Source organism: Synchiropus splendidus, chromosome 2 (assembly GCF_027744825.2).
Source record: "Synchiropus splendidus isolate RoL2022-P1 chromosome 2, RoL_Sspl_1.0, whole genome shotgun sequence".
Lineage (NCBI taxonomy): Eukaryota > Metazoa > Chordata > Actinopteri > Syngnathiformes > Callionymidae > Synchiropus > Synchiropus splendidus.
This window is the reverse complement of record NC_071335.1, coordinates 33,657,539-33,936,371: the sequence shown is the minus strand read 5'-3', so window position 1 is coordinate 33,936,371 and position 278,833 is coordinate 33,657,539. Positions and strand designations below refer to the sequence as shown.

The 278,833-nt window shown below is 43.1% G+C and overlaps 19 protein-coding genes, 2 long non-coding RNA genes and 1 other non-coding gene across 46 annotated transcripts; 16 read left to right on the top strand and 6 right to left on the bottom strand.

The window, feature by feature from the left end:
• Positions 1 to 17,729: 17,729 nt before the first annotated feature.
• On the bottom strand, positions 17,730 to 19,861 carry LOC128754059 (uncharacterized). The gene is made up of 3 exons (XR_008413895.1): positions 19,685 to 19,861; positions 19,376 to 19,471; positions 17,730 to 17,850 (listed from the first exon to the last, which is right to left on the bottom strand). It is a non-coding gene; the product is annotated as an uncharacterized LOC128754059 (long non-coding RNA).
• LOC128754058 (CCN family member 1-like) lies at positions 19,823 to 25,297 on the top strand. Its single transcript, XM_053856378.1, has 6 exons — positions 19,823 to 20,003; positions 20,472 to 20,682; positions 21,608 to 21,855; positions 22,208 to 22,340; positions 22,579 to 22,757; positions 23,803 to 25,297. Exons 1-6 carry the CDS (start codon positions 19,953 to 19,955, stop codon positions 24,112 to 24,114), a joined length of 1,134 nt encoding a protein of 377 aa, XP_053712353.1. The 5' UTR covers positions 19,823 to 19,952; the 3' UTR covers positions 24,115 to 25,297.
• Positions 25,298 to 25,404: 107 nt separating this feature from the next.
• On the bottom strand, positions 25,405 to 26,734 carry LOC128753908 (uncharacterized). The gene is made up of 3 exons (XR_008413886.1): positions 26,643 to 26,734; positions 26,478 to 26,549; positions 25,405 to 26,401 (listed from the first exon to the last, which is right to left on the bottom strand). It is a non-coding gene; the product is annotated as an uncharacterized LOC128753908 (long non-coding RNA).
• On the top strand, positions 25,860 to 46,523 carry LOC128753905 (EVI5-like protein). Of its 4 annotated transcripts, XM_053856087.1 has the most exons (21): positions 25,860 to 26,206; positions 27,691 to 27,732; positions 31,969 to 32,350; positions 32,598 to 32,787; positions 33,630 to 33,854; positions 34,947 to 35,021; positions 35,100 to 35,225; positions 35,303 to 35,446; positions 35,521 to 35,610; positions 36,068 to 36,165; positions 36,241 to 36,301; positions 36,369 to 36,422; positions 37,098 to 37,130; positions 37,673 to 37,813; positions 39,246 to 39,362; positions 39,739 to 39,879; positions 39,951 to 40,127; positions 40,214 to 40,360; positions 41,429 to 41,524; positions 41,666 to 41,761; positions 43,968 to 46,521. In XM_053856087.1, exons 3-21 carry the CDS (start codon positions 32,112 to 32,114, stop codon positions 44,277 to 44,279), a joined length of 2,562 nt encoding a protein of 853 aa, XP_053712062.1. In that variant the 5' UTR covers positions 25,860 to 26,206; positions 27,691 to 27,732; positions 31,969 to 32,111; the 3' UTR covers positions 44,280 to 46,521. The 4 variants fall into 4 exon arrangements, with proteins under 4 accessions (XP_053712062.1, XP_053712064.1, XP_053712061.1 ...); XM_053856089.1 differs by lacking the exon at positions 27,691 to 27,732 and having other exon boundaries at positions 39,954 to 40,127; positions 43,968 to 46,523; XM_053856086.1 differs by lacking the exon at positions 27,691 to 27,732.
• An 85-nt stretch (positions 46,524 to 46,608) lies between these two features.
• On the top strand, positions 46,609 to 49,887 carry LOC128753907 (zinc finger protein Gfi-1-like). Its single transcript, XM_053856092.1, has 6 exons — positions 46,609 to 47,396; positions 48,349 to 48,599; positions 48,675 to 48,847; positions 48,978 to 49,094; positions 49,167 to 49,332; positions 49,560 to 49,887. The coding sequence occupies exons 1-6, from the start codon at positions 47,350 to 47,352 to the stop codon at positions 49,736 to 49,738; spliced, it is 933 nt and encodes a 310-aa protein (XP_053712067.1). The 5' UTR covers positions 46,609 to 47,349; the 3' UTR covers positions 49,739 to 49,887.
• Positions 49,888 to 49,950: 63 nt separating this feature from the next.
• On the bottom strand, positions 49,951 to 53,579 carry LOC128753906 (N-acetylmuramoyl-L-alanine amidase-like). The gene is made up of 4 exons (XM_053856091.1): positions 53,404 to 53,579; positions 51,996 to 52,853; positions 51,692 to 51,902; positions 49,951 to 50,543 (listed from the first exon to the last, which is right to left on the bottom strand). The coding sequence occupies exons 1-4, from the start codon at positions 53,474 to 53,476 to the stop codon at positions 50,240 to 50,242; spliced, it is 1,446 nt and encodes a 481-aa protein (XP_053712066.1). The 5' UTR covers positions 53,477 to 53,579; the 3' UTR covers positions 49,951 to 50,239.
• A 468-nt stretch (positions 53,580 to 54,047) lies between these two features.
• LOC128753772 (mucolipin-1-like) lies at positions 54,048 to 67,554 on the top strand. Of its 2 annotated transcripts, XM_053855841.1 has the most exons (14): positions 54,048 to 54,193; positions 58,154 to 58,440; positions 58,908 to 59,075; positions 59,360 to 59,516; positions 61,007 to 61,088; positions 61,371 to 61,467; positions 61,887 to 61,986; positions 62,058 to 62,164; positions 62,918 to 63,067; positions 63,219 to 63,320; positions 63,421 to 63,543; positions 63,698 to 63,904; positions 64,006 to 64,136; positions 64,370 to 67,554. In XM_053855841.1, the coding sequence occupies exons 1-14, from the start codon at positions 54,169 to 54,171 to the stop codon at positions 64,404 to 64,406; spliced, it is 1,773 nt and encodes a 590-aa protein (XP_053711816.1). In that variant the 5' UTR covers positions 54,048 to 54,168; the 3' UTR covers positions 64,407 to 67,554. The 2 variants fall into 2 exon arrangements, with proteins under 2 accessions (XP_053711816.1, XP_053711817.1); XM_053855842.1 differs by lacking the exon at positions 62,058 to 62,164 and having other exon boundaries at positions 61,887 to 62,006.
• Positions 67,555 to 68,258: 704 nt separating this feature from the next.
• Positions 68,259 to 85,191, top strand: LOC128754756 (nascent polypeptide-associated complex subunit alpha, muscle-specific form-like). The gene is made up of 6 exons (XM_053857596.1): positions 68,259 to 68,445; positions 75,165 to 75,792; positions 75,858 to 75,933; positions 78,433 to 78,611; positions 78,831 to 81,272; positions 82,567 to 85,191. The coding sequence occupies exons 2-6, from the start codon at positions 75,210 to 75,212 to the stop codon at positions 83,535 to 83,537; spliced, it is 4,251 nt and encodes a 1,416-aa protein (XP_053713571.1). The 5' UTR covers positions 68,259 to 68,445; positions 75,165 to 75,209; the 3' UTR covers positions 83,538 to 85,191.
• LOC128754757 (UPF0575 protein C19orf67 homolog) lies at positions 84,856 to 87,097 on the bottom strand. 3 transcript variants are annotated; one of them, XM_053857598.1, is made up of 9 exons: positions 87,040 to 87,097; positions 86,841 to 86,869; positions 86,669 to 86,762; positions 86,378 to 86,516; positions 86,197 to 86,317; positions 86,068 to 86,129; positions 85,831 to 85,992; positions 85,637 to 85,768; positions 84,857 to 85,483 (listed from the first exon to the last, which is right to left on the bottom strand). In XM_053857598.1, the coding sequence occupies exons 3-9, from the start codon at positions 86,748 to 86,750 to the stop codon at positions 85,333 to 85,335; spliced, it is 849 nt and encodes a 282-aa protein (XP_053713573.1). In that variant the 5' UTR covers positions 86,751 to 86,762; positions 86,841 to 86,869; positions 87,040 to 87,097; the 3' UTR covers positions 84,857 to 85,332. The 3 variants fall into 3 exon arrangements, with proteins under 3 accessions (XP_053713574.1, XP_053713573.1, XP_053713572.1); XM_053857597.1 differs by having other exon boundaries at positions 84,858 to 85,483; positions 86,841 to 86,941; positions 87,040 to 87,082; XM_053857599.1 differs by lacking the exon at positions 86,841 to 86,869 and having other exon boundaries at positions 84,856 to 85,483; positions 87,040 to 87,084.
• A 1,367-nt stretch (positions 87,098 to 88,464) lies between these two features.
• On the top strand, positions 88,465 to 119,489 carry LOC128753715 (serine/threonine-protein kinase N1-like). Of its 6 annotated transcripts, none has more exons than XM_053855695.1 (23): positions 88,465 to 89,113; positions 104,575 to 104,769; positions 104,912 to 105,017; positions 105,614 to 105,762; positions 106,885 to 107,005; positions 110,717 to 110,862; positions 110,943 to 111,156; positions 111,899 to 112,093; positions 112,457 to 112,566; positions 112,634 to 112,777; positions 113,259 to 113,334; positions 114,035 to 114,170; positions 114,369 to 114,495; positions 115,121 to 115,200; positions 115,397 to 115,472; positions 115,698 to 115,789; positions 116,183 to 116,359; positions 116,858 to 116,920; positions 117,199 to 117,275; positions 117,343 to 117,485; positions 117,679 to 117,786; positions 118,085 to 118,165; positions 118,241 to 119,489. In XM_053855695.1, exons 1-23 carry the CDS (start codon positions 89,093 to 89,095, stop codon positions 118,442 to 118,444), a joined length of 2,841 nt encoding a protein of 946 aa, XP_053711670.1. In that variant the 5' UTR covers positions 88,465 to 89,092; the 3' UTR covers positions 118,445 to 119,489. The 6 variants fall into 6 exon arrangements, with proteins under 6 accessions (XP_053711670.1, XP_053711672.1, XP_053711671.1 ...); XM_053855697.1 differs by lacking the exon at positions 88,465 to 89,113 and adding an exon at positions 103,778 to 104,182 and having other exon boundaries at positions 114,369 to 114,453; positions 115,400 to 115,472; XM_053855696.1 differs by lacking the exon at positions 88,465 to 89,113 and adding an exon at positions 103,779 to 104,182 and having other exon boundaries at positions 114,369 to 114,453.
• A 1,525-nt stretch (positions 119,490 to 121,014) lies between these two features.
• Positions 121,015 to 133,106, top strand: LOC128754606 (dual specificity mitogen-activated protein kinase kinase 7-like). 2 transcript variants are annotated; one of them, XM_053857335.1, is made up of 12 exons: positions 121,015 to 121,267; positions 122,870 to 122,917; positions 124,484 to 124,622; positions 124,835 to 124,901; positions 125,132 to 125,245; positions 126,049 to 126,168; positions 126,396 to 126,503; positions 126,653 to 126,832; positions 127,268 to 127,348; positions 128,000 to 128,142; positions 128,276 to 128,321; positions 128,413 to 133,106. In XM_053857335.1, exons 1-12 carry the CDS (start codon positions 121,141 to 121,143, stop codon positions 128,554 to 128,556), a joined length of 1,317 nt encoding a protein of 438 aa, XP_053713310.1. In that variant the 5' UTR covers positions 121,015 to 121,140; the 3' UTR covers positions 128,557 to 133,106. The 2 variants fall into 2 exon arrangements, with proteins under 2 accessions (XP_053713310.1, XP_053713311.1); XM_053857336.1 differs by lacking the exon at positions 122,870 to 122,917 and having other exon boundaries at positions 121,018 to 121,267.
• A 3,356-nt stretch (positions 133,107 to 136,462) lies between these two features.
• On the top strand, positions 136,463 to 158,358 carry LOC128754444 (myosin-9-like). 2 transcript variants are annotated; one of them, XM_053857069.1, is made up of 43 exons: positions 136,463 to 136,621; positions 140,491 to 140,684; positions 140,784 to 140,924; positions 140,996 to 141,152; positions 141,360 to 141,387; positions 141,870 to 141,963; positions 142,251 to 142,271; positions 143,546 to 143,638; positions 143,719 to 143,779; positions 144,049 to 144,150; positions 144,377 to 144,520; positions 145,305 to 145,400; positions 145,491 to 145,567; positions 145,632 to 145,826; positions 147,395 to 147,568; positions 147,778 to 147,951; positions 148,652 to 148,766; positions 149,133 to 149,323; positions 149,410 to 149,531; positions 149,627 to 149,696; positions 149,764 to 149,924; positions 150,005 to 150,113; positions 150,766 to 150,897; positions 150,994 to 151,200; positions 151,269 to 151,406; positions 151,480 to 151,603; positions 151,862 to 152,033; positions 152,111 to 152,323; positions 152,667 to 152,811; positions 152,888 to 153,094; positions 153,171 to 153,275; positions 153,454 to 153,606; positions 153,687 to 153,935; positions 154,018 to 154,230; positions 154,299 to 154,511; positions 154,600 to 154,761; positions 154,835 to 154,963; positions 155,256 to 155,344; positions 155,416 to 155,539; positions 155,610 to 155,818; positions 155,920 to 156,028; positions 157,467 to 157,639; positions 157,710 to 158,358. In XM_053857069.1, exons 2-43 carry the CDS (start codon positions 140,499 to 140,501, stop codon positions 157,816 to 157,818), a joined length of 5,886 nt encoding a protein of 1,961 aa, XP_053713044.1. In that variant the 5' UTR covers positions 136,463 to 136,621; positions 140,491 to 140,498; the 3' UTR covers positions 157,819 to 158,358. The 2 variants fall into 2 exon arrangements, with proteins under 2 accessions (XP_053713044.1, XP_053713043.1); XM_053857068.1 differs by having other exon boundaries at positions 136,468 to 136,638.
• Positions 158,359 to 160,654: 2,296 nt separating this feature from the next.
• Positions 160,655 to 173,650, top strand: LOC128753566 (myosin-11-like). Its single transcript, XM_053855348.1, has 16 exons — positions 160,655 to 160,822; positions 160,892 to 160,976; positions 161,037 to 161,276; positions 163,443 to 163,628; positions 163,827 to 164,011; positions 164,299 to 164,387; positions 164,459 to 164,582; positions 164,653 to 164,996; positions 168,897 to 169,121; positions 169,192 to 169,225; positions 169,721 to 169,969; positions 170,052 to 170,264; positions 170,333 to 170,389; positions 171,933 to 172,997; positions 173,266 to 173,438; positions 173,509 to 173,650. The coding sequence occupies exons 1-16, from the start codon at positions 160,655 to 160,657 to the stop codon at positions 173,609 to 173,611; spliced, it is 3,540 nt and encodes a 1,179-aa protein (XP_053711323.1). The 3' UTR covers positions 173,612 to 173,650.
• LOC128754445 (uncharacterized) lies at positions 166,928 to 170,469 on the top strand. The gene is made up of 6 exons (XM_053857071.1): positions 166,928 to 168,680; positions 168,949 to 169,121; positions 169,192 to 169,290; positions 169,721 to 169,969; positions 170,052 to 170,264; positions 170,333 to 170,469. Exons 1-4 carry the CDS (start codon positions 167,679 to 167,681, stop codon positions 169,731 to 169,733), a joined length of 1,287 nt encoding a protein of 428 aa, XP_053713046.1. The 5' UTR covers positions 166,928 to 167,678; the 3' UTR covers positions 169,734 to 169,969; positions 170,052 to 170,264; positions 170,333 to 170,469.
• Positions 173,651 to 174,027: 377 nt separating the features above from the next.
• LOC128753565 (myosin-11-like) lies at positions 174,028 to 174,776 on the top strand. Its single transcript, XM_053855347.1, has 3 exons — positions 174,028 to 174,276; positions 174,359 to 174,571; positions 174,640 to 174,776. The coding sequence occupies exons 1-3, from the start codon at positions 174,028 to 174,030 to the stop codon at positions 174,718 to 174,720; spliced, it is 543 nt and encodes a 180-aa protein (XP_053711322.1). The 3' UTR covers positions 174,721 to 174,776.
• Positions 174,777 to 178,273: 3,497 nt separating this feature from the next.
• On the top strand, positions 178,274 to 179,937 carry LOC128753564 (myosin-9-like). Its single transcript, XM_053855346.1, has 3 exons — positions 178,274 to 178,333; positions 178,658 to 178,812; positions 178,883 to 179,937. The coding sequence occupies exons 1-3, from the start codon at positions 178,274 to 178,276 to the stop codon at positions 178,989 to 178,991; spliced, it is 324 nt and encodes a 107-aa protein (XP_053711321.1). The 3' UTR covers positions 178,992 to 179,937.
• A 3,387-nt stretch (positions 179,938 to 183,324) lies between these two features.
• LOC128753947 (mitochondrial glycine transporter B-like) lies at positions 183,325 to 192,945 on the top strand. 3 transcript variants are annotated; one of them, XM_053856190.1, is made up of 8 exons: positions 183,325 to 183,656; positions 183,867 to 183,956; positions 186,914 to 187,038; positions 187,722 to 187,806; positions 189,361 to 189,540; positions 189,620 to 189,788; positions 191,133 to 191,296; positions 191,545 to 192,945. In XM_053856190.1, the coding sequence occupies exons 2-8, from the start codon at positions 183,942 to 183,944 to the stop codon at positions 191,665 to 191,667; spliced, it is 861 nt and encodes a 286-aa protein (XP_053712165.1). In that variant the 5' UTR covers positions 183,325 to 183,656; positions 183,867 to 183,941; the 3' UTR covers positions 191,668 to 192,945. The 3 variants fall into 3 exon arrangements, 2 of the variants coding, with proteins under 2 accessions (XP_053712165.1, XP_053712164.1); XR_008413890.1 differs by lacking the exons at positions 183,325 to 183,656; positions 183,867 to 183,956 and adding an exon at positions 185,977 to 186,283 and having other exon boundaries at positions 191,545 to 191,788; positions 191,897 to 192,945; XM_053856189.1 differs by lacking the exons at positions 183,325 to 183,656; positions 183,867 to 183,956 and adding an exon at positions 185,978 to 186,283.
• Positions 192,946 to 194,609: 1,664 nt separating this feature from the next.
• Positions 194,610 to 194,682, bottom strand: trnar-ccu (transfer RNA arginine (anticodon CCU)). The gene has a single exon. It is a non-coding gene; the product is annotated as a tRNA-Arg (tRNA).
• Positions 194,683 to 195,037: 355 nt separating this feature from the next.
• Positions 195,038 to 205,312, top strand: LOC128754003 (intraflagellar transport protein 56). The gene is made up of 18 exons (XM_053856276.1): positions 195,038 to 195,136; positions 195,236 to 195,379; positions 195,490 to 195,582; positions 195,694 to 195,808; positions 195,892 to 195,941; positions 196,691 to 196,836; positions 198,421 to 198,592; positions 198,675 to 198,749; positions 200,494 to 200,596; positions 200,728 to 200,783; positions 202,063 to 202,116; positions 202,203 to 202,266; positions 202,359 to 202,447; positions 202,526 to 202,609; positions 202,904 to 202,973; positions 204,000 to 204,106; positions 204,864 to 204,997; positions 205,080 to 205,312. Exons 1-18 carry the CDS (start codon positions 195,134 to 195,136, stop codon positions 205,192 to 205,194), a joined length of 1,674 nt encoding a protein of 557 aa, XP_053712251.1. The 5' UTR covers positions 195,038 to 195,133; the 3' UTR covers positions 205,195 to 205,312.
• Positions 205,313 to 206,272: 960 nt separating this feature from the next.
• Positions 206,273 to 220,594, top strand: LOC128754947 (ubinuclein-2-like). 6 transcript variants are annotated; one of them, XM_053857964.1, is made up of 17 exons: positions 206,273 to 206,859; positions 208,219 to 208,335; positions 209,192 to 209,290; positions 209,790 to 209,897; positions 210,206 to 210,306; positions 212,468 to 212,981; positions 213,405 to 213,475; positions 213,788 to 213,917; positions 214,800 to 214,906; positions 214,993 to 215,103; positions 215,202 to 215,345; positions 215,756 to 215,806; positions 215,878 to 215,920; positions 215,999 to 217,360; positions 217,422 to 217,617; positions 217,817 to 217,885; positions 218,414 to 220,589. In XM_053857964.1, the coding sequence occupies exons 1-17, from the start codon at positions 206,554 to 206,556 to the stop codon at positions 218,458 to 218,460; spliced, it is 3,576 nt and encodes a 1,191-aa protein (XP_053713939.1). In that variant the 5' UTR covers positions 206,273 to 206,553; the 3' UTR covers positions 218,461 to 220,589. The 6 variants fall into 6 exon arrangements, with proteins under 6 accessions (XP_053713939.1, XP_053713937.1, XP_053713938.1 ...); XM_053857962.1 differs by having other exon boundaries at positions 214,752 to 214,906; positions 218,414 to 220,587; XM_053857963.1 differs by having other exon boundaries at positions 210,203 to 210,306; positions 218,414 to 220,586.
• LOC128754946 (myosin-10) lies at positions 220,058 to 250,235 on the bottom strand. Of its 5 annotated transcripts, none has more exons than XM_053857957.1 (44): positions 250,082 to 250,235; positions 247,859 to 248,232; positions 243,328 to 243,484; positions 240,777 to 240,804; positions 239,996 to 240,098; positions 239,668 to 239,697; positions 239,510 to 239,524; positions 237,645 to 237,737; positions 237,434 to 237,497; positions 237,255 to 237,353; positions 236,734 to 236,877; positions 236,525 to 236,620; positions 234,618 to 234,736; positions 233,907 to 234,059; positions 233,660 to 233,833; positions 233,372 to 233,545; positions 232,347 to 232,461; positions 230,370 to 230,563; positions 230,180 to 230,301; positions 230,037 to 230,106; positions 229,775 to 229,935; positions 229,388 to 229,496; positions 229,099 to 229,230; positions 228,817 to 229,023; positions 228,536 to 228,673; positions 228,339 to 228,462; positions 228,085 to 228,256; positions 227,183 to 227,395; positions 226,884 to 227,028; positions 226,616 to 226,822; positions 226,423 to 226,527; positions 225,752 to 225,904; positions 225,075 to 225,323; positions 224,806 to 225,018; positions 224,520 to 224,732; positions 223,413 to 223,574; positions 223,210 to 223,338; positions 223,059 to 223,147; positions 222,840 to 222,963; positions 222,112 to 222,201; positions 221,721 to 221,839; positions 221,540 to 221,648; positions 221,299 to 221,471; positions 220,058 to 221,188 (listed from the first exon to the last, which is right to left on the bottom strand). In XM_053857957.1, the coding sequence occupies exons 2-44, from the start codon at positions 248,201 to 248,203 to the stop codon at positions 221,041 to 221,043; spliced, it is 5,979 nt and encodes a 1,992-aa protein (XP_053713932.1). In that variant the 5' UTR covers positions 248,204 to 248,232; positions 250,082 to 250,235; the 3' UTR covers positions 220,058 to 221,040. The 5 variants fall into 5 exon arrangements, with proteins under 5 accessions (XP_053713932.1, XP_053713930.1, XP_053713931.1 ...); XM_053857955.1 differs by lacking the exon at positions 239,510 to 239,524 and adding an exon at positions 239,159 to 239,176; XM_053857956.1 differs by lacking the exon at positions 239,510 to 239,524 and adding an exon at positions 239,159 to 239,176 and having other exon boundaries at positions 220,058 to 221,185.
• Positions 250,236 to 255,992: 5,757 nt separating this feature from the next.
• On the top strand, positions 255,993 to 274,519 carry LOC128754043 (cytoglobin-2). The gene is made up of 3 exons (XM_053856361.1): positions 255,993 to 256,487; positions 267,959 to 268,190; positions 271,364 to 274,519. Exons 1-3 carry the CDS (start codon positions 256,297 to 256,299, stop codon positions 271,526 to 271,528), a joined length of 588 nt encoding a protein of 195 aa, XP_053712336.1. The 5' UTR covers positions 255,993 to 256,296; the 3' UTR covers positions 271,529 to 274,519.
• Positions 274,520 to 278,833: the final 4,314 nt, after the last annotated feature.

Sequence of the window (278,833 nt, the reverse complement as noted above, 5' to 3'; positions counted from 1 at the left end):
GACCTTAGAAAGGTAATGGAGCGGAAAGACGTTTATAACAAGGCTGTCAAGATCACAGACTGAATAATATGAGGGTTTATATATATATATATATATATATATATATATATATATATATATATATATATATATACAGTGGTACCTCGGTTCTCAACCACAATCCGTTCCAGACGGCAATTCGAGAAGCGAATTGTTTGAAATCTGAATCGATTTGTCCCATTACAATGAATGGAAACAGAAATAATGCGTTCCAAGCCTTAAAATAGTCTTTTGTAGGAGTGAATGTAGAGTGTCTGCTGCAGGTGCGCTGTTCCTCTATGTGTGTGGCCGCTGCATGTGGGAGGGGTTGCCGAGTGAGTGAGGTCTCTCCAGAAGTGAAGAGGTGCCCGGTGCGTGTCCAGCTCTGAATGTGCGCTTCTGTGCAGTTTGGCTGTGACAAAGTCATAAACCAAGTCACGCTCTGTCCCAGACTCGCCTCATCCCTGTCTGAGCCTCAGAGTTGTGGAGAGCGAGCACCTCCCCTGTGACACTCTACCACGGTCCAGTGTGGAGACAGGAAAGGTTTTACACCTCAATATGAAGAAAAAACAGTCAGTAAATGTAGCTAACGGGACACGTCTGCATACAGAGGCTGCGTTATACACAATAACAAAGCGCGTAATGTTTTTTTCTGGCTTTTTTCGGGGGTGTTCCAGTTCTGGATTTTCATTCGAAATCTGAAGCAAAAAAAATCTGGAAATTTTTGTTGTAACTGTGATTTGTTCGAAGTCCGGGACGTTTGAAAACCGAGGTACCACTATGTATATAATTATGGACAACATTTCATTATATTTAGAAGCATGTGACAGTCATGATGCTCTTCAAACTCACACACGGAGGAGATGTTAAAAAATATCTAACAGACGTAGAAAAAACGTATAGTAAATTAATAGATAATAAATAGTAATCAGACATGAAACACACTTGTGAGCTTCGTCTTTGTGTGTGACTTCACATTCATGCCTTCTGCTCTTGTAGTCGTTGCAGAGTGTTATGGACTTCGTCGGCATGTCAAAAACTTACCTAGTATAGTTGTGATGACAAAATCAAAGTATGATAAGTATGATATGCACAAGTCAAGTAAACATGAGGACTCTGAAGAGATTTTTGTTGCTCGTTTCATCTGAAACCCCACTGGTTTTCATTACAAAAGGTGTGTTTACAGTGTGGTTTCAATCTCTTTAGTAATTAATAATAGACATTTTTAAACTGTGATCCTGACTGTTTTTAATGGTAACATGGGGAGGATGTGTGAAAACTGAGAAAATGACTCGAGGTGGAAGAGAAACTTATCACTCTCCCACTGCTCTGGCTGTCAGATGCCTCTCACATCCCATCATCCTCTCGCGTGTCTAAGAGTTCTCAAGGTCAAAAACTTTTTATTGCTCCGGTTTAATATGGAAGCGAGTGTCAGGCTGATTCCTGTACAGAATCAGGGCCCGAGGTCTTTCCTCTGATACACAAAATATGTGTGTGAGATTGGACCATGATACCACATAGACTTTCACAACAGAACTAGCTCCAGTTTGTGTCACCAGCACCAAGTCAGGGATATGATTAAACCAGGGATAAGGAGATATGGAAGACAAATGATAAAATCATGTGCAGAAAAACTGAAAAGGCTTCTTACCTGCAGCCTCACAGAGTCCAGGTTTTTTGTTTTGGTTTTTTTTGACAAGATGGGTTTGCTTAACTAGAAGAATTCATTTGAGCCTTGTGAACGCCTTAAAATTAGAGGACGTTGAAGAGTAGATGTAAATTTAAAGGCTATCCATCTCTGTAATAGAGAAGTGTCGGTGTGGCCTGATTCAGCATTGTGTCTTCAGAAGTGAGCTTTGAATTTGAGCAAGAAAATAATGAGGTTGGAGCTTCCCTCTCAAATTCACCGGAGATCTGTGGTTAACAAAATGGAATGTGTCTAAATCTAGGTCCCCTTTGAAGTAAAAATAAATCTCATAAATGTGTGCCATCCAGACAACAAACACTTCTTAAGTGCAAGGTGAAAAATGTTGAAAAATGAGCGCCAGTTGTGATGTTTCTATAAAGTAGAGGAGGAAAGTAAATATTTGGGCTGAAATTTTACCTTGAGAATTAAATTAAGAGGTAGGCGACTGATGGAGGACGATAAGTGTGTTTTAATGAACAACATGAGACTTACCACAATCTGAGCGTCAGGAAAGGCAAGTGCAATAATGAGTTCAAGAAATGTTTCACATCCAATATTTACATACAATATACATTTAAATGTCCAGTGGAAGACACACTACAGAGTCTCGTAGTGAAGGACATTCTGCCACAGAGAAGATGGAGAAGGGATTCTTTTGTTTTTGGTTCTCCTCACTGTCAAAGAACAATCTGTTGTTAACGTTGATCCAACCTCAACCTCTCAAAGAAGAACAGTCTGGTCTGGCTGATCTTCACATGGAAGGCATAAATGTGCTGTGAAGGGTCCAGTTGAAATGAGCGCAATTATTTTTGTCATTGTGATTCTCATTTTTTAAGTGCGCTTTTGTGTTTGTTGTTTTTTTTTTGTTTTCCATTTTTGTAGTTGCACTTTTCTTTTGTGATTTCAATTTGTCCTTCAGGGCCACTGTAGCACACACCAGGCTCTGCACCGAGCTCCTCTGAACCCCACTGATTTAACCCACAATGGCTGAGCAGGACAAATAGACTGAATTAAAGGACAAATCTACACACTTCTCCTTCGATCGAGCAATTCATGAATGAAGACCACGCTATTTGTATTGTCCACTTTCAGTCGCTGAAACTGCAGCTTATTAAGACAGAGTGGATAGATTTGAAAACAGCGAACGAGTGAAATGCAGCCTTCTGGAAAAGATGATGTCAGAGCCCAGTATGCCAAGCACTTGAACCAACACGATGCTGCCTCCGATGAGTATAAAATAAGTCCACAACTACATCTCAGAAGAAGCTTTCCTTTTGCTCGCCATGTTTGTGTTTTTGTGTGTATTCACCAACCTCCTTCTATGTTGTTCACATCATATGGAAGTAGACTCCTCCTGAAACAACTGTTAATGGTGAAAACAGCACAGGTTATAGATGTGTTTTCATTTCACACGTGAGATGGGATGTCTGAACCACTCAGAATGGAGCTCCTCACCTTATAAAAATAACGTCCTCAAACAATGTCCTTTATGACTGTACGTGGAAACCTAGACTTGTGAAGTCATAATCTCCCCACAGAAATGTGTTGGCGCTTCACCAAACCAGGCATCAGATTAATGTTCAATTGTCTACCGTTGCTTTTGAAGCAGGGATGATGTTTCCCCGATCACCCTTTTTTATTTCCAACTAAACACCCACAGATTCTTCATAAGCAAAAGCATCCTCTTTACTTCTGTTTTTCTCATGCTTCCCAGGCAGATTATCCCTCTGTGCTTTTGTCTATTCTTAATCCCGCATTTGAAATCTTTCATTTTGTCCCCAAACTGTCCTACCTACAAACCTAATAGAAATTCAAACATTTTTCAGCAAAGTCTGATCACTAATAACAAATACAATTCATCACTGACGTGTCGAACTCGGTATTCCATGTTGCGTATTTGTTTCTTTATTTTTACAAGGTGACATTCTGCCACATATTTTTCTCAACACTCCAAAAACAGCTAATGCCCAACCAAAGCGTGCAATATATTTGGGGGAGCTTTTTCACTCCGACAGATGTGTGACAAATGTGTTTGTTTTGTCTCCATTGGGATACATTTCTCTCTCAGTGTCACGCTGTAAACATTCCCCAGCGAAATATATTGTATAGTGCAACACCTGCAGCTTTCCAAATGAAAGATTTGCATGTTTAACCGACTGGTTCCAGCATATGTATTAAATATGACCTTGCCGTGGGGTATATTGTGCAACAGTGACTCATCTGCAATTGAAAGTGGAGGAGTGCTAAGATGCGCTGTGCATAAATCACAGTCACTTAAGCATTTCTTATTGTGTATTTCAGCCATTGTCCAAGCTTGCAGATTAAAACATTGTCAATAATTTATCTCTTCAACTATGGCAGCGGAGGGAGTGTAAGCACTAGCGCGGTAAATGTCACAGAGATGTCACGCCTCAGTAAGTCCCATGCTTCTTGGGAGTCATTAACATGACAACCACTGTATGACTGATTTCAGATCGCGACTTAAGGCGCTAGGTTTGGAGCGCATAAGCATTTTTTTTGGGTCGACTCAACACCTCCTCTTTTTTTGAACTGGTTACCTCTGTGTGGCCTTTCACACCTGCATGGTTCTGGTTCTGGAGGAAAAAAAAAAACAGGTTCGTAACCTGAAAATTTGGTTCACGGTTGGTACCTACCAACACTGGTTTGTGATCTCCAACCATGGTGTTTTCAGTGGGCAAAGTATACCTGCCAATACATACACTTATTACATACCTGATGCCCGAGACGCCATGGTAACACTTTACTTTAAGTACTCATCCATCAGACAATATTAGTACTCCACAAGACATTATAATGCATTTATAATATTTTAAGAACCTGTTATGAACGTTCATAATAATGTATGGTAACTTGTGACAAGCTTTGTAAAGTATTATAACCTACCTAGTTATAAAGGTGACATTGATGAACATCTGCCTTCCTGGCCATCTGCACTGAGAGGCAACAGATCTGCTGTCAGCATTTGACACTGTGTTCTGTTATACATGCTGCAGGGCAATAGAAGGACTGGACTCCATTACAGCACAATATGGGCGAACCAGTCGTTCAAAGAAAATCCAGTTTTACAGGCACCATGTTTCACACTGCGCACTCTGTCTCGAGACAAAGGGCGTTCGGCTCAATAGTCCGAGATGTGAACACAAGCGAGTCAGGTTTTGGCCGCGGACCTTATCCTGGCATTTTGTCGTGGGAAAGTCTCCATGAGGGTGTGCTTCACACCTCAGGCGACTCTGCGCTAGATGCCGGAAACTACATGTACAGCGTGACTCCACACAAACATGACAAATGCAGTGCAGTTAAGGTTCATCTGGTCACTGTCTGGGTGGACAACAACGTTCAAAAACAACTTCTCAAACTCCCAGAACACTGAGGTGTGCAGCCGGGAGCTGCAGGAAAATGGTGCTGGGGAATGGGAGCGCAGCGATGCGATGTTTGATAAGTCACATGTTTAATTTCGCCTTTATTTGGCTGATAAACACCTGACTTTATTGACAGACAGACTTGCTTAAATGAATAATGCCACGCTCTACAGTAACTATCTTCACTGCTGTGATCTCGCAAGTGTCTGCATGAGGCCAGAAAGATGCAGATTTTTCCCAAGTTACTGAAGATCACCAGACTATTCATTGATCATTTCTGATATTTGGACCTGTATTTCACTGATTAAAACCTTCTCTTGTCAGTAATCTCTGTCACTGTGTTCAACGTGTTGTGAGAGCAGCGTGTCACGCAGCTATTCCCGAGACAGAACCCTCAGTGTGAAACCGCCTACGTTGGCCGACCCACCTGCAGTACAAGAACGAAGTGACAAACCTTGATTTGAAATACATCTGAGAGAGTTAGAGAAGTCTGGTCATCCAGAAGCTTATTTGTTTTGTTTGTATTGCTGTGCGAGTATCCACTTTCTAGGTGGCAGGCCAGCTAGCTAGCTCCTATACTCCAGGGTACTAGGTGTGAGGTTGCTCTAAATAATGTGCTTGTTTCAAAAGCAGTTCACCTGCCATGAGAGTGTGGGTCTGCAGGCTAGTTTTCCATCAAAGGAAAGCAGTTTTGTCCCCAGTAAAACTACATTCAGGCATCTCTGTCATTCAAGAACATTTCTTGTCTTTTTTATAAAAGAAGAAAAATCAGGCCAATGTCATTCTGTGTCTCCCACTGCCAGTTAGGAGCTTGCTTTGAATAAGAAATTTGAATTTGTCAAACTCAATCCCGTGCTTTATCCTCGTAGCGTTCGGCTCATCAGCGCTATTCACATTTTTGGTTCCTGTGGCTTCTGACTAGATTTAATCGCTTGCTTTGATTGGACTTAATGATGCTCATTAGTGTCACTTACCAAGATTTGTGTCAGGATTTTTATGTGTTTGTGCGGTCGGCTCTTAATGAGGTGAGGCTTATACGACCTGAGCAACGGAAAACATGATTTGGCTGCTATCACCCTCACTCTGCACTCTCTCATCATCAACACGGGCTGGTGTCCAGCAGCATCAGCGTCCGGGAGAGACTTTGTGTGCAGCTCAAACTCACCGGCCAGGAACAAGAGAGGTTCATTCCCGCTTCAGCTCTTCCCCATGGTTGCATCATTTTTGGCTATTAATTCACCGCTATATCATTTTGCTCAGTAGGAGAAGACCTGCTGCTTTCACTGGCCATTTTCATAATACAGTGGTACCTCGGTTCTCGACCACAATCCGTTCCAGACGGCCGTTCGAGAAGCGAATTGTTCGAAATCTGAATCGATTTTCCCATTACAATGAATGGAAAAAGAAGCCTTAAAATAGGTTTTTGTGGGAGTGAATGTAGAGTGTCTGCTGCAGGTGCGCTGTTCCTCTATGTGTGTGGCCGCTGCATGTGGGAGGGGTTGCCGAGTGAGTGAGGTCTCTCCAGAAGTGAAGAGGTGCCCGGTGCGTGTCCAGCTCTGAATGTGCGCTTCTGTGCAGTTTGGCTGTGACAAAGTCATAAACCAAGTCACGCTCTGTCCCAGACTCGCCTCATCCCTGTCCCAGCTCCAGCCCACAACAGGACATCAAACCCTGGAGTGAGCGCTCCAGCCTCGGAGGTGTGGAGAGCGAGCACCTCCCCTGTGACACTCTACCACAGTCCAGTGTGGAGACAGAAAACAGTCAGTAAATGTAGTTAACAAGACACGTCTGCATACAGAGGCTGCGTTATACACAATAACAAAGTGCGTTGTGGGTCAGCTGATCGGTCCGCGCACGTTATGTTTTTCTGGCTTTTTTCAGGGGGCGTTCGAGTTCTGGATTTTCGTTCAAAATCTGAAGCAAAAAAATCTCAAATTTTTTGTTCAAACTCTGATTTGTTCAAATTCCGGGACGTTTGAAAACCGAGGTACCACTGTATAAATATGCTTGATTCATTTAAGAATCTTGTTTTCACGGGGTACAACTATTTGCTGCTTTTATTGGTACAGATTGAATTTCGTCTGTACTACCGAGTTCACTGATTGCATAAATTCAAACGGTACCAGGTTTCAGTACTTCAACGCGTCTTTGTGATTGTGAGGGGAGGGGCAACTAGGCGATTTTCTAAGCCAGACTTGAACACACCATTGTGTAATGCGTAATGTCAATGTCACTGTTTCGAGCTGTTTAGCATTTAGAAGCAAAAACTTTTACATTCTGCAGCATGACGTTCGTAGTTTGTGGTATGCACGGTATATGTGAGTTGTGTGGAACCCAAAGCACCCGTAAATTAGGTGTTTACAGAGAGCGCAATGTCACCAGCACCAGAGAAAACAGGGACGCACAAGGTCTTCAGGCAGGGAGCAAGCCTTTTCTCGTATGGGCAGGGGGCAAGATGGCCGTCACAGTGCTGTGACTGCATTTGTGGTCACCGAAATGTTGCACTTCACTTCTGTGGGTTTAATTTGTGCATTATTTAGGGCAAAAAAAAAAACACTGTACAGTTGTAGTTAACTGTAACACACAGAAACGTACTGAAGCCAGCAACCGGAGTAGTGGCACCTTATCGGTTCAAACGTGAAACATAACCATCACTACCTACGACCATTGTTGCTGTGATATATTCATAGTGATCTTCTTTGTCCTTCATCATTTCCCATCAGGGGTTCCCACAACAGGTCCTCCACCTCAACCTATCTTGGCCACGATCCATCATCACGCCTCCTTTATCACACTCACAAATCTCATTGCTTCTCTGCTGCTTCTTCCTTTACCATAAAAGTAAAATAATATAAAAAATAAAATAATACAATATATACTATCATATATGTTTACAAGTACCGCCAGCTCCAAGATTGCTTTTCAAACAATAATCTGCAAATGATTCTGTGCATCACCATCAGAAGGTTATTTAGTGAGCTATGAGGTGTGTTGCTCAGAGGTCAAGCTCTATCGTAAGGATCCAGAACGTGAAGCATCTTATCTCTCCCCTATATAAAGCAGCTGGCCCAGGGGCTACAGCAACACCCTTCACTCTTTAAATATTTAGCCCATACACACTCACAACGCAAAAACAAACACGCGATAAAGGCCCATAATTTATCTCGGTCCATGCGCCCGCTTTCATAGCCTGACCTCTTCACTTCAAGCCAAAGGCTATACTCTTTCAGTCCTGTGGGAATGACTTTAATGCAAGATTTTTTTTATCCAGAGATTCCAATTAAGCGCTACAAAACAGTGCTGTCTGCACTGACAGCACAACAATGTTCCAGCAAACACTGTCGACCACATGATTTGACCTCTGGGCCCTAATTTCATGAAAACATCAGTCTCAAAGCAAACATGAATAATTATATGAACCATGCCATGCATTGGAAATTTAGATGAAGCAAAGGTTTTGTTTGGATCTTATTAACTTGAAAGACGGAACAGAATGAATGTTAACTGTGTGTCAATCGTGGGTCTGATGAAAAGCCGTCAGCCAGTTTGAAATCTTGTCTGTAAAGATAACACAGCCTCCAAAGTCGTCTCTATGGCGCTGAGTTAACAAGCCTCGCTGTTTTGACACTGCGCCGACACCGTTGGTGGTTTGTAACGCTGCCATCCACTGCATTTAATCCTATTGAATACAGTAGAGGAATCAGGTTTAGATCAGAAAGAGGTGAACTTGTGTAGAGTTAAATCACATATGAATATGCAAGATCCAAGTTTGACTATGAAAACTCACGGATCCAAAAACCAACATAGAATCAGTCCTCTTATCACAAAAAAAAAAAAAATATATATATATATATATATATATATATATATATATATATATATATATCATTATTGAGAGTATCTTCTTATTAAAAATATGATCTCACGTCAAACATGGGTCAACACTCTTTCATCTCAGCTTGATGTGAGGCACTAAATGGGAGCAGGGAACAACTCTTGTTGTCTTGTATGATGATGAACTGAAGTTCCTCTGGCTTTTGGATTTTTTTTTTTCCATTTATACCATTCAAGTCATGCTAGCAAAAATAATTACTTTTTTTTAACAAATACAAGCCAAAGAGTGAAAGGAAAAGAAGAATTTTTTGGTGCCAAAAAATGAAAATCAACCCTCACTTCAGCATGAAAACGGTTCAAACACACCAACTGAAATGGTTACATTTTTTTTAAGTGACGCATCATCAGATTTAAAATTGTTGCCATAGTTTTTCCTCTCTCAATTTTTGTTTTAGATCTGTGATTCCTGACTCCACCCCAAATTTCCTATTCTATCACCCAGAAGCTCTCCCGCGCCCTCTCCACACCTGTGTCGCGCACCGTCACTTCAACTCATCCGAACTCACCAAAGCTGTTCCTCCCACAAGACACCTGATTTTTTTCATCGCCATCCATCCGTCCCTCTTTACTCCACCTTCTGCCTCACCATTGTCTGAATACTATTACGGTCTGGTTTCAAACATTCGCAAAGGTATGTTTTTGCCGCATTTTGAGGGCCGCACCATTGTATGTTCATCATGTTAAAGCAAGGCAACATTTGTACTGTAGTATCAAATGGTCAAATGCAAGTTGAAAAATCTGAAATGAGCCGCATTACCAATCTCAGCTTTTGTGGTGACCTATGCGCTGAGGGAAAATTCAACAAGGTGAAGAAGGGAAATGGAAGAGAGGACGATCGCAGTGGTTGCTGCAATTCAAAATAGTGCCCCCGAGGGAAATGATGGACGTCCAAATACATTATTGCTTTAACTATACTTCCACAGTACAGTCGATTCTGCCTCTCCACTCCACCATGTCGACTCCCCACTAACTCTACTCCTGCCCCCAGCAGATTTACCAGGAGGCAAATAGCGCCACCAAGTTGCATTTGGAGTGAAGGTACAGTTGCAATGGATGTGTGTCTTTTGAACCACCGAAACTAAGTGCCCAACCCAAGGCCCAGAAGCTGAAGCCAGTCTGAATCTATCATTCAAACTCAACATTTCATTCAATAGAGACCGGTGAAGATTATAAGTCTTGCCATTTGGCATGCTACTAGCACCCAGAGATTCCTCTGGAATCGTCCTAAAAAGGAAGAAGAAGCGATGGCAACCAAAGAATCTTCATCACACTACAACAGTGCTTCTTCTCATTGACGCTTCAATAAGCATAGATTTTCTTCGCCACCCCTAAATTAAACTGTGTTACAAGTGTTCGTACCACAGTGATTAATGTAATAGTGAATATGGATTATTGGCTGACGTCTATTTTAGAATGTCTAGGATCGCCACATATCTCGAAAAATGTGGGACAGGACCAAAGATAATCATGTCTTAGTGCTATCTAATGTGCTTAGCATTGTGTTCATGTGTTAAGTTGGACTCTTTTGCGCCAACACAAACAATTGCATTTTCCCTAGTCTCGCTTCGGTTGCCTCGGTGACAAGAAAACCTGAGTCTACCTTTTATAGATTGGAGTAGCTTCCATGAATGTGATCTACACTGTCCGAACTAATGCAGTCAATGCAAAAAAAATGTTTTCCAGGAATTGAGATGCAGCTTGCTGGGATGCCCCTAGGACTATGTTTTATATACAGTAACATCGTCCTCAAATCCTCCACGGCTAAGAAATATGCTGTCACTCCTCACATGCTGAACAATGGGAGTGTTCCAAGAGAATTCCTGTTGCAGCCGCTAAGGATGCAAGAGGGAGTCGGATGGAGCGCTGCCATTTATCTTCATAACACCCTCATTCTGGTGGGGTCAGAGAGGAGCGGGCTGGTTGAACAGGAAGGATTGAGGGAGGACCAGAGAGAGATTTGGGGCTGAAACATCTTTGTCCAAGGAAGGACGGACACATTTCTCCCACAATGGCATACAGAACATGACATGTGTGGGTGTGAGGAATGAGTGGGAAGCAGAAGATGGATAAAAGGAGTAGAGTCATAGAGCAGGGGGCGGTAGATAATAAGATGGTTTGAAGTTTAGGGTGCTACACCAATCTATTTTCCCCATTCTTGTTGAGTTCCATTTACAGTGAATAGACTTCCTTTCTTCAGCAATATTTGGTTCAGGTATGTCCATGTGTTTTCAATGTGCTATAAACTGAAACCTGTGCAACTCAAAGATAAATATCTATTAAAAGAGTACTACTTCAAACTACACAAAAGTAGTCGTCTGGTTGGCGTGTTGCTGTGGTGATGTGTATTTTGCATGATAGAGCATGTCTCAACATCAAAAATGAAAATGGGGGAGGCCAATTGTTTCATTAAAATCCAATGTGTTGATGCATGGTAATGGAATATGGGTCAAGCAGACACTGCGTTGGCATTACATCCCTCACCTGAGTGTGTATATCTGAAATGTCCCTCTCCTTTAAAACAATAACAGAATGTTGTTATCATACGTACTTGACTTAGAAATATACCTTCCTTAGATATTTACCACGACGATGGAGCTTTGCTCTTACGTGGATTGGAGGTGTACTTCTACGTCTTAGCATCAGTTGTGCGCCCTTTGGCCCTTGGTGGTTCGGGATTTCATCCCAATACACCATCGCCCATGGCTGGCCCACCACATGCTGATAAGTCCTGGGTATCTGATGCACTTGGTGTCATGATTCCACTTTTATTTTGGTCATTTGAGTCCTGTTTTGCTTTCTCCCTCCAGTCTTCCTGTTCCTGAGGCACACGGCTGGAGCCAGTCAACCCCTATTCTTCCAAGCTTAAGAACACCTAGACTCCAGCAACGTGTGCCAGATCCTTTGCTCTAACTGGTCATTTGCTCCGTTCCTTCTTCTCTGCCGTCGTACATTTTATCCGTCGTTTGAATTATCATCCGTTCACCTTTCTAAACCCTGGAGCTCTGAGTTTTTGTATTTAGATTTCCTTTGTTCTCTCGGCTCCACGTGGCTTCTTGGTTTTCTTTCTGCTGTCTCTTACTCCTGCGTGCATGTCGGCGACCTCGATAGTGGTGACGCTCTGGATTTGGTTTGTTTTCTTCTCCCGGTTCGGTTGTTATATATTTTTGTATTTTCTTATTAAATAATTGTTTTGACTGGCGCCGGCCTCCTGTGACTCTTTCACCACCGCACTTGGGTCCCGTCCCACGTCTTGAACCGTAACACTTGGGGCTCCATGAGCGACCACGTGGTGTCCTTCTGCTTGAGCCATATACAATGGGTGCTGGACAATCTCTCGCTGAATTTGACCTCCAATTTCAGCTTCCTTTCCCAGCAGTCTTGTTGAAGAACTAGCTACAAAGGCCTTGCAGCTCCTCTTCAACTGGACACACCAGGGCTCTGCAGCGCTCCAGCACTCTAAGCTGCTTCCTTTCAGGTAATTCATCAACATCTTCCCATGGAACCATCAACCCCACCATGAAAACTTGGCAGTAGGATTTGGACTAAAAGGCCGGCTGCTGCATGTTCAGGTGAGAAGGTGAGTAAGTAGCGGCCCTAGCACATATGCACCTTGCAGCACATCCCTTCTATTACCAGGTGCTGGGTGTTATTACAACCAAACCTAAGATCCCTCTGCCATTTTGGACCATGACGGTTGCCGTACAGACCAGTGCTGCTATAGCACCTGGGTAAGCTGAGTCTCTTCCTCACCAGTGTCTTCAACAACCTCTGCAGCCTTGTTTTGTGAGAAAGTGTAACCTCACCGATGGAAGCTGACAGTGTCATTGAGCTCTGGTACACCAACACTGTGGCTTTTGGTTGGGTTCACTGGGATCATCAGTGACAAACTCCAAAATGGATTCCAAAATAGGCCACTTGAAAAGAATTGTGGATGTTAGAAGATCTAACATCCACAGCTTTACAGGTGAGTGGGAAAGGAGGGTGGAATGCATAGTTACACTTTTATTTATTTATTTATTCCACATCCCATTTTGGCATTATTTTAGAGTGTAATATTCTCCTTTGGATCTCTACGCAGCATATTTTACTCTGTCATTACTACTATGACCCTGGGTCAATACTTTTAAAAGTAGGTTATAGGAGGAGCCATTGTAAAGTGGACTTCTTCGAAGAGAATTAGAAGTGTACAGGAAATGCTTCTCATCCCATCCCTGGCTAATAAAGCCAGCCAGTGTGGTGTAGCTGTCAATAGAAGTGCTGCGAGACATGCTTTTGTTTGCTGGTGTGTGACTAATAGCAGGACTGAATGGCAGGGCATTGTTTTTTACTCATTATTGCAGGCTCTTCATTTTAAAATGTCCACACTCTAATAGCCGCTGACGCGCACACAGTGAGTGGGTAGATAGAGTAGAAGACAGGAGGAAGTAAAACAAATCATTAGGCTCGATCTGCAACATCATTCCTGCTCTATACTTTATAAAGTACAATACATTGTATCATTTGCTGTGGGCTGGTTTTATTGGTGGAATATTAAAAACATGTCTAGCCAGCCATTTATATCTGACATGGTCACACGGCTTAAAGAAAAATCGACCTGCGAAGATAGTTGATTATATATCAGCTTCTTTTTAAGAGAGTTATTAAATGTATGCATAAATCTTGAATTGTCCTGAAAAATGTTTTGGGTTATGAGGGGAAAGGCCCTGAAGACCTCACTATGAAGGTGTTCAGATCCAGCCAAGTTCTAGCTTTCCTTACATTTCCAGCATTTCAAGTGCGTATGCCGAAAACATGCTCTATCAGCTGTTCTGTTTGTGCTGGAACGTCCTCAGGGGACTCTCGATCTTCTCCACAGGAGTGAACACGTATGGCCTTGTGAGTGCAATGTTTCTCCCATATAAAAAAATTACAACTTTTGGAATGTTGCAGTAGTTGCAGGAGAAGATGTCTTCCTCATAACACAAATAACCACGTCAGGATCTTTGGCGGTCTTAGAGGAATCCAATGCTTTGTAGTGTGTCAAACTTTCATTTCATCCATAGAGCCTGTCAAAATCCACAAACAATGCAGTGAGTGGCGGAAGCAGTGGGTCAGATTTAATTCTATTTAGGGTCGCAAACGGCCCCTGGGCCAGACTCTGGACATACCTGCTGTGCTTTTAGCCTTGTTTCTGTTTCTAAACCATTTATACATGAACAGCATCTATGGATATGAGCACACAAATATATTGAGTGTATTCATTTAAAAAAATGCATGTATAGTTTCTATTCTCTTGTATATAATGAAGATGAAAATGTTGCTTGTTGTCTGAAAATATAATGAAGCATTGAGAATGTAGTATGAACAGAACAGAAGTGTAGTGTGTGTCGCCTGTATAGTGGGTTTTTTTTTACCTAAATCAATGTGTTTGTGCTGAGCGGAAGCATGAGACTGAAGGCACAGACTACAATGCTTTGTTGATGTCGTGACCAACTCCAGTTTGCATCAATGCAGGAACAACAATCTGAACCAAGCTAGCTGTAGGTGGCAGCGCTGTGCACATATTTATCCAACAGGTAGGTAAATGCAGGGGTTATTTCCAGCCACAGGAAGCCTAACATCTCTCAGCAGCACACTTTCACGAAGGCAAACCACAACACCATTTATTCTGCACATTTTCACTACATAGCAAAGAGTGGGTTCCTAAAATCAATACACGGCTGCTCATACAGCAGAAGATATTGATTTCAATTGAATATTCAGTGATTTCATATGTTATAAGTCTGTGTTTCTATCTCCTCCCTCCCAAGAGGGAATCGCATCCCGTAGTCACGAGCTAATCCCCACCTCTCAGATGAGTGGAATATTCAGTCTCCTAGGTTTTCAGGCAAAGCTGCTGCTCTGCCTCCAAAACCTTTTTCCCTCCCTGTCAGTCGCCCGCTGCGAGCTCCAGTTACTGTTGGGAGGGTGAGGAGGGCTAATCAGGAGACGGTGGGTGACGGCAGCCAGGAGCGTGCCCTGAATACAACCGGCTTCTGGAGTCGATTAAGGGAAAGTCAAAGGCAGTTGGGAACAGGTTTTGTGAAAAAGTAAATACTTTTTTTTTGTACATGATAAATACTCCCTTTGACAACATATGGAAGGGATTTCATGTTGGTGTCGTATCATTATGAGAGTACACCACGTTACCAGGGCATGTAGAGGGAAAGATGGAGTCTGGATCCCGAGAGCCACTCCCCACAGATACATATTGGAAAGATGCAGCATACTGCTTCAGTAATATCACAATTTCATAGTCGAGTGGGTGGTCATAACTTACAGTATTTTTTATAGTCAAGCAAGCCTGTTTCCTGGAACGCATCTTAAACACACTGCCTGACCCTCTAGATGACTGATGATCCACTGCTCCTGGAAACGGGAGCAGGTATGTCAAATTGAAGACGATGAAGATGTCTGTGCCATAATAATGTACAGTATGACGAGCCGCATCATTTCATGATTTCATGTAAAAAGCACAGCTCCACTGTCCCATAATGCAGTGCAACAACTCCATGTCCTCGTAGTTATTACACATCAAATTTTGTATTGCTGATTCTACATGGTCAATGTTAGATTCGTTTTTGACTGAAAGTTGGCTGCTCCTCCAATTTATGGGTTATAGTTTTAAATAACATCACCCAGAGATGAGTGCAGTGGTTAGGTGCACAGGAGCGTCTGTGTTCGGTTCACCCTTTCATGACTCGGAATGTGTCGCCATCTAGTGGTTGTTGTGATTGAGCACTACTATGAAATTGTTAAAAACAATATACTGCAGGAAGTCGACCTTATAAGCCACAATCATAACAGTAAATCTATAAAAAAAAATGTTTCAAGTTTATACCTAAGTATCAAATTCCAGACTTGGGTGGGACTAGCCAGCTGCCCAGTTGTTGCCTGTCTTGTATGTGGGAAGGTGTTACCACTCCATGACCCTGGCATTGAACTTAAAAGGAATTGAAACTCAAGGACTCTTCAGACATTTTCAATGTTTACATTATGTTCTAGGTGTGTCTCACTGAAGAAAGCTCTCGTATGTGTCACCACCAAGTGTGCGGCCTCAGGAACACTGGCAGTAAAGAAATATCTCAAATAGAACTTGTTACATTGTAACAACGTCAGATACAGAGAGACATTTCTGCATTTTCTCACGTACTGTTAGAGTCCAGCACTGAACACACACACACGTCGCCACATAACAACGGCTAGTTTTTCCACGACACAACATCCACCCAGTTCAAACTCTCACTTTTTTTTTTTTCACTTTTTCATCAATCATTTTTACCTTACACACACACACACACACACACACATATATATATATATATATTTATATATATATATATATATATAGTTGAATATATGATATTGCCTGAATGAATGTTTATTTCTCTTCTAATACATTGTAATTACATTTGACTTTTGTATGACCCACGCCTTTCACACTATATGCTACACACAGTGTAGTCGACATTTCTTCTTAGATTTCACAGAGATTGAAAAGGAGCAAAGTGACGAACAGTATTATCATTTCTATCCCTTATTCCCACTTTCTCGACCTATTCTCCTTAATAGTGATCGTGTGTGTGCAAGCTTGTGTCTGTGTGAGGTCCTTTTGTTTACCTTTTGTTACTGTATATGTAGAATCGAGTTTAAACTCTTAAGATAAAAGTAATCTGTATTATAATAGGCTTGTTCTGTCCCCACCAGATTTGCTTTTAGACTGTAGGTGGGTCACTGGATTCATGTTCAGCATCAGTAGAAAACAGAAGCCAGACTGTGTGCGACAAGCAGTGGAGGATTAAAAATAGATGGGTCGTCACACCATTATGGCTTTGGGTGACAACTTCCTGAGTGCAGTTCCTTTTTTAAAACAAGAGTGGAATCCCAAAACACCTCACGCACTGCCCTTGCAGCAGATTACAACCTGTGTTTTGCTGTCGTAAGCAAATACAACTGGCTCTTTATGGAACTTAGTTTCGGACTTAGGTGAACTCCATGCTTCTCCTATTCATGGTGACACAGTGCTGGAAGTTTTACTTTCAATTTCTTTTCATAACTCGCTCAGTCACATCTGTATTGAAGCTTCCTCCTCTAAGGTTTTCACAAAAAGTCCACATTCAGGAATTAAAACACCTTTTCAGTTGTTCAAAACTACCTGGTGAATGAGGATGTTGTTGAGGAGAAATGCTTTACTCCATGCTGAATAAAAGGCCAGACTCCCTCTACAATACGGTGGGGCACAGCAATCTCTTGGAATACACTTCCCCCAACTTCCAAGTGTAAACCATTTCATTTGAGGCCAAATCTTTCCTAATCATCTTAGGTCATTGACAACCTTGGCCGGTGAAAATGAAAAACAGCTGCTGGTATTGACCGTTACTGTCAGTCTGCTGTTTGGCACGTTGGCCATACTGCAGTCGCGTAGCGAGGTGGCTGCCAAATTGCAATGGGCTGTGAAATTGTGGCGACAAATCAGTGTCTGACATATGGTGCGAGCTAAATGAGGGCTATGATGACAGTAGTTGTAAGGAAGATTAGCGTTTCATTTGGGCCTCAATTTATGGACAATACATTGCGATCATGCCTTTGTCATTCCTGCTTGCACTTACATTACTATGCTGCTAAAATAAAAAACACAGAACAGTGGATAGATAGATGGTTGGATGGACGGACGGATAGAAAGAATGCACCCAAGAGCACGCATTGGCAGAAATGATTCTGCACCTGCATTTCTTTCAAGAGTTAAAACTTTATTTGACTGAGGAAATTCTTTGTTGACAGCATTGTTTCAACAGACTGCACATCACATTTCTCTCATCAGTGTTCTTTGTTTGGGCAAGTGTGGGTGACAATCTGAAAGGTAAAAGAAAACACAGCAAAGATGAAGGTTGCTTTTAAAAAAAAAAATACTAATCCAGCTCCTGATTCAACTGTCAGAGTGAGATATACCCAGGTGACTCCTTTCCCAGCACCTATTGCGTTGATGGATTAGAACGGTCCAGCCAACAAACCACATGCCAGATTTTTTTTTTTGAATTGAATAACATACTTGCAAAAAAGTAAATAGAAAAAATAATAAATCCAGAACCACTTTAAATACTGTATATCCATATGCTTTGTGTGACAACATCGTCAATGCTACGGGCAGCACTCTAAAATAATAAATTAGTGAACGAGAATACCAAAACCAAAAAAAAAAATTTAATATTGCGCCTGGGTGTGGCTGAATGGAATTTGAAATTGAAAGGACCCTCTGAATGAGAATAAATGTTAGTAACAATGCATTTTGACCCAATGTGATGCACCTGTCTATACTATTTCTTACTACAGTGGTACCTCGGTTCTCGACCACAATCCGTTCCAGATGTCCATTTGAGAAGCGAATTGTTCGAAATCTGAATCAATTTTTCCCATTACAATGAATGGAAAAAGAAATAATGCGTCCCAAGCCTTAAAATAGGCTTTTGTAGGAGTGAATGTAGAGTGTCTGCTGCAGGTGTCTATGTGTGTGGTCGCTGCATGTGGGAGGGGTTGCCGAGTGAGTGAGGTCTCTCCAGAAGTGAAGAGGTGCCCGGTGCGTGTCCAGCTCTGAATGTGTGCTTCTGTGCAGTTTGGCTGTGACAAAGTCATAAACCAAGTAAGGCTCTGTACCAGACTCGCCTCATCCCTGTCCCAGCTCCAGCCCACAACAGGACATCAAACCCTGGAGTGAGCGCTCCAGCCTCGGAGGTGTCGAGACCGAGCACCTGTGACACTCTACCACGGTCCAGTGCAGAGACAGTAAAGGTTTTACACCTCAATATGAAGAAAAAACAGCCAGTAAATGTAGCTAACAGGACACGTCTGCATACAGAGGCTGCGTTATACACAATAACAAAGTGTGTTGTGGATCAACTGATCGGTCCCCGCGTTGTTTTTTTCCGGCTTTTTTTCAGGGCATTCGAGTTCTGGACAAAAAAAATCTAGAAATTTTTGTTCAAATTCCGAGACGTTCGAAAACCGAGGCACTGTATTAAGGGCTAAAAATTAAATTTTTAGGAAACTGTTGTGAACGGCGAGGAGCTGCAGTGATGAGGAATTTATAGGAGGCAAGGTGCGGAGCGAGTACAACATTTAATATTACACAGCAATAAAACCGGAACAGAAAACATCACCGAACCAGAAGAAAACAAAGCGAAGTCAAAATGCCCAAAACAGAAAGCATCACCGAACCTGGAGATCAAACAAACATAAATCTGGAAACAGAAAACACAATGAACAGCAATAACAAAAATCACAAAGCAAACCAGGACAAAAGAGGAAGGAACAAAACACTAACTCATGCATCAGGGATAAATAAGTAAATAAAGAATGAACCGAGCGAGGAGAGACAACTTACCAAAAGGTGCAAGATGAGTCACTCTGGCACATATTGCTGGAGTCCAGGTGCTTAAGAGCTGATGACACTGATGACATCATTAACTCCGGCTGTGTGCTATTTAACCAGGAAAACAGAAACATAAAACGGAAGTTACAAAAACCAAAATAAAAGTGAATAATGACAGACGCATCTCCTCATCATCGTAATAAATATCAATAATAAATATATAAATAGACAGTTCCTCGTATGTTTACTTAGAACTTAGTACTTAGTATTTTCAAACGTGCGTCATTGTTAATTCACTTTCGAAATAAACACAACACTTACAAACTGACCCGACTATGGCGCAGGAATCCACCAATCAGAATCGTAGCCTGCTGGAACTTCCCGCCCGATGAGGAAGTCTGCGCGCTTTCTTTCTATGCTCTGATTGGTTAGCTGGGACGGAGTGGGTGGTGCATGCCGTGGGAGCTCAAGTGGGTATAAATAGATGTTTAGACACTTGACCCGTAATAACAGCAGGAAATAAGTTTTCACGGAGATCAAACGTGAATGTTTTTTTTCTTCAGCTCTTGATGCTTATATGTAAACAGATATGACGTGTCTGGTTGGCCTAATAATCGTTGCGTCTGTCGTCATTACACAGGTGAGAAGTTCACTCTTACGTGTCTGATGCTGTATATAACGTGTAACAATAAGAACTATTTAACCGCGAACATAGGTAAGTGCCAGTGTGAACCACATGCTGTCCAACATAGCGGATATTTCACATTCATGTGGTTAGAACCCTTAGACAGGGGCATTGCCGTCCTGAATTGTGATGTACGTGCTTTTCGTTTTTCTATACAAAGCGTGTCTACTCACGTCGATCATTGTAAACACACTGACTTGGCGAGCAAAGGGAAACAAGCTGACTCTAGTACTGAGCCGTGACTGCAGTCATGACCCTGCAACATGGCTCAGCTGAATGTACCTGCTCTGTGCTTGGTTTACCTCTGGCTTCACCTCTGCATGACCTTGTTCCACAGTAGTAGTATGGTTCTCTGAAGGTTTCTGCTTTTGTTGCACATATTATTCTCATTATTTTTGCCTTTTGTGTTTCTCACCCATCCAGGTGAGCGCCACCTGTCCGGCAAAGTGCGAGTGTCCACCAAGGATGACCTGTCCAGCAGGTGTCAGTTACGTACCAGACGGATGCGGCTGCTGTAAGGTGTGTGCTGCACAGCTGAACCAGGACTGCAGTCCAATGAGACCTTGTGACCACCACAAAGGGCTGGAGTGTAATTTCGGTAATGATGTGACCACGGCCTGGGGCATCTGTCGAGGTGAGCGCCCTCATACCTTCCACAATATTTGGCTTCATTCAGCTTTTCTGTGTGTACCAGCAAAAGCGGCTGATAGTTATTGTTTTGTTTTTTGTTATGTGTGTATTTGTTGACTGTCACCGACTATCTTTATGAAGATTAGTCGACTAGTCAGTGTATGACTTGGGTTGTTGAACAAGCCGATACATCTGATTGTAGTGTTGTAATACTATTGTCAAGTATTTTACTATGTTTACTTATATAGTGTTAAATATTGTTTTGTTACATATTAAAAAAAAAATAAAGCATATTTAGCCAATGTTGTTTCACACTATATTCCTTGATGTTCACTGTGACAATAATTTCACAGTGGTATTTTCACAATGGTCCTGAGAGCCTCAGCCATTTCTGCTCTCTGTATTAACTGAGGTACTCATTTAAAAGCCGATTATTACTTCATTTTAAACACACTCGAAGAAAATGCACCGTTCTTCAAAAAAGACAGCAGTCTTCAAGATAAACGTATAGTAGTTGGCAGACAATTGTAGTAGCAGAAAGGACGCAAGAATTCCAGAAGTGCACTTTCTTGGCTCCCATTTCTTACTGGACACTTGACCATTGCTGATGGATTCATGTCAGTATGCTGTGAGTGAAGTGACCTTGATTGTTCTTGTACAGAGTGGTGCTTGTTCACGTCGTTGATATTTAATAATGGTAGGGTTTTAACTATTAGAAATGCTCTTGCAGTGCTGCCCCGCATTCTAAAAATAGCTGATTTGAGTCCCGGGATTTTAGAGGCAAGAAGATCCCCCCACACCTGCCTTTGTTTCTCCTCTTTCCCATTTAAGTTTAGACTGTGCAGTGCAACATTTAATGTCCACAGAGTTGCTCGATTTGTCAGCAATGGTCCATCATATATGAAAGTTGTCTCCCTGTGTTGGTGCAGCCAGGTCAGAGGGTCGTACCTGTGAGTACAATGGCAGGATTTATCAGAACGGCGAGAGCTTCCAGGCTGGCTGCAAACACCAGTGTACTTGCGTGGACGGCTCCGTCGGCTGCTCTGCTCTGTGTGAAAACAAGTTGCCACCACCTTCAGAAGTGTGTCCCAGCCCACGACTTATCAAGATACCCGGACAGTGTTGCTTCAGCGTGGACTGTCACCAAGGCACCTGGCGGATCCCTCCAAAACGCCTGGTTGGTACAAGCCCGAACAGGCTTCCTGTATAAGCCTGTGTTTTTGTTACGCCTGTAGGTTTCTTTAACAGCATTAAACATGTACTTTAAGACATTAATAATGTGCTCTTGTTGCTCTGTTTTTTATTTTTTGATGATATCTGCATAAATCATGAATAAAATCCTCGCCTTCCCGTCCATCGCAGGGACAATTCAAGTAAACTGTGCAGATGAATATCTAAACATCAGACACCTTTCGGCCAGCTTTAGTACATCGATTGTGTAGTGGTTTATCCTTAGCAAAGATTTATGCTGTAGTGTTCTAGAGACCAGTCTCTGCTTCATAACCACCAGATGTCATTTTCTATCACAGAAGCCCTCATCCAAACCACCCACTCCCCAACATCATCCCCTCCCTAATCGGCCTGGAAATGAGTTGTTGATTACCAACAAGCTGGCAGGTGTCGAGTCTTGGGAGCCGGAGCGCGCCAGTAAACACCTACCTGGTGAGGACGCCTACTGACATTATTGCACGCTTCATAGGTTAAAATGTAACTGTGGACAGTCTTCATTTCTGGCTGGAAAGTTGAAACAAAACTGAACTTACTTACAATTCATAGACTCAACAGTTGTTTTGAATAAAATACTCCCTCCTTTGTGTGATGATGTTTGTGTTTGCTGTACCTTTTCAGTTTATGTTCACGTGGGTGTGCTTCTTCTGACGCAATCTTTTCTAAAATTCAGTTTGGCTCCAGCCTAAGAAGAAATGCCGTGTGATGACCACCGACTGGTCGGAGTGCTCCCGCAGCTGTGGGGTCGGTATCTCTTCTCGCATCACCAACAAGAATCGAAGCTGCAAACTGAAGCAAGAGACGAGAGTCTGCATGGTTCGACCTTGCTATGGCCTGAGTGCTCCCGCTAAGGTAAGTGACTTGAACCTTGAGTCCAGGTCTAATGTCCATGGTTGAGTCTTGATAACATCTTATCACCATCCAGACGCGCCTTAGCTGAGTGTTTTGAAGAAAGAAAGAAGAAACGTGTACTCATTTTTTTTAGATGAAAAATTCAAGAGCAACCAGAAGTATGAATATGGTGAAATACCAGGGCACTTTTTTTAATAAAACTGTGTGTCTTCATCCCCTATGTGTGTGACATAATCTCAATTGTGGATGTCTATTTGAAGTAAAGCCTGCTCTCGCAACTCAGCAGGGTTTATCCTCATCCCTGCACCTTCCCACTCTGGTGCAGGGATTGTATACAACGCCTCTGTCACAAATAGATAGGAGTAACTTTGTTATGGAGGACAAACTATTCACTTTGTTGTGAGCAACAAAGAAGAAGAGGGTGTTGAACTAGAGCAAGTGTCTACCATACTTGACTTTTTATCCAACACCAAGTTCATGATAGTTCAGCTTTGCCTCTGTATTAAAAGGCCGGCCAAGTTTGTTTGAGTGCTACTACTTTCACCCCAAGAGAACAGCCTCAGTTTACAAAATCCCATCCATAATGCATTTAACATGGTTGGATCCCGGAGTCCCTAAGCTAATCGTTTGATGCTCCTGCACTGAATAAACTTCCCTCCAGAGGTGGAATATCTTCCCTGCAGCTTGTTAACTGAGTATTTTAGCAGTACGCCGAGAAGGTCAGTGAGCTGTTGGGGCTGTGCAGAGCTGATATACTTGGGTTGGAAAGCAGGCAGGCACCTATTTAAATATAGCCCCCCTCTCCATTTTCCCTCATGCATTCTTCCCATGAAGCTGACCATCGCCTGTCTGGATACTTGGAGTGCCGAGACACTCCAGGAACATTGGAGATCGGTGGCTCTCACCTGCCTTGAACATTCACTGGTGTCACTTTCGATGATGTTGTTTCACCTTGAAAGATTTATTGGAGGTCCTATAATCCATAACACCGAAACAGTTCTCTGTAGCATCTTAAGATGAACATCAATCTTTGTTCTAATTGCAGAGAGGGAAGAAGTGCTCATCTGTCTACAAAGCTTCAGAACCCCTTCGTCTGTCCTATGGCAAGTGTGTGAGCATCAAACTTTACCGACCAAACTACTGTGGAACGTGTGCAGAGCAGCAGTGCTGCTTGCCACAACGCACACGCACGGTACCTGTGACCTTTGTTTGTCGGGACGGTGCACGCCTCCGAATGCCAGCCATGTTCATCCAGTCATGCAAATGCAACAACAATTGCGGGTCCCTCAATGAAGTGGATGCTCCCCCGCTGCCTTGGATGAAAAGCAGTACCATGTTCAAGAAGGAATATGCATAAAGACTAAGCACCATGAGCACCAGCCGACAGGATATATTGTCTAAGGGAAAGGGAAAGCATTTTGGCACTTAAACTCAGATTGAACATTGTTTTTTTCCATCTACATTTCACCTTCTCTTAAAGCATCCCTGTGAAACTGAGGAAACTGCTGGATCAGGTTTACTAAGAAACCGCAAAAGAGGTATGAATCTTTGAAAGAAACCACCTTGCTCTATACAATCTTTGTGATGCAAATCTGACTGGAGGCCATGGTGACATGATCATGCCGTTTCCTTTGGTGTATTAAATACATTTGGATACATACATGACATTGATCTTATATCCTTAACTTGGCTGGACCAATGAGAAGTAACCATAGATGCACTTCCTGCCATTCAATTTGTAGTGAACTCGGTGACTATTGAGTGAGTGTGCGCACTATGTGTTTACAGCGTCCTCTGGTGTACAGCTGGTGGCGGTGTTGAATTGAAATGTTCCGATTAACTCCGTGTTTATGGACAAAAAAGCTTTAACTCCAGCAGTTGCATGGGAAGAGATAAACTACTGCTGTGCTAATACGTTTGGTTAGCAGTGCCTTTTTGCCAATATTGCCGAAATATAAGGTCAGAATTGGAATGTTGTCGGATTTTTTTTATAATATACGAGAGTTTATAGATTAGAAAATATAGATTAGAGATATATGTATCATTTAAATATAATTGCTGTTGTGTGGAACTTGCATGGCTGTTTACATCATGAAAACATCGTGTGTGTGTTAATGGGCCAGTTATCTGTCCCCTCTTCATGCTTAGGAGATTTAGATTCCATGTCGTGGCCTTTAGGAGCTCAACGTGGATGTCTATTTATTATCTATAATTTAATGGTTACGAGTTTCAATACTGACCTCAAAGTGAAGTGTTTTACTGCTAAGAAATCTCCACACAGTCTCTTAAATCAAACGTGTGTATCATTGTCCTATTTCATCGTCAAATAAGATGATGTCCCCCACAATAGGAAGTGACTCATTAAATTCGTCTGCTGACACAAACAGATGTATATTGACGAGTGAAACACAATCAGACTGGTAACGGTTAAAAAAAAATGGAAATTGCCATCTTCAGTCAACCATGCATATATTGTCACTTGATTCTTACATTGTGCTCTAACAATTAATTATATCCAAAGTGCCTATTTTGTGACGTTGCAGGACGGTCAAACATGTTTTGACATATTTAGCTTTCCAAATGTTTTTTTTTTTATTATTAAATGTTGATATAATGTATATCGCGTGGTGCATTCTTCGACCTTGGCGTATTCTTGAAAATATGAATTAATTCATAGACAGGTGGATGGACAGAATTCTGATGATTATATTATTGCTGTTGGTGTTGCAGCGCTACGTAAATATCCACGTAAATTCTATTACATGTTAATTACGTATCCACTCCAATGGCATTATTCTCCCCCATGCAACACTTTGCTAAATAGTTGATCATGACAAGCCATGCTACAAGCTCTGAATTGATAAGTCAGTAATAGCGTCAGATTTCCTCATGAAATTCCGCTTTATCTTCCGTTCTGACCAGCAAAGCTCCTCACCTGCGGTAACCGCCCTCCACCGGAATAAACCTTTGCGCTGATTTGCTGCCTCCGCTGTTCTTCTGACGGGAGTCGCGGTATCCTACCTCTGATTGGCTCACACGCTGTCCATCACCTCCCATCCGCCACGTGATTGGTTCGTCACTCCTCGTGCTCGTCTGGAGCTCGAGAAGGACAGCCATTCCCGGTGACTCCTCGCGGTTGATGCCGCCGCTTATCTCCGTGGAACCGACGGCTGCTGCGTCGCTCTCCGAGAGACGTAACCCGGCCGGTTTTTAATGAAGCCAGCGCCCTTAAACGGGGCTCGCGCGCTGCTCTTGGTTGGGTGATGAGGTTCCGCCGCTGCTCGCTGCTCTGCGGTAGGAGGATGGCACTGCGCTGGACCGTGTGTCCGTGTGAGTCCTCGGTGGCCTATTAAGATTTCAATTAGCCGACACCGTAGCATCGCTTCAGGACGCTGTGGCGTGGGAACTACGGGGAAACGCAGCGCACCGACGATGGAGGCGCACACACGGTAAGGCTTGATGTGACCGAAACGTTATCATGTCCGGTTTATAATTCATTTAAACTACATTCTGGGCGCCCCCTGTCAACAGCTGCTGTTTATCTGAGTGTTAAAAAAGACCCCTCACGTGATAACGAGCCTTGTCATCGATGTTGTTTTGATGCCTCGAGTGTCGTTACACAACCGCAGAGCTGAGGAAAGCCGCTGTGAAACAGGGGATGATGTGTCATTTTGGCTACAGATGTACATCCAGAGGCCTGTTGTTTCTCCGTCTCCTCACCCTCCTCCTCTTCCTCCTCCTCTTCCTCCAGCAGCACTGGACCAGGAGATCGAGCTGCTCTGTGCGAGGACCCTAAGGATAATAGGCTCATTCACATGTTCACAGAACAAAGCGTTGACTAGCTCTCGTCCTCATGAAATAGCCAGTCTACTGATGCTATCTTACTGAAATGCTGTCCGGTCACTTCATTATATCAGTCTTGCAATTGTATCTGGATATTTTAAATTGCATTTCTTGTCTAGATATCTTGATCGGCCTGTGCCTTAAAGTTAGAGCTGAAGAAGTGTGTGAAACCTTTAAACAGATGCATCAATGTAGCTCATATTACATGTATTAGAACCTTTATTACATCAACAGTGAAGTAAAGCACAAAAATAAATAGCCAGTAAGAAGGGAATCCAGACCATGGGCTGTTTGTGGTGTGGCACTGAATCCAAAACAAAATGGCCAGCGTCAGACGTTAACTGTATATTGCTTGTGACTGATTATCACTGTCAACCGGCTGAAATGAAATACAGAAATTCTGACCAGAAATATAGTTGCATAAAGTACTGTGCACTTTTGTTGTCTGTCCCTGGATGGAGCAAGCAAATAGGAGTTGTGTCCCCCTGTTTGAGGGCTGGCGAGCAGCTCTGTGGGAAACCTGATCTCTAGTGCCACGACAATCATATTTTTTAATATTTAATACATGAAACAGTCTTTTTTTAAGGGCGATATTCATCCTTGTATTCTGCTTGAAAATGCCTCAACCCCTATCGTGAAAGTCCATGTACCATGGAAAATGGAGAATCTAATTCCTTACTGTTTACCTTGTTTTTGTTTTCTGATGACTCTTTAACACACTGACATTTTGGTATTGTGATTAAAAAATGGCCAGTATAGCTAGATGGGATGTCAAATTAGGTATGAGAGTTGTTTTCCAGTCACTCATTACCATTGTCTTTTTGGCCTGCCGGTATTTTTTCTTTATCTTTATCAGCAAGAGCCACATGATCACAGCGTGACAAAGGAAATATATCTGTGTCCATACTGAAATAGATGCAACGTGACCTCAATGTGAGATGAGATACTTAATTTGTATGGGTGTTATTTCATGTGTTTTCTATGTAGCTATAAGACTGTGTTAATCATTGCAAATAACTGAACTGTGCTTTCAATATTCAATGTTCCTGTACAATTTCACTGTGTAACGGGCTTTGGTTCATGATCATAGGGTCATTATGCTGAAGAAGTGGCATAGAGCATAAAGAAAAAGGTAAATTTGCAATTTATTTGTTGTTAAAATATTACATTGATAAAGACAGATTAATTCAGTATTTATTTTGGATTGCGATTATGATTGTTATTATGTGATGTAGTCATTTTGCTCATCATGATATATGTAGTGACCACCATTGAAATGTTACTATCAACATCGTAAATAATAGTCTTCAAAATAGATTTGATTCATTGAACTCAACATGGACTTTGTCAGTTGCATGAAAACAACATTTGGTGAAGAACAGAAATTGCGTTCTGATGCGAAGTAGAAATGACAATATAATTTCAAGTGCCTGAAACATGCCTGGATTATGTTTCAGGTCAGTATATCAAGCAGGATTGTTGCCAGACAAATCATTCCACCACCCTGACACTTGTCAACAGGGCCCATCAACAAACCAGCTGAGTCTGTCCCAGTGAACTTTGACTCCAAGCCTTTCTGCATGAGCTGTCCCTCTGATATACTGGTTGCTAATCTTGTCATTCTGAGTCACTCCCAATGAAAACGGGAGCATCTTCAACTCTGACTCTTCTGTCTCAGAGCTACTGTCTCATACAGCATGGCAGGCCTCACTACTGTTCAGCCTCATAATGCTGTTATTCCTATTGGTGTGTAAAAGTAAAATGTTTGGATTTTGAAAGTGACTACTTCTTAGTATGACGCTTTTGTGCTTTGAAATGTAATTTAACTTTTTTTTTTCCTCTCTAAATCGATGGAACTGGTACCAGATGCTTTGGGACATGAGATGCAAACCTTCTTCGGTAAAACTCCTCAGATCAATCTTCCCTTTTGTGGAAAGAACAAAGGCAGTCCAACTTAATATGTTGTACACATAACAAAGGACCATAATGGTTTCAGTTAAAGAACAGGATATGCCTTTGTGTATTCTTCCAATATGGAAATCTCATTCTGCTTGCCTTTTTATGATGCGTTGAACGTTCACAGACTCCTTGATGAATCTTTGGCTGGACTCCACTGTCTGAAAATAAATGTAACAAAGCTGTCCTGGAATATGACTGGACGTGAGAGTATTTATGTGCCACACTTTGCCATAAAGAAGCCATAAGGCTACATCAACTGGTAGATGTAGTTGTGAAATTAGTTGATCCACCCATCGCCATTTCGTAACTGCAACAGCAAATAATTCCTATCGTCCTTTATAATATTAAATGTCATGTAGTAAAAGATAATAAACTATATGGATATGAACAGGCAACTAACAGGTAGTCATAATTGCAGCAAATATGAAAGTATGATCTACAGATCAACTGCACACAATTACCCACCGTGAGAGTAAAAGTTGAAAGTCATCATGCGCAAATTGATTCCAATTGTTGAACGCCCCATTGCCCTTTTGTGCATGTGTTTTGACTTGTCAATACACAGGCGTCCGTGCAGACATACTGGATTAAGCTAATGGAGCAGATCCATGGTCAAAACATAGCATCAGCCCTAAGGTAGAGCCGTGAGTCATGAGGTAAACGACTCATTACTTTGTAGTTCTAGTGGCCATTGTCACATGGATTCTATTAGACAGGGCAGCGTTGATGGCGCTTCAGGGTAGAATATCCCGGTGTCAGTGACCTGAACTCTGAGGGAATAACCGGGGGAATTTACCAAGGGGTCACCAAATGTGATGTGTTCGTGAGAGCAACACTGATCAATGCACAGTTTAATGTGAGCTTGTTTACTGAGAACATTGGGGTGATAGTCATGCTTGCATGGTGACACTTGCACAATATCAAACATGCGATGCTATTCTTTCATAATTTGAGAAGACTCAACATGTCCTAATCCTCCTGCGGTGCTTAACTCTGACACGGGAGCGTTGTAAGTAAGGCAGCGCAACTCTAAATAACTCAATAAGTGTGGCAAGATTTTGAGGTGTGAAAGTCAGAAATCAGGGCGTCTAATCTGGTCAACAGATCTGGTTAGGCAGGGTCACAGCTATACTTAGACAATAGCCAGGATCCACTTTGTGATTTGAAATGCAGCATTGTATGTTAATGCCGTCCGTACAGGTTATCTATACATGACTGCTTTTAGATTTCCGCAGCGCTGAGTGTTGATCATTGCATTCTTGCTTGCAACGCGATCATCAGCAGTGGCTTTTGTTGCCTCTGATTAGATTTGTTTTTCTCCTGAGCAGTGGATTCTGTTTGAGACCTATCGAAAAGCAAATGATGAGAAGTGATCTTAGAAGACTGCTGGGAGCTTGTTTGTGTGTGGAGGAAAGGTAAATGAGTTTCCTTCTGTCTCTACATGCAATGTTTTCCCAGGAACTCTCCGCGGATGTGTCACAGTATGATGAGTATACACAGTGATTTAAGCTGCGGTAGACAGAAGTGGGTCACATGAGGGTGTGGAGCGTATATGCTTGTGAAATTCATCATTTGTGTGTCTAAGTACGACTATGACCAATGCATATCAGGAGCCAGGGGTTTAGTGCAGGAGCACTGTCCTCACTGCGGTTCTTCTGCACCTGAGACGTGTTCAGTCCTGGATTGTCGACGACTTCTAACACAGCCATGCTTTTACTAATCCATCCACCTTTTTTAAAATGGTGTTGAGAAATAAATGTGCTTCAGTCTCACATTGACTCAAACCTACTTCAACCTGGATTTATGTAACTTGCAATGATCTTGAGTGGTAAATACCCAGGTCATTGGAGAAAAGGATTTCATAGAACGTCTTAGTCCAAATTGGCGTCATTCCCTTTACTGTTCTACTGTTAGGATCTGCAAGATACTCAACACTTCTCTACTGGACAGGTAGCAACCAATTCAGCCAGTCAAAGTTGAGACATGTCAAAGTAGCTGTTGGATATCAAGAGCCTGAGAGCAGAGCTGTCAAAATGGATCACTCAGAGAAGACAAAAATGTTTATCGAGTTTTCTCCAAGAGGCCACGTTTATTCAAGATTTTTGTTGTTTTGTAGTATCTTGTATTATCACCCTGTCTGCTCTTGTCCAGGTTGACTCAGACTTTTTAAAGTTAAGTGGCACGGCTTTATTATCGTCCATACTGTGATCCTATACTGTGCCTGACTCAAGTCTTTATAAAACATTCATCTGTTTCCCCTTAGCAAACTAAACTAAGTATTAATTCAACTTGAATTTTTAGTTCAGGATCAATTAATTGGGATGATGTTGGAGCCATTTCCAGCTTGTTGAAGATCACTTTCTTATCAACCTAGTTGCTATGCAATTGTGTTGTATATTCCATCTTTGTTGGCTCAGTGTTTTTAAACTCAGTGCTACTACTTCCTAGCATTCGAAGCAGATAATCCCACTAGAATTTGACTACAGTCGTGACAGCATGACAGATGAGTGAGAAGGGTGTGTCCAGTGCCAGCCCTGCTCATAATCCTGAGTTGGTATTTGGATGCAGATGGACAGAAATTGAAATTCCCCTCTTTCTTCTCTTACTCGGAATGCGCTCCTTGTGTTCATCTCTTGCCGTGACCTTCCTGATCAGATGGTTGTTTTGCTCCTATTTTTATCTGACATCAGCTGTACTGCAGGCTGTTTGGTGTTCTCTTGACATTGTTTTGCATTTGTTGCATCATGTGCATGACTGCACGGAAACATCCAAACACAATCAGGCTTATTTGTAGATTGTTTTACCTGTTTTAGGAATTAATTCCAGCTTGTAGATACATCTAAAGTATGCATGTATAGGATTGTTCAGTCTTATCAACATGAAATTTTGTATTACAGTAACAAACGTGGTGATTCATTTATGTTGTTTTTGTTTGAAGCGGATGTATTTACTCATAATAAATTACGTGAAAGGCTCCAGACAAGATGCACACAAATAGCCAGAACTCCTCGTAGCCAGATTCTAGAGCCAAAAAAGGCTGATCTTTCCATACTTGAATTGCATCTGTCCCATCAGAATATGTGTCCACAAAGAGCCGGCTACATCACTTCTTTGCTGTCATCTTTAAGTCCCATTGTGCTGAGTTGTCAGTGAAGTTTTAGATGTCATGTTACTCGCCTTCACTATGACCCTAATAAAAATGGACACAGTGTATTTTTTTCTACACTGCACTTGATACGCATTGATCTGCTTGAATGATTCCTCCAGTGATGGTGAAACCTCTATGTCCACACAGTGGCAGTTTGGGATAAATAAAGGCACTTAAATCCACAACACTGAGTTACTACAAGCAATGACTCATTTGCGGTTTAAGTGTTAATGTTACTGCCCTATTCTATGTCAACAACAGGTTTGAAGAACTCTGATCAGATTGGCTGTGCGGCCCTCCAGAAGGACGGTCAGGTGACAGCGCTGAGGAGAAGGACTATCTGCGCAATTTGGACATCCTTCTGACACACGCCATTATCTTAATCCCCCTCTACTGCTACTACCATGTCGACGGCAAGCGGAAGCCCAGAAAGAGAGGGTTCTGGTGGGGCTCCTTCCCAGCTGGACTGCCCCTCTTCACCTGGCATGGACCCAGACCCTTTGTCAACAGGAAGCCCAGTGCTGAGTCCAGACTCATCCTCCCATGATGCAGTGCTGTCAGCACCGGCAGTCTCACCAGCCGACTCGGAGAACCTCAGTCCAGACGAGTTGGAACTACTGGCCAAACTGGAGGAGCAGAACAGGTATAATTTGTGTTTTGCTAGTGGATTGAACATTTTACATTCAAGGAGAATCTGTACTGTTAACCCTGACTAACATCAGCATGCTTGAGTGAGCCAAAAATGATATGTTGATGATGGAGATGGTTTTTACTGTTTCATTTTGGTGTGTAATTCTGAATTATGATAATTAAAATGAGTTAAACCAACTTCGCCTTAAGCTTAAGTCCACCAGTTGAAGGTGAATTTGCACGCTATCATGCTGTCCCAGGTTGCTGGAGGCCGACTCCAAGTCCATGCGCTCGATGACTGGGTCCAGGCGAAACAGCGGTTCCTCGCTGGTGTCAAGCTCCTCGGCCTCCTCTAATCTGTCACACCTTGAGGAGGATACCTGGATCCTCTGGGGCCGCATTGTCAATGAATGGGAGGAGTGGAGACGCAAGAAAGACAAGCTTTTAAAGGTATGAAACGCATGACCGTGGAGGCTAGGATCTCATGAATGCTAACACTGGTACCTTGTGTGTGCGTGACAATGATAGTGAAGAAATTCGGTTTGTTGTCATGCTGTCTAACAGTCCAGGGAACTAGGTTAGATGAGAAAATCTGCCTCATTGTTCCGCCTTAAACCCACGTGTCAGTTTTGTAAGCCATTTATCCCTCAAACACAAATTGCACTCGGCTTCAGTACACTCCGGGTGTTTTGTAAATGGATTTGAACGTTCTTATTTGCACAGAACTTGTTCCACTGTTACCGCAATAAATACATTAAATAGTGTAAAACAGGTCAATTTGAAAGACCTTGGATGACTGCATAGATTGCCTTTATTCATGTGGTAATGACTTGACTTGATCAATTTCCCTGCCTCATGGTGTTAAAAATCTGTGTGCCATTGTCATGCTCATCCTATTATTCATGTCTCACATCAATAACAGCAGGTTAATGGCCTTCACTTCTTCCTACACCACAGTACTGACATCCTCATACGCACTCTTGGCACATCCTGTATTGATTTTCAACTCTTCCTCTTTGATGTGGAACTCATGTCCACCCATACACTGTGGCTTAACCAAGTCACTTCCTCCTACTGTCAGCAGTTACTCCTAAGATTATTCGGCTTATAACCGCATCCCATAATACTAAACTGCTGCAAATCAACATTCCGATCTGTGTTATCTTCATCCACACATTGATTGATCACTTAGGAGTCAAGTCCAGCCTCCCAGCCGTTTGAAAGCAGATATTGAGCAAACGAAACATGGAAGAAGTTGTAGTGAGTAAACGTTGTTGTCTACTGTTATACAGGAGTTGATCAGGAAAGGTATCCCCCATCACTTCCGTGCCATCGTCTGGCAGCTGCTGGGAAATGCTACTGACATGCCGGTGAAGAACCAGTACTCCGAGCTGCTGAAGATGTCGTCACCGTGCGAGAAACTCATCCGCCGAGACATCGCACGCACCTACCCCGAGCACGAGTTCTTCAAAGGACAGGACAGCCTCGGACAGGAAGTGCTTTTTAATGTCATGAAGGTGAGTCCAGGATGATGTTTGTCTATAGTGTTTAGGTGGTAGTTACACTTGCAGCAAACCGAGAAAATATTATATTACTACGGGTGAGATTCGATAAAAAAATAATCTAGTTCATTAGAGAATTTGTGATTAATTTATCTCTATTCATCGCTGTTTAATGGTGGAAGAATATTTGCCAGAAGAAGCCACATTTTTCAATTAGAATGAATTTGGTATATTAGTGAATCAAATAATGGACCCATACATACATTTAAACAACAAAATATTGTTTATTTTGCATCACTTTGACAATGAATCACGATGGTGACTTGATTTATTCAAGTTTTTATATCACCTTATTTAAACTCTAAGCTCTTTTAATGTCTTGAAAATATTTGTCTTAAAATGAAACTTGCCCCCTGAAGCGGCCTCTTGGAATAATTTCGACAGACGTCCAGTTTCAATACTGCTTTTATTGTCTGTTTGCACTGTGAAAACTACAGAATAATAAACCGAAAAGCACATACATATTACACGATGCATTCATCCAATCTACATACTATACGCACATGTGTTCGAACAATCGTACCTTGTTTCGCCTTCTATGAGCACTAAATAAAACAGTTGGCGTGGCTGCACTCCTTCGCTTGTCAGTTCAAAATCGTGATACAAACAAGTGATTGATCAACATTCAGAACATACATCTCTCTCTGTACATCAAGAACAACGTGTGTTGAGTATCTCCGCGCGAGCAGTCACATATGCGCAAGAGTCTCAGGAAAAGCGAAAGCATGACCAAAATGTCGTGACATAAAGTAAGAAGTGCACAACTGAATGAACAATGAAACTACAAAACAAAAAAAACACTGTAAACTGCCTGCCATTACACCCCCCATAAGTCCAAGAAGCGTATTCACAGCTGATTCCTCCATGTTTGTTGTTGTTTATGTTTCCCAGCTGCAACGATCAGGAAGTCCTGCACTTACAAAGGTTCTGTGTTGTCTGGAGAGCAAACTGTTATATTTAATTTAATTTAATTTAATTCTTAAATATTTTAACATGTTTTTTTTGTTGTAATTAACTCCTTAAATCTCATTTTTTTGTCTGTCTAAGGCTTATTCCTTGGTGGATCGAGAAGTGGGCTACTGCCAAGGGAGTGCATTTATCGTTGGGCTTCTCCTCATGCAGGTAGTTGTTCCATTAAATTATCTGCAGTCACACTTTGGGGGTTTGTTTCCGTATCAAAAATGAGCCAACCTCTCCCAGATGCCTGAAGAAGAGGCGTTCTGCGTGTTTGTCCGGCTGATGCAGGAGTACCGTCTGAGGGAGCTCTTTAAACCCAGCATGGCAGAACTGGGTCTCTGCATCTATCAGTTTGAATATCTGCTTCAGGTAAAATGACCACGAGTCATGATGTTGTTATGCCGCCGCCTGTACAGGGGATTAATGTGACTGCCATCTTTGTGTAGGAGCAACTCCCTGAACTCAATGTCCATTTCCGGTCTCAAAGTTTCCATACGTCCATGTACGCCTCCTCGTGGTTCCTCACGCTCTTCCTCACCTTCCTCCCGCTGCCCGTTGCAACACGCATCTTTGACATATTTATGTATGAGGTGAGCCTGTTTGTCACGTTGTTTCCTGTTTAATGTAATTTGCCAAAACTAGAAATCAAAAGGTCTTTCCGCAGGGCTTAGAGATTATCTTCCGTGTGGGCCTGGCCATCCTGCAGTACAACCAGACGGACCTCATTCAGCTGGACATGGAGGGCATGTCGCAGGTAAAAGAAATGCACATTTTCCAGCTTGAAAATGATCTGCATGATCTTGCACTCACTGTACTGTTTTGAGAGCTCTTGTTGACTCCTTGTAAAATGAACTGTTTTTTATTGTGTCACTGTCATGAAGACATTTCTTATCCTATAGTAATAGCTGTCAGGACATTTGCCCTTACAATCAAGTAGCTCTTTCTCCTGTTGACGTTGATGCTCATTGGCTGCATGTGGCTGTCTTGGATTTAAAAGAAGATCCATCCTATTACCAATGTGCCATCTAGAACACTCACTGTCACGTTGATAAATGATATTTTGGGACTGTAACATCCTCAAGTGTAATTACGTAAGCAGTGTGATGCACAGGATATCTTGGTAGCAGCTGGACTTTCCTTAATCCTCACATTTTTTTAATGTCACTGGCTACAATGCTTTTATTGAATTTAATCCGACATGTCCCCTCCAGCATTTCCAGAAGGTGATTCCCCACCAGTTTGACAGCTGCCCAGACAAGCTGATCCTCAGAGCCTATCAGGTCAAATACAACCCCAAGAGGATGAAAAAGTGAGGCTCAAACTTGGCATGAGCCCTGTGTGGGAGTTATTGATTTATAATGCTATGCACTTTTGTTATTGGCAGGCTGGAGAAGGAATACACTACAATCAAGAACAAAGAAATGGAAGAGCAAATCGAGATAAAGGTTGGTTGTTGAATGAAATCATCTTCTTAAAGTGATAAAAAGTAATGCAATGTTGCTTGTGTTGCAGAGGTTACGTACAGAAAACAGGCTGCTGAAACAGAGGATTGAGACGTTAGAGAAGGTTCGTCATTTATCCTACTAATCATGACCACCTTCATACTTCCTCAAACCTGATAGAGGGTCGCAATGTTTGACAAACCGCCTCAGACGCAACACTGTTACTGTTGTGAGACCTTTTTATTAGAGTTAGTATCCCTTCCCGCTACGTATGTTTTCATTCTGTGGTTTTATGCTTCACATCGTCACAAAAATCCTTGACATTTAAAATGATTTGTGAAATGAATAATATATAAAATTACCAGTGATCTTGCTGCACATGAGGAGTACTATTTCTTTCCTTTTCTGCATTGTTGTCCTCATGCTTCTGTCATGCATATGACGAAAAAATAAATTAGGAAATAATAATAATAATAATAATAATATCCCTCTGTCTTTGTACTTCTCTCATTTTCAAATGTTCCAAGATGTTCCAAATCAAGTCTTCTCTCTTAGTAACCTTTATTTCTTGAACAATGAGATTTGTTCTACCTAAATTGGCTGTGATTTTCAGTCTTCTTAAAACTGTTAAAACTGTCTTCTTAATGTCTAACTGCAGCTGTTCTGCTCTTCAAATCTGAAATTGTCATCTCTCGCCACTACTCTATTTCTCTCTGCCCCCTTTGTTTCACCACTTGCTTTTCTGTATCCTATTCTTTTTTCTTTCATCCTCTTGTTCCGCCTCTTGGTGGCGCTGTAGGAGAGCGCTGCTCTGGCAGACAGACTCATACAGGTATAGTATTGTGAACTTTTCCTTCTGACCTTTCCGTCCTACTGTTTTTCTTCTTTTTTGACTACCATCTTGATCATAATCAGCTGATGCATGTATCTTTCAACCCATAATAATTTTTAAAAGCATCTGCATGCGGCATGTGATTTTTTCCCCTTTTTATATTATATTATATTATATTATATTATATTATATTATATTATATTATATTATATTAGTGTAGCCATACAGATAGATAGATAAATAGATAGGTAGATAGATAGATAGATAGATAGATAGATAGATAGATAGATAGATGTATTACATTGTTTAGTATTAGTGATTATAATATATACATTTTCTCAGTCATTTACTTTAATAAACCCAAAGGAAATTGAACTTAATTGATTCTCCTGTTGTAATTTGACCCCACTTAGTTTATGAATAATATTCTGAGTACTACTTATCATGTGACAATGTTGCCACCAAGCATGGTCATGTTTCCGTCCCCTTGTGCTTCCCGATTGCAAAGAGATGGAAATGTGATCCGATGGTTGTCAATTTAGGGTCAGGTGACCAGAGCACAAGAAGCAGAGGAGAACTACGTGATCAAGCGCGAGCTGGCAGTGGTGAGGCAGCAGTGCAACACTGCCAGCGAGAGCCTGGAGAAAGCACAGGACACCATCAAAGAGCTGCAGCAACAGAAGGTGGGCAGTAAATGCAGTGAATGATAAGAAATGATTGACATTACCGTCTCTATTGATGTTTTTTTCTGCCTCATTTACATCCATAGTTTGTGCTTTTTTGTGTGACATGTCAGTGTGCATTATTAGCAGCTTCATCGTCTTGTTGTGACACCACTGTAAAGTACAGGGTTTTTCACGTATGTGGCTCCCTTTGAAAAACGCTATATTTCAATATGACCTCAATGTGCAGTTGTGGTTCGCATGGTCACGCATCTGTGTCGTTCAGCGCCATTTCAGACATCAGTAAAAACTCCCCAGCATTGTCGAACACGCACGTCGTCTTAACTACTGCATTGGTCTGTTTATTTCGGTTTTTCGACGGTATTTTGCGAGCGCTTTCATTTGATGGAACTATTCAGTTTCCCTTTTCCGATGTTTTTTTTGGCAGCCTATTATAATTTTACTTTTAGTCTTGCTATCCCATCAGGCTGTCATTAAGGTTTTTATTAACTTTATTTAAAAACCTAAATGTTCCAGTCCAGTCCTGTTCTACTAGCATCCATGATTATTTTCATCTAGATTTGGTCAACCAAACCAAAACCAATTTAGTCTATTTTTGTCTAAATGAAAATGTTGCTTGGTCTCATTTTCATAAAATTCAATTTAACATTTTAAATACAGTATGAGTACCTAGCAGTTTAGATGAAACACATAGAAACTTGAAATACAAATAGCTACCAGAAAAATAGAATAGAATAGAGTAGACAATTTAAAGGCAAGAATCCTGAAAAAAACGGGATATTTTGTCAGGGAAACTGATGTATATTCTTGTGATCTCTACTTTAAAAGACAGACTATAAATAAGTCAAACTGTCATCTCTATTCAGGCTTGGTCAACCCAGGTATACAACAAAATTGAACACTAACACAGCATAACTCTCGCACCTAGCAAACAGAACAACAAACAAACGAGAAATGAGATATATGACAGCTCTGTTGTCTCTTTAAAACGCAGTGTATGTTTATTATTTGCGGCTGAGACATGCTTGCTCGTGTGAGGGGGGAGGGTCTTCGGCAGCCATAGTGCCTTTCAATGTCTCTGAAGTTGTTTTAAATAATGCCACAAGTGAGATGAGTGGAAGACTTTGACAAGTGACATGTGTCTGTGAAAATTAAGATTCATTCATGTCTCGTCATTTCAGTCAATAACATTTTGTCAGTATTTTTATGTTTGTACAACATTGCGTTTTATTTTAAGTTGTAGTTGACACATGACCAGCATATTCGTTGTCTCATTTCATTTTGTTCACTTGATAAAGTTTAATCGAGGACAATATTTCATGATAATTTTCATTGACAACATCCCCCAAAAACTTGTTACCTGTGATTGTTTTCAGTGATGAATGATCCTTCCTGAATGTAATTTGGCTTGTGCTGGTTGCTGTCGTTTCAGTACACAGAGCCGTTTGTAAACAACCTGCAGACGCAGCTGGAGCAGTCCAGGCTGCACGAGGCCGAGCTTGTGGGGGCCCTGAAGGAGATGCAGGACAAGGTCCTCGATCTGGAGAAGGTCAGTTTGTCATCACAGATGCTTTTCAGAAAGGTATATTTCTATGTATTTGTGCCATGGTATCCCACCTTTATTTGTTGCTTCCCTTCAGTTAGCCTCTCTTTCATAACATTTCTTGTGCTGGCATACATTCAGCTGTTTTTCATGAATAAAATTGATTTACGAGACCAAGACTGGAGAATTGACCAGACTCGGTGTGAGTTAAATGAGACTTGTCTTGTTGTCTATGAGCCTAAGCCCACCCTCAGCCTTGTGACAAAAGATGAAATGATCAAAATGTAAAATTAATGTTAATCTCCTGGTTAGATATCAGGTGGGCACATATGTTGTATGTCCAGCTTCAGCTGTGGTCATTTACCTACCTTTCGTCTTGCAGAGGAGCAGCTGTTTACCTGATGAAAACAACATGGCGGCTCTGCAGGAGGAGGTGAAGCAGATGAAGCTGAGAGAGTTGGAGACGCTGCGCTTATTTAGAGAGATGCAGGACTCTGTCACTGAGCTCAACCAGCGCTGGCAGGTGATTATTTTTGTTTGGCCTTCATATCTGCTTTTATTCTGATAGTAATGTTCCCATCCCACTGTGTGCAGCAGCATCAAGCGGCCCGTGTCAGTGGTGGCGGCAGCGGAGGTCACTGGAAGGAATCTCCGAAGAAGAACTCCATGAATGAGCTGCAGGACAAGCTGATGGCAGTGCGACTGAGGGAGGCACAGGCCCAGGCTGAGCTCCGCGAGGTCAACCTGAAGGTCCTCCAGCTGGAGAGTCAGGTCAGAGTGGGTCAGCTGCCGGACAGTGGATGTTTATTTGCACCTCTAGCAACTGTTGATCGTGATGCATTTCTGTCTCACTCTAGAACCAGATCCACAGCAAGCTGATCGGTCGTCACGAGCAAGAGCGCTCCGCCCTCCAGGATCGCCTCCAGATGCTGGCTAATCAGAACAAATCCCTTCAAGCTCAGCTGAGCGAGATGAAACGGAAACAAGCGGAGTCTGACTGCAAGGTGTGTTTGGAGGCAAAATATAATGTTAGAATACAGCTGAAATATACGTGTAAATATGTTTACATGGTGTCTTTCGCTCCTGCTCGGGTTTGACGTCAGTCTTTGTTTGAGCTATAACTGAAAGAGCCAGCAACTAGTGCTGTTTTTGACACCCTCTTTTCATTTTAGTTTAACTCAGCCTTTGACTCAAGCTGTTATTTTTGTTTTCATAGTTTTGGTCACATCCATTCTCCATCCATTATTTTAGCCTGACCTTTCTAAGAGAGTTTTCAACTAGTTTTTGCCATTGAAAACTGGTAAATGAAGCGCAAATGCAAATGGAACACGTAGTGGAATAAATATCACAGAATTGAGAGGCAGCTGACAGAAATTGGTAGGGAGTGCACTTTCAGACTGTGACAGACCTGCTTTTTTTAAAACAAAAGTGAGATCTAACATAAATGATGTTGCTTTATTGAAATATAAGCTATAAGTAGTCAGCACTATATCAGACACTTGGAAAGCCCCGAGCTAGAGGGAGCATCTTAGCTGCACCTGCTGACTGTTCCATAGCAAGTGGGGATGAAATATTAAATGCTTTATAATTTACACGTTTGTTATCCCTCCTAAAACACAATATATTTTGGTAAAATTGTTTTTTTGTTTTTCATTACATAATAGATACTGTAAAGAGAGTAAAGCTGTTAACTGTATTGAGGCTTCGTCAACTCAGGTCGACAACAAAAGTAAGCACTGAAACAAACCGCACTAAAAGTCATTCAACCCAACAACAGGGAGACAGGAAATGAGATGAATAGCTGGCTAGTCTGTTCAAAACACTGTTGAGGTGCAGCCGCGGAGGGACACATTATTGGTCGGGGCGGCGTTACAGTCGCCATGGTAGCTGTTTTTGTGTCTTGTAAATAATGCGGCATGTTGTGATTGTTTACGTGTCCACAGCACTCTAAATGCATCTTGGTTTTATCACTTTATAAAAGTTCACAGACGACGATATCCAGAAGCTGCTTCACTCACAACAAGCTGCTATTGTGCATCACTTCATCAAGCTCATGTGTTCGATCTCAACAGAGTAAAGAAGAAGTCATGGCGGTGCGACTGAGAGAAGCAGACAGTATGGCCGCCATGGCAGAACTCAGACAGAAGATTGCTGAACTGGAGATACAGGTGTGTTTCTAAAATGACCTTAAGGGTTGCAGTGTATAAATTAAGTATAGCGTCTGAGTAAAGAAGGTTCCCAACCTGATCATGTGGCATCTGACAACGTGAGAGGGGTCCCAAACAATTGATGACTGTTGTGTTTTTCAGAAGGAGGAAGGGCTGATCCAGGGACAGCTCAACCACTCCGACTCCAGACAGTACATCAGTCGGCTGCGGGATCAAATAGTGGAGCTGAAGAACGAGGTTGGACATTCAACACTCAAACATAAAATGGAGGTTTTTCCCTGGGGTTACAGTTGAGGGGCTTTGTTGTTTTCGTTGAAGCTTTCTGACAGTTAGAACTCTAAAAGCTCCTCAACTCAAGAGCCGCTGGTGGCTTCAGTTCTGAGTGAGGTGGTGGTTCGTAGGCTCACATGCAGTGATGTTGCATTCACCGTAACCTTTCTGATCACCACACATGAATCGTGTCACGCAGCCTCTTCACTCGCACCACAAAGACTTTCTTGTAAACAGACCACCGATCTTCCCCTGCTTCTGACATCTCGTGTTTCAGGTCGCACACTTGAAATAGTTATAGCAGAGCAACCCACACCCGTGTGAACTCATATGACTCTTAAGTTTCTCAACGTGTCTCATTGTGCATAGCACTGTGCTATTACTTTCAAGACAGTAGCTTGCCTTTGATCTGAGTCTCATTAATAATATCAATGTGTTACATAATAGTGTTATATTACTGCAATAATTTGCTTGAGTTTACCCTGAACTGCTATTTCATAGTCTTGGTCTGATAACTTTGACTGGATTCGTGTCACATTCTCAATTTATACTATGACTCTGTGGGGTGAACAAAGAGCCAAAAGGCAAAGCTGCATAAGTTTGAGCTTTCATCTATTGCCATGGTCTTTGGGTTGTGACTGAAAGAACGGGAGTGCAGATCCAAGTAGCCAGAATAGAGACGCTGAGTTATCTAGGAGAGACTCAGAGGAGATCTGCTGCTCCTGCACAACCAGAGAAGCCTGTGGAGTTTAGAGTTTTTGGATGCCTCCTAGACACCTTCTGCTGAGGCACCCTCCTTGTCCAAGTAGGAGGAGACCTCGGTGCAGACGCAGGATACGGTACAGTAGGGTGGACAATGATACTGTCACAATAAATAATGGTGGACCTCTCTTACTAGACCTAAAACTTCAATCCTTTACTCCTGTTTATGACATTGGTCGTTTGTGGGTGATTTGAGGAACTTTCACTGAGGATCGCGTTGTCCGTTTGTAGCATTAGCCACCAAGCAAACCTGTTCTGAAACAGCATGATGTCAGTTCCTGCTCTTAGAGCTCAGTGTGCTGAGTGACGGTTGTTTTTTTACATGTTATATATATTTAGGCAAATATTTTTTAGGATTTTTGTCAATTATTCCCAAACACAGTGATCAGCTCAGTTTCAGTGAATAGATTAATTTGACAGTGTGTTTTAGATTTCTAACTAGCCTTAAATGTCGGCTTGAAATGTTCGTGCCAACTTGAGTGTCATCAGCTAAGATTCTTTTACAAGTCTGAGGAAGGACCGTTAGCTCAAACGTTTTGTCGACCAGTGAAAAAAAAAATCTCAGAGCTCTTGTTCACACCAGCAAAGCAACCAACCACAGGAGAGGAAAGCAGCACAGGGTTGAGATTCTCTGGTCTGAGGTTAACACGATTTGAAAGCGGGTTTTTTTTACTGAAAAAGTTTGACGTGTATTTGGTGCAGATGTTTGATCATCTGGTGGCGAGGTTTGCGTGACTGCTGGGGGTCTCAATTCTTGAGTGAAGGAGTGAATGTGATTGCCCTTCTTTCGCTTTTCTTGTTCTCTTCCCACCTTTCTAGTCACAGCCGAGGTTTGCGTTGAAAACATGACTGAAACTTGTGTGCGTGCAGGATATGGAGTAGGAGGAAAATACTTTTTTCAAATCACAGTTCTTTCATAATGTCAGTGCTGCTTAGTCAGAGCAGGACGTCACCACAGCAGTCAGCGATGAGCATGACAGTGATGGAGTTTTCATCGACTCAGTCAATTATTGTGACTTTTTCGACATTTAAGAGCCAATATCAGTCAAAAAACATTTCCATTGGTTAACCGCTTTCCCCCTCCACCCCACCCTCTCAGCCTCCTCTGTCTCTGCTGGGTGGTGAGACAACCTCAGATTTATCATGAGTCAGTGTGGAGACAGCAGCTGCGCCAAGATAAACTTCAGCATCGGAGCGGTGAAACTTCACCCGTCTGTCAATGAAGTGAAAGCTTCAGACGTGATCTGTTTGGACTGTGTCAGAAGAAGAAGGGTTAATCTAATCTAATGGAAGTGTAATGTGTCCACAACTCGATGAGTTCAAACCAGAAATCATCTTACATCTTCCTGAGGTTTCACGTTGATTCTCTGTGAGCTGCTCTCTTGTGCTGAAGTAGCCTGTCTGTGCTCAGATCCGGCAGCTGCGAGGGCAGAAGGCGACTCCAGGCTCCAGACTCGGCAGCGCAGGCGACACCACCAACTACTCGGACCTGTGTCTGGCGAGCCCCGCCTCTGCAGACGTGGACTACCTGAGCTCCGATGAGGACCTGCTGCACAGCCCCTTGCCAACCAACGCTCTGTACCCCGGCCTCTCCAGCACCTGCCACCCTCCGGCCCGGCTGGACAGCGAGGGGAGCACGGACAGCGAGGTGGAAGAGCAAGTGCTGAACCACTCGGACCCCCAGCAGCTGTACGGCAACATGGTCTGTGCTGAGGACAACTGAGAGCGACCTCTTACTGTAAATTGAACAGACACTGTGGCACATATCAGACTTGATCACAGCAACTCATGCCATCCACAGATCGACATCCAAAACACTAACTGAACCAGAACCTGTGGCTTCGAGGAGACAAACTTTCGCCCTTTGACATGGAACATTGCTGACAGCTTCCCTTTTATAGTCCGCCCCAACCATTCTCATGATAAAAAGACATATCCATCTTCACTGCCTTCAGTTCAAGGGTCATGGCCTGGGGTCGGGAGGCCCGCACTCCTCAGTGCGTACATGCGGAAGTTATAACATGGTGCTTGATAGTGTGGTCAAACATTTCACTGCAGAAAGAAACAACACTTGCCAAATCTTTTTTTTTTTGTTTGTGTATTTTAGAATAATTTATACGTTGTTATTTATTTCCAGACTTGGTTTATTTTTTTATACATCGATGTGAAGCTACACATGAGTGTAGACGTATTAACAGAGGCCAAACTTTGGTTTCCACTTTCCCATGTGCCAAGAGCCTCCTCGCCGCTGAGTCGAGGAAACTGTGCTGCTACTCTTTTTCTTTCTGTGGCTTCGCAGGCAGATATGAGGCTACAATAACTGTAAATAGTCACCATATCTATGGAGCTGCTCTTCAGTGAGAGTGTCGGCTTGACGTGGGGCACGAATTTTGTTTGTCACTATCATCCAGAAGGAACTTCCTTTACAAGAGAGAGTTGGTTTACACGTACAAAAGTTCAATGAAAGGGCCGTCGTTGAAGGAATCAAACTATTAATACAGCAATCTTAATACAGGTATTAAGTGCACGTCTTAAATTTTCTGATCGAAGAATGTCCAAAACAAGAGGTCACTTGACTGTTTTAGTCATTTTAATGGCCATTTTATTGTCTTTTATCAAGACATGAGGCGAAAGTTTGCCTCTTCTTTCTTTTCAAGTACACGATCTGCGATCATGATATCACTTAAGAGTTGTTTTAAAATGAAAGCAAAAGTTAGGCTGCATCAATGCAATAAACAGGAGCAGCGGTGCGACCAGGGAATATGAAGGACGTGTGTTTGCAAGAGATTTTAGTGGCTTCATGTAGCACAGACCTGAGCAGCAGCACATGATTCATCACAGCTAACTGCTATGAGTCAAGTTGTCTTGCATCAAAATGTGATGGGCTTCAACGACACGCCTGCCTTCTTGTTTTTAAAAAATAAAAACAGCCTGAAAATTATCGTGATAGCAAGGTGAGCGAGCGATGAAGACCTGAAGAGGTTTGAAGTCTGTTGAGTATCTGACGTGTGGAAGATGCAGGTTATTGAAGTATGGATGAGTAGTGGGTTGGTTTCCCCTTTTTTCAAGTCATTCCATCGGTCTATTTCCTCACTTGTGTCACAGAAGCTTGAGGACAAACTGCAGAAGGCTTGAAGATGTCGAAGAAGGGCATCTGTCTTTCTGAATCCAACAGCATGTGCCATAAACAGTTTGGTTTTGTTGTTGCACTTTATTCCAAGGTTCATGTGTGTTCTGAACTCTTGACCTCCAGGGTTGATTTCTGCTGTGTCCACATCAGGTCACTGAAGTTCTGATGTCTCGCCGTGTTTTGATCAATGGGTCGAAGTGTATTGATATTTATGGAGGTGGTTCACAGGACAGAACTTTGGTAGAGATGCGTCCAGTGCGTAGATCTATTGCTCCTGTCTTCCTGTCCATTCTCTCAACCTTAAACTGAAAGATGAATTGGATCAGGATCATCTTGTCAGTGTTATATGGCGAAGTGTCTGGAAGGAACTTGAAGTAGTGGATGTCAAGTCCATCATGTGACGGGAAAATGTTCTGAGCCAGAAGACAAAGCTGTCTCTCGTTTTCAGTTCTTTTATTTGACGGTTGGCAAGAATAGAGTGTCACGAATAAAAAAACAAAATATTTATGGTTTTCCTTGAGTGGACTCAGAGATCATAGCATGAGCTCAGTCATCGGAGAGACTCCAGAGTGGCGCTGCTTCTCCCCGACGGGATGTTACCTCTTCACCCTCACGTTTGCTAGGCGGGTCCAGATAGATGTGTGGGCTGAAATGGGTCATCTGACGGGGTTGTCATCTGTTACTACTATTTTGTTCGCACAGTATTAATCCTGTGTTTGTGGGCAGCCGTGTTGTCCCGAAGCGCCGCCCACTTCATTTCTAGCTAATCTTGTCTATACATATATATATATATATCAAAGGACAGTAACAGTTATGTACATTAACAGTGATGGAGAAATGACATCACAGTATTCTCTATCGTATAAATAATACAAAATAAACTTTTGGCATTAAACTTTTGTGTAGTTCTGGTCGTGTTTACTTGATGATGTCACCCATGGGAAAACAGCAGCAGCCGTGTCTGATCTCACAGCACGAGTGAGTCCTCTGGTAAAACTGTCAACCCTGGAATTTGAATTTCTTGTTTAAAGTTATTTGTCATTTAAAGACCAGGTTACGAAGACAAAGAAGTGTATTGCAACAGGAGGGGGAGGCCTCTGCAGTCTGAAGCTATTAATAGCCCTCGCTTGTTTAGGTCTCATTTTGTGGCTGGTCTGAGAGACTCCCTTCAAAACGTATATATTTCACCTAAATTCATACAATAAAACATCAAAATGAACTTTTACAGTCAAAAATGTTTTGGACTAAAGTAAATATGCATTATTATTGTGTGGTAAATTGTCTCTTTATTCCCCTTGAACCAATTCAGACTGGAGCTTTACATTCACATCTGTTTTAAAGCCTTACTTGCGTCTCCTTCTGTGGCAGCGCAAATCAGAGCACATTTATTCACACTTCCTGTTTCGCTCATCAGACCCTTCCGCGTGGAACCCATCCAGTTCTGTTCGATGATGCAACAGGTGTCGACATGACCGCTTCTCAGCAAACTAGCCCACCTGCTTCCTCTGATGGCCGCCGTTCGTCCTGCAGCTCCACAGATGCTGCAACTGGGTTTGCACATAACGGCTCAGCGTATGGCTCCGTGTATGTGTGAGTGGTAGGAGTGAGATATGAGTTCACACTCATACTTCCTAGTTAGGAAACATCACACCGACCCACTGAGATGATCAACAGATCACAGCGCTACCTGACTGAAGAGATTGTTTTTCGGTGAGTTCGCCTCTTTTGAATTCAATAAGACCTGCTTTGCCTCCTTTATTTTCTTTCCCTTCACTTTTATCACTCCCCTCTTTAGCTTTACTTTCCCTTTTCCATTCAATTAATACACATCAATGACTTATTTGCTTTTCCTTTATTGCTTATTTTTACAAATGAACTTACTTCAGAGTTGAGCTTTTTTTCTGACTTTGTTGCATTACAACATATTCACTTTCTTTCTGTCCCATTTACCTATTCACCTCTCTATATAATGAATTTATTTTCCTACTTTTCATATTATTTTCCTTGTTTTTCTTTCGTTATTTCCAGTTACAACCACTTCTACTACTACTACTATTATTATCAATAATAATAATAATAATAATCCCGGATTTATTATACACATATATTCCCTCTAGTGGTCGCCATTTTCTTCAAGTGTTTAAACATTCTGAAAAGCTGATTTGCAACATTTAAAACACTTAAAAACAAATTACCTGTATTTATCCACATAATTATTTTTCTATTTACTTGTCACTAACTTCTTTCTTTTTTTCTTAACTAACCTAGTTATTTGTTATACTTTATATATATACATATATATATATGTGTATGTATATATATATATTTTTTTTTACAAATTATTGCTTGTTTATTTATTTCACATTCTGCATTATTTCACGTATTGGTGGATAACAAACTTACTTATTAATCATCATCTTATATTTCCACCAACACCAGTTACTTACAAATGCTCAGAGCTAATCCTTTTTTACTTGTGAATGTCATAATTTGTTTAAGATGTGCTCCTTTCTCAACTTCTATACATATGTATTGAGCGCAAACAGTTTGCCGACCTGTTTTGAGACGAACGTGTCTGCTGTAGCTTCCTTCTTGCTGGTTCATCATTGCTGGTTGGTTTCTGTTGGCATTTTTCATAACTCTCTTGTGTGTGGCTTTGCAGAGAGGAAGCGATGCCCCGTTCTTTCCTGGTGAAACGAGGAGGACTGAGGTGGTTGCCTGAAAATAAACAATGGCCGACTGAGGAATTGGTGGAAGCACAGAAGAGGGCCTGGGACGGTTCCTTGCGGCCCGCCTCGGCGGGAACCTTCGACGTGGCGACACTGCTAGCATGCCCACATCAGACTCTCCCACCGAGCACTCCGCCTAACAGCCACCAGCTGGTCCAGCTAGCCGGGCCCAAACCTTATGGTGGTAAGAATGAAACAAACATTGTCATTTTTGATACTTATGATCTTAGTTTTTTTTTCTTTTGCTTGTTCATATCAGAGTGTGGCCCTGCTGAGTCTGACTGTCTGGTCAGGTCAGACGCTCGCGGCGTCTCTTCAATGCCAGTGGCTTCAGAATATCCACAGAGAGAGTCAGAGGGACCTGTGGGTCAGCAGATGTTTATGGAGAGCAGCAAGGGCGGCCCGAGGCAACAGTGTCCTCTCTGTAACAAGGTGAGCTCGTGGTCTGTTGCTGAGTCATCATGGATCTTCTGTATAGATATCTATAGATATGAAGTCGCCTCAAGTTCTTCTCGAAGAACAGCATCTCTTATGAAATACGCTTTGTTTTGTTCATTTGCAGCTGTTTTCCAGTACGTACACTTTAAAGTCACATCTATACAAGTGTCACAGGAGCGGTCAGTCACCAGTGGACGCCATCTTGAGCGGAATTCATCCAGACTCCGCAAGCAGGTGGAAGGTCAGTCTCTCCTCGGTAGATATCACCATCATGTGACTGAGACCATGACAAGGGTTCTGGCTTCTGCTCCAGGGCCGGGTGTTTGGCTGTAACGTGTGCGGCAAAGTGTTCAAGCGCTCCTCCACCCTCTCCACACATCTGCTCATACACTCCGACACGCGGCCGTACCCCTGCCAGTACTGCGGCAAACGTTTCCACCAGAAGTCCGACATGAAGAAGCACACCTTCACGCACACCGGTGAGTTTCCCCAGTTCCCGTGGGGGACGTTTCCTACTGTCCACCCCCTTCTCAGTGTGATAGGTTTGTTAGAGCTGTGAGTTTAGATATAATTTTGAGAAGGGGTTACAGATAGATTAGGATTTCTCTTTGCCCCAGACTGTCTGTGACGTCAGGATGTGTTTTTCCAACTGAAATACAAATGAAGACCATAAACATTAAAGTGTCCCATGATGTTAACGTGCCAGGAGAGAAGCCTCATGTCTGCCTCACTTGTGGAAAAGCGTTCAGTCAGAGCTCCAACCTCATCACCCACAGTCGGAAACACGGAGGCCAACGAACGTATCGCTGCCCGCGATGCCTGTTCAGCTTCCAGCACAAGGTGGATCTGCTCCAACACCAGCTGAACCAGTGCGGACACCGCTGAGAATTAGCAGTATATATATATATTTTTTTTTTAGAAAATTAAATGTTTTGTTGTGATGTTTGTGTTTTCATTTTCTAATGTAATAAATACTGTTTCTATAAATAGATTCTTGTTTGCCAAGAGCAATAGCTGTTTGAGTGTGTCACAATCATGCCGTTAAATGAAAATAAAAATCAAATATTGAATCAATTCAAGCTTTTATTTTCTTTTTAAATATTATTGCAGTTCTTCATTAATGTCTCCCAAAGTGCATAAAATGCATGCAGGTCTATCATAAAAAATATAAAACGTAATTTCGACAGAAGTGTTGTTTTGTTTTGTTTTGTTTTGTTTTGTTTTGTTTTGTTTTGTTTTGTTTTGTTTTGTTTTGTTTTGTTTTGTTTTGAACAATAATCATTTGATGTCCAAGTGCTAATGTATTGGAAGAAATACACACTCATTTAACTGACTGGACAAAAACCTCTCTATTTTAATGACTTTCAGCAGTTCATGGTTAAGCGGTCAGTCCCTGAAGTGCTCCCACCTCTGTATTTCGGAGAAGAGCGCCTCCCCAGGACAGCTGGTGTAGTTCACCACCTGTCTGTGTCCGTGAATGGTGAAATTGGAAACGAGGCCTCCTCGGGCCACCGCGCACCGGACGAAGTGATTCTGCAGCAGGTTCCTGGAGTAGCGCGACGGTAGGGAGGCGGTGTAGTTACCGATGAATGAGACTCCATATCCGAGGCTGTTGCGACCCCTAGTGTGCGTCCCGAGGGTGTTCCAACCTCGACCCTCGTAGATGTAGCCATCGGAGCCGACCACAAAGCTGCGAGCACAGCGATCACAGGGATTTAAAGAGTAATATAGATTAGCCGCTTTAGACCAACACAGCTGCAACAACCGTCGCATCGCAGACAAAAAAATCATTTCGTGGTATTTTTTTGCTATTCAACATTTTCTGAAATATCTATAATATTGCCTGTATTTTACATTGTTTGCACTCATACTTCCCTTCACAGATCGAGTCAACCTAAAAGAATAAAATAAAATAAAAACAGTTTCAGTAGGCTTTTTTGGGTTGCAACTTTAAATACTATTAATAATATTAAGTAGATCCAAATTGCATTTTTAGGCATTCAACACACATTGTGTGTCTGCCATTCACAGACAAAAGTTAAGTTTGATCAGCCATCAACCATTGTGAATCACAGTCAGTGCTGCTGCCACTACTACTACTACTACTACTACAAATGACAATAATAATAGTAACAATAACAATAATAATAATAGACTACATTAGACTGTCTTTATTTTTCCATAATAATAATAATACTAATAATTCAGATTGAACAAAATATATTCGCTTCCACTAGTGGTCGCCATTTTCTTCGATTTGCAACAAACAAAAACGTATCGCTCTACAATAACATTTTGGTATTCACATGTCACTAACCTCTTCGTTATATTAACGCTTTTATATTAACGCAGTAATGCTTTATTTCTGTTATGTACTGTAAGTATACATATAATTGATTTAGTTCCAGACGGCCGTTCCAGAAGTGATTTGTTCGAAATCTGAATCGATTTTTCCCATTACAATGAATGGAAAAAGAAACAATGCGTTCCAAGCCTTAAAATAGTCTTTTGTAGGAGTGAATGTAGAGTGTCTGCTGCAGGTGCGCTGTTCCTCTATGTGTGTGGCCGCTGCATGTGGGAGGGGTTGCCGAGTGAGTGACGTCTCTCCAGAAGTGAAGAGGTGCCCGGTGCGTGTCCAGCTCTGAATGTGCGCTTCTGTGCAGTTTGGCTGTGACAAAGTCATAAACCAAGTAACGCTCTGTCCCAGACTCGCCTCATCCCTGTCCCAGCTCCAGCCGACAACAGGACATCAAACCCTGGAGTGCACGCTGCAGCCTCGGAGGTGTCAAATCATACCTACAAACCGCGGTTGACAAAGTTGAATTAAAAATGACTTACCTATATCCAATGTCGTTCCAACCTCGGTATTCCTGGTGAAAGCGTTGCATCGACCTCATGTCACTGGCGCACGTGGCGAATGATAAACATGGCGACGACGGTTCGTAGGTGTGATGAATGTAGAGGAACTGGAGGGGCAGCGACAGCGGCAGAGGGGTGTCTTTGGGGGGCTTTGCTCCCCATTGACAGCGAGGGATGATTTGTGGGCAGTCTAGTCCAGAAAATGGAGACAGATGTTTGAAATAACACCTTACAGAGAAAATAGAGGGAATATCTGCTTTGAAATTGTCAACGGTAAACTCACCCCAGTATTTGTGCACAAAAACCTCCAATCCGTCCTTAACAGAATTCCCAACTCCGGTATCAAAGGCGATCCATTCTGTTTTCTCCAACTTCCAGACCAATCGGAGCGTCTCCATCACTTCCTCTTGGAGATTCAGGGGCTCCAGAATGGCTCTCGAGAGCTCCCTTCTTCTTGGGCTGATGTGCTTATTCAAATCAAAGTCCTGCTCTCCTCGTATCTCAAAACTGTAGTATCCTTTCAGCACCTGACTGAGGGGCTGAGGGTCTTCAGCAGCAGGTAGATGGTAAATGTCGTGGCCTAGAATGGCTCCATCCATGCCTCCATGTATCACAGCATCTGTGGCCAGAGTGGCGGGTCTTGATAGCCTGAACATTCTAGGGTGGTCCACATTGTCCCAGCATCCATTAGGTCCCAGCCGATTTGAGGGTGGGAAGTCCTGGAGGCTTAGGAAGGACAAGCCAAGTGTTCGACCTAATGTTAGAGGGAACAAGCAGGCAGGTGATGTTCCCTCCATCTTTGCTTTGAGCCCGGCTTCTATTCCTAAGAGCAAGGGTGCAAGCGCCACCGTACTGCCATCTGGAGCCAGGACCACGCCTCGCTCCTCACCATAATCCGTCACAAGATGGTGAATAGCTTTGTCGAAAAAGCTAAAGGACGAGGCATTTAGAATCGCCGTTTCTAGGACTTCGGCATCACTTAGATTGTTAGATGCACCCAGGCAATGCATTGTCATGGCGTCATCGTGACCAGCGGTCTTCCTAAGAGCCCTGACCAGAGCCAGCGGGGTCAGACCAGGGTTGGAACCTTCAAGCTGTTCCACCGCAGTTATGAAGCTGTGCATGTTACGGAGGTGGACATCTGTAAGCGGGAAAGATGGAAGACATGAAGTCATCTTCAAAATAATGCTGCAACTAGAGCTCTCAGTCGATATCAATTTTTAATCTCAACTAATGCTCGCGATAAATGGCAAATTGATCAGACATTTAGTATCTATTCTAAATGTAACTAAAATTATAATTGGCTGTCCTGAGAAGAACCCAGACTTTGATTCATTCACAATATTTACCTGTGTATTTACCGCATCCTCCTTTCTGATTCACCTCCTTCTAGACTTTGTACTATGATTCAGAATGTTTTGCAACTTGCACAATGTGCGTCTTATCGATAATTCTTTAGTTTTGTCTTAATAATTTGATTTACGAATCATAGTTTAATTTACTGCTTAAAACATTAGTTTTTGGATCAGATTTTTGTCATTGTTTCTTTTATAATAACTCAATTTTAAGTTCCTGTTCACAAGGTTTTGACTGACAAATGTAATGACACATAATCATAATGAAGTAGGCTTTGATAACATTCAGTATAATCCATGGACTATTTATGCTCAACAATGATCCACTACACTTACTTGTCGGTCTGCTGAAGACTGAAACAATGACGACGGAAGCGAAACTCAGTAGCCGAAGGTGAGAACAATCCATGTTCCAAATTCTTTTTGGAAACTTTTTGTAGTCTTGCTTTTACTTATACGAAGAGTGGTGTTCAGGCAGGTGTTCTGAAAATATGGTCACGGTCTTTGTGAAGTCTGTTTTCTGCTCGGAAGAGGAGGAGCAGCACTGTCTGTACAACGACCCCTGCAAATGTTGATTTAGTCTCTGATAGCTTATCTTCTCCCCACTGCCAAATAGCTGGTGTAGAATGCACACATACACACCACACACGCAAAACAAAATTATATATATATATATATATATATATATATATATATGTATATATATATATATATATTATTATTATTATTATTATTATTATTATTATTATTATTATTATTACTACTACTACTACGACGACGACGACGCCTACAGTTTCATCCCAGTCTGTTCTGAACATACTTTTAAAATAATAATTTTCAAACTTATATAGTTTAAAATGTGGACTAATTTCAACATTTGAAATCGTTCTTTTGACGATCTTTCAGGAGCACATCGCTGACTGACTGTTCACGTGGAGCTACGGTCACATGACTCCGAAACCGGAAGAGGAGAGTTTCAACAACAACTTGTCGGCTGACTTGTCCGGAGGCTGCTCGCCGGCGAGACTTCACCAAAGACAGTATTTTTTGGCCAAGTTACAGCCCTCAAGTTAACTTGTTGGTTGTGAGAAAACGTCAAACATGGCCACGACTGGAAATTGTCCAGGTATTTGACCTTTTCAGACATTAACTTGCATCTTTTCTGATGTTATCACAACCGCTACTTTCTCTTTGTTGTGTCTGGTCTGTCGTTGAACACTCATTGTTATGTTTAGTTAGTTAGTAGTTTCAATAATAATTAGCTTGACAGTGTTTTAACACCAGTAGACTATACAACATATGTTTTCACTTAACATTTTCGGGATGCACAAAAGCTATTAACACTATGGCAAACTTGATTTATGGCGTCGTATTTTTCTCCTTCAAAATAAACAGCAATAAATTAGTAATATGTCGAATAACTTCTCTTGTATTTGTCTTATACTTAACCTTGACAGATAGAGATGAAAAAGGATCAAACGTTAACGAGAGGAAACTATGGACAAAGCATAAAGCAACGGTGTATGTTTTTATTGCTACAGTTACTTGAAAACATTTATTTTATCCGCTTATCCTTTTCAGTCGTTTCCTGTTACTCAGTGATATTTAGAAGATTTGGGTTAATAAGTGTCAGGCATCTTGTTGAATTCAGACAGTTATATATGCTTTTTTAAATGTCAGGGTTTTGCCATTGCCATATCACCATGAACTGGAAAATCCAGTTGTTTTTGCAGACTCTTTCAGTTTGATTTGACGCGTCAAACTGACAGCACTGTCAAGAAAAGGACCCAATTTCCGTTTTATCTCCCCAGGCTATCGACACGGTGCTTTGATCAGAGATATGTTTACAGTCGCACCTTTTTTTCCTATGAAATGTTAAGTGTGTGGATTCCTCCAGCTGTCATTCTCATGTCACCTCTGCACGCAATCTTTGTCAAAACCAGACGTCGTGTTTTTAGCCAAATTCATTTAGATACTGTCACTCTACTTGCAGCAAAGCCTCCTGGTCAAAGTAGACAGAAAACCTCAAACCAATAAGTGGTGTTTGCAGCTCGAGCAATTCAGGCGCTTTAAATATGGGGTTGGGCTGGTGACAGTCCTGCAACTTTTTTAAAGTGTGACTCAGTGAGTACATTATGCTTAATAATTATGAATAAAATGCTGTAACAGAAATAGACCGAAAATATAAATTGTAAATGCTTGAGATTATCCCCAGATAGATTTCTGATTTTCTTTCTGTTGTTAACATTGTGTAATGGTGTGTAGCAGTTGTGTTGTGCGGTTCGAAGTTGTAAAAACAAAAGGAATGATCCCTCCAGCTTTCTCCATGTTCAGTGTTCCATCACACCCTGTAAGCTATGGTGACCTAGTTCTGTGTGGAAGACCCTGACTTTACTTCTCCCTTTTAAAACTCTGCTCGCACCATTTCAGCTTGTGCTGGTTGTTACTTCAGACATGTGATGCGTATTAATCCAAAACCAGCTGACTGTGGCTTTTTCTTTAGTTTGAATGCAAGATCTGACACTGACTGGCTTTGTCTGGTGATTCTATTATTATATCAAACAACAAAATTGCATAGTTGTTTTGCATTTTTTTGTATTATTACATTGTATACATTTAACTAATGTTTTGCTTTTTTTTTGTATTATCACATCGTATACATTTGAGTAATTAAAAAAATGGTGACGTGGGTTAAGGAAAAAAACAGCTCTTTTTTGTGAATTATGTGCATCATCAAAATGTTTACTCTGCTTCTGTGTCATGTGTCATGTGAGGCCTTGAGGGAACACAGATGTTGAAAGACGCCACATCTATGTTTCACATGTGAAAGCTCAACGTACAAACTGCTGACAAACGAAGCCACTGGACAGATGTGCGAGCTTTAGCTAGACATCAGCATTTTAAAATACAACACCAGCTAAACTATGTCTGCCCTCCTGTAACCTTTCTACCTTTATTCTGTTTTCCTTGTTCCTTGTCGTTCAATTCAGCAAGGTGATTGAGATGTAAAGCCAGCCGTGGCTCCTGCACACCACCTATAAGAATGGCTCCATTATGGAAATATAGTTTCAGAAAATGGGTGATGTGTGATCTTTATGTGGTCTTGAAAAGGGGTTTTTACAAAATACAAACTCAGTTCAATGACAGCATCAATCCCTTGGAAAAGTTTGAGGCTACCTCTAAATATACAGGGGTTGGACAAAATAATGGAAACACCTTGGTGTTTCCATTATTTTGTTACAGTTCTGTATAATGAAGCTAATAACTGTAGGAAACTCATATCAAGGTCTCATCACAGGAGAATAATAAAGAGTGCTCAACAAACAAAGGCAAGAGACAAGAGTCCGTGAATAGTAAGAAGACTGAATGAAGTTATGATAATAAATTCAAGAAGTCACTCATGTTCACTAAAATGCAGCAAGCAAGAGGTCAATAACTTCTATATGTTCAAGTATTGATTCGGATTTTTTTATTACTACATTCTGCCTCATTTGAATAAGTAATGTGACGAGAAATGACAAAATGTTAGTAGCTGGCAAAAATGCAAGTGAATAAACTGCAACCACCAAGCAAAATAAATTTGATTTACATTATAAATAGTATTCAGAATATGGAGAAAATGACTTCACATACAGGTTGCTAAATTCCAGAACTATTGGGTAAAAAATGCTTACCAAAGCTGAGTTTTAGTTTGTAGTGTCATTTTTATTTAGCTGTTTAGTTGTTTTTTTATCTGCGACCAAATGTATTTGTATTAGTCATTGCATAATAATGTTTATTTGGGAATAGGTTTATCGGCCGGCAGTCTGATCACTTGTGCCTGAAGTTATCTCCAAGGTGCTGGAGAGACTTGAAAAAAAAAAAGTGCTGATTACATACTGGTGTTGACTTATTCCAATCTTCTGTTTACTGTACATATTGTGAGGAAGGAGCAACACAGCATATTTGTTGGTGCTCTGGATTTTCATCGGCTTTTGTTTGCAGATTAGAAGTGGATTGTTACCAAGAGTTTGCCCTGCAGAGTGTTTGGCCTTTGGCACATAGTGAGGATCTCGGTCAACTTGGATGGATTTGTCTTGGGTTTCATGTCATTCTATTCCTTGTTGTACCGGAAACATCTTACTGACAGGTAGTGATGGGCTGGTGAGCTTTCGGTGTTCTCATTGTTAGAGCCCAAGATGGCACTGCTCCAAAATCTTTGACTTCAAATAACAATTTCCCTGAAACCTCATGTAAATGTTAAACTGAGAGCGCCACCTTCTGAGCTATGAAAATGAGGACGTTGACGCCTTATCAGCTCATCACTACTGAGAAGACTTGGTGCCTTGTTGCTCTTGTTATTCCTCTAGAGTTTTGAAGAAAACCGACCTCAAATCTAGACCAAACACATCTTCAGAGGCTGAGTCCTGGAAGGGAAGAGTGAGAAATGTTTTTACTTTAACACAAGTGGGTTGCTGGCATCTCATTAACATGGTCTGGGAGTCCAACACCAAAGACTGAGCATGAAGCCGAGTCTTTGTCATGTGGTCAGCTTCCTTTGGAATTTTTTTTTTGACACATTTGGGAAGAGATCACGAGGGACACATAATAACATAATTTCTACACTATTGCGGCTTTTAAAGAAAAAGGAAGTCTGTCGTCACCAAAACAAACTGCACATGTACAGTTTGAGCTGGTGAATTGTGATTTTTTTTTTTGTGTTATAAACTATAGCTGTTACAAGTAATTTACATTAGTAGGTTGACTTCCATAATAAATCTGTTTCACTATGAAATGCACAAACAGGAAGTCAATGCGAGAGATGAACCCTTGACTCATCACTGTGGAAAGTTTAGGCCTGAATTACTACATCAAGGAAATATCCGGAGACTGTTTGTCAAGTGAAGTGATACCTGTTAAAGCTGATCTTAGCCTTTCAGTCTGTTACCAGACAGTTTGTTTGATTTGTTGATCTTTGGTTATTGTTTCGTAACTCCATTTAATTTCCTCATTCATTGTTTTCTCTATCAGGTCATTTAACAATTCCTACTATTCATTGAGCTCTCTTGTTGTATCGACAAATGATTGTGGTCCGCTTTCTTTCCAGAGGCAGAACGGACGTGCCAGGAACCTCAGCACAGGCCAGCGGATTTAAGCAAAGATCACAGCGAGCAGCCGGAGGGGCATGTACTCAGTCACGGGAACAACCATGTCAATCATCTGGCTCCCTGCTCGACCGAAGGACATTGGTTCAGGCCCGATCAGGAAGAGGAGGCGATACGCAGGAAATTAAAATATTTTTTCATGAGCCCATGTGATAAGTTTTATGCCAAGGGCCGCAAGCCTTACAAGCTGATGCTGCAGCTGATCAAGATTGTTGTTGTCACAGCTCAGGTGCGTCGTTTCTCACTATTGTGTGGTGCGTTTTTATTAAGGGATTTTGATGGGATGTTGATGTTTATCGTTGTCACAGTGGGATGTTTATCACTATAACATGCACAAGAATGCTCTGGAATATCAAAATCATCAAATTATTTGTACACGAACATTCAAGTTTTACTTTGCTAGAAACTTGGAAGATTTCTAGTCGGACATGACACGTCTTTAATTTCAGTTTGATTTGATCTGGTTTCATTTCTGCTCTGTAACCCAGTGATATCAGTCAGTGTCTCACGCTCGGATCTACTTTCTTATACTATTTTTTTTGGATCATTCACGTTATCCACATGTCTGTTCAACATGTCAGGTCTCAAATGAAATCCAATTAGTTACAGTCGTGTTTCTGAAAGTTCATATTCTCAGTTTACATGTATTGAATGGCCATTTTTATTAATTAATATTCCTCTTCTTCTTTATTGTAGCTGGTTCTTTTTGGCCTGAGTAATCAGGTGGTGGTGACCTTCAAGGAAGAAAACACTATGACCTTCAGGCACCTTTTCCTCAAAGACTATGACGAGTCCTCAGATGCCTCATATGCTGTTTACACTCAAAATGATGTCTATGAACACATCAACTATGCGGTAGAGCAGGTAGGACCCACTGAGTGTTTCTCTTGAGATCAATAGGTAAATGTATGGAATGAAAATGAATGGAATGATCATGCATGTTTGGGGGTTTTATTGGTGATATTAGTTTCCAGGTGGATTTTTGATTCATATGGTTGAACCTCAGATCATGTTAGCACAGAATCTCTTGGTTCCAGAAATGTAGTCTGTTTTTTTTGTATAATATTGGGGCATTTTAGTACAGATTAAAAAGCCTCTTGAAAGTGTCCCCCATCTTTCCTCTGAATTCTTCCCTCCTCTCCTCATAGTATCTGGCATTACCGGAAACCACAGTCGGACGATACGCATACATCTACGGTGTTGGTGTGAACGGCAGCGCCCTCTCTCTCTGCCAGCAGTACTACAAGAAGGGGAGCATTGACCCAGCAAACGATACTTTCAACATAGATCCGCGAATCATCACAGGTACCGTATGTCACTCGCACTTAATATAATGTGTTTTGAATGTGTTTCAAGCTTGTCGTCAAGTGAATTCTGCATTGATGACATTTTTTAAACCGCTACCAGCTATGACGCTGAAGGCATCACGGCCTGCAAAGTGCATGTTGGCTTGATCTACACTGTACCTAGCACCGTGATGCCTTCAGATCACGAAAATGTACACGTGACCTCAACATGAATTTGTGTGGTTTAATTTTTTTTTGTCATCATTGATAAATGCACCTTTTTTATCTACTCATTTTTCATATAAAATTTCCTTAGGTTTGTTCTCTAATCGTAGCAAAATAATTTTTCATACATTCGAGAATTATTTCCATAATCCTTTTCAAAAGATAATATGGAGTCTGTATTTTCTTTATTCAATTTAATATTACACTTTTTTCTGTGTCAGGATTCTGCATCTGTTTTATAATGATCTTAGAATTTGACCCATGATGACCTTACTTATATTTGGGGCAATGTAAATGAATTCATCCAACACACTAATGGCTATCGAAAAAAATGAATAAACATTTTTTTAATAACTTCTTATTGGTCTCATCTATTTGAATACACTCTTTCAGCACAATAATATAATCATCCATAATCTCTCCTCTGGTTTATTAGATTTGCCTTTTATCCAGGCCTCTCCCATCAAGCAATATGAATCAAATGGAAATGAATGAGTTAAATCTAAAGACCCAACCAATTTTTCATCAATGACAATCACATTGTGCCATTTTTTTTTTTATTTTTATTGGATGTCTCATTCTACCTCTCACTTTTTGAATCCCATGAGGTGTGGGTTGTCTCCATTTTCAAGCTCTTCAACTCTTGTTTTATTTCATTTCAAGACTTAAAATTGTTTTTTTTAGCACTTTATGGAGTCAACCTTTAGTTTTCAACTCATCTGTCACCAATCTTCTTTCTTCTTATTCGTAATTCTTGAAAATGCATTTTCTCCATTGAAAACACTGAATTGATCCAAAATACCCCCATCAAGCCACTCATTTTCTACCAAATAACCATTTGTCTAACCACTGATTTTGCCATGCATTTACATCATTTATACATTTTGATGTCTTTTTAGCATTTTTTTCATCTCTATTTGAGCATGTATTTCTTTTATCCCCCTGGCATGTGTGCATGGTAGCTTCTACATGTGTCCTGTGTGGCTGAGAAATAAGTTACCCACCAGAGGGTATCAATGAAAACACGACACGTGTGACAGGCAGATTCTCATCTTCACATACGAGGTGAATAATAAGAATAAATGAGAAAATTACTGTGAGGTTAATGTCCTTTGTTTTCTTCATATGCAAGTATCCCATGCATTTTAATAAGTTGGTCAACTAAGGTTACACTCTCAACTTCACTTCGGAAAGTAGGTTGTTAGTTACAGGTCAGCAACTACTAGACCTGCAGCATGACATAAACAAATGCCTGTTATATCAATGCATTCTAAACCTTTGCAGAGTGCGTCGGTGTAAACCCCCTGGAGGTCCCTCCAAATCTGCAAGCTAGCAGCTACAAGAACTTTACCCTCAAGTTCCACAAGTAAGGCTTCATTTTTCACATGCCGTCAGACTCTCCTGGTTTGGCTTCCTTCCGAGAGATTATCTGGGAATCTCAAGACATTCAACGATTTACTTATCTCAGCTTTGCACGCACGCATGCTTTCGAGGACACGGTCGGTTGTTACAAACAGACTGGCACAGGGTTTTGTTTATATCGTGGCATCGTTTTCAATAGTTGTCACTCAGACGCTCGTGTTGCACAACATATCTCTTGTGATCTCTGTCTGGCTCTCTAATGAAGATATGTGCTTCCTCCTGTCAGGTTTATTAATGTCACCATAGACTTCCAGCTGAAGGCCATCAACCTTCAGACCATCATCAACAATGAGATTCCAGACTGTTACACTTTCCACATCACGGTTAGTAAGCTTCTTTCTGTGGGAGATAATTCTGCCATTTTCTTCAAGGATATGAAAGTAAAACCAACCTTTAATTTGTGACCTTTAGCTTATCTGTGGCCTTTATATTTTATTTTTTTAAATCACTTTTTATAATTAATCACTCGTCTATTTACTGAACTTTTTGTTTTCTTGCTCGATCCTTTCTGCATTTCCACGGTGGTCAGTCATAATATAGTGTTTTCTGGGTTCTGCTCTCATTAAGGCATCAGTTTATTATTTTATGATCAATATCTGGTTGGTGAATTGTGCCATTGGATAGGGTGTGGTGTATATGTCTTCTTAGTTCATTTTGTAGCTGTTCAAAGTGCTCTGTAAATAAAGATTGATATTGTTTTATGATTTTGTTGTGTCTCAACTGCCCCCGTTCTTGATCCCAGATTGTGCTGGACAACAGGGCACACAGTGGCATGGTGAAGATCCACCTGGAAAACCAGGCATCCATAAAGGAGTGTAAAGACCCCAGTGTCTCTGGACAGGGTGGGCATGTGCTGCACAAGGTTAATGGTCTTAAGTGACTCAAGCTGATTTTTTTTATCATCTCTTTCCAGCTGAGAATTACACCCGTGTGTCGTTTGACGTGGTGGTGGCGCTGTTGTGCTTGTTATCGTTGGTGCTGTGTGGACGTTCCATTCTCAGAGGCATCGTGTTGCAACAGGTGACCTGAGTTCAAGTCTATGGGGTGGATCAGACATAGGCAGAGTGCAGAACACATGAGGTCCAACTACAGAAGAACTTTTTTAAATACGACTCATAGCATACTTAGCAAAGAGTTATATTCCATGCTTTGCATCAGATCAGAAAGATTCAATTGAGTTAGTTCAGTTTTTCGCATTGTTATGATCTTAACACAAGTCACATCTGCGCATGAACAACACACTCCTTAGGAGAAGTAATCTCAATGTCATCGCAGGCAGATGCGGAAGTGGGGTTTTGGCTGCGAGACATTTTACCTTCAAATGTTTTTATGTGGTGTTTAAGAGTGCAATGAAAGGATTTTACCTCGCAGGAACTGAAGAGTTTTCGATGGGCGGGGCTTATGCACATTTTCTAATGTAAATATTTAAAATCATATAGAGTTCTGTGCAAACCAACACATACTGATGTGTTCCATAGGGGTCCAATGTCTTGTATAAAAGATGCTCAAATTGCCAGATTGGTTCCTCTTTACATTTTAGACTCTTTCTCCGGTCCTTCTGCTTTTTGGCTCAAAGGCCCTTCACAAGAATTAGAGCATACTGTACAGTTTAATGTGGCTCCTTTGGACATTGAGTTGCCCAGCACTGGTGTAGATGGTGCTGCTATATTTGACCAACAGACTCAGATTTTCTGTTTGAAACCCAATAGCTCAAAGTATATGCAATTGACATGCATAACATTTCCCATCCCTCTTATGCACTGTTTTTCTTAGGAGTTTGTCCAGTTCTTTAAGGAGAACCTAAACCGCAACGTTTGCTGGTCCGACCGCCTGGAGTTCATCAATGGCTGGTACATTCTCCTCATCATCAGCGACATCCTCACCATCATCGGCACCATCATCAAAATTGGCATTGAATCGAAGGTGAGTCTGGTTTCATCATTCATTCAGCATGAGTCCAGCTACTTTTACAGCTTAAGAATATGAAGGAACTTCATTTGGCTTTTTCGGCGGTTGAGAATGAACATATTCTGAGCTCTTATCTTTACTGACAAACATGACCTCTTGTCTCCAGAATATGTCCTCGTATGATCTGTGCGGCATCCTCCTTGGTACTTCCACGCTCCTGGTGTGGGTGGGGGTCATTCGGTACCTCACATTTTTCCAGAAATACAACGTAGGTTTCACGCAGACCTCATTTTGAATTCTCCATCACTTTGGTTTCACTTGAAACCTTACTGCATCTTTATTTATGGCTCTTTCTGTGACCCGTGTAGATTCTGATCGTGACTCTCCGAGCCGCGTTCCCGAACGTCATCCGGTTCTGTTGCTGCGTCGCCGTCATTTATTTGGGCTACTGCTTCTGCGGATGGATCGTTCTGGGACCCTATCATGTCAAGGTAAAATAATAAATAACATTTTTTTATGTTAAATCAAACTGTTGGCACCATTTCAAAGAAGTATTTTCTATTTCCTCCATAGTGAATCTTCTCAGGCTCACTGATGAAACTTGTGTGTGATGTAAACAGGCTCTGCTTGTTTTGTGTCCCTCAGTTCCGCTCCCTGTCCATGGTGTCCGAGTGCCTCTTCTCCCTCATCAATGGAGATGACATGTACGTCACCTTCTCAGAAATGCAGGAGAGCAGCACTCTAGTGTGGCTCTTCAGCCAGGTCTACCTCTACACCTTCATCTCCCTCTTCATCTACATGGTGCTGTCACTGTTCATCGCTCTCATCACGGGAGCCTACGAGACCATCAAGGTGGGAGCTCCATCACATCATTTGTCACTTAATCACATGGCAAGTTCAACAAGCTATCTGTTTATCCAATAAAAACGGATGTTTTTCAATATATTTTCCAGCATCAAACCCAAGAACCTGTACACATCACCGATCTTCACGCCTTCATCGCTGAGTGCACAGATGCACCAAGCTCTGGGAAGTTTCGGGGACTGGAAACCTCACCTTGTTCCATCTTCTGCTGCTGTGACAGGTGGGAGCAATTCCACGTGATGCAATAGATCGTAATTCAAACACACTTATAATGTTGTGTTGCCACACGAGAATTAAACACTGAAGGAGAAACACCGCCATCTAGCGGAATGAGTATGTCACTAACTAGGTCATAAAGTCGTCATGTGCTGGTTTTTGCTCAACATGTCCTCTTTAAAATACTGAAGAATTCAAAGCTGACTTAACTAATGTCAACTTTTCATATTTTCCCAGAACAACAACATACGAAGACGTGCTGCTGGTGAACTAGGCTGACCCTCTGTGACCTCAAGAGACTCTTCACCGTTGGGATATCTTCACTTGAGCGGTGTCCTTGGGTCCAGACTGTGAAAAATGCTGCCAACGACCTCCCTGTTTTGAACTTCTATGAGTGGCACATGACACTGACGGGGGGGGGGGCTTGTCACTTCTCCGAAAATGAATGGAACTTTTCAATATAACGCAGCATTTGTTGGACAAGTGGTCTACACAAAGGATACATGATATTGCTGCTGATATTTTTAATGTCTTGTTTTTTGGGATATCCAGAAAGGTGACTTTGTGGATGCAGGGGTCCAAATTCTAGGGCACACATCAACTGGGTTTGGATGAACAAGATAGCTTTAATGGTACTGACTGGAGTTGACTGTCAAAAATAATACTCCAAAAACACCACCAGCATCTCTGTCTCCTGAAGATGTTCTTGTCTTCCTTTTTTTTAATGTCTGTTTGCATTTTCTTTTGTCTTGCTATGAGTCTTGCTGGGTGCATTTGAGTGACAGCGTAATGGGATACACTTAAAAAGCACTTAGTAAAAGTCTCTTTTACTGGGAAGATGGGTCCCTAAGCCCTTATTTCTCTTCCTACTCCCAAGCGTCCGATATCTAAAGGTGCCTTTTGGACGAGAACATTGTCACTCCCTTTGTGCTCCCTTTGTAATGTCTGCCCTGCAAAGCCGTATATACTGATATGAAATTAATTGTGAAGTGCATAAACAATAACTCTAAAGACGTTTTTTTTACGTCTAAGGCCCTTGACATCTCATCTTGTGCTCATGCATTTCTACAATGCATTTGAATTGAGACTGATATTAAAGTGTCTACGGTGTATTTTAGTGTAGACTTCATTGGGTTGTTTTACACTAAAGGCATACATAGATGTGCTGTGAGATCATGTCCACCCTTTTATGGTGTTTTTGTGGACAATATTTCATCTTGGTTTATGTATTGGATCTGAATCATTTTTGTGCTTGGATGCGCGTCTCACTTCAGTAGAGGGACTCCTGAGCTGCCTTATTACACATGAGCAGAGAGAGTCTTGAGCTTTGTTGTGCTCTTTCTACAACATTTGGGATTTCGCGTCGCGCACTGGTCGCTTGGTTTAATTCAAAGCACCTTTCAGGATACTGGGAAAGCCCCGAGTGTTCAACCCCGAATCTCTGAAGGCTCGCGGGGTGAGCTCATTTCCTGTTTATCGACCCTCCCTGTCAGCTGATGCAGCTCTTCTTCTCCTTCGTTACTCTTAATATCATCATACATTATGTACAGCTCGGGGGGGGGAAATGCTCTCAAAGTGTATGCATGACTGAACTCCCTGATCCACCGTGACCTGACTTCATTATTGAGTGGCTTTATAGTTCTGGCCTTTTGGATAAAGTGCGGTGCACACGTTTGATGTGAGAGGATCAGGAAACATGTACTTGTGTTCGACGGCATCCGCCTGCTTGGCACCTGCTCTTCTTTGTTAGCGTGTGTGTGTCGATCTGTTTTGGTTTGTGGTTTGCAGGCTCGGGAAGTGTGTGCAGCTGTTTTGGCCACAAGGTGCATTTGCAGTGAGTCGAGCTTTAGAGATATTGCCTCCTCACACTGTTTGGTTTCAGGCCACGCCCTTGGATAACAATGTTACTAAGCAGCCGAGATGGATGGGCAGGATGTGAGCGGATTATGGCCCTTCTCTGCCTCTGATAATGGAGGACATTAGTGCTGCCCAGTGGAGTATATCGGACTGAAAGTTCAGTTCTACTTATCTTTACATAAACTCAGGTAGAATGAACGTCATGATAGAATGACATGTCAGGTCATCATCCATCATCACACCCCAACAAGTCCAGATCATTTGGCTGGAAGCTATGATCGAAGTGTTTCCACTTTTCTGTTAAACTTCCTCATTCTTTGGGCCGAACCAGTGCCACACATTCTCATCTGCAGTGGTCTGTAAAAGACTCTCCTCCTTCCATGACTTGCTTTTGTGGCGTCTGCAGCTGCTGCTCTACACCACATTTTTACAAAGGCCATTCAGCCATTGTTTAATTGGACTATCGGGGCCGTGGACACCGAAAGAAACTCCCATGACACAAAATTACATTTGTGCTGGTTACAGAAACCCTTTGTGCCCCATTAGTGGGAGTGTAAATTTAGATCGCCTGCTAAGGTTGAGTCAGATGGTTGGTGCGTAAAAAGCTAATCTGGTTGAGCTCGCTTGAACATCATCTTGAACATGTCACACAGTCTTATGACGCCGTAAGTCAAACATGACAAGTTGATACATATGCACAGGCAGATGCGCAGCCCTTGTTGCTTTTCCCTCTCTTTCTAATAATTCCCACTCATACACAGACAACAACCATAATAACAGTGTGAATTCACAAATATCTTTTGTGACACATCACTTTTCTCCTGTCTGTTTTGTACCTGCATATGTGTGAGTCCAGGGGACGCTATCCTGCTGCTAGTGAGTCCTGACCAACACCTGGGTCGTCCAGTCACCCGACCAGCTACTTTCAGGGACGAGAGTGAAACTTCGGTGTGGCAGTTTCGCTTCACAACTTCACCTTTCCCGTAACCTGGCTGACAACCATCTAAACAACCATATCTGTTGCGACAATGTTGGTAAATTATTGAATTAAATGTCGACTTCCTTCCAGTAATAACCTGCCAGTACAAAGGTTGGATTAAACAGGTCAAACTTAAAGATAAGCATCTCATAATGAATATCATTTAACAATTTGGAGCTTTTTGGGTATTGGGAAATGATTTCCCTCAAAACCTCAATCTCAGCTAGAGGCAAAGTCTTGGCGAGGGACGAGTGAAGTGAAGGGTCTGTTAGTTTTCGCTGCACATCGTTGGCCTCTCAGTTCCTCCTTTAGCATGTAAATAAAGCCATTTTGAACATTTACATTGAGGTACTATTTATTTGTGTCAGAAATGCGGTTGTTTTTAAATCAGTGTTATGGTAAATGTGTTTGATAACAATAAAAGAGACCCTAACCCTAGCACCACATATCATGTTCACGACAACAAGTCACCCCCACAAATGTCACATGTCTTCGCGCTGTATGCACCTTCAGTTCAAGTTCACCTTCACATTGTTCACTAACCATCTGGCTTTGGACAAAGAGGGAGTGTCCTGTTGGGGCCACACCCAAGCTATAATTGTACAACTAGTGGCTGGTCGCAGAACTGCATCCTGTGGGCCACAAATGGGCCACGGGCTGCGAGTTTGAGACCCCTGGTCTAAACCATTAATCATCACAACTCTTCCAGCCTTCCTGCACTCTCATCTTCAACTGCATTAATCTTTGTCCGTCACTCAAGTGACACCGACTCTGAATACATACTGTTTTCACCTCCCGTTCATCTTTACTCTTCCTCTGCCCTCCTGTTCTCTTATGTTTATACTTCCACCTTTTCCAATGCATGAAGTGGAAAACTTCAAAATGAAAAAAAAAAAACCATAAAAATAAATAAAAAAAACAACTATAAAATGTGATATACATATATATATATATATATATATATATTTACTATATATATATATATATATATTTACTATATATATATATATATATTTACTATATATATTTACTTTTGAATTTTCCACTCTGTAAATATAGTTTCACAATGAAAAATACAGCTTGTTTCGTCACGTCAGGGACTTGACAGATGTGTTGGGGCGAGAGCGCCTGCGTCGCTGGCAGGTGCTGCGAGCAGTTCGAGTGTGACGTCACGCGCGCTTTGCATAATCCCCGGGTGCTGGGCGGTGATTGGCTGCGGCTGGATGTAACGTGCCCGTCTTTTTAACGACCACCGCGCTCCCCTCACCCTCCTCCCCGTCCATCCTTTAAGAGAGAGCCAGTGTGCGGCCGCTTGAACGCGGAGAGGGCGTGCAGGAACGAACGCTGCTTCTTTGTTAACCTGCTGAAATTGTCGCCTCTCACGGCGAATTCACTGCCCTTCACCTCGGTGCTGGACCGACGACACGGGGAGTGTCTGTGTGATTCTTCAGGAGCAGCGGAGGCGGCGTTGTGAACGGTACCGAACTGCTTTTATTATTACACGCCATTTTTTTTTTAATCCGAGGAAACCCATTAACATCACTGCTGCTGTCGCCTTGCGCTGCATTTCTGTAGCTTCCAGTCGCCGCACGTCCCGTCGGCCTTCTGTGATGCGTGCAGCGGTTAGCATGTCACGGTTGTGTGCTCGCCGCGCGTGTCTCCCCAAAATAACGGCAGGAGACTCCACTAGTTGTCCGGAGAGTGACTTTATCGATTGGACGTGTCTGCTGAGCGCTGCCGGGGCTTGTGCTGAGTCATTTTCCGAGGTGCATTCTGAGGAGTTCCTCATGTTTGTTCTCCTTCAGAGACAAATGGTGTTATTGAGGCTCCACTTGATCCCACAGACCCCCCCCTCCTACTTCAGCAAAAACAATGGGGTCACCCGTGGGCTCCTTGGTTGGACTCTGCACTACATGTTTGCTGGTTTAGAAGCCTGGGTTGTTTCGCCTCTTTACTGCTCTCAGATGTTGCATTAATGATGAACTATTTTAACCTAACAGAAATGCTATGACCAGAATTCGTCCTGAAGAGGGGAAAGTGGGGAGGAAACATCATGCTTAAGTGTCAAAATTGAGAGGCGTGCCAAACTAGGAACCTATTGTGGACCAGGCAAGAAGAGTGGTCAGGGTCGTGTTAGGGCTGGTCTGATGGGACTTTGTGGGGGACTGAACCGGCTCTTGCTTCGGTTATCTAGAGCTCTGCATGCCGCCTCTTCACCATCAGCTGGCGACCGAGGAGCCATCAGAGATCATCTGTGGGGGACAGTTCTCCGGTTTGTTCGTCTGAGGTGAAGAGGGTGAACATGAAAGAATAGTGCCATCGGGTGTACTGACACTGCTCAACAAGACATCCCACGCACAACCCTTCATCCTGATATCCTCTGGCCTTCCAGATTCCACGCAGTGCAGGTTCCATCTGTCAGGAAAACAGTTTTCCCCCTTGATTTAGTCATTGCCTGTGCCCCCCCATGTGTTCCTCTTATTGTTTACTATCCGTCCCACATTTTAGATCCTCCTCGTTGCACAAGTTTCCACTAAAAATGCTCATGTCTTGTCATAGCTCCAGCACAGACGTGTGGCCCCCAGGTCTGAGCAGGAAGGAATGTTTTTTTTTTTTTTTCATTCATTACTAATTCTGTTCTATTTTCAGTATTTCATTAGTATTTTCAGTACACAGTATTTGGGGAGAAGTATCCAGTATCAGATAATGCCTTTATATCATCATGTACATGTATTACATACAGGCCTGTCACAGTCTTCAAATATTTATGGGAGTTCAATGTATGTAAAAAGAAAAATATATAACATTTACACATTGAACTTTTTTTTTTGCTTAGTAGTATTTTAGTAACACATTTTCAAGATTATTCTTCAGTAATATGTATGTTTCATGACGGCCCTTCACAGCAGAAGCCCTATATTATGTGGCCCCTTACAAACCTCCTGTTCTGCTGCCATTTGGCATTTGGATGTTTTTAACTTGGAGCAGTGAGTGGGATCTAAGATCGATACCCGTCATTCAGTCACTGTTAAAATCTGTCTCATGGTGGCAGAACCCCCTGAAGAACCAGACTCCAGGCTGTTGAATACCACATTTTGGGATTATTGTAGATGAAGAGGGAGATTAAGAAACAATGAAGCATACCATGTTTTCAAGCGTGACCTTTACATGATGACCTCATTTGAATATTCCTACAGTGAATGGGCATATGATGACTGACACACTACATTGACAGTGCTACAATGATCAGAGAAAAGTCGGTAAAATTTTATTTTGGTGGGTCCACTAATGAGGTTGCGCCATGTCGGATACAAGCAGAAACTACTGCTAAGCTGTAATCATTACGATACGAGGGTTTAACTGGGGAGAGATTTACCCCAGTGGTGGAACACTTGCATCTTTTCCAAACTAAAAAGCCGAACCATTATGGAACTTTGAAATGAGACCTTATGCTAGCGGGGACAGGTGCTGCTCACAATGTATAGTTGTCATTCTCAAACCCTCATTTTGTATTACACGTTATTTATCTGTAGGTGTGAAATTGAAAATAAGCAAGTTTCAAATTTAGCTTTAATTAAAACAGAAGTATTTTAAAAGTTATGTTAAATGTGAAAGCACTGCAGTCATGTTGAAAGACTCCATGGTGATCATGGGATCGCCCATGTACGAATTGCGTTCTGTGCCTGTGAGACATGTTTTTTTTTTTTTTTTTTTTTTTTTTTTTCCCACTTAGTGTTGGAGCCAGAGGCTGTTTCTTTCTGATGGAGTAATAATTTTCACGTCTGGCTCTTGTCTTGGGGGATGTATTGCGCAATACCTGTGGTCAGTTCTGACAGGGTGGGGTCAGCTTCGTGGGCCTTATGTTTCAGTTACTCTCTAATCCCAGGTAGAGATGTATCTATCAGACATGTTTCACTGGTCTTTCTTTGTGCCTTTGTTTTTCCTACTTCCTTTATTTTTCAACAGCCAGTTTTGCTTCCTCCATATGAGTCAAGCCACTGGAGGTCATGTTGGTCCATCCTGTGTGTGGAGCTCGGAATATATTGATGTGGGTGCAGTTTTCTCAAAGAGAAACTTGTATTGAGCTGATATGCGGTTTTGCATTTGCTCATGTTTAGCTGAGTTAACCTTTACACTGATGCTGTCTAGACGTTTTGCAGTGAACTTTTCATATTTACAGATTTTTGATTTTCATAATTCTGAGCTGCAAAATGACGGATGAAATATTCTTTCTTTGGATATCAGTTGACCGAGTGGGGAAAAAAAAGTCATATGCCTGAAGATCAACTCGCCTAAGGTGTGATACATTTCTTATGTCATGGTTAATGTTGACACGTTGGTCTTGGGTGGATATGCTGCTGTTATGCTAGCCTTCATTCTTGGGTGTTTTGCTAAATAGCTGGACTGAGCTGCATTCGTCACTGTGGTTCTGAAGCTGGCACACCCATGCCTGTTTGGATGAAGTGCTTTGACGCATTTTCAGGCACTTATGTCTGCCAGACTCTGGGAATCTGAGCCCTGAGAACTGTAATTATTGAAAGTATACAGCACTTTCCCATGTTTATCAACTCTGGAGTGTGTTCTGCTTCGTTTATAAGAATGTGCCTCGACGGTTGGACAGCTGTAGCTTGCATTCCAAACTGTACTCCCCAGTAGCAGCATTTTTCTGATGATGAGAAAATGTCATCTTACTCTTAGTATTCAGTGTATGTGTGCGTGGACTGCAGCTTGAAGGGTGTGTCTGAGTGTGAGCAGGGCGGTGGATAGTCAGCTATCATGCATTTGATCTGGATCCATGAGAAAGTCGATGGTGTGTGTGTATCCTCTCGGTTCAGTGGTGTGACAGTCAGTCAGGGAGCCAGGATTAATGTCCATCTGGCCTCGGCTCACCCTGAGCTGTCAGTCATGGGAACCAATCAGGACCGCTGGAGTCCAAAAATCATATTGACTCTGTTTGTTTAATTTTGGTTGGATTGTGCTCCCAGTGATTGGAGTACAGTGGGCTCTTATTGACAGAAGCCTCTTGGGCATTATGTGAACTGGAACATGGTTAATTGCTCCTCAAGAACTGACATGAATCAAACCTCACGTTTTCCTGTTGTCGATTAACTTGGTCGTAGAAGACACAAGGAAATGAATAATAAAATATGGTGCTATCAGACACAAGTCCAAGGGTGAACACGAGTCTTTTATCAATGGCAAAAGGAAATCATGTTTATGATGTCATGCTTATTTGTGGACAGTAAAAGAAGTCACCAAAGTCGTTTCTTGGATTGGGAAGGAGACCAGACAGTAGTTGAATCTTGGCAGACTCTCCTTCCTGTGTCTGATACTGTAGATTGTATCAGGAGATATTTCATGGTGCAGTTGATGTCAGTGTTATCTTTTGGATGATGTTTCCAGTACCAACTGCTTATCCATCCTGTTGTACCAGTTAATCCACTCAAATCCCACCCCTCTTCCTCCAGCCCCATGCTTAAAGAGGTTAGATGGTGCTAAGTGCAGACAATAACCCCGCGCCTCTCCCCTCCCCCTTGAATCCCACTATGTTACGCGCATTAACACTTCACATCATCATTGTTGCTCCGGCTTTAGCTGTCACCAGACTGGTTTAATGATCACCCTCCACTTTCCTTTTGCCTTTGCTCCCCAGCACTGTGCCAATGTCAACAAGGCAACTAGCTGGTGTGTGTTTCGCTGCCAAGTTTGAGACAGCTTGTAACCCACTTTTCCTGCTGTCACTGACCATTGCCATTGGCCCTTGTGCATCTTTTTTTCAGCTGTTGCATTGCTACACGGAGTGGCCTTGTTGAGTGTCTCACAACTCTTGGCAAATGATATTGACTTGACTCCAAGCTCATCTCGGTGTCCTCAACCCCTTGTGTTTTCCCTAAAAGCTCTGTTGAATCATTCAAGGAGACAAGGCCATAACCGATCTCATTTCTATTCTCCGAGTCATGCGGTGTATTATTTTTGCCAAGCATTGATGGATGTTTAACTGTTTGAACAGGCTCTTTGTGTTGCTGTTGTCGTGGTTTTATGAGTGGACCTCCTGGATGATTTAAGTCAGAATAGCAGGGGGTTGAAACAAGTTATGGGAGTGACCTTTCTTCTTGATTTAGACCGCTTCAAGTGCAGACGCAGTAAAAACTCGCTGATGAATCCGGGCATCTGTGGAATTAAGGGAATGCAGGAGGCAACTGTCACTTTGGTCATGCGTGTTCATACTCTCACAGGTCTCACTTACAAGTTTGCCATCAGACATGTGCACGGTGGAAGTAAATGTTCAAGTGGCCTTTCTCTGAACTCATTTTGTCACACATTATGAAACGCAACAAAGCACGTAATTGTACCCCGAACCTTCGGGTCACTGTATGAATTGCTCGTGTTTTTCTTCTTGTGAACAATTTGTTTCACTCTGTGCTTATTTTTCCCTTTTTAAGTGCCCTTGAATGACTACAATAGAGTAAATCTACTGTAACAGTGCAGCCACAGCATCACGATGAGAGACGCTCCCCCTGGCTCATTCACCAACCCTATAATGTATTCCAAGTTCCTGCCATGCTCGCAACTCAGCTAAATCCTGTTTGCTTTAAACGGCGTATGAAAAGTGACCCATTTTATTATTCTTTGCTGTCCTTGCCTAGTCCAAGTCTGTGGTTATGTTCCACGAAAGTGAGGTCTTAGAATCATGCTTTTCTTGGCTGTTGTGTTCAGTAACATGCTATTAACTTCATCATAGCTATTTAATATGAGCATATGCTGTTCAGAATGTGAGCTGAGCTGACCAGGTTTTCCCTTTGCATTCTTCTGTGCAAATTTCCTTAACAGAGTTATTCTCCCTTGAACATACTTACTAAATTGGTATATACGTATTAAAATGAATCCTTAAGAGTTTTTAAGGGATTTATTTTTGATGGTTTTGTTATGCAATTGCCACTAAAAACCCTTGATGAAAAGCAAAGTTTGTTTTTGTTTGGCAAATTACACGGTGCGTTTTTTTTGTTTTTCAAGTGTTTAGTTTAAGGGATGGACTCCAGAGCAGGCGTTGTTAGTGGTTTGAGAGTGTGTTTGATCCTGCCCTGCGGGGTGCTCTTCTGTTTTAAAACAAATATGTTTGAAGCCTCTGCGCAAACACCTTCCAAGTTTATTTTTGTGATTAGCTAAAGCTATATACAGTGTGTACCTCCCAGTTTGACTGAGTAGGTCGCCAGGAAGAGCAATTCAATGGAACCAAGGCTCACAATGGTTGAGAAGCAAGAACACATTTTAAAATGGTGTCTTATGGTATAAAAGGGGATTGTTTTTTGTTAATGACACCATGTTTTCATATGGGTGGATGCCTTCTATAGTGCTGCATTGGAAACTCTCAATCTGTGCAAGTGGGATTAAGGGTCCATTTTCTTCCAGTCTGTTACGTCACATGCCAGGATTGACTTAAAATGATGCTTTCGCTTGCCCTGAAGAAGTTTGACAATGAGTAGTGATTCCAGCTGATCCTGTACTGCAGCATGGCTGCACTTATACCTATCCGAACTGTAAAAACAATCATGCGGCTATCCTTCGGAGATATTCCAGCTGGGTGCTTTTAAAAGTCCTGTTACATAAGTCCATCAATTCTCCTGGTAATACGGTGAACGACAAGATTAAAGACCCATTGGACGTTTTTTTCCTGGTATGATTTTGCTAATGCCTGCAACATGACCATGGTGAGATGGAGTTGACAAAATATTGTGACCCAAATATTTATACTTAAATATAACCTTTGTTGCTTAAAGTGTAATGAATATTGTAAATGATAAACATAGTTGGACTTAAATGCCAACCACTGCCCCACAAACCAACAGTCGCCATCTGCTTTTACAGTGGAAATGAAACCAAGCTCCAGCGAGCTCACATCTATGTTCTTTTTTGAAAAAGCTTATGTAAATCAAATGCAGTGAGGGGCAAGTCTGGGACGTTTATTTCCAAGTGGCTACCCTCTCCCCCTTTGCAAAATGTATCCATCACCATTTGTTTTCCTGCCTTCTTACCTTTGTTCTATTTTCTTACTGCTCTTCTTGTGAAATAATTGAGGAGAAAAAGTGATTTCAATTGTAATGTTCCAAGATTTATTAAACCATTTTATTATCATTATCCCATTACACCAAGTTTTCTGTTGATTTGATTTTCGTTTTCCCTCTCTGCTGCCCTCAGGACCTGCAGTGTGCCTCATAACCAACCACAGCTTTTTGTGACGGAATGAAACCAGATGGGTCTAACATGGACACCACAGACTCTCGGGAACCCACGGAGGATGCTGCCGTTGCAGAGCAGTCAGCCTCCCAAGAGAACATAACGGGTCAAATCAGACCACAGCCAGAACATGCTGGAAATGATGCAGAACATGGGGGTGCTGAGGCAAACGGGAAACCTGAGGCTGCTGCAGGAAATAAGGTCAAGCTTCAGGCTGTGGCTCCCAAGATTAATCACACGAGTACTTCCTTGCATCGCATGACCAGGGTGGCTCCGTCTACCAACGACTCAGGAAAGTTGATGTCAAAAAAGGGAGCCACAGCCGCGCCGACAGCAAAGGTGCCGGCATCCAAGACACTTGCTGGAAAATCATCATCAGTGGGAGCTGTAGCCAAGAGACCGACTGGAGCGGCGGCTGGTCCCTCCTCAGTCAAGAACCAAACTAAGGTGCCTGATAAGAAGCCCGCTGGACCAACAGCGGCGACAAAAACGGCTTCTGCAGCAACAAAGTTAAGTAAACCACCAACCACAAATGGTGTTCCTAAGAAAAAAACAGACTCTGTTGGCGTCACCAGACCTCAAGGCACAAGTAAGTCACACGTCTCTTCTTGAAGGGCACAAAATAGTTCTTAATCACTTGTTTTGTTTCTGTAGCAACAGCTGGTAGATCCATGGCGTTCAAATCAGCTGCAGCAAGACCTGAAAGCGGTGCAATTCCAAAGACAAGCAGGTACGCCTTCAGCACACTCTTCCTCCTGACTAACCGATGCTGCAAAAAGTTGAGATCGATTTTCAACACGTGCATAATTGTGATTGAAGAGGGTGCTTGTACTTTTTGATAACTCTCTGTCAAATAATCTGTGATCTATTAGACTTTCCCTTAGAGAGGACAAAGGACCTATTGTGCTCCCTATGCTGTCATTGAGTCAGATTTCTTTCCAAGAGTCTGAGTCACGTTCATAAAATAGCCCAAGTCTAAAGGACTTAGGGCTCCAGTGATACTGAAGAACTACCACTTTGTTCAAAACAACCCCCTGGCAAAGTCGATAGCCCCACTCCCGGCCATTGACTCATCTTACAATTCTACTGGCTTCGAGATAAAGTTCTTTTGCCGTCAAAGTGATGAAACGGCCACTCGTGTTTCATCTCAGCTTGATAGAGATTCTTATCCCCGATTTCTAATTTAAGGGTTTGATTTGGTAGCTGGTTACTGAAGCTCTGAATTCATCAGACGAGGCAGGTCATGTTCAGAGTTGTGTTACAGTGATGCATCGTCGCCACAAATGGGGTCTGCTAGTTCCCAGTGCCTGTTCTTTGCTTTGGCTGTTGTAGAGCGACGCCCGCTGCCAACAATGGAAAGCACCTTGCTTCACTGTGAAATGCTTAACTGACCGCTATCTTCAGCATAAATAGTCGAGAGACTTGTGACTAGGAATTTATTCAAATGTCTCTTAGGATATTGCATGTATATTTGAATACAGTGAGGTGGGACTCAGAGCTGTTGGATCTATGGTGGTGTGGGGGTATTTTCCAAGGCTGGGGCTTCCTTTGACTGAGCAGTGTTTTGGCCACCATTGTCCATTAGTTGTCAGTTTTCATTGCTTCAGACTTGGAGTCATCTTTCCTTCCTTTAAGCATAAATGTGCTTTATAATTTCCTCCAAGGTTGGGACACAAGCTGACCTATTTATTCCTAACAGCAAATGTGTGAATTACATTTCTCAAGTTAAGTATTGCTGTAGTGGATGTTGTTGAGGGCAAGTTCATCAGCTGAACAAACTGCTCTGGTCTACCTCTCTGCCTGAAAGGGCGCACGGCCCTCACTGTCAAGGAGATAACTCCAGCCGCTCACTACCTCCAGGAATGTCTGTGGCTTTCCAGAAGAAATAAAGCAGCTGGTTTTAAACGGTCTGAAAGCCAAACAAGGTATTGTTAGTGTGCGCTGTCTCCATTTGTTTTCTCAGAGGGGCCTTTAAAAGTAACAAGAGGAATTAAGTGTAGACCGGACAAAGTGCACGTATTTTTAGGAAGAGCAATGGGAATAAAATGGTCATTCTGGTGAAGACCTCTGTCTCAGAGGAGTCATGAACTGGAGGCGTCCAGTCATTTGTTTTAAAAGTCGATGAATTATTGATACTTTTTAGGCATCGTCTTAGTGTACACTCAAACAAACCTTGTTTTTCTGTTGTTATGACATTGCTATTGCAAATAAAAGTATTGTCTCCTTTAGTCTTCAATGTCAAACGTTTGCAAAAGTTGAATTGGTCGATGTGAACTATTTTTATTGATCTATATAAAACCTGACACTGGATGTATTTTGTACTCAATATCAGTTAAATCTTAATTCTTTCTAATAATGTGTTAATATTTGTTCGTATTATGGAGCCTTCTTGTCCCACTTCTGACCTTTGCCTCAAAATGACCTCATGTTTCATCTTGTGAATGGCACTGTATGGCCTCACATCCGCCCAGAGATTTGTATTGATTTCCTCCGTCTGTCAGCAGGAAATGTAATCCTCCCTAATTCACCATCAAACCAAGCTCTTATGCTGGGCTACCAATCTACCCCTGCATCTGGATCAGAAGTTACTACTCGTGCCCTGTTGTTGTCTTCTTTCCCAACGTTACTGCGTCTTGAAGGGAAGGCCTCTGAAGCAGCAGTTATTTCACAATTTTCTCCTTAATCTGCTCCAGTTTCTGCTTCTGCAGCTCTTTTTTTTCTTATGATTAAACCATACATGTCATAGTTCTCTACTGCACGACAGTGAAGTCATGGCTTCGGGTTGTCACTCATTATTTCCCTCCAACATGAGTCTGTCCATGCAATGTCAGATCTCTGGCAAACAGACGGTCATTGTAGTGATCACAGTGCTGTGGGAGAGGCATCTGCCTGCAAGCAGTCCACAGTGAGTCTGCTGATGGTCAACTGACCGCCTCGAACATTATCATTTCATGGCTAGTCAAAACTTTCAGATGAGAGACAATGATGGAGAAACCTCATTATAGGTGACTATAAAAAGGTGAACTGGACTTTTCGGTGCTTATCTGTGGTCTCTGAATTAATGGGGCTTTGGGTTTTGTGCATGCAGCTTTGAAAACGGCTCAAATCAAGCATTGAATTCATATTGATTTATTTGGTTTGTTATGGTCCGGCTTCATTGAGACTGTTCGGCAGAGAAAATCTCTCTAAATGAAGGTTTGCCAGAAAGTAATGCCTGAACTTTCTCCAGGCCTGCATCAGCCCAGTCAGCATCACGACCCGCGACGTCCAGGCCCAACACCGCTCCACCCAGGACAACATCCACCTCTGCCGCTGCTGGGAGAACTGCCACTTTTAAAGCGAGCGCAGCTCCCTCTACAGGCAGGAGCACCACAGCGCATGGTCCCAAAGCTGCAGCTGCAAAAAAAGGTTAGTCACTGAGGCGCCAGAAAGTCCTGTGTAAGCAGCTTGTTTTTCAAGTGACTTGTGTCAAATATTGATCATTCTTATTATTTGTGATTATTATGTTTCTGATGTGTATATTCACTCATAGTAATACAGCTACTCTTTCAGTCTCTCTTATAAACAAGCTGCTGCTATGCTTAATAAACTTGTTCATTGGTGATCTGTTTAATCTGTTTCTGCCAGATGTCAGTCAACCACCGCCTGCTGCAGCCATTTCCAAAAGACCTCCTGCAGCCACAAGGATGCCGCCCACCAAAAAGGCTGAACCCCCCAAACCTTCAGCCACTGCAAAGCCGTCATCTGTTCCAAAACTGCCCGCAAAAGCAACGAGTCGCAATGTGGTGCCGATGAAACCACAGAAGCCTGCAAATCCTGGCCCTGCGAAAAAGCCAGAGGCTCCTTCGTGGCCTCATCTTGCAGTGAAGCCGCTGCTTAGCAAAACCCCTCCTGCCTCTCCAGCCAGCAAGCCCGGCAAATATGGCACCCAACAGGCGAGGCTCGGAAGCAAGCCCACTCAGGCAGTCTCTCCTTACATTGCTGTCAAGAAGACAAAGTGTCCTTCGTCCGCAGCAGCAGCCAGGCCTGCAGTAGCCAAGCCTGCTGCATCTGCTCAGGCAGAATCAGACTGTACAGTTGCGCTGGCACAGTCTCAACCTGCAGCTCCGTCAGCACCAGAGAGAATCTCAACGGCACCTTGTACTGAGACTGTACCGTCAGCAGTCGCTGCTCCAGAAGCTACTTCAGTTCTCCCTGCCTCTCCTCCTCAGAGTTCCCCTGTGACCTCAGCAGTAGAATCAGCTCCGATAATGGAGTCCGTTGCTTCCTCATTGCCTAATGATAAGCAGGATCCAGCGCCAGTCACAGCAACCTCGCCACCAGTTCCCAATGAAGAACCATTTTACCTGTTAACAAACCAAACCGTCAGTAAACCTGCCCTCACTGTCGGCGCTAGCTCCATCCCTCAGGTTCAGTCGGCTAATCTGAACGACGACGACGATGAGGAGGAACGGGAAGGAAGCCAGCTGGTGTCTGTGTCTGAAATGAGCGGGACAACACAACCCACTGAAGAGTCCCGCCCTGGCTCTGCCGGTCCTGTAGGAGGGTCTGCGTGGAGGGCGCCTGGAGCCTTGCTGTCGGAGCTGGACTCTGAGGAGGTGAGTGGCAGCCAGCAAGGTGCATCCGAGCTGAGTGCTCCCGGGGTGCTGGAGGGCACTGAAAGCACGGATGACCTGGGAGATGGCAGTCTGAAAGGAGCGTCTGCAGGCTCGCCGGACTTCGAGAAGTTCCCTGACATACCTGCCAATGACTTTGAGGAGGATGAGGACGAAGAGGATGACAACGACCGAGTGTGTGACATGGATGTGGGCTCAGAGCGTGCGGATGAACCTCAAAGGATCCGGCATGACAATGACTTGGATGATGAGGAGGATGACGATGTGGACATGGCCAGCGAAGGCGTGACTGAGAGCGGGCTGGAGAGCTACGGCAATGCCGACGAGGACGACTTTGCAGAGGACGAAAGGTTGGACAACTTGAACAGGTTAGCCCAGCCGCCACCTCCGCCCGAGCTGCCCTCGGCTCCAGCTGCTCAGTGGGATCAGCCTAACCCCTTTAACCCCTGGCAAGAAACCCCTCAACCCCAAGAGTCGCAGCTGCTGGTCGACTCGGTCTCACAGTCGGCAGAGCAGATTGGAGCAGCTGCCGCAAGCCCGCTGACCGAGCCCTGGCAGGCAGACTCCCTAACACCCACCTCTACCAAAGCCTGGCAGGAAGCTGAAGCGGACGCTGCTTCCTCTGCCAGGGAAGAGGAGGGCGTGTGCGTGGATCTGAACATTTCTGCTCAAACGCTGGCTCCGCCTCCTGCTTCTGCTCATGCCATGTCTCTGTCAAGCACTGTGAGCAGTGAGGGCAGCACCCCGGAGGAGCCTGCAGACCAAAGTCAGAAAGGGATTCCTGAAACCTTGGAGGATCCTGGCCAGTACCTGGAGGCAGGGCACAAGCTTGGAGGAAGTGAGGAAGGCCTCGTGGAGGTCGCTGCTGATACAAACCAAGAAGGGCTTGCAGCTGCCTCGACTTCCAACCCTTCGTCATCCTCTGTGACAGAAGATGAGGCCAGCGACACTGAGGGAGAGGCACAGCTTGACGACGCTTTCGTGCCAGAAAGTGCCACCACAGACGTGCTCCAGATCAAACCCTCGGCGCGGCGCTGCCTATCTACTCTGGACGAAGGTGACGAGCCTGAGGCTGACACGTCAACGCCGCCCTCGGCTACTTCCCTCGCATCCTACGGCTTCGACACCACGACCACGGCGTCCACCTCCAATGCGCAGTCGACTGGAGAGAGCTGCATTAAGAGCCCTGGCATCTTTTCCCTGGAGGAGCTTCCTGAGGAGGCAAAAGAGCTCGGCATTGGTCCGGCACCCAACGACCTGCCACACGTTGGAGAGCCACAGTACTTGCAGTGCGAGAAGCTGGAAGCCGAAGTTCCTGTTGAAGAGAACGTTCCAGGATTAGATGAGACCACAGCTCCTCCGAGCTTTCAGGGGTTGCTGAGGGAGAAAACGGAGGACGCCCAGCCTCCGTACTATTCTGCTATCTGCGAAAAGTCGGAGAACTCTTTCCCAGGTAACGTATTGTTTGCAGACTAACATCTCTTTCCTCATCTGAGCATATCACAGTTGCCCTTCAGTCCTGGGGGTGGATGCCATCAAAGACACTAAAGAGAGCAAAAAAGGGAGTATTTAAGGGGGTGGGGGGTTCCAGTAGCACTTCAACCATGTCTCCTGTATGTGCAATAGCTTTTACTGTTTACATCTTATGTGTGTCAGACTCTGTGTGCCTACACGAGTCAGACTTGTCTGTTTACAATTTAAAAAAAAAAAAAAAAAAAAAGGGAAGAAAATGAATGGTACTAAAAGCGTGGAACAAGTCATGTCAAAACTTTTTACCATGCAGAATGTGTTGGTTGTATTTTCATGTTGGTTTGCTTTTGTATGACAAGATGCCCGATCACGTTCATGTCTGCTCGCACTTTTTATTGTGTAAGGAACCTGAAACATTGAATAAAGATTAGATTTTTATTATGGCAATTGTATGGCTTTATTGGCACAGGTCCAGGCCTGTCTAAGGCGACATTATGGAGGAGCCTACAGACTTGACTCCATCACTTTCTTATCAGCTTCCTGGGGGCCCTTTGTTCATGTGGTGTGACTATTTCTGACAGCTTTAAGTTCAAGTAGTGTATTTTATTCTTTTAATTGTAAAGTGATTGATGCCTGAGAAGTTCTGATCTGAAGTTTTGCGTTGGACTGGTGTCATGTAGACAGAAAGATATACTTTTGAATCAATAACAAACCAGAGCCACAGCTGCCGCCGCCGGACCCTCCTTTCTTCACCTCAGAGGCTTGCACCAGAGGATGAGCGTCCTTCAGCCCCAGCCACCGTGGGTGTTCCGCTCCACTCTGCCCGTCCCTCGACGTGCCCGGGCTCCGGCACAGTCATCAGGCTTGAGCATGTCACCACTGCACCGCAGTTTTTAAGCTTCGCTGTCCGACACGTTGTAGTCTATTCCTTTGCTGGGCTGCTGTATGAACAAGTGCATGGAGCGCTTCTGCATGTGTCACTGGTCTGTCTGAATTCATGAAGGGATGAATTGCTGTCTCGGCTTTTGTTTTACCCGAGCTGATTGCATACACAGGAGGATGGCTGCTTCTTTTTGTGCACCAACTTATTTTCTGGGTGTTTTAGATGTGAAGGAGTCACATGGTTTGCTCTCTCTCCTCCACCCCCAGTCACACTGGAATTGTCTTGGCACTACCTTTACAGTTTGACTCTTCTTTTCCGTCACGCTTTTGCTTGTACTCATGCCGCACAGCTGTCACTTTCCTGTAACTCTCTTCCTGCTTCCTCTCACACACAGGCTTCACTGCGCTGCCGCACCGCCGTGATCACGCTGCACACAGCAGAACCTACTGTGACCTGGTCAAACCCCTCTGCGCTCCGGCCTCCCCGCCTCGGCTGACCTGTGCCGACCTCCCGCCTCGGAGCGCGGGGCAGCAGGCGCTCAGCCCCCAGCTGCGCCGGCTGGAGCAGCACCAGCGGCAACTGCAGGAGATGCAGCAGCGCCGAGACCAACAGAACAGACCTCTGGAGGAAGCTGAGCAGGAGAGGAAGCGGAGGGAGGAAGAAGAGCTGAGGAGGAAGAAGGAGGAAGCCGAGGAGGAAATAAAAAGGAACGAAAAGATGCTGAGCGTCCAGACGGCTGCGGCAGCTGAGGACGACGAAGAGATGAAGCAGAGGAGGGACCTGGAGCTGCAGCTCCAGCAGCAGCAGGAGGAGCTGAAGCAGCGGCAGCAGATCATGCAGTGGCAGCAGGAGCTGCAGCAGTCTGCCAAGGTCCAGACTGTCGTACTCTCTCCTTCTTCGGGGCTGTGCACCATCTACGAGGCTCTGGAGAGTGGCGATGAAGAGGGGGAGGCTCACCGGGCTCAGGTGAAGGAGCACGTGCCGGGAGAGGAGGCTGGAGAGAAAGTAAAGCTCTCTGAAGTGGAGCGTCCACCTCCCTCCAACCCCGAGGTCGTGCCCTCACCCACCCCTCCTGAACCCGTCTCACCGTTTGAAATGGAGTGGGGTAAGAAAGTTGACATCGTCCAGCAGCTGATCAATCAGACTTTGCTGCTGAACGGAGATAGCTGCTCCTCCCTGCTGCTACTCCCCGGAGGCACAGGAGGGAAACTCAGTCCTCTGGAGAGCAGCCTCTGGCCTGCCCTGCTCCCCCCTCTCACCCCACCTTCCGCCACCGTCACCTCGGTCAGCAGTTTCTCCCCAGAAGCCGCAGGCAGCTCGCCCCAGGGAGAGTGGACGGTGGTGGAGCTGGAGACGCATCACTGAGGCGTTGCCATGCCAAGGGCTCCAATCCTAACTGTCGGTGCTACAGGGTCCACCTCACTTTCCCTCCAGGTTCATGCTCATTTATGCAAGATCTTTAACATTCCGACCTTCTGAGGTAGTGCCTTCTCCGCCTGTCCACGTGCTCCTCTTAGAACTAGATCACAAGTTTGGTTTTCCTCCTTACAAACCAGCATTAATGTGCTCATGTTCATCAGGTACTGGCCCAAGTTAGTATGCGATCATCTTAAAGCAGGATGGAATGACTTCTTACTGGCACATTGTCACACCCGAAGTACAGGCCATTCCATCCTGGTCACACTGATAGTGTTGCTTTGTGGTTCCATTATTTTACAGCTGATGCCTGAGCTGGAACTTCAAAATCTGAAGTTTTTATTTGGAGCCTGAGACGAACGAGCAAAGCACTTGGATCACTTTTCAAACTTTTCAGCAGCTTTGTGTTTCAGTCCAGGGGCATTTCCAACACTATGCTATGTCATTATGTCCGTCGTGTTCCTTATTTATTGATTTAAATTTCTAAACGTGGCACAAAAGCTCTTGTAACACAGTAACTACTGTGGTGAACAATGTACAAGTGGATTTACCTGAGCAAGAGTCGACCTTTAGTGTTGTTAAGCGTCACATAAGCAGCAGCACATGAAAGTAAAATAAATGTTAAGGGAGGATGTTCATACCTCTGATACCTAGTCTAGTCACTGTCTGCATCAAGTCACCATGACTCTGCAGAAATGTTAAAATGGCGGCAATGGTTCTTGAACAATTCTGCCAAAAAAATCATGTTCATGATGCACAACGCTTTGCATAATGATTGAAAGCGTGTAGAACAAACCCATTTGTGGTGAGTTAATGTTTTTTGTCTTGTCTAAAAAATCTGAGTTTCCTGAGTCATTCTGCAGATTTTTTTTTTATGTCACTGGTTTGATGCCTTCATTTCGATTTGTGATGCAAACTGGCCGTATGGGCTTTGAACCTTCGGCCGACACCTCCGGTCACTGTTTGGATGTTTCATTCCAAAGATCTACTGTGAGGCTCAGAGCGACTGCTGTAACGGTCAGGTGCGGTTGAAGCGGGTACATTTTTGCTCTTCATGGAAAAACTCTAGCGGTACGAGAAGTGATTGTAATATGTAAACTTGGACGTCGTTTTAAATGCTTTACAACACAGTCCCATCCCGACAGCGAATATTTAGTTTTTCATCTGCACAGTCACCAAAGCGTCATGTAGCGTCTGAAAAGCGAACCAGCTCCATCTGGTGGTCAAACGTGAGCGTGAAGCGCACAGCATCGACGAAATGTGTATTTTTTTTTAATGTTGTGAGAAATCTTGTCTTGTCATTGAAGACTACACACTGTAAAAGAGACATTTTGTACGTTATATATTTAGAAGTATAGTCGTCTATAGATGTCTTATTTGCAATAGGTGGAATGAAGATGTCAGCTGAATGTTTGTGTGCACTGCAGAACTGTGAGTCAGCCGGAATTTATTTTTTAAATAAAGCAAAAAAAAAAAGATGGCGTGTTAAATTATAAGAAATGGCCAATTTGTTGTAATGAAGGTGATGAGCCTGAATCTTGGCAGCTTCCTTTGAAGAGAGAAATGTGTTAATGTGAAATAAATTCATTGTGATTTGTGCAAATAAAATCTTTTTTTATAACTTAACTGTGCTTCTTTTCAACAAACATGGAACTGTTTGTTCATATTCTAGAACGCAAAAGTGCAAAATACAACGCAGAGTGAACAATCTGCTCGGAACATGTGGAACATTCGTGGAACATCCTCAGACGTTCTGGGGCGACTGGAGGTTCTCTGAAGAGAAGGATGAGCGCAGGAGCTGAGACAAGGCTTCGGTGGCTGCGCCAATTGATGGCTCTTCGCTGCCCATGACCAGCAGCCGCTCGTATCTGCCCTTGGGTACTTTGCAGAGAATCCTGGAACAGAGGAGATGCTCTCTGTTTATGGCTCAAACAGGCTGGGAGAGAAGTATTTCAGAGCAACTTCAGGATTGATCTGTTGTTTAACCTAGATATTACAGTCCTGAGTGTCATGAAATGAAAGACAGGTTAGGGGTCAGTGTACTGTACCAGTCATCGATGGTCTCCTTCTCAGGGTCAGGCTTCACCTGCACCCATCGGCCAATGGACCAGATCCTTCTGATGCTAAACCTGGCTGTTTCCGATTTAAAATCTGGGACGTCTTCGAAGCAAAGGAAGTAGCTGGAACGAAACAAACTCTAAATATTTCACTTCAACAACCAGGCAGTGACTTAAAGACTCACTAAGCTGTGTTGTCCTCCTCACTCCCGTTTCTCTCCTTTCTGAGGAGAACCACGTTCCAGCGGATGTACTTGAAAAGTCCGGTGTGGATCTGGGACAGGTACGGCGTGGGCTGACAGTAGAGGAATGTGGTCACCGACAGTCGCTCCGCTTTGTTCTGGCCACTGCAAGAGTCAACCTCAATTTGAACTCACAATTTCAGATCTAAGAACTCTTTATTAGGTTGTGTGTGTTTCTACTGGCAAAGAAGATCTCTCCTGCCGATGTTCAGCGGTGACGGATCCAAAGCGTGGCATCGCTCCTGAGAAAAGTGACACTGTATCAACAGACCCCTTGAGACAAGTTTTTCCGTTTAAAAAACAAAATACCTCTGAAGAGCAGCTGAAGCTGCGGCCCCATGTCACCTTTGACCCCAGCTGGCTAATGATGGGCTCACACTTTGAAAGCAGGTTGGTGAGTTCAGCAACAACTGCTTGTCGCGTTTGACGTCTAAAAGCAAACAGTGTTTTTTAATATGACTTCAGAGCACAGACGAGGCCAGAAACCCACGTCTTGTCGCGGCTCTGCAGTGAGTCTTGAAATGCGGACAGGACGGAGTGAAGATGCTTCTGCCGGAGAGTCACGCGAGTCAGAATCCAACGTAACCTGCCATGGCCAGAGGGTGCCGCTAGAGGGCGCGTGCTGCAAACTGAGCGATAAGTTCAACTGTTATTGGCAACAGTGACTCACACATCGACTGACATAAACCTTTAATGCTTCTTAGTTTGGTTGCTACACGGTTACTATAGAATTACAAGCGGTTAAACTGAGAAATATTATCTGAATTGCGTTTCAATTAACCTCCATTTTCGGGCGCCGCTCGTTCCTCTTCGTGATGCGAGTCACAGTGTCGCTCAGACAGCGAAGCTCGTGTCACCTTCATCCTGCGTCCTCGCTTCTCAACAAAAGACAAGTTGTTGTTTTAATAGTTGACGTTAAATGATGAGTTGATATCTTTGTACAGCAAACTAACCTGGTGTACGAACCACGCCAGTCAAGCTACTGCCAGAAAACCAGTGACTTTGGCTAAATGCTAGCACAGGCTGTGGACGACCAGCTAACCAGGAGTTTTCCCTTTTTTTTTTTTTTTTTTTTTTTTTTTTTACAAAATAAACTATTTATGTTTGTTTCACAAAATGCTTTGACTAAACACGGAACAAAAACATACTTACCAAACGTAAATGTAGATAAAACAACACGCGAGCATCACCTCGGAGGCACACGGTCACGTGTTCAAATCAGCTCTGTCATTGGCTGGTTGCTTCACAGCAACTTTTGTTTCTCTCTTTTTTTTATATTTGAACCTCTAGGATTGTGCAATGTATATATATGTATGTATCGTGGATTTGAAGATAAAACAGGATTCTTTAAATTCTAAATGCGTCGCCAATATGAGATTCAAATAAATTGGCCTCAAATGACGTATTCTTTTCCTCAAGTAAGTAATGTCCAAATGCACATGGAGAACTTTTGGAATGAGGATGTCTTGAGTTCAAGTTAGAGATGTCAGTTGTTTTCTAACATCACGAAACGTAATAGTTTGGGAGCTCCAGTTTAGCATGCTTTATTTAGCTGTCAATCATATAGTGGTGCCAGGTTGAAAGGACTGTAATAACAGTGTTATTTCAGAAGTGTGTTTGAAATTCATGGCTTCTTCAGGTCAGCACCTTAGGGTTTACAAAGAAATTATTAGAGGGGGTTGTCGTAGACTTAACACCGGATCTGATCCAGCAGGATGAGCTTCATTTTTAAGCACTCCATCATCATGGCAATGGTTTCTTTATTTATTTATAATATGAACACGGTTGAGCTAGTGTCAGCAGCTCACATTTATATAGCTGCGATTGAAATTTTATTTCACCAGTTTATAGTCCAGTCATGGCAGGAATAACACGCAATAAAGGTTTTAGTAATGTGTGCAATAGAGTGGTAAATTTTTACTTGAACAACACCTCATACTCAATGGATTCTGTTAAATAATAAAATACTTTCAATTGCAGAAATAAAAATGGATGGAACATACGTCAGCATATTTCGAAATTTCTTCAACTTAAATTTTTGGAAATTAAATGACAAGGCTGTTTTATCCCTTTTTATTATAAATGGAAAAATAACTTTTTTGGAATATATTTTAGTGAAAATGAAGGGGGGAAATAATTGTCAAATAATTCAGAAGCAAAAATACTAAATAATACAAATTCAACCTAATATAATTTTCGAAGTTTAAGAACTGTGACAGGGTTGTTTGTGTCCATACTTGTTCATGTATTTATATGGGCACCGTGACGCCTTGCTGATTCAAAAGCAAAATAATCAGTTACAAAATGACCCATACAGAAAGAGAGTTAATAGAAAACCAGATTTAGGAAATCTAAAAGATCAACAAAGGTTGAACGAGTGAGCTGGATGAGTGCAGCGTGTCTTATTTCCTACAGTAGTCGCACTTTCTTTGTTCAACAGTTGGTTCATTATGAGTTACAGTTGGCCTGGCAACGCAGGCAACTGCTTCGTCACGTGACACATCCGGGCGCGTCCCCGCCGCCCAGTAACCAATGGAGGCTCGGCTGCCGGGGTCGCGCAGTGGAAGCGGCGTACAAGTGTTTGCTCTGGTGTCCTCCACCCGCCGCCGCTCAGCCGAGATGGACTGAAGCCTGTCCAGCGCATTCACGCCGGGGGAAGCGTTTCGTTCTGTGTGCGGATATTCGGGCCACGGAGGCGGATACCTGGCGGCTGATGGCGTGTCCGGAGCGGCTGGTGCTGGAGTGACAGGCGGCTTTTGGTGTAGCATGTGATCCGGAGCACACGCTGAGGCGTGGAAGTGAATACGAGTCGGAGAAGAAACGTTCCACGTTTGCTTTTGACTGTGCGACCAGGAAGCTGTCGGAGGGATGCGTGCGTATCCGGCCATTCAGGTCACTACCGAGTGTTCCTGCTGTCTCAGTCTGAGATGTTGAAGTCACCTCGCAGCATTTTAGGTGGAGCAGCAGCGGCAGCTAACGTTGGTTTCCAGGGAGGATCAGTTCAGGCGCGGTTAGCCGAGCCAACAATGCGGATTCCCTCTGCTCAGCCTTTGTGTCAATAGACGCTTGCGTGAAGTTGTGAACACTTCCAGGATCAATATACGCCACATCGACGTGTTTCCCGACATCGGAGGAGAACAAAGCACCGGCTGGAGGAACAGATCCCACATGTGCACAGGTTGTTGGTGAGATCGAGGACTCGGTGATGGCGAACGACTCAGTACAAGTGAGTCAAGTCACATTCTTTGTGCGTTTCTAGAAGAAAACTCAACTAAAACATATCTTTGTCTTTTTATTGAACGTTTAACGATACAGAGTAATATACATTACTATTGGGGAGAAGTTATAGGTAGGTCAATTCAAATTTTAATGAATATATATCATTTTAAAGAGCCATATTGCTCTCCCTTGACCAACTAATAATAATACTAAATTCCTAACTGCTGTAACACTGCAACTAACTTCATTTGAGTGGCAGGCTTTCTTCATTTTCTCAGTTTTAAATATGAGCAAAACATGCCAGAAAATCATTTTGAATTTGATTGAAAGCGTAACATTGACTACGATTCCTGTCGCACAAAGTGAGTTTTCAGAACAGGGTTTTACTCAAAACAGTCGTTTTTACTTTCGTGACATGATCGTGTTTGGAGAGCTGAAGCCTCTCTGGTTCACAGTCCTTCTGAGTAGTTGTAGGCCACATGGAATTAGATCTCGTGCCCCAAGTGGCCCCGGGACCTGACTTTGGACAAAGTCTAGTTCTTCAATTATTCAACAGGGGGGGTCATCAAATGTCAAACCATCTCTAAGAATCTAAAGTATTGGAGTCTCTTCTCCACTAGAATGGTTGTCTGAATGCAAAATGGAATCAAATATTAGTCCAGGAACAGGTTTGGCTTCTGGATCAGCCTCTCAGATGCACCTATTTTATTGAACGGTTACAACGATTCGCTGGTGTAAAACAATTCTGATTTGTTTGCTTGTAGTCTGGGTCGAGTCAAAGCTGCTAGGTGTCACCTTTTGGTGGCGCCACCAACAGCCACTCTGCCTGATTGGTATGGGATAATTTATCTCTTGTTAATAATGCACGTCGCGGCGCTGGTCGTGGAGGAGCTTCAGCGGGGTCACCTTGGTGTCAACTGTTTTTGCCATGTGCTGGAGGTGTTTGTTCACTCACACAAGGTAAAGGCAAAAACATGCTGGCACAACACTGTGTCATGTTATAAAACAACACACAGCTGCCCTCATCACGCACACGGTCTTTCTAGAGCCTTAATGGAGCAGAGCGCCTTTGAATTTCACAAGAAATCAGTCACAGTTTTCTTATTAATGTGAGTAATGTGGAATAAGTGCTATCAGTTGACCTCACTTTATGACGTTGAAGGCTTCGTGGTGCTGCTTGGAGGCGTGTGCTGAACAAACCTCTAAATATAACTTGTCCCCTTTTCAATTTTCCTCAGAAGCGCATGATTCGGAGCATGTGTTTTTCGTTAGATCCGCCGCAGCCTGTTATAAATTCTGCTGCTTACGTTCTATATGTCATCTGACAGAAAGTTAAGAAGTTTCCTCCCACTCTTTTAATGTGCCGTCGCCCTTTTGCTTGTCAGTTTGCTTTGGGAAGCGGCTGAACCTGGAGGCCGGATCAGCGTGCTGGTAGTTGAAGCGTTGTCAGAGTGATTTGAAGAATTAGAAATGGAGTTGGTGTGTCAGTTGGCGCAGCCTGTCTGGATCTGCGACTCGGATTCGGTAGCTACGTTTGAGGAAAAGAAAGTGCTTCCTACTATTCAATAAAATGAAGAAGAAAACAGACTGGCAGTAGTTGAACGACTCCATATGATGATCTGACTAAAGATAATTTAGAGGGTGTCCTGCAACCAAGCTTTTCGCTTCCTGGTGGTGATAAAACTTCATTTTATTTAAAGAGGGGTTTGTGAATCTCAGACTTTTTTTTGCTGGAGGTGGGGCAGGTGATGGTCTGTCATTTGCTTGTCCCCCAGAGGAAAACCCCACCCCAAACTGCGTCACCCTTCCTTGTAAAGGTTAGAAGGGTTGGCATCCATGAATGATGGAGGACCATTTCTATAACTTGCACAGAGGAATCTCGTGGTCAGCATTTACGCATTGTGTGTTTTCTCCCAGATAAGCTTTTTTTCTGCCTCTATACTGGGGTTTTTGTGTTATCCTTAGCAGCAGACTCTTATAAGGAAAGAGTGGCAGTATTCCCCGGGGAGAATTACTATGGCCTCGGGAGGCAGTTATGCACACAGTTTTTCACTGTGCTGCGCTCAGGACAAGACGGACTCACCAGAAAAACACAATGAGATGTTGAGGAGCCTTAAGACACGAAGATAAACCTCGTGAATTGATTTGAACACAAGCCTGTTGGGTTCAGACGCTGCGGTTTGCCCTCCCAGTCAGATGATGCAAGGCCTCGCAGCTATACTTAGACTGCTGCTTTTTTCAGTCTATGTAGTTATGTTGTCTGGACTTATGATGATTTGCAACCCTTGGAACCTAAAATGGCAGATATGTCAAGTCTGATCACAAAGACAAATACTGTGTGACCCTGCGGAGCTACGCTTGGCTGCAGTCGGCTTCTGTGAGGCATTGAGGAGACTTTCTTAATAATAACAAAGTGATTCATTATCTAGTTCTGTGTGTGTAGATTTGTGTGTTTAATTGTTTAATAAAGGCTCTTGTGATTGAGCCCAGAAACTCCACAGTTGTCTGGAGGGATTATGTTTTTGTTTTACTGACTTAGTCCAGGGTTTCCAGATGATGTATGCTCATCCATCGGTCACATGTAAATAGAAATTACACTGCTGTTTCAGAAAAAGGTTTTGTCCAACACGTAAAATGGGCAAATCGTCTGTTTTTTATGAGAGGTGTTCTATTCTTGTTTCATAAACTCAATGTTTGTAAAACAAAAAAAGATCTCACCAATAGTCTTTGGTGTTTAACAGAAGTGGTTTTTCAGGGTTGTCAAAGTCAGCCTAATCTTTTGGGCAATTGTAGTTGTGTGTTGTGTCTTCAAATTTGATCTGAAAAAGGGATGGGACATATGGAAAAATAAATATTTTTGACGCTCATTTCAAAGTGGTCAGTGTGTGGAAAACAAAAAAGAAAATCAGATGCAATTTATGCCAAAGTATGCAGAGAATATAAACATACCTTAAGGTAAACAATGCCACTGTGATAAAGAACACTCTAGCAACATAAGAGTTCACTTTCAATAATCTTGAAACTTACCATGTCAGTGAAGACATGACTGTTTGCTACTTTCATCATCACGTGCATTGCCCGAATCGCTACATAACTTAGCCTCAGCTTCAATGAGAGCTGCCACAGCATCAGGGAAAAAAAGAATCTCACGTGGTAAAACGTATTAAAACAAAGTGGGAACATGGAAACAGACAGACGACACGTAAAAAATCACAGTGGTGGACGTGAACGTTGCTCGTGGAACTCGAATCGCGCATTCTGGCATATGAAGAGACGGACCTTGTGAGGACAGCTTGGATTGGAGGCAGATTTACTTTAAATGATGATCATTTTTACTTTCACCAATAGAGTAAATGACAAAACATTCTCCTTTGTTTCATGCTGGGGTGTGGGGGGGTTGTGGCGGCTCTCCCACAGTTTCACAAACTCTTGGCAGAAACCCTGTTAGTGAAAGGAGTCAAATAAAAATGAAAAATCTCTTTTAGAGGAACAAGTTTGATCAAAATCCAGCAACTTCAGAACATATTACTATTCAGGTACATTATGAAGGGTTTTCTAAAAAGTGGACATCATGACAGATTGGAAAGGAAAAGCATTTTGTCAACTCTATGTCACTGTGTTGATGTTTAGTTCCGAATTCACCTTCCTTTAAAAGGCCTTTTTGGGGAGTTTAAAGGCAAAACTTTATAACAATCATTAGCTCATATTGCTTCATAACAATAACTGAACTTGACTGATGCAACTAATGAAGTATTTGATCTACAACGTATATAGAGCGACTGAAACAAACCCCTTAACGCTGAATGCTGAATGAACGCCTTTTAACTGCCAGAATACAAGTCTAAACTCAGTGTGCCATGGTCATTTTATGGGCTCCAATACACTCCTGCCTACGTTTGTCTGTGAAAGACGTGCAAAAACATTTGTCTTCCAAGGTTAAAACCTCGCAGCCAGGCGGAGTCATGCTAAGATACATGAAAGCATAAGTGCACTTGGATGACAGATGTGCGAAAAGGCTGAAAAGTCTGATACCGTTTCCCTATTTAGGAAGATGACTTTGTGTTCTCCAGTGGAGTTTATAAATGAGCGAGACGTCCTCAGGCTCCGGCGTTATGTCGATGAGGAGGCTCCACAGCTGTGAAGGAATAATCACCAGCATTGTCTGACACTGGCCGATCACATTTAGTTCACACTGAGTTCACTTCCCTCAGCCTTAGTGCGGCTGTTAACTGGCTCACCTCGCCGAACAAATGAACCAGCAACCTTGCTGCAGGTGAGGCAGTAAAGTCGACTGCAGTTTGTCATTTCAGTTGAAGGTATCCTCTACATTTCGGCTTGTAAAGCGATACATTGCAAAGAAGGCTCCCTGCTGTGGCAGCTGTTAATATCGCGCCGTTTCATCTCTCAATTTCACTGTGCAAACAAGCCGTACTTCACGTGACCTCAAACCTACATCGGCCACAACCCTCTAACACAAACAGTTGGCCATCTTTGGTGAAGCCCATGACTTTCCAGTTGAAGGCGGAAGCATGCTGGATAGTCTGAACTCTACAAACGTCGACACATCGTTCAGTGCAGATGTGGCGCCGCTTCCCCCCGTGTCGCTCTTATATAACCGCAGCTATTCCTCCCCACGTCTCTCTCGTGGGATGGGCATGGCTTGTCAACACCAGCGGACTTGCACTGTGACACACTTTGACCTTTGACCCTCCTCATTATGGCTTTGTCCAGGGCCCCCTCAGGCCACATGAATCGACCATATCATCATGTGTGAGTACTGCCGCTCTGTTTAAACAGCTATTGAGTTTGTTTAACTCACTCTTGACCTGTGCGAGCGTCATCAAAATCCGAGTAGATTTTCAGGGACTAAATCAAGTTTCTGTGTCCGATATTTGCCTGGACATGCAGAGTTGGATGTGATGCTTATCCCCTTCATGAAGTCTCTGTGAAGCGGTTCAATAAAAGGCAAATGGCATAGATCTAAACAGGACCGTTTTCTTCTGCCAGTCTTCCAATATTGAGTGCACAATGAATTCATCCTTTTGTTCATGTCATGTGAATGTGCATGGTGATTTCCTCCCTGCGGGGGGTCAGCTGGTAAACAGGGGGAGAACAAAGCAATAGTGGGGATCTTAATGGGATAAACTAGGCGTGGTTCCCTTGTGCTGACACACCACGAGGGGACCAGCGTGAGGGCTGTGTATAGCAGTGCGATCTGTTGAGAGCATGATCACATTTTGGGAGTTAAAAGTAAACGTAATGAAGCTATGCTTCTCCAGTTTATAAAAGCTCTTGCTTTCAGTTCAATTCTGTACCTTTTAAACACCCAATGTGTCTACCAGTAAGTCCGCCGCCCTTCAGGATTTGTGAAACTGGGTCTTCAACACAAGTCAACTTGCTTTGTTACATAATGATGCGAGTGTTGCTCAGAGCGTTGGCCTATTATGGGATGTTGAGGGGTCGCACGACGACTGCGGTTGCACCTGTATGTGGATATGAAGCAGTGTCATTTGCAGTGGTTTGGTATTGGTATTATAACCTGTCCAGGCATTTTCTTTGTTGTTTTGGTCGTGAAATTCATTTAAATTTTATTTGGATGCCCCTGTAGCGTTTTGTTCACGTTCTGTTCCTGACGTCCCCGAACACGAACAGTAGGTTCTCTTTAATCACGTGTTGATAGTAGCGATCACTCTTTCACATTTTCACTTCAAATCTGGTTTCTGAATTTGGATATCTACCGATATTCTCAATATAGGTGTGGAGGTATTTTTTCATATATATTTAATTTTTGATTTTAAACAATTTAATTCCGAATTATTCGATTTAAGATCATGATTTACTCCCCTCTACTTTGCAAAACAGAATGACTAGGGTCCTTTTCACGTTTAAGTTTTAAACGTGCAGCTATGCTTCGATGGAGTTGTTCCAGCTGCTACATGAAGCCATTATCACATGCTGCTTAAGTAACTCAAATAAAAATAATTTATAAGAAAAGAAAAGTATGTTTATTTTAATTTGTGAAAAATTGTAGCTGCGGACAGTCAGCTATTTAAGCTTGTTATTTGCAGAAACAAATTGCAGAGTATTTGTTTAAGGCAATATGGCAAAAATACAACATGATTGATTTACTTTAAATAACTGTTTCGATTTTATCACAATCTAGTTTGGCTGACAAATCATTAACACTCTTGCTTCTTAACAACAATGATCCTTTATCTAATGGCATTTTAGACAGTGTTTTCTTGGTTCTAGATGTAGTTTTTAGGCCACATTTGCTGTTAGCTCTGCGGTGCAGACAGTCTTTGGTGTTGTGGCACCGACAAGGAACACTCCATCATTCTGTCGTGTAGGTGTGGATGAGTCTGGATCATTTCCCACGGCACACCTGACAGTCTCTCCCTGCACACTAGTGCGCCGCGGCACACTGGCTGAAAAACGCTGGCTTAAGTAAACTGCTACGAGACATGAGGTACATTGGAGACTGACAGCTCAATTAAACCCCCAAATAGTGCTGGCATAGCAGTCTGTGTGGTTACAAACACGACAGGGTTCAACAAGAGACGTTGACTTTCTCATCTCCGCACTTATTTGGCTATTATTTTTAAACATAAACGAAAATGTTTTTAGCGTGAGTTTTATCATTATCGCCAAAATGGCAAAAAAACTCCAAAGGATATATTGTTTATATTTTTCGTTTTACTTTAATTTTTTTCATGTTTAATATTCGTCGAAGTTTTAAGTTTCAAATTCTCTCCCCAAAGAATAATCATTGTGAAGAATCATGATTTCAGCATGAGTCATGCTGGTGCCATAATCACGTTCACACTGACAAAGCCAGATCGAGACGTCAGTTTCACACTCGTGTTTACTTCTCACCTCGCTGGAAGGAACAGCGTTTAACTGCTTTCTGAAGATGTGCGTGTCTCTCTGTGTGATTGGCCTGAAATATGACAGAATTATTGTGGAATAGTTAAAAAAGCTGAAACGTGAAACACGTTTTTCATTTCTCACGTGTGTTCTAAAGCGTATCTGAGGTTTGTATTCCACATTTAATCATTTATTCAGCAATGACACATGATAGAACCTGACACCGATTACTTTGCCAATATTCTGTCCCATGTGCCTCTTCTGTTTAGAGTTTTTCTGGTGGTTCGTGTCGGGCGTGAAAAAAAGGTCCTAGGTGAAACACTGTTCCATCACCCTCAGACCCTCATTCTTAACCTGACACCAAACCTGTCAACAAACCTGTCAGCAGCTGAAGGCTGCATTAAATTCATGACTTCTCTCATAACTAACTTTCTTAGAATAAATTCCGCGTCTTCAGTGGTTAGATTTTGAATGTGTGACTTCAGCTGTGACTGTTCAGGTCTCTGGTCTAATGGTCCGCATGTGCTGTTATGCCAAGGATCCGCAGGTCCACTTCAGCTGTCGAGGACATGTATCTACTGTGAGCTGTGGGCTGTAACATTGTTTAGTGTTTTCAGTTTTCATTGGCTACTGTATTTTCAGAATTCATACTATAATATACTAACAGTCCCTTGTGATACTTAAAAGAAATGGAGACTGTTCAGTGAGATGTGGCCCTTTGTTGCATCCCCCGTCTCATTGGTGACGGTGCACTGGGAACAGACGTGTGTGTGTGTGTGTAACCTGATCCGCCATGTTGTCCTGCCATCATCGCACTCCCCTTCATTCTTCTGTCCTCTCCCACTATCCCACCTCCCTTCACTCCCAACCAGCTGCTGCTCTCCTCCATGACCACTGTCTTGGGCACGGTTGATCCCGCTGCAGTGATCTAAACGTTCTGGGGATCATTATAGGAGGCACCTTTATTTTGTGGGGTGATGTTGTCACCAGCGTTGTCCCGCAACAACTCCCACGGGTTTTATCTCATTTTGGCCCTTTCACTATTTGGATATTTTGCATACCTCAGTATACACTGACGTGTTTGGTTAGATTGTTTTACATGTCAGTGGAAAGCAAATATGTCTGTTAATCTCTCTGGCAACGTGAGTTCTCTTGAAGTACATGAATGACAGTGTGATGACTTACTCTCTATCAGAGGATTACTATGACTCTGGTTTCACTCCCTTGAACGTTGCCATGAGCAAGTGTTTGCGATTGAAACTGTGTTGTGTGTGTTGGTTTAATAGTTCCCTCTTCAAACTTCTAACTTCAGTTTCGGTGTGTGTAGACTTTTCGGCTGGTTCCATTTGACCTTTGACTCTTATCTCCATCTTGACTTCTGCTGATACTGTCGTTGTGCAAACAGCACTTTTAAAAATGCGGTGTTAAAACAAACATAGGCCAAGAGAGTGTTAAGGTGTGCGTTTCCTCAGAGTTGCTTGAAACTTCATGAAACGCACAAGCTCAAGGTCCAGCAATATACATCTGGTTTGTTAATGATATACAACCCTAAAAGTCTTTATTGCATATAGATGAATTATAGGTTATGTAGTCTGCCGTCGCTGTAGTTTGAAGCACATTCCAGTCATGTCTGCTTTATGACAGATACGGCTTGCTAAGAGGCTGCTGAGAGTTGGGCTCTGGCTGTAGTCACATAGTCCTTCAGAGAAGATGTATTTTATGTTTCATATTTCCTGGGGTGCCACGTTTATTGTGGCATTGCTATGAGTGAATGATATAAAACCGACCTCCAACTGCTTCGAACATGAACTGCTTCAGTCTCTGCTTCCTCATGAGCCGATGTTCCATATGTGAACCGGGCGGCAACCGCGGCATGACACACACAGGATCCGTTTGTTGCCAACCTGTCCCACAACATGAGTGTTAAGAGGTAGCCACAGGAATGAGTTGGTATCTAATGTCATAGATTTATAGCATACTTGCTGAAAAGCACTGCTACGAAGTTCTTAATATCATTTTAGGTCTAGTTTTATTGTCAGTGTAGTTGCATCATGGCAGCCTACATCTCCCACAGTAAAACCAGATTACAGAACTTATTATGAGCCATGTTTGATTCCATAATAATAATTATGAAAAGGGCTCATTTTTGTTGATGAATATAACATGAAAAGTGAATTAATTTGGCTGAGCTGTCCCAGGACACAGTTCATCCCTTCATAAACATCTCTAAATTACTCTCTCAGCTTTATTACAAGCCCTGTGTGTACTATGATTCTGTGTTCGCGCCCGCTAAATATGGTGTGCTCATCCTGTTTTATAACATCACCTTTTACTCAACTGACTGAACACTGTTTAGATATTGTCTCTCGTGTCCCCGCGATGCTTTTAGCTGAATTAATTCTGCTCAATTTAGGCCGTGATTAAAGTGAGTTTGTGCGGCTGTTTGGTTTTAGTCATGGGCAGCTCTGTGGTTTCTGTGGCCTTTGTGACAGTGAAGATAAAAGCTGAAACGCATGACCTTTTTAGATGTCAGAGCCGACACGAGCTGGTGTCAACAAGGTAAGGTACTGCACTGAAAGTCAGCATCTGGTATCGTCACCCTTGCTACAGGAAAGCACAGCGAGTCGTGACATGTAAATAAACACACGCTGAACTGGTCCTCACTGCCTCTGCCACGCCTGACTGGCTGTCAGAACTGTTCATGTTGTGACACACAAACTGAGTTGTGACGCTTCATTCATATTCATGTGTGTTTGAGTGACTGTTCACCCCTCACTGGATTTGTACAAAAATATGATGCACTCTTCTCCTTGAAATAATGGTAGATGTTTGGCCGTTCCATGATGGAAGTGGCTGACAATGTAATGACTAGTTTGCTTGTTGATGTCGTATTAAAACGGTAACCATCTTTTTGTCAAATGTTTTTCATACCATGGTCAATCATCTCTGGGATCCTAGTGTCGGGTATTTGGTTTTGTACCTTTCACCTCTTTAAAACCCTCGTCTATCTATTCATCTGGTAGAAACCTCTCTGTGTATGAATTCCAGAAACGGTTCCTAGCATATTCTGGTCTGGTCACCTTTTTTACTAATTCGTCGGATGCTGTCGGAGATCACGAAGATCTTAAAACAGAGTTCATTACGGGGAAGTCACCTGTCTTTCCTGTAAGGAAATGAGTACATGTAACAACCTGCTCAACTTGCGTCCACCCGTACTTACGACAACAGCCAGCAGATGCTTATAAATTCAATGTCTGGTACCGCAACGCGTACAACAGTTACGGCAGCGCAGTATCCCAGCATCTCACTCTCACACAGCCATCTACCACTACAGTAGTAACTATAAACCTCGCGATGGCTATTTTGAATGGCATTCGACTTATGTCCATTCCTTCTTACGACCGATCCCGGTTGAAAGTCGGATGTTACTTGTACATGCATTTGGCAAGTGTCAGAAACTCAAAGGTGAACTACACAAGCTGGTCCCTTCTTCTTCCTCCTTCCTGTGTGAGTGTTTGGCAGTGAACCCGGCCTCCCATGCTCTTTTATCCATCAGTGGCCCGCAGCGCTGTGGGACAAGCTGTACTGTCTTCCTCCCCTACCTCCTCCTTCATGCTTTTTGACCACTCCTCTTCCTCCCCCTAACCTTCGCGCTCTGTGTCTTTTCTTCCTCCCATCTGTCTCATTCTCCCTCGTCGTCCACCTCCCTGGGTTTGTCAGTCTGTCTCTGCTCATTTTCTATCTCCTCCGGGGGTTTTGTTTACTTGTGTCCGTCTCTTGCGATTGGACGGCGTCTGCCTTTGTCTGCTTCTGTATTCCTCCTCAACTTTCAGGCATTCCGCATGGAACTGAAGATTATTTCAGGTTGTTCTAGGATGCCTATTGTATTGCAGCCATAGGGCACTGGACAGATGAAAGATTGCCTCATGAAAAGCTGTTTTCAAACTACAAAAAAATGTTAAGGAACAATAGTTGCTGGAAGACTGGTTGACATTTCTGATGGTTGGATTTAAGGGATTGAAAATAGCTGCTTCAAGAATGCTTACTGCAAAACCAAAAACAAAAAAACACCTGTCTTCTTAGCAACTGTTATTCATTTTTACTTGTCTGTAGTTTCATTAGGTACTGCAGTATTACAGTAGGAGCAGGTCAATTGTTCCCCTCCCAGCACACTTCCAGTAGGCAGGTATGTTTGTTGGCATATAGCTGTCGCTCATCCAGCCCAGATAATGACCTGTGCCTAGTTCCATCTCTGTTCAATTCTTCTACACAATATAGTTTAACTGACTCCTCTGCTCATGATCATGAATGATGAGGTAATTTCTCAACTATAAGCTCAACGTTCTTCCGCACACTCGGTGTCCTGCGGCTTGAACAATGATTCTCTAATACGTGGGTTTTTTTTGTGGGCAAGATATTGAGCCCCTTCGTGGTAGACCGATGCAAATCACAGACATTGACATTAAAGCTCTCAGCAATGTGCTGTGCATTCCTGGCCACTTGTCGAATGTTCCCGGAGCTCCGCCTCCACAGCCAGCCTCAGCTTCAGTGTGGATCTCCGGCAACTGTAGACATAAAGTAATCCTGTTGAAGGTAAATTTTTTTGCTGCCATCTGGCCTTTTTGTTTTAAATTTAACTAAATTATTTTTAGTTCTGTTCATTGCATAGTTTTATCACTGTTTAACTCCATTTGTTGGAAGTGTTTGTTTGTTTAAAATGGTGTACAATTACCATGTTGAAGTCTTTTTATATTGACTGTTTAGCTATGCAGCTCTATCTGAAGCTCCTCAACACGGACTGGAATTCATGAATGTTGACCAAAAATAAGGGCTGGAACAAAAAAGGTCTGTTACAGTCGTAATATTAAAGCCACAATTCTGTTTTCAGTTCTCTGAGGTGTAGCTTCAACAAGTTTCTTTTTCAAATGACATTCTAGGCAACTAACAATGATAAAATACACAAATGCCTTAATGACTTAAAATGAAGAATAATTTTGCAATCTTTAACCAAAACCTTTGTTTTTACTGTAGTACTTTATCTGTGCTGCTGCCTCCTCGCTCTCTATCATAAGGTTCGATCATGTACTCTGTGGGGAGAGTTGTTGTAAACTAAAAAGCTTCCTACAGTGAGAGACAAATTAAAACAGAGGACCACCGTTGTGTTCAGTTTCTGCTTAAATCTTGAATTGAATCGATTGTACGGCTTCAAATCTCAACAGCTAAGTCACAGGAGGATTGCTTGGTGAATGCTTCACAAAATGACCTGCCATTTACTCTCTACATGCATTGAAATCCCAACACAAGGACACATCTATAGGGACCTTCCTGTCTAACGTGGGAACACATTCTAGCAACTTAGTTCTGCCTCTAGTCTGCTCTGTCCACATACGAGCAGGGTATGTGTACTGTTAAACCCTACCAAAAATACAACCATAATGCTGAACTTAATTCCAAGTCAAATTGTTTTTGTATACTTTGATCCTGAGCCCCATTATGAGCTTCACTGAAACACTTTGTCATGAACTCCACTTAAGTGAAGTAGTAGATAGTAATAAAGTAGTCTGTCTGTCTCGAGACTTTGTTCCCTGGCTCATGTATGTTCCCTTCCTCTCTCCCTTCTTTCCCTGCCGGCAGTATGTCGTCACCACACAGGCGTCTCAGGAATGCCTCCTGACGTTCTCATTATTACTCACACAAACGGACTCACTCCAACTCTCTCAGACACACTTCCTCTCCTCTTCTCATTAATGGTGGAGAGCCGACATTGTTTGGACTTGAGGTGGAAGTCAGAAACTGGCTCACACTGCCGCATTAGTCTCTGCTGCAGGCAACTCAGCAGGGGACACAAATCCAAACTGACTTCAGATCAGTAGTCATTCATACTATCCCTCGGAAGTTCGTGCAGTTGAGACACTGATATGTGTCTTGGTGCTTTCCAGGGGCGACTCGTGAAGCTCATCCACGCCTGTCGTATAGAAAATGCAATGAAGGCAGACGTGCCTGGTAATGTCTCATGTTAACACCCTACATATAGTTCCATGCATTTAGTTCACGTGTGTATTATGTGGTTGACTTGTGCTACCGTTATATGGTGCCCAGTTTGAAGCAGGGTAACTTGTGTAGCCATATGTGAGGACACTAATGTGTCCATTAATGAATAAAGCACCATGCGGCTCCCTTATATTGACGTGAAATAAACGGGTCTCTCAAATGTTTCTGTCCTTAATGGAATGCCTTTGCTGGAAGACAATCGAAGGAATGTACAAATTACATGCAGGCATTCTGCATGGCAGCAAGGGTTAGGGGTCAAACAGGGGATGCCCTTGTTCCCACAGTGTCCATCGATGTATATGGTGGTTGGTATGTTGGGGCACTTTCAGGTCTCTTTTACCTTCTAATCTCTTATGTTGCTGACTTTTGTACTTCCCTTCACCACCAAGAACACGCCCATATTTGCGGAATCATTGCTGCTATCCAGCCCTTTATTTCTTTATTAGTCTGTCCTGCCAACGGCGTGATCCTCCCCCCCCCCTTTCTTCCTGTCCCTGTCCTATTCTTTCTCGGCTTGTTGTTAGAGTTAATGCCATATTTGTTTTCAACCAAAGATGGAAATGTTTGCCTCCCTGTTGCTCTGTGTCCCTCCATTTGCCTCGTCTACGTCCACTCAGTTTGACATGAAAAGGAAATGGAAATTCCCTGCAGGTGATTCTCTGCATGTGAACACACTAAGTACGAAGCATTGCAGTGGAAGCCTTTTAAGAAATCCTCTCTTGGGATTGTTTTACTACTTGGTGCAGGATAGTGTTGCAGACTATTGTCCATTCTTAGTCTGAACTAGAGGGACACACAAATGAGTAGTGTTTCTCCTATCGTCGCCATCTTCCCTAGTTGACTTGTTGCAGCCTTATACGGTTATTATTTAAGTATTTTTTTGTGTTCACCAAACCCTGAGCCTCTCAATGAAATGATCATGACATCTGCAGTCTGGTTGCGTCCTCGCTGTTCAGAAAGAGTGCAGTTGTTTCTATATACAGTATAAGATCCTGTCAGGGTTGTGAGCTCGAGTCATACGAAGCAGTCGCATGAATTCCATCTGTGCGGAACAAAAGCAGAGTCCACCCCTTAGAACAACAGTGTTCTCATTCAGAATCTTGCCATAGCATTTTGAAAAAATAAAAAATGACTGCACTGTACCCAAGTCTCAAGTCTTCGCTCTGGCATTCTAATGTGTTATGGGTCAATTTTTTAGCCGCCTCATTCTGACGTAACACAGTTGGACTTGTTTATGAACAGTGTGTAATGTCATGTCCAAAACAAGCCAAGAGTAGGCAGCTTTAAGTGGGTTTTGCTTCCTTCTCAGTAGATTCATCGTCCACACAGTGTTGAGAACAGATGTGAGAATGGAAAAGCAGACTATTGCCCCCCGTTTGGTATTTGTTTTTGCACCCAAACAAAACCTTCCATCCTCCTGTTGGATTCACTTTCATCTTAGACGGAGAGTCAGCGGGGAGGGTGAGTGTGCGTGGGCTGTTAAGGTCCTTGTATTAACAAGGTGTTGGATATCAAAATATGTTGCCTTTGCCCACATACCTGCATGTATTTTTGGACATCCAGTCTCATTAAAAAAAATAAGCATGTACCCATCTTTTGAAATGATGCACCTACATAGATAGTCTCATCTTCTATATTTGAGCCACTGGAATAGTTTGTTTAGTCTGAAATGAATCCGGGCACCAATCCAATGTTTGGGTGCGAGGGAGTGTCCATGCTTAAGATTTTTATCACCGTTAATTAACGGGAGGAAATATCTTCTGAAGAACTTTGCTCTCATTATTGCTTGGATTTACTGTCTCGCTGCATTACGTCGACACATTATAATTCCATGAAAAGCCATCGTCAGTGAGGATAAGGAAGATTCTTTGACTATAAAGTGTGTCCTATTTTCTCCCCTAACTGCACTGACAGCAGCAGAATGGCAGAGGAAACAGGAAAGGCCTGAGCAGCCTGGTGTTGGGACGGATATCCTCTCCAGGAGGCGTTCCCTGATCTCACGTCCCGCTCCCTCTTTATCTCTTATGTTACTCTGGGAAAACACGTTGACGCTCCGTGTGGCATGAACACCGCAGTTCACCAGCGATTCCTCTCTGTTGGGTAGTTTAAGTTAACTATGTGTTGGCATGGTGACGAGGAAGATGAGGAGAGCACTGAGGTAAAAATGTTTGTTCGCTCTGTGTGTTCTTGGAATAGCTGATTCCTGGTAATTGGTCTGTTGCTCGACTGCTCCTCTGAGCCACTGACAATTCCTTTAGGGCGATAATGTTTGCCGTAGGATTCTGGTTGGGTGGTGGTGGTGGTGTCTAAAGCAAACAAATGGTTTGACCAGACTTGGAAAAGTTTACAGAGCAGAGTACGAGGGTAAACTTGTTGTGGATTTCTAGCCCACACCCTGTTGCAGTTCAGTCGTCCTGCTCTCCCCTTTCCTCTACCTAACCCTGCTATGTGTCACCTTCTTCTTCACTTTGTGTATGTATTACGACCAAAAAAAAAAAAAAAAAAATCTGGCGAACCCTTATCTAACATCGCCCTTTTCTCCTCGCCCAGAGTGACCCGGGTGGACTGTCCGTGCTGGAACAGCTTGGTTTGGACCAGAACTCTGACTTCTCTGACTCCGGTGTGCAGCAGCTTCTGGACGAACAGCGTGAGAGGATTCGCCGTGAAATCCGTAAGGAGTTAAAAATCAAGGAAGGGGCTGAGAACCTGCGCAGGGCGACAACTGACAAGAGGAACGTTCAACAGGTTAGCAGAGCCCACTAGATCTGTATACCTGACATCATACACGATTTGAAGAAGCAGCTTCAAACACGACCTCGAAACTATCAGAATTCTGAATCAATACATCTGTATTATGAAGTAATATTCTTCGATTTCATGCTCATAGGTGGAGAGTCAGCTGCGGAGCTCCAACCGCAGGCTGGAGGATCTACATGCTCAGCTGCAAGAGCTGGACGCTTACATCGTGGTGAAAGGAGGAGACGAGAGTAAAGGTAGTTTGGGGGTTGCAAAATTCCTGCCCTCCTTCAATCCATTTGTTTCAGAAGCAAAGAGGCTTTTAGTAAGTCCTGTGCCTCATTTTAATCCTCTAAATGCGATGACTTAGATGAATGAGAACTTTGCTGTCTTGTGTCGATACAAGTGAAATGAATGGAGGATTTGCTTTCTCTTCTATGGAGGTTTTTGTTGAGACACATACACGGCTCAGAGGTGTCTCTGATGTTGCTTCAGTTTCTAATATGTAGCCATAGTGTGGTTCCTGACAAATTATATTTATGTTATCTTTGCTGCGAGCCCACAGAAAACGCAAGAGAATCACATTGAAGCATGTTCTTTCTGACTATGGTGTCGCTCAACAGTTGAAGTTGGCCTACATGCTAAATCCCCTTCTATTATGTTACAGCACACGAATTTGGGTTAGCTCTTCTCATGCATACACAGTGCAGGACACGTTACATAAGCATAAGAATCGATTTTCATTTTAGTTGCAAAATCAAGTCTCAAAAGAAGATAGTCAAGTTTCAGTATGTCGTCTCTAGTTAATATGATGTAATGGAACTCTCACTGTGTCCTCTGCTCCAACTTCCAGATGAGTGTCCCCAGTCTCCGGGGGCAGAGAGTCGAACCTCCGCCCACAAGGAGCGCATCGCTGCCTTGGAGAGGCAGCTCAACATCGAACTCAAGGTCAAACAGGGAGTTGAAAACATGATCCCCATCTATGCCAATGGATCCACCAAGGTGCGAATGCTTTACGTCTTGTATACGCCTTCTAGGTTGCATTTATGAGTGAGAACTAGCACACAAGTTATATGTGGCCAAAGGTCAGAACTCACTCACTATTATTCTGACGTTGACATTAAGTCAGCATTTGAAGACCGTTCAGCCACCACAAGAGATCACGCTGGTTGGTTTTGCATTAACACTTTCATAGGAGAAGTTATGTACTGCTTTAGCTGGGTTTATTTCCAATTCATGGCTGTAGAACTGCTTTTGTCCATATTTTCCAGTTACTAACAAAATTCTTTCTAATGTACATCGACATACATGTATGAAAAAGTGAACTTATTTAGCAGCGACATGTATTATTATTAAGTTGTTTTGCTTTTTCATGTAAACCATTGTGGTGCGCCGCTTTTGCTTGAATGAGAGCCGCCACACCTTCAAACACATTAAATCAAAGTGGGAACATCTAAACAAGCTGATACCACGCAATGCATCATGGGGGTGGACAAGATCATGGTGGGTTTTGTGGTGTTTTTAACGGCATTGAGAAAGAAACGTCACAATGACTGTTGCGCGTGGAACTCAAGTTGCGCATTACGACCAAATTTGTGTACAGACTGCTGATTGTATAGAAGTTTACTTGACACCAATTCAGTCAAATTCGAAGCTTTCCCATCTGCTTCCTTGTTTTTCTATCTGTGTTTTGTTCCATGAATTATTATTTATTTTTTTATTTTTTTGGTGGGCGAGAAGCACCACCAAACAAAATCCTGTTATTAAATAAAATAATTAGATTGTTAAGGATTTTTATAATTTATCAAAAACATTTTTTTTTCATATTTAAGATTACAGTTATACTTGCAAAATAACATTACCATAAAACAACCTCGAACCCTATAATTTAAATGTTATTGTTGTTGTTGTTATACACATCTCACCATTTTTATTGCATTTTTTCATTTTAAATTCTAATCTTCTCTTATACTAATGATTTTTCTCAAGTAGTTTCCCTCTTCATTCACTGTAAAATAAATAAATTAAAAGAGATGCAAAGTGGCAAAATATGTCTTGAACTTGAACATCCACAGTAGGTCCATTCATTTGGAGTTGCCTTATCAAAAGCTTCTCTGTTTTTAGGACAAGAAGATGCTTCAGACTGCCCAGCAGATGCTGCAGGACAGTAAGACCAAAATTGACATCATCCGCATGCAAATCCGCAAAGCTGTGCAGGCTACAGAGCACAATGACGACACGCAGGGTAGGTGGACCTTACCATCTGATTCATCAAGCAATGTTGCAGCGTTGGTTAAAAATACTGGAATATACATGCTCATATTTGGACCGCCTCTTGTGCGCCGTCTGTGTTGGAGTTTGCGAACCAGCTGCTGATGACGGGATGCTTTTAGGCAGCAGCAGGATCAGAAGGCCGCACCGCCGCTGTGATGGATGAAAAGCCGGCTTACCATTTTTTTCATCTTTTGCCCTTTGTTCATGTGAGGGAAAAGATGAAACGGGCTTTTTCGTGAAATGTTTTGGACACACGGCAAAGAAGTCCAGCTCTCCCCTGCTCAAATGTAGACTTGAAAAATGTCGATTTATACTGCAATGAAACTTAATAAGTCTTATTATGTAATTCTCGGTGTTTCATGTGTGTGCTCCTGTTTTCACATACACTCACACGCACACTGTTGGAAATCAATATCTTTTAAGGCAGGTGAACGGCTAGTGTGAGTGCTGTGACCATTACGGTCTCTCACTCTCTGAAAACAAGCCGATTAATGGTGCTTTGTTAGTGTTGATGGCAGTAATGCCGTTTTAATGCTCAGCGCCCCCTATTTATACGTGAAAACAATAGCCACATAGAAATTGGATATCAATGCAGAAATTAATGGCGCTCATTAGAGCCATGTCAAAAACTGCTATATTTATCTATTAATGTAGGTTTTTGAAGCGTCCAAACTTGGAAGAATTTTATCTGTATTTTTAAAAAGTCCGATTTTTATTTGAAAATAGAGCTGTGTATGTAGTCTGCTTCTTCTTCTTTTCTGTTTCCTTCCGGCTTCTCCCTTCAGGGGTGGCCACAGCGGATCATCCTCCTCCATCTCACCCTGTCCTCTGCTTCCTCTTCTCTCAAACCTACAAACCTCATGTCCTCCTTCACCACCTCCATAAACCTCCTCTTTGGCCTTCCTCTCCACCTTCTGCCAGGCAGTTCCAACCTCAACATCTTCCTACCAATGTACTGGCTCTCTCTCCTCTGTACATGTCCAAACCATCTCCATCTAGCCTCTCTGACTTTGTCTCCTAAACACCTGACATGTGCTGCCCCTCTGATCTACTGCTTCCTGATCCTATCCATCCTGCTCACTCCCAGAGAGGACCTCAGCATCTTCATCTCTGCTACCTCCAGCTCTGCCTCCTGTCTTTTCCTCAGTGCCACTGTTTCCAAACCATACAACATTGCTGGCCTCACCACCCTTTAATACACTTTCCCTTTCATCCTTGCCGACACCCTTTTGTCACACATTACACTTGACACTTTTCTCCAATGATTCCATCCTGCCTGCACCCGCTTCTTCACCTCTTTCTCACACTCTCCTTCTCCCTGGACAGTTGAGCCTAAGAACTTAAAATCCTCCACCTTCTTTATCTCTGCATCCTGTAACTTCACCTGTCCACTCGGCTCCCTCTCATTCACACACATGTATTCCATCTTAATGTAGTCTGCTTCTAATGGCAAATATTTAATTCCATAAGTAGTTTCAACTTTAATTTCTTACTTTATTTGCACAACTGTATTACTTTATTTGAATGCTATGTTCTTGTCTTTGTTCCTATTGTACGCTGCTACTCTATAATTCATGAGTCTGTATCTCATTGAAACGTCTCCTCTGTGATCATTTCCCACTCTAATTTAAGTCTGCGTGACTAAGACCTCTGATGTGAAGGAGCTGTTTACACGGGGTCCGCTCACATGGATCTCCACTGTCCTTGTCAACAATGCCTTACTCTTCTTATTCCACTGCTGTTTTACCCACACTCAGTGGATTGTGTGTGTTTTGTACACAGACAGTCTCCAGGCACCACACCCGCCTGAGGGGTCATCTAGAAGGGTCTGGGCTTCAGGCACATCACCTTATTAGGATAAAAGAGCCCCTATGCAGCTCCCCTGCAGGCTTCCTCTCTAATGTCGCTCATGTCATTCACATCATCGGCGTCTCCCTTTTCCAGCCCTGATTCGACATTTAAAAGTCTGAGAAAGGCGTCTCTGCCTTTTGTTTGATTGCCACTCTCCTCATCTTTTACCGTCCATTCTCTTCCCATATCTCTGCTCCTCAGTGGGGAAACTACTGCCGTCCCATTAAGCAAACCACTCAGCCGTAATGGTGCTTAACTGAGCTTCCTCTCAGGCTGACCCCATGTAAATGGAGCTACACGTCTCTTTTGGGCTGAGAGCAGAGATGGAAGCGCGTTGAGTTGGCGCGTTTCAAGGCTTATTATTTTCTCTTCTGTGGAATTATTAATAATAAATGACCTTCCTTTTTGATGGCTGTTTAGATAAGATGGGATTTTCACATTTGAATTATTTCCCTGCTGCCAAGATATTGAGCCGTATCACATCTGACCAAGGAAGTCACAGTATATTTTCCGTGTGTATTCCTGGCTGACACTTGACATCACTCATCCACTGTACCTGGAGCTCCGCCTCCACAGCCAGTCGCAGCTGCTGCATGGACCTCAGGAACAGGGGGGGGGGGGTGTCAGGGACCAGTGCATTCTAATAATTCCAATTATATTGACAGCATGAAGCGCATTCAGGACATCAAGTTTTTCTTCATCATCACTCCCGATGGTGGACCCTGTTTAAAAAAATAATTCAAGAGGGATGTTGAGTATCCACGCACATTTTTAAGGAGATCACTCCCCTTGACTGCACTGCTGCTCCTGTGGTGTGTAGACAAACGTTGTTTATGTATGTACAAAATCTATTTTTTAACTGGTCTGAGCAGACATCACATTACCCAAGTTTTAGCCTCTCTACACTGACTTCCAGTGCGTTCTAGATTTTTTTTTTTACTAATAACTTTTAAAGCTTGCCATGGTCTGGCTCCCAGCTACATCCTAGTTGTGCTGAGCACTTTTGTGCCAGATGAGCAGATCCCTTGTTGTCTCTCCATAGTCTAGGCTGAAATCGAAGGGGAACAGAGCTCTCGACTTTGGAACACTCTGCAAGTTGGTAATAAGACTGGTTGAGTCTGCACCTTCTTTCGAATCTCTTTTAAAAACATGTTTTTACTGACTGGCTTTTATGTAATGCTGTCTGTGCGCTGGATTTGCCAATGGGAATATTTATGTTTAGGTGTCATCTCCGTTCCTCACTTTTTGTCTGTCTGTTTAATATGCCTGATTGTTTTGTGTTCTGGATTGATTTGAATCCTGTTATGTTAAGCATCTTGTGACCCTTGGTTTCTAAAAGGTGCTTTATAAATATGTTGTGTTGTATGTATTATTGTTATTATTTGTTGGTTTCTACTTCAATTTGGTGCGTTCATCTTATATTCAGGTGTGCTCAATAATCTGGAAATTACAATGTACAGTACATTTTCACTGGTTTTGGTTTGTTTGCGAAGTTGCAAATGAATTTCACAAAATGATGTGAATCCTTAGGAAAAGGCTACTTTGAAGTGAGTGGATTTTGGTGGCGTGTGGATTTAGGAAGCCTTTGAATGGGATCAGTTTTCATTCCATGGCTTCTAGCTGCTTCTACTGCCAATGTGCCAGCTAAAAACTGTAAAAGTTAACTCGATTAAAAAAGAATTCTATGGAACCACAACGCAGTGTGACCATATGGATGTGAACAACAAGTGCCTTCGCTAGCCTCACGAATTACAAGTTCCATAACACATCTGTTTATGTGTAGTGAGGACCACCATCAGTTGACTGACTGTTGGCTTCATCTTCACCACAGGAAACCAGGACCTGTGTGGGGTGGAGCTGCGTATCGAGGAGCTCCGGCATCACTATCGAGTGGAACATGCAGTTGCCGAGGGAGCCAAAAATGTCCTCAGACTACTCGGAGCTAGCAAAGTCCAGGACAAGAAAGCCCTGTCTGAGGTAACCTACTACACAGGCGCCAAAACACACCGCCGGCTAAGGAGTGAGGTCAATGTGTTGCTCGTGTCACTCTTCTGCAGGCGCAGTCTCGCTTGAGTGAGGCCTCGCAGCGTTTGGATCTTCTTAGGGACTCTCTGGACCAGCGTCTGGCCGAACTACCGGAGGACCATCCTAAAGCTAACGTTATCAAAGAGGAGATGGTCCTGTCCTCCTCACCTGCCTTTAGTTCGCGCCACGGTGCTCCCTACATGCACAACCAGTACAGCACACTCAACAAGCCCTCGCCCCTCACTGGTACGTTCACGAAAATGCACAGCAGGGGGGTTATTCATTCACCTGGGACCCTTGTTGAGGGGCGGCAGTACTCTTTTTCATTGGAGCTCTTTATATACGCAGTATAAATGTTGTACTGATGAAACTATTGGGCCTCAATTCAAGTGTTTATATGTTGGTCATACTACCAAGTGATTTATTCATTGTGTTTAGAGATCATGTTAAAAATTTCTCCCCCCAAAAATTGCATGCTAAATTGTAATCACAGTTTTGTCAAAATAAATTATTTTTTTCCCCCAAATTGTTCAGCCATAGTATATATGATTTAGTAACCCAAAGCTGTGGGAAACATACAAACATTTCATTGTGTTGACACAATGAAATGTTGTTTCTTCTTTTCTTTAAAGGGAAAAAATATGTATCAATAATTTGTTACAGTACTGTTAGATACACTTTCAAAAAAAAAATGAAAATACCAACCTTTGTTCCAAATAAAGTTATCAAATCACATTACTGTATTTAGATTTTGACACGATTGTTGTTAGGGTTAGCAAGGGTTAGCTAACAGCGGCTGCCAAAGTCCTCATGTAGTCCATGGGTGGCACAATTTAGAAATCGGTTAAACAAGCCAAAACTATTTGAATGTTCAATTGTATTATTTAGGACAGTTTTGTTTGTAAAACAGTCTTTAAAGAGATGAACTTGTCACCATGTAAGCTCAGTCATTGAATTTGCATGTGTGTGTGGCCTCTTCATTCCTCAGGTACCTTACAGGTCCAGCTGCTGGGCTGCGTGGGTTTGTTGGAGATGGTCCCTGGACGAAACAAAGGGACCGCCGTGATGCTGCCCTGCTACAGCCCAGGAGACACCAAGTCCTTCATGAGGGGCAGCAAAGGCCTGTACGGCCGCAGTGGCTCCGTCAGCGGGAAAACCCCGAGCAAGATCGAGGAATTGTCCTGTGAGTTCAATGCAATGTCATTACAAGAAGTTCTGTTTAATCCCAAAGCAAATGTGCTTCAATTGAGTAAATGGTGTCATTTATTTCCTCTCAGTGGAGTGACAGGAAGCCATTACATTAGCTAACAGCGCAGCAATATCTGCCGATTTAACCAAATTACTTTCAAATCCTGAGTTGGCAAATCACCAAAGCCATTGTTCAATTGTGCTCTTTCGACAGCTTCCCAAAGGAATTACTCACGCTTGTTGATCGCTGCCTGTTTGTATTTTTTTAATGGCTTACCCTGCATTTTTCTATTACTAGCACTGTGTAGAAATGTCACCTTCAGGGGATTAAGTGGGTGTGTGTGTGTTGTGTGTGCAGCTGAGGTGAGCGCTGTGCTGAAGCTGGACAACACGGTGGTGGGTCAAACAGCATGGAAGACGGTGGGAGAACAGGCCTGGGACCAGACCTTCACTGTGGAGCTGGAGAGAGTCAGTAGATCATGCCCTGAAATGTTGATATCTGCAAGTGGAAAACTTACTTTGCTGTTAATTGCAGTCGAGGGAGATGGAGATTGCCGTGTACTGGAAGGACTTTCGCTCACTCTGTGCTCTGAAGTACCTGAAGCTGGAGGAGTTTCTGGACAATCAGAAACACAGAGTTCAGCTGGAGCTGGAGCCTCAGGGCTTGATGCTGGCCGAGGTACCCGCCAGTTATGTTTACTCCACAGCACATCCCCCTGACTCAGGTCAAGTTGCATCACTTCTTTCACCATGAAGTCTATGGAGGGGAGTCTCACTGGCTCTTGAAATTACAGTTTTGACCTGACGCACATACAGTCAGAGCTCCACTTTAATATACTGTATTTAATTTCTATTATTGAGAAATGTAGTCAAAATATTGACCCAAATAAACTGTGAGAAATTGGCCCCAAGACAGACGGAGAGATCCGAGCTGAGATCCTTACAGATATCCGTTTGTCCCAGATAGGATTAGCTCTTCTTCACATGTCACATGATCTGTGGAGTTTTTTCACTGAATGTGTGCCTTTTTGTATAAAATAAAACTCCTCATTGATTTGAGAGGAACATTGGATAACTTAAATAAAGTTGACTTTGAGAAAATCCATTATTTGAGACATGTTCTTTTATCTTATGTTAATACTTCTTTGTTGCTGCTCCAGGTCACATTCTTCAATCCGGTGATCGAGCGAGTCCCGCGCCTGCAGAGACAGAAAAAGGTGTTTTCTAAGCAGCAAGGTGAGTCTGGGAATAACAATGAGCCCCAGCTTAGAACGTGTGTCCCACAAATCTTCCTTTTTAACAGCAGTTTTATTAAGTGTTTTGGAAAAAAAAAAACCAAACCCTAGTAAACCTAGTCACGGTTTTCACACAAAAAATGGTATTAAAGACAATGCAAGATATGCAGTAGCACTCATACTGTTACTAGCATACCAGTCTCTGTAGTACCTGAAATACCTTATGTTTGGGAAGAGGAAGTCAACCAATGAAATTCAAGAGGACTAGAAAAAGACATGCACAACCAGGGAGGAAGATCAAGATAGGTGGAGGAGATTGACTTACGTGACAACTTACGCGTATTTCCCTGAAGTATTCTCAAGGTATATGACTTCCTCATAAATCCTTATTGAAACCCCCACCTTCCATATGTCAAACAATGAACCCTGAACATTAGAACCATTGGGTTTTGTTTTATGAACGATGCCTGTCAAACTATCAAAGACGTCCAACAGCGCCCTCTGGAGGTTGTAGCTAGATATCTTTTTTTGTGGCTACTGCATTCCCCTATGGCATGGGGTCTGGGGGCTACCCCAGGTACTGATACTGAGTGAGAGGCGGGGGGCTTCATCACACTGAAACGCACCACTGAACAAAAGAGATCATCATAACAGATGTCCAAACTAGCCAGGTCTGTTGACGTGATCCTCCGTCTCTCCAGGAAAGGCCTTCCTCCGAGCCCGTCAGATGAACGTAGATATAGGCACGTGGGTGAGGCTTCTGCGAAATGCCATCCCTACTGTCAACAACTCGGGAACGTACAGCCCTAATGCACAGAGCCTTACACTCAACTCTGGGTGAGTCTTCCTTGAGAGGCAGCGCGCGAACATGCGCGTACAACAGGCAACATTTTGCCGTGCAGTTTTCCCTTAAGAATCAAGGACCTGATGCCCTGCGTCTAACCTCCTACTGTGTTTGTGTTGTGATTCGATTGTCTGTCTGCCTCACGTGTCGGTTGTTCGTCTGTGTATGTGTGTCACTGTGGACGTTTTCAGGGAGATCTCAATGGAGAAGTTAAGTCTGGACAGCGACTCTCCGATAAGGGGCGATTACAAACGAGACTTGGAGAGTCACACTCCGGTGAGACAGACAGAGAGAGAGGGAGACCAGGAGATGGGGGAGGTGTGTGAGCTGGAATCTATGAGCCACATTTGTCAAGCCATTGTATCCATTCTGATGAGAGATCATTACAATATCATGTTCTGCGCTCAAACAAGGAGTGGCAGAGGCCAAAGCTGATCTTCATTATTGCTCATTGAATTTGCTATATTTGATATATGTTTTGTTGTGAGTGTAAAGTAGCATAAGATATCAAGCAGCCTTAATATATAACATCTCTCACAACAGAACAGCAGCTGAAGTAGTCTAGAAATTCCACGTATTCTTAATAAAAAACAAGTATGTCAAAAAGAAAGTCCATCATTTCTTTTATAGAAATGTGTATCTCTGCAAAATAATACTTCCAGATCATTTGGGACTAAACACAAATTATAATGCTGATGTATTTATTTTTGTTTGTTTTTCCATTCTTAAAAGTTGTCTTGCCCTTTTTGTTCAGTGGCTTGTATGCTCCGCATTAGACAGCAGACATATTGACTCTGTGTTGTGGGTCTTTATTTACTGTTCCAAAGTGTATTGTGAAAAGGTCAGGCATGTTCTCATAAGGTCATTCATGTCTTGTCGTGTATCCGCTTATTTGTTTCTGTCTTTTCCTGTTGTCTCTCTCCTGCCATCTGTGTCACATCAGGAACGTCTGCCAGCCATTGAACCCTCCCCCTCCCCAGACTCCACCCCCGACTGTCCAGTCCGACCCCCATCTGTCAGCAGGTACAGAAACACGTGCAGAGAAGTGAAGCTCATTTATGTGTGACATATTCAGCATGCAGTTTGTTGATGTGGTTCAAACATATTCAACAGATGCCATGTAGACAGAGTGGTCTGCGATCATCTCTGGGATGTGGCTGCGAAACCAAGCCCCTATATGATGAAACTGTTGTCGATAATTCTATTTTTGTGTCTCCAGCAGGCAGAGGAAAGGTCCTCTGTCTCTCCAGGACTTCAGGCTTATTGCTGTGTTGGGAAGAGGACATTTTGGAAAGGTGAAGTGATCTCCATGAATTATAAATTGTCCCTGCTAAAATTGTCTTTTCTTTTTAACAGTTATTTTAATTGAGCAGATCCTACAAAAATACATTTTTAGTCATGAACTAAACTTGGTGCTAAGGTTTTTTTTTTTTAATAAAATTGTTACTTTTATTAATCCCACACTCAGCAGCTGGTTCTTGTTACGAATATGAGTAAGACCTTTTTTTGTTTGTCGCCAGGTTTTGTTATCTGAATACAAGAAGTCTGGAGTGATGTATGCCATCAAAGCCTTAAAGAAAGGAGATATCGTAGCTCGGGATGAGGTGGAAAGGTTTGTGGATTTATAATATCAAACTACAGCATGTCAAGTAACGTTTGCAATGCCTCTAATGTATCAGAGAATTGAAATACACATTCATTATCTTGGAATAAAGGGGCGTTTTAGACTGGCGCAACTTTGCGTCAGTCAGCTTCAGAAGAGGGTGGTAGAGGAGGAGAGGCGCAAGTGTGTACCATTATTAATTGAAATGGATTAATCGCCCATCCGTACCTGAACGTATTTTCATGCCAAACAATTCACAATTGTTGGTGGATGTTGACTATGCAAGTTAAAGTCAAGGGTGCCCCATATTCTCTCGCTCTTCTGAAGTCAAACACATAAACCTTCTCAGTCCTTACATTTTTTTATTCATTGTCCTCTTATTCCTTTTCTCCTCATTTACAGCCTCATGTGTGAGAAGCGCATTTTTGAGATCGTCAACCTGTCGCACCACCCGTTCCTGGTCAACTTGTTTGCGTGCTTCCAGACACCTGAACATGTGTGCTTTGTGATGGAGTACACAGCAGGAGGAGACCTGATGATGCACATCCACACCGACGTCTTCACCGAGCCCCGAGCTGTGTAAGACAACTTTTTTGGCCATTCAAGGCCATAGGAAACCTTCACTGTGATTTCAAGTGTGTCTTTTCCTAAATCTACTGGGCTGAATTGTTTTCATGCACAAGCTATTTCATCTGCAGGTCCTTACCTACTTGGCATTTAAAACTCAAGATGATAGAGTGTTCATAAAGGCTGTTTAATAATTAATACAAGTAATGCATTTGAAGAGTTGGCATGAGCACATTGAAATGTCAAGAACATACTCAGTCTGAGTGATTTTTCAGTGAAGACAGTAAGGTTTTTGTCTTGAGTAGAATTGAAAATGATATTAAAATGAAAATGCATATTAGTGAATATAATGTTTTGCTAATAGTTTGAGCGTGCAGTCAAATCAGCAGGAACGAATCAATAGTGCACTATCTACTTGAAATAAGTTTTAAGGGGAGCTCTGAGAATGAAAAGTGTCATGTATGAGTGTTGTGGTTTATCATGATTTTTTTTTTTTTTTTTTGACTCCAGCTTCTATTCTGCCTGCGTAGTTCTGGGTCTTCAATTCCTCCACGACCACAAGATTGTGTACAGGTGAGACCTCTTTCTCCTCATTGTGTCCAACAAATCCCCACATTTTAATTCAGTGTTTTCAGCATGGAAAAGTCGGCCTTCTTCACCCTAACCTGTCTTGATCTTCACTGACACACTGGTTTCCAATGTCATCCTTCCTAGTCACTGCTAAGCTTAAAAATGTAAATGAAATACTCTGCTAAAAGTCCAAGTTAGAGGTGCAGAAATGGTGCTTGTGAAGAGTGAGAGTCGCATATTGTTACATGAAAATGTTTAATACGCCGTCCTAAAATTTTCAGAGACCTCAAGCTGGACAACCTGCTGCTAGACACGGATGGTTATGTGAAAATTGCTGACTTTGGCCTGTGTAAAGAAGGTAGGTTTCTGTGGTCATGGGAGGTCACTGCCAGCGGAGATGATAGATGTCCACCCTTTGCTACTAGGGATGGGCTATGGGGACAGAACCAGCACATTCTGTGGCACGCCGGAGTTCTTGGCCCCGGAAGTGCTGACAGATGCATCCTACACCAGGGCCGTGGACTGGTGGGGACTGGGAGTCCTCATCTATGAGATGCTGGTGGGAGAGGTGAGAGCGTGACACACACACTTGTGACACTGACGTGCTGCTGAGTCAGTCTCAGGTGCCAGTTTTGGTGGATTTGAGCGGCCCTGCATCGTTTTCATTCCTCTTTATTTAGGCTGTCTTTTTTTCTTTGCGTCACGTTGCTGTTAAAAATACTCTTGACAGTTTGAGTGTTTATGTTTCTGCGCATGTGCAGTCTCCGTTCCCTGGTGACGATGAAGAGGAGGTGTTCGACAGCATTGTGAATGATGAAGTCCGCTACCCACGTTTCCTCTCCACTGAGGCCATTGGCATCATGAGACGAGTAAGAAAACACACACACACACACGCTGTCTGTCTGGCTGAATCATCCAGAGTGCTGCTGAGAAAAGCAGCACGTGTGCAAGCTATGAATCACTTTTCTCATTGAATAATTGTGAATGTCAGAACACCGAAACTTGAGTTTCAAGACACAATATAATGGTATCCTAAGCGCATTTTAACTGAAGAAGGAAAACCCTCCAAACCCTCTAAATGAAGGCACGACAGGGAGGTTCTGGAGTATAAAAATAGCCACAATATTCTGTTTTTGACGTTTGATTTCTGTGTGTCTGCTTGAGCAGCTGCTACGAAGGAACCCAGAGAGACGTCTAGGCTCGGGTGAGAAAGATGCTGAGGAGGTGAAGAAGCAGCCATTTTTCAGGGTGAGCATTGTCGCTTGTCGCTTTATGAAAATGCTTGACACGAGAGGAAATAAGCGTTTTTGTCTGTGTATTCAGAGCATGGACTGGGAGGCGCTGCTGCAAAGAAAGGTGCCGCCGCCGTTCATCCCGACCATTCGTGGCAAGGAAGATGTCAGTAACTTTGATGAGGAGTTCACGACGGAGCCTCCCACACTCACGCCTCCACGAGAACCCCGCGTTCTCACTCGTAAAGACCAGGACAGTTTCAGAGACTTTGACTATGTCTCTGACCTGTGCTAGTGTGCCCGTTTGCTGACAGACCACTGAGAAGGTTTGCTGCTGAAGGCTTGTGGACTGTGGACTGTTTGTCGAAATGCTTAGGATTTATTACACTGTGAACGAAAGTGGAGACACTGAAGGCAGCCATTGTTGTGTCTTCTGGACGGTTTGAAGGACCTTTTAATTCCACTCCGCTCACCACCCAACACGCCTGTCCAAAGTCAGCGACGCCTCCAGTGGAGCAGGGCAGCAGAGAAAGAGGGTGATGCCTCATGTACCATGCCTTATGTTTGGTTTTTAAGATCAATGTTTCGACCATTCCAGCGACAGAACAGATGGTCAGCTCTCTGAAGTGTTTCTTTGTTTGGTTTTAAAACAACACACTGCACAATGATTTTATTTTCTGCACTCAAATTAGAATAAGTCCGTTCATTTGGGGACAGTGACCACTGCTTTATATCAGTGTGACAAAACATTGATTCATTTATCTTATTTTCTACTGCTTTGTTTTTGATTAATTTCCCAACACTGTGTATTTTAACGGAAAGAAAGACATTTTTATAAATTGTCTGCACAGTTCGCAGTTGACTGAACTGATCCAGTTTTTTGTTTGGCACAAAATGATGGTTAAATAATAGAATTAGATATTTGATTAATTATTCGTTTTATCTACGCGTGAGAAACAAATGTAGCATGCAGATTTTGAAGAAAAACTTCACCTCAAGTGAATTTCGGCATGAAGGGACTCACCACTTGCAGTTTGGGATCATCTGGACAAGATTGTCGGTAGGTGTCGTCTCACCTGATGGGGACTCCGTGCAGCAGGAGAGTCACTTTGTAGCCTTCGGTCCGTCGTCGCTGTAGGGCCAGATTCATGTTGATGGGCAATACTTGGATATAAGCAGAAATCAAATTGAAAAGGTCACTCATTTTGTTTTGTTTTTCTAGGAGCAAACGTTTGTTGTGAGGTTATTGTACTATGGTGTGGATTTTACTGAACTTGTGTACGACTTGATGAAGCCTTGTGAGGTGAAAGACTTATTTTATAAAGAAATTCTTGAGGGAACCCTGTGTTTTGGTGTTTGGCACTTGATGCAAACATACCAGGAAACAGCTTGTATGGCAGCCCCCCCCAACGGACATATTTAAATGTCCTTTATTTGTCCCACTTATGTATTTATTTTATTTTATTTAAAAAAAAAATTCTCTGGTCACATTGGCTCATTATATATATACCAATTTATTGCAACATGTATATAGGTAGATCACACTTTCATACACAGACTGGCCTTTTTGAAGTTTCGCTTTTTTTTCAGATTGCGTTTTCAATACAGTTGTGGTTGTGCAACAATGATAAACAGATTTTAATTTTGAAAGTGATCCTTTTGCATTAAGGAACTAGTTATTGTTTAGTTTTGTTTTTTTTAACCTGATCCGTTGAACGAAAGTTCGTTCCCTATGAATTTCCATTACCACCGGTCATGTGACTGGCTCCAGTCAAAAAAAAAAAATCTGGCAATAATTTACACTTTTCGCATACATCAACTTCCATGTGCCTAATATCACTAAATGTAGGTGAGCCAACGTTTTCATTCTCATCTATTGACTGAACGTGACTGCCATCTGCTGTCCAAGTTAGCACATTGCACTCAATATACTATATCAAGTATCACGGTATATAGATACTAGTAGGGCAATAAGATCAAAATCACACTTTTGTTGAGTGGTTTGGTGGAGTCATGGGCTGTGACTTACTATGATGATGATTATTATTAGTAGTAGTATTTGTCGACTGAGTAATAATAATTGCAGTGCAATTCTGACACATAATATACATAATTCTCAACATTATCACTGCTGTAGAAGGTGGTCGATAATAAAACTGAGCTCAGTGTTCAAGAAGGTGACAACAGAACATATGTTTTTTGTTTTTCTTACCTCCCTGCCTGAGAGTCAGGAGCAGTTAAAACGGCTGATATCCCAGACTGCTGCTTCACCTCCATTAATCCTTGTCAACATGAGAAAATAGATAACTTTTATTTGTTAACAAGTTCAAATGAGTAGTTGAAATGGAAAGAGTGATGTTGGTGTTAGCAATAATAAGGCCAATTGATATATTTGTCATGATGTGGCATAAATACACCAAAATTCTACAATAAAATGTGTCCTAAATCAGTCATGTGACAGATACTACCTTCTCATGTGATATGTAAGTTTTGACAGACCTATGCACTCTTTTTTTAAATCAAAGTTCACAAGACAAAAACTAAAATACATAACAAAATACGTTATGTATTTGTACATGTCATTAAATTGCTGACTGTGTAAAGGATTCAGCTTTGTTGTGTCCAAGTTGAGAAACCTCGATGAACTTGTGACTAGCCACTGATCAAACTCTAGATTGTTTCTATTCTTTCCAGTCCACTCATCTCAGCGGCTCAGTCTCATCTGCATGGTCTCATCTGATGAGTTCTATATCAGATTCCATATAAACATGACATATAATCGTGGATATCAAAAACGCGTGCAAACCACTGACTATTTGCAGATCCCCCCGCGTGCACTGACAAACATTTCTGAAACAAACAGAAGCCCAGCAGCGTGTGTGTGAAGGAGCAAACGTGGTGTTGAGCGGCGGAGGTGTGTCATGAGGGCCGCCAGAGAGGGAGTCGCGAGCTGAGCTCTGCTGGGAGCTTCATGCGGCTCAATTTTTCAAGATGTCGTCGTTGGAGCAGAGGCTGTCGCGAATCGAGGAGAAGTTGAAGCAGGAGAATGAAGAAGCTCGCCGGAGGATCGACCTCAACATCGACATCGACAGTCCCCGGCGCTCTCGTCCGAGGCCAAGTGAGTGTCCATCTGGGTGACCGGCGGCTCTACTGCCAGGAATCTCTGGGACGAGCTGCGGGGGGAGGTGTTACCTAGCCGCTACATGCTAGCAGGCGAGCTACATAAACAAACAACGACTCCTCCGGTTGACCGTGCCTCCTCATTAACCGCCTTGTTCGTTATTTATCACAGCGCACACGCCGAGTGAAACGACATCGCAATGTACGAACAGCTGTCACGACGCTCAAAGCTTGCTGTCACGGGGTGAAATCTGTTGGAAGTCGGTCCTGTCAAACATGCTAGGCCTGATAGCGACTGGCAGGCCCGGTTCACGTCTGAAAATAGGGACGTGTCGTACACCGTGGATGCTGGGCTTCATACTCGCATCGCATCGAGTGGTTTTAACCACGGTGAAATGTGTTTTGGAGCCCGTGACTCTCTCGGCAAAGTTGCTTTTACCGCCAATCTGCATGACCCTGGGCGAGCTAGTCGATGTTAGAAAGCTAACAAATGTAGCGCCACTTCGTGCTTGGCGTTACAACACATATTGGCCATCTGTATACATTCGCTAATAATGTTTGGTGGCTGCAATAATGTGTGGGGGACTGAGTTGTTATGTATCCGTGGGTGGGTGGGTGGGTGCGGGGTGGGGAGAATCCATGACGTTTTAGACTCGATAAATATTTGAACGAGATGATCATAAATGCATGCGTTTTTCATAAATATCCAAGTTTTTTATACTTAATTTCCAGTCCTATTTGGTGGTGTTGGATATAGAGCTCACCTTTACATGTAGCGTTGTGTTTCCTCTCCAACATCTTTATGGAATATACGGTTTAACCTAAGATCACTTATTGTTTTAAAGTAAGAAACAACAATTAGAAGTCATTACGAATGGGCGTATGTGTAAAGCTTGTCTTCAAACAACATAGTTATTAAGGGGGAAATGACTGCTGCTTATCGATCATAGAAGTCACAGGAATCACATACTGCACTTATAACTCTGACACTTCAAGCAAACTTTGACCATCATAGACTGGAGAACATATTCCTTCTCCATATGGACGTGTTATCTTTTTTTGCTTGGTGTTTCCTGGTGCCTAGAAAGCCACCAACAAAACAGTCATTTTCCAATTGTAATATAATGTGTTTGTGTTAAAGTTAGAAGTAGAAAAATGAACATAAAAAGGAGATTCCCTACAATGTGGTTTGATGAATGTTTGGCTCTCACAAATGGGGGGGAGTCTTTTTTTTTTGTTTTTTTTGAAAATGCGATTTTATATTATAAAATGTGGCTGAGAAATTGGCCTCTTAACTTCTCAGGGCGACTTTTCCATCTGCCAATATTCATTGCAAAAGAAAATTTGTTTTGATTATCGGAAGACAAGTTCAGTACTTTCTGTTCAAGTAGAACCTTTTCAACTGTGGAGCCTAATACGTGTTGGTTTGGTTTTGAATTCCGAATGTTATGGTGCTTTCATTTGTATTTGTGTATTTTTGTGAGAGGATGCCATTGTCTCTGGTCCCCGTTATGCCTGTGCGAGTGTGTGAATGGGTGGATGACAGCTAGTTCAGTGCAGTAATGTGTGTGCGTGTGTATATTTTCTTTCCTCCGTCTAGTCATCGTGATCCAGCTCAGTCCCGCTCCAGCCCCCTCCCAGCGTGCAGGTATCATTCAATCCATCGCTTTCTCTGCCACTGCACCTCCGCTCTCCTCACACTCTCTCCCCTTTCAATTCACTGGAATTGAGGTGAAGCTTGAAACGTGTTACAGATGAGAAAACCTAAGGAGACGAGCCTCCTCACTCATCACATATTTCAGCAAAGATAGAGCAACAGTAAAGTGTCACAGCCACACACTCATGAGCATCTCATACTGTAGGAGAGTACCAAACCCCTGTAGCTTACACATGACCCTGGAGTGCCCACCACTTCGTCATTGAACTTTTGCACTCTTAAACCTCCCTCCCACTGCTGTCCATCTTCCCTCCTTGCTCTTTCTCTGTGTTGGTGCCAGTGGCAGGTCGGCATTGGTGTGTGGTGCGAGTCTATGTGGATGGCGCGTGTCAGTTTATTAACCTTTGTTTTTTGCTGGAGGCAGAAAATCACGGTGCATGTGGCTTTTGTGCATGACACATGTTTTGGGTAATAATGTTTGACACAGTCTCTAATCCAGCATCCCCACTGGTCCGTCTGCAGGAGTGCTATGAACACCCTGGCTTGTATTTCCTTCTGTCGTTTGTGGCAACTGAAGGCTTGCCCTCATATTTGAGTCAGACTTCTGCCTCTGTCTATTCTGTGCACTTGTGGCCAAATCTTCCTCTTTCACATCAGGATGATGTTTATCATTCACCTCCTGGCATCCCCCACCAAAATCTTTTCCTCAATGCAGCACTTTGCGTGCAGGAGCAGTGCCTGAAACTTTACATCAGCATACATGTCTTTCTTTGCTCGGTTTGCACGTCGTGTCATGTCGTCAGTCCAACTGGAGCTGGGCAACTATGGAAACCTGTTGCCTGGAACTGTTCCTCCCTCCCCAAACTAACACCTTCTCTAACAGGATTTCCCTCCTCACAGGCTGAGACACCCACAGGTGACCTAATGGAGCACAGCCAGGAACCCCCCAGCATAAAAGTAGCGAAGAAAGGGACTAAAATTGTGTGTTAAATCAGATGGGATATATTTACTCTTCACCATGCTTTAGGGGGGGGGACCTTCTCTTGTTAAAAAAGAAGATATTTCCAAGAAGCCGGAGTCATTCTAAGTTTACAAATGATATCAAAATAAAACAAAGCAATAAAGACAATCCTCACAATTTGTGGGCCGAGAGTTTTGAGCTACAGCTTTATCCCATTTGCTAGTAGCCTGCAACTTTTAAAGCACATCAAGAAAATATGGCACCGAAACTGGTTGAGCATTTACTTTTTTTTAAAGGCCTGTGTGGTGTTTTCAATCCCCACGCTCCTTAAATGAAACCAGACACAGTCTGTGTGATGATGTAGGTCGACCCCAGATCAAGGGAAACAATAACAAAGCGCAGGATCTGTTCGCTCTTCATTGAAAAGTCTGAATGATAGGGACCTCTTTGCTGATGCATACATCTAATCTGTAGTCTGTCAATGAAGCCCACAGTGTGTTGCAATCCTGAGTATTGTTTGTTTTGCATTAATGTAATTCAGTCCGCAGTCAACTTTGGATATTGTTGCCTAAATGTTTGTCTTCTCCACCTCTCAGCACTTCAGCTGCCCCTGGCCAACGAAGTAGTCAGCCGCTCGTCCTCATCAGAAAGCTCTCCGCAGCACAACCCAAGCCGCCGGAGAAACATGCTCACCCTCCCCACGCCTCCATACGGCCTTCAGAAGAGTCTGGAAAAGTAAGCGGACAGAATTTCTTGTCACGAGCATGTTGTTTTTAATGTGATAAAATTGAACCCCAAAGTATATTGTTTTGAAAGATGTGGATCGGCATGTCTTCCTGATATTTTGTTGTCGTTGTTCAGAAGGTGATGGAATTTAGCAAATGCTATTATTATTAATATGTGCAATAGCGTTGTTTTGACTTTAAATGTTATCATTCCTTCCACAGTGCAGAGATTGATCAGAAGTTGCAAGAAATTATGAAGCAGACGGGATATCTGAAGATCGATGGTGAAGTGAGTTGATGTGACATGAAAGTAATTGTTAAACTTGTTACAATTTGTTTCAATTGTGGAGACTTGTTTTCTGTCAGCTGTTAGTTGTAATCGATTATTAATAATTTAAGGAAGGTCGAAGGCAAGTTGTGTTTATGTTTGGGCAAGTATTGTGGGGGTTTTTTTGGTGCGGGACTGATTTGAAATTGTTCTTGAATTTTTTTTTAATTCTTGTTTTGCTGTGTTTCTAGCGATATCCTGCTGAGGTGACTGACCTGATCAGTGAGGGGGAGATCGGGAGCGGGACATGTGGCCAGGTCTTCAAAGTTCGCTTCAAAAAGACTGGAAACGTCATCGCTGTCAAAGTAAGATTTTTTTTCTGTGGCTTCATACCAAGTACAGGAGGAGGAGTTGTAGTTTTGAATGCTGGTGTTGATATTAAAATGGTTGTGAATGATTTCAGATCATAAATTGCATAAAATACGTCTATTCTGCATTTGTTTTTTTTGAGAAGTCAATTTTAAAAGTGTTTTTTTCGGGTTATCAGAACGCCATTTGTACTGCTGCATAATAAAGTTTTGTCGAAACTTTGATAAAATAATTGGATTTTAATGGGAAAAAAAACAACATCGTATAGTTACAATGACATTTGTCCTGTTTCAAAGAAACGAAAAACAATTGCCTACAATGAGGGATTATAACTTGGATCACTCAGTTCTATTGAAATGATTGGTGTGGAGCCAGATGAAGAAAATGTGTTGGACAGCACTCAGTCACTTGGTTGAAGAAACAGATGAGATATTTTGTAACTCCTCAAATAAACAATTGACGGATGTAACGGCATGGTAGAGATTATGTAATAACCTGAACTTGGGCGTCACCCTCATCTGCAGCAGCTGCCCCATTATGCAGCTGTTCAACAACAGCTAACAATTAATCCCGAGTCTTGTTTGACCTTGGATTTTGTACACAGGAGTGACCAGTGCTTGGTAAAATCCTGTTGCACTCGAGATTTCAGACCTAAGGGAAAGCTTGAAACAACAATTTTAAACAGAAGACAAGAAATGTGTCCAGATCTGTTGGTGATGAATGCGAAATGACTTGTTCATTTGAACGCTGCCATTGTGATCTGTGTTGCATCTATGTGATTGTGTTTCTGCCTCCTCAGCAAATGCGGCGGACAGGAAACAAAGACGAGAACAAAAGAATTCTGATGGATCTTGATGTGGTGCTAAAAAGTCACGACTGCCCCTACATCATCCAGTGCTACGGAGCCATAGTTACCAACGTGAGTGTCCCATACATAGTTCAGAAGGATGGAAGTGTATCCGGGAGATTTAAAATGTCCAAATCGACCCTAAGTTACCCTGCACATCTTAAGCTAAAATCATTAAATACATACTAAAATATTTGTGTTTATGAAGGCTGCTACCGTTTGCTTTATTTTTTCCAAAATATTTCAAGAACGATTTGGTCTTCTCTATTCTAATACTCTTTTGTGTTTTGTACTTCCAGACTGATGTGTTCATTGCCATGGAGCTGATGGGAACGTGTGCAGAGAAGTTGAAGAAGAGAATCCAGGGTCCTATCCCAGAGAGAATCCTTGGGAAAATGACTGTGGCAGTAAGTGAAGAATGTGTAGTTTAATTTCAGCTTTCACAGTCTTCTCTTGACAAAGCTTTTAGCAGACAGAAGAGAGAACAGTACTGGCTGTGTTTATCAATCCTTCTGATCGGGGACAAAATACGTAGCCCTCCGTGTCTCTCCTCCAGATCGTGAAGGCTTTGCAGTACCTGAAAGAGAAACACGGTGTCATACATCGGGACGTGAAGCCCTCCAATATCCTCCTGGATGCAAAAGGTCAAATCAAACTCTGTGATTTTGGAATCAGCGGACGCCTGGTTGACTCCAAGGCCAAAACACGCAGTGCCGGCTGTGCGGCGTATATGGCGGTGAGAAAATTGTTTTCAGTCAATATATTAGTATTTTAAAAACAGAAAGACAGAAAACAATCTTAAACTAATAATTGGATACATTTATATATTTGAAATTAATTCTCGATTCTTCCTAGTCACTCTCGTTCATAGAGCCGTTCTGAAATGAGAATCTGTTTTGCCAGGAGACACACAGTATTTTATTCAATTTAAGATACTGTAGAAGGCATTTGCTACACTGTTTTAAACCCCATTAGTAAGCAGATCTCTTTGTACACGTCCTCACATGCATCTTCACCTTGCTCTTAGATAGAGTACTAAAATGATTAATAGAGGACACCCAAACATGGGTGTTTTGTTCCTTCAATTGATTACCATGCGTGTATGTACTTATGCTATTGTAAAAGAATTGCATTATGCTTCTGCTGACTGGATCCCCTTGTCTTTGTGCAGCCTGAGAGAATAGACCCTCCAGACCCCACCAAACCTGACTACGACATCCGAGCGGACGTGTGGAGCCTCGGCATTTCTCTGGTAGATGTTTATGTTCATTTATTATGTGGGGAGTAACTTCTGCTGTTGATATAAGTGCGTAATCTGACATTACAGTATGGTGTCTGGATCACTGAGAGGAAAGCAGAATGGCATTTTAGAGTATGGATTTTATTTTTATTCAAGCGGTCGAGGGAAACATTTTACTCAAAATACATGGTGCATTTAAAGCAGCAGTTTAAAAAACAATTTCCTGCCGAACTCTTTCTGACCTATGAAATGAAAAAACATCGCAGTAATAATAAAGTGTCTGTTATGAAAATCATAGTTTAGCAGATTTCTTCAAAGTTCCCTGACATTTGATCCTCTCAGATATAGGTGTGTGTGGTCCTATTTAAATAAATAAATCTAGTGACGGTACCCAGTTCTTGTGCTTCGTGTGCTGCAAAGGATTTTTGGTGTTTCCATTTTGAAAATTTAGAGTAAAGATGACTGAGCGTCTTTTGCTCTGGTACTAGAGTGAACTTGTCCATCTTCACTCTGGCGTGCTTCATTGATGTGATGAGCACCTCAGTGTGGATCCTTAATATCGATATCGATATATATATATTTGGTCATGTTGCTGTGTTGCCCCACGTCTATAAACAACTGCATATCTGTATAAATAATGTGAGATGTGACTTTGGCTTCTAGGTGGAGCTTGCCACGGGTCAGTTCCCCTACAAGAACTGCAAAACAGACTTTGAGGTTCTGACCAAAGTGCTGCAGGAAGATCCTCCACTGCTGCCTCTTAGCATGGGCTTCTCCCTCGACTTCCAGTCCTTCGTCAAAGATTGGTGAGCAGCTCCTTACACGCTTAAAAGAATTTGTGACGATGGAGAGCAAAATTTTGTCTTTCAGGATCAGGAGCTGGTTGGCGATTGTTGATTTCTTGCTCTAACTTCTCTCTTTCTCTGTGTTTTACTGTAGCCTCACAAAGGATCACAGAAAAAGGCCAAAATACCACCAGTTACTGGTAAGTTGACTCAAATTATTATGGGATTCTCCTAGTTTATATCATCATTCGAAACACTCTCGCTCAATCTTCATGTCATGACTTCTTCCAGGAGCATAGTTTCATCCTCCGCTACGAGGTGCTGGACGTGGACGTGGCCGGTTGGTTCCAGACGGTGATGGATCGCACAGAGTCACCTCGCAGCAGCCAGTGTTACACTCACCAACACCAGCTCCACTCACTCTTCAGCAGGTAGTAGGCAGACCAGCGTTGACTTAGCCGTACGCTCGTCTAGCCTGGCTACAGCATTTAGCAAGGTGAGCCCAGTGTCGGTGGCTAAACTTAGCCTGAGACTCCGCCCACCTGTCCCTCAGTGCACCAGAGAAGCCCTTAGGATGAGATAGAGACTCCATTGATGGACAGATGGAGCTGCAGACGGAAGGATGGATGAGTGATCTGGTGGATGGGCGGTGAAGGTTATTAACTGGACAGACAGACAGACATTAGATTAGGAAAAGACGTTGTGTATCTGCTCATGTGGCTTCACAGTAAATATATGCATATATGTGTTTCACTTTTCCACAACACTTCAGTCGGAGCACCTTCATGTGTGCATCCTGCTTGACTAAAGGTGTACTGGTCAACAGAGTAGTCGCGACACACTGGAACCAAGCAACTTCCACATCTGCATATGTTCTTGCATTCTCGAGAATGTTGGTGGCTTTCCTCCCACTGCGCATTCTCATCTCCGTATGTGTATTTGATGGTGTTTTGGGAGGTTAGATTAACTTACTGCCGCTCGAGCACTAACAAAGCTGATCCTGGTGGCTCAGCGTGGGCTTGTTCTTAAGGTGTGCGTAATGTAGCCAAGTCAAAGTTGTGTTGCTAATAATAAGCTTATCTGTTTGCAAGGAGCTGGAGTATTGGAATCAGGGTCTGTGCTGGGGATTAAGTTTGGCGTTTTGCGAGGGAGAAAGGGGGCAGAGAAGAGTTTGACATCATGATTGGATGATGAAGTGAACCGAGAAGGAAGAGGAGTTTATAAACGGGGTAGGATGTGACCTGTGGAGCACTTCTTTTCTTCTTCTTCACCGGCTTGTCTACCTCCTGTTCTGGCTAGTCTCATGCTCCACGGTGTCTTCTGACCAAAGGCTCCTCTGAAGCAACATAGAATCTCTAGGTGTAGAACTCGCATTGTCAAGTGTTCTTGAACTCAGTGGCTCTTCTGTTCCGACTCCCATATTGAGTTATGAAATAGTCATATTCAATATATTATCTGTAAATAATGTCTGATCCCTTTTTAGAAGGTTAGTGTCAGGTTTTTATCTAGTATTCTTTGCTACTTAGATTTCACCACCACTTATTTTCCAACGTCATATTTTGCTGTGACCCCCGACTCTGCGTCGAGAGCTCTGAGATCATGGCGTTTTGAATCTGGTCGGTTGAGTAGAGTTCCAACCAAAGCTTGCTTGAGGTGCAGACTCACACACACACACACTCACACACACGTACAATCAAACGCCCAGACGCACCAAAACCAAATCCCTGTTAGACACAGAGGACTGAGGACAGGTGGAAACTGCAATGTTTCTGAGAATGAAGGACCCGGGAAAGTTTTCCAGACAGCAGAAGGAATGAGAGTGGAGTGTTGAGGAGAGATAGGGAAGTGAGGAAGTGTATAGAAAGTGAGATGTAAAGACGAAAGAAGGGACGGTGGCAGGAAGTATGTTGATGAAGATGGGCTCTGAAGCTAGTTATTGTAAAAAGCTTTTCTGGCGTCACACCGATATACCAATTATGATTTTAGTGGATGAGTTAGCGCCTCGTGTTTACGATTGTTTTGTTTGTACATTATTTATTTACTTTGCTACTGCTGCTATTTTCATTGCTTTAGAAGCTGCTGTCTTGTTTTCTCCAAAGGACGAAGATTTTATTTGAAACCAAATAAGTGAAATAATGCAACACACGTTACCAAATGCACAGGGGGACGTTTGAGGGCCCACGTGTCAGGGCCGTCATCGGCAGGCGCCTCACGATGAACACTAAGGTGAAATGTAGCTGCATGTGTGGTAGAAGTAGATTCTTGTCACAGCAACGCAGATGTCACAGGAGCGAGTGTCTGTCTGTCCAGATTCTTCCGTCTGTCCGTCCATCTGTCCTCCGAGCTCGACAACCTTGACAGTTCACACCAAAGGTGTCTACAACAAATACAAAAGTGTTGTTCTTTACGTTTGATCTGTTTACTCTCAGCTGTGATGTATATAAAATCTATAACCAGTGGGAGTGGACATAGGGGGCGCTGTATTGTATTAGCCCCTTTTGGTGTGTGTGTGTGTGTCGGCGTGAATGTGTGTGTGTGTGTGTGTTGTACACTGTACAGAGGGAGACTGGTGTCGCAGATGGCTGGAGACTGGGATGCTCTTTTCATCCATGGTGTCCAATGAGTGCCACTCAAAAAATATTATAACACAATTTGAAATATTCAAGACCCCACAACTGAGTATCTCAAGTCAAACATGTTTCATTCAAACTTCATATACAAATGATATTGAAGTATAAGTGTTTCCCTAGTGAGCTAGGAAGCTCTCTGTTACCAGAAACCTTAAGTGAAGCTTGTTTTAAAACTGTTTTATTGGATGAGAGGCAGCCATCTGTTGCCACACCAGGAACTACTTTCCCACCTGCATGTCTGCGCTGGTGGTTCCGCTGTCCATATTATTTCAATGGACAGAGCAAGCCTGCATCGTATAGAGGAAGATATGTTGATAGTCTGGCTGGTCATAAAGAAATGTTTTCCTCAGTCTTTGATCACTTTTTAGTTCACATTTCACACCTTACACATTTGTTTGTCTACCTGTTAAATGCTTTGAATGTTTACCCAGCTGTAAAAATATATACAGGCAAATATTCGAGCTTTTGAATCTGATAAAAATAAGTAATCCCACCCCACAGATGTTTTGATTGGAAATGACATTCAGGTGGCTGAGTCTGAGTGGAGCCAGTCTCCCGCTGTTGTCGCGCTCCGATGTGAGTGAAGGAACTCACCAAATGTAAAAACCATCCTCTGCCAATGTGTAAATCTGAGCGTGCGTTTGTATGTATGTATGTATGTATGTATGTGTGTGTGTGTGAGCTGGTAGCCCCATCTGTAAGTAAACCAAATATAAATTTCACTATGCAGTCATTCAAACCATGTCGGCTTGCTTGGGTGCTTCTGTACAAATGTAAACTAAAGATATCACAGCAACATCACGGAGAGGAAGCAGGAGATGTTTTGAATGAGCTGACAAATATTTAAGGATTGTATCGGGGTCGGGGACGGGTTACGTTGGACTTCAGTAGAGTTTTATTTTTTGGGGGGCGGTGCGGGCGGGGCTGTCCTGATTCATGCTGTAAAATATACCAACTGCATGTTCACAGCTGCAACTTCCATTGTTTTGCTCGGTTGCCGGGGCGGGGAGATGCACAGAACTTTATCTTATTTATGATTTTTACACATTGTCTTGAGTTTTGTTTCCAAATTTGTTGTGTATTATTGAAATGAGACACTTCTTTAGTCCCTAGAAACACATCACCAGGAGGAGAAGCTGTGTCTTTATTAGTTTGTAGTTCCCTGTCTTGTGTTCTTTTAGCTGGAGGGGTGCGATTATTTGTCTACCAAAATTATCATTATTAGCTTTTATTTTTGTTCAGGAGTTCCTTTTTTTTTTTTTTTTAAATGTTTTTGTGATTACCGTTTTATTATTTTATCTATAATATTCAGGGCGAAGACACCAAATTGAACAAAGAGTAGGGTGTAGTCCAGGCGGGACGAAGAGCTGGACAGTGTTGTTTTGTTTCCTAACTGTGGAGACGTTGTTCTTCTCACGCCACAGACAGAAACTTATTATTGATGCTATTGCATATTATCTTCCGTTTGCCTCCATTAGTTTACTCTTTGCCCCTGTTTGGGGGCGATACTTTGCGTGCTGTTTTATTTCCTTCCCTGCCCTCACTCTTCTGATTTCTTTTGTACTCTGTGTTCGATGCTGTCATAGATGAAGCGGAGTTTTCTTCCCCTCTCATGCTGAAACTGTCATGACTGATCTTGCACTTGTGATGGTTTTGTTTTTGTTTGTGTCGCAGGATTGGGATTGTTTGTGCTTCGAGGAAACCTTAAGGTCTTTCCTTAAGGTTGCAGCAGTTACTTTGTCAATCGCGATTCTGCGGCACAGAGCAAGAAGTTGATTCAACAGTGTATTTTTTCACTGGTATTTATTTATTGGAAACGTTTGTGTATCTTTTTTTAATGTTTTTTGCATTTATGAGGGATTAACAGTCTGATTCAATTTGAAAATTTGCTTTAATTTGGGTCGTCCAAACAAACACATCGCGCTCATGTCTTCACACAAGCGGCATGAAACATTCAGGCTTGGAAAAGAACTGGGTTAAATCTTGGACTATTTTATTGGTCTTAATCTTCAGTGATTTTTTTTTTCCCATATTTAATTTAGTCAAACTTGTTTTGATAACTATATACGTGGACTGTTATCGATCTCTTTTAAAAGCAGTTTATTCTAGATGGCATGTCTAATAGATGTGATACTGCAGATGTTTGTGGTTCAGAAAGAGGACACAGCTTTACTGCCTGGTCGTTTCTCTCGTCCATTTTTTTTTGGCTGTATTTTATTTTCCCTCCACCTCCCCTGGGTCTCATTTCAAACAAATAAATGCCATTTAATTGTGAATACCTCAGGATTTTTTTTGGAGAAAAAAAAACACATCAAAATGCTTAAAAATCAAAATCAATAAATAAAAACTCATAAAAACCTGATGTGGTGTGCCTGTTCTTGTGTTTCTGCGCTGCGCTTACCTGACTGTGAGGGACAGACGGCCTCTGTCTTCAGATGGTTGACCGTCTCATTGATAGTGAAGTCAGTGATGTTCAGAGTAACTGCTTATGGTCGCCATCCAGGTGAGAAACGTGGTCGAACCATGAGACGGAAGAATTGCCAGGATCAGAGGCCTAGTGGAAGACAATAAAGGGTAACTCTTTACTGTACGTGTTAGTCTGTAATACATTATTAGTACATTCATGACACAAAGCTATATGCATTTGTATGGCTCGATAGAACGTGATCAATGTTCATGATGGCAATTTATGACAAAACAGTTATGGTTACCATGAATTATGAACATTCATGTAATGTCATCTTCATCTAATTTATAAAAAAAAAGGTCAAATGCTGCAAATATAGATTAAAAAACGTGATCACATATGGGTTTCATCAATACATAACACACATAAAATATATACACAAAACGATTTTGTGTATATATTTTTAAAAGATTCTTACTCATCAAATATGTGAATTTTTTTATTGCAAAAAAATATTAAAGGCTGATTATTACAGATCGTGTTATTTTTCGTATTTATTATGATGAACAATAAATATTCACAAATAGGTAATTGATGAAAGAAGTCATTATTTGTTGAACTAATGTGATGTATTTCACTAAAACTGTGGAGAATAAAAAGCAGAGTAGTGCGAAGTGCGGCCTGGGGGCCAAATGCAGCTCATTGACTGTCTTTATGTGGCTCTATAAAACCTGAAAAAATTATTGTGTGCATTTTTTTTGGGGTGTTGTTCGTTGTGAATTCAACTGAAATAAATTTAATGGTCTGTTGAGTTAAACTATTTTTTAAGTAGAGAGTATTTTTTTGTCCCTTAAAGTACTTCAGAATTGAAAATCGATCTTTAAACGTTTGAAACACAATGAGAACCCATTGAAACATATTGAGAATCTTTAAATGGAATGTGTTTGAACTAACCAACTTTTTTGGGGTATATTTTTATTCCATAATTTCATCATCACACAATGTTCTCACTTGATTTATTTTCATTTAGTCTTTCCATCAATTTAACTTTTTTTTTTTCTCATCACAGGATGTAATGCGGCCCCTGATGTAAAGGAACAAAATGTAAAGCGCACAGCAAATGAATGTAAAATAACTTATTAAAAACAGAAATCTAGTGGTGCAATTAGAAAAAGAAATATAGGTTTTATAATGAATTGCATTGTAGTATTTGACGCCAACGTGCTTCTATCCTGGCATTTTTCGTCCACCAGTCTTTTACTCTGCATCACGGATGGTTGTGGCATCCTATTGTACAATGTGGCGCACCCGAGTGAACCACATTTTCTTGTTATGTTTCCTTATTTATTTTAATAATTATCTTCATTGTATTAATTGATTTTTTGAGAACATGAACAAGTAATACCCAGCGGGGCTGCTAGAGGGCGCACTAGAAACTCAGCTTCTCTCCCTCAGGGTAGAAGTTTTGACCAGACATGACAACAAGTAACAACCTGCGCCCCTGCAGAGGTTCATCTCCACATGTGATGTTAGTAACTACAGTATTGTGGCTGATCAAGTCTCTCGTGTCTCAGCTGACCGAGTGTGCAGTGTCCCTACATGTCTCCAGCTGGTGGGTGAACCTGAGCAGTGAACCCGCGGGGCGTCCTTGCTGCCCCGCATGCGTCTCTCCAGTGACAAGACAATCACCGGCCTGACATGATTCAACAGGAGCGCTCGCCTCACCAGCTTACACAACTGACTTTTGTCTGTGTCAGGTTACACTTTCTCCATGTAGCAGAGCATCTGCAGGCGTGTCCCGCCTCTGTGTCACGGCCTGCTGTGTTCACTGAAGAGGAGTCCTGATGGTTTATCTGTCAAGTCACGAGCAAATATCGCGTGGATGAAAATGTTTTGCACTGTCCCTATTCATGAATAAACATATTCATTGACTTTTATTTTACAAGTTTAAGACATAACGTGATCCACGTCCCTGGGGCTTTGGTAAACAGGTAGTGCCGTCCAACATTTCACCAATTTACGAGCTTCATTTTCCCACACCAGGCGGGCCTGTGGTCACATTCCACAGGGCCTCGTGTGGCCCCGGAGCCGCACATAGGCCAGTCTAGCTTTGGCTCCGGATGCATGCTGTTGTGAGCTGCTCCTCGATATTAGGGCCAGTACTGCAGCACACCTCCCGACCTTGAGCTTTTGCTCTGCAGCTTCTGAGCGCTGCAGATCAACAATAAACATGCGTCGCCATCGTGAGCCAGTCGTGTTGCCACACGCTCCTCTATCAGCTCATCTTTGATATGGCACAGACTTTAGGCGGCAGCAGGAGCCTTCAGTAATGACAGGGTCCGCAGTGGAAACTTTACACCCGAACACATCAGAGCCCGCCTCCTGCTCCTCCGTGCTCAGCCTCCTCTCAAATCGCTCTCTGGCCTTATAAGGAAGTGAACTAAAGCGGCTGCTCATTGGTGCATTCCGCTCCAGGTAACATGCTGCTCAGACCCCTGAATCGTGGCCCTTTTTTCCCCACAGCGTATAAAGAGGTGTGTTGCATTGTTTATCTTTGAAAACAAGCCTGCGTCTGAGTGAGCTGCTGCGGTGCATGAAGCCGAACGCACACGTTTTACCTTTAAAGGAGCCACTCGTGTGTCATCTTCCACCTGGATGAGCGGAGCCACGCCCCGGCTCCCGGCTCCTGGTGCAGGTTCAGTCTGGGCCCTGCATTCCAAACCACACACACACACACACGTACACACATGAGACGACACCCCAATTAATTACGACCTTTATATACATGCCAGCCAAGTTTATGAGCTGCACACTGAGTGTGGCTTGGTACACGTCGATGGTTGTTGACATATGAGAACTTTATTTATATAGTCATATGGTAAAATACTTTCACAGCTTTTAAAATGAAATATCAGTTTGTTGCAAACTGAAAAGCTAAAAATGCTCATTCTTGTCTGAGCTAAACTTAAAAAAAAAAAAAAAAAAAAAACTGTCCAGGTTAAAGCTACAAATTAAAATTAAATACTTGACATTACCCTGCGAATAAAAGCGTATATTTTAAATATAGCGCGCTGCAAATTGCTACAAAATATATAAAATGGAGGGAATTAATAATAATATAATTAAATACTGCCGCTAATACAAACACCAGGGAACAACTCTTTGAAACAATTATTTAGAGGATATTAAAAAAAATGTGCACAAAATTGAGAAATGGTGGAGCGGTGCATGAACGCAACACGAGGCAGGAAAAGAGACGAGGAGGAGGGGGAGGGGCGTGGCCGCTTGAACACAGGTGACAACAAAGTTCGGGCGGACTGAGGATTCTGGGCGTCCATCCTCTGAGCTGCCGGACCGCGCGGACGGCGAGAGAAGAACCCTCCAAGACCAGTTGCGCTTCTGGAAACCAGGAGTCGTCGAGCAGAACCAGAAGAGAGTGCACCTGCAGAACAACCCAAACCAGGTGAACAGCTGCGCTCAGTGAGTGGAGAAATCACACTTTGTTCTCACTTCGAAGGAAACGTGTTTTGTGACGCAAAGGCGCTGTATTTTGTGAGTTTCCTGAAGTGGTTCTCACGTGTTTGAGCCATTTAATATTCTGTGCCCGGGGCCAGGTGTTCTCATCAGCGGCGGCCCTTTAACTGCGCGCATGCTCAGATGTCGCCTTAGTGTGAAAAACCAGCGTCCATCGTGAGGAAAATACAATCTTCCGCTTGAGTCAATCATAAGCTGACAATTCTTCATTTATTTTTTTTGTATAATTCTTGTACTGTTGACTTCGTTAAGGATGCATGCATGTAGCCTTTGCCACACCTGTTGGTATTGTGTGTTACTTTAAAGTCAGGAGGACTTTTCCCCCCAAAACATGCAGACAAATATGTTTTTTTGCTTGGTCGAGCTACAGCAATGACTTGCAAAGATGTTTCTTGGCCTTCCTCTTTTTGGTATAGCAGTGACAGTGCTGCAAGCCCATTTTTACCTCAAGTGATGAGATAACATGCATTCATAAATTTAGTCATGTTTCATTCTGCATCAGACCTTTTATGAAGTGCCAGCACATAAAAGCCTGTGTGTCAAGTACATGCCTGATGTGGCATTAAATACAACTCCATTTTGACATGGTATAGAACTACATTTTAAATGAAACACAAATGGTCTCAAGTTCATCATGTGCTCCTTCACTGTAACCACGGATTAATAAGCAAGCAATTTAGAATGTTAAATACATCAATCTGTCACATATTTTGACAGATTTCCAGTGACTCGTGCACAAAAATACTGGGCCAGAAGCAAAAACCTCTAGGGGTTTGGATGAAATCTATATAAAAAAAAAAAAAGATATTGAAATCTGAATTGCATCTAAAATTCTATGTAAAAAGTCAGTATGTTGACGCCACGTTATCTGCCTTTTCAAATTGACTTTACTGAATTACTTTTTAAGCAAATCATTTCAGGAGTAGCGCCTGCTGTAACCATGTGACCTTTTTGGCTGTTTGTTTGTGCATGGTGTTGAAGATGTGAAGAGTGAAGTGGTTCGCTTTGTCCCCAAAGTGTCAACACTGAGATGTTTGTGCAAGTTCCTGAGGAAGTTGAACCACGGTGGCTAGCTTTAAATGTGGATGCCAAAAGTTGTCAAGTGATCGCTGACGGTGCTGCCAGCCCAGTGTTTGATCTGCTTCTAGTCGAGCATGATAATGCTGATTTAAATCTAGTGTATGGATGGGGCTCGCACTTAAATCCATCCATGCTCCCTGAATTTAAAGCTAGTTTTAAGAATGAATACTTGCTGTTCACTCTGTAAACAATATAACAGACAAGATAGTTTTTTTTCTTTTTCCCCTCCAAGAATCCTACTGACTGGATTCTGGAAAGTTACGCTGCACATTGAATGTTTGCTGATGATAAACAAACCCATACCTCATGGAGGATGTGAGCAGATGGCACTTCACTGCCCCCAGTGATCGGCAGGCTTATACACTGAAACCCTGAGCCCTGACTGCGCCTGAAGGCACATCACAGATATCCGTAGTGTTCCGGACTCTAATATAGACCCGGGCAAAGCGTGGCCCGTAACTGTATTTGCTTGGCTCCCGTGAGGTTTGAGGTACACTGATCATCTATAAATGGTTCCCACTTTTTTTTTTTTTTTACTGTTCTGCCCTTGTTAAAGTTAATAGTTTTTTGTTTAAGAACATTATTTTTTCATTTGTAGTTTTTATGACTGTAAATTGTTTATAATTTGAAGGCTCCATATCTTTGTCCATTCTTTCTTTTCGTTGCAGTCGTAGTATATAATTTGGCTCTTTGTTGAATTTAGTTCCCGACCACTGTTTTGCATAGCTCATGTTATAAAAATACTTAAACTACAGATTGCATTGGTTTAAGTTGTTCTCATTGTTATTGCTTTGAAGAGAACTAACTAAAGTGTATGTTCCCACTGTAAGAACATTTTGCCTTACTTTTTGACCAACTTAAAGTGATTTATTGCTGTGTGTAATTCCTGGTTAATCCCTGATCTTTGAATTGTAATCGCCCAGAATTCAAACCACAATGGAAGGATTATCACAAACGGGCGAGCAGGCTTGATTTAACAGACGGGAGTCGATGCATGTAGGAAGGGTGTGGCCGCAGCATAATCGCACTCCTCTCCTTGCCCAGACTTGCTTCCCAACATTTTTACGCTAAAGCATCTCACCCCCAACCTCTTCTCTGGACTTTTCCAAAAGAAAGATCCCAGTCTGCTGCCTCTGAAAGACATCGATGATGATGAAGAAGATGATGAAGGATGATTGTTGCGGACTACATGAATTTGGAGTTTAAACTGACCAGAGTGGAGGGTGATAACAGAATGTAAACGCTGGTTTAAAAAAAGCTGGAATTTGTGGAATTCTGTCTAATGAGATGGTGAGGATGGAATTCAGTCCAGATAGGATCTACAGGGCGACGAATTTTAATAGCTGCTGGGAGAGTGTTGACTTGTTTTAATCATCGGTTCGAAATGGCAGAACTGATCTTGTTGGTGTGCATGTGAGGGGAGGTCATGTTGAGCGCCGGTGCCAACAATCCCGAGTCTCTTCATGTCCTCCAATGATTGATGCTCGCACAGGAGGCCTCAGTTTCATTATGCAACCTTAAAAACTCCAGCGTTTGGTGCCCGAACCTGTCGGTGTTCTAGGTCCCTCATAAGTCTGTCAAGACTGGGTGTTTTTTGAGTGTTTGCTCTGACGCACCTTTGTTCAATAGTTTTGTGATTTCTCTGTCACATGATGAACTCCGAATACAAACATCTGCCACTTATGACAAGTGACATGTTGAACATAAATATGCTGATCAAAACATACTTGACATTTCCTCGAATATTTGTCCTTGTCTCTCTTGAGATGGCTCATATGTCATATATGTTATGAAACTGCTTATGCACGTGCCAGCAAATCTTATGCGTATGGACCAGCTAGTTTTTTGCATCAGCTTCTCTCTGACATTGAATGCTTTGTTCAAAAATAAAAGTGGCAATGTTTCAATGTAAGAAACCACCAACTAGAATGTGAGCTCTGTTAGAATACTAGAAAAAATTATCGCACACCCTAGTTTGACTCACTCCTTAAGAGGAAATAAGAGTACAAACAAAAATCTCTCAAAAAGCGTCTGTATGTAGAATATTTGACACCAGAATTGAAGTTATATCAATGCACAGATGAGTGAACCTGCATCCAACACATTTTGTGGTTGTGAAAGTTAAATTTCCCCCCCATCAGAGCAACCTCATGTAGTGTCCTTTGTCATCGATGTTTTGGTTGTGACATCACATTGTGTAATGTTGTGTATCTGGACTTGTTAGCCATTTGGAAATGGCCTGTAATCTCGAAACGAAATTCATCTCTTGAAATTTCAGCCTTAGTGAAAATGGCAAACTCGCTCGCCTACACTTGCGAATCCTCCTCCTCCGACCTGCCCATTGTTTCATTTTGAGTCCACTGTACATATTTAAACCTCTTCTGTGCCGTATAAAGCGAATATTTTGGTCAATAATAGAAATCAAAGTCTCAAATTTACTCATTTAGTTTCAAGTGAAAGCCCAGACAAGAGTTTAAGTTTCGGTCATATTGGTGTATTTAAATGCATGACTTAAAAAAAACAACTCATTAGACTTATTGTCATTGTTGTTAATGGTAGCATGCTGCTTTTAATGATGGACTATATCTTTAAATGACACATGTTCACCCAGGTTAAGGCTTTACTCTGGAAGGTCATGATATGGTAAAGTTGTACGACTAGAGAAAACTTTGAATGCTTCTTGCGTGATTCCATAGCCCTCACTGTTCCCCCTCACAGAAGCAACCATGTCAGAAGCAGACAAGTTTCTGTACGGGGACCGCAGTGCGGTGAACAACCCCATGGCTCAGGCCGACTGGGCGACCAAGAAGCTGGTGTGGGTCCCCTCAGAGAAGGTGGGCTTCGAGTCCGGGTCTGTCAAGGAGGAGCTGGGAGATGAGTGTGTGGTGGAGCTGACCGACTCTGGCAAGAAGGTGAGGAGAAGTTTGAACTTGACTTGGAGAATGATTCTAGAGCAGTGGACCAAATTCAAGTGGGTGTTTTCATTAACACCTTGTTTGTGTAAACATCAGGTGAAGGTAAACAAAGATGACATTCAGAAGATGAATCCGCCCAAGTTTAACAAGGTGGAGGACATGGCGGAGCTCACATGTCTGAACGAGGCCTCGGTGCTGCACAACCTCAAGGAGAGATACTACTCTGGACTCATCTATGTGAGTGTGGTGCACAGCTGAGTGCTCCAGCAGTGGCTTCACCTTGACACCGCCGTGTCTCCCTGCTCCAGACGTACTCGGGTCTCTTCTGTGTGGTGGTCAACCCCTACAAGTACCTGCCCATCTACACAGAGGAGATAGTCAACATGTACAAGGGCAAGAAGAGACATGAGATGCCGCCGCACATCTATGCCATCACAGACACGGCCTACCGGAGCATGATGCAGGGTAGTAATGACTTTCGTAAAATCCATGTCCTTAAAAAACATTATAAGAGGACAGATTATAGAAAAAACGAAACAATGTGATCATCACCATTTAATTGTTCATTGGACATTATTTGAGATCATTAAATATTTTCTTTCTGTTATAAACGGACATATAAAATGTATAAAAACTGAGGATTGAGTTTTAACTGTTGCCTTTTTTTTTTAGACCGCGAGGACCAGTCCATTCTGTGCACGTAAGTTTTAACACTGATTCCTTATTAAACTCTGCATGCGAAACATGTTGACAAAATTGCGTCTTCTGTGCCCAGTAGGCGGATGATGTGCCAGTAGATCACTAAGGTAGCTTTAGGTGCTTGTGAGTCACATGACTCGAGCAACTCAATAAAATCCTTTAATCTGTCATAAACTCATCAAAACATGATCTCTAACATTTATTTACCTTTGGTTTGCATCAACCACTGAATGAAGTGCAGGAAGTGTTGCGCATGAATGAACAAGTGTTGCATTGATTTAAACTTATTTGTTGGCACAATGTCCATTATATCAAATTCAGTATTGCGTAAATGTAAGATTTCTGTACTTGGCAGTGAGACTGAATAGTTCTTTGGCATCTATGTTGTTCATAAATGTATAAAATATTTGGCTGCACAGCCGGTGAACTTGTCATTCAGTGCGCTAGATGACTTTTATTTGAAACCTCTGTCTGTTCCTGCAGTGGTGAATCTGGAGCAGGGAAAACCGAAAACACAAAGAAGGTCATTCAGTACCTTGCTCATGTCGCCTCGTCTTTCAAGTCTAAGAAGGATCAGGTCAGTCGTTGGATCACAGCAGTTATTCATCTCCTGTGCTCTGGCCAGCATCTGCCGTTAGTTTTCCAAGCAGAGCTTTAATGCTAAGTTTCACTCGATTGACTGCGGCTACTGCAGCACATTCCTCTCTCAGGCCTCGACGTGTCAGGCTCACGCCTGTGACAGGAATTGAAGCAGAACTTGGTTTGGTTTTACGGCAATGTTGTGTGTGAAGCTGATATCCCGTAAGAGCCTCCATGTCAAACCTCATGGTTCATATTGACTCATTTCTCTTTTTCTTTCTTTAGGGCCTCGCAGTTTTGTCACATGTGAGTTCATCACGCCAGTGTTTGAATGCATCACTACTAACAGGAAATGTGTTTCTGTGTGGGCTTGGTGAGAGAGTGACTTTGTGATGGTTTGCTGAGCAGCGTTTGTGGCGATTACGTTGGTAAAATCCTAAGCCACCGCCCCCAGGTCTCTGTGAGATGAGGGTTCATCATATTTCTTTTTCTCTACCTCATCTTACACAATGTCAACATTTTGATCTGTATGGCATTTTAATTCTAAAGTGAAAGGAAAGTTATATTTGGTGTTTTATCTGGCATGTAGTTACTGTATGTTGAAATCGAATGTATGCCATTAATATAAAAAATGCATTTGTTGAAAGGGTTGTACAGGGTCATTTATAACAGAAAACATGCTTTTTAAACCCCCCCAAAAAACATTGGCATAATGGAAAAAGTTTCAGCCAAATTGCGGAAACATTTTTATCGAATATCTCAAATATTACGGGATATTTCTTGACTATATGACACAATGTTGAGTTTGACATGTCCATTTAGTCCCCTAAAATGTAATACAATAGTTTAATGTCCCATTTGGAGGCTAGACCTTCCAGTCATGCAGTTTAATCATCGGATTATGGGAAGAATAAAGGCAGTCTAATCGAATACAAAACATCTATCTGTCCTTTTCCTCTGCTTCACTAAAGTCACGTCGTGGGGGCAGCTGCCAGGACAGAGGCCACTCTTGAAAATCTAAACCATAAGGATAATTGTTCTATACATTTTGTCTTGAGTCACTAATTTAAAACATGTCTTCATTTTCTGAAATGCACTAAAACCCATAGTTTATTTGACTTCACCCAAGCACTCTGACAGCAGGCAATTCCTGACAGCCTCTTTTGGTTATGAATTGTGGAGAGGATAGTAACCTAATATCCCCAACAACAGCGAGGAGTGTAACTCGTATTAGGCCAACGTGTCCCACCCTGCCCTGCAGACATGGGCCCTTATCTGTGATAGTTGTTTGCAGGAGTGTTTGTCTCTCAGGGGTCCTTGCTGTGCTGTGTGCTTCTGGCTGCTGCCTGCATCGACAGGGAGGTTTGTTCAGGGTTCTGTACTTGAGTGGGCTTGCTGTGCTGTGGGATGTGTGTTGGAATGTGCACCGCTTCATGTTGTCGTCCGTCTGGTTGATCACTGATAACATCCCTGGAGGGACTTCTTTTATGTTCAGGGCACAGTTTGCTTCACTGAAGGAGATCCAGCGGAAACACGAGCGGAGTTTTTTGTGTGATGAAGGTTGTGTTTGTGGCCTACAGGGAGAGCTGGAGAAGCAGCTGCTGCAGGCAAACCCCATCCTGGAGGCTTTTGGGAACGCCAAGACGGTTAAGAACGACAACTCCTCAAGATTTGTAAGACATGGCCGTCATGCAGTTATTATAAATGTATCAAGTCTTCACCTGCAAGTATGGATTACTTTGTGTCGTCTTAGGGAAAGTTCATCAGGATCAACTTTGATGTCAACGGATACATCGTGGGAGCAAACATCGAAACTTGCATCCTTTTCCAACAAGCTTAAGGAAAAGTTGTACCTCATTTTAAGAGGCTTTGTATTTATTTTGGTAGGAATCGAGATGAATTGGTTTGAAAGGTATCTTTTTTTGTGAATACCTAAGCTTTTATTCACAAGTGAGAATCACTTTGTCTTATTGTGGCATCAAAGAAATGTTTTAATGTTACCATTTAATTGATGACCATAAATATTTAAATAACGCAGTTCATGTTGGTTGGTGCTGCCGTCTTTCCTTAACACAACTGCCACCAGATCTGCTGGAGAAATCCCGAGCCATCAGACAAGCAAAGGAGGAGAGAAGCTTCCATGTCTTCTACTACATGCTGACTGGAGCTGGAGAGAAACTACGGTGTAAGTACTTGCTGTGTTTCACCGCTGTGCTCTCAGGAGGATACAAAATATTTGTTGTAGCTGAGCAAAACTTGAATTTCCAGTACACTTAAGTGCGCCTGCTCAAAGTTGCAGTGCACTAAAATTACATCAGTGATTGATGGCTTTTTTTTAAAGCAAGCACTATTGTTTGCATTGTTCTGACACAACTCTCCCAAAATATTTAAGTATTTCTCTTCTCCACCAGCTGAGCTTTGCTTGGAAGATTACAGCAAGTACCGTTTCATCTCAAGTGGAAACATGACCATCCCTGGCCAGAATGACAGTGATCTGTTCACTGAGACCATGGAGGCTTTTCAAATCATGGGGATCCCTGAGGAGGAGAGAATTGGTAATCATTGTTTCACTTGGACCTTCAGTCTTCTCTTCTTCTTCTTCTGGCTTCTCCCTTCAGGGGTCACCACAGCAGATCATCTTCCTCCATCTCACCCTGTCCTCTGCTTCCTCTTCTCTCAAACCTACAAACCTCATGTCCTCCTTCACCACCTCCATAAACCTCCTCTTTGGCCTTCCTCTCCACCTTCTGCCTGGCAGTTCCAACCTCAAAACCTTCCTACCAATTTACTGGCTCTCTCTCCTCTGTACATGTCCAAACCATCTCCATCTAGCCTCTCTGACTTTGTCTCCTAAACACCTGAGCACATGTGCTGCCCCTCTGATCTACTGCTTCCTGATCCTATCCATCCTGCTCACTCCCAGAGAGAAGCTCAGCATCTTCATCTCTGCTACCTCCAGCTCTGCCTCCTGTCTTTTCCTCAGTGCCACTGTTTCCAAACCATACAACATTGCTGGCCTCACCACCCTTTTGGACACTTTCCCTTTCATCCTTGCCGACACCCTTTTGCCACACATCACACCGGATCAGTTACGGTAGAGAAGACACCCATCTCCTAATTTAAGTTGGACTGATGGTTGGACTGGTTTATGGTCAGAAGATGTCCACACTTGAATATAAAAAAGTGGTGGTGGTCAAGTGAGGTGCTTGGCTGAGAGTGTGTCATGTTAATTCCATTCTATTCAAGTGTGAACATTCTTAACACTTGGATAGAGTCTTGTATTTTCAGATGACTTATTTTCTCTTATTGATAATGGAAACTTGTGTCCAATCTGTTCAGGCTTGCTGAAGGTCGTGTCTGCAGTTCTACAGCTGGGAAATATGACCTTTAAGAAGGAGCGCAACTCTGACCAAGCTTCCATGCCTGACGACACCGGTATAGTGATTCATCAGCAGATCTGCTCTGCTAATTCTGATATTCCTGTTTGCGTTCTAAAATATGAACTTTTTTTTTTTTCACCTGAAGCTGCCCAAAAAGTGTGCCACCTGCTGGGAATCAATGTGACAGACTTCACCCGTGCCATTCTGTCTCCCAGGATCAAAGTCAGTATTGGAAAGGAGGACCATGAATGGAAATCGTTTTATTTGAATTCACGTTCAATCGCAGGTTGGAAGGGATTATGTCCAGAAGGCCCAGACTCAGGAGCAGGCAGAGTTTGCTGTCGAGGCTCTGGCCAAAGCTTCCTATGAGCGCATGTTCCGCTGGCTGGTCATGAGAATCAACAAAGCTCTGGACAAGACCAAGAGACAAGGGGCGTCCTTCATCGGCATCTTGGACATTGCTGGGTTTGAGATCTTCGAGGTAATTTGATCCAAACAAAAAAAATGAAACGGTCTCCAGCACTTGGCTGGGATTTTGAGCCGCTGTTCTGAAATTTCTCTTCTGCTGATTTGGAGTCCAACTTTTTCCCTGTTCTTGTTGAGACATAAGTGACTCACAATGGCAATGCACGTCAGCAGAGAGGTGTATTGACAGCAATGCCCCCTATTCTGGTAAAAAAAAAACCCCGACTGTCTCAAATTAGAGACATTTTTTATAAATCTTTAATGATTTTATATTTTTCTTTAATAAATTCCTTAAAATGCTAGAACCATTTTTGGTTGGTCCTCAAAACAAATGAGAGCTAAATTAACGAGAGGCTTTTTATTTGGCCAATAGATGGCGCTCAGTTTAATGCTTGCTTGGAGTTTCCTTGGAAGGTCAGTTTAATCGCAAAATACAGTGAGCTGAGAGAGCTTAGTGTGTTATCTGGGGAAATGACCGTTTTACAAACTAGTCTGTTGGTTGTGATTCTGTCAAAGATGGAAGTTTTTGCGTATAAAAAATTTGATGTGCAAGAAGTGGCAGTTCTGCGTCAAACCCTGAACAACAGATTTAACTTTACACGACAAATTTCATGGCATGTGGTGACTGGCCTTGGCTCATGTTGCTGTGTAAAATTTGTTGGCAACACGCAAATGCAAGTGTCGTGAAGCAGATAACCTGTTCCTACTACCTCGCATACCGAAAGCAGCTCATTCAGTTTGTTGCTACCAGGGTCTCCATTCTGACACTACAAATTGATTTAGGAAAAAAACTGTTTTGGCCTTTTTTGGATACTTTTGCCTTAACACAGGGTGTTATTAAAATCATGTAAAATTATTGAGCACACTCGTGAAGAATTTGACCTACTTTTAAGATTATATAACCAGTGATTACCTCAGTCAAGGAATTTAAATGTGGAACAACTTAGGAATTACAGGCTTCCTATTTGTATTTCTCAACTATTTGACTTTAATTTTTAGTGCAGTTTGGTTTTACAGCACTTGAAACATGAATACACTTGTTACCACTACCCTCATTTTACAAGAACTGAATCCTCTAGTTTATAAAACACATCCTGCTCATCCTGTTGGCACAGTGCACTGAACTTAACTGTCAGAAACTGTCTACAGAACAACCATCCGGGAATATACAGAATTGTTTAATCCAGTAATGGATTTAATGGAACATGTGATATCTTGGCGACCTTACTGCAGTAGTCACAGTGGCCACAATAAGTGTTTGTAAGGTATCTCAATGGCTTATTGGAAAATAATTTTTCAACTATTTGAAGACCAGGGGGAAAAAAAAAACAACAAAGGTCAACATGACTGTCAGATGAAGACGTGACATGTCTAGAGTCATTTGTTAATGTCAAGAAGTCAACATGAGATACTGAGAGATTCATACCAAGTTAACAGATCTGATTCCATTTCCCTGCAGGGATGTCATATGCCTTTTTAATGCTTTCATTTAAATTATTATTTTCTCTTCTGTTTGGTCTTGCCTATGTGATATTCTGATGACTATTTAAAAATAAGTGAACTTTCTCTGATCTCCTCGTTCAGCTGAACTCGTTTGAGCAGCTGTGCATCAACTACACCAACGAGAAGCTGCAGCAGCTCTTCAACCACACCATGTTCATCTTGGAGCAGGAGGAATACCAGAGGGAGGGCATTGACTGGAGCTTCATTGACTTTGGACTTGACCTACAGCCTTGCATTGACCTCATTGAAAAACCTGCAAGTCATTTTCCATTGTTTTATTTTCTGCTGTTGAAGGCAACGTTTATTTCAATTCATATGAACCTAGAACCTCATTGATCACTTTATCAATTGTATTATTCTGTGTGAGGAATGAACAGTATATCTTTAAGTAATAAAACTAGATCAGAATTGTGAGGCTTTTTATTGTCTAGTCATGGTTTTAACGCTTTTTTTCATCCATCCAGGCTGGTCCTCCTGGTATTCTGGCTCTGTTGGATGAGGAGTGCTGGTTCCCAAAAGCCACAGACAAGAGCTTTGTGGAGAAAGTTGTTCAGGAGCAGGGGGCGCACCCCAAGTTCCAGAAACCCAAGAAACTCAAGGATGATGCTGATTTCTGTATCATCCACTACGCTGGGAAGGTAACCTCAGTAGTTGATAGTGTTTATACAGCATTTTCAGTACCAGAATAAGGTGATCAAATGTACATTTGAAATGACCTGCATTGTCTTATTGGCACATCCTGTTGTCAAACAAAATTATACTTTTGTGAGTCAGACATCTACATAGTTCATTTCTAGGAAAAATGTTCAGAAATGTTCTTAAGCTAATACTGGTTAGCTCTACTAACTTGACCAGTCCACCATGCTCACGCCGTCACCCGGGCAGCAAGGCTGGAAATGACACCAGTCAATATTGTTTCATGGGAAAGTTCTCAGGCTCCGGTGCTTATCTGGGGATTTTTAAAGGGACCTGTTATTTGTTTTGTATTAATGACGGCACCTTCACAAGTGTCTAATTTAACCAAGTAAAGTGAGTTGTTGTGACACGTTTTATGTGTGGAGAGAGTAAAACAAAGGATGTAAAGAACGCACGCGACCTCATCTAGTTCAGAAAATCCACATCGTGTTATTCAATTTCTCTGCTATTAGCATTTTGAAGAGGAAAAAGCAAATATTTAACCTTCTTCTGTCAACATCGTAGAACAAATACACAGTTGGCTCCCGGGATGCTATTAAATGCCACAAGATAACCTGCTGCTACTTTTGTTTTTTGATCACAGACTTTTACGGTGTAATTTCTTCAGCATTTGTTTAATGTTGAGCCTGTTTTGGGTCGCAGGTGGACTACAAAGCCGACGCTTGGTTGATGAAAAACATGGATCCTCTGAACGAATGTGTGGCCACTTTACTCAATCAGTCGACAGACAAGTTCACATCTGATCTATGGCGAGACAGTGAGTGTTCTTGTTTTTTTTTTTTTTTTTTTCCCCCCAGTTAAATCAGTTGACGTGCGTGAGCCGCGTTCTCACTAAAGTTGAGGTTCCATCCCCATCTGTTGTCGGATCAGGAGAACTGCAGTCAGAAAGCAGACGTTTATCAAAACAGCTTGAGGAATTTGACTCTGAATCATTTTGTATCAAGTATGACAAATATTCACTAACCCCTTAAATATTACTAACAACTGTTTGAGGATCATTGCTCATTTCAATTTCAATTGGTTGAAACGAAAGAAGTCACTCGTGTCCCGATGAAAGCATTTCGGTCCGCAAAAGCAAGTTACCTGTATAGTAAGCACCTCTCTCATTTGCGTGCTCTTTCAGTGGATCGGATTGTCGGCCTGGATAAAGTGGCTGGGATGTCTGACTCATTGCACGGTGCCTTCAAAACCAGGAAAGGCATGTTCCGAACTGTGGGTCAGCTGTACAAGGAACAGCTCGGTAACCTGATGACCACCCTTCGAAACACCAACCCCAACTTTGTCCGCTGCATCATCCCCAACCATGAGAAAAAGGTTCACTGTGGGCTTGATTCAGTAATTGTTGTTCCAAATATTACCTGCGTATTTCAACAAACTGTTCTTTCCATCTTCCGTTTTAGGCTGGGAAACTGGAATCTCACCTGGTTCTCGATCAACTCAGGTGTAACGGAGTGCTTGAGGGGATTAGAATCTGCCGACAAGGTTTCCCCAATCGTATTGTCTTCCAGGAGTTCAGACAGAGGTGAAGTGGAAAATGATCGCTCTTGTTGTGTTCCACTTTTCAAAATAAATCTACAATCAAACAGAAGGCATGTGCTAAGTTCTGTGTTCCTCCAGGTATGAAATCCTCACCCCAAATGCCATCCCCAAAGGCTTCATGGATGGAAAAAAGTCTTGTGTCCTCATGGTAAGAACAAAAAAATATTTGACATTGAAAATGGCAGAAGAAATGTAAGGATTCTCTACTGCGTTAGATCAAAGCCCTGGAGTTGGACCCCAACCTGTACAGAATCGGCCAGAGCAAGGTGTTTTTCCGGGCCGGCGTGCTGGCTCACCTGGAGGAGGAGAGGGACATGAAGATCACAGACGTCATCATCAGCTTCCAAGCCTGGTGCCGCGGATATGTGGCCCGCAAGTATGAATGATCTAACGTCCTGTCGTCATGTTAGACTACTGCTCAGTGCACGTCGGTGATGAAATGAAATATCATTTCAGAGCCTTTGCTAAGAGACAACAGCAGCTGATGGCCATGAAAGTGATCCAGAGGAACTGCGCTGCTTACCTCAAGCTGAGGAACTGGCAGTGGTGGAGACTTTTCACCAAGGTACCATTGTCTGACCATTTTCATCTTACAAAGTTCTGCATCGGAGAGTTCATCTCATCTGTAGAAACTAAATACTGAGCCATGGCTAAACTGTCCATGTCATGTATCTAGGGAAATGTAACTGGTGGAGTTGCATTAGCTGCTGGGGTATGTGGTACAAATTGGGAGTTCTCAATATGCGTTGGGTTCAGTATTTAACTGTCATTAAATCAATTCACTTAACCTAAAATTTACGAAGTTGATGTACATTTGTTGCTGGAGCATCATTTACAGCAGTTGCATTATGGGAACTGTCGTGTAGATGGTGTGAGTGCGACTTGCCATCAGCTTCAAACGGCGTCTGCTCGCTGAAAACTTGAAGCCATAGTAGCGTGTTAAAGTACAATTTAGTGTTTATTTCTGGATAATATTAGTGGTTCAAGATCCGGACACCAGGCATAAGTGGTGCGGAATGATGTGAAGGGGCTGACTCGGGCAATGACCTGGAGATTTCAGTTATCGGCCGTGATGTGACCTGGTTCACTCTCTTCACATTAGTTCTTGAGGTATTTTCAGAATTCCACTGGATCACTTTCCACTTAAAGAATCCACGTCCTCTCAACCACCCCAACTATCCCTGTTTCAGTACCAATATTGTTTGTGGGTTTTTCAGGTGAAGCCTTTGTTGCAAGTGACCCGGCAGGAGGAGGAGATGGTGGCTAAAGAGGAAGAACTGGCAAAGGTGAAGGAAAAAGAACAGCAGGCCCAGGAGCAACTCCAAGAGTATGAGGCCAAGCAACAACAGGTGTGACCAACTGACCAAGTGTTAGCCGGAATGGTGTGGGCAACATTGAGGTCTTGGTGTCTTTGTTTGACTTGGCCTGTAATGATTCGTCACCAGCTCAATGCTGAGAAGTTGGCTCTTCAAGAGCAGCTTCAAGCTGAAACGGAGCTGTGCGCTGAGGCTGAGGAGATGAGAGCTCGTCTGGCCACCAAGAAGCAGGAGCTGGAGGAGACCCTGAATGAAATAGAGTCTCGTCTGGAAGAGGAAGAAGAACATGTCGTCCAGCTGAATGCAGAGAGAAAGAAGATGCAGCAGAACATCACAGTAAGTGTTTTTTTTATTTTTACAAACAGCTGTAGAAAGAACTTGCTAAGTTTGTCACCCTCTGATAGGAACTGGAGCAGCAGCTTGATGAGGAGGAAGCAGCCAGACAGAAGCTTCAGATCGAGAAGGTCACCACAGACGCGAAGCTGAAGAAGATGGAAGAGGACATCATGGTGCTGGACGACCAGAACAACAAGCTCAACAAGGTCTTGATTGAACAACACTATTTGTTTGCGAAAATGTTGCTTTTAATTGAAATATGTGCCTGTTGATTTACAGGAAAAGAAACTGTTGGAGGACAGGATTTCAGAGTTCACCACCAACTTGACTGAAGAGGAGGAGAAGTCCAAAAGTCTGCAGAAGCTCAAGAATAAACATGAAGCCATGATCACTGATTTAGAAGGTGCAGTGTTGTCGTTCAATCTCAATTGAACCAGTGTTGAGGTCTAACACAAAGCATTTAAAATTGCGATGCGTAGCATAAAAGTGTTTCGATAGAGAATTGAAGACTATACACACAGAATTATTGTGCGTCCAGATGCCAGGAATTAGAGATTTCCAAAGGTTTGTTCATGTGAAGATCAGAAGTTGGGGGTGGGGGACACATCAGTTGCCGCTGAATGTGAGAAAAGAATTGAAAATGCGTGTTTTGAAATTTCAGATCGCCTGAGGAAAGAGGAGAAGTCGCGTCAAGAGTTGGAAAAGAATCGCCGCAAACTGGAGGGTGATTCCACCGAGCTCCACGACCAGATCGCAGACCTTCAGGCTCAGATTGAAGAACTTCGTGCACAACTGGCGAAGAAGGAGGAGGAACTCTTGACTGCTCTTGCAAAGTTGGTGCCCAGGATGGAATCTACTTTTATGACTTTCCCAGTTCGGTTTTGGTGTCTAATCCTAAACTTGCCTCCAGGATTGAGGAAGAAGCGGCTGCAAAGAACACAGCCCATAAGAAGATCAGGGAGCTGGAAGCGCAGATCTCTGAGTTGCAGGAGGATCTGGAGCTCGAGAGACAGGCGCGCAACAAAGCTGAAAAACAGCGAAGGGACCTAAGTGAAGAGCTGGAGGCTCTTAAGACCGAGCTGGAGGACACTTTGGACTCCACTGCAGCGCAGCAGGAGCTCAGGTAAATCTGAGCTGTTGCTTGAAAGATAGAATTTGGTCAAAATGAGGGCAAAAAACTTCTATCAAGCTTGTGAAATAGAAAAATTTCAAAATCAATAATGGTATTTCAGTTGAGCTCACATCATTCTTTGGAAGCATTTCCAAAATGTATAAAAACAGATTTACTGTATTAAACTATCAGGTCGAATTTAAATCTGGGACACCAATGAATAGTGTATGAAGGCCTGCTGATGTCGACATTATTTCCCATGCAAGTCAGAAATGTTCATGAAATATGTCTGGAGGATTTCTAAAGGTGACAATGCTGTACTAATGATTTTCATGGATACATCTTTCCGTCACAGGAGTAAACGTGAAACAGAAGTGGCTCAGCTGAAGAAGACTCTGGAGGACGAAGCCAAAGTTCATGAGCAGCAGATGGCTGACATGAGACAGAAACATAACCAGGCTTTTGATGAGCTCAACGAACAGCTGGAGCAAGCCAAAAGGGTAAGAGACTTCTGCTCATGCTCGACAATGTTGAGGAAAAGTTTGGTTCCATGATGCCAATGTTCCTTCTGAACAGAACAAGGTGTCAGTGGAGAAGTCTAAACAGGCCCTAGAGAGCGAATGGAACGAGCTGCAGATCGAGCTGAAGACTCTAACACAGGGTAAATCCGACTCTGAACATCGACGCAAGAAGGCAGAGACTCAGGTTCAAGAGCTGCAGGTTAAATTCGGAGAAAGTGAACGACAGCGCCAAGAACTGGCCGACAAGATGACAAAGACGCAGGTAGAGGCTTTGGACTTTGACTCATGAATCAATGATTTGAAGGTTTGATGGACCGAGCTTTCCCTCTGGTGACTAGGCGGAGCTGGATAACGTGAGCAGCCTCTTAAGTGAAGCTGAAGGCAAAAACATCAAATGCAGCAAAGACTTTTCTTCAGTGGAGTCTCAGCTGCAGGATGCACAGGTCAGTATTTGGCTGCTCGATCTCTGACACTGACCTAGTGGAGATTATGGAAGTCAATCAAGATTCTTTAAGTGTCTTAGCTTCCTTAAATGCGACTTTCCATAATAATGCAGGTTCATATTGTGCAGTAACTAGTGAAGAATCACCTTTGAATTTTCTCTTGCGTTCCTGTTTCCAGGAGTTGCTCCAGGAGGAGACTCGTCAGAAGCTGTCCCTCTCCACTCGCCTACGACAGATGGAGGATGAGCAGAACAACCTGCGAGAGATGCTGGAGGAAGAGGAGGAGAGCAAGAGGAACGTGGAGAAGCAGGTTTCCACTCTGCAGGCTCAGGTCAAACTCAAACCGCTGGTCTTTTGTTGCAGTTTGTTCCTTGACTTTAAGTTTCAGCTTCTGCTGTCTTTCCTCTACAGATGGCTGAGATGAAGAAGAAGCTAGAAACTGAGAGTTCAGCACTAGAGGGCGCTGAAGAGGGCCGCAAGAAAGTACAGCGTGAGCTGGACAGCCTGACGCAACAGCTGGAGGAGAGGACTGCCGCCTATGACAAGCTGGACAAAACCAAAACTCGCTTGCAGCAGGAGCTGGATGACCTCATGGTGGACCAGGATCACCTGCGGCAGATTGTCTCCAACTTGGAGAGAAAGCAGAAGAAGTTTGATCAGGTTTGATGACCACAGGATTACTTCAGTTGCTGGAGAGAGTTCTCCTCCTGAAAGCTCTCAATCCATTCCATTTGCCGTCTAGATGCTCGCTGAAGAGAAGACCATTTCGACTCAGTATGCTGAGGAGCGTGACAAGGCCGAGGCAGACTCCAGGGAGAAGGAAACCAGAGCTCTAAATCTTGCCCGTGACCTGGAGACGATGACAGACCTGAAGGATGAGCTTGATCGGACCAATAAGTTGCTCAAGGCTGAGATGGAAGACTTGGTCTCCTCCAAAGATGATGTTGGCAAGAGTGTAAGGACCGAGAGAAGGTTGTCAGGTCTAGTCAGTGGATATGGACATCTTAACTGCCTTCTCCTCAGGTTCATGAGCTGGAGAGGTCCAAGCGTGCCATGGAGCAGCAGCTGGAGGAGATGAAAGTTCAGCTGGAGGAGCTGGAGGACGAGCTGCAGGCCACTGAGGACGCCAAACTGCGTCTGGAGGTCAACATGCAGGCCATGAAAACCCAGTTTGATCGAGACCTGCAGGCCAGAGATGAACAGGGAGAGGAGAGGAGGAAGCAGTTGGTCAAACAGGTGAGTGTGACTGGGGGTTGATGTTTGGGGGCAAAGTATCCTCTGTCCAGTGGGATAAAAGTTGAACGTTATGTCTTGAATATTTCAGGTGCGTGAGATGGAACTTGAGCTGGAAGAAGAACGCAGGCAGCGCTCCCAAGCCCTGTCATCCAGGAAGAAACTGGAAATGGACTTGTCCGAGCTGGAGCAGCAGATTGATGCTGCCAACAAAGGCAGGGACGATGCCTACAAACAGCTGAAGAAACTGCAGGTACAACTGACGTCTCAGTTCGCTGACGTCATCAGAGTCTGGAGTCTCATGTCATTGTAACTCCATCCTCAAGGCTCAGATGAAAGAACAGATGAGGGAGCTTGAGGAGCTTCGTTTGTCCAGGGATGAAGCCTGCAATGCCACTCGGGAGGCTGAGAAGAAGCTGAAGACCATGGAGGCAGATGCACTGCAGTTCCAAGAGGTACCCAGATGACCGTCCCAGTACTGGCTTTGAGTGAATGAAGGATATGGCGAGATTCTGGTGAAACATCTGCCTGCGCAATAAGAGGACATGAATGTAAATACTGAAATAACTCATGAGCTGCTGGCCTGGCCTGAATTGTCACAGTAAATGATGAGAGAACCGAGTATGCCGCCTGTAAAAAGTCCATTTTATATGAAAAGAAATCTTCCGGCGAATAAAACTAGTTCATAACCTTCACATCCAGTGCCACTGATAGTGAATCGTCACTGTGTTTGCCATGTTCTTCCAGGATCTAGGCACAGCAGAGAGGCTGAAGCGTCAGGCCCAGACAGAGAGGGACGAGCTCCAAGAAGAAATCACCAACAGCAACAGCAAAAAGTGTGTTGGATCTTTGAGATTTCATCGGTCGATACGATGTTAATTCCTTGTTTCTTCTGTGTGCTGCTCAGCACCATGTTGACTGATGAGAAGAGAAGGCTGGAGGCTAGAATCAGTCAGCTGGAGGAAGAGCTGGAGGAGGAGCAGCTGAACACGGAGATGGTCAACGACCGTCTGAAGAGAACCACGCTGCAGGTGACCTCCTTGTCCCGTCGGGATGATGGCTCCCCACTGAGACGCGTGCTAACTGTGCTTGTGATGTCAGACGGAGCAGCTGACCACTGAGCTTGCTGGAGAGCGCAGCACGTCTCAGCGCCTGGAGGGCACTCGAGCCCAACTTGACCGGCAGAATAAGGAGCTGAAGCTGAAGCTGCAGGAGCTGGAAGGAACCATCAAGTCCAAATACAAATCCTCCATTGCCACACTGGAGGCCAAGATCCTTCAGCTGGAGGAGCAGCTGGACATCGAGTCAAAGTGAGTCTCTAGTTCGGATTATTTAATAGAAGAGGTAGCAAACTAGCGAACAGACTCTGAGAGGCTTCCAATTCCCTTGTTTTTGTGGTGTTGTTCCACAGGGAGCGCCAGCAGGCCAGCAGACAGGCCAGACGTACCGAGAAGAAGCTGAAGGAGGTGCTGCTTCAAGTTGAGGATGAGAGACGGAACACAGAGAACTTTAAAGATCAGGTAAGTCAGTGACTCCTGAAGCGGACTCCTATCCCTCAGTCAAACAGTCATGCTCCAACACATCAAAAGACATTTTGCTACCTCAATTGGTTTCACAGTATTTGACGGAATCCATTTTTTCCCCTCTTACACACATTTTCTTGCAATAAGACAAGACATTACATGCTTTATTGGCTTGAGTTTCCCCACTATAAGGCTAATAAAGGACATCTCATCTAAAGAGCCTGTTTTATGATCATTTTGATGTATATAAAAAAAAGATATTTATATATATATAATAAAAGAAACAAAAGGCGACTACATAGTGTGCATGACATACTTGCTGGTGTGCACCACCACTCGTGAGCAGTGGACAGTAATAAGCAGTGATATATTTTTTTTAAGGCTACATCCATACGGAAATACACATTTTCCTCTTTGATTATCTTCCGTGCTCTGAAAACGTTTGAAGAGCTGCAACAATCCACAAGGATGCAGTACATATGCCAGGACTGTGGTGGCGCTCTAATGGACTCGCAACAAATAAGATGTCACGGCACATGCTCACACAAAGCTTTGCGCCAACTTTAGCTCAGTAGCTTTGCAAATTTCTACTCTTCTAATTTCTACTCTATAAGTTCCTGTTTGATTGCTTGCTGTTCACTATACTGGCAGAGAAGCAGCAGATTTTCGATAAGTATTGATATGATGAACACTTGTTGCTGTTTTGTTGTGAATTGGTGACAGAACCAAGGCCCACTGGGCAATGGCATCATTTTCAACACTGTCCAGATGAGCTGTCCACACCAACATGGATCCACCCTGCACCCATTGTTGCTTTTAGAAGCGGTTTGACCCCCTGGTTTGGAGAAAGTTTTTGAGGCAGGAGTTGGGCCTCTTTCCCAGATGAGGGAGGGATCTAAAAGGTTTATCACAGCCTTCAACACATGCTTCCTTCCCTGCGTTCATCACAAAATCAGCCAGCCAACAAAGTTGTGCTCTGAGAAAAGCTCTGGAAAATCCAAGATGACAAGTCATGACCAAGAAACCGGACTTGAATGACACTGTTCCAGACATCATGAACTGTTGTTACCTTCAGATGGTGTTGTTTTTGTCGTCTGTTTTCTGCAAAATACACTGTTTGTAGTTACAGCAAACATTTAGTCAGATATTGATTAGTGGATATTACATTGTTTAGAAATGTCAATGAATATATATAATTTGGATCTGTGTATGGAATTTTTTTTTTCTTAAATTCAAAAATAAGAGATTGAATTGATCTTGAAGTATGTGGCCAATTAAATGATCAACCCGTAACAGGAATTTTCACCTTAACAATTATGTAATGAACACAATGTAAAGGTTAATAATGGGGCTTTATGGTAAATATTTTTCACACGTCGTGTCTGACAAAATGAACGAGAACGACCCGAAAGTAACGTCCACTGTTCCCCTGCAGGCGGACAAGACAAACAGCCGCATGCGGCAGCTGAAGCGTCAGCTGGAGGAGACCGAGGAGGAGCTGACCCGAGCCAACGTCTACCGCAGGAAGCTCCAGAGGGAACTGGACGATGCCACCGAGTCGGCAGACGTGATGAACCGGGAAGTCAGCAACCTCAAGAGCAAACTCAGGTACAGACTAATCTGAAGCTCTTCAGTTGAACCTCCGAGTGGCAACACTGACGCTGGCTGTGTCCTCCAGGCGCGTGGACCTGCCCTACAACATGAGGCGCACGGTCAACCGCACAGGCCTGGACAGCGATGAGGAAGGAGATCTGCCTGCAGAGCCATCAGAACCTGCAGCAGAGTGAGCAGAACTGCGCCAAGAAGAAAGAGAAATCATGAGCATGAAAGCCATAAGTGACAGCCTCTGCTGTCTTTTATCCGCCTCTTCACACTGTCGTCTTTGACCTCTGTACATGGTTTGTGGGCTGTTTTCTACTGATGGAGTTGATTTGGTTTTACTGGTACAATTGAACTGCTGTTGCAAATTTGGGGGAATCTTCAAACACGATGCAGGTTTTGCACAGATCAACTGTGGGAGGTTTCACTCGGTCTTGGGGGACAGGTCATTTTGGGGTTATCTTGGTCCCTCGTCCCAAAACTGCACAAAGCCTGAACAGATACACTGGTGGGGAAATGATGTTCTGTGAGTGTTTGAATGTTGCTGGTGGTGGGTCGTTGCACAGAAACCCCCTACACTGCAGGTGCTCTGTGTTCTTGAAGCACTTCCCGTGGTCACATCACTGCTGTACTGTTAAACCTTTAGTCTGAGAACTGTTTTATTGCTGCTCTGGATTTTAACCACTGCTTTACTTCCTGGAATCAAACATTAAATGCAATTTATCTCTCTCTGTTTTATTTTCTTTTGTCATTGTAAATAATGCACAACGAATGCAAGTCTAAATGTATGCAGGGATGTACAGAATGGTTTGGTGATGTGTCGGCAAACCACTGCTGAAGGGGACAGCACAACTCATCTTGACTATAACCTTGAAGAGATTCCATAGAAAGATCAAGTAGGGCAACAGGGCACCCGGAAACAGATCAACTGCACAATGGTGAGGTGGTCAAGACTCTGTGTTGAACGTAGCTTCAAGAGCTTGATACTCCGATGGAATACGAGTCAGATCAGTGGTGTCAATGTGGGGGTTATGGTTGAGAGGCCAGGGGTGTTCAGGCTTTACAGAAAGCAAGAACATAGAAGCTTTCTGATGGTTACAAGAGATGACCATCCAAAGCATGAGCTTCAAGCTGTATCAGTGTGCAGCATGGACTGACAGAGAATGGTGCAGGGGCAGTTTTGGGCAATGAAACTTAAAAGGTGTCTGCTGCCAACGCTTTTCATTGTCAACTAATCTTGGCAGCCAGTCTTTGTAGTTTTGATGGGTTTTGTCGTAAAGGACTGAGTGCTGAGATGTGAACACAACCAAGAGGTCGTGTCAAGAGTGTTTCAATTGGTCGGATGTGCGCTCGTATATAGTCATTTAGTCTACACCCGAGCGTGTGAGTAGTTCCAGTTGTGGGAGCGAATCAGAGCTCAGAATGTTAGAGGCGGGATTTACGTAGGTTGTCAATCAAGAGACCCGGCTCGGTAGCATGCATGTATGTGTTCGAAACTCACGGAGTAAAAAGTAAAACTCAACCGTTGTCTTGGTGTGGTTCTTCACTTGGCAACGACACATTCAAGAACGGACAGTTTTACATGGTGTCAGAATAGTGAACGACTTTCGCCGGCCGGTACATCGCCTCCTCATTCTCAACTTTGCACATCGACGGCGCGACAACTATGGCAGAAGGTTTTCGCCGCCCGGATCCTGTTGTTTTTGATGAAAACGTCACCGACAACTGGCGAGTTTTTGAACGGGAATACGATGTTTTCATCGCTGCAGCACATTCAGACAAGCCTGCATGGACCAGAGCCTATATTCTACTGAACCTCGCTGGACCCGAAGCAATTGAAAGGGAGCGTTCCTTCGTCTATGCACCTGAAGTGCGCGCCCCAGGAGAGCATGGAGCCGTTTTGCGACCAGCTGAATCCAGGGAAGATCCGGACTGTTTGAAAAGAAAGTTTTCAGAAATTTGCAACCCTCAGAACAACCGTACGATGGAAAGGCACAAGTTCCACACGAGAAACCAAAAACAAGGAGAAGGCATTGAATCATTCATCAGCGATTTGAGGATAAAGGCAAAAAACGTGCCAGTTTGGTGAGTTGGCTGATGAACTTACTTGTGATCGCATCGTCTGTGGCATCATTAGTGACTCTCTGAGAAAATCACTCCTGCGAGACAGTGAGCGAACACTTGCTAAAGCAATAGCAACATGTCGCATTCACGAAATGACCGAGGAGAGCAGTAAAAAACTAGCGACCCAAACCCGTGTCGATGCAGTTCGACCAACCAGAAACCGTAAAGAAGACAGCAAGTCTCAGCCATTTTCACAGACTGTCATCAAATGCAGCAACTGTGGGAATCATCATGTAGCCAAAAGAGACAAGTGCCCTGCCAAGAATTCTTTCTGGCAAATCAGACTTGACGAAAAACCCTCAAAACTGACCACGTTTAGCACCCCCTTTGGACGCTACAGATTCCTGCGCATGCCATTTGGCATAAACTCAGCAAGTGAGGTGTTTCAGCGCACAATGGAACAGTTGTTTGCTGGCTACCCCTGCTCCATCATTGTTGATGACATCATAGTAGGCAGCTGAACATGACGCAAACTTAACAAAAATTCTTGAACGAGTGAGAGAGGTTAAACTGAAACTAAATCCTCAGAAATGCAAATTCCGTCTCACCCAAGTGAGTTATGTTGGACATATTTTTACGAGCAGTGGCTTGAAAGCTGACCCAGCAAAGACTAAAGCCATCATCAACATGCCAGTGCCCTCAGATCTGACCTCACTGCAGCGTTTCTTGGGTATGGTTAACTACTTGGGAAAATATATTCCAAATCTCAGCGACATTGCAATGCCACTCAGAAGGCTAACTCGTAAAGAAACAGCTTGGTGTTGGCTACCTCAACATCAAGAGGCATTTGACCAGCTTAAATCATGCCTTTCAAGGTCCCTTGTATTGGCGTACTACAATGTCAAAGAACCAGTCTCACTGACTTGTGATGCATCACGCTATGGATTGGGAGCAGCCTGCATGCAGAACGGCAGACCAGTGGCTTTCGCGTCTCGTACTCTCACTGACACAGAAACCCGCTATGCCCAAATTGAGAAAGAGCTGCTGGCAGTCCTGTTTGCCTGCACAAAGTTCAGAGACTATGTCTATGGGAAACCTGTGATGGTGGAAACTGACCATCAACCTCTGGTAACAACCTTAAAGAAGCCCATTCATACAGCGCCTGCGCGTTTGCAGAGAATGTTGCTGTCCCTGCAGAAATACGACATCATGCTCGTATACAAGAAAGGCAAGCACATGTATCTGGCAGACACGCTGTCCAGAGCACCGGATGCAAGCACAGGTCAGAGTACTGCTGAAAATGATACCTTTGAAATAATGTCTGTTTCTTGCATCTCAACAGCACGTCTAGATGAACTAAGAGACCACACCCGGAAGGACAGTGTGCTGGAAGCACTCGGTTCAACTATTCACAAGGGTTGGCCGACAAAGCTGAACCAGGTCGAACCTTCAATTCGACTCTTTTTCCCATACAGGGATGAACTGACTGAGGAAGACGGAATCATCATGAAGGGCCACAAATGTGTCATTCCCAAATCTCTCCAACGAGAGTACATTAACATCATGCACAAAGGCCACCCAGGTATTGAAGCGACTAAACGGAGAGCCCGTAACATAATCTTCTGGCCTGCTATGTCACAAGACATGGAGAAGGTGTTGACCTCATGCTCGACATGCAACAGCACTAAAAGCCATCAGCAGAAAGAGCCACTCCACCTCCATTCAATCCCTGACATCCCATGGTCCACAGTAGCCACTGACATCCTGGAATGGCGTGGGAAACATTATCAGGTATTGGTGGATTCATATTCAGGATGGTTTGAAATCGACCTGCTACAGAACTTGACCTCATCCAGCATAATTTCCAAGTTGAAGAGACACTTTTCAGTCCATGGCACGCCACACACCCTCTTTTCTGATGATGCCAGACAATACACAAGTCAGCACTTCAAGGATTTTGCCACTCAATGGGACTTTGTCCACAAGACAAGCAGCCCAGAGTTTCCCCAGTCTAACGGGCTTGCAGAAAGGGCAGTCCGCAGTGCTAAACAGCTGATGGAAAGGTCTACAAAGATGGAACAGATATTTTTCTAAATCTCCTGAACCTTAGAAATGTTCCCCCGTGACTCAACGTTAGGATCTCCAGCCCAGCGACTGATGTCACGTCAGACCCGAGCAGCTGTTCCGGTGAGCACCAAACTGTTGGAACCTGACCCAAGAGACACCAGAAAGATCAATGCACGGCTCATCAGAAAAAGACTAGCATTGAAACGTCATCATGACAAGACCAGTCATCCGCTTCAACCACTAACCCCCGGTCAGGTGGTTAGAATGCAAACACCAAAAGGCTATGATCAGCTTGGAAGAGTGATAGATTTGGCCCCAGAACCACGTTCCTACATCATAGAATCCAACGGATCGACTTATCGGAGGAACCGTCGCCACATTCTCTCTGTTCCAGAGCAGATCCCAAAGGATTCGGACCCTGAGTGTGCTGGCCCGTCTACAGTGGTCTGTCCCAACCCCTATTCAGAGACCTCAGCACAAGGCATGAAACGATCCCAGCCAGTATCACCACAGCGTCCTGTGACCACTTGCTCTGAAGGAACCAGTGACAGTGGTTCGCATTATGTGACACGATCTGGACGTGTCTGCAAACCAAATCCAAGATATGTGTAATGTTATGATGTTACAGTGCATGTTTAAAACTGAAAAAAAAAAAAAAAAAAAAAAAAAAACTAAAGCTAAAGGGAAAGGATGTAGATAATTTGTGAAATTATATAGTCATTTAGTCTACACCCGAGCGTGTGAGTAGTTCCAGTTGTGGGAGCGAATCAGAGCTCAGAATGTTAGAGGCGGGATTTTCGTAGGTTGTCAATCAAGTAGCAATCGGTAGCATGCATGTATGTGTTCGAAACTCACGGAGTCGAACCTGCATTATTTTGGTGACGAAAGATGGCCGTGAATGCGCCGTTCCCGGATTTTTTTTGGCAGTAAAGGTGTGGCAAAGTTCTATGGAGTGGACTCAGGAACTGCACTAATGGGACGTGACATAATATCAGCTCTTCGCCTGCGCATTGAGGACAACACAGTGCACACACCAACGGCTTCACCTTCTTCGCAGCCCCCGACAGCTGCATTGGCTTCTCTCACCTCACAGCCAGCATCTTCCACAACCTTAGGATGCGCCAAAGGGTTCATGCATAAAGTTAAAGTGGTACCAACAGCTGTTCCTGTGCGTCAAAAGTTAAGACGACTTCCCTTCTCAGTGCGAGCTGCTGTGTCAGAGGAACTCAATAGGCTGCTCTCTGCTGGTGTGATAGAAGGCATCGAAGCCACTCCATGGGTGTCACCAATAGTAGCAACACAGGAGAGAACAGGAGGTATACGCATGTGTGGAGACTTTCGAGAGCCAAACAAAGAATTGTTGTGGACAGTTACCCTCTTCCTCACATGGAGGAATTGCTCTCCACTCTCTCAGGTGCGACTGTGTTTTCAACTATTGACCTGGAGTGTGCATATCACCAAGTACTGCTGCATCCTGAGAGTCGGGATTTGACGGCTTTCATTACACATGATGGACTGTTTCGCTTCTGCAGGGTTCCTTATGGTCTGGCCCCAGCGCCTGCAGCGTTTCAAAGACTGATGGCAACAGTGTTGAGTGGGGAGCCTAATGTACAGTACTATCTGGATGATATAATATGCTACAAACGCACAGCACAAGAACATGACATTGCTCTGAGAACAGTACTCCTGCGACTTAAAGATGCAGGCTTGCGACTCAGTGAGAAGAAATGCCACTTTCACCAAGCCAGCTTAAAGTTCCGAGGACACTTGGTGACAGAGAAGGGCATTCAACCAGATATGGAGCACCTACAAGCCATCAAGCAGGCTCCTGCCCCCACTGATGCCGGTCGCCTTCGTTCCTTCCTGGGTATGCTCTCCCGGTCTGGAAAATTCATACCCAACTACGCCACGGTGGTAGAACCACTGCGGGCCTGCCTGCGGCAAGATGCCAGATTTGAGTGGACTGAGGAGGCTCAGAAATGCTTCCTTACGTTGAAAGAGCTGCTTGTGAATAGTCCAGCCCTTGCTCTATTTGACCCTGAACTGCCAACTGTAATCTCAACAGATGCGTCAGACTATGGTTTCGGTGCCGTGTTCACTCAATTGCATCCGGATAATACAGAATGCACAGTGGTGTTTGCATCGAGGACACTGACGCTTCGTTTGTCCAGGGATGAAGCCTGCAATGCCACTCGAGAGGCTGAGAAGAAGCTGAAGACCATGGAGGCAGACACACTGCAGTTCCAAGAGGTACCCAGATGACCGTCCCAGTACTGGCTTTGAGTGAATGAAGGATATGGCGAGATTCTGGTGAAACATCTGCCCGTGCAATAAGAAGACATGAATGTAAATACTGAAATAACTCATGAGCTGCTGGCCTGAATTGTCACAGTAAATGATGAGAGAACCGAGTATGCCGCCTGTAAAAAGTCCATTTTATATGAAAAGAAATCTTCCGGCAAATAAAACTAGTTCATAACCTTCACATCCAGTGCCACTGATAGTGAATCGTCACTGTGTTTTCCATGTTCTTCCAGGATCTAGGCACAGCAGAGAGGCTGAAGCGTCAGGCCCAGACAGAGAGGGACGAGCTCCAAGAAGAAATCACCAACAGCAACAGCAAAAAGTGTGTTGGATCTTTGAGATTTCAGTGGTCGATATGATGTTAACTAATTGTTTCTTCTGTGTGCTGCTCAGCACCATGTTGACTGATGAGAAGAGAAGGCTGGAGGCTAGAATCAGTCAGCTGGAGGAAGAGCTGGAGGAGGAGCAGCTGAACACAGAGATGGTCAACGACCGTCTGAAGAGAACCACGCTGCAGGTGACCTCCTTGTCCCGTCGGGATGATGGCTCCCCACTGAGACGCGTGCTAACTGTGCTTGTGATGCCAGACGGAGCAGCTGACCACTGAGCTTGCTGGAGAGCGCAGCACGTCTCAGCGCCTGGAGGGCACTCGAGCCCAACTTGACCGGCAGAATAAGGAGCTGAAGCTGAAGCTGCAGGAGCTGGAAGGAACCATCAAGTCCAAATACAAATCCTCCATTGCCACACTGGAGGCCAAGATCCTTCAGCTGGAGGAGCAGCTGAACATTGAGTCAGTGGCGACGCTGACGTTGGCTGTGTCCTCCAGGCGCGTGGACCTGCCCTACAACATGAGGCGCACGGTCAACCGCACAGGCCTGGACAGTGATGAGGAAGGAGATCTGCCTGCAGAGCCATCAGAACCTGCAGCGGAGTGAGCAGAACTGCGCAAGGAGAAAGAGAATGAAAGCCATAATGCTTCAGTGACAGCCTCTGCTGTCCGCCTCTTCACACTGTCGTCTTTGACCTCTGTAGATGGTTTGTGGGCTGTTTTCTACTGATGGAGTTGATTTGGTTTTACTGGTACAATTGAACTGCTGTTGCAGATTTGGGGGGGAATCTTCAAACACGATGCAGGTTTTGCACAGATCAACTGTGGGAGGTTTCACTCGGTCTTGGGGGACAGGTCATTTTGGGGTTATCTTGGTCCCTCGTCCCAAACTCTGCACAAAGCCTGAACAGATACACTGGTGGGGAAATGATGTTCTGTGAGTGTTTGAATGTTGCTGGTGGTGGGTCGTTGCACAGAAACCCCCTACACTGCAGGTGCTCTGTGTTCTTGAAGCACTTCGCGTGGTCACATCACTGCTGTACTGTTCAAACCTTTAGTCTGAGAACTGTTTTATTGCTGCTCTAATAGCAACTGGAATCTTTCTGGGAGCATGAACCACAGGTTTTACTGTTGAGTCGATTTCAATATGGTACTTGCCAGGTAAGCAGCCCAAACCTTCAAAAAGATCTCCGTAATCCTTGTGATAAACACTCTCTCTTCCAAGTTCATGAATCCTCTTTATCATGCCAAGCTTCTGGCAGGTAGAAGCACCCAGTATGGCTGGTACACTCTCTTTAGTTATCTCAAAGTCAATGCTGTGCTTCTTTCCTTTGTATTCACATGCCAGAGATTTCCTGCCCAGCAGTGTTATTCTTTGTCCAGAGAAAGTCACCAGTTTGCTGTTGGTTGTCTTGAGGTGGCCTTTTAGATTCAAAGATTCATATGTTTTCATCGACATAGTGTTACAGTCGGCTCCTGTATCGAGTTTGAATTTCACACACATATTATTTATTCTCAAGTTTTCTGTCCATCTTTCTTTATTGGCCTCTTCGTTGTCCATGACTTTGATGTGCTTTTCTTGATACACTTGAACGGTACCCATGAACACGTCTTCTGGTTGATTGTTTTCAACGATGTGGACTTTCCTCCCACTCTGTCCATTTGGGGTTCTGCACATTTTTGCAAAATGACTTTTTGTTTTACATAATTTGCAAACTTGAGCCCTTGCTGGACACTTGTCTCTTTCATGCACATATCCACATCGGTTGCATTCTGCCTTTGTTTTTATTCTAATTTTTTTAACTTTGTTAACCTCTGATTCTTCTGAGTGCTTTGACTTGGCTCGACGTTATTTCACTGGCTGGACAAATGCTCACTGCGTTCTCCAGAGTCAAATCTGCCTCTCTCAACAGTCTGCCTCTGACGTGATCATTGGTTACTCCACACACAACTCTGTCCCTGACGAGGGAATCGTGAAGCTGACCACAATTGCAGTCTTGAGCTTTGTTTTTCAAATCCGTGACATATGCATCTATTGTCTCTGACGGCTTCTGTGACCTTGTGAAAAACATATGTCTGATGTACGGTAAGTGTTTTCGTGGCTCACAGTATTCTTGAAACTTTCTTTTCAATTCGTCGATTTTATCAGCCTGGTCGTCCTAGAATTCAAAAGTGTTCCATACTTTTATCGCTTCGTCCCCCGCAACAAGTAAAAAAGTGGCACACTGCACCTTCTCTGGCTTTTCCTCGACTCCACTGGCTGTGCAGCACAGATCGAAGCGTTGAATCCAGCTTCTCCAGTTTTCAGCGAGATTGCCCTGCAGACTCAGATGCGGCGGTGGTTGAGACTGTGCCATCCTTATTTACTTTGTCTTCTGACACCATGTAATATCAGCCTTCCAAGCAGGCAGGACGACCACGGTCTTCGTTGAATCAGTTCCTTAATCGAAGTTAACACACAGACTGACCTTCAAACAACCGGGGTTCGCTCACGCTCGAACGTCAACACGTATTCGCATGTACACATACGTCATTACGTGACAGTACGGATGTGCTCGTGAGAACGACGAAAACGGGAACACTCGGGACAAAGGAGGAACGAGTCAGACACTAACGCCGTTCACAACAATAGAGGTAGCAAACTATTGGAGTTTGCAATCACATTAAGTCAAAAACCTTGTCCGTCGAACTTCTGTCAAGCTAAGTAACTACCAGGAATTAGACGGAGCCCGCACGGACCAGTTGCTGCGCAGTGTTCGTGTGACTCGCAAAGAAAGTTTTGGGTAGTCACTCACCGAACCAGAAGACAGTGGGGAACCACAGTAACTCCAAAAACTGAACATTTCAAGAGTCATGTCGAAAAAGACGATGGCAGAATCACGCACTGACGACGATAGCGCGGCTACCGATTGCGGCCGCAGGATGGCATCATTGCCCACAGAGCGAGGCTTGGAGGAAAAGCTGCGTCATCTCATAAATACAAAACAAAATTGAGACTCTTGACGCAAAAATGGAATGAAATTGAACGTTTCATGGAAAATGATGACAATTTGACACACATTGAAAACGTCATGATGAAGGATTGTAAAAAGTTCTGTGAAGAATTTGCTGAAGTTAATGAAACAGTGAAACTGTCTATGAAAGAAGAGGAATGTGAGGCTGACCAAACAAACTGGTGTCACCCCAAAGTGACAATTTGTCAAGAGTTTATGAATAAAAAAGTGGATTGAGGAAACGAAACTCCATCTGGAATCGGTGAAAACATGTCAAAAGGATGTAACTCCGATGGACAGTGTCTCAAATGTTTCTCGAGGCGGCAGATCAGGAAGATCTTCTAGTCGTTCATCCAGTGGAACATCATACTTATCTTCTGCTACTTCTGTGCGACGAAGAGAGGAGGCCAACAGAGCAGCTCTCATTGCAAAAGCTGCCGCATTAAAGGGAAAACAAGCACTGGCATTGAAAGAAGCCCAGTCAATGGCTGACAAAGAACAGTTGGAAATCGAAACAGAGTTGGCAGCTTCTACAGCAAGGATGAAGGTTTACGAGCAATATGAGCATAATGACGATGCTAACAAGTCCACCAAAAAGGAACAATGTCCAGACGGGAATGTGTCATTGAGTGATTCAGTTGGTGCTTTTCACAATGCATATGTAGAACGCAGATCAAATCCTGCACCCAAAGCAACACCACTACATCAAGCGATGGACACAAAAGAGCTTTGTAAGGTGATGCAACGACCAACAGATATGACTGAACTGCTGGTTAAAAACCAACAACTGTCTCATCGACCACAAAGAGACGTTCCATTGTTCTATGGTGATCCATTGGAATTCAGATCATTTTTGAAAGCAATTGGACACGCCATTGCTTCTCGAACTGACTCTGATTCAGACAGGTTATATTTTCTGAAGCAATACACGAGGGGTGATCCAAGAGATCTGGTCAGGAGTTGCCTGCACATGCCATCACATCGTGGATATCGTGAGGCCCTGAAGTTGCTCTCTGATCATTATGGAAATGAAATTAAGATTGCTTCAGCCTTACTGGAAAAGGCATTCAAATGGCCACAAATCAAGTCAGAAGACACCAAAGGTCTCAGTAACTTTGCATTGTTTCTCCTGAGCTGTCAAAATACCATGCAGGATGTGGCATTTATGGATGAGTTGGACAGTCCCACCAACATGAGACTGATTTTGTCCAACTTGCCATACAAGCTGAGAGAGAAATGGAGAACCGTTGCCTATGACATGCAAGAGACCAGAGGAGATCGTGCCATTCATCTGGTGAGATTTTCGGGGGGGTTCTTAAATTCAAAAATAAGAGATTGAATTGATCTTGAATTATGTGGCGAATTACATGATCAACCCGTAACAGGAATTTTCACCCTAACAATTATGTCATGAACACAATGTAAAGGTTAATAATGGGGCTTTATGCCACAGGTGGGTAAATATTTTTCACACGTCGCGTCTGACAAAATGTTTAAACTTCTTTTGAAGAAGCAAGGTTTCTGAGAACGACCCGAAAGTAACGTCCACTGTTCCCCTGCAGGCGGACAAGACAAACAGCCGCATGCGGCAGCTGAAGCGTCAGCTGGAGGAGACCGAGGAGGAGCTGACCCGAGCCAACGTCTACCGCAGGAAGCTCCAGAGGGAACTGGACGATGCCACCGAGTCGGCAGACGTGATGAACCGGGAAGTCAGCAACCTCAAGAGCAAACTCAGGTACAGACTAATCTGAAGCTCTTCAGTTGAACCTCCGAGTGGCGACACTGACGTTGGCTGTGTCCTCCAGGCGCGTGGACCTGCCCTACAACATGAGGCGCACGGTGAACCGCACAGGCCTGGACAGCGATGAGGATCTGCCTGCAGAGCCATCAGAACCTGCAGCGGAGTGAGCAGAACTTTTCTTGCAATAAGACAAGACATTCCACACTTCATTGGCTTGAATTTCCCCACAATAAGGCTAATAAAGGATATCTAATCTAAAGAGCCTGTTTTATGATCATTTTGATATATCTACATCTACTGCTCTCCTTTTGAAGCAGCAAATATATATTGGATATTATGAAATTCCTGTCACTTTTAATAGATTTTTCCAAATGAAGTTATTACATAGCCTCTAAAGCAGACCTGGGTAAAGTGTGGCCCGGGGGCCATATGCGGCCTGATGGTTGTATTTTTTTGTGGCCCTTTTTACGTCAGACTAAAACTATACATGATATTTTGTCATTTTTTTTACCTTTTCCACTCAAACCGCTGGTCTTTTGTTGCAGTTTGTTCCTTGACTTTAAGTTTCAGCTTCTGCTGTCTTCCCACTACAGATGGCTGAGATGAAGAAGAAGCTAGAAACTGAGAGTTCAGCACTAGAGGGCGCAGAAGAGGGCCGCAAGAAAATACAGCATGAGCTGGACAGCCTGACACAACAGCTGGAGGAGAGGACTGCCGCCTATGACAAGCTGGACAAAACCAAAACTCGCTTGCAGCAGGAGCTGGATGACCTCATGGTGGACCAGGATCACCTGTGGCAGATTGTCTCCAACTTGGAGAGAAAGCAGAAGATGTGTGATCAGGTTTGATGACCACAGGATTACTTCAGTTGCTGGAGAGAGTTCTCCTCCTGAAAGCTCTCAATCCATTCCATTTGCCGTCTAGATGCTCACTGAAGAGAAGACCACTTCGACTCAGTATGCTGAGGAGCGTGACAAGGCCGAGGCAGACTCCAGGGAGAAGGAAACCAGAGCTCTAAATCTTGCCCGTGACCTGGAGACGATGACAGACCTGAAGGATGAGCTTGATCGGACCAATAAGTTGCTCAAGGCTGAGATGGAAGACTTGGTCTCCTCCAAAGATGATGTTGGCAAGAGTGTAAGGACCGAGAGAAGGTTGTCAAGTCTAGTCAATGGATATGGACATCTTAACTGCCTTCTCCTCAGGTTCATGAGCTGGAGAGGTCCAAGCGTGCCATGGAGCAGCAGCTGGAGGAGATGAAAGTTACACACATTTTCTTGCAATAAGACGAGACATTACATGCTTTATTGGCTTGAATTTCCCCACAATAAGGCTAATAAAGGACATCTAATCTAAAGAGCCTGTTTTATGATCATTTTGATATATCTACATCTACTGCTCTCCTTTTGAAGCAGCAAATATATATTGGATATTATGAAACTCCTGTCACTTTTAATAGATTTTTCCAAATCAGTCAAATCTGCCTCTCTCAACAGTCTGCCTCTGACGTGATCATTGGTTACTCCACACACAACTCTGTCCCTGACGAGGGAATCGTGAAGCTGACCACAATTGCAGTCTTGAGCTTTGTTTTTCAAATCCGTGACATATGCATCTATTGTCTCTGACGGCTTCTGTGACCTTGTGAAAAACATATGTCTGATGTACGGTAAGTGTTTTCGTGGCTCACAGTATTCTTGAAACTTTCTTTTCAATTCGTCGATTTTATCAGCCTGGTCGTCCTAGAATTCAAAAGTGTTCCATACTTTTATCGCTTCGTCCCCCGCAACAAGTAAAAAAGTGGCACACTGCACCTTCTCTGGCTTTTCCTCGACTCCACTGGCTGTGCAGCACAGATCGAAGCGTTGAATCCAGCTTCTCCAGTTTTCAGCGAGATTGCCCTGCAGACTCAGATGCGGCGGTGGTTGAGACTGTGCCATCCTTATTTACTTTGTCTTCTGACACCATGTAATATCAGCCTTCCAAGCAGGCAGGACGACCACGGTCTTCGTTGAATCAGTTCCTTAATCGAAGTTAACACACAGACTGACCTTCAAACAACCGGGGTTCGCTCACGCTCGAACGTCAACACGTATTCGCATGTACACATACGTCATTACGTGACAGTACGGATGTGCTCGTGAGAACGAGGAAAACGGGAACACTCGGGACAAAGGAGGAACGAGTCAGACACTAACGCCGTTCACAACAATAGAGGTAGCAAACTATTGGAGTTTGCAATCACATTAAGTCAAAAACCTTGTCCGTCGAACTTCTGTCAAGCTAAGTAACTACCAGGAATTAGACGGAGCCCGCACGGACCAGTTGCTGCGCAGTGCTCGTGTGACTCGCAAAGAAAGTTTTGGGTAGTCACTCACCGAACCAGAAGACAGTGGGGAACCACAGTAACTCCAAAAACGGAACATTTCAAGAGTCATGTCGAAAAAGACGATGGCAGAATCACGCACTGACGACGATAGCGCGGCTACCGATTGCGGCCGCAGGATGGCATCATTGCCCACAGAGCGAGGCTTGGAGGAAAAGCTGCGTCATCTCATAAATAGAAAACAAAATTGAGACTCTTGACGCAAAAATGGAATGAAATTGAACGTTTCATGGAAAATGATGACAATTTGACACACATTGAAAACGTCATGATGAAGGATTGTAAAAAGTTCTGTGAAGAATTTGCTGAAGTTAATGAAACAGTGAAACTGTCTATGAAAGAAGAGGAATGTGAGGCTGACCAAACAAACTGGTGTCACCCCAAAGTGACAATTTGTCAAGAGTTTATGAATAAAAAAGTGGATTGAGGAAACGAAACTCCATCTGGAATCGGTGAAAACATGTCAAAAGGATGTAACTCCGATGGACAGTGTCTCAAATGTTTCTCGAGGCGGCAGATCAGGAAGATCTTCTAGTCGTTCATCCAGTGGAACATCATACTTATCTTCTGCTACTTCTGCGCGACGAAGAGAGGAGGCCAACAGAGCAGCTCTCATTGCAAAAGCTGCCGCATTAAAGGGAAAACAAGCACTGGCATTGAAAGAAGCCCAGTCAATGGCTGACAAAGAACAGTTGGAAATCGAAACAGAGTTGGCAGCTTCTACAGCAAGGATGAAGGTTTACGAGCAATATGAGCATAATGACGATGCTAACAAGTCCACCAAAAAGGAACAATGTCCAGACGGGAATGTGTCATTGAGTGATTCAGTTGGTGCTTTTCACAATGCATATGTAGAACGCAGATCAAATCCTGCACCCAAAGCAACACCACTACATCAAGCGATGGACACAAAAGAGCTTTGTAAGGTGATGCAACGACCAACAGATATGACTGAACTGCTGGTTAAAAACCAACAACTGTCTCATCGACCACAAAGAGACGTTCCATTGTTCTATGGTGATCCATTGGAATTCAGATCATTTTTGAAAGCAATTGGACACGCCATTGCTTCTCGAACTGACTCTGATTCAGACAGGTTATATTTTCTGAAGCAATACACGAGGGGTGATCCAAGAGATCTGGTCAGGAGTTGCCTGCACATGCCATCACATCGTGGATATCGTGAGGCCCTGAAGTTGCTCTCTGATCATTATGGAAATGAAATTAAGATTGCTTCAGCCTTACTGGAAAAGGCATTCAAATGGCCACAAATCAAGTCAGAAGACACCAAAGGTCTCAGTAACTTTGCATTGTTTCTCCTGAGCTGTCAAAATACCATGCAGGATGTGGCATTTATGGATGAGTTGGACAGTCCCACCAACATGAGACTGATTTTGTCCAACTTGCCATACAAGCTGAGAGAGAAATGGAGAACCGTTGCCTATGACATGCAAGAGACCAGAGGAGATCGTGCCATTCATCTGGTGAGATTTTCGGGGGGGTTCTTAAATTCAAAAATAAGAGATTGAATTGATCTTGAATTATGTGGCGAATTACATGATCAACCCGTAACAGGAATTTTCACCCTAACAATTATGTCATGAACACAATGTAAAGGTTAATAATGGGGCTTTATGCCACAGGTGGGTAAATATTTTTCACACGTCGCGTCTGACAAAATGTTTAAACTTCTTTTGAAGAAGCAAGGTTTCTGAGAACGACCCGAAAGTAACGTCCACTGTTCCCCTGCAGGCGGACAAGACAAACAGCCGCATGCGGCAGCTGAAGCGTCAGCTGGAGGAGACCGAGGAGGAGCTGACCCGAGCCAACGTCTACCGCAGGAAGCTCCAGAGGGAACTGGACGATGCCACCGAGTCGGCAGACGTGATGAACCGGGAAGTCAGCAACCTCAAGAGCAAACTCAGGTACAGACTAATCTGAAGCTCTTCAGTTGAACCTCCGAGTGGCGACACTGACGTTGGCTGTGTCCTCCAGGCGCGTGGACCTGCCCTACAACATGAGGCGCACGGTGAACCGCACAGGCCTGGACAGCGATGAGGATCTGCCTGCAGAGCCATCAGAACCTGCAGCGGAGTGAGCAGAACTTTTCTTGCAATAAGACAAGACATTCCACACTTCATTGGCTTGAATTTCCCCACAATAAGGCTAATAAAGGATATCTAATCTAAAGAGCCTGTTTTATGATCATTTTGATATATCTACATCTACTGCTCTCCTTTTGAAGCAGCAAATATATATTGGATATTATGAAATTCCTGTCACTTTTAATAGATTTTTCCAAATGAAGTTATTACATAGCCTCTAAAGCAGACCTGGGTAAAGTGTGGCCCGGGGGCCATATGCGGCCTGATGGTTGTATTTTTTTGTGGCCCTTTTTACGTCAGACTAAAACTATACATGATATTTTGTCATTTTTTTTACCTTTTCCACTCAAACCGCTGGTCTTTTGTTCCTTGACTTTAAGTTTCAGCTTCTGCTGTCTTCCCACTACAGATGGCTGAGATGAAGAAGAAGCTAGAAACTGAGAGTTCAGCACTAGAGGGCGCAGAAGAGGGCCGCAAGAAAATACAGCATGAGCTGGACAGCCTGACACAACAGCTGGAGGAGAGGACTGCCGCCTATGACAAGCTGGACAAAACCAAAACTCGCTTGCAGCAGGAGCTGGATGACCTCATGGTGGACCAGGATCACCTGTGGCAGATTGTCTCCAACTTGGAGAGAAAGCAGAAGATGTGTGATCAGGTTTGATGACCACAGGATTACTTCAGTTGCTGGAGAGAGTTCTCCTCCTGAAAGCTCTCAATCCATTCCATTTGCCGTCTAGATGCTCACTGAAGAGAAGACCACTTCGACTCAGTATGCTGAGGAGCGTGACAAGGCCGAGGCAGACTCCAGGGAGAAGGAAACCAGAGCTCTAAATCTTGCCCGTGACCTGGAGACGATGACAGACCTGAAGGATGAGCTTGATCGGACCAATAAGTTGCTCAAGGCTGAGATGGAAGACTTGGTCTCCTCCAAAGATGATGTTGGCAAGAGTGTAAGGACCGAGAGAAGGTTGTCAAGTCTAGTCAATGGATATGGACATCTTAACTGCCTTCTCCTCAGGTTCATGAGCTGGAGAGGTCCAAGCGTGCCATGGAGCAGCAGCTGGAGGAGATGAAAGTTACACACATTTTCTTGCAATAAGACGAGACATTACATGCTTTATTGGCTTGAATTTCCCCACAATAAGGCTAATAAAGGACATCTAATCTAAAGAGCCTGTTTTATGATCATTTTGATATATCTACATCTACTGCTCTCCTTTTGAAGCAGCAAATATATATTGGATATTATGAAACTCCTGTCACTTTTAATAGATTTTTCCAAATGAAGTTATTACAGAGCCTCCAAAGCAGACCTGGGTAAAGTGTGGCCCGGGAGCCATATGCCGCCTGATGGTCAGACTAAAACTATACATGATATTTTGTCATTTTTTTACCTTTTCCGTTCTTTATTATTTAGTCACCACCACCACTTCTGCATATATATAGCATGTTTTTGCTTTAAGACTAAAGTTTTCCTTTCATTGGCCATTTTTGTGTGTTTTTCTTGTTATTCAAAATACATTTAAGCAATATTGAAAAGAGTTTCAAATAAATTGTCATAGTCGCCATCATTGGTCCATATTTATGTTCAAATGAAATATTTCAGTAGGTTTATATTTACACTTCTTAATATCCTTACTTACGTTTAAGTAGCAAATGTATTGCTCTAAAAGCCGTGGGTGTTAACCAACAACTCGGTCGAGCTTTTATTACACTCAACACCGAGTTGGACATGTTCCATGAGGGAGAGGAGGACGTCTCCTCTTTTGAGGCTCAGCATAGCGCTTCAAGTTCGGCCATGGAGCATCAGCGGCCGCAATCAGACGTTTGCACCGCTTCGATGAAGCTGCCGGAGTTTTGGCCCAGCGACCCAGCGCCGTGGTTCCAGCACGTGGAGGCGCTTTTTCATCTGCGGGGTATAACGGCGGACGACGCCAGATATTACCTGGTGGTAGCGGCTCTGGACCAGCAGTCTACTCGTCGGGTGATGCAACTTTTACGGGCACCGCCGCATCGCGGGAAGTACGACGCTCTCAAGCAGCTTCTCCTTCGGTGTTTCAGCCCGTCCGCGGCAGAGAGAGCGGATAAGCTGCTTTCGCTTCCTGGGCTTGGTGACGGGTCAGCAGTGGACTTAATGGACGAAATGTTGTCTCTGCTGGGTTCGGAAGACGGCGGTTTCTTGTTCCCGCACATCTTTCTGCGCCAATTTCCACCGTCGGTGCGCGCCGCCCTGGCCAACTCCCCGTGCCTCACCGCTGGCGATTTCCGCGGTTTGGCGGAGGAAGCGGACCGAATCCTTCTGACGACCAGACGAGCAGCAGCGCACACGTTGGTGGTGGCTCCCCAACAGTCGACTGCGGAGGGCGCGGAAGCTGCGATGACTGCTGGAGTCTCCTCCCGAAGACGACGGGGGGACTTGTGTTTCTTCCACCATCGTTTCGGCGTCAAGGCTCGGCGTTGCGTCCCTCCCTGCTCGTTCGACACTTCGGGAAACGGAAGAGCCAGCGCTCAGTAGCGGCTGTGGGCGCTGGCGATCGAGAAGAGCTGCTTTTTGTAAAGGACTCCGTGTCTGGACGACGGTTCCTGGTGGACTCTGGCTCACAGAAGAGCCTCCTCCCTCCAGCTGAGTCAGACTTGGCAGCCCGCGGTACTGGCCCGGTTTTGAAGGCAGCCAACGAGTCGTCTATCGAAACTTTTGGTACCAGATCGGTCACTGTGTGTTTCAGTGGACGCAGTTTTCACTTTAACTTTGTGTTGGCCTCTGTCACACTGCCCATTATCGGGGCAGACTTCCTGTGTGATAATGGCTTGTTGGTGGATGTCGCCAACCGCCGGTTAATTCATACTGTGTCTTTTGCTGTGGTTCCATGTCAGACTGGAGGACCCGGGCCATTGACACACTCTAACGTTGTGGCGTCAAGTGATGCTTTTCTGCCTTTGCTTGCAGAATTTCCGGCACTGACTAAGCCAGAGTTTTCCACCGCAGTCGCCAAACACGGCGTGGAACATTTTATCCCGACGGTAGGCCCGCCAGTGTTCGCGCGTGCGCGACACCTGGACCCTGTCAAGTTGGCCACGGCTAAACAGGAGTTCTCCACCATGGAACGCTTGGGTATTGTAAGGCATTCCAACAGCCCGTGGGCGTCGCCGCTTCATATGGTGCCAAAAGCGGACGGGTCTTGGCGTCCATGTGGCGACTTTCGCCGCTTGAACAACATTACAACACATGATCTATATCCGATACCACACATTCAGGATTTTTCGGTCCACTTGGCGGGCGCCGTTCCCTTGCCTTCCAAGGTGCAGGCGGTGTTGGATTTTCCCCGGCCAGTCTCGGTCAAATCCCTGCAGGAATTTTTGGGAATGGTGAACTTCTATAACTGTTTCCTGCCTCACGCAGCACAAAACATGCAGCCACTATATGCAGCCCTGAAGCTAAAAAAGGCAAATGACCAGGTCATCTGGACCCCAGAACGCGTCCAGGCCTTCGACGAAGCTAAGGCAGCCCTGGCTAACGCAGCGCGCCTTACTCATCCCAAGTCTGGTGCACCTATTGCTCTTACAACAGATGCATCTGATGTGGCCGTGGGGGCAGTCGTTGAGCAGTTTGTGGCAGTTTCATGGCAGCCCCTTGCGTTTTTTAGTCGTAGGTTGCGGGACAACGAGTGTAAATACAGTGTTTTCGACAGAGAACTACTGGCGTTGTACATTGCCACGAGACATTTTCGTTTTTTACTGGAGGGACGTTCCTTCACTGCTTTTGTGGATCACAAGCCGTTGACATTTGCTATGGCAAAGGTGTCTGAACCATGGTCTGCTCGCCAGCAGCGCCACCTTGCCTCCATATCCGAGTTTACGACCGACATTCAGCATGTAGCTGGCAAAGAAAACCCTGTCGCTGATTGCCTATCTCGGGCGCTGGTGTGTCCTGTGCAGCTCGGAGTTGATTTTTCGGCTATGGCTGCTGATCAACCTAATGACACAGATGTCCGATCGCTGTGTTCCGGCAGTGGTCCTACCCTCCTTTGCGATGTCTCAACAGGGCGACCTCGTCCGGTTGTACCGATTGCTTGGCGCTGTCGAGTTTTCGATTTGGTTCATGCACTCTCTCATCCAGGAGTCCGTGCATCAGTAAGACTGGTGGCATCAAAGTTCGTCTGGCCTGGCCTTCGCAAAGAAGTCAAAGAGTGGGCGTCTGCGTGCGTGGCGTGTCAGCATGCTAAAGTTCATCAACACACTAAAACGCCCCTGGAACCATTTACAATTCCCGCCAAGCGTTTTGATGTGCATGTGGACTTGGTGGGTCCTTTTCCTCCCTCTCAGGGATTCACACATCTGTTCACAATGGTGGATCGGACCACCAGGTGGCCAGAGGCAGTCCCTCTGTCCTCCACTTCGTCCGCGGACTTGGCGCGTGCATTCATTTCAACTTGGGTCGCACGTTTCGGTCCACCGTCAGACATTACCTCGGACAGAGGCCCACAGTTTGTTTCTGAGCTCTGGTCAGCAATGGCAAGGTCTCTGGGCACGCAGGTTCACCGTACAACTGCTTATCATCCTCAGGCTAACGGTTTGTGTGAGCGTTTTCACAGGTCGCTTAAAGCGTCGTTGCGCGCTGCACTCTCGGATGCCAACTGGGTGGACCGCCTGCCATGGGTCATGTTGGGGTTGCGTTCAGCTCCCAAGGAGGACCTAAATGCCTCACCTGCAGAGTTAGTTTTTGGTCAGCCACTTTGTGTTCCAGGGGAGTTTTTGCCTGAGATTCCAGCCCCTTTCCCCTTTCCGGTTCTTATATTCAAAAATAAGAGATTGAGTTGATCTTGAATTATGTGGCGAATTAAATGATCAACCCGTAACAGGAATTTTCACCCTAACAATTATGTAATGAACACAATGTAAAGGTTAATAATGGGGCTTTATGCCTCAGGTGGGTAAATATTTTTCACACGTCGTGTCTGACAAAATGTTTAAACTTCTTTTGAAGAAGCAAGGTTTCTGAGAACGACCCGAAAGTAACGTCCACTGTTCCCCTGCAGGCGGACAAGACAAACAGCCGCATGCAGCAGCTGAAGCTTCAGCTGGAGGAGACCGAGGAGGAGCTGACCCGAGCCAACGTCTACCGCAGGAAGCTCCAGAGGGAACTGGGCGACGTGATGAACCGGGAAGTCAGCAACCTCAAGAGCAAACTCAGGTACAGACTAATCTGAAGCTCTTCAGTTGAACCTCCGAGTGGCGACGCTGACGCTGGCTGTGTCCTCCAGGCGCGCGGACCTGCCCTACAACATGAGGCGCACGGTCAACCGCACAGGCCTGGACAGCGATGAGGAAGGAGATCTGCCTGCAGAGCCATCAGAACCTGCAGCGGAGTGAGCAGAACTTCTCTTGCAATAAGACAAGACATTACATGCTTTATTGGCTTGAATTTCCCCACTGTAAGGCTAATGAAGGACATCTAATCTAAAGAGCCTGTTTTATGATCTACTGCTCTCCTTTTGAAGCAGCAAATATATATTGGATATTATGAAACTCCTGTCACTTTTAATAGATTTTTCCAAATGAAGTTATTACAGAGCCTCTAAAGCAGACCTGGGTAAAGTGTGGCTCGGGGGCCATATGCCGCCCGATGGTTGTATATTTTGTGGCCCTTTTTACGTCAGACTAAAACTATACATGATATTTTGTCATTTTTTTACCTTTTCCGTTCTTTATTTTTTAGTCACCACCACCACTTCTGCATATATATATATATATATATATAGCATGTTTTTGCTTTAAGACTAAAGTTTTCTTTTCATTGGCCATTTTTGTGTGTTTTTCTTGTTATTCAAAATACATTTAAGCAATATTGAAAAGAGTTCCAAATAAATTGTCATAGTCGCCATCATTGGTCCATATTTATGTGCGCCAAGAAGAAAGAGAAACCATGAGCATGAAAGCCATAATGCTTCAGTGACAGCCTCTGCTGTCCGCCTCTTCACACTGTCGTCTTTGACCTCTGTAGATGGTTTGTGGGCTGTTTTCTACTGATGCAGTTGATTTGGTTTTACTGGTACAATTGAATTGCTGTTGCAGATTTGGGGGGGAATCTTCAAACACGATGCAGGTTTTGCACAGATCAACAACTGTGGGAGGTTTCACTCGGTCTTGGGGGACAGGTCATTTTGGGGTTATCTTGGTCCCTCGTCCCAAAACTGCACAAAGCCTGAACAGATACACTGGTGGGGAAATGATGTTCTGTGAGTGTTTGAATGTTGCTGGTGGTGGGTCGTTGCACAGAAACCCCCTACACTGCAGGTGCTCTGTGTTCTTGAAGCACTTCGCGTGGTCACATCACTGCTGTACTGTTAATCTGAGAACTGTTTTATTGCTGCTCTGGATCTGGAGTGTTTCAATTGGTCGGATGTGCACTCGTCCGACCAATTGAAACTCGTTTTTTTTTACAGTGTAAGTATTGAGTCATTTTTTTTTCTTAAGTCATGTAATAAAGAAACAAAAAAAATTGACCAGTGGGGAAATGTTTTTCCTCCATTCCTCTAATACATACATATTAATAAATTATATACATAAAATATTATATAAATACATAGATAATAAATGAACATTTTTGTGTTTTCCTTGTTCCTCAAAATACACTGAAGTAATATTGAAAATATATTTTGAAATAAATTGCCTTATTATCTTATCTATTTATATTCAAATTAAGTGCATATAAAAGAAAATATTTCAATAGTTTTCATGGCATATTTACACTTCTTAATATCCCCAATTCCATTTAATCTACTTATGTATTTTGGAAATTTTTCCATCAACTTCCTTTTGGCATGATGGCCCCTCACAACCGTTACAGTTTCTAATGTGGCCCTCGAGGAAATGTTGTCACCCACCTCTGGTCTAGAGCTTGAAGTGCTCGAGACACCACGCCTTTACCGTGGATGAATTGCCCACCACTGAAGTCTAGTTCCACAGTCCTCATCATTTGCACCTGCGGTCCCTAAAAATACATGTTTGAGGCACAGACTGGGGCAGTATGGTTCAAGGGTGGACCCTAACACAAGCCAATAAAAGATTTAGGGGTGCTCCTTACATAAGAGCACATTTGAATTCCTCAGAAACTTGGCTTACTGACTACGGTATTAGAAGTACTGTGTGTACAGCAAGTATTTCTCATGAATTCTGGAATCCCCGTCAAGTGTAACACCGAAGATTAAATAACCTCTGAAGAAAAGCATTTTTTCCAGACAGCCTTCTTCATGTTTGCGTGTCAGTTTCCAGTCACGGTCCTAGAGGAAACTCTTTGGCCTCAGAGCAGCACGACAGGCCGGAGATGCTGCTGCCAAAGGAGGACAGCAGGAGAGATGTGGGCCATGTTGCTCACCAGGCTCGGGTACGCTACAACCACAGCCTCCTTCTCCCTTCAGAGCTTTTGTTGCTTCTTGTTACACCTAGGATCAAGAAAAGGAGAGATGTTGCTTTAGTCTCATGTTTTTTTTCCTTGTTGGGGACTGGTGTTAGATATGACCAGCATACATTGGCTTCCTACTGAGCAATGTTGCAGGTGCCCAGTAGATGTCAGGAGTGAGAGAGTGACTGGAGGCGATATGAATAAATCAAGTACAGTTCTTGTTACTTCAATGCAACAGATCAGAACACACATTTGGCAAATGATAAAAGTTGTCCAGCAGCTAAAGTGAGTGTGGGAGAATTTGTGAGGGACATTTGTGGGACGTCTAGTGAAGGTCCGCACGTCTGTTGTATGTGATGCCTGATGCCCTCTGTCGTTTTTGGTCCTGATGCTGATGTTTCACCTCTTCTGTCTGCACTGCCGCTCGCCGCAGATTCTCCTGACCTGCAGCAGCTACGTAACATGGCAGGCAGGGTGGCCAAAACCGAAAAAAAACCCATGAAAACCCTGGAAATTGGTGGTTACAGAAATGCTTCAGAGCTATTGTCCCACACCTCATCTTACCACTCATTTTGAGCCATGGATCAAGGTGGGATGCAGCACCTGTTTCTGTCTGCTTGTACAAAAGATTATGTGATGACGTGAAGTTGAGAGAGCATTGGATTATAAGTCCTGCATGTGTAACACGTGGGGAAATTCAACAAATGAAAAAATCTGACTCATTTATTTATTGGCTATTACATAAACAAGATTCAGGTTGAGATTGCGTTTTGTTGTGGAAAATGTTGAATGAAGAACTTTGAATCAGACTCGTGAACATGACAGTCACACTGTTCTCAACAAGGTAAGAATTAGAAGCAAATGTCAAAGCTAATTCTCGCTCCCTACTCTGCCAGGCTGCTGGGCTCACACTCGTGTATGGATTGATGAGCAGATGATGCCTTCACTGCCCAAAAGCCAGTGGGCATACAGAAGGTTGTGCTACAGCAGGAGGCATCGTGCTGGAATTCTGGGTGTTCCACCAAGGTGCAGGGTGTACTGCTCCATCATGTCAAAGAACTAGAGGGTCTTTGCCTGGGGACAGGGTTGTTGTGACAGGCTCTTCACAACCACCTGAGGAATGGGACGAGTGATGAAGAAGGAGCTGCACAGGACTGGTATAGTTATGAGGAACCGGGTTGCTGCAGCGGTGCAGACTGACAAAAACATGAAAGAGGGTGGGGAAGGTAACGCAGCCGAAGTTGCCAATGAAGGTGGAAAGTTTGCCGTTGTAAAGTGGTATGATGACAAACCAGTTCTGATGAGGTCTGCCAGCAATGGCACAAATAACTGTAAGAGTGTGTCCGTCCAAGCATCGTCCTTAAATACAACTTCAGGATGGGTGGAGCTGACTTAAGAAGCGGACACTGAAGATGGCAATGCACTGGATTCCCGCATGGAAGTGGCAGTGGTCTTCTGTATGCTAAGGTCATCTGGAACTGATGACAACTTCTAGTGTTTGCATAGGGATCGCAACTGTCTGGCAGCATTTCACACAAAGGTTTGTACATGTTCCAAAAGAAAAAGGGCAGTAGTAGAACACACTGTTGCGTTCAGGGATATAATAAAGACTTTATTACACAGTGGTGACCGTTGGAGCATAATGTGCACTGAACATTGCGTGTTAGTGGGGACCATACATTGAGGGAACATCAGGGTGTCTCATGGTGATATTGAGAATTTACCTTATTGGGCTTCCAATAAACCCCAAAAGCAAACAGACATAAGAAAGGCATGTCAAAAAGTGCTTGGGTGATAGGAGGACTAACACCACCATACTCAGTAAGTCAGAGTGGTGGTTGTCAGCACCAGACAAGGTTGGTCTCTGTGCAAAAACACTTCCTCAGTATCGAGACAACATGCTCAGGATTCGACTGTTCTTGTCTGACAGAATAAATCTACAATTCTGAATAACTGGAATGTTTTCCCTCAGTAAGAATGAAAATGTTTCATTTCAACACTTCAATTCAACCGTCTGATTTTTACTTTTGTAAGACAAAGTTAAAGAAATCTCAACATAAAAAAATTTGGTAACAAAATTTGGAGTTGGACAATGTGAAAATTGTATTTATTTTAACTTAATTCACGTGTCAGAAGTGTTTGGAATGTGCTGGATCGGCTTCACTTCATCGACTGACATGAAGCCAGGTCGAATATTCAAATACGAGATGAAGTGACAGCAGCGTCGCCATTGCGTTTGCTCGCCGCTCGGAACTGTGGGAATTGTGGTCATTCGAGGGCGATGCGTCATGTGCCTGTAGCGCTCTGCCATACCGCTTCTACTTTTCATGACATACAAGCGTCTTTGAAATGGAACGGTGGTTGGTCTCGTGCAGTAGACTGATTCAAGCCTTGGAAGCCAGCAGCTTTGTTCAATAAGAAACATGAACTCAGTTTGTCCTACGACGCGGGGTGTCCTGTTTTGTTTACTTTTGCTTCTGAGACTCCACGGTTTGACAGAAATGCTGACAGTAGACTTTGGTTTCTTAGCATTGTGTGTCAACTCGTCTGAAGCGACACATCATGTGAAGCGAAACTAAACTTGGAGAGGTGGAAACTCGATCGTCAGTCTTGTCTGACCAAAAGATACCAAGGTAAGTCGAGTATTCTTATTTAATTCAGAGGTATATTGGAGGAAAAGGAAGCCTGTGCTTATCGTAGGAGACTGAAACAAACTGTCCTTCAGACCGCCAGAGCACCGGTGCTGGTGGCTAGCTAAGCTAGCTTGTTGCTGCCGCTCCACCACACATATTTTGCTAAATATCACAGTCATATGATCCTGTCTTGTGTTCTATCTATTTTAGCGTCAACGGCAAATACGAGCGAGCTTAAAAACGGCAGCAGCAGATGTGGGTGACACTTCTACATCCTCCAAAAGGATGGAGCTAGCATCGGTAAGTGCCCCTGTATTGCTATGTATACAACGTGCCTGTTCTTCGAATAAACCAGTGTGTCACGCTCATGGATAACTGTAATAATGTACTACTTGTCTCAGCAGTAAATGACAGTGGATTTAAGAAATGCGTTCTAACATAACTGAGCGAGACGGCAAAGCAGATGCCCTGTTGTTAACAGTTCAAGAAGGAAACAATCCCAGTATTTGCTTGCGATATCCAAACAATTTTAACATTAATCACCTGCAAAGACATCACCCTTTTCTTACAAAAAATAAAATTCAACCTCAAATATTTCAAGTATTTAGATTCAGAAATTAAACAAATAGACATTGGCAAATCTTTAGAGTAAATGTATTCTTCTCTTTCGCCCCTACATTTCTATATGTTCTGTATTACGCTACATATTTACTATGCTTTGCTTGGTTGCTTCTGCATGTTGCTTGTATAAAAAAAAAAAGTATATTCTGTGAATACTAGACAAAAATCGAATATGGTGGTAATTTGTACATCTCTTTATATATCTGTTATTATTTTTGACAAGTGGTTTTTAATGTCATCTGGAGGCAACAAATGGAAAAAAGCCACATTTCAATATTCCAATATAAACATATTTCCATATTCATGTAATATCACAGATCTATAAGTTAACTAGAATACCAAGCAGCTTCTGTTCACCCAAACACAATCTCCCAATGATAAAGTGTCTAAATGCACTAATGTCAATAAATGTCCTGTCTCCCAAAGTTAAAGAAGCCTTTAAAAAATTCCTGGATCCAGATGGTGGTCTGGATCACCCCCAAAATTGAATCATTTATTCCTTGTCCCATTTCACATATTTCCTGAAAAATTCTTCTAGATCTGTCCAAAACTATTCAAATTACTTTGAACTCAAAGGAACAGACTCTGTCCAAACACAACTTACTTGGTAGAGTTAACAATTGGTTGGAATTGTTGATCGCAGTATTATAAACGTGAAATCTAAAATGAATATGTAATGAATCTATGGGTTATGTTGGCTTATCCATCTGTTTATGTGTCATACAGAACCTCTGTAACATAAAACTTCATTTTAGGCTATTTTTGTGAACAGAAAAACAAAAATGTTTTTTTTTTATTTATAGATCAAGTGTTAACATTTTGATAGTTGTGATAATTTTTGACATAAAATAAGTCTATTTAAGCATACTTAAATAGGGAAAGATTTTTAAGTACTGGATTGATTTTGAAAACTCAGCCATACTTTTTTTTTAATGGATGGGTATTGACCAACTCAGACCGAATATAAGGCGTTATGTTTTTTTTTGTTTGTAAGTAGATTAATAATGTTATAATAATAATAATGATGAATTAATTAAAGCTGTCCAGCTGGTCACGTGACCAGTTCTGTTTAAAAGAGTCAGAAACCAAACATTTTGACTTAAAGAAACACAGCATACAACTGAATTACTGTTAAACATCATCGGACCTGTGACTATGGTAGCAAAATCGGACTTCTCACCTTTTGAAGCTTTCCTCATTCATTTCCTGAGCACAGCATCTTTATTGCTGCTTTTCCGGTTCTACCCAGGTAGTTTGTCTCCTGTGTCTCTTATGGACTTTCCATGATGCTGCTGACACCTACTGTCCGATTTAGCACATTTCACTCCGAATATAATTAACATTTATTATATAGACAAAATATGTTGGGCTACAATATATGGTGAAAGACTGGGTGGAAATGGTAGGCTTAGTGGAGTATTCCCTATGCCAATGGCTTTATAATATTCTTCTTAATATTCTGTCAGACACACAGTGGTCTACTGTATAAATGTGTTCTTTACCTCACTTGTGAAAGCTTCAGCAAACCTTGAGATTTCTCAGTGCATTTGTGTTTTAAACACAGACTAGAAATGGACCACTTGATCAAATATCTTGAGTGACGCAGCATGTGCGATTGCACATACACATGCACACAGTCGCTTCATGAGTCATGCCATTTGACAGAGATGCAATTTAGCAGGGAGAACTGCAGAGGGGGTGCCACTTAAATGCAGATGTGAGAATCTGTCTCTGAAAGATAAAGATAGAGGGCCGTTGAAAAACGTAGCCAGGATTAAGCTTCTGCTTTGGCTGCGAAGCTGAAGGGGGAGGGACGACCAGGAGCCTGAGAGAACGACTGTGGGTTGTCGACAGAGAGCGGGCAAAAAGGATGTTAAGAGCAATGGAGGTCTATTTTCTAAAATTCCTTTTACAACGGTGGCATTAAAGGGACCGAATTTTGAAAAGGGGGAGAAATGCAGCAGCGACAGGAATCGTCAAGTCATGCTCCGAGCAGCTTTGTGAAGGTAGGCGCGTGTGCTGGATTCAGTGTGCGCTTTCTGCGCACGTTAATGCAAGAGCTACTTACTGTATTTAAATGGTGCTGTGTTCCAATAGAGTTACTGATATAAGATGAGCGACATCGCCGCATTTGTTGTCATTGAATGGTTCAAAGCTAAAGATGCAATTCCTTTTAATGACTTGATATTAATCCAGTTTTTTCTTGTCCGTCGAATGATATTTCAGAAATGTTGATCTGTGGGTGTTAGAGGTCATGTCCACCGTCTGACCCCATCCAACAGCCTGTCTGTGTCTGTATGTATATTAGTGTGGGTGGGCGGTGCGTGCACGTGTTGTCTTTACTGCTTTCATCGTCTTGGATCTGTGTGTGTGAGAGAGAGGAGACAAATCCTCTTCTTTTGGAAATGAAATCAAGTTTGAGACTCATTTGAAGCTGGAAATAAAAGTGAAGAATAGCATGAAATGTATTCCTGAGCTACATGGCCCATGAAGGTATTTTTGGGATGCGTTGTTCTTCAATTATTTCTGAAATGATCTATTCCTTCGACATCAACCCTTTTATACACTGACTCTTCTCCTGGTCCTCTGATTCTCCCTGTTGCTTTTATTCATCGCTGCTCTGCTGTCACCCTCAGGCTCACCCGGCTCTCAAAGCCTTCATGTGTGGCTCTCTCAGTGGCACCTGCTCGACGCTGCTCTTTCAGCCTTTGGATCTTGTCAAGACGCGATTGCAGACCCTGCAGAACAATGCCAAGCCTGGGTACTAGCACACACACACACACACACACACACACACACACACACACACACACACGCCGCACAAGTAATCGGCCAGTGGCGTTTATTCTCTTTGACTGACATTCAGCATGTCAGGAAGCATTCTATCCAAGCAAACACAGCAGTATAACAGACACAGGCACCAGCAGAAGCAGTGGCACAATGGCATTGTCTTTGAGTTACTCTGACCCATATAGCGAGAATCATTACCAGCTGCAGTGTGAAATGATGGCCCATGGCTTTAGGTCTGTTTATCATATAGTGGTGACCTGCACAGAGGTATTTAGGAAAATCTCCTTCAGCTAAGATTTTCATTAAGACAGTAAATCCCAAATGTATTGCTTGATGATGGACGCTGCTCTTCTTGCTCAACACTGGTGATGCATCACTCTGAAGAGCCGTTCAGCGGGTCGAAGATGATCTTTAAAGAGGATGTGTTTGAGGGTCACCAGTGAACTCAACATTATTCCCTATGATTTGTTTGCTTTATCTGTAAATCGACGGTCGTCCTCGTGTTCAGGTACCTTACTCAGCTTAACCAGTTTGTGAAGCGAGTTGCCCAGACTGAGGGTCACTCCTGTCTATTTGCTGATGATGTGGTGCTGTGTATCTGAGTTGCTTCATTTATGTAGATGGTAATCCGCCCCCCACTCCCTCCTCCACCAGGTCTCCAAAAGTGGGCATGTTCGCAGTCTTCATCAATGTCATTAAAACAGAGAACTTCTTCAGTCTCTGGAAAGGTGTTACACCGGTGAGTACTGTCGCTTTTAGAAGTTCGTGGCAGCTCTATTCTTAGTTATTTTCCAAGATGATTCCATGCATATGTCCCAGTTGGCGCGACTGGATTATTCGCCTGTCTCCTTCAGCGTCAGACCGGCTAACAATTGAACCGGTGGGTGTTACAGCTCACAGCATGTGAGGTGCCATCACTTTTAACAGTAAACTCAGTTGACTTGAACCTGAACAGTTCCCATGATGCCCTGCATGCCAGTCTACCAATCGTGGAATATATGGGCAAACAAGCTTGGTCCTGCCAAGATCGATCCTTATCACATCACCAATGAAATTACAGGCGAAATGTATTTTTTTATTTTTAAGTTTATTGACGCTAAAGTGCTCTAGTCCAGTGATTCTTAACCATAGGGCCGTTCTAGAAAAGAAAGAATGATAAAGAAAGTGATAGCGCCCCCAACAGTATAAACTGCTCATGAAAGCATCTGTTGAAGCACTTTTGAAAATAAATAAAGCATTTTGTGGCAATATTTTCATTTACACTTATATCGTCTTTGGAGTTTAAATAAAATATATTATTTTTATTTCATGATATGTAGACATGGTTTTATTATATTTATTTTATTCACAATTGTATTCAGTTTTTACAAATTTCTCAACAGTTTGCATCAAGTTTTTTTTTCTTTAGTAAATTTGATGAATATGACTTGCACCTGGTTCTGCTGCTGGTTGGACTTTTCAATGACAAATATCTTTGCGATGATCACATGCTTTCATGTCATTTCACAAGGTTTTAGTTTGTTTATGTGTCAGTAGATGAAATATTGTTGATCACAAATGAAATCAAGAGTAATGAATCAGTTCTATTGAATGGGCTCCTGGCCCATTTGTTCTGGGAAAGGTGGGCCCCGAGATCAGAAAGGTTAAGAACACCTGCTCTAGTGTTGCCTGCAGCGCCACCTGCACAGACCAGCTCATCTGTGGGGAAAGGCTCCAGTCTCAGCGGAGAATTGACCGGGGAATAACAGCGCATATTAGCGCTTTAGAGTTGACAAAACACTTGTAATTTCATCTCTCTGATGTGACGTGTCTTAATAATATTGGCGGCATGTTGCCATTTTCATTAGTAGTCTCAATGCTGGAGCCCTTTTTCAAAACTGACAAGTGGTAGTAGTCTAGCAAGTACAACCATGCAGCCTCCTGTTATAAAGTAATGTGAAGAAATGTGAAGTCATATTCCTCGTTGGTTTTATTATTCGACAAAAATGCCCTTGGTTTAATTACATTTTATCCATCTGATATTCTCAGTATATTTCTGAAGTTTGAAGATGCTTTGCATATTGTGCCTGAGCACTAAATTGTTGAAAGAATAATGAACAATAACAATATGGAAAACTCATTATACTTAGAAATAAATGTTTGTTGAGCATTTTTATGTAGATATTTATAGATATTTCAGGGATTTGCGTAACATTGAATCTTCTTCATGATGATGAAATGATTTCAGAAGAACATAAATGGTGTGCTGAGCTAAATTCATCCAGTGTTGATCGGCCTTTGTCTCTGTTGACAGTCATTTGTGCGCTGCATTCCTGGTGTGGGAATCTACTTCAGTACTTTCTACTCACTAAAGCAACACTTCTTCCTGGACCGAGCGCCCAACGCTGGTGAGGCCGTCCTGCTCGGTGCAGGGGCCCGGGCCGTGGCTGGAGTCTGCATGCTGCCCTTCACTGTCATCAAAACTCGCTTTGAGGTGAATGGCCGTAAAATGGTTCATGTCTTTTGTTTTTGTTGCTGTTGACATAGAAACACTCAATGTTCTGTGCTCCCAGAGTGGCTGCTACAATTACTCCAGTGTTGCCGGAGCGCTCAGCAGTGTTTACAAGACAGAGGGAGTCAGAGCTCTGTTCTCTGGGCTGACGGCCACCCTGCTCAGAGACGCCCCCTTCTCTGGGATCTACGTCATGTTCTACAGCCAGGCCAAGAGGGCGCTGCCTCAAGGTGAGAGCATGCGGGGTCATCAAATCCTGCTCTCACTATGTCACAGTGTTTTGATTACGCAAGTCAAACAGCCGCATGCTTGATAGGTTTATGTTCATTTCAGTCGTTGTTTTGATTTTGCTTGAAATTATTTGGCAGCCCTGCTATGAAATGCTGAGCACCGGCTGAGTCGCCACTAAATAGGCTAAAAAACAATCTGATATACCAACTAATATCGACTGATGGTAAAGTAACATGCACCTTTGTGTTTCAAAGATACATAAAAACATGGTCTGCCTGTTATTTTGCATAGGATATTTTGAGGGACCGTGAGAGTAGACGCCCCCAGATTTCCCTTTTACACTTCTGAAGGAGCACATTTGAGTGGATGAGCAACGTATGAAGAGTTAAAATTGTACTCTCTGTATTGACAAAAAATGTAGATACTAATGTAGATATAAGAGAAACAAAATGGCTAAGCATGATAGTCGGCATTACATCTCAATCCACACATATATGATATATATATATATTGATTTTATTTACTTTTACAGGAAAACTCTGAGCTGTGCATAGGAACGATTTTAGCATTGGAGGAATAATGGAGGGATCGATCAACAGAAGCGTTTTATAATAACCGTTTTTAACACAAAAATGTTAAGTTGTGGTATTATATGATAATACTCCTTGATGTTATGCCACTCACTAAACTAAAAAAAGCAGCTGGGTAAACAGGCCTACTCAATGAATACAGCAGTTTTGCTAACAAAAAACCAAGTCCAATAACCATTGCAATAATTCGGTCATGACAAATAAACAGCGATGGCGTTGATGTGATGTCTCTTTATTCCACTTAAATGAGACAACAAAACACTGGGCTGCGATGACGTCACCTGGGAGCACAGACCCAGTTAAGAGTTGAATAATGGGCCGGTGAACCACCAAGCTTTCAGCAGATACGCTTTCTAAATATGAATGTCATCTAACCACATGGCATTAGAAACGGACCATATCCGTGGCAATGTTCCCTCCAAGATGTTTTACCTTGACAAGGGGACTTTCTTGTCTGTAGACAGCCTTCTGTCTGGTGCTATCTCCCGTCTCAGAGCGGTAAGGGAGCGAGCCAGTGACCACGCGCTGTGTTGCGCTTTCAAAATAAAGCCACGGGAGTTGAGAACCTCCACAACACATTTTTTGGGTGGGACAAATGTGCCCGTCTCCATTATTGAGGGGGAACACATCCCACTCATCCTCCCTGGTTCCTATGGAGCTGTGTGTAGCACTTCGACACTCATCCTCAATCAGTTTTTTAGTTGTTTACTTTGTGATGTCATTTTTGACCAATTGTCTTTTTGTTCCCTGCAGAGGTGACCTCCACAGTCTACGTCCCTCTGGTGAATTTTAGCTGTGGCGTGGTGGCAGGCGTCCTGGCATCGCTGGCCACTCAACCTGCTGACGTATTGAAGACTCACATTCAAGTCCGGCCGTCGCACTGCAGCACTGCAGACGCTTTTCGCTACATCTACAGGGTGAGGACTTTTGTTACAGGCCTGTACTGATGAAGCGACGGCCAGATCATCAGGAAAGTAAAGATGAGTTGAAAGAAAAGAGAATTAGAGCTGTGACCATCAACCTCTATTGACCGTGTTATGTGTCTAAAAGAATCTCACTATGTTTCCCGCTGTTTTCAATGTAGAACTGAAGTCATAATTGTGTTTCACCTAAGCTGCAAATAGGCTGTGGTTCTGCCATGTTAATTCTTTCTCTGTATTCCCAGGAACATGGCCTGAAGGGTTTTTTTCGTGGGGCTGTGCCCAGATCTCTGCGGCGCACTCTGATGGCCGCGATGGCCTGGACTGTTTATGAACAGCTGATGGCTCGAATGGGACTGAAATCCTGAGTGGTGATGAACAAATGGATGGGATGGGATGTGATGGTGATGCCTGAAACTAAGCAGCTGAAAGAACAATGCATATCCAGTGCTTGTGCGTCTCCGTCAATGTGTCTTGGATCTGAAGTGTGTGAGTCTTTGACTTCCCCTCTGTTTTGTGTGATTGTTCATGATCCGTCTGCTCTCTGATGTGAAGTGAAATGTTTTTGCTTTATGCCCTTTTGCTGTGTTTCCAAAGCTCCTGGGCAGCACTGTGGATTTGACCTAGAGAGTTATCAGGACAGACTGAGGAGACTCCAAACATCTGCTGGAAAACCCTGCAGAAACAGTAGTCATAGTTTTTTTTTTACAATGTTTTTTGTCAAATGACTTTCGTATATGCCTTAGACAATCACACTTTTGCTGCCCGCTGAACAATGCCAACATGAGTCATATTGAGAATGACCTACTGAAACCTTCTTTAACTCAAGCATATCAAGTTTTTAAATATTTATACATTTTCAAAATGAAAAACTTTTCTTTAGTTTAGAGGTTTTTTTGTGATCAGCTCTTCTTCTTTGGTCCTGAATTAAATCCATGCTGTGGTCAAGAGCTTTTCAGAAGCAATAGTTTCTCATAGTCTGTTACTGAGATTTGTTTCAGATTTATACAAGTACATTGAAATTAAATTGTTTATTTTTGCACAACTAGAGTATGTTAGGTATCAGCCCTGAAGAGAGAGTTGGCTGGATTTGTGACCAAGACATTGGTTACTATATGGATTTTTGCTGATGGTACCATTATCTGTAACTTCTATTGTGGATTTCTTTGTTATTTATTGTTGATAATGTCAATGCACTATATCAAATCTAGGGTGATATAGAGAGGAGGTGATCTGAAGAAACCACACTCCTTCAGCAAAAAAAAAAAAAGAGTTTGTATTCTGTTGTCTTATGACATGAGGGTACTCCAAACTGGATGCAAACGTTCAAACATGTTGTAATATCCTCTAAGTGCTTTCTCATGTATGTGTTCAGTATTTAACTGGAGTAACGTGCAGTGCCATTACACCTGTTAGCTAGTAGAGAACCTTGTCACACCGGTAACCCTCATTGGCACACACGTGATGTTGGATCGTCGTCTGTGTTGTTCCTGCTGTTTCTTTCTTATTTTTTTCCAATAGCCTGTGCGTGCCTGTGCTTAGATACCAGGTCAGTTTTTGAACATTCGTGCACTCGTCTGTTGTTCTGAGCAGGGTTGTGGTGCAGCTTGGTTCAACTGATGTCAATAAATATGGTTTGATCTACATCCTCTTGTCACATTCTGAACTTTGGTGCCACTACAAGAGGGATCAACTCCAATTTACAGAAGGAAGGCAAGCAGCCACATTTTTTAGTCTTTTGCCTCCAATGTCTATTTTGAAACGGTAATGTGTCCAATATAGAAGAGGTTGATTATTAAAATGTGTTAATCTGCAGATGTCTGATTCCCCCTGAATGATGAACCTTTGATCTTGCACTATACAGCTATTTCTTTGAAGTTAACATTCAAAACCACAAAAATTCACCTTAAACAGAAACTCTCTTCTCTGCACTTTGCCATGGCATTTATGCCGCACATTGAGACAAATGTACACTGCAATAATGGGAGTAAAAATGTGGAACTCTCTGACAAAGGCACATGAAGACATTGTTTACAAATGCCTCAACAATTCACCGCACAAAACAGGCAGATCATTCACCTCCACACAAGTATCTACAATACATTTAACATCCACTCTCAGGTCTCTCTGACATTCGTTCCTGGACCATCCATCCATCCATCCATCCATCCATCATCGTCCGCTTATCCGTTACCGGGTCGCCGACCAATCTCCAAATCCCTAATCCCGTCACATGAGAACAGCACCCCAAGATACTTAAACTTCTCCACTTGAGGCAAGATCTCACTCCCTACCTGGAGAGAGCAATCCATCCGTTTGTTGATTGAGACCATGGTTGAGAACCATGGTCTCGGACTTAGAGGTGCTGATCCTCATCCCAGCCGCTTCACACTCAGACGGAAACCGATCCAGCGTGAGCTGTAGGTCACGCGATGATGAAGCCATCAGAACCAAATCATCTGCAAAGAGCAGAGACTGGATCATCAGGCCACCAAACCACAAACCCTCCTCACCAGAGCTGCGCCTGGAAATCCTGTCCATGTAGACCAAGAACAGGATTGGGGACAAAGCACAACCCTGACGAAGACTAGCCCTCACTGGGAATACGTCGGACTTGCATCCAAGTATACGAACACAACTCCCGCCCCGGGAATACAGAGACTGAACAGCCCTCAGTAGAGAACCACTCACCCCATACTCCTGAAGCACCTCCCACAACCGATCCCTGGGCACCTGGTCATACACCTTCTCCAAGTCTACAAAGCACATGTAGACGGGTTGGTCATACTCCCAGGAACCCTCGAGAACAGTCGCAAGAGTAAAGAGTTGGTCCGTAGTTCCATGGCCAGGACGGAACCAGCATTGTTCCTCTTGAATCTGAGGTTCGACTATCGATCGGACCCTCCTTTCCAGCACCTTAGAGTAGACCTTACCAGGGAGGCTGAGGAGTGTGATGCCTGTGTAATTTGCACACACCCTCTGGTCCCCCCTTCTGCCACCTGAAGTGGTCCGCCTCACCCCAAGACATAAGATAGTATTAATACTACGGGTGTTATTCTATTCTAGGGAATACCAAAAGTGGATTGCTCCAAGCAGCTGAAGTCCACCACAGAGCAGTTCTTATGCCTCCTGGGTCCAGAGGGAAAATCGCTGACCATGTCCTTAGAACACTGAAATGGATACAATACATTCATCTTGTCCATCAATGGAGAACCTCTCCATTAACTGCATACTCAACCTTCACACTCGCATGATATATACATGTGTGTATAGGTTTATTTTAATTTCTTCCTATTTCGAAAAACATGACCACCCCAGATGGGACTCGAACCCACAATCCCTGGCTTAGGAGGCCAGTGCCTTATCCATTAGGCCACTGGGGCTTAGACATTACGTACTAACCTGTCATAAAATATAAATCAATATTTGGAGCCTTTGAAGCGTGTAGAAGCGTCTCCTTTTCTCCTGTTGCGCGCCTATTGGTTACCTAGCAACAGCTCGCTGTTTGTCGTGAACCGGAGTTCGCCGCTGCGGTTTAACACCAGACCTTCAGAATAAATTACTCCTCATGTCGGTAGACCAAACGACTTATTCTTTGACAGTCTAGATTATAACTGTTCTCTTTCTAGTCAAATGTAAGACATTTGCAGATTTCTCATTTGCGTAATCCATCATGCCACCTGAACCATATTAGCGCGAAATCTTTTATTTTGAAGAAATGGCAGCGGAAACGAAACATGTCAGCGGAGAGATGGTTCTTGGAAGACGTTACCAGGGGGAGAGATAAACAATCCGCGTCCCTTATGCATTTTCGTCTCATACCAAACAATCGACATGGTATGTTTTCACGATTTGGTTTCGAAATGTTGATCCTGGAGGCATAAAGGCTGTATAGATGGTGTCTAACCCTGAGTTTTCTGATCGTCTCTGGTGCAGATCCTCTCTCGAGTGAAGCCAGCTGTCGGGGGAGAAACACCGGCGTCCAGCGGGGAGAAAAAGAAGAGAAACCAGACCAAAGTTCCCAGTCTGGAGGATTATCTACAGCAGCGAGACTATCTTGGCGCCCTGACGCTGTTGGAGGTACACTGTGGCGCAGCTGTTGTCGATGCTCCTGCTAGCTTTAGCACCGTGTTCCCAGTCCAGAGTGGAGACTCCACACACCGCGCTGAATATTACCGTGTCACCCACAGTTTCAGAGAAGCGTTGGGGAGAAAGAAGAGCATGCGGACCTGTGGATTGGTTTTTGTGCCTTCCACTTGGGAGATTACAAGCGAGCCATGGAGGTATTCATTTTGCAACATTAATATGTGCAGCAAGACCGATGGAAGTGAGCAGCAGTTCAGCTTCTTCTGGTTCCGTCTGGTGTTCATCGATTCGTCCTCTTGTTCTGACAGGAGTACAAGTCTCTGACCACCAAGCCCGACTGTCCCACTGATGTCTGGGTCTATCTCGCTTGTGCCCTGTTTTTTCTTGGACTCTATAAGGAGGCTGAGGAGGCTGCGTCAAAAGGTGCATTTGTTATTGATATTTTCTCCATTGATATTGTTCCTGTGTAGTTTTTAAATGCTTGATTTGCTTTCTCTTTCTCTCAGGACCATCGTCCCCGCTCCAGAACCGTCTTCTTTTCCATTTGGCACACAAGGTTGTACATTTTTAATGTTATAAACAAGAGGTTGCCTGCAAGATAGTATTTTTGTTACACAAACCAAGCAATGCTTTTCAATCCTGTCAGTGAGTCTTAAGCATTAAAGGAAAATGCCAGATATAAATTCATAAACTCTTCAGTTGCATATTGTTCATGGTGGTGATTTTAAAAAGCCAGTACTTAAATAGAGCAGTCAGAAATATGTTTCTCTCACTTGGTCGAATTTGTGCTTTGAGTTTTGGTTAGGGCCAGAGGATCTTTCTACTTTTCCCAGCACATGAAAGAGCCTCATCTCTGTTAATGTGTTGCACATTGTGTGAAGAATAAAGACAGTCTAGTCCAGTCTAGGTCAAGGTCTAGTCCAGGTCTAGATTTGCAATTCTTTTCAACATAAAATCAGGTAATCTATGTAACTGTTTTCATTTATTTTTCTGGTGAAATAGTGTTAAAAAAGTCAAGTTGAACTGCTCACATCGGTCACCTGTCTGACTTTATCTTTGGAGTTTCTTGATACTGATGTTGGCTCTGTTCTGAGCTCTGTTCCGTTCCACTTTACCACCTGAAATAGCCTCAGACGAAATTCACAATATATACATAGAAGGAGTGATTCTGCACGATAGGTCTATGACCACCTTAAAATCTAACATGTTCAAGCCTCCACCTACATCCCTCCTAATGTGTCTTCTATGTCATTTATCACTTGTGACTTGTGTTTGCCCTCTTCTTTTCATCACATCGTCTCTCAGTTCAATGATGAGAAGAGGCTGATGGGATTCCACCAGAACTTGGAGGATGTGACTGAGGACCAGCTGAGTCTTGCTTCTATCCACTACATGCGCTCACACTATCAAGAAGCAATTGATATTTATAAGCGTCTACTTCTGCAAAACAGGTTGGTCATTACCCTTGAGCTCTATTTAACTGTCACCTGGTGTCACTGTAGGGTCATTTTTCATAATGTAAGTCAAGTAAAAGAAGGCTTACTAATGCTTTATTAACATGAAAAAGAAACTTTCTGTGATTTGTTTACATTCCTCTCCTCAGAATTTTTATTTAACCTTTAAGCTGAAAAATGAAATGAAAAATCAATCCATTTTACTAACCAATTTCCCAATTTTGGAGCTTGCTTTGATATTTATATCACTTCTTGCGGTCTTGCTTGTTGTAAAGACACTGAAGATGCTTGGTGCAGAGCATATGTTTTCTGTTAACAACAGGGGTGGGCAATACGATTTCTTTTGGGGCCACATTATATTCTGTGACTGTTGTGAGGAGGAACAGGAACAGAAAATGTCAGGACCGAAGAAAAAATGTTGTAATCTAACTTATATTTTCTTCCTAAATTATTGTCAAAGAAGGGGGTAAAGTGTGATGTTGATGATGTTTTAAAAGCAGACATAAAATGGGGAAATAAGAAAGTCAAGACCTTAAAACTAGCACATGAGTAACACAACACATTTTGCTGCGAAAATACAGACTTCCCTCTGAGGTACATGTAAAGTCAACAACAACAAATGAAATGAACCAAAATTTTATTGTAGTTATTTTTTGCCAATAAAAAATGGATCCTCCACACAGATATTTATTAAGTAGTGATAATAAAAATGTTTATTAAGAGTCATTATTTCAGAGGTGACCTCTTCATCTGTCACCTCTCCCGGGCTACGTCTTACAATATAGATCAGTGGTTCTTAACCATAGGGCCAGGGCTCATGGTTGGGCCGTGAGCGCCATCTAGAGGGCAACAAAACTTTTACACCTTTGGGCTGTGAGGTGATACTTTCATTTACACTTCACTTATATCGTCTTTGGAGTTCAAATGTATGGAAATATATTGTTTTTATTTTATAATATTAATGCATGGTTATATTATATTTATTTTATTCAGTTTTTCCAATTTTCTCAACAGTTTGCATCAAGTATATATTTTTTCTGTAGTAAATTTGATGAATATGACTTACACCTGGTTCTGCAGCTGGTTGGACTTTTGGATGACAAATATCTTTGCTATGATCACATGGTTTCATGTCATTTCACAAGGTTTTTGTTTGTTTACGTGTAAGTAGATGAAATATGGTTATTGATCACAAATGAAATAAGGAGTGATGAGTGAGTTCTATTACTTGACTGGGGCCTGGGACCATCTGTCCTGGGAAAGGTGGGCCCCCAGATGAAAAAGGTGAAGAACCCCTGCTCTAGATCAACCACAAAAATGAATGCTGAAACATAGCAACTCTCAGTACTGTAATTGAAAGAAGAAATGCGCAGCTCACTATTTCAGTTTCAGTTGAATTTTCTAATTCCTTGATTTGATTTGTATTTTCTGCTCGATTGTAATTAATGTGTAATATTTGTATCATAACCCAAGGCAAATGAGATGGCCTCTTTTCTCTGGTCTGATATGAGCTACACTCTGACCGCATAGTTCTCACTGTGGATCCGTTTATTTATTATTTAATTGTATGTAATGTTGCAGAGATTTCCTGGCTCTGAAGGTGTATGTGGCTCTGTGCTACTACAAGCTGGACTACTACGACGTGTCCCAGGAGGTGCTGGCTGTCTACCTGCAGAGCATTCCTGACTCCACCATCGCCCTCAATCTCAAAGCCTGTAACCATTTCAGGCTGTACAACGGGAAGGCGGCTGAGGTGCTGACATGTCTGCCACACTGCAGATGCTCAGGATGAGTTTGGATGTGTCTGTCACTGACCGTGCTGTTCTCAACCTCAGGCGGAGCTGAAGAACCTCATGGACATATCCTCATGCTCATTTGAGTTTGCTAAGGAGCTTATCCGACACAACCTGGTAATCTTTTCCCCAGCTTGGGCTGTTGATCTTCTCTCAGATTGTGTTGATGTAGTTAAAGTACCAAGCCCTCCAGGTGATTTATTATCAACCTCTGGTGAATAGCTAACTGTCTGAATCAATAAAGCACCCTTTAGTCCAAAGGTGGGCAATTCCATTTCCTAAATGGCCTCATTAGAAACGGTAACAGTTGTGAGGGGCCACCATCAAAAGACTGACAAGCGCTGACTACAAAACATGGCGAAAAAATATCCAAAATATATGCTCAAGTAACAAGGACAAAATGAACCTACCTGTGATTAAGTATATTAAGAAGTGTAAATATGTCAGGAAACCTATTGAAATACTTCATTTTATAAGCACTTGATTTAATATAAAGCAACTATGGACCGTTAAAAAGGCAGTTTACTTCAAAATACCTGTATATTTTCAGTCTTCCTTCAGTGTATTTTGCTGAACAAAAAAACAAAAATGGCCAATGAAAAGAAGATTTTAAGTCTTAAAACAAGAACATGCTATATTTACTGCTGAAGTTGTGGTGGCGACTAAAGAGAAAGAGTGGAAAAAAAGGCAGAAATATTAGGACATATTAGTTATAGAGGTGGGATTCGATTAAAAAAATTAATCTAGTAAATTAGAGAATTTTGATGAATTAATCTCAATTAACCGCAGTTTAATGGTGGAAGAATATTTGCAACAAGAAGCCACATTTTTCACTTTGAATGAATTTGGTATATGACTGAATCAAATGATGGAGCCATACATACATTTAAACAACAAAATATTGTTTATTCTGCACCAGTCTGACAATATCACAATAAATCACAATGGTGTCTATATTCAAGTTTTTATATCACCTTATTTAATACTCTTTTCGTGTCTTGAAAATATTTGTATAAGAATTTCAATGTTATAAGAATGTCAGGTACATTCAGAGTAGTGGAAACCCTGGCCATTGTGTAGTGAAAAATATACCTGAACAAAAGCAAACAGATGATTTTGTTTGCTTTTGTTTGCTTTTGGGATTCCTTCATGTTTGTTGTTGTTGTTATCATCCCAGCTGCCACGTGTCTTGTGCATCAGTGTGATGAGTGGAGCAGGAACTCCTGCACTCACAAACGTTCCGTGTCGTCTGGAGCGCAAACTGTTAAATTAAATTAAATTAAATTAAATTAAAATTATAATTATGTTGTAATTAATTAATCATCATAATGTTGTAATGAATTACTCTACTAATTTGTTATAGTTTTAGTCTGGCGTCAAACAGCCCACGAAAATACAGGCATCGGGCCACATATGGCCCCCGGGCCACCCTTTGCTCCGGTCTGCTTTAGTCAGTAACTCCGCTTCATATTTTTGTCTTGAATGAGTTTAGCATACACTTAGCTTTTGTGCATATGCTGCTAACCTCTTGAGTTTAGCTTAAGTAGTAAAACACTGCAACACATAAAGAGGCTATAAGTGACGCAAACGTGCTGCAACACAAATGGCTGGTTACAAATAGCAAATGTGCTTCTGCTCTGCACAACCAATCTGAAACAGTCGTGTCTGTGATCAGGACTGTTCCTCATAATGTCAAGGACAACTTGAAACTTACGGGTTAGAGCATGGAGAATAATCTGTGTTCTCTGTTGGACAGCATTTCACAGAGGTGGTATTTTCGTGTTATTTATATGACGGCCTCTTATTCCTCACCGCATTGACTCAGATACAGCTTTTGAAGACTCTCTCTTCCCGGCTGCAGGTGGTGTTCAGAGGTGGGGAGGGGGCGTTGCAAGTACTTCCCCCATTGATCGATGTGATCCCTGAGGCTAGACTCAACCTGGTCATCTACTATCTGAGACAAGGTGTGTAGCAACAACACCGCACTCACTGTTTATGCTCATCATCTTTCAACAGAGTGGTACATTGCATGCCGTCCAGTGCTTGTGTTTTATGTCACTAAAACGTCACCGTGCTCTGATGTGATCTATTTCAGATGATGTCCAGGAAGCATACAACCTCATCCAAGATTTGGTCCCGACAACTCCACAGGTGACAATTTAAATGTTGGTCCTCAAAGGAGGAATAACAGGCCACTTGCATTTACCTGTAAACAAAATGATGGATGACCAGAATACAAACACAAAGTTACCTCTGGCCAACCTCACATTTCCATTCACACTCACCCTACTGTACATATACTGTATTTTATTTCTACATAATTGGTTTGTCTTTAATGCTTGTATACTGAATAAAAGCAGTCCGGTCTGGTTCAGAATATGCCACATGCAATGAAACGGACAGCAGGTGGCAGTAGCGTCTCTGCACTCTCATACGCTACTGGAGACGTGAAGAAAAGACCGGCCCCAGTCCTTCAAAACGCTTGTAAAAAAATTATAATAAATCACGTCTTTAACTTAGTCACATGAAAGTTGGTTTATTTCAATGATTCCGTTGTAAATTGTGTTTCATCTAGTCCAATTACCGGTATTTTGTTTCTTCTGTCTGTGTTTACCGGAGCTGTCACGTGACCGAACGTGCTGCTAGAATCCTAGTGTACCTACACGACGCCATTAAATCCTCTCACTTCTTTGCCCATTTCTCTTCTTCTTGAAATAAGCAGTGAAGAGGTCTGGAAGGACAAAAAATATATATGAGTTATTGATAATAAATCCAAGGCTTGTAAAAAGTGCTTACTGGTTACTCATATTTGTGCTATCAAATGTACATTGTGTGTTTTAAAAGTGACAATTTTACATATTTGCAAGAGCCAGATGTAATGAGAGTTGCTTATAGATAGATATATAGATATAGATATATATAGATAGACGATCCATTTATTGATATTGATATTTATTGCTTACACACTTACACAGTGGGTCTACTAGCTGCGAGTACTGGGAGTTTTCCTGCCATATTGTTTTCTGTAGACTGGTGTGTGGCGGTGAGGGCTTAGCAACCTGTGTGAGGAATAAACAGACATTTTACTTGAGGTTTACTTTGAAATGGTGGAACAGCTGTGTTGGTGAAAGATCAGATAACCTGCGTGTTTGTCCTTTGAGGGCAATCGGTGCATTCTCCAGTTCTTTCTGTGATATAATTTTGCTGGACTCATTGAAAGAATTCGTTGATTTAGTGTTGTCAGGTATTGATGCCGTGGCCTGTTGGAAACCCTCCAAATATGCTTGGAGGAATCTTCATTGTTTATTGTGTTTATCTGCTCACTGACCGCACAGCTGTGCCGTTACGTCCAACATTCAGCCATGTGTTCTGTAATGTATTGCATTTCAGATGGTTTAATGAGTAACTGATTTGATCCCTGTATTCTCAGGAGTATATTTTGAAAGGAGTGGTGAACGCTGCCTTGGGTCAGGAAATTGGATCGGTGAGTATTGACGTTAAAATTAAGAGCTCTCTGAACACAGATGTGATTAGTCAGAGTGAAACCACCGTGTAACATTTATCTTTCAGAGGGATCACTTGAAAATTGCTCAGCAGTTCTTCCAGCTGGTGGGAGGGTCAGCCAGTGAATGCGGTACGCCGAGAACAGGACATTTGATCTGTTCAAGAAATGAAGCGGAGCAACTGTGTTTTTTTTTTTTTTTAATGGGCTTTCTGCTCTTTCAGACACTATTCCTGGCAGGCAGTGCATGGCCTCCTGCTTCTTCCTCCTGAGACAGTTTGAGGATGTCCTCATATATCTCAACTCGGTCAAGGTTAGTTGTTACCTAAACACTTCAGTGGTCGCCCCTCAGTCCCCAGCACTGCTGTTCATTTTGCTTGTCGCGTTGCAGGGTTACTTCTACAACGACGACACTTTTAACTTCAACTATGCTCAAGCTAAAGCAGCACTCGGAAACTACAAAGAAGCTGAAGAGGTACTTGACTAATGTGTCACACATGGGCTTCTGTTGGTGAAGAATGCGGCGTTTGGAAAAGATTTACTGGTGAGGGGCTGCAGCCGTGTGGCCACCTGAGCAGTTACAGGCTCGCTGCTGTGCTCGAGGCCATGGTTTGTGCTGCATCTGACCCACCTTGCCGTTTCAAGTGGTTGAAATGAATCACTGAATGTGCTTTAACCATTGTACTGATGGCACCGACTGTTGACAGGAAGCCGTGTGTTTTCTCTTCGACAGCGTTGGTCTGAAAGAGTGTTTTTTTCTTCTTCTCAGTTTTTTCTGCTGATACAAAGTGAAAAGATCAAGAACGACTATATTTACCTCAGCTGGCTGGCTCGCTGTTGTGAGTATGACATAGACACTATCACAAACCAAATCCAAAATATTAAAATTTCTACTCTGGATGGATCCCATGAAAGGATGCTGGCTCTTCAATACATTGCCAAGTAGGTTATGAGAATGATTTAAATAAGAACATTAATGACTGGAACAACATCTGCAGTAAATGAATGCCATTGGATTATTTGAAAAATAAAAGTGTAATTTTCAGTGTATATTAGCACTGATAAGCCTCTTTTCTCTTCTTGTATTTTTGGCATTCCCAGCAAGTCTACCTTAACCTATCTTCATCGTCCTCCATAGTCATGCTCTTGGTGTTCTCATCATGGTCATGTCATCCTCCTCGTCTTTCACCTGGTATCTCATCTCCAACTTTCCTCTTCTTGGTCTCATCTTCTTGTGTCCAAGCCGTCTGACCTCCCTAACTTTGTCTCCTTCCCGCTCCACATGAGCCGTCCCTCAGATGTTCTCATTTCTAATCTCGTCCTTACAAGCCACCACTGAAACCTGAGCAGCTTCAACTCTGCCACTTCTAACTCTGCTTGATGTCTTTGTCTCATCAAAAGTAAAATGAGGAGGAGATGATGATGAGAATTTAATACAAATTAAAAAAATTTAAACAGCCTGTTTTGAAAAAAAAACCTCTCTTTTATAGATTTGACAATTCATTTTCCATTATTAACTTCTTATATTTAGTGCACGTGACATATTCAGCTTTACTCTCCACTGAAATTGATCGCTTTAATTTCAATGTTGTTTTAACAAAACTCTATTCATATTTTGAAGCTGTCACGTCATAGCCCATATATTGCCTTGTGTATTTTGTAAACTGCAAATCCTGATTCTGTCCACAGAAAAGTCCTTTCACCCTATATCAACTCTTATCATTGTGAAATGGAGAAAGTATTTTTCGTGATTTTACCCAGGTCAATAAAACCTGCCCACGGGCATTTAATAATCTCTGTATTGGAATCTCTGCTATCAGACTGCTATGGGATACATTATTGAACGCTGGTCTTGCTCTTGTCAGACATAATGAACCAGAAAGGCCGCCTTGCCTGGGAGCTCTACCTGAAGATGGGCACTTCGTCGGATTCCTTCAGTCTGCTTCAGCTCATTGCCAACGACTGCTACAAGGTATCAGCACAGCTTCTCTGAGGAGGGCAGATGTATTCAAATAAGATGACATCAAAGTACAACGATGAGCAGATATAAAACCTGAGGAACATGGGAAGAACATAGAATGCTAAATCGACAAGGCGCCTCTCTATTGTACGGTATATTCCCTGTTCTGTTCTCCTGACCAGCACGATGTCAGAACAGAAATGTTTTCATTGGTGTTCAAGTATATCTACAACATTTCTATACATTTACTTATGACACATTTCCATGTTATGCTTTTATTTATAAATGATATCAGAATACATTGATCAATATTTTTTATTGAATTCGCCTATTGCTTTGAACATTCCTTATTATTTTGCATCGATTCACATTTGTCAGATTAAGGTAAATATCCTTTCTTTCATCTTCACATTCATGTTTCTATAGTGTAGTTTGGTTGTACCTACAGCATATATTGGTTAAGGGGAAAAAAGACAGTTCATGTTTATAAAACAATTTGACATTGAGCATATTTTAGTTGTGATTTAGGAAGAACTACAGGAAGTTTGTTATAATAAACTTTGCATGACCATTCGACTACTACTACAACTGCATCTTTGAATATTGTGTTAAACACAATGGAAGTGGTGAAATATTCAATTGTTTATTGAAATCTTTGAATGAATTATGATTCCAGCCGTGGTTATGCAGTTTCAGTCCGTACATTCATTCATTCATAAAATTTCAGAAAGAATATTTCTTTAACTGTAACTATCACCGCTTTTCCCAGATGGGTCAGTTTTACTACGCAGCCAAAGCCTTTGACGCCTTGGAAAAGTTGGATCCTGGTTCCAATTACTGGGAGGGCAAGAGAGGAGCATGTGTTGGAATCTTTCAGCTCATACTGGCGAACAAAGAGCCCAAGTACGTCAACTGTCGTGCTCATCAACGCAGTTTTTGTTGTTGCTATTTCAGCATCTTAATGTTAATTTCCTCCTCATTTTAGGGAGACGCTCGGCGAGGTTGTGCTTTTGCTGCGGAACTCGGGGAACCCCCAGGTTGAGTACATCATCCGAACTCTGAGGAAGTGGGCCAAAGACAATCGAGTTCTGCTGTCATGACAGTGACACGCTCCTTGTTTCCAGTTACCACCACATATGCAGATATGAATTTAGAATCATACTTCTGTGTTTTGACCTGAATGTTGCAATACCGTGCTGTGCTTGTATATTCGTAATAAAAGGACTATTTTTGACTTTGTGTCTGTAAAAGTAACTATTGCAGAATTGGAATGTATCTGAGAGGTAGAGATATGGAAGAAGAAAACACTGATAAGTTTGTGTACTACAAGATTCTCGAGTCACTTGGGCCTGCTCAGCTCTCTAAACATTCCTGGGCCATGGTGAAGATCTCTCCTGCTGGTCTGAGATCATGTCCTGGATGAAGTTAAAGTTAAAGTTGAAGCAAAGTTCTGTGTCTCTGAAGAATGGTCGGTCACTCGATCCCCTCTTTTGTGTACTGCCAACCATTCCTGAGTATTATGGTGCGTTCAGTTAATATGCTTGTTTAACACGGAATCGTTTCAAATATTACTGAAGGTCATGAAACTTGTCTTTGACTGGTGAGGACACTTTGCACTGAGGATCAGGGGCGGATTGAGAAGTGCTGACACCCAGTAACCCTTCCCATTCCATTGTCAACAGCGAAAGCTTCTCACTCACTGGGAACAATACCATCGTGGAAAACCTTGTAGCGGAAACACCCCTAAATGTTAAAGCACACGCTTGAATTGCTGCAGTTAGTGTCAACAGGTGGCCAAAAACCAAACTGGCTGTGTTGGGCTTTTCAGCTGACAGCCACTAATCCAGCTGCTGTCGAGGATTTACTTGACTGTGTGTGTGTGCTGCTCATGTCATTGTTACAAAATGCAAGATCAGCTTTTCCACGAGCAGACTTTGAAAGGTTATAAAACGGAACCTGAAGGGAAATCGACGTCGGAACGTTGCCTCGGCAGCGCGTGTTAGTGTGTGTCCTTCACTCGTGCACTTTTTAAAGGTCATTATCCTGCTGAAGGTGTTGTTATGATCTCCTGTTGTGAGGGGGCGGGGTTAACATCGGGGCAGGCGCTGATTGGCCGACATGACCCCTAGTGTGCGCCTACGCGCAGGCGCAGTGACCTCTCTCTTTTGATATTTTATTTACTCCCGAAACCCAAGATGGCTTCTCTGGATGTCTCGGTCCCATAGCACATCAAGGATGCAAGAAGCCCCCGAAAAACAACTTTTCCCCGACGGACACGTCGCCTGGATTCCATTTCGCATGGTGCGGAGGAGGCCTTGACGTCCGTGTAGGCACCGAGCAGCCGTCGGGGCTTCGCGGATTCTTCGTCGAGCCACAATTTTGGATTAGTTTCGAGAAGTAGCTCTTCTCCTCGCAGAGCTGTCTGTCCGGATCTAGGCTCAGACAGACAGCTCATCCAAATGGCCGAACCGAGGAAAGTGCAATTTGTCACCCTGTCGGCCTTCGCTGCAGGAGCGGCCACGGAGTCTCGGAAGCGCCGGTTGGACGACGAGGCCGACTTCAACTTCGTCCGAGCCGCCGAGGTTGAGGCGGCGACCGGGGCAGGAGCGGCTGCCAGCAACGGTCGCCTCGGCAAGAGCAGCGGGGAGAGGGAGCAGGCTGGAGCCGAGAGGAGGGCGACGGTGCGGCTCAACCTGCTCCTGTCGGAGCCCGACGACCGCTTCTCTGCCGAGTTCAATTACGGAGAACTCCTCCAAAATAGCCAGGTACGATGACAACACGCAGCGGAGGGTTTCAGTGAAGTTGATTCAATGGCTGTTCCGAGTGTTTGTGGCGACTTGTCGTGGCTCAACACAGCGGGGGAAGTGCACCGTGCCCCTCGCAGGACTGAGCTGCGGAGTGACCATTAGTGCGAGTCAACACAAAGACGACAGCAGTTTCTGGACGCGCATCCAGCCGCTTCGGTCAACTTCAGTGCCGAGACGAGGCGCCTTCTGTGCTGCACATGATCAGATGAAAGTGCTACCTGCTGGTGCCCTGTTCACACAGGCTTGCCCAGCAACAGCTCAGGCAGTCACTCAGCCATTACAGCACTTGGTAGTGCCACATGCAGCTTGGCCTCTGGCTGTGGCTGATGGATGATGGGAGCTGATGGAAGGACCAGGATGTGATGTGAAGGGGGCCACGCAGATGTCACTCACTGCAGACCACGCCACAGTTTTCTCCTCCATATTCACCAGAGAGTTTGTTTTATTCACTCTTACTCTAAAATAGTGGACCTGTAGGAATATATATTTAAAAAAGGACACTCTGATCTGCTACTTTTTGTTTGGTTCAGTTGCACAGACACTGAGAAAGAACTACTTATCTACTGAAATAACAAATGAAATTTCAAGTGACTATAAAGCAATGAAGCAATTGTGTTGTGACTGACTTCACACTGCGACTGTCCACTCGGTCTCTGGCTGCTGTTTGTGTGGGGGGAGAAAAGCACTGCAGGGAGAAGTTGTGAAACAGTCCAGGGTAGGGGATGGCTCTCTCTTGGACAGTGTTCATACACCCACATTCATGTCATGCCTCGATGCTCAACTGGAAGCCAGACATCTTCTCCTTTTCTATTGTGTCAGTTGTGTCCCTGGGGTTTCTAACGCTTGACGGAGGATGATTTTTCAATGCTGGATTCGTCACCTTGCCACTCCCTCATTTGGTTCCCATTTGATTGTGCATGTTGTTTCAACAGTTAACTGATGGACTGCCAAATCTGATCAGGAGACAAGTCTATGCCTCGAGTGTAAATTAATAGTCCAGCAGGCTTGCACACAGCTACTGTTCATTTTTGGTGCTAAAAGGACTTTGAGCTGGTGCCAGATACACGTCATGGTGTCTTCATGCAGGCAGCAAATTCATTTTTAAGAGGAAAATATTTCTCAGGTAGATTTGTTGGAATGGTTCAATTTTTGAACGATTATTGGCTTCAGAGTTTAAATCAACAAGAATTTAAATGTCAGTTCCCTGTGAGAGTCTATGAATTACATGTTAATTGTACTATTATTATTCTGCATCTTCACTTATTCATGTGGTTGTTACGCCAAAGAATCAATTCATGTCAATGTTTCTTTCCCCAGACAAAGACTAAACCCCCGACCCCAACTTCCACCAATAATCCACACGATCCATTCAATGACGACGAGAGGGAGCGGCTTCAGGTGGAGGCCCTGGCGAAGAAGTTTGAGAACAAATATGTGAGCCATTATTTTGATTTCCTTGTCGTCTTTTTAACTTTTCCAATTGCAGAGTGTTGCCTGTATTTTGTTTTACAAATATCTATGAAAAATCGTTGAAGAAGAAGAAAAAAAAACCAACGTATAACAGCATTGGATAGTAATGTAGATATGAGGGGTGTTATGTTATATTCATTCATTTATTCATTCTGTTATATTCCTTTTTGTTATTTTGGGCCCAGTTTCATACAGTAGCTTTCACTGACTACAGTTCACTGTTATCATGGTTTGAGCTTGATATTTGACTCTCAATCTCAGTCTGGATTATTATGATGCCGCCTCATATTTACATGAAGGATACGTTGCATAACTATCAAACCCGGTGGAGCTTATATCTTTTAGATACAGGCTCGTGTGTTTGACTGTCCATCCTGCAGTATTCGACTTGCTTCCTTGAAGGAACGTTCACTTGTGATGATCTAAATCCGCAGAGGAGGAGTCCGTATGGTTCCCAACACAATCGGACTGATTAAGAACAGCTGTGTTGGTTTAAACTGCAGCGGCTTGTGAAGTAAAAAAAATATATATAATTACCAGTTAAACGTGTATCATTGCATTTGAATGTAGAAATGTGATGCTTAATAGATAAAAAAAGTCAAGGCTGGAGGTACACACAAAAGCACTACGTGACTCTGCATGAGCTCCATTGAATAAAACTGATAGAAGCTGAATACTTGACACACTTGAAAGTCTCTTTTTTTTTTATCAGGACTGAGGAAAGCTGTGGTGCTTTTGAAGCAGTAGGGTAGATACTAGGCACTCGGTTTGAGTCACCGGCGGCGTGTGATTGGTTAAAGTTTGAAATGGTATTTTCCAGGGCAACGTGGAAAAGAAGAGAAAGGACCGCATGCAAGATCTGATCGATATAGGTTTCGGATATGACGAGACTGACCCTTTTATTGACAACTCTGAAGCTGTAAGTGCAGCCTGTTTTCCTCCGTACTGCTATCCATTTTTAACAGTCGTACCTTTTTCACCTTTGTTGTCTGCTCTCATCAAAAGAAGTCTTTGTGGTTAAATATTTATTTCCCCGCTTAATCTTTCAACTCATATCCTTAAGGGGCGTTTCTAAAGATAGCCTGTCACTGCTCGAATAAACATGCTTCAGCATAAAATTGTTCTCATGACTCATGAGTCCAGACCTCTACTGTGTTTACTCAGACAGAAGGCTACATTGATGGAGAGTTTGAATCTGATGGCCACCTGTAAATCTGATACAATATCTATGTCCCTCTCATCATTTCTGTTTGGATTTACTGAAGTCAATATCAGTAAATCAATGTGTATTCCCTAGTTCTCTTTATCTTCAGTATTCAGTTAATAACTGACGTTCTTCAGCAGTGTTTCAAACCTGAAGTGATATCTGTGTTTGTTGTTCTTGAGTGCTCTTATCTGATTTCTGTTGTTGTGTTTAGTACGACGAGCTGGTGCCTGCCTCTTTGACCACGAAACTGGGAGGCTTCTACATCAACACTGGCACGCTGCAGTTCAGAACGGCCTCGGACTCTGAGGGGGAGGAGAAGGTGAGAGCGATGACATGTTGAAGGAGCTGTAGAAAATGACACTGATAAGAGGCACAAATTCCTCATCTAATTCTGTGAGCATCACTGACTCACATGTGTATTTAAAATAAACCCACTCTTAGCACCTACAGCTAGCGATAGTACACATTCAGGGTGTTTTGGTTTTTTTTTTAATGGGATTTTCCAGGACGAAACACCATCCTGTTAGGGTTGTAACCGCAAATGCTGCCTTCTTGGCACCACGTCTGCTGTGCTTGTGGCTGGACTCTGCAGTGACACCATGTCATGATTTGCTCTTGCTCTAGAAGACGAGTGATGACGGCGAGCAGCTGATAAACAGAAGGAAGAAGAAGGAGGCGAGCAGTCCGGAGGAGAAAAATCAGAAGAACAACAGAGTATCCAAACAAGGGTGAGCATGAAGACGGTTTAATGGCACGGAGTAAAACATTTTCTGTCAGTTTATTACGTTACGTCGTCTCAGTCGAGGGATTGCAGGCTGTAACTTAATAAAGATGTTGGCCTGCGCGCGGCTGACTTTTGTCAAATGCCCATAATTTCAGCACATTTTTCATCCTTTCAACGTGTAATTCTTTTGCTGAATGTTTTTAACAAAATACCAACACGGTAAATTGGTGCAGTGCTTCTGTCTCCCTCGACCTCCGGACTGAATGTGGGTGACCCAGCACTTTTAATGATGCATTTTATCCGTCACCTGCTCAGCGATCCACCAGACTGAGACACAATACTCCTCCACATGACCCCCACTTTTGTTTGCTGGCGAGCAGGGTTAGTTTGCTGTCTTTAATCAGCTGGTTTTGGTCTGAATGTTTAGAGTGTATTGATGCAGCAGGTCATTCAGTCTGGTCTTGTTTAATCTGAGTAGATGGTCTCACACGTCCACAGTTGTAGATCCTCTCTTGAGCCGGAGCAGGACACCCTACACCCTCTGAACTGTCACAAGTTTGGGGTTTCTTTCCTCCGAGCCAGAGAATGGACACAGCCAAACAAAAAGAGGCTCTGTGTTTATTTGCGGCGCGAGCGTCCCCTTCTAGCTTTCTCTGTGGTTTATTCTGAAGCACCTCTGACGCTGAAGCTTTATGCAGGAATGAAATTGGATCATACTTACAAAATTATGATCCAGAAGAGAGTCATTTAAGACAGACCTATCATTGGAACTCCACATATTAAAAAGATCTGTTGTTCCTGTGTTGGTTCCAAACTAGCAAGCAATACTGGAAATGTCCCCAGTTGATCTGGTCTCTGCTTTGTCCTTCTCTCAGATCACCCCGACCGTTGTGTCCGAACCACTTTAACTTGCCACTAGATTAAGGACAGACAACGACTCTGCGCCAAGTCTCTGGCAGACCAAGTCTCTGAACTTGTTTCTGACGGAAAATAGTCAAAAAATTATTATTTTTTTTTTTTTCTAGTCTGACCTCATGAGGGCCGCAAAAACACAGCATATGGCCTGCGGGCCGCACTTTGCCTAGGTCTTCTTTAAGCAGTGGTTTTTCACATTAAGATACATGTCAGCTCTTAAGGTCATATGGAAAAACAAAAGTTCATTAAAGAAATGTGTTCATAAAACATCACGTTCTTCGGCTGCTCTCTATGTTGTTGGTTCAAAGCATAGCAGAATCTTTACATGCCATTTTCCCGGCCGATATGTGAGTAGCCGGTTCTAGATGCTACTACTGCTGCATTTGGATAGTACTTTCAGTGTCTTTATTTTCCTTATCTAAAAACAAAACCATGCATTTCTAGAACATACAAAGTGAAAAGACAGAGTGATAGTTGCAATAAAACAGTTAAAATGGTGACCCGGGTATTTTTTTAAAGAGTTTTCTTTTCTTTTCATAAACGCACAAAGCTGTTTATGACGGGTTTATTGTTGATAAAAAGCAGTAACATTTGGGCTGATTTGTGTCGGTGAGTGAGAGCCTGCACCAACACACACCTCTGCTCAGACTGGCTCTGGATGAACTAACCAATATCTAACTAACCACTCCCCGCCACGACCCTCGATCACATTGAAAGTGTTAAAATGGGTCCCAGTTCTGCTTGGAACTCCCTTGGTTTTCTCCGTGTAGCATTTTCCAAGTTGGAGAATCCTGAATACACAATCTAATGTGGTTTCCCCCGAATGTTAACAGTTAGTAGACGTTTTGAATCAATGAATGCTGAAAGAAACCCATTCAGCGAATTTCAGTTTCCTCTCCGCTGGGTTTTATAGTTGCAAATGGAGCACAACGGAGTTTGTTTATTCAGGAGTTGCTGATATCCAGACTTGATCTTGTTTTCTAACTTCCATAACTGGAACGTGCTGAGGTTGGATGTGAGGTCATTCCCTGCTCAAACTTCCCATTTGGAATGCAACATTTGCAATATTTACAAAATTTCCAATATTAAATTTGTTAGTTTGAGAATTATTTTTTTTTTTTTATTATTATTATTATTTTTAATTTTGTCATGGAAAAGAAATGCAACTTAAACACAAATTGATTATTTTTCTGCTCCATCTCTAGTTTAAGTGTTGTAATGTTAATAAGGAGTTTTTGTTCCTCCAACAGAGTGACGGCTTTTGACATCCAGAGACCAGAGAAGAAGAAGAGAAAAAAGCTGATGAAGGACTCGTTGTACTTGGCAGCCATGCTGCGCCGCTTCACTCAAGAGAAGGAGGAGTTGAGGAAGATAAACCCCAAAACACCTTCCTCAGGCCTGGCAGGGGGCGCTGCTCCCACACCTACGGACTCCAGAGAGAAGTTGCTCACTTCAAACTCTGCCCACGCACACAGTCACACGGGTGGCGATCTCTCGCTGGCGGACCTCACCTCGGACCCTTCTGTGATGTCGCTGCTGGGCTCCGCCAATGAGAAGGAGCTGCAGGATCTGCTGGGGGAGTTGGACTTCAACTTGCTGGACGCGGACCACGAGCTGGTGTCTGGGCGGGAGAATGGAACCCTGGGATTTGGCGTCCGCGGCGGCGTGCAAGGGCGAGGGTCTTCCAGCGGACTTTATTCTCCTCCCCCGCTGCCTGGCGGGTTGCCTGCTCCTCTTATTAAACGCATCGAGGACCTGCGGGCGGTGAGTGGGCGCCAGGTTTCTGAATTTAGCAGAATGCAATCAGAGATGGGATGGAACAGATTATTCCTTGTTACTGTCGACTTAGACGGTGGAGTGTTGCGCGCTTTTTAGAGTTGAACCCTGCTGGGTTTTATGTAACTACACCATAGTCAGAATCCCTCTTCAGAGCAGTCGCTCTCCATGCATTCGGTGAAATTATGCGACGCCACGGCGCGGACAGATTAATGGCTGTTTGGGGGGGAAACAATCCGCCTCCTCCTCATCATCATCTTCATCATGTATGAGGAGCTTGAACCCGCTCACACAAAGTTTTAATGAGTCAGGCAGAGGGAGAAACGGAGGCTTCTGCGGCAGCATCAGAGCAAGAGACGCGCATGTGGGCTTGAACTGTTTGGAGCTCTGCTGACTCAACTTGTCCCACAGGCTTCCAGGCAGTTTGATCAAGAGGGCAGGAAGAAATTCTTCACCCTGGACATGAATAACATTCTCCTGGAGTGAGTGGGACAGCTTTTAAATCACTGTCAGACTAATCCCTGCTCACTCTTCTCTTCCTCTCCACCTTTCCTGCTCATCGCCTGCTAATTTCCCCTGATACCCTCCCTGCGTCAAGTGTTCTGTTTTCACCTCGCCGCTCGCTGTGTTTATCCTCCTCCGAGTTTGTGTCCTACCGCCTTGCTAATCGGACTTTCCCCTCATGCCCTCCGCGCCATCTTTCCTGTCCTCCCAGCTTCTGCTCCCCCTGCCTCGCCCTGATCTGTGATCCCTCCTGTTTTCCAGCGACTTGACTCATCTCTCTTGTCTCCTAGTATTGAGCTGCAGGTCCAAGAGCAGCCTCCAGAGGTGCGCTCAGACATTTACTTGCACATGGAGGCGTTTGTGCCCTGCAACAAAGAAGCTCTCCTCAAACGGCTGAAAAAGCTCAGCCTCAATATTCAGGTGAGCAATGCTTTGAGGTCAACGCCTCAAACCTGCACTACAGCCCCGATCTTTTTTTGGCGTCCTTCTTTAGGCAAAAACTGCTGAGTCCAGCGTCTCCTAAAGTCTTGTTGACCTCAGTCATTTATTACTCCAGGGTTGTTAATGGACTTTGTACTAACCAAAACACATCTGTGCTCTGAAGAGCTTATAGTAATAATACAATTTATGGTGCACTACATTTTGTCTTAGAAACATTGACTCTCTGTTAATGCTTCTCGCAACATGCAACAGAAATATCCTGATATAAGGTGTATGTCACACAAAATGACATCGTAGCTGCAAGCTACATGAGTATATGTACTAATATTAAGCGACACTGCAGTCGAAAAATGTCCTCATGATAGAAAGAAATACAAATATTTTGTGAAGCAATTTTGTGAAAATAAACTGGAAATAACCAGATAAAGAAGGTTGTTAGTGGTAGAAAGAAAATGTAAGATGATACAGAAGAAAGCAAATAATTGGTACAATACCAGTTGAAAAAATAAGGGGGCAACGTTGATATCCGCAAAAACATTAAAGAAATTAAATGAGCATTATAGAATGTTGGGAGAAAAGGAAGAAAATTGACTGCATTCAGTATTGAAAACAATAATAAACTGATTTGGATCATGTTAAGCCTGACCTGATCGGTCACTGAAAGTTCATGCTTAATAACACGGTACTTACTAATTATTAACAGTAAACAAGCAAGTAATTTGAGTTGGAATCTCAGAAAGATGTTTTTTGTTGTTAATGTTATGATGCGCTCTGACTCTCTCTCTTGTCTCCCCTCTCCTCACTCTTCCCCAGGCTCCGTCCTCACTTCCTCTCACTTCTTCCAATGTCCCTGTCTCGCAGGACGACCGCCTGCGCACGCCGCTGCTAAAGATGAAGCTGGCGGTTTGTAGTGTGATGCCTGAGCAGATCGCCCGCTATAACATGGACTGCATGGCCAAAGTTGCCAAGTAGGTTCCTGTATTTACAAAGTTACTGCTCGCTTCATCGAGCTTTCATTTAAGATCACATGTTGTTTGCCTTCTGTGTAATACAGGCAGCAGTCAGAAGAGGGCGATAAGAACGGCTCAGAGGAGGACGATGAGGAGAAACCCGGGAAAAGGGTGGTGGGACCACGGAAGAAGTTCCTCTGGGACGACAAGCTGAGGTGCGTCTTGATGACAAGATAGGAGATACAGCAGATACTGATCTGAAGATGCAACTACACCTGGATTTCTCTGTGTAACAATCTCAACGTCGCTTTAGGAGTCTTCTGTGCAGCCTGGTGAGAGTGAAGCTGAGCTGCTACGAGATGGAGAACAAGTGCGCTCTGTCGGTGGAGGACTACCTCAAGGCCTTTTTAGAGAACGAGGTCAAACTCCTCTGGCCCAAGGGCTGGATGCAGACAAGGTTTGCAGACCAGTTTTCTTTTTTGACAAACTGAACATCTTTTCCTATTTGGGTGGAGCGTTGCTAAACAGGTGTGTGAAGGCATCTTCAGAGAGCTAGTGTGAGCAGATGGAGACACCCAGGCCCATGGCCCATGTTGTCGCCGATCTTCACTTAGAAGGTTTAAGTCATTTACTGTGACTCATGTTTACAGACCTGCACTTCCTTCAGTCCACTGTAGTTTTTAAAGAGGAGTAAAACAGAGTAATAACTGTCTGGGGGTCTGGAGTGTGCCACCTGTTGGGGAAACTTGGCTATTACATCAGAAAGGCTGTGGGTTACAAATGTTGACTGCATTTGTTCCACTGCGTTGCGCTCCTGCAGCCGTCCAATGACCCTCTCCGTCTCCCGTGTCTGTCTGTCTGTCTCAGGATTCTCTTCAAGGAGAGTGTCGCTGTCCACGGTCACATCACTGGAAACCTGTGAGTCTCCTGCCCTCCACACTTCCAGCTTGAAGCGTCTTGACTGGTTTTGTCTTCATTTCCATCAACAGAGTGAAGAGGAGAACGCTGCCGGCCCAGAAGGCCAGAGCTAAGGTGCGTTTCGGACCGTTGACTGGGTCCAGTGGGGTCAGTGGACGCGCATACCAAGCTCTTGTTTTCTTGTCTTTTCAGGAGGCCCTCTGGATCCACAACCCTCCGCTGGGCGTGACCTCCAAGTCTTCTTCTCAGCCCACCTCCTCGTCCGGGCCCAGCTCGCTGCGCCCGCCACTGGCCTCCTCCTCCTCGGAGCCCATCTGCCTCTCGGACTCCCTGGATGAGGACCTGGCGGCCCCCTCTCTGGACTCCATCTCCCATGCGCTGGCCCTGCTCAGTAGCGTGTCCAAGGGCATGGGCCCGTCAGACAGCCCGCTGTCGCCCCCCCCTCTGCAGATCCCCACCTCCTCCCCTCCCCCTGTCGCCCCTCACTACCCCGCGGCCTCCCACCTGTCCACGCTGGTCACCACGCAGCAACATTCCCAGTCCAGGGTGACGGCGGCCGGCGCCCCGACCACACAAGCGACCTCTTCTTCTACCTCCTCGTCCTCGTCTCCTGCTGTCTCCAGAACTGTCGACAGTCTGATGAAGGGCTCCGTGGGCCAGAGTCAGAGACTCGTTGCCATGGCGACACCCAATCCCAGGTGCGGCTCCGTGGTGAGCAAGACGCCTCCGTCGCCGTCACCTCCCAAGCCCCGGCCCCCCACCACAGCGTCTCCCCTGCTGTCCGCGCACCAGAAGGCCTTCGGCATTCCCTCGGGGATGGTCGGAGGTCTGGTCTCTCCTCCAGGACTCTCCAAGTCCACTTCAAAGTCCAGCAGCAATGGCAGCCACGTCGCGTCCTCATCCTCGCCTTCCTCACAACCTCGTGCGCCCACCTCCTCCCTCTCCGGCCTGCAGTCCTTCTGCCCCCCCTCCCCAGTATCCTCCTCCTCCCCCCACTCTCTCACCCCCCACGTGGCACAGCCCCCCCAATCCAAGGCCCACTCCCACCACGCTCATGCCAACTTCATCACTCCCATGCAGGCCACACTCACCAAGTCCTCCCTCAGCAGCAACTCCTCCCCCATCATCAAACTCACCCCTCGCCCTCCCGCCCCGACGCCTCCCCCTGTGTCCTCACCGTCTCCATCCTCCTCGCCGTCGCACTCGCTCCCTCACCCACTCATGGTCAACCAACAGCCTCAGCATCAGTTCTCCCCCAAAACCTTCCGCGCTCCCTTCAGCATGGCCGGCGCGGCCAAGCTGCCCCAGAGCAGCGGCGGCGGCTTCAGCGCCACGCCCAAGGCTCAGTCGCCCTCCGGCGCCGGCGTCATCAACAAAGCAGCCGCGTCGGCAGTCTGCAGCGCCCCCGACAAGGCCACGCTGTCGTCCGCCTCGCCCGCTCAGGTCCCGAGGCCCAGGACGGTGGGCGGAGTCGGGCAGAGCTCCAAAACAGGAAACGGCTGGACGGCGCCCGGAAGTCTGGCCTCATCCTCCACGACGCCTCACCTGTCGCAGGTGAGCCCTCGCACGCTATGATGAACGTGGGCCGGAGCTTGAGTTCCGCGTGTCTCCGTAGGTGTCTCCGGCCGGGTCCCCCCTCCTCAGCTGTCCCTCCTCGCTCCCACTGGGGTTCGGCATGTTGGGAGGCCTGGTCCCCGTCTCGCTGCCCTTCCAGTTCCCGCCCTTGCTCAATTTCAACTCCCCCGCAGGAGCGTCTGGCATGGGCCCCGCCCCCAACTCAGGATACCCACTAGCACAGAGCGACCTGATGGGTGAGTCCGCGGACCCTGAGCCAGGAAACGTGTGGCTTCCTGAAGGCTCCAGTATTTATTACCTTGTTGTGAATTTGTATTTCAACACTTGAAAGAATGAACTTGGTGAAATAGGAGTGTTGCATTTTCATCCAGAAGGAGGGTCCAGATCTGGAGTTGCTCTCGAGCGCGTGTCATGTTGTCCTGCGTCTCTCCTCAGATCTGTACAAGAGTCTCCAGTCGGGGTCGCAGGCTGCTCTACCTCCTCACCTGCAGCTTGCTTACTCAGGTAATGGATCTGACTCGGAGCACTTCCACACTGCCAGAGGGCTTCAGTGAGGTCAAAGTCAGCGGCTCAGACTGTGGCAGCCAAACCTCTCCTCTGGTTGCTTTACATTGATGTCAGTCAATGGGAAAGACCCTCAGGAGTTATTGTCCTTCTACATGACCCGTCAGCCATGACCTTTGACCCCTACACCAAGAGCTGTTCAGCCCTGTTTTCATCCCAATCAAACCATAAAATTTCCCCATTTCCTCCTCAGGTTTTTCACTCGTCTCTCCAGTTGTAGTGTCACTGCATCGACCAAAAATTTTAAGATGTTAATATCTTGAAGCGTCGTCGGAGAATATCCCGCCCCCTCATGCTCACTGAAACTGATCCAGAGTCAGCCTTGAATTTGGAAGTCATGTGACTCGGCCTTTTGTTTCTCGTTCTTGTAGTTTGTTCCTCTGTGGGAGTAGCGCTTCTGAGCTGTGTTGCTAGGTGAGGTGAAACACGAGTGGAACGCTCCATCACTGTGAACTTCTGTCTTCTCAGACGCCAACCAAAGTCAGAGTGGAGACATGAAGAGGAAATCCCACTGACCAATCACAGCGCAGGATTTACTGAACCCAGCACAGCGACGTCATCGACCCCTCCCCCCTCCCCCGACGCACCCCCAGACAGGAAACCCGTGTGCCACCAGCTGAGGAGGCGGTGCTCGGCCGGACCTGGAGAAGAGCTGTGATGGGTTTGGACCGCTTGTTAGAGGAAGTGATGTTTGGACGACGACACTGACTTTTATTATTATTATTCTATTAATATTAATATTATTATTATTATTCTTTGTCAACATGTTTACATGAGCGACCATGATCACTGTGTGGTGTTGGTACAGATATTTAAGATGAATGACGGGACTCTTGCAGTAACACAACATAGAGTTTATAATTCTGTCACAGTGCGTGTGTGTGTGCGTGCGTGTGTGCGTGCGCTCATCTCCTCCCAATAATGACTGTTAAGTTGTAGCTTAAGTTAATATGAATAAATTATTTGTAATATTCACCATGCGTGAGTGAAAGAGCGTGTGAATGTGACCGACGTGTGTACAAGGGACAAACACAACTCATAGTGTTCTTTAATGAAATGTCACATGACCACCGGCCCCCACCCACCCCCCTCCCCCGGGTGTGCTTCGTGCCTGTTTCATCACTGGAACGTTTGATTTCTAAGACTTGAAAGCGTCGGAGAGACACGCGGCGATTGTAGCTACTTGAACTGATTTACTGTTGTTAAGTTTTATTTCTGGGTTTAAACTCGACGCCTTAGTTTGTGACGGTGTGACAAAGATCTATGCAGGACTGAATAATGCAAGTGCAAGTCGCTTGGCTTTTGACTTTCTTCTTTGTCTGTGTGAATGTCGGTGAATCCAGTTTCTCCTCCCACCTCCCTCCTCCAGTGCTGGTCTTCTTGGGGCCGGATCTCTGCTGAGAGTCTGTGGGTCTCTGGGACTCTCAGAGCAAAGTCCCAGTGGTTCTGCTCCCGAATACCTCCGTTATCAAAGCTGTTCTTCCTGGGTCCTTTTGTTCTCTCTCTCTCTCTCTCTCTCTCTCTCTGTGTGTGTGTGTGAGTGTGGGCGTGTGATGTTTATCACATGAGAATGAAGCCAAAGATTGTGGTGTCGCTCGTCGATGGCGTGTGCCAGTACGAAAGCCCTGGTTTCAGTGTCAGTGTCCTGACTGTGGGGTCCGTCGAGGTCATGTGAGCAGAGCTGCAAAATAGACAAAAAAACACTCTGTTAACGTGTCATCTAATCTGGCCTTTTGTAGATTATTTTTGTGTGTCAACGAAATTAAAGGAAACTGTTGGTTTTCATCGCACGTCTTTGAGAGTGTTCCTTGTGAGTGAAGCTTCGGATCACCAGGCGGCTGTTCTCACCTCCCAACATGGAAGATTTTTATTTTATTTTGAATTTTCAAGGTTTTTTTTTTCTTTTTTCTCATTAAAAAAAATTTTTTTTCCAAGAACAACATACTGTAGTCCATTGAAATAAGTACTTACATCATAATGTTTGAGTAAAATGCTTATTGAGCAAAAAACACTGGAGCACAAAAAGATTTCAAAAGAAAAATTCATAATAAATATAAAATTAAACCAGGAACGGAGCGCCACACGCAAATGAATTCAAGCCGGACACAGCGCTGCAGCTACCATGAATATGCTTTATTTTCCTTTTACAAAAAGAACCAACAACCCAAAATATTATCATCTAGAAATCCGGGTGTACAAGAAAGATGTCGGGAGCGGACAAACAGTTGCGTCACTGGACAATCATCCGAGGTGAGATGGAAGAAGTGAACCAGCTGAGAGCCGTAGAGCTTCCAACCAATGGGAACTGAGCAGACGTCCAGAGGACGTGAGCCGCAACACTGGGTGAGAACAACTCTATCGTTTTAACTGTCGCGAGTGTGCGAGAGTCAAGCCTGGACAGAGGAACACTGTTGTGATATGAAGCAGGAAAATTGGTTTTGTTTGTCAGAAAACAAGCGCCAGTTAGTGTTCTTCAGTGTCGAAGGCACTTCAGACAGTGTTGATTTGCCGCATGATCGGAAATAATCCAAATTAGTGTGGAGGCGAGGAGTGACGCTCAATAATCCCGACACAGAGCCAGTTATCGCTGGATTATTTTTAAGTGCTTCGACAGCAAAAGAGTTGAGAAACTGGTTCAGCACCAGCCACGTTAATAAACAGGGTTTAAAAGAAACTTAAAATTCAACTGTATCGACAAGTGCAGCAAAAACCAGGTGAGATTTTGGCCTTTCCAGTTCTACATACTCCCTCCTGTCATCCTTCCAGTCGTTTCTCGCCTGGCGTGAGACTCGGACTTGTGTTGAGATGAAGCGATAAAAGAGTTCACAGTTGATCCTCTGAAGGTGGCTGTGACATTCAGACCTGGCGAGAGAGTTTGAATATGTTTGTCTCTTCTGGTCTCCTGCGGACAAAAAGCACTTGGTATCTACGTTTACATAGTTTCCTTCACAAGCTGAGCAGAGTATAGGAGGAGGTGGCGGGGGAAGGGGGGGGCAAGCGGCTCGTGGCGGAGACCAGAATAAGGCCGATGAGCAGCTCCCGCGGTGGCGGCACAGATCTGCTCGCCAGCTGCGGGCGGGGGGGCGGGGCATCTTTTACTCGGCGTTGACTTGGGTGTCGTTGAAGTCACTGGCGCGGCTGTCCGCGTCGTCGTCCGACATGTCGACCGAGGCGCCGTCCAGATTCAAGTTGCGGCGTCCGGAGCGACCGGAGGAGAAGCCGCTGACGGGCGTGCCGCGTCTGCTTCGGGGAGAGAGAGAGGTCAAGGTCAGTGTGCTAAGGTCCAGACACGTTTCCTCCGGGTCCACTCCTTGTCCAGCGACTTCTCCATGACCCATCCCAGCTTCAGTTACCTGAGGCGGCTCTTGAGGGAGTTCACCTCCCGCGTCAGCCCTTCGTTGGCCTCGGTGGCGTCGTCCAGCTCCCGCTGCAGCTTCCTGCGGGAGGCGTTGGCCCTGGTGGCCTCCTCCTCCGCCTCCTCCAGCTGACGCTTCAGCTGCTTCATGCGAGAGTTGGACTTCTCCAGCTGAAGGGGGCGGTGTGAGACAGTGGTGAGGGGGGGTCCACTTGTGGAGGGGAGACACTCCAGCTCACCTGCTCCTTGTACTGGTCGGCATGGCGACGCTCGTCCTCCACCTGCATCATCACCTCCTTCAGTTTCTTCTCCGAGCGCCGCACTATCTTGTTTGCCGATCCTCTTTCCCTGAAGGTGTGGGATCGATGACGTCACTTTCTGTCAGCTGAGCGTGCGGTTGTGCTGCGGGGAGCAACTTACTTGGCCTCCTGCTCCAGCTGCTCCTCCATCTGCAGGATCTTGGCCTCCAGGGCCGTGATGGAGGCCTTGAACTTGGACTTGACGGCTCCTTCCAGCTCGGCAAGTTTGGCTTTGAGCTCCTGCATTTCAACGAGGGGCAGTTGTTTCCATGAGAATCACACAGACAACATCATGTTTGTTTGAATACACGTGGCACTGGTCACCTCATTGTTATAAAAATTTAAAAGCAAAAAGAAAAGTTGGAGTCTATAAAGTTGTGCAGTGAAGCGGCTTCACTCTCATCACAACCATCATATGAAATCATATTTCAGAGATAATCCAGCTTGAGTTCTTCTGGTGAGAAACCATGACTGGAATGTGAGCGGGGACTGAATCATTACGGCGTCTGCACCTTGTTCTGCCGCTCCATCTGCTGGCGAGCACTCTCGCTCTTCTGGGCGGCGCTGCGCTCTCCAGCTAGCTCCGTGTTCAGGGCGTCCACCTGTCAGAGGTCCAGGAGGAGAGAAGGACGGGTTTGGGTTGGATCAATGAACCAAAGCATATTCACAATCTCAATCCATGACGTCAGAACAACAGCGATAGTAACACTAGACGCTGCTAAACAGCTCGTGAATGCACCGTGCGCCACCGCCATGCACATGCTGCAGCTGAGACCTGCTGACTCATTCTGCTTCAGACAGAAGAGTTTCATACTCTCAGAACAAATGGTTGTATCTCAGAAACCGTAGCAGATAGCAATAAATAAAAAAATACATTTTCATGTGTCTACACTCTACGGTTTGGCCAGGATGGCGAGTTAAAAGCCAGTAACTTTGTCAGGATTTTCACGCAGCAGCCTCTCCTCCTCAATGCAGTTTCAATGGAGGCCAATGTCGCGGTTGCCACGCTTCCGCGGCTCTCACGCAAATTCAGAATGTGCTACAGTAACAGCTACAGCACATTTTACAAGAGGACAAGTGTGACTACAAAACTGGTGATTTTCATGTTTCTGTCGTGCTGTCACACATGTGAACCTGCCATCACTACTGTATGAGACATGTCAACATCAACAACCAAAGAGCTTCATACAGCACGGAGAGCTTCCGTCTCAGTACCAGACTCAATTCAGTTGGCGCTCACCTGCAGCGTGGACTTCCTCACGCGTTCATTGAGCAGCTCCATGTTGCCCTGCTCCTCCTCCAGCTCCTCCTCCAGCTGAGAGATCCGGGCCTCCAGCCTTCTCTTCTCCTCCAGCAGCGACGTTCTGAAAGCAGGTTTGTTTACGTCCCCAGGTCGAAGCAGTGGCAGAACACAACCTTATGAACTCAATGAAAGGACAACGTAGGAGGAGACACTGACTTTCCAGAGGCGCTGTTGGAGATCTCATCCGCCAGCTCGTCCCGCTCCTGCTCGGCATGGCGCCGCGCTCGCTCTGACGCAGCGTGGTCCTGGACCACAGGAGAGTCAAACAACACGCTCGACACGACGCCAGTTTCCTTGAAACTCTCACCTCTTGTAGCTGTAAGATTTCCGCCTCTAGACTCTTCAGCTTTTTCTCGTTTTCTTTGGACTGGGTGAAGATCTCGTCTCGGGAGGCTCGGGCCTCCTCCAGCTCCCTCTGGTAGTCCTTCATCTGGGCCTGCAGCAGAGAGGGAGAACATCATAGACCCAAGAATCCCATGTCCCGTCCTCACCCGCCGGAGTTTCACCCACCTGGAGCTTTCGGAGTTGTTTGACCGCTTCGTCTCGGCCTTTGTTGGCTGCTTCGATCTGACCCTCCACCTCGTTCAGGTCCATCTCCAGCTTCTTCTTGGAGGCCACAGCCAGAGTCCTCTGCTTCCTCTCGTCCTCCAGCTCTGCCTCCATCTCTCGTACCTGATCACCAAGAAAACCCATCTACTCTCGTGTCCAAGTACAATTTTTGTCAGAACAGCATATGAAAAATGCACATTTCTACTAGAGTCACATTGTTTTGCTGTGTTGCTGAAAAGAGCCACGTCCTACAAATATGTCAGGCTGTAAACCTCACCCGAACAGCTGGTCACGTGACTTAGTGGCAGTACAGCGGTTAAAGCACATCCCTGTGAACCGTTCGCTTCCGGTGTATGTCTCTTGTGCATGTATTTTTAAAATTCATACATTTTACTGTGATCCTCCTCGAAATATCAAGCGGCGTAGATAGAAATGTGGCCCCGGTCGCTGCAGACTGGAGCGTCTCATCTTCACTCCACTGAATTTAACGGACGTCACCAGGATCAACAATGAATAATAGGTGAACACACATGTTATACCTTTAGTTTAGGGAATGACAAAGTGAAACATGAAGTTAAGTCATGTAAATCGTGTTGATCGTGGATCTGATGACGGTCCAAGTCTCGTGACTCACATCGGCAATGAACGGGCTTCAAGCCAGGGAGGGAGCACGTTATGTTTCTGAGTTAAACGCAAGTCGAAAGTCTTTGAACAATATTTTGACATTTCACCGGAATAGCTCTTACTTTCTTGTCTTATAAACGATCAGAGCCGCATGAAACTGGGGAAAGAGCCGCTCAGGTAGCTCAGGAGCTGAATCATATTAACAATGCTATCACAGAGCATTTCAATATTGCTGGCTTCCTAAACACAGACTTGTTTTCACACCTTCCTAAATCACATGCAACCACAGGATTGCAAAAACAGAGGTTGGAGTCTAACTACAGACTATCATGCTCCATAACTTCATGGTATTTATGAAGGAATGCTGGAGATACAGCAGACAATCACTCAGGAGTGGCATCCTGGTCAAACTTCAGCATCACTTTGGAGTCACTTTGCACGCACCTGTTTGACCAGCGCTCTCTTCTTCTCGTCGCCCTGCTCGTCCCTGGCCTGCAGGTCTCGGTCAAACTGAGCTTTCATGGCCTGCATGTTGACCTCCAGCCGCAGCTTGGCGTCCTCTGTGGCCTGCAGCTCGTCCTCCAGCTCCTCCAGCTGAGTCCTCATCTCCTCCACTTGCTGCTCGAGCGCCCGTTTGGACTTCTCCAGCTCATGCACCTAGAAACAGAAGAGCGGGACGTCATTATGGCAGTGAGGAGGAAGCAGCGGTCGTCGTTGGAAGGAGGCACACATTTTTGCCCACATCGTCCTTGGAGCTCATCAGGTCTTCCATTTCAGCCCGCAGCTGCTTGTTGAACCTCTCCAGCTCCTCTTTGGCCTCCAGAGCTTCTTCCAGGGCTCTGGCCATGGACAGAGCCTTGGTCTCCTTCTCCCTGGCTTCAGCTTCGGCACGGTCCCGCTCCTCAGCATATCGTGCTGAAATGTTCTTCTCCTCTGCCAACAACTACAGCAACCAATCAGATGGTCAACATTCAAAGTCAACAAAGTGTTCCAGCACACCTGGTCAAACTTCTTCTGCTTCTTCTCCAGGTTGGACACGATCTGCCTCTGGTGGTCCAGGTCCACCATCAGGTCTTCCAGTTCCTGCTGCAGTCGGGTTTTGGTCTTCTCCATTTTGTCCATGGCCATGGCCTTCTCCTCCAGACGCTGGGCTGTCAGCTCTACATCCTTCTGGAGTTTTCTCTTCACCTCCTCCAGACACTCCATTGCTCCAACGTCCTCCTCCAGCTTCTTCTTTGTCTCGCAGAGCTGCAAGTGTTTGCTCAGTTAAACCTATTATCATGCTGGGCAGATACAGTCGGACCAAAGACCAAGATCTAGTCTTGCCTGAAATGTAAAACTAAACATTCAAAATAGAAACACATATGCAAGAAGAAATAGGATTTCATTTTGCATATTTTATGGTTTATTTGTGCCTACATGAGAAAGAAGTTGAGCAGCATCACTAGTTTACACCTCACTTTCTAAACAAAAGTTACTTTACACACTATTAATAAGCAAACAAATGATGAAATTCTGCCTGAATATTTCTCCACTGACACAGCTCAGTAATCTACAGCAGGAAACTTATGCTCTTCGTATGAGCACAGACATGAGGTGTCGGTCAGGAGCATCGACAAACCCACGCAGCGATGACACAATGGCTGTTAGTGATCACGTCAGACGGCGCCTCCTACCTGCGCCTGGACCGACTGCAGCTGTTTCTCCAGGTTGCGCCGAGCCTCCTCGTCCTCCTCCTGCTGCTCCAGCAAGGTGTTCTTCTCCTCCTCCAGCTGGCGCACACGGCTGCCTAGATTCAGCTTCTGGCGGGTTTCTTCCTGCAGCAACTCCTGCGCACGCCACAGCACACAAAAGGTCAGGGAAAAAAGAAACACCACTTTTTTTTCTCCACCGGGTTTGATTTTGATTATTCCAGGCTAGATTAGATGTTAATATAAAAGATCGTTGTTTTCAAAAGGCAATCTGCAATGACAAACAATCTAAACTATTAAACAGTTTGACATGGAATAAAGCAAATAACAAATATATATAAATATATAAGAACAGAATAAGAAGTGACTCAACAAATGTGGAAAAATACAACTCTTTAACAACAAAGCAAAAAGACGGCGCAGCATCGATACCCATCGAGTCACAGGAACCGACGTCATGCCACATCAGAACCGGTTAGCGTGGTGGCTAATGCTACAAACAGTCCTGCATTCTTCAGAGCAAGTTGCCAAAACACCAACACACAACCAAATAGTATAGTTGTATAAGTCAGCTCGGTACTGAAATACTACATTGTGAAATACACAAAATATAGTGCTGGGCAGCAACGAAGATACAGTGAAATATTCTTCTGCACCTGAGTGTCTTGTAGTTGGCTTCCCACGCTCTCAGCATCCTTGACCAGCTTGATGTTTCTCTTCTCGGCTTCCTCCAGCAGGACCGACACATTATCCAGCTCCGCCTGAACATGCAGAGTTGGAGTGATTGAGTGAAAAAAAGGCAAAACTAGAGAAAATAGTGTGGCAATTTTGCGTTGCTGTGTAGATGACCTGAAGCTTGTGGGAGCGTTCCGCCAGGTCCCCCTTCGTCCGCTCCATCTCGGTGGCCCGGGCCATGAACTCCTGCAGCTGTGCCTCCAGTTTCTTCCTCTTGTGCTCCGACTCGGTCTTTGTCTGCTGCAGGCTCTTCACCTCGCCAGCCAACTCTTTGTTATCATTCTCCAGAGTTAGCTTGTTCTTCTCCAGGTTGGCCTTAAACTGAGACACAAATACACTGGTTAACTGGTGAAATACTGTGTCGCACACACAGGCCACTCACTCTCTTGGCTTGCTCTAGCTGCTCGGACAGCTCCTCCAGTGCGCTGCCATGTCTCTGCCTCATCTCCTGGATCTGGGCCTCATGGTTTTTTGTCTCCTCCTCAATGGCCTTTTTCAGCTCGGCCACCTCCTGTTCTCGTTTTGTTCTGATAATACATCAGATATAATAATGCAACATAAACACACACAGACGATTTGACATGTCAACCTTAGTATCACACATCTTGCGTGTTAATTTTTACTTCATAGCTTAAGTCAGAACCCCAAATTCAAGAAAGGTTGCAACGGATAAAACGGCACCTAAGTTCCTGCTGAGCTGCTGTGGTGTCCAGCGTGTCCTCCAGCTCAGTCTTCAGAGCCTCCAGCTCCTCGCTCAGATCTCTCTTAAGCTTTTCGGCTTTGCTGCGGCAAATCTTCTCAGACTCCAGATCCTCCTGAAGCTCAGCCAGCTGAGCCTGAAGCTCCCGCACCTGCTTCAGGGCATTGTTCTTCTGGACTGCCTCCTCGTCGCTCCTGGCAGGTGACAGACAAACAGCGTGTTGAGAAATTCTATTTATAAACAACAACTGAAACAAAAATATTGAATTTAATAAATACTTTGCAATAGTATGGTTCACTATTATATGTCATCCATTTTTGAGGTGAAAAATTCCCACAAAGTTCACAACAACCTGTTTACTGTAGCCCCACAGTCAGATACATGTTTTTTTAATAATTTGGAATGAAATATCTGTACAATATTTGATAACAAGTGTTAGTTACATTGAATTTAAAAAAAAAAAACATGACCTGCAAATCAGCTTGACATACACGTTTTAAACAGTACATCCACAAGGTGGCAGTATGGTAGCACTCTGCAGTACTTGGCTGCAATGGTCTTCCTATGGTCACGATGTTGCTGTAATAATCACGAATTTTTATCTGTCAACTATTGAAAACCTGTGTTACTTAAAATCAAATGAACAGTTTGATACTTTTAAGACTCAGGGCACAGTTCTGTGAGGGTTTTTGCTTTCAATTCACTTGCACAAACATTTCTATCTACTGAATAACCCTTGAATCACTCCTTTCAGTTGTGTACGTGGACTTGCATTGTGCTTCAGGAGTAGGTCATCTTCTCGCAGAAAATAGAAAAAATACAGGCAACTTGTTTTGCTTCGAGTCATCACAAGCACAACAGTTTTATGGCAAGGTTTGCTGACCTCGACAAGACAGTCTGCAGCTCTTCTTCCTTCTTGGTCAGCTGGCTCTTCATTTCTTCCACATGTGTCTGAAACTCGACAATCTGGTCCTGCAGGTCGGTGGTCTCTGCGTCCAGCTTGCGCTTGGCCTTCTCGAGTTCCTGTCGTGTTTTCTCCTCCTTTTTCAGCCGTTCTGCATGCAGGTGAGACGACGTGTGTTATGTAGTGTAACTAAAAATGAATCGGAATGTGTTCTGAACTATGAGGTCAGTTACCCTCCAAGTCCACCATCATCATCTCTTGCTTGTTCTTAATTTTGCTGAGGTTTTTGGCCTTTTCCTCCTCTTCTGTCAGCAGAACCGTCGCCTCACCAATGCGGTCCTCCAGCAACTTCTTCTCCTGTTGGGCGAAGAATAATAGTTAATGTTTACATTTTGCAGGGAGAAAAACAATTGGATACGAATTACACCACCTTCAGGAACTTGGAATTCTGGTCCTCGAGCAGCACAATATCTTCTTCTAACTTCTTTATCTTTGCTTCTGCTGTCACTTTTTCCAACTGAAGTTTCTGTCTGGCTGCTTCTTCTTCATCCAGCTGCTCCTCCAGATCCTGCAAGAAGGACGCACTGTAAACTCTGAAAATATACAGTCTGAAACCCTGAGTCCAAAATAAAGGCCAACCAAGTCAGGGAAACCATGAAAACATTCTTACTACAAATGGAAAGTGTTCTGAAATGTTCTGAAAGTCCAGACCTGAATCTGCGACTGCATCTTCTTCTTCTCGATCTGCAAGCTCTGGTTTCTCTCCTCCTCCTCCTCCACTCGGGACTCCAGGTCATGGAGAATCTCCTCCAGCTCTTGCTTTCGTGAAGCCAGGCGAGCTCGCATCTCTTCGGCCTCGGCGAACAATTCTGTCTCAGCCTGGAGCTGCTCGGCCAGAATGTTCTTCTCCTCAAGGAGCTGATGAAGTTCAAGAAATGTTGCTGAAGATGATCTTCCTTTTGCTACTGTTCAAAACATGGTGGATGTTTTTACCTGCTGGTGCTTTCTCTCCATATCCACCAACTCATTCTCCACCTTGAGTTGTCTTTCCTTCACCTTTATCAGCTCCTCGTCTTTGGCCTGCATTTCCTCCTCCTGCCTTGTCACCTGCAGCAGAGGCTTCACCTGGGAGAAAAAGCAAACCACAACTTTCATATCATACAGCATCTAATAAAAACATTCTATTGTGGCCTTCACGTAAAGCCACCACTGTGGTGAAGGATCACACAGACCTATAAAGTTTGCACCATCAAGACCATCACACTGCAGCTGATGTGCTCACCTTGGTGAAGAGCCTCCACCACTGCCAGTGACGCAGCTTCAGATAAGCTGCACAGTTCCTCTGCAGAACCTTCAGCGCGCTAAGCTGCTGCTGCTTCTTGGCAAATGCCCTGTTCGGGAAACAAGGAAACACAGACCCAAGGATTTTACAACTGTGCTTAGAGGACAAGAGATCAGACTGAGAGTTTGGCTTGTGGGCCATAACATTCTGGACCAAAGGACTTTGATCCAAGACCGCAAGTGGCCACCAGGCCAGACTTTATCTTATATTATCAAGCCCCTTTATTCTGTTATCTCTGTATAAATGTCTTTTAAAATAGACGTGCAATGTACACGCAAAATCTGACAGTTAAACATCAGAAGAAAACTCTGTCTCATGATCACTTACTTGCGAGCCAAAAACCCACGACATACAGACTGGAAGGAGATAATGATGTCTGTGATTTTCAGGTCTCTCTCCTCCTCTAGATGAGCCAGGACTCCAGTTCTGAAAAAGATCTTGCTCTGTCCAATGCGAAAGAGGTTGGGATCTAACTCAAGGGCTTGGATCTAGAACAGAGAAAGTTATCTTGTGAGATGGGTCCAATGATTTACACCACACACGTAAAAACACTACCTGTGAGAGGAAATGTCTACAGAGCAAAGCCTACCATTCTCTCACAAGCTTGCTTCCCATCCATGAACCCCTTGGGTATAGCGTTGGGTGTCAGTATTTCATATCTGGGAGAGGAGGTGACACTCAGATGTAGAGTACAAATAAGTGTTGCAGAGTACAGAGCAGTCCAATTCGTACCTCTGTCTGAACTCCTGGAAGACAATGCGATTGGGAAAACCTTGGCGGCAGATGCGGATCCCCTCCAGAACTCCGTTACACCTGAGCTGGTCCAGAACCAGGTGAGGTTCCAGTTTACCAGCCTGAGGGACAAGCACACCATCAGGAACAGAAGCAGCTTAACAATTCACCGCATCAGAAGTGCACTTACTCGTTTTTCGTGGTTTGGGATGATGCAGCGGACGAAGTTTGGGTTCGTGTTCCTCAGAGTGGCCATGAGCTTAGTGAGCGACTCCTTGTACAACTGTCCGACAGTGCGAAACATTCCTTTTTTGGTTTTGTAGGTAGCACCGAATGCAGTTTCATTCATCCCCGCCACCTGGTCCAGACCCACGATACGATCCACTGGTGAGAAGATAGAAACGTCAAGATTGTGAAATCAAGTCACGACAGAACATCAGTGTGCATGAGCAGCAGCAACACATTGAGTACATGTACAGGAATGATAGAGACACTGCACATGATCGTCAAAAGCAGCCATCTAGAAACAGCATTCCAAGATCTAGACCTACTGTGCACTGCTGCTGATGGATATGAAGCAGGATTCTGTTTTCAGGTTGAGACACCATCAATTACTAAAGCATGGCGAATTGAAAAATAATAATCTTTGATTCAAGACTTCAATCTTAGATAGCTGCAAAGGATTCCAGTTTTGACTTATAATAAAAACGTTTGGTCACACTTTACTTTAAATTTAAACTTTTTCTATGATGCATCATTAATGCAAGACTTAATAGAAGAAGAAATGAATATTCATACTTATGTATGGTGACTTAAGATAAGGTTTATAAAGTATCATAAGAGGTGAACTTAAATATTGAAGTTATAGAGACGTGATGGGGGCAAAGTACGTCCGGGGAGCCGCATCATCTCATTCATCTATGCATGCATGACATGAACTTTTTAGTTATGTTGAAATGTTAAGTGCTCATTTTAACAGTATTTTTTGTCCCTCAAAATGATTAACATAAAGTGCCTTGATATAATTTACAGGGTTTCTAATACCTCAAAAGATATTTCAGTATGTATGACACATATTAAGAAGAAAATAAAAATAAAACTTTATACACATTGTCCATGACGACGCCCCCATAACAGTCGAAGTATATAATGCGGCCCCTTACTTAACTGAAAGACCCACCACCTAACGTAACCTCAAACTATTCACCTTAGATTTCTAATACTTTCAAAGTTAGTTGTCATTCATAATTACAAATATTCATAACTTCGTCTATCAAGCCTTACAAATGCATTATTATCTAATAACGCATCATTGGTGAGACCTTTATAAAAGTGTAACCAAACATTTTATATCAGGGACAATGATAAAATCATCTTGAAGAACACAGAAACTTAGTCTTGATATAAAGAAAGAAAGCACTATTGCCAACACTGAAGACACATTAAAGACTTTTGTTAGGAGGAGAAAAATAATGCAAAGATTCAACAAGCAAGGCAACACGAGTGAAACTGTGACGCAGAGTTGGTTGAGGTAACTACATCCTTTTTATAGCAAGACATGCATGTCACTATTCAATCATCAAACTTGGATTTCGCTGTATTAAAGCGGATCACATGGTACAACACAGTGAGATGCACTGCATAGAATGCAAAGATCATTGCCCAATAGCGTTGTCCACACTGAGGAGACACGTCAGATCATGGAAACATACGTCATTCTACGAGATAAGTTCCTACTGCTTTTGGCTGAGACATGGAGCCATGCAGCCTGGAAGCAGATGGGGTCATCGCTATGAGACAGCATGAGACAAACACCAGATCTGGGCAAAAATATATCTTCATCATTTCATTACTTTACACATTAAAAAGCCCCACATTCGCTGTGCAGCTTGACTAGTGTTTATTTTGGCCCAGGTCTGCTAGTGCACACTCTACTGGTTCACCTGCTGGCTCATCCAGACTAGTGACATTGTCATAGAATGAAGCCCTTTGAATGCTCTGAATCTCTACAACACAGAAAAAGACAGGAAGGGGGACGTCAAGTTAATAATGCCTGGCCACGTGGTACATGAGGATGTTAGTCTGTTAGAGCAAGAGGAGTAAGCCTGCGCTGTACACATCACGTACTGTACCAAAAGCTTTAGGGTCTTAGATAACAGGGGCGTACCGTCTTTCCAAAGCTCGGCCACAAATTTGTCAGTCGACTGATGCAACAGTGTGGCTACGTTGTCATTGAGCGGGTCCATGTTCTTCATTAGCCACTCATCGGCCTTGTAGTCCACCTGAAGACGAATAGAAAACAAATCTGATCATGTAGCATTAGATAAGTCATGAACAACACTGACGGAAAAAAAAACCAACTATGACTAGTATATGTTTGATGCTGAAGAAACTTCAGTCATACTGAAGCGAGAATGATCAAAGCTCAATAATCATTAGATTTGCATTCCCATAAGCAGCGCTTGGCCGTTGGAGCTGTGCTCCTGGCAGGAATACATTCCCCCCACAGCAGACATTCTTTGAGCTTAGGTCTGAGTTTTTGAAAGATTGTGGTGTGAAAGTTCACATAATGGTTAGCAGATGTGCTTCACTGTTACATAACACAACCGCGAAAGACATTTGGAGGATATTCAGGACAGTTTTGGTCACTTTGTTACAATGAAACACTGAAGTTAAAATATGCATCCACGCATCAGATATAGTTCTGTAAAATGTGATTATTCATATCTGTTTTTGTATCTGCCATTCCAGAAGAACACACACACATTTGAATCTCTATCTTGGTGGAGACGACCCATAATGCTTTCCCCAGCCTCTCACACTAAACATAACCATCCAAAACATATGGATTCTAGGCCAAACTTAAACCCAATTATAATGACCCACTTATTTTGAAGTTTTAATTCTAAAAACTGAGGCTTAAATTAGTGGGGACTGGCAAAAGGTGCCACAAATCAAAGTGGCTTTCCAACAAATGGTCCCCACAAGCAGAGCTAGAAGGGGTACACACATAAAATTTCATTACTGCCCAAAAGACATGAGGAGCAACAAGAATTCCACCATGATCAGCCGTGACTAAAATCCTCTGACCTGAAGGCCATTTATTGGACCAGTTCTACCGGAGCCACATAATGTGTGTGTGGGTGTTCAATTCCTCTTCTTCTTCAACAGAAAAACAAAAAAAAACTGCACCTTTCCAGCGTAGTGAATGATGCAGAAGTCGGCTTTGTCTTTAAGCTGTCGGGGCTTCTGGAACTTGGTGTGAGTTCCCTGTTCCTGGGTCAGTTTCTCAACAAAAGTCCTGTCTGTGGCTTTTGGGAACCAGCATTCCTCATCCAACAGCGCCAACACTCCAGGCGGGTTTGCCTGAAGGATTAACAACACACAACTGAGCCACATTTCTCAGACAAGAAAAGGAAAAACAAGACATGGAGAGCGATTACGAGGATCAAATTCTGACTAGTTAAAAGTGGCACTAACAGGCCTCTCGATGAGATCGATGCAAGGCTGCAGGTCGAGTCCAAAGTCGATGAAGCTCCACTCAATGCCCTCCCTCTGGTATTCCTCCTGCTCCAAGATGAACATGGTGTGGTTGAAGAGCTGCTGCAGCTTCTCGTTGGTGTAGTTGATGCAGAGCTGCTCAAAGGAGTTCAGCTGAGAACGGAAAAACATATTCTGAGTGAATACTGCTCCAAAACAACATGAGAGGGCAAAAAAAAAAACCCACCTGGAAAATTTCGAAGCCAGCGATGTCAAGTATACCGATGAAAGATGCCCCCTGACGTTTGGTCCGGTCCAGAGCTCGGTTGATGCGATGGACCAGCCAGCGGAAGAGACGTTCATAAGTCGCTTTAGCCAGAGCCTCGACGGCAAAGTCGGCCTGAAGACACGTCCACGCAGGAATAAGAAACACATCAGATGACAATAAAGGTCATCATCATTAAGTCACATTTGACTTCTTAGCTGTCGAAATGCTGCAACAAACATCACCAAGGTGACATGTAAGTCAATTTTGTTACTATCAAGTTCCTCTAAATGTTTCAACGTTTGTAGTCCCTGTCAGTCATTCAATGTAAACAGAGCAATTTGAGCAAAGCAACCATTTTGCACACTTTTATACTGAAACTTTGAAATGAATTTACATTTTTATTTTGACGCAAGGCTACTCAGGTACTTTCACCGGTAACATGGTTAAGCAATGATATAAATAAATACAGAAGCATAACATATCTAATCATTATGACATTTAATACATACACAATGTAAATATTATGTTGCACATTACTAAGAGGGAAGACTTTGCCAACAACTAGTCTTCTGGAATATTAACAAAGGTTTCCTCCTCAATTAGAATGTATTTATGGGAAACAAAGCACACAAATGCCTCTGGATCATTTCAGAAAAATGCTTGGTGTCAAGCTGAAAATCTATCAAGCACCTGCTCTTTAGTTTGGGCCTTCTGGACATAATCTCGGCCCACTTTGATCCTTGGTGACAGAATGGCTCTGGTGAACTCCATTACATTCATGCCCAGGAGGTGACACAGCTTCTGCGCAGCTGAAACAGACAATGTAGTAGCAAAATTCTTAAAAGTGAAAACTTGTGTATGAATGAAAAGAGCTGCATACACAATATTCTGTAAGATTTTTTAATAAAAGCCATCGCTGAACAAGAAAGGTTTAAAGCTTTTAAGGTCTATTATTAAAGGTCTTTCTGTAGGAGAGTTAGCAGCCGTTATCCACAGAAAAAAAACACATATAAAGAAGCTATGAAATTATGTAATGATTGGGGTTAGAACTGTAAAATGGGTCATGTTTTATCTGGCTGGAAATGGAAGAGTTGTAAATGCAGAACAGACTAGCTGAAGAACAAAAACAACCATTTTCCTGGCTCACGCTCATCACATTAGCAAATATGCCGAGCTGCAGCGTTGACTCATTTTCCCTCCACCTCTGCTCTACTCATACAGACCTGCAGTACCACATGTGGAGGAAATACAAAGTTAGGGCGAATTAACTTCAGGAATGAAGCCTTGTAATGACGAATGACGCAGATTTATTCTGAGTCGACACGGGCCAGAGAAAACGTCATGAATCACAAGCTTGAGGATAAGAAGCATTGTGCAAGGACATGCAGAAAATGGAGGACAAGAAGAAGAAAGTGGGTGGGATGACCTGTGACCTTTGGCCTTCAGGGTTATTTACCAGATGTGAGTAGTATATAGTGAGCAACGTGTTAGTGGTCAGTAATGACATGTACCACAAAGCCAAGTGACTTTTTCAAGTGTAGAACATGCACTTTCCTTCAGTTTCCAGAAGAGTATTTGCTTCCCCTTCAGTATTTTATGAATAATAGAGTGATGTAGGACATAAGCTTCACGCTTCCAAGAGGTTTTCTCATGTCGAAAAACTTGATTTAATATTCACCGCAGACAGTCTGTCACTTAAAATCAAACATTAATTCTGCGGCTTCCATGCTTTACATTTCAAAAGGTCTTGTAAATTGGCAAGAGATATTTGATCTCAATGATGATTTCAATCCCATAATAATGTAAACATTATCTTACCTTTTTTCATCTAAGGCGGACTCTCATCCACATTCAACTATTGAGAATGACTGCCATTGACCAGACTCACAATTGGTTACAGGAAGATACACTAGCAGGGTTGTATTTTCTTTGTGTCTAACTGAGACACACAGCATTTTATTAGTACTGTAGTTGAGACTGAGAATAATGAGGAGCGGGACAAAGGTCGCAGAAGCTTAAATCAATTAGTCACATTTGTTTCTTTTCTAAATAAATCACAAACTGATGCTTTGACTGGAACAAACTAGTAGTTTTTCCCTGTGTCCAGTTTGATCTCAGTCTATGTCTTGGCCCCCTTATTGGTCTTGGACTCGACTTAGTCTTGGGCCTAAAAAGATTTGGACTTGGACTTAGTCTCTGTATTCTACTGTCTCTATCTCCACTCCGTCTATGGTTAGGTGGTCTTGACTACACCACTACTAAACATTTGCTTTACTTTATAAACCAAGCTGGTGGAAGGGAAAAAAATGGTAGACAACGCATACCAATTTAATGACAAAGTTAACAAAGTTATTTGAAGGCATACATTGGCTCGTAGGCAAACTTACAGAGGAGAGAAAACATGTTCACCCCTTCTTCATTTCTTTTGCATGTTAGTCGCAGTTTAAGGTTTCAAATCATAAAATAAATTCAACCGGTCATCATTATATTTTCCCTGAATAATGAACCTTCATTTTAAAACTGAATTTGAGAATGAGAACAAACACATCACAAATATTATTGATATAAACCTGTTGGTACTGTTTTTGGAGAATTACCTGTATTGTCTGGCATGGATGCCTGATCTGTGTTTCTCTCCTTCTTAAAGACGATGTTGCCGAACTGCAACACTGACGACACAACTTTTAACATGGCTGCAAAGAGAATGGAAAAAGACCTGATGTCAGGTTCTTGCTACCGACTCATTCTGACAGATGATCCATCTAAAAGGCAACATCTGGGGTTGAGGTGCTGACGTCAGTCATACCCAGGATCTCCTCATGTGAGAAGCTCATAATGTGCATAGCTTCCATCGTCTCTTGGAAGTTGTCTTTGTCCTGCTGTCCAGGGATTGGGATGTTGCCGTTGGACAGGAAGCGATAATTGTTGAATCCTTCCAAAAGCAAATCAGCTGTGGAGAGAGACATTACAAATATAAATAAATAACAGCAGTGTCTGAGATAGTACAATGACAAATGCACTCAAACTATCTAATAAAAGTGAATTATTATCCGAAATGGGGTCAATTTTACCAAGTCCAATTGAGACTGATTCAAATTCAAATAAAAGAGCCTCATTTCAGACGTTTTCATCATGCTCATACACTGTTGTACTTGTGTATAATAAGATTCTCCTGTGTATATTTAATGCATTACTTATACGACATAGAAATTGGCTTCTACACTATTGTATACTTGGCAGATTGTTTTACTTTTGTTTGTCAGGTGTTATGCAAATCATCCGCACAGCTGTCATCCATGCACAGTTATTATTCAGCAGCAAACTTACATTTGAGGTGCTCGCCAGCTCCGGCAAGTAGCTGGTAGAAGATATGGAAGGTGCGCTCATCTTTGGCCTGACGAATAGCTCTGGATTTCTCAAGCAAGTCTAATTCTTGGATTAAGGAAATGAACATGGCCGTAACAAAGACATCATAAGACTTAAATGAAGTGTCATAATAAGGATACAGGTTTCAATGTTGGCTCCTACGATATATCCAGTGACATCAAAGTTGACACGGATGAACTTCCCCTGAGGAGAGATACACAGATCACGATCAGAATGAGCTTAGGAACAAACAGAACAGCAACAGATGGTGCCAGGGATACAAACTAGAGAGCTCCACGGGGAGGAAAATAACGGCAAAACAATGAAAATGAAGGGTTGATTTATACTTACAAAACGTGATGAGTTGTCATTTTTTACTGTCTTGGCATTCCCAAAAGACTCCAAAATGGGGTTGGCTTGTAAAAGCTGCCGTTCCAGTTCACCCTGAAAACACACCAGAGGTGTCAGGGCACTTACTTAACAACACAAGATGACTGCTGAAATGAAATGACAATAAAGAATACAACAATCAAATGAAGTTTAAAAACACAACACGAAATAACGACGCCATGCAGGCAGACAAACACACATTTTTTTCATCAAAAAAGAAATGTCGACTCTTCAAACCTTGGCACTCATGCAGCCACAAATCAACATGGCAAATCTAAGAATAGTAAGAGGCATACAGTTCTTTACTTAGCGCTTAAGAAACAGAGCTAGCAGCTGAGAAGAGGAATGAATGAAGACAAAAGGTATGCATCATAATATATATGACCATTGCTTTACAGAATTGTGTTGTATCTATGGTTTTTAGCTTCCATTCCAATAGATACCACATTCTTTGGCAGTGCGGAGGATGATTGGTTACAAGAAAGGAAAGAGGGTTTCTTATTAAAGAAACTCCATAGTCATCATCTCCATATCAGAGAATGCCAATGTGGACGCTACATGACTTGTTAGTTATGTAGTCAAGGTAGCTGGACTACCTCGTCCCCAGAAACCGCGACCTTATCTGGGGCACTACAGAGGCAGTACTAGTGTAGTCCAGCCTGTGCCTCCTCCTGGATGAAGGACAGAAGCAGTAGTTCTATTTTGAGCCTCTCCCGGATGGCCAAGCTCTTCACCCCATCACACAGGAGCCACCCTGCTAGGAAAACCCAATGTATCTGCAATCGTGTTTTTTCAGTCATCTCAACCCAAAGCTGTAACCATAGGTGATGATCAAATGGCCTAATATGAAAATATTTTAAGATGCAGTGAAACCAGGATTTTCACAGTGCGAATGATTCAACCGGAAACATGTCCGCCAAATTTATAATCCTCATTTTACATTAGCCGAAGATGCACGCAACTTCAACTAAATAAATGGAAGGAAAATTCTGCTGTCATATTGTTGGTAAGCTCAGAACTTAGCTTAGAACTTGACATGTTTCTCCCCCCCTGCTAAATCCAAGTGACTTTAAAATGTGTGGCAAGTTCAAGAGCTTAGATGCTGGTTGCCGCTACATTTTCTTAAAAAAACGAATTCATTGCGTGCAGAAAAATAGGTCATCCTTGTGTTAAAAAAATCTTTAAAATTTAGATTTTCTTACAGCACCAACAAAGTAGTAGCATTACACTCTGACCTCCTTAAAACAAAACTTTATTTTGCTCAACATCATAAAGCCAAGCGGTGAGAACAGATACATTTCAGATCATGCTGTACAGTTTTTGAAGCAGAACTAGAGCAGATGAAACAACAGGAAGACTCTAGAAGCCAGAATTTGGCATTATGAAAGAGTTACTTTGTGAGTTAAGTGAGTAAGGCACCTCTTTTATGCTGTAAGTGAGGTGGGATAGGAAAAAAAAAACCTTCAACTACTCACATAAAATATGGCTCCACTCTGTAGGATACGGGCGAAATTCAATTATTGAATTATTGTGAGGAAAAGAATACTAATAAAAGCTGGCTCAACCAGTTAGGAATTCTAGATGAGCCGACAAAAACAATAACATGTCCTGGACTACCCAATCTGTATGCCGTTTTACTTATAAAAGAATACATACAGTGTCTGTGCAACACAACTAGATAAGCATCAGATCTTTATACAAAAAAATAGAAAACAAAATAAGACACGAACAACATTTATAATATGAAACATTACAACCAACTAAAAATGATGCACATAAACAGAAGAATGTAAAAACGCTCATGCCATGTTACAGAAATTACTTACAACGGAATTTTGAGCCTGACAGAGAGGTAAGACAACAAAAGATTCAACGTTACCCATTTAATTTCAAGGAAAACAAGTGAATTTCATAGCTATTCAGTGTTGTCTTAAAAGAGTAGCATGCACATAAACAACGTGGATAAAAAATCATAAAGACTTGCCTGCAGCTTCATTGGTTTAGGAGATTCAGGCTGTTTGTTACAATAAACAAATGCAAAAATGTTAGAGCTTTTCCAAAGTTACACTTGAAATAATAGCATCCTTTAATGCCTTTGACGAGAAATGAAAAACTAATGCAAGTGTGTAACTTGTGTCCCACCAAGGCCGAAAACAGTCAAACATTTCTGTCTTTATTGAAGTGAAATATGGCTTATCTCTGTTTGTACAGTGGTCACATATGATGTAATGAAATCTTGCATTCCAAAAAATAACTTGAAACTATTGCTGTTAGATCATATGGTGCAACAGAAAAGTCAAGGTAATACTTACAGGGATGTTGTGGTCTTTTCGTCCTTTGTGGGAGGAGGCCACATGTGCCAGGTACTGAATGACCTTTTTAGTGTTTTCTGTCTTTCCAGCCCCAGATTCACCTCTGCAGACAGAAAGGGGAAATGTTTAATCTTCAATTAAAATGTAAAATTCTGGTTGCTTTACAGATTGAAAGTTTATACACAATTGAGCTGCCTATTTTTGGATCGGTATATTATTTTTGTCGTTAGTAAATCAAAATCAATCTCTTACCCCAGTACAAAGGAGCAACTAAAGGATGGATACATTTTTAACTGCAGCATCAAGTCCTCTCTCATGATAGAGTCTGATCTAAGAAACGACATGTGTCAACATGCGTTTCCTAATTTCTCCTATCTATAGGACTCTATTGAGTGAATCTGTTGTGCAATACAGGGTGATGCATACCGGACAAAAATAAATCTACTGCGTCAAATAGCTTGCAGGATTCATGTTTTCATTCCCAGTGAGGCTCTCCCTTCATCCTCATTCCTGTCAACAGGAGTCGCTTGTGACTTGAAATGTGGCCAAGTAGCCGTCAAGCAGACGTTTCCCTATCAGTCCTTCATGTCGCGCCTTCATTTCAAGCAGTGAAGCTCTGCTGATTGCCCGCACAGGTTTAATAAAGATGGAATTACAACTGGATAACAGCTAACTGAAGCCACTCCATCTTATTATAGTTTCAAATAATGTCTAATCTATGAACAAATATGTTTTACACCACAAAGAGGATAAAGGAAACAAATGGAAACAGTATGCTTACGTGCAAAGAATAGACTGGTCTTCTCGGTCTGTGAACAAAAAAGGGAGGAAAAATAGTCAAGCACAGCAGTCAGCTTTATTTCTAACAGAGATCTTTTTTTTCCTTTTGAAAGCATTAAGAGATACAGAAAAACAGTACTGGACCAAATATATTATGAAAGCTGACTGTGTGGGTGTTTGAATGTTGATCTCACAGTTGCAATAACAGCTCGGAACTGTAACAATAATAACAATGTTCTCTCTCTGCACGAAGATACTCATGTGAATTCTGAAAATGTTCTTTCTTATGAACATTCCAGTGACATGTATCTTTCAAACCAACAAAAATTAGCATGTAAATAAGAAGGTGAGGAAGGTTGAGATGGTGTGTGAGGCTTAGAAGCACTGGCCTTGGAGGCAGGTTCACTCAGGGCTCACCCAATATGGAGTTGCCTTTATAGCTGTTTGTTTTCAGACTTCAGACTTCATGTTAGAGAAGCATATCCATGAGAGGAAACTATCTTCATCCACTGCCAACCAGTGAATAGCTTTACAATGATTTGATCGACCATACCTCAATACATTTTGGATGGGGAAATATTCCAAATCTCCGTTCTCCTTGAAATACCCAGGAAAACTACACTAGGTTTGTGGCCAGAGAGAGGACCTGATTCTTAAATCTGATATCATGGTTATGGAATGCAACATTGATACAAGGGTTGTATTGTATAAGCAATGAAGAGGAATATGGCAGCAACAGTGACTAGGAAAATGTAATTCTGTTCTCATTACTGCAAGCACAAGAACTGGGGTTCCCACCCAATGAGTGACTTGGCTTGACTCCCAAAGAGAAGATATGTTTCTTTCTGCACTATACTAAACTACATAGACAACTAAAACCTAATTTATTCCTGCGCTGGGTCTGATGATGTTGGATCATTTTTTTTTACAAATAAGAAAAAAGATTATCATATATGTTTTCTGATAGAATGATGCATGTTTTACTTTACTTTTACTTTAAAAAAGGGAATAAAAGTTAAAGAAATGCATTAGCTTCATTTTAAACATCAAGGATCTGCAAATGTTTATTCTCCATATTCTTGTCTATGATGAATTAATTCAACATAAAGCATGTAAATAAAATGACTTCTCCTCACTGGAAATAGGAATTACTTTATTCTCCTTTCAGCTCGGGTGAATGAGACGGTTGAGGTAAAAGTTTCCCTGACTGAAGTGCTGACTGTGTTCCACTGGGAGAAATAAAGGAATGCAATCAGAGAGCAAACACAGCTGGGCGGATCATCAGGGAAAGTCTGAACCTCCAGCCCAAAAGGAACATTAGCAACCTACATTATAGGTGTGATGGAGGTTGTTTAACACATAAACCTATCAATGTTTAAGCTAACTCCACCTCTCAGCATTGAATGTCATATTGTCTTTTCAGATTATGTTCGGGTACCAGCAGATAAATCTACAATGGAGTAACATTGTAAACTACAACTAAAACACCTTTATTACCAAGTAAAACTAAAACAAGTGTACAGTTGGGTATTTGCTAATATTAATCTGGTTACTGACGGGCAGAGAGCCACAGCTTAACAGCAGCTGGCCACCACTAATCTCCAACCTACAAACCTCCTTTTTAACCAAAACATTTAACTCTTGACAGCAGGGGCAGGCGGTACAGGAATAATATGTCAGGAAGGGTTTGGGTCCAAATGTGTGCTCAGTAGCCAACAAGTCTGAAACCATTTATACAGACCCCCATCTTCAAATTGTGATCTGAGTTAAATACAGGTGAGTAAAATAAAGTAATGCATATGACAGAACACAGGATTATTTTACGATGAAGGGAGCACAGGTCAGTGCTTCATCTCACCCCAAGGCATCAAGTCAACTCATGCACAAATAGCATATGTGAATGAAAAGGAAATCCACTGAACACCAGTCAGTATTGCTAATGAATCACCTATTGCATTATCGTGGCATATTTCACAGCAACGGAATACTACTACCACTCATCAATGCCGTCGAGAGTAATTACTACTCCTCGAACTGTACAACAAAACTTCTGTCTGACAGACAGTGAAGCCAATAGAAAGTGACAGGAGTGTCCAGTTTGACACCACCCCCACTAGTTGGCCCTCTCATTCACACAGGAGCCGTATTGTCCAGCACAATAGGGTCAGCCTCTCTGTTCTTTCTGCTCTGATCCCAGTCACTCACTGCTCAGCAGGCCAGGCAGCAGACCAGCTTGTAAATTAGTCAACATCCAAGACATTGAAGCTATTATTAACCATTTCATCTTCAACTGAAATATGTTGGTCACATGAAAACTGGGGACGCAATTACATGCACAACTTAAGTTCTTGTTATTCAAAGTGTCGATAGATCTGAACGAAAGGAAGCATCTCAGCTTGACTTAACATATTTTCATTAACTAGATTAGGATGAAAAATGTCCAAAAAATGTGCAACCGAGCCAAAATACAATTATATCATTAAATTCCAGGTGGAAACTCTAAGACTTCTGAACACTCAGTACGTTTTGAAAATCAGGAAAGACTGACTCACCTTGCAACATGCATCTGTAGGCAGACTCTGAGATTGCGTAGATGTGTGGAGGCATTTCATGCCTCTTTTTCCCCCTGTACATCTCAATGATGTTCTCTGAGTAAATGGGCAGGTTCTTGTAGGGGTTTATGACTACACAGAAGAGGCCAGAATATGTCTGTAAAATGAAAACAAGAACAGTTGTAAAAAGATTATAAATTGCAACAACTCAAATGAGGAACAACTGGCTGACAACGCCATAGAGACAAGTCACAATAACTGAACCTATCAAACTCCTTAAGTGTTCCTGTTCCATATAACTTGATTTTCACAATAATTCTTAAAAGAGACACAGGATCTCCATTCGAATAGATTGCATTATTTCTAAAATAGTCCATTTAATTAATTTCAATGGCGCTCAATACAGTTTTGGCTGAGTGTGAAAAATGCTTACCAATAGAGCAGTTAAAGATGAAAGGGGCTGATAGAATTTTACAAATACAATTTATTAAAATAAGTTGTGATCATCATATTGCTTTTTCTTTATTAAACTCAGATTACGTTTTAACGGAATTTGACAGTGATTAAACGAAGAAAATTATGTGGAAGAGGGAGCTATATTTCATTCCAATTTTTGGAGATATAGCATTTGCTACACCGTCCTGGTATAAATGTATGTACAGTATATACTTTTTTTTAATGTGTCAATCTCAGAGTTCAATCATAAAATGTGCAATGAAAAAGCTAAGCAGATCAATAAAATAGTATGATGTCTTACTTATTTAAATCGTAATCTTGCAAAGCGTTTGAACACTGGACGTCCAGAGGAACAAAACCGCAACAATTATCTACTTATTCACAGCGGCCACCGTCAAAGCCCAACGTTTAAATAGCGGCAGTTCCTACTCCCTTCTTAACATTTAAATCCCGAAGAGCGAATCAGCAAGTTGGCGCGGCCAGACGGCAGACACAGAGACCAGGACAGAGTTAATCCCAAACATGTCTGCTGCCGCAGCAGCAGCACTCCATTAACTCAAGAGCGCCGTGGACAAACATTACACGCTGCAGGATTAAGGTCATTTGAATCATATATCAATGAGAGATCAAAAGTCTTGAGTCACCAGCCAAGACAAATGGGGAGAAATTCAGAGTTCCTCCCAATCCCTCTGCAGCTAAGAACGTCAGTGTGAAACTTCCAGACTTTTCCTCAGTACTCTTACTCAATACTGCATATAGGCTGCTTCTTCGTTTTGACAAGGTGACCCGACTATACACAGATTACTTACAATTTTGTAAGAGATATGAGATATTTTATTGGGCTAGCTTTGTGTATTGACCTCCAATCTAAGTGACAACCCGATGGAATTTCTGTGTCATTGCCATGTCATGCCACTGTGGTCAAACAGTGTTTTGTATTTTAAAATGACTCGCCTTTTAGTTGTATCTGGTTAAATGGCATTAATGTCAATTCAAATCTGCGAGACACAGGCAGGTCTGTCGCCATTATATTCGATTTTAGACCTCCTACGGTGGCCTGGACGCCAGACGGGCAGAGCACTTCTCCCAACCCAGCATGGGCCATAGACATGATGAAAAGCAATGACTCATCTTGATATCCTCACTGGACCCCAGGGGGTATTTGTGGGATTACTGGGTCTCTACGGGTTAACTACAAAATAGGATACATACAAACCAGACATTGCTGCTTCTTCCCATAATAATATACCCCTACCAAATGAGTGAAATGTGATCATTGAATAAAGATTACAGAATTATAATTACAGTCACACTCAACATAAAGGAATATGTTGGTTCAGACTACCTGCCAACTACCGTGGCCAAGGGGAGACAACCATCTGAGTCCATGGTGTTAAGTTTAAAACTGGCCTTTAGCATTTCTATCAGCAAACAACTACTTTCTCAAAGTAAAAGGTCTCACTCACTTCGCTATTTCACATAGCGACGTTTTATTGTCTAGAAGACATTTTCTAGCGCTCAGTGAACAAGCAGAACGTTTTGAAACTTAAAATTGATCCATACATTTTCATCCTAAGCACAAATGACTAAGTAAAGTTGCATCGTGAGTGGTGAGATGTCGCCTCTTCTTGTCCCTATGACAGTCAAGCACCAGCAACTGCCCTGCAACAGTATTTGGACAAAAGAATCTCAGATAAGAGGGTATGCAGGGCTATACTGTCGTGTCTGGCATTTTAGTTTGTAACAAAGACATCCGAGCTCCAGTGACAGCGGCCAGCTTAACAAACAGAAACAGCCGGTCGATAACAGCCAACTACAATCCTCACAAAGCTCTCAGTCTGGAGCTGCCATCACTCTTCAGGATGTACGCATTGTAATGGTACAAAGGGGATGTACTGACAGCATTCAATAATGTACCACAATCATTACCTTTCCATAACAAAAGCTTTTTTTCAGCTGTGGCCATTGGAGAAGGAAAATGAAAACAGTTAAAGGGAAACTACCATCTTCAATAAATGATGACCCAAAGGTCTAACACCATGCATTGCTTCTCATCTAGACAGTGGATGCTTCTAATCCCAGGCGTGTAAAAGTTACGTCCAACAAATTCAGCACAAATAAACCATCGGAGTAAATACCTCTCCCCTTTTTGAGGTCAATAAAACATGGTGAAATCCATATCTCAAATAAGATTTCAGCCAGATTTTGCCCTTGACCCATATATACAGATCTAAGTGGAGTGTTTTGCACGTGCTCTTTCAGGAAGTAAAGCAAAAGTAGCCATTGAAAGCACAGTCAGTCTTATGAGCAGTGTATTTCTTATCAGTTAGCACTGTTAGAACAGCTTCACAAAGTGTGACTCAGCAGCTTTAGAAAAAATAAGAGTCCACTGTTACCGCCACGAAGATCTGCTTCGGAATTCCGTCTTTTGGGCTGCGGTTTGAAAAAAAAAGTGCTGTGTCTTGAATAGATTAAATTAGGTGGCCAACCATAACTCATGAGGGAAACAAACGGTCAGTTGGGCTAAATGATGACATCATAAGATCTGTGGAAATTAATCTAAATAGACATGAGAGACAGAGAGTTCATTGTCTACATAAATAACCAACATCTTTTACAATCAAAAATAAACTTCAGCAGATGGCACTGGATAACAACACCCTGGTGAGTCATTACATTCCACATTACTCATTGTTCTTCATACAAAGTAAAATTCCGCAAATGTTTTAATAAACGTAGAAATTAGAAGGAGATTTTTTTCTTCTTCAAATTTTCAACTCCAATAGGCACCAGCATCACCAGTCAGAAGTCAGAGGTGGACCAAATAAAAATGTTAAGATTATTCCAAATATATCAAAACGGACTGATGAGAAAAATGCTGGGAGGGACATTTGAGTCTTTTGCCATCTGAGGGGAAAAAATTGTAAATTATCTCTTATTTTATCTTCAAATTAGTTAACATTAGTTCATGATGTCCATATTTTAATATCACGTACATTACAAAGCAATACATTCCTTGGCTCATGATCAAAAGACAATCAAGTGGCTCACTAGCTTTATGTCTGTGTGCTATTTCAGGAATGCCTGGAACTTGCCAGCTAATATAAAAGCTGATGGCAGGTCATTGAAGTGAGGTCTGTATCAAAAAAGAAGAGATGAGGTGCTTAAAATAGAACTGATAGGAATCAGTTGTTAAACTTGAACAACATGTTTATTTTATACACATACACATACACACACACATACATATGTATGTGTGTGTGTATGTGTGTGTGTGTGTATATATATATACAGATATGTGACTTAAATTAAAATGGTAAGAAAATCAGGATAAAATTCCCCCTCCACGTCTGTGTGTAAACAAACATTGTCTAGGTCGCGTCATGTACACATGCATCCAACATTTGTATTATTAGTTCATTTTGTTCATACAGCATCAGCTCAAGTCAGAACAAATTTTATAATAATTACCATTTCTCACTATTAAAACATCTTTTCAAGGTGGTTCAAGGTGAAAGACAGCTGTCTGTTTAGCGTAATTTATATATAAACAGAGTGTGACTGAGTCATATTATACAAACTTTCTAAATGCTGAATTAATTTCACTTATTTACCGAAAAATGGCTACAACCAAAAATTCTTAAGATCAGCTGAATTGTTTACGTTGTTTTTCCCTGGCTGCTTTGTTCTTTGATCCGCTCATTTGGGCATCTTGAAATACACGCCAGCCATTTAGATTCACTTTTGCTTTAAAAGTCAGTTTTATCTTTCAGCCTGAGAGGGTTGCGTTGAATAGTTGAGGGCTGATGCACAGCATGCTTGTAAGTGCAGTGGGCGGGTATATATTTATCCTGCCGCAACTTTGCTGCCTATCCACACAGTATTATGCCAGTGGTTTGCAGCCTCTGACTTGTGCTGTTTTGACTAATCTTTAGAAGATTGGTTTCAATGCGCTAACACAACATCATCAACATCAAAGACTACCAAAATACAAACCTTAATTTGAGATTCACATACACACACACACGTACACATATTGCAATCAGAGTGCTTGTATAAAAATAAAAGCACTTACATAGATAAGGCCAGAGTAGTAGCGATCTTTCAGGTTGTGGAGTACGGAGGCTTCATTCAGGCAGGTGAGCTCTGCCATATCCTCCACTTTGCTAAACTTAGGGGGATTCATCTTCTGAATATCATCCTTGTTAACTACAGACTTCTTCCCATTTTCTGCCAGCTCCACCACTACCTCATCCCCCCGCTCTTCACGGACACTGGCTGCCTCAAAGCCATGGCGTTCAGATGGGACCCATACTAGCCTCTTGGCTGTCCAGTCGGCCTGTGCTGCAGGATTGTAGACCACAGCCCGGTCCACAAAGAGGTACCGCTCTGGGTCCTCTGTCCCACTCCTTAATGACATCACTGTGTACCAAACTAAGACAAGGCTACCTGTAACAAAGACAGAACAGAGAGTACAAAGTTAGAAATCGACATTAAAGGCAAGCAGAGAGTGAAGGCTTGCTGGGACAAAAGGCTTTACTGAGGCTTTGAATGCACAACACACCAAAACAGGAAGTTGCACATTGAAAATTCACAGGATAGGGTTCAGGTTCATATTTACCTCTTTTTTTCCAGATGTCTTTCTGCTCGTAAATATTCCTATTACCACTACTACTACTACTACTAATAATAATAATAATAATAATAATTACAGTTGCTTTATACGTCGTAATGCAAATACAATTAGATTACTGTGAAAGTTATACATCAAGTAAAAACTTGGCATTAATACAGTATAAAGATTTCTCTAACAGTATGACAGAATGTAAAATAACTTTCTCCTATTCATGTGAGCAGTTAGAATTGCAGGAAAGTTGCAGGGAAGTGTCCTCTCTGCATTTCCCATCAGAGGTTGCCACAGTAAGTCAGTCTTTTCCACCATTATCATTTTTCACATCCTAACCACTCACAGTTATCTTCTTCATATCCTCATTTACTGCATTCGTGAACATCATCATCTTCCTCTTCCCCTTCTCATCTACAACATTCTGCATTCAGGCATATGCCATGTCTCTCCAGCTTCCTCTCTCCTCCCTACTCTTGTTGCAAATCACTGTATCATTAGCAAACATCATGGTCCATGTACACACACACACACATGCTGAACGTCATCTGTCAGTCTGTCCATCATAGTAATCAAAATGAATACCAACAGCTGCTCGGTGACTTTAACAGTTGCTAAGAAAGAAAACAGGGAGCATCCATACAGAACATTTTCTATATAGTGCACATGGTGGGCAATGCTGAGAGAAGTTCCTGGAACTGAAAGGTGTCGGCAAGACACACCACAGAGAACAAGAATATACGTTTCAGGGGAGGCTTGTGTGATTCAATGCATTAATTCTCAACAGTTCTAACAACAGTTACTCCACTCAAACTGGACTAAAATCAAACTATTAAAACTTGCCAAATCTTGTGAAACAGAACAGCACATTGGGAGGCAACACCCCTACAACTTGAGACGCAATGCCTTCAAGAAGCACAAATAATTGTTAGTCAGAAACACTCAGGAACCATCTGTTGTTGAATACTTCATCCTACAAGTCTCATGCTTAAATCAGGCGCCTGAACCGAATGTGGGTCAGGTCACGGGATGGGGGATCAGTGTGGTGGCTTCAGCCGCTGGGTGCCATATCACCGCATCCTTCCGTCACTAAAGATTGACTTTTGTCTGACAAAGCTACACGGGGGGGGGGACACCACCCCATCATACCCCTCCGCATCAACAGGCATGGTAACGTCCGACCATTTTCAGGTACCGCAGCTAGGACCAGGCCAACAGCTGCATGCTAGCCCGCTAACGTTAGCTTAAAGTTGGCGTGTCGTGCTCCATGTCCCATACGCGCTCAGTTAAAAAAAAAGCCAGTACCGGCCTGACTTGAGCCGGTAAAGGCGAGAAAATCAGACGGGCTCTCAACAGATATTGTTGCTGAGCGTATTCAGAGTTTCGACAATGAACGGAGCATCATGGGTGTGGAGAGTTCAAAAGACGTCTGGGTGGGGAGAGACGTTGGAGGACAATGACCACTACTAACGAATCGCCACTTCAAAGCCAAAGCGCACGAAAAGACTAATATAGATCGTTGCACCGTTTCATTTCATGCATAAATAACGCCTCGGCAGCGCCAGCTAACATTAGCTCCTCCATCATTGAAAAGTCATGGCACAATAATCCGTTAGCTGCCATTTACAGCTGCTGATCAATATGCGACTCTCCCGGGTCAATAACCGAACTTACCAGCAGCAAAAGGCAGAGAAATCCAAACTTGGAGCTATCAGTATCCGACCAAAGACCGCAGTTATGCTCGGAAGCGAGCAAAAATAGTCTCCTAGTTGCCCGCTCTCTCATCAGTGGTACTCCTCCACCATCCAGCAGCCTCGCAACCGAACCGATGCACCAACGCGGCTTGGGCAACGCCCATCTTATAATTCCGCAATGTGATAGGCCAGTAGAGTATAATGCTGCACTGTGATAGGTCAAGGACAGACTCCATCGAGAAACTTTGTTAGACAGATATAACAGGACCGCTTAATCAAGCTACTATTTAAACCGTCGCTGCGACAATACGGTCAATATATATTGTTAGGAATGATGGCGTTTATTTAATGACATGAAAATGATAATTTTAATAGTTTTTTTTACACTCATCAATGTATTCTTTGAAAAAAAATATTGAAATGTAATGGTTACAACGTTGATGATGAATGTGTAAAAATGTGTTTATATTTATTAGATTACCATTTAGACAATTGTCACAAGAAGCGCATTTTCAGAACAGTACTTATCAACAGGATTCTGAATTTTCTTCTTTTGTCATTGTGCATTTTGCCCAACTATTGATTTCTAACAAGAATTTGATTTGTGTTTTCCTGTTAGGCACGTTCAACACGTTTCATAGAATTAAAAAAAACCCAACATCTACTCAATTGCCCGCTCAAATCTAATTTCAATGAATAAAACAACTGGTCAGCGCAAGTACAGTTTTATTTAAGTTTTAGAGTCAATTCAATATTTAGAGTCAATGCCTCTTCCGAATATTTATCTTGTTTTTTATGAAGCTTTCAATATATAATCTCAAGATATTATTGCAATTGAATCCACTGAATCCCTCATCGCACGTCTTCCTGTGCGCTCATCTAAAAGGGATTTTCACAAGGGGGCGCTGTTGGACAAACTATAAACAGGCTCCGACGTGGATGGCCAGAAGTTCATTGGATGCTTCTGTCGTCGCCACATCTCATTTACGGCCATGGTCAACCTGACTTTATCGCTCACACTTTGAAGCGCAACATGGAACGAATGGGGTCCATCGACTGTTGCTATCCAACACTCCCAAGGCCGAACGAGACACTATGACTCATCAACTTTTATTTCCATCCCTTACCTTTAAATAGTTCCCTGTTATATCTAAATGGTCATTAAAATTGCAACCAGTTTTATATTATAAATACTTTTTTTTCTTTTCATAACTGTATCCTACTATATATATATATATATATATATATATATATATATATATATATATATATATATATATATACCGTAATGAGATCTTGGCATAACCAAGAGTTTTCCACATCATCTTACGCTGTCCTTCTTCTCATTTAAATAATTTCTCTTAATTATCTTAATTATCTTCATATTCTTGGGTTTAATTTGGTGATACACCTGTCGTGTTACATTTTTTTTTATTGTATTCACATGCTACATTTTAGTACTTGGTGCCAAGGAGCCACACATATTATAAATGAATGACAGCGACATCTTCAGGTGGAAAAATTTGACCTCTGAACCGCATTTCGACACGCCTGCACAATACTTACATGTGGTTTTGCGAATATACACAAGCAGTTTCAACAGATGTGCCGCATTTGTACTTACAGAAGTGTAGAAACCTGTCAAAATGAAATATGCTGTGACAACTTGAAATGAAAATTGTTGGCGTCTGTCAACACCTCTATGCCATAATAGACCTGTCATTGGCAATGACCTCCAATTCTCCTTGGCTTCTTTCAAGACAGTAGTTGTTAAAAAATGTTTCTCTGTGTAGATTAGGCCTGTGCAATGTGGATCGAATGTTGATAAATGTTTGTCCAACATTGCCTTTTATCGTTCACTCGATGCCTCGGAAGTAAGCATTCATCCTTGTCACAGGCTTCCTACAGTCTTTCTACGAAGGTGTGAGGATGAAATAAGGGTGAGTGACTGTGCAACTTGCATTTTCTGTGTTCCTCCTCTTTAGTTTTTGTTGTAAAAAATACTTAGTAATTTATGACCTCAGACTTTTTCAGTGTCTTCCTTCTCCAAATGAAAATTATATGTAGAAGAGAATACACAAACAAATGTTAATAATTTCAATAAAGTCCATTACTACCATTACTGATGGCAAATTCACAGAGGTCCTCGCCTGTGGAGCTGACCTTCCTGACTTATGCACCTGTTTCAAGTCCTCCTCTCCGTGATGCTCTTCATGGACTTCAGCTCATATATATATATATATATATATATATATATATATATATATATATATATATATATATATATATATATATATATATATGAACAGACGCATATTGACCTGTTCAATAGGGGTCAACATAATTTTAAAAGACTGTCAAACCAGTACAATAGCTCCTCCTAAGACACTCAATAATCGCTGTTACTGCTCCACAAATCACATACACACCTGACATTCAATACAGCTGCTCACCTGTATTGATCTGAGTGTATGCAGAGTAATTGTAAGCCGAATGATGTACAATTTCATGACATCCATCATTCTGATTTTCGATTACAGCACAGTGTAATTGTTTCTTCACTATTTACAAGAAAAATAGATGCAGATGTTGCAGACCCACCACTTAACAGACTACTCCAGAGTAATGTTGGGATTGCAGAGTGAATACAGCATTACTGCAGTGTCTGGATTAGAAACAACCTTGGGTCCCAGTCCCAGAGAGATGATGTGCGACAGATGGATGCAGCATCTTCAGTCATGAGGATGTCCATACTTGGGGCGTCCCCCCGCTATTGGACATGTGCAACTGAGGGGAGACAGACCCAGTGCTCACCTTAGAGATTTTCAGATCCCTGTTGTCATGGGAATGCCTCAGTCCAGAGAGAAAAAAAATAAGACAATGAATGGATGGATGTACAAACAGAGTGATTTAAATGCCTTCAATAATGATATCCACAATGAAATTCTGTAGAAAAGAAAGCTCAGTCCACAGATAGGAAGCAGAAATTCTGTGTTATCATGATAATTTAGACAGTTTGTCCTTCCTTCCTGTGGTGAGCCTCCTGTGGATTTCTACAAACACAGTTATGTTGACAGGTTGTTCGTCATCTCTCAGCGTTGGCTGATGACTAACAGTGTTTCTCTGAAGTCAGCAGGTTCAATAGAGTTTGTTCCTGTGGACCGAGGTATTTTTCGACAATAGCTAATAACTTTGAAGAGGAAACAGGTGTGAGGACTCATTCATTCTTCATCACCAAGGAACAATATTGCTGTACAACAGAAAAACCAGATGGGACCGACTGATGTTCATTGTTAATTGGAAATGATTTATTCATTTATCTATATAATTTATTGTCTATTTGCTTGCATACTTTGTGTAAATGTGCTATGTGGGTGGGAAAGCTTTGTGTTTTGTGTTTGCTGTTACTCTGTGTGCATCTTTGTTGTTAAATGTGTGTCTTTGATGTTTATAGTGTCTTTGCTTGTTGCTGCTGTGACATGTTGAATTTTCCCACTGTGGGACAAATAAAGGACTTCAGATCTAATGTAAACCTCTGCTTATTAGTCTGTGTATGGTTTTGGTTTGGGGGAGTAAACCAGAGTGGAAAGCAAGGTCACTCAATCTGGAACTGAAACTGTGCGACCCAAAGTGCTGCCGGAAATGTAATATTTAACTTGATATTGGCGCTTATTCAGGCAAACACACACAACCTTTGGTTGTTTTTCCCCCCCAACATGACTGAGTTATCAGTGAATGCTGATGTTAATGGCTGATAATTGCAGTCTTGTGTGGATGGGTATTTATGAGGCAGAGTTTGGGGTCATTACACTTCACCCTGACAAAATTCAAGTAAATCGTTTCTGCTCTTTGACTCTGCTCTGTGAATAGTTGAAGCCTTAAGTGAATTAGTGTACTTACACTGCAAAACAATAATCAAAGCAAGTGCTAGCCAGTAAATGAAAGATGTCACTAGCACTGTATAAAGACAAATACATGATGAAATTAACCTTTTATTAACAAGATATTGATAACAGCATAGAAAAATGCAACGGTCAAACCTGCCTTCAAATTTGCTCCCAATTCCAATGACTCATTTGAACCTATTTATACAGAGACGTGTTATATCTATTGTATTCTAAATATAACTCTCACATTTAAAACAGTGTGCCCTTACATGTTACTTAAATACAGATGACTGCAGCACTTTCTTTTCCCCAACATCTTTGTGCGTTACAACCTTCAGATAAAAAAGCAAGACAGGTGCATTAGAGCCGTTTCCTTTAAAGCTATGGAAACTGTTCCATTTGCAGTCGAATTTTCAGAGTACTTCATTTGCAGTTAATGTATACAGTGGAAAAAATACTAGTTGGACCAGTCGCCCACTTGGCATTATTGTCAAATGTTTACTCTGCCATGAGTCATTAGTTTTAGAAGTGGTTTGATGAGACCCATTTAAGAACACCAGTGATCCCACATCAGGTTGTCCTTGAGCAAGACACTTTAAATTGCCTTTGCAGTCTTGGCAACTAGACTTTATTAAAAGTGTGTTTTACAGGGTTTGTAGAGATCATTTTCGAAGGACCTGCAGACAGAAATATTGAAGAAAACATTCACTGAAGGCCAGCACTCACTGCGACACAAGTCATTCACTTGAATTTAGTCTTCAGTATTTCCTGAAGGAGCTGCATGGCTAACAGTGGTCCACATGTAAAAAGTTCATATTGTTAGATCTGGTTTAGCGAAAGCGAAGAGCTGGTACTTTGCTGAAGTTAAGTTTTCTCCGTTCATGGCTCTTGATGACTCCAGCAGATAGCGCTGACAGTGGAGATTCCCTGGATCAGTTCAGGTCCAAAGCCGCAGCACATGAACAGGTCAGTCACTGGAGCGCGGTTAAACGCAGGCATGAGCGCCAGAAATCCTGAGATGAGATCGAAAACGACAGTTTTTCAAACAGGGCCTTTTGGTTCAAAACCAGCACTCTGCGACAGGATAACTGGCCCAAACTTTGTCATGACACGCTGCAGCGACTTTCATACTTTGCCCAGTGATGAGGGCAGAACTGTGAAATTGAAAACTGAGTCAGAAAAGCACATCATGTTGATATCATATCCCCAAAACCCAGATCTGAGAGGGATCGTGATTCACCATCCTCCTCTTGGTCCAAAATTTTTTTTGTTTAATAGCACCTAAATAATTCATGACGTTATTTTGTCACCATCAGTTGGAGCGGACAGTCCAGAAGGTTTGCTTAAGATATCATTTCATGCATTGCAGCTGGAACAACTTTATTGGAACACCTTCCTCCCTGGAATATTTAATCATCACCTTACATTTCTTGTGTTTATTCCTGTTTTTTCAAGCATTAACAATTGACACAGATGCAATCTTTGTTTTGTGTAAAAGACACTAAAAATTTGTGAAGTGGGAAACAACCAAAGGCGGTATTTATTTTTTCCTATAAAATGATAGAGAAATTTGAGCCTCCATCTGGTGTGCATCGCTGTTACTGGTGAGCAGGAGAGAAGCAATCAAATGTGCAGCATAAAATTGCGATAAAGTCAGATGTTATTTAATGACTCAAAAGGTCGTAAATGTCTGTTTGTTTTTGTTTATTTTTGTTTTATGTGCTCCGTACTCTTCCTGACTTCTGAGTTCGGTGGCACTTGGTTCGCCTTTCTGTGCGTCTCTGTGTATTTTATTGCATTAAAAATCTGTTAAATTGTAATGGTGACGAGTGGAAGTCAAAGCTCCCCCTGGATATTCACAACTTGGTACCGGTTTCCAGATAACATAAACAAAAAAGGTCTCAGAATATTTGAGAAAACATCCCTCTCTCTCTCTTCCCATCTCTCCACCCACTCCTCTCCCATCTTATTCCCCAGTCCTCACTCCCCACATCGACTCCTCTCAACTCACCAGAGCCTCCACATCTGCCTCACCAGAGCAGAGGAGCAGGCTGGGTGAAGAGTGGGGAGACCGTCCATCACTGGAAAGAGAACAAGTTTGGGGGTGAAGACGGGATCAGAGATCAAGTTTCCCACTTCTTTTATTTGGCTCTGAGCGCCATCGACCTCCACTCCTTCTTCTCACCCCTGTCTTACACCTCCAGCTCCCGCCGTGGGGTCTCAGCTCTCCGTCTCCCTCCCCCCCTCCCTCGCTCCCTACCTCCCCCGGGCGCTGCTGGGAGCCTCCGGGCTGCTGCGCCGCAGAAGGATGTCTCGCCGGGAGTCTCCGCCGCCACCTTCACCGACTCTGGTGCCTCAGATGAGGGGAGTCCGGATAGGAGAGGAGGACCGTCCGGAGAGAGCCGAACCGCTGTCCGACTCCGAGAGGGAGATAATCCAGGACACTTGGGGTCACGTCTACAAGAACTGCGAGGATGTTGGGGTGTCCGTGCTCATCAGGTCAGTTTCAGAGGAGTCGTTCCAAGTTCACTCGTGAACACCTCACGAGGCGAGTTTTTATTTGGTTTGGTCACCGTCGGGCGATTGCATTTATTCTTTATTCAATTTGTTTTGAATTTATTCAAATTGTTTTGAAGTGAGCTTCACATTGTGTGTGAGGATAGTTTTGTAAATATTTGAAAGCTAGAGGACAAGCTTAAAATAATAATAAAAATAGTAACCGGCAGTCCCTGGATGTAACTGTAGTTCTATGAGGGAAAGTGTTGCCTTGCTATTGACTTTGTTTTGGTGACCATGGTTGAATTAGGACACGGTCGTGAGATCAATGGATTACCCCATGCCCTGGAGTTCTGTCTCAAAATGTTCCAAATTTTGTATTAAAAAAGACACATGTTCACATTTTTGAAAGTGTAAATGTTTCAAATTCTGTGTGATGGAGGAGGTTTATCTTTATTGTGAGCCCAGAAATGCAAGGATGTCAGGCTAAGAAGTAAAGTTATCACCATTACAGACGCTGTGCCCTCCAACAGGTTTGCTTATTCTGATTCAAACGTCTTTCTTTATTCCAGTCAAACACTAGCATTGCCATGCGTTTATGTTGTGTTATATACACAGTGAACTGTTCGGATACCCCTCAGATTAAGACAAAAATCGTGTTAACAACTGACAAATTCTTATTACCACTTTTTCTCAAAGCTAACCATGGTGTCTAGGTCAAATGACACACAGACCACACGATGACCCTGTGCTGCACATTACTCTGGTAGCATCAACTGATCCTGTTAATCCCAATGGAGCAGTGTGGCTAGTCAAGCTTGGTCAGTTATACGATCATGCAAAGTCAGCACATAAATTATGAGCTTCGGTTTAACCTATAAAAAAAGGGAGGTGTCAAATACAGACTTGGATGCCAAAACATGCCATTTTAATCGAAAGTGCATCACCTTTGTTACATGGTAATACACTGATGTGGCCACAAACACTCATCGCTTGGGCTCTCAATAGGATCCAACCTCATCCTTGACTGACATGAAACACCTCCATTCACACTCACCTGTGTGTTCTACCATTATAGAAACACAGCAGTTTGCATCTGTCGACTCTGCTACCAGTGAACATCCTAATGTAGATAGATGTAGTTGTTCAAGAACCTTCCGCCATGCAGATGAAGGCTCTATATCAAAAGTGCTCTCGGTCACACTCACACTTCAATAACTGAGCTGTGAAATGGAATGGAACTACCATTTCTCCTTGTTAGATTCGCTTCGCGTCAGGAAGATGAAAAAAAAAAACAATGTTTGCCCTTCTCTCTGCTCATTCCTCTTTTTTATGAATCTTGAAGGTTGAATTCCACTCTTTTAAAATGCCATGCAGAGCGTTGAAAGCCGAGTGCAAAGGTTGGCAAACCAGCTGGATGTCAGTATTTATAAACAGAAACAGAAAGTCAGTCAAACACTAGCTGAAGGGCCTTGTTAAAATGAACACAGTTCCGCAGAGTAATCCGAGTGAGACAAACCGATTTTGGTTCAGGCTGATGAGCGTCCCAGAGCCAGAGGGAGGAAGGGGCAACGGGTGTCTTTTGTTAACATGCGTGTGCTCTTATCTGTGCTTGACAGAGAAGAGCATTGGCACTTGAATGTCTCTCTCCGTGCTTCGTTACGCACTCTCTTCCTGTTCAACCCTCTTTATGCATCTCTCTTCTCATTATTCGTCACATTTCTCTTCCCTTATTAAAATCAGAGGGGCTATCTTTTATTGAATGGTTTATACTTTTGTTGAATTGTTTATGTGAGTGTGTGTGTTTGGGTTACTGTCGGCCCTTTGCCTGGTGTGACGTATTCGTTTCTATACAGTGGCTGGTCGCCAACCAAGCTAGAGGCATGAAGATGAAAACACATCGTGTTGAAACTTTCTCATGAACCCAGCCACAGACACTCATGGATGATCACGTAATGAAAAGCAGAGCATCCTCATCTCTGCCACTTCTAACTCTGCTTCTTGTCTTGTCATGACGGTTCTCGCCACCGTCCTGTAGAGCTTCCCTTTCACCCTAGTTGCCACTCTTCTGTGGCACTCTGTCACCGATCACACCTGACAGTCATCGCCACCCTGCCTCCACTCTCATCCCCACCTTCCATTATCTATGACCATGGTAGATAGATCCATTTACAGTCCAGGTGTATATACATATATACAGAAATATACACAATTGTTTGTCTGAAAAACATGTTTTTAGTGCCAAATATGTCTGGTTGTTGTGTGGTCTGGTATTCCAGCTGAAGTTGTACAGGACTGGACTCCCTTTTTTCATCCATCAGTGAGAGTTATTGCTGATAAATAAATTTGAGATCTTTTCTAGCTGGGCAGACAACAGTGTTCCGCCATACTGTACCAAATACAATGTTGATGCTTATCACTGAGGGTCTATGAAATTACAGGCATAAAATTGTGGCTTGTCTGTACAAAAATAAAACTGAGCTCATTGATGATGATAAATAGCCATCCAGATGTGGTACTTTAAATCTGATCACCATATTTTCCTGCGTGTTCATACTGTAGCTGCCTTTGATACAAACAAATGCTGGACTATGTCTTGACTATCCATGTTCATGTGACCATTGACTTGCATTATGACGTGATGCCATTGCTGCAATGGAGAGAGGGACTCAGTTGAGTAGTAAATATAAAGGTATAACAGTGTGGGAATGAACAAAACACATCAAAAGAGCTGTCAATAATTATTATGGGATTCTAGAGTTGTATAGTTTTTGAGAGACGTGTTTCTGACGGGCTGCCAAGTCTTTGGGGGGGGTATCCTTTGCAGTACATTATAGGGACAGATTTTGTTCCAGGCTTTTTCTTCATTGGATCTCTCTCTGGTCCAGTTTTCCTGGGAACTGTGCGTCAAACCTAAGGGGCGGACAAATCCAATCTGCCTGCCAAGTCATTTTATGCGGCCCAAGAATTATACATGCGGTTGTTAAAAATGATATTTAATACTGCACCGAAATCTATATCATCTCCAAACTAAGTGCCTCTTGTGTCATTCTCTGGACCCAAAGAGGCCGCAGTTGCAAGCTAAACAGTTTATTCAAAGCAGACAGTTCCAATAGTCCTCAATATGAAATCCAGAACAGCGCTGGATGGCGGCAGAAACAATAAAAGTGAGTTGAAATCAAGAGAAGAAGCAGAATGAACACAAGAGGCCGGTGAAGCCTGAAGGCATGTATTCCTGCAGTGCATAAAAAAAAATAAGATTTTGAGTCACTTGCAAACTAAAAACATCCAGTCCACATGAAGTACTTCTTGGAACAAAGAGCAACAAATGGCGGAGTACTAGCGGCTGGTACCTGATCTAAACAGGCAACCTGTTGGTGTTCAGGGACAACCCTATTCAGTGCTGCTGTTGGGATGATTGTAGATTGTATCTAGCCATTCACACTGGCCTCTGAGAAGATCAATAACCAACCGGAAGCTGAACAGGAAGTTGACAAAATAAAATGCAACAGGACATAAAACTATGACCTGGAGATGATGTACACTGAAATTAATGTCCCATAATTCTTTGCACCAGGGTTTAAATATGTATTTTTGATATTTTATGTTTCGATTTTTTTAGCAAATATATTTCTACATTAAAATAAATACAATAATATACAATTAATACAATTACTATAAATAATAGAGAGGGCTCAAACTGTTTTACGTCGGGGCCACATCAAGTTATCAAGAAAGCAATGAAGGTATATGTGAACCAAAATGATCCATTGCAAACGAAGTAAGCTAGTTTTGAAAGTTTCTTGAGTAGGCGCTGGAATGCAGTTGAATATGAAGGCAGCAGTATGTGGATGTGGTGACACTAAGAGATAAAAAAACTACGCCCCCCAAATTTGAAAGTAGACAGAAGAAATGGGCTTAAAACAGTGAGCTTCTCCAAAATTAAATGAAACTGTCTTTATTCGTCCCACGTTGATAGTTGGATTTGTTTTGATACTTACAGTTGACATGATGAGCGCATGAAAGCCATGTGTCCTCTGTATGCAACAAAGATGGCCCCTTTGAAGAGACATCCCGGGTGAGAATAAGGCAGTATTTCAAACATGTTTTTTTGTACCACTTAATTCCCACTCACTAATGGATCTGACCTTGACTGAAAATGTGACTGAATAAGCGAGTTATTGAATCCTAGCTCAGGCATTTAACTGTAAAACCGTCTGCAGAGTCAGTTTTCTTGCCCAACCAAGAGCCTGTCTCATAGTATTAACAGGAGTACTCTCTTCATACTTCAGATATCGTGGGTAGCCCACAATTAAAGTTTGGCCATTTTTTTTGTTAGAACTGAATAATTCATGTTGGTTTCCAGCGTACCTAATACGAGACCTTTGGTTCAGGCTGTTCATCTCACATTCCCCTTTGGCTTTATAATAACCCTCAGAATCTAATCGAGGTCTGTTGAACAAGTCGCCATAATGACCGCTTGGATGGCTTCATTAATATTCATAGGCAGGTACAAAGAATCTGCTCAGACTTAAAAGTAGCTGCCTCTCACTCTCGACTATCACAACATGTGCTCCATCAGGAAGTGTGCACTTCTCTAGTTCATTTAAAATGTTTCATGGACGGACATAAAACGTGTTTGATGAGTGTTACATCTTAAATATGCTCTTTCATCAAAACCTTCTAACAGCTTTTAATAATCATAATCCGTCTTTATAGTGTTGTGGCGATGCTTTTAATGTGCACCAGTTCTCCTCTCTGACTCATCTCCAGTGTCATAAAGCTGAGCTATCTCTTTAGACACCCTCAGAGGATTAGAAAAATTAGTGGGGTACCAAAAAGTCTTCACAGGCTCCCCAGAGATGGTGAGAGGCTGTGTTTGAGCACATCATGGAGGTTTATCCAACAACGCCTAAGTCGGAGTGACCAGGCGAAGTTCAACCGCCTGCAGTTAGGAATTCCTGCAGGAAAACAAGCTGATCTGAGCAGAGTGAAGGGCATGTGGTAGGAGGTTGAACCACACTGGACCTGATCCATCGCTGCTCTCATCAAACTTCCCATTCCTCTGCATATTCAGATGAAAACCACACCTACAGATCGCATTACGTCATCAGTCCAGAAGTCAAGACAGCTTGTTGGGATCAGGATGCGCTGCACAGTATAAACAATTTGAGGACTTTAATGGAGTTACTGTTCAACCGAGATGAAGAAGTGTTTTTGGCTGTTAGGTAGGGGAACCTGTATTTGCTATGATGGCTCTAGCCAGCATTTCACAGCGTTTGACAGACATGACCTGCTACATTGCAGGAGTTTTGGAGAACCACTCATGCTCAGTCAGGGGGCTTTTTCAAGGCTTTGATGTCCACCACAATATGTATCCGTCGTCACTGGAGTTTGTGTAGAAGGTAGAGTTGTAGTCGACACCACACCGACCAAGACTGGAGAGTATCGAGAACGAGACCAACACAGTATGTATAATGAGTCTGATCCACAAAGGAGCTGCTGTGGGTGCAGTCACAAGTTGGTTAACCAATCAGGAGTCAGCTGAACCAACCAACACCTTGTACGTGTTTGGGTCTCCTCCTGTTTAGTTGCAATAACAAACGGCAGCCACTGTGGCTTTTGTGGATCAGTTTGAGACCCCTGTTAAATCAAAGAAACAAAGAAGAACAAAGAGCTGTGTTAAATGATTGAAGTGCTTCTGTAAGTGATATTTTGGATCAGAACTGGGTCAAAGTCATGAGCATGAGGCATTACCCATTTTTGCAGAACTTGTCACCTTTTCAATGTATACATAAAGTGTGTTTTGAGTGAGGCAGCCATTTTGTTCGACTTCAACCAAACATAACTAATAAAATACATTTTTATTTCACTGCAATTTCTAGTTGTTGGGAGAAATGGCAGCAAAAACAGAACCATGTTGGTGAAAGTAATTAGAGCAGCAGACCAAACCAAATGGGAAAATCGGTTAAAAACTGGTAGATGGGTTTATATACGCAAGGTGAGTCGTGTGCTGTTTTGGAGTCAGCTGTGCTTAATGGGCTGCAGAATCCGAAGAGAGCAGTGGCCACTCCTCTTGACCAGAACACAAATAAGGGAAAAACAACCAGAACCCCATGACATGCTCTCCATTCGGTCCTTCATTCAATTCTTCAGTGTTGTGGAAAAGAAGGGGTCATCTTAACACATCTAATGGATCATCATGACATCGCTAATATTTCTTCTACCTGTGGCACACAAACATTTAATTCAGGTTTTGCCTCATTTCCGTCACGGTGTCGTGGTACGCTGGAGCCAACCCCACACACTCAGACCTACAGGCTACTTAGATGCACAGCACAATTTGGGGTTAGCAAAGTCTGTGAAAGATAAAGGGAGGTGAAGAGAGTGAAGGCAGGATGTGGGTGTGGACGGGTGGAGACAGGATTGGTGCGGAAAAAAAAGCATTTTACAGATTAAATCACGAGGCAACACATTGTACATTTCTATTATGTCAATTCACTTTAACACCATTTCACGCTTTTGTGCGTGTGCTTAATCAGTCAAACGCAGCTGTAATGTTATTCATCTCATTCACATAAATGTATTGGTGACGGCGTCTGCAGAATTTTCTGTAAACCTGGAGTGTTTGTCCTGGCAGAACAAGAGCTTCTCTCAAAGAGGTGAGGAGTGTGCTCGCATTGTGACAGCTGGTTGTGCCAAGCTAGAAATGCTGGAGGCCAGCCAAGCCTTTGTGGGCCTGGCATGACATGGGATCTGGAGGATGGAGATGTCGTCTTTCTGGAGTGCCAAGGGCCAGACTCCAACTGGGAATTAATTGTACGAGCGCTTCTTGACAGCAAGAAGGTTTAAACTGGGTCAGAACACAACCCAGCACGTAATCAAGTAAAGCTGTTCTCTCTGTGCCTTTCGTTCACATATTTAATCAAGTATCATTTCAGTGTTATCCTTCAACCGTGTTCCGATGATTTGGTTTCTGACTGAAATCACTGATATGATGTCTCTGGTTGCTGCTCTGGGCTGAGCTCATCGCTGCTTTCTGTCCTGTCTCATTCTGATTTTATTGACATCCACTGGAGTCCATTTGCATGCTGGGAGATTCTTGTCTCAAAAGATAAGCTTTGTTTTATGGACTGTTTTTATGGAAAATCAATGTGGAGGCTTCACCTTCAGGCACCCAGCAGTCGGCTACTGACTGCAGAACAAAAGTCAGTGCCAGGTGTAGCAAGGACGGGACCATCATACTGGTGTTTCTTTGGTTATGTAGATCCTGTCGAAACACTAGCTCAACAATTCAAAGCACATAACCTAATCTGAGGCTGCACCTCCAGAGCAGCACAGCATGAAACAGAACACAAGTTTTTCGTGGCTCATTGCAGCGAGCCCGAGAGAGAGTTGCTCAAAATCAACAGTGTTTTTACTGAAGTGTATGATCCACGATTGTTCTGTCTGTCATTTGGATCCAGGATTCCTTCATTGATTGACTGCATTTGCAGTGTGTGTTGGATTTAAAGCAAAAATATCTCGAGTTTCGAAAGATGAGGCCAGATTTTGTTGAGGCGTATGCAGAGAGGGAAAGTTCATCAGCAAGACTGATGGACCCAGAGGCTGTGGCGTCCAGGACTACTTCACACTAGTTCTGCCAAACTGACGCTCTGCTAACTTGACCCACCCACACTGGACTGACTGACCTTTTTAACACGACTTGTGAGGCCGAGGAAGTTGCATTGGCTGCTGGAAATTAGTGACAAGTTGGGCATGAGTAATGTGTCTCGCGTTCCAAACAAGGTTGACCCCAAGATTTTTCCCAGCATGGGGGGTGTATCCGATGGAGGGTGGGCGAAGTTTGATGACCAGGAAGACCAAAGCAGAGTACGTTGTATATCATTCACCCTAAGGTCTACCTTACTTACACTGACCGTGAGGAAGCACTGACCTTTCGAGTCACATTCTCTCGAGAAAACAGCTGGTTAACAGCCCACTAAGATGGACAAGAATCAGGTCTCTAGTTTGGTTTATCCCCAACAGTCCGACCGACATTGTGCGACCCAACCCAGTCCCATTGTGTAACTGGTGGAACATAACCGCGAACATCCGTTATGTCCAGTTGATGGGCTGTGGTTGCTTATCTAGTTGAATGCAATATTAAGACAATAATAACATGGTGTATCACATAACTCTAGTCAAGGCCAACTGTATTACCAATTTACTCTGTAACCACGCCATGTAGTAACATGCTTTGAATAGTCAGTGCTGAACCATGAGCATTACAAACAGGTGTTTTACCTCGGCCATCACGCCAAAAAAATGACATCCCAAAATGACAAAATAAATGACAGAATAATGCAATGAAAGAGCGTAACAACACCAAATATCTGGTCAAACAGCAAATAAATCTTCTGCAACAAGCAATGTTCTCAATGAAACCCCCTCCGAAGCCATCCAGCAGCTAATATGAATATGAAAATGAAACAAAATGTGGTCATCAGGAACAGATCACGCTTTGATGCTGTTTCTCCAGACACAGGTCAAGTTATTACCATCCAGAGCGCCGTGAGATCACACTCACACAGCAAATGAATCATGTAAATATTAATGTGAAATGGAGATCTAGCGACAGTAATGAGAAATTCAGATCTCATTGTGTGTTCCCAAAGGTTTGCAGACTCACTGCTGCTCGCTTAGGGTTCCCCACTTGTAAAAACACAATTGTGCTTGTGCATTATGTAAACGCATATTGTGTTATACAGCACGAAAAGCCTCTACTGTCCAGATGAAACTTGGGTGAACATATATGTCCTAATGGTCTTTGCTAGGATGCTTGCGTTTCTTACAACCAGCTTGATCCAGAGCCAGATTGATGGTGGTTCTCTAGGGAGCCTGGACGCATGGCTGCCGGGTGGGCAAGTGCATTAAGTAATGCATTTAGCATTTATTGCAAATTGTGTTATGTCATTACGTAAAGGGGGGGCTTCATTACGTGGTGAAGTGAAATGTTATTACATTTTGAAGTACACACCTGTTGTATAGATCACTTGTAAATGCAGTGTTTGTTTCTCTGGTGTGTGCAGCTTGTATTCAACGTGTATTCATAAGTAACGGATTTAGAATTATCCATGTATTTCTGAGATTCAGGTGGTTGGTTGAGTCAAGCAAGTAGACAGAGAGGGACTGTACACCACAGCTAAGGTTCCCATTTACGGTTCGATTTTACTTAAAGATTCTTTTATTCAAATTGTATGCTGATTTCTTTCCTTTTAAAATGTCCACCTACCTCCAACACATTACGCAGAAATGGAACCAATTTCTCCTCAGCGGCCCTCAGATGCCGGGGTATTATTGGCAGCGAAACATATTGGAGCAACTTTTAGTGCTGTCAGATCTGCCGTCTCTCATGAATAGCAAAACTTGGTGAAATTAAAGGCAGCACTCCAGCACCTGCATCCAATTACCCTCTAATATTGGGACCATCTCGGAGCGACGAAAACCTCCTCGGTCCTTGTGACTGCAGCTTTGGAAAACATCCGCTTTTCGGCTTGAGCCGACGCTTGCAACAAATCATTTGCTTTTTCTCTAAAAGCCATCTGACTACATCTCGATTTTGAATTTGAATTCATTTGTGAAAGTTCACGCCCAGCGCCTTCAATCACGTTGTTTACTAAACAACCATAAATAGAAGATACTGGAAGATAGTAGGCACTGTAAACCAGGAGAGAAAGATTTTTTTCCTGTACAATTCTGAGAACGTCACAAGTGAGTCCAGTCATGCTACTTAACAAGCCGATGGCTGATAGTGCACTTTTAATTTTGCCGTTATTCTGAGATGACTGTCTTTTAATTGAGGTCACATCAGTTCAAGCAAGAAGTGTGTGAGCTTCAAAATAAAACTAACCACAAATCAAACTCAAACCATATTTTGAAACGTAAAGTAATGCAGAGATATAATTATATTGCATTTGTTTTTGTTTATCAATGACCTACCACACTTTGAATTGCCACTATTATTTAACAATTTCTGTAAGTTAGTGAACATTTTAATTATTAAAATTGAATAATATAGTGGATCACACAACTATCAGCAAAATAGGTATTTTTTTGGAGTATGAATCAGAAATAACTACCATTTGAATGAAATATATTCAGTTGATCACAATTTTCTGTCATCACATACCTCCATATTGCCTGAGGTGGAATGAATGGGCTCCAACAAACACATGACCCTGGTAAACTAGCAATACATGCATTTTTTTTATTAGTATGTTGTGTTATGACTATTTCTGTTCATGTTATTCTTATTTCCTGGGTGTAAATTTGGGAACCCAAGATGAGAAGGTAAATATTCCTCGACAAGAGGAAGTGGGTGGACGTGTGAGCTGTGACCAGCTTCACTGATAAATCATAGTGAACTTGACAGCCATAAACTGGAGCTCTGCTGTCTTTGGTGCCTTGCCCTCCCCAGGCACGCCGGCTCTGTTACGGCTGCAGATAGATGATACGAAAAGCCCCGACTTGCTGTCTGGAGCGAATAATTATAATCATAAATACTGTAGACTAATGAGGAACCTGGTTCTCTGGTGAAGCTGCGTCTGGTAGGAAAAATGATTAAACTCTGATTGGGCCGGAGCAGCTGCTCCGCAGATGATATGGAGAATGTCACATTTGCAATAATGAGAGGCTTCGCTTGCATTGTCGTGGCATTGTATTGTAAATGTTCCTTTTAATTATTTTTCCTAAATAAAAAGGTGTACATTGTTTCCTGTTTTTGACAGCAAGACAATAGAATTCAATGAAAAGACACCATTTAAAAAAACAATTATCAAGATAAAAGGAACATTTCTGTCCAGAAGCGCAAACCTCCATTAACAACAACCAAAGTCAAAAAATATATTTTTTGCGTAGCTCTCTTGATGGGAAGCAGAAATGACACCCATATATTAAAATGTTTAATTAAATTAAAATGATGTAATTGTTGTATTAAAATGTTCTTATTACATGTTGCTATATACTACACCCAAATATAGCACGAAGCAAACAGTTACTCAAACAGTTATTTTCTTTTTCTCACATTATAAAGCAGGGACCATGATGAAGCATGGTCACCTCCTCCATCCTATAATACTACAACAGTTCTACCTATGCCTCAAACTCTCCTCTGATTCAATAGTTGGTGGCTCAGATGAGGGTGGCGAGGGGGGAGTTGAAGACAGCTCAAGTTGGAAGGTTGTTTAAGTGCTGTTATGTTGAGGAAAGTGGGAGTAAAACAAGGAACATTGAGGCTGAAAACAACTATACAAGATCAAAAAGCTGTGTACAGAGTGTACAGCAAAACCAAGACTTGGATTCAGAAGTTCTTAAAAGGCATTTTGGAAATCACCCGTCACATGACGCTGCAGAACTTTTGTTCTCACCTGCCAAACTGGTTGCCGTCCCGCTCGGATGTCTAAATCTTACTAGTCCTTTTACTTTTGTCGTAGGTTCTTTGTCAACTTCCCATCAGCCAAGCAGTACTTCAGTCAGTTCCAAGACATGGAAGATCCCGAGGAGATGGAGCGAAGCGGCCAGCTGCGGCACCATGCTCGCAGGGTGATGAACGCCATCAACACCGTGGTGGAGAACCTTCACGACCCGGAGAAGGTGTCAGCGGTTCTGGCTTTGGTAGGGAAGGCCCATGCAATCAAGCACAAGGTGGAGCCCATGTACTTCAAGGTACTACAAACCTTTTCACTTCTTTCATGTCCAACCCTCCCATCCTATCCCCAACCATTTTCTCCATACTAAGTATGTATATGGCACTTTAAACCCATTACAGGGGCCTTATTGCACATAAGTGCAGGTCCACTGATCCCACTGATGCACAAGACACGTGGCACCTAGGATGATAACAACAACAACAAACATGGAGGAATCCCTGGACAAAAGCAAACAAAAGCATCTGTTTGCTTTTGTTCAGGGAGGTTTTTCACTACACAATGGCCAGGGTTTCCACTTCTCTGAATGGACTTGATTCTTATAGATATAGAAATTCTTACACAAATATTTTCAAGACATTAAAAGAGCTTTAGTTTAAATAAAGTGATATAAAAACTTGAATATTGCCACCATGGTGATTTATTGTGCTATTGTCAAACTGATGCAAAATAAACAATATTTTGTTGTTTAAATGTATGTATGGGTCCATCATTTGATTCACTAATATACCAAGTTCAATAAAAACAATTTTTTATCTCAATTAATCACACTAGATGTAAGTTAACTTGCGATGAATGGAAAATTTGTCATGTTTTGCATATGTTCTCAATGTAACTTTGACCACTCACACAAGAGTGGTCAATAATGCTAAGTTTGTAGCATGTTCTTGAACTTTTCCAGAGCCTCTGAGGTCATCCTAAAGAATATTCTTGACTGTATCTGTCACGTCGGGTTGTTATTGTAAACTCATTTGCATGTTGCGTCGATAACATCTTCTTTTAAGTTACATTTAGAACAGATGCAAAATGTGTCATACATTTGAGTTAACGCTCCCTCGCAGCAACACATTTCATTTTTCAAGACACTGGTTAAAAAGTTGCTCCATGAAGTTAGTCAGTGCCGTTACTTGTGCCATCAATAGAGTGATCCTTTGTGGGTTACATGAACACGCTTTCGTGATGTCAGTTGTACAGTAATGAGAGCTGTAACCAAAAGGAATGGGCAAAACCCGAGCGCTTTGTGTAGACACCATATTTGTTATTTTTCCAAGTAAATAACAGGTAAATGGATGACCATCATTCTTTCTCACTTCAGCATGTGTTAAGGTGACGTTTCAAGTTGCTGTAGATTAGTGTTTTTCAACCTTTTTAAGTGATGGCACCCTTGGTTCATCCCAAAAAATCCAGAGGCACACCACCAATGGAACCTCGGCCAAGGTGCAGCTGCAATAAAAGTCCTATAGAAAATCTCTATTCATTTGTAAAAAAAAAACTGCAGCTACTGACACTCTTTTTCCAGGCTGAAACAAATTGCAGAGCAGTAGTAGAGTAAGTATTTGTTTCATACGTGTCCAGAAAGGGGCGGGCAACATGCCAAAGTATATCATTATTTATTCATTTATTTACTTTAAATAACTGTTTCGATTTTATCACTTCTCTTTTGAATGATTTTATTGTAGTTTTTGAGTTTCCAGACAAATCCTCAGCATTCTTTGCCTGAACTTGGTTTCTCTCTTCACACATTTATTTTGCGCATTTAGTTTTTCGGCAACTTTTAAACCACAAAGCAAACTTTGTCAGTCCATGAGTGTCAATAAAGTTTTGAAGTGAGGCGTCACAATAGCCGTCAGCTCTGTCAGCTCTGCGGTGCAGACAGTCTTTGGCGTTGTGGGTCCGACAAGGATGAGTCCCTCCATGGTTCTGTGGTGAAAGAGTGTGGTCAAGTTAGAGGCGCATCAGGTTTAAAAACAGCTGAAAGTTGCGCATGTGAGCAGCTTCTTGGCTGTGAGTGTGTGGGAAGAGGAGCACCGCGCACCACAGCAGCGCTGCTTTGACTGATGGACAGATCAGCGCATCAACACACTGGAGCTCTACAGTAGAGTGTGTAGAGAGAATGTCAGCGAATCCATTTGATCTCCTCAGGTTGGTTGTCATCATATCACCCACCTCTATCTCACAAATGAGGTGAAATTGGATCATTTTCCCGAAAACCGCTGCTGTAGATAACTCTTTAAATACAGAAAAAACGTAATTGGGCCCCTTTACAGTCGCCATTTTCACATTTTCAAGTCAGTGTGCACTGGTTCTGATCAGATGATATGGACCTACAGGATGTCACACAGTCATTGAGAAACAAGTGTAAGCTATAATAAACAATAATGCTTCTGAATGTAAACAAAAGCGACAGGGAGCCGGAGCGGGTAGCTGAATTGGACCGATGTGCTCAGGCTTGTGTGTTACAGGAGCATCTTGACCACCGTGAGCAGGCAGCAAAGGCAGACAGATCCCCCAATATCACTCCATGAAAGATACATATGATTTTAACACGATGAAGGAAAGTAATGTTTGAAATCCCTCCCTACAGTAAGGCTCCACTAGGTCATATGCACCATTTCTGTCGACTGCATTTCTTAAATCAGTGGATTACATCCAGCATTTGAAGTCAAGAGTAAGAAAGAGGCGGTAAAAAGTGGAGGGGAAGCGCATACACAGTAGTTGGAATAAAAAAAAAAACATTTGAAATAAAAAATAACTTGTAATTATGCAATAATTCTGATTCAGAAAATCCTCGTCTGGTTCTGGGGCTTTAACTCCCCAAGTGTGTTCATGATAAATGCGGCTGGGATGAAAACACATTACCACTATTTTAAAAGCTCCCGATTCCCCGCAGAATGTGTCGCATTCACTTCATGAATAAAGCTTTCAGGCAATCATAACCACCTGCTGCGTATTCAGTATGTTGACGGTGTCCCCGTGTTTATGACTCATGAGCTTGACTTTCAGATGTCTGTATGTGTTTCTGCTCGAGAGAATCAACGAGGGAGACAAAGATTTATCTGTGCAATTATTTTGAAAAAACAAAAACAAAACAACACTATTCATCTCATGCTGCATCTTTTCAAAGGAATATTGTTTGCTTCTAAAACAGATTTAGCGAGTCTATTTAAAGTGCGCACATTTGTTTTGACTGGGATGTGCCCTACTTTACTTTCACGCTCATATTGTTTCATTTTTGTATAGACTGTCCACCCACCACTTTCATGCCTCTCTGTCCTCATGTTTAATTCTCACCTGTCTCGCCCACTGCTCAGCTGCAGAGACTTCTTTTTGTTCCACTCTACTGCCAATACCCTCTGAAGGCTGGCTTTCTCTTCACAATCCTCATGTGTTTTAATCCCATTGCTCTTTCAGATTCTGAGTGGAGTGATGCTTGAGGTCTTGGCCGAAGACTTCCCGGAGTTCTTTACGGCAGAAGTGCAGATGATTTGGACCAAACTCATGGGGGCGGTGTACTGGCATGTGACAGGGGCCTACACAGATGTGGGCTGGCTCCAAGTCTCCAGCTCAGCTGTGTGAAAACATACTGTGTGTAGTCGCTGTGCGGAAGTTTCCTGTGAACTTTAGGGAATGGAAATAAATAAAAAATAATGTGCTGTCATGACAGTAGCCGACAAGCTTTGTTAGAGAAGGTTCTCTTTGAGATAATACAGACATGCAGTTGATGTAAACATCCTTTTTTAAATTTCAGTAAAATGACATCCTAAGCTTTTCTTGCAAATGACCCCTTAACAGGCGATAAAAGTTGGAAGCTATTTCAACTAAGGCGATCATTATCTCTCATAATACTGTACTATTCATATGTGTGATGCAGCCCAAAAATACATGACATGACAAAACAAAACAAGCTCTGTGACACAACTTGCATCCTCACAATCTGACTTAGTATATAACTTAGGTGGTTAAGTCGGCTTTAGAGCTACGTAGCGTTGACTGTGGTGCGAGATAAATGTTTTATAGCACGTAAAAAAAAACATGTAAATACACTCAATACCATCCTCGCTCACGTTTAATTGGCCACTCATGTAATTGTGCTTCATTTTGAATGGAGCTAAACGTCATTGCAGATGCCAATAATCCTAGCATTTTTCATGCTGAATAGCGAACAGGGCAAATATGCGGAGTCGGTATTTTAGCTGGACTTTAGCTATTTTTTTGAGCTCTATATCACAAGCTTACTCAAGATAAAACCTCAGAAAATGATTTGTTTGGACGTTCATTTGAATACTAAAACAACAAAAATGCAATAGCACATAAATGCTATCTTTAAAAAACGATCTTAAAATTCTGTTTTATATAGATTTCTTAACCCCTTTATTGAACAGATGTGTTGCTGTCTGTAAACAAATATTCTAAATGACCAATTCACCAAGTGTATTTCTCTGCACACGGCATGTGAATGATGCCGTGAGTCACCAAATTGGACCGAGAAGCTAAGTGTGGGGGAACATAGAAGCCCCCTCTGAAAAGACCATGGAGCTACTGACTGTTAACAGATTCTTCATGTTCAGCTGTATCCTCATGTTCAGGGGACTTGTGTCCTCTTTCGTCTCTATTGAAGAATTATGTGCTCTCAATGTCTTGTTGATCTAACTAGAGTGTTTGTATAAGTGTAAAGTGGGCACTTGTGCATACTTTTATACCTCTGTTTACGGCTCATTGCTGTGTTGGGCCAGTAACAATGCTGTTGATTTACATTGCTTTTGTTCTGAAAGCAGCATGCCTCGAGCCTGAGATGGAAAATGTCAGCTCCGTGACACAGTCGCAGACCACACACGTACTCATTCACGCTTTCATGCTAATATTTACACCACTGCCACTAACGCAGCCTCTTCGGCATCCCATCTGAGATGCATTCGAGGAACCGTTGAGGGTTTAGAGGCTATCCAAACATGCGAGCAAGCGGAGGGCGAGTTGCGAGTGTCAAAAAAATGAATCACCTCCCCTTAGCCAACCTGCAGTGCTGTCCTTTATACACAACATTTACAATCCCTGCATTCCCAAACATGCACTGTGATTCTGTTTAGGTGGGTCATTCGTTCATATCCCCAGACAGCATCTGCCTCATCGGCCCATCCTCCTATCTCACCCACGTCGCCATCGCATCTGGCACTAATACGTAAATAATGAGCCTCCACTGCTCTTTCATTCTGCCATTCATCCACCGGAACAACCGACTGCCGGGGAAAGGGCCGCATCACCGAGAAGAAAACAATTACCAACAGGCCGATGCATTTTAAACTATGAATCAATTATTGCCTAATACGCTGCGCTGGCAGCGACCTCTCGTAATCACTTCGGATAAACCAACTCACTGACAAACTGTTAGGAACTTAGTCTGTTAAATGCTTTTCAATTAGAGGAGTCCGTGTTGACAATTTATGGAAAGGTCAGTCAAGGACTGAAGCCAGGGACGGGGGTAGACTGAGAAGCCAAGGCTTGCTGAGCTGTTTTCTCCTGCTTATCTGAGGTGGCGGCAGGTGAAAAATAAGCCTAGACAAACGGAAACAGAACCATCATGGCACCTTCCTCGAGCAAATATAAGTTAAGCTCAAGCATGATTTTTGGACGATACGATGACCAGCTTTAAAAGACAGTAGGGGCAATGGCTGCTATGTATGGATCAGAGCAGAGTGGAAGATAGTCACATAGGAGGAGAGGAGGGCTGATCAAGTTTGGAGAAGTTAGGGTGGAGGTTATGGTTTGCACACATGGAAAAGGAGGAAACAGGGAATATGTCAGACGCATAGAGTGAGATCCTCAGTAGAGTAGAAGTAGAAGACTAAGAAGGTGCGGCACCTGCGTGACCTGACTGGTCAGGTGGTCAAACAAACCCTCACACTTCAGCTCTGTCAGCAGTAATGCGGTTTTGAACAGTAAAAACCTAGCACTCTCCCACATCTGACGTCAGCCTCTCTTTGATGTGTGGGCTGCTGTTTTGCTCAAGTGACTTGTCGTTTAGGAATACTTTCACTCAGAAGAGTTTTTCTGTCCCATTGTTTATGCCGCACCATGTGGTGCGAAACCCATCTGCAAACACACTTAATGGAGATAAAGCACTGCTGCTCTTGTGCAGCCGCCGGGTCACTGCCTCGGCTCGGTTAGAGCAGACGCAGTTTGACTCGATTAACCACCGCAGTTATGTAGGGACACACACACCATTCACCGAAAGTTATGGATCACCTCTGTCTTTTATATGTGGCCATGCACAGACGTGCGTCTCAGGCATGGCCTTGCATGCCGAGTGAGCCACACCAAACACATGCTTCACTCACACCGTCTTAAGCAACACAGCGGTACATGTGTGGTGGTGTTGTGGTGGTCAGTCATTTGAAAAGTTTATTTTTTTATCATACCTATTAGAAGGATTCTACGCAATGTTTTTGGAATACTGTATGTCTTGATATGTCCATGTGAGACAGCTTTGTAAGTTAGAGCAAGTGCAGTGGCTTTCCTGTGTCTCAGCATGTTTGTACAGACGTGTTGAAATGAATAACACTCGTCATTAAAATATACTTGTACATTATTCCGGCGTGGCTTTTTTGTGTTGCGACCCTCAGTAATGCCACAAGCCAGATGGCCTCAGATCATCGCTTCAATAAAAAGGCAGGAATAAATTGCATTACCATTGTGACCATCTGTTACATGCAGGTTGCATCACCGGAGAAAAGTGAGACTATGATTCCAGACTTTTTTTTTTATATATATATTTTATTTTTAATGAAGACAGAATTCTTCACTAAAGGGACAGAAAGCCTACAACCTTCCCATCAGCTGGGGTATCAAAACAAAACCTCAATGTTAGTTGAATGGTAGGTATTATTTAAGTCATGTTGGGGAGCACAGATGCAAAGCTCAAAATGCGCTTCTGCAGTTGTGCGTATCAATAGGATTTTGCATTTGAAGATTGCGCTGAATATCCAGACGGAAAAATATTTCATTTCATGATCATGAATGTCTTACCTGATATGAATAACATGAGCAACATAATGACAAAAAAGCATGTTTACAAATTGCTGCCCATGAAACAGGAAATGTACAATAAGCGCACAATAAATAAATAAATATTTAAAATAATAATAATAATAATTAGAACAAAAAAAATGTTTTATTTTATTTTATTTAACAATTTGCTCTCAAGACAACAGGGAACCTTTGTAAGTGCAGTGGTCCACTGATCACACTGATGCACAAGACACGTGGCAGCTAGGATGATAACAACAACAACAAACATGGAGGAATCCTTGAACAAAAGCAATCTGTTTTTTTTTTTTGTAGCATTTTTGTTAAATGGTCAGATATATATATATATATATATATATATATATATATATATATATATATATATATATATATATATATATATATATATATATATATATTTATTTATATATATATATATATATATATATATATATATATATATATATATATATATATATATATTTATTTATTTTTTGTAGCATTTTTGTTAAATGGTCAGAGTGTGTTCTCGATCAAATATCAACTTGAATTATCAATTCAGTTACTCTGTTCTTGACTGTTCCAGTTTGAACAGATCAGAGCACAGTAGTACACCTGAGGCACTTTTGGTGACTGTCATACACACTTTCAGCCCCTAAACAGTCCTCTCCTGCCAAAGCAATCTAGAAGACCTGCCGTTTAAAATCAGAAATAATTGGAAGCGCACTCAGAACTCTTGACACCTGTCCGCTTGCCAGTCAGCACCATGAAAGTGTCAAATTTGTATTCAAAGCAAAGCCATATTTCAACAACCTCACCCAGCCCATCATTCTGCCCATCAGCCAGACAGAGCACCAAGACTGCAGAATCTGCCGTCTCCATGTCTGGAGCAGCCTGACAGCCATATCAGAAATCACTGGAGAATAGTTTTAAAACTAAAAAAGTCTGTATTCTGTTTCCATTTAAAATAATATTAACACTCTCAGTCCTCCGGAAATTGCTGCCACAGATATGGACAGCAAAGAAAGCGTCTCTGCTGGTTCGTACATTGGCTGTTGGGTGGAACTGAAGAGAACCAGGAGCCTGGGAAGGATGGGCTAGGGTGATATGACTAACCAACTAAAAAACCTTAAAATCTCCTATAACCCAGTCACCTCAGAGGAATACACCATAGTGACTGTATAACCAGGCAGAGAAACACTACCAATGTGCTCTCTGTATGTGTGTGTGCAGGCTTGTGAGGACCAAGTCTTGACAAGTCACCGTCTTGTGAAGACATTTTGCTTTGTGAGGACATTTTGCTTTGTGAGGACATTTGGGCCTGTCCTCACAAGGTTTTTAGGGTTAAAACACTAGTAAAAGTAGTTTATTGTCATTAGGTTTAAATTTGGTTGAGTCCTGGTTAAGGTTTTGGATGGATAAGTTAAGGGTGAGGGGCAGGGGAAAGCATTATGTCAATGAGAGGTCCTCGCAAAAATAGCAAAATAAATATGTGCGTGTGCGTGTGGGCTTGTTTATCCCACTTTGTGGGGACCAATTCAAACACTAACCATGTGCGGATTTATGCCTTTGTGGGGACATGTTAAGAGTCCTGGTTAAGGTTTGCCATTTGTTTTGGATGGTTAGGTTTAGGGTGAGAGGCTGGGGAAAGCGATGAGAGACCTCACAATGTCCCCACAACTCTAGAAATACAAACATGCTTGTGTGTATGTGTGTGCGTAGGACCACTGCCACTTGGTAGAGTACGACCACCAACCACCACACCAACAAGGGAGGCCTTTTATTGAAGGTGTAACACTGTCTCCCACTGCTCTTCACTTCACGACACTGGTCTCAGTTGAACGTCTATTCCATCTTATTGGAACCAAAGAACGAATTGTTCACTTGACCCTGAAGAAACCTGTGTTTCTTCTGCCTGCAGGCAGCGTTCAGATCCTCTTCTTGACAGTCCCACTGTTTCAGGACCGAGACATAATTAACCGCAGTGTGACTTAAATGTTCTTAATCAGTGATTAATGGCTCAGTGTTTGCTGCCTGATGCTTCAGGCCAAACTATCTATGGCTCCAGTGGGAGGCTCATGCACAGAGGAAGACACTCCATATAGCAATATATTCAAACCTCACATTGCATTTCCCTTCGCCAAAGACTTGGTTCTCGTGTGTCACATGCAGCGTTTTATAACAAGTATTGAGATCGCAACACACGTACTGTGTTGCCCCTAAGACTCTTTGAATAAGTAAAAAAGGTAAGTGGCACCGTGAGAAAGAGGAGGCATTCACTCAGAGTATTTCCAGTGGGAACAATGTGACGGGTATTACAGCATCTCCATGGCGACACATCTTCATCTGCTCATTCTTTATTTTCCAGTGTAGAATGAAAGCGGGGCGGTATCGTGGAAGACAGTAGTTATATATTACTGTTTAGAATTTGAATTTCCATGAGAATCTACAAAACCTGACTAGAAATATGGTGATTCCAGGAGAGGCCCTTATAGGTATTGTTATTAATCATGAGATACTTTTCCCAAAGTGAAGTTTTTTCATACATTTCTTTTGTATTTTCTTGATTTATTGGGAATAATTGACAAATGTGGTGCATTTTGTGTGCATTTCTCTGTTGCTTTCTCTTACTTCACCATATGTTTTTCCCTGGCAAACAACTGAAAGGTATTTTGGGAATAGATAATGACTATAATGGAGCGTTCAGAGGCAAACAATGAGAGTCCCCTCTGGAGGGAGCAGAGAAAATGCCAGACACCACTGAGGCCATTTTCTCTGACCACATGTATACGCATCTAAATAGCCAATAATGTGTCATCTGGATGTCTAAACAGGAAACCACTCTCTCCTTCTGCTATAATGTGAACGCTAGGCTCAAAACAGTCATTGAAAAGCACAAAGATCTTGAATTATTTTGGAAAATGATTTAACTAATCTATTGAGCAGCATACAGCTATACACATACAGGTAAAGAAGCGGAGGTGAGATGTTCGGAGCAAACATTTTGAAATGGAAGTTAGGCATCACTTAATTCTACTGGAGATAAAAGGAAAGAATGTACAAGCAAAATGCCTATAGCCGATCCTCACTCCCATGGCGTCATATATTGACATTGGAAAAGTGGACTTTTGCGTCCTATATTGACAAGTAAGGCAGCCTTCAGATCTGAATGTTACGCATAGGTGTTTCAATGGACTTAGAGAACTTTTTCCTTCCGTACAGCGCGGGGCTGCATGGCTCATCGTGCGTGGGGGGAGAGAAAAAATACATGTTTTACTTCTCTCCAGGTGCGGGTGTGGGTCATGAGTGGCAGTGCAAGGAGCACCACACACAGGAGTGTGGGAATCCGCGAGGTTCGCAGGGAGACATGCTAAAGCTCTCTTCACTGATGTCAGTCGCTATTTATCACCCGTTATGTGGCTCTCCTCCTTAGTGAGGGTACTGAAAGTCACCGTGACTAAAATGAGCTGATGGCCTTCAAATAGTAATCTGACACATTAATAAACATAGAATGAATGGAGCACCATCCCACAGCTTACCCTGACCACTACCTCTTTCTTTCTTTTCTTTTTTTTTTAACCTTTCACGCTGCCAATGTGTCAACCCGCAACATTGAAGGCTTCCCTTTTCCTCAGTATTGGAAGCAAAAGGCAACTTTCCCAACGTCAATATATGACACGATGGGATTGAGGATGTGTTGGTTGTGGAGTGAAGCGTTTGTCCGTTTTAGTCGTGACTGTAATCTGATGAAGGATCTCTCACCAGCACCGACTTCCACAAAACTAATGGTTGACAGTGTTGATAATGATACCAGGTACAGTATGGCTAATGCAAGTGCAGCCACGCCATGTTAAGTTGGAT

Excerpts from the sequence above, each read along its gene's own strand:
- LOC128754444 (XM_053857069.1), top strand. The coding sequence starts at position 140,499 with ATGTCAGAAGCAGACAAGTTTCTGTACGGGGACCGCAGTGCGGTGAAC. Across the intron at positions 140,925-140,995 it reads ACTACTCTGGACTCATCTAT|ACGTACTCGGGTCTCTTCTG; the intron begins GTGAGTGTGGTG and ends TCCCTGCTCCAG. Across the intron at positions 153,607-153,686 it reads TTTCCACTCTGCAGGCTCAG|ATGGCTGAGATGAAGAAGAA; the intron begins GTCAAACTCAAA and ends TTTCCTCTACAG.
- LOC128753905 (XM_053856086.1), top strand. The coding sequence starts at position 32,112 with ATGTCGACGGCAAGCGGAAGCCCAGAAAGAGAGGGTTCTGGTGGGGCT. Across the intron at positions 32,351-32,597 it reads AAACTGGAGGAGCAGAACAG|GTTGCTGGAGGCCGACTCCA; the intron begins GTATAATTTGTG and ends ATGCTGTCCCAG. Across the intron at positions 39,363-39,738 it reads AGGTCCTCGATCTGGAGAAG|AGGAGCAGCTGTTTACCTGA; the intron begins GTCAGTTTGTCA and ends TTCGTCTTGCAG.
- LOC128754947 (XM_053857961.1), top strand. The coding sequence starts at position 206,554 with ATGGCCGAACCGAGGAAAGTGCAATTTGTCACCCTGTCGGCCTTCGCT. Across the intron at positions 215,807-215,877 it reads GGTCACATCACTGGAAACCT|AGTGAAGAGGAGAACGCTGC; the intron begins GTGAGTCTCCTG and ends TTCCATCAACAG. Across the intron at positions 217,886-218,413 it reads CCTGCAGCTTGCTTACTCAG|ACGCCAACCAAAGTCAGAGT; the intron begins GTAATGGATCTG and ends CTGTCTTCTCAG.
- LOC128753906 (XM_053856091.1), bottom strand. The coding sequence starts at position 53,476 with ATGGATTGTTCTCACCTTCGGCTACTGAGTTTCGCTTCCGTCGTCATT. Across the intron at positions 52,854-53,403 it reads AGTCTTCAGCAGACCGACAA|ATGTCCACCTCCGTAACATG; the intron begins GTAAGTGTAGTG and ends TCCCGCTTACAG. Across the intron at positions 50,544-51,691 it reads TGGAACGACATTGGATATAG|CTTTGTGGTCGGCTCCGATG; the intron begins GTAAGTCATTTT and ends CTGTGCTCGCAG.
- LOC128753772 (XM_053855841.1), top strand. The coding sequence starts at position 54,169 with ATGGCCACGACTGGAAATTGTCCAG. Across the intron at positions 62,165-62,917 it reads GAGGCATCGTGTTGCAACAG|GAGTTTGTCCAGTTCTTTAA; the intron begins GTGACCTGAGTT and ends TGTTTTTCTTAG. Across the intron at positions 63,905-64,005 it reads GAGCCTACGAGACCATCAAG|CATCAAACCCAAGAACCTGT; the intron begins GTGGGAGCTCCA and ends TATATTTTCCAG.
- LOC128754003 (XM_053856276.1), top strand. Across the intron at positions 195,942-196,690 it reads TTTTCCATTTGGCACACAAG|TTCAATGATGAGAAGAGGCT; the intron begins GTTGTACATTTT and ends ATCGTCTCTCAG. Across the intron at positions 204,107-204,863 it reads TTGCCAACGACTGCTACAAG|ATGGGTCAGTTTTACTACGC; the intron begins GTATCAGCACAG and ends CGCTTTTCCCAG.
- LOC128753715 (XM_053855693.1), top strand. The coding sequence starts at position 104,141 with ATGTGTTGGCATGGTGACGAGGAAGATGAGGAGAGCACTGAG. Across the intron at positions 104,183-104,574 it reads AAGATGAGGAGAGCACTGAG|AGTGACCCGGGTGGACTGTC; the intron begins GTAAAAATGTTT and ends CTCCTCGCCCAG. Across the intron at positions 117,486-117,678 it reads ATGAGATGCTGGTGGGAGAG|TCTCCGTTCCCTGGTGACGA; the intron begins GTGAGAGCGTGA and ends GCGCATGTGCAG.
- LOC128754606 (XM_053857335.1), top strand. The coding sequence starts at position 121,141 with ATGTCGTCGTTGGAGCAGAGGCTGTCGCGAATCGAGGAGAAGTTGAAG. Across the intron at positions 121,268-122,869 it reads GCGCTCTCGTCCGAGGCCAA|TCATCGTGATCCAGCTCAGT; the intron begins GTGAGTGTCCAT and ends TCCTCCGTCTAG. Across the intron at positions 128,143-128,275 it reads CAGTCCTTCGTCAAAGATTG|CCTCACAAAGGATCACAGAA; the intron begins GTGAGCAGCTCC and ends GTTTTACTGTAG.
- LOC128754757 (XM_053857598.1), bottom strand. The coding sequence starts at position 86,750 with ATGAAGGTGACACGAGCTTCGCTGTCTGAGCGACACTGTGACTCGCAT. Across the intron at positions 85,993-86,067 it reads AGGAGAGATCTTCTTTGCCA|TGGCCAGAACAAAGCGGAGC; the intron begins GTAGAAACACAC and ends TGACTCTTGCAG. Across the intron at positions 85,769-85,830 it reads GAGGAGGACAACACAGCTTA|CTACTTCCTTTGCTTCGAAG; the intron begins GTGAGTCTTTAA and ends GTTTCGTTCCAG.
- LOC128754043 (XM_053856361.1), top strand. The coding sequence starts at position 256,297 with ATGTCTCGCCGGGAGTCTCCGCCGCCACCTTCACCGACTCTGGTGCCT. Across the intron at positions 256,488-267,958 it reads GGGGTGTCCGTGCTCATCAG|GTTCTTTGTCAACTTCCCAT; the intron begins GTCAGTTTCAGA and ends CTTTTGTCGTAG. Across the intron at positions 268,191-271,363 it reads TGGAGCCCATGTACTTCAAG|ATTCTGAGTGGAGTGATGCT; the intron begins GTACTACAAACC and ends TTGCTCTTTCAG.
- LOC128753564 (XM_053855346.1), top strand. The coding sequence starts at position 178,274 with ATGGGTCATGTTGGGGTTGCGTTCAGCTCCCAAGGAGGACCTAAATGC. Across the intron at positions 178,334-178,657 it reads CTAAATGCCTCACCTGCAGA|GCGGACAAGACAAACAGCCG; the intron begins GTTAGTTTTTGG and ends GTTCCCCTGCAG. Across the intron at positions 178,813-178,882 it reads AACCTCAAGAGCAAACTCAG|GCGCGCGGACCTGCCCTACA; the intron begins GTACAGACTAAT and ends TGTGTCCTCCAG.
- LOC128754058 (XM_053856378.1), top strand. The coding sequence starts at position 19,953 with ATGACGTGTCTGGTTGGCCTAATAATCGTTGCGTCTGTCGTCATTACA. Across the intron at positions 20,004-20,471 it reads CGTCTGTCGTCATTACACAG|GTGAGCGCCACCTGTCCGGC; the intron begins GTGAGAAGTTCA and ends TCACCCATCCAG. Across the intron at positions 22,341-22,578 it reads CGCCAGTAAACACCTACCTG|TTTGGCTCCAGCCTAAGAAG; the intron begins GTGAGGACGCCT and ends TCTAAAATTCAG.
- LOC128753947 (XM_053856189.1), top strand. The coding sequence starts at position 186,233 with ATGCAGCAGCGACAGGAATCGTCAAGTCATGCTCCGAGCAGCTTTGTG. Across the intron at positions 187,039-187,721 it reads CAGAACAATGCCAAGCCTGG|GTCTCCAAAAGTGGGCATGT; the intron begins GTACTAGCACAC and ends CTCCTCCACCAG. Across the intron at positions 191,297-191,544 it reads CTTTTCGCTACATCTACAGG|GAACATGGCCTGAAGGGTTT; the intron begins GTGAGGACTTTT and ends CTGTATTCCCAG.
- LOC128753565 (XM_053855347.1), top strand. The coding sequence starts at position 174,028 with ATGGCTGAGATGAAGAAGAAGCTAGAAACTGAGAGTTCAGCACTAGAG. Across the intron at positions 174,277-174,358 it reads AGCAGAAGATGTGTGATCAG|ATGCTCACTGAAGAGAAGAC; the intron begins GTTTGATGACCA and ends TTTGCCGTCTAG. Across the intron at positions 174,572-174,639 it reads AAGATGATGTTGGCAAGAGT|GTTCATGAGCTGGAGAGGTC; the intron begins GTAAGGACCGAG and ends CCTTCTCCTCAG.
- LOC128754445 (XM_053857071.1), top strand. The coding sequence starts at position 167,679 with ATGGACAGTGTCTCAAATGTTTCTCGAGGCGGCAGATCAGGAAGATCT. Across the intron at positions 168,681-168,948 it reads GAGATCGTGCCATTCATCTG|GCGGACAAGACAAACAGCCG; the intron begins GTGAGATTTTCG and ends GTTCCCCTGCAG. Across the intron at positions 169,122-169,191 it reads AACCTCAAGAGCAAACTCAG|GCGCGTGGACCTGCCCTACA; the intron begins GTACAGACTAAT and ends TGTGTCCTCCAG.
- LOC128753566 (XM_053855348.1), top strand. The coding sequence starts at position 160,655 with ATGCAGAACGGCAGACCAGTGGCTTTCGCGTCTCGTACTCTCACTGAC. Across the intron at positions 164,583-164,652 it reads TGAAGAGAACCACGCTGCAG|ACGGAGCAGCTGACCACTGA; the intron begins GTGACCTCCTTG and ends TTGTGATGCCAG. Across the intron at positions 164,997-168,896 it reads CCATCAGAACCTGCAGCGGA|AAGCAAGGTTTCTGAGAACG; the intron begins GTGAGCAGAACT and ends CTTCTTTTGAAG.
- LOC128753907 (XM_053856092.1), top strand. The coding sequence starts at position 47,350 with ATGATCAACAGATCACAGCGCTACCTGACTGAAGAGATTGTTTTTCG. Across the intron at positions 48,600-48,674 it reads CGGGCCCAAACCTTATGGTG|AGTGTGGCCCTGCTGAGTCT; the intron begins GTAAGAATGAAA and ends TGTTCATATCAG. Across the intron at positions 49,095-49,166 it reads ACTCCGCAAGCAGGTGGAAG|GGCCGGGTGTTTGGCTGTAA; the intron begins GTCAGTCTCTCC and ends CTTCTGCTCCAG.
- LOC128754946 (XM_053857955.1), bottom strand. The coding sequence starts at position 248,203 with ATGTCATTAAGGAGTGGGACAGAGGACCCAGAGCGGTACCTCTTTGTG. Across the intron at positions 230,107-230,179 it reads TTCCAGGAGTTCAGACAGAG|ATATGAAATACTGACACCCA; the intron begins GTACGAATTGGA and ends CTCCTCTCCCAG. Across the intron at positions 229,936-230,036 it reads AGCAAGCTTGTGAGAGAATG|ATCCAAGCCCTTGAGTTAGA; the intron begins GTAGGCTTTGCT and ends TCTCTGTTCTAG.
- LOC128754756 (XM_053857596.1), top strand. The coding sequence starts at position 75,210 with ATGAAACCAGATGGGTCTAACATGGACACCACAGACTCTCGGGAACCC. Across the intron at positions 78,612-78,830 it reads AGCTGCAGCTGCAAAAAAAG|ATGTCAGTCAACCACCGCCT; the intron begins GTTAGTCACTGA and ends TGTTTCTGCCAG. Across the intron at positions 81,273-82,566 it reads GTCGGAGAACTCTTTCCCAG|GCTTCACTGCGCTGCCGCAC; the intron begins GTAACGTATTGT and ends TCTCACACACAG.